Below are 254,261 nucleotides of genomic sequence, written 5' to 3' on the forward strand. Positions count from 1 at the left end.
GCGTGCACCACTGCAGTTTGTCTGCGTAGTACACAAAACACAAAGGGAGAGGTGTTTGCTTGAGACGTAGTTGTGCACCATATTTCATAACCTCAGAGAGGGTCGAGAATTGTCATTGCCTCACATGGCACATCGCATCGCGGCAGAAGCATTAAACTTGAATTGGATTATGGGGCTGTACATGCCAAAACCACAATCGAATTATGAGGCACACCGTAGTGGTGCACTCCGGGTGAATTTTGGCACTGTGGTGTTCTTTAATGTGTTTCTAAATCAAAGTGCGCGAGCATTTTTTTTTTTTAGCCCCCATCTCGATCAAACCTGTGACCTCGAGCAATGCCATAGCCGCAAAACTATTGCGGTGGGCACAGAAGTGTTTATTTGACGTGTAACCGCTTCCATTGCATCACTTCGACTCTACGGTGCACTTTATTTGCATGGTTTTATTTTTCAGAAATAGGAGAAATGCACCGTATCGTACCTTGAACTTAAGTTTATCCAGCGTTTCCTTGCCTTCTCATCACATCACCTTTTTCCTGATCCTCTTCCCCCCTTGTCTCTGTATCGGAACTGCGTTGGGAACTGTATGGGAAATGCCATGCTGTTATTCACTCGTTTCACAACCGTGTTGGTTCTACCGATTCTCTGCCTCCTCTCTACCATTCTAACTAGCTTCCCTCTGGACTTGCACATTGGTAGAAAGGCAAGCGCTTGCAAGGGGTCACGGAAAATTACAGCTGTCAAGAGGCTAATGTGGCGACGACCACGGAGCTCTCGAGAGCATTGTGCACAATCGACGTCATGCGATCCAAACGAGTTCCTCGCGTCTCTTTTCTTCTCTGCCAAGCTCCTTCCATGTATATACAAGCTCTGAACCACCCCCCGACGCAGTGTGCCGGACAGCAGCAGCCATGGCAGCAGCAGCAGTAGGTAAGTCGAAGGAAAAGGCAAAGAAAGCTTCACTGTAATTAAACACACAAATCAAATGTCTGCATGCTTTCGTTTTACTTCGCACCGCAACAAGAGATGTACTTTCGTTTCGTGTGCTTGTTCCCACGTTGCGCAGTCACGTGCGCAGACACCGAAACTACGTCATTTTCAACCGTGTTCCAGCACGGGATCATGCTCTGTGATCTGCTTGTGTCTGACTTGGTATTCGTGTTCACTAATTTATACCGCTAGTCAGGTGTCCTTGTGCACAGCACGCAAGAACGTGCACTGCCTGAAACGAGACAATCACAACAGCTCACGCACGACGGCATCGGCGGTAGTGCGCTGCGCCGCAAAAAAGCGAGGAGAAAAAAAAGATGAAGGCGGGGCCCATGATGTATGCGTCACGCGATCCTCGAGGTTCGATGTGGGAGATTGCAGGGAAGGAATTTTGCTCTCAAGTGGAGAGAGCATCTATGTTTGCAGTTAAGCTCACCTCCTGAAATCATGGGTTTGCGACACTGAAATATTTCTATCCCGGCTATTATTGAGCCGATCTGAAATTTCGCAGCAGAACGCAGAGGACACGTAACAACCTCCAGAGTATAACTAAAATTTGCTACAGGGCCTGGCGAGGGGCCCCTTTACCGAACCCTGGTGACCAGTCATAATGGAGTCCTCCGGTATGTCACCTCTTGTAGCCCATGTGCAATGCTTTGGGACGCTAAGAGCTGCCAATCAATCATTTCCTAATTCACCACTCTCACAGGGAACATTCCGTGGTACAAAGTCTTTATTTTTGGTCTTTATTTTGCTTATACAAAAAGATGAGATTCTGAGCAGACGCACACATAACACACTAAAAAAAGAAAATAAGGAAAAACAGGTCGAAGAGCAAAACATGAGACAAGACAAGCGTTGATAGCGTTGATGTGAGAAAAAAAGAGAGAGCTTTATACATGTCCTACTCTTACTGATGAGCAATGAATGAGAGCAGTGGCGAGTGCTTGCTACAGCTGCACGACTTGTCCACCATACGGTGACAACTTGCGAGATCCGTTTAAAAACCTTGCCACCCTGCTTGTGTGGCAAGTTGGCACATGCAAAACGAAGTAGTGGTGACGTACTAAACAGACAGACAGAAAAAAAAATACAAACTGCACAAAACGTGTGGCTACAAGTATGAAGGATCAAACGACATGCACAGTGGCGATTTGCTTCTATGCGCGAACCTTTGGCAGTGTGGCTGGCTTGCGATGCCGTGCTCTTGCGCTCACAGACGCACGGCATCTATGACTTACACTTTCCAGACGTCCTTCCGGTGCAATGCTGCTGGATGCTTGCAACACATCGGCAATGCTTGCAGTCCTCAGTCGAAATAAAAGACATTCACTAACAGAACGATACACAAATGAGTAAATGCACAGTACTTAGTTTTTAGTACTTAGTACTAGTTTTAGTACTTAGCTCACGAGTCAAGACTGAGTACTCACATTGCACCAAGAAAAAAAAAATAGAAAACTCGGAAGGAGCAACGTAGAATGATCATGTACAGACCTCACAACTTAGTATTGCTGATAATGCGCAGGCGAGGCTACAGCTGCGGGAGGCGACTGGTTGAAAACCCACCACCGACACCCAGCAGCTTACTTTAAAGGGCTCTGAACCACTCTTTACTGAAGTTGAGAAATGCATTTGAAGTTCCAAATTTGACTTTTGAAGTTCACGTAGAAGCCAATACTTCAGATTTTGGTGCCTACGAGGCAGCAAACGCGGTTGTCCTCGGCGAACCGCATTGCGCCCAGTCAGCAAACTTGTTGCTGCACCCCATGGCAGCGACGGTATCCACGCTACATAGCAGACCGCAGCTACATGCAACTGTAGTGCGTGAGCGCAGCGTTTTCTTTGTGCACAACAGGGCTTGAGTGCATGCTCGCGCGGACTGTTTTTCATGATACCAAAGGGTGGTTCAGGACCTATTTAAGAAGGGTACAGGCTTACCCCCATTGCCGTGCTCTGTTCGCACAGGGTCATTGACGCCAGATGGGAGTCGTGCCACGCCTCATTTCAAAATGCACCCTGTCCCGCAAGGGTGGTTCTCCGTCTGCTCGTCCCATGTGCGTTCGCTGTGTGTTCGTCCCATGTGTGCTCACCACTTAAATGCGCACATGCCTTACAGTAGCATTATGCCCATTCGGGGTCCCCGCCAACCCCGTGTTGCTTGCAGGTTACCTCTAAGCTCAGATTCCTTTTTCGTCTTATGGTAGGTAGACTAGAGCTTCCACCAGAAACCTGCCAGTAAAACAGGTACAAACCCAATACTGGTCAGGTCCTTGGCCATTGCGGGACCACTGCACTTTGAAATGAGGCGAGAAGTCTTCCCCTCTCATGTGCTGTAGGAACGCCATGAGAAACTGCCACAATGGGAGTGGCGCCCAGACCTACTTTTTCAGAGTTGTTTGTGCCCACGGAGCTTTAACGGAAGTTTGCATGATGCAGGCTCAATTGCTCAGGCAGTGCACCCCTGAAGAAGCCGTGTGCACGGCCGGGGGACGCCTGAGCCTTTTAACTGGTGGGCGATCGGCAGCAGCAGGTTTAGAGCCCTCAACCCCTATCCCGCAGTAGAGACAAACACAACCAAGAGGCCACGGCTGCACACCCATGCAAGTGCAGGCAGCCTGGGGCTGACAGTTTCCCATGCGGCATCCCTGCAGCACCTGAGACGTGCTGTAGGCTTTTTCGTAATACGCTTGTGCTGACTGATGTGCACTATCTAACGATGGGCACTAATTTTATGCATCCAGCAGTACCCTACATTGCCATCACAGTAATAGCATCTCCTACAGACAGCATAACAAGCTGCCCGGGCACTTACCTCGTGGCCTAAAGAGTTGGTCACAAGAAATCATTACATTACATTTACCTTAACTCACAGGAACTGGTTTGCATTCAGATTATTATGTTTGTTCCCCACTCTCCTTCGCCGACTTGGTCCACCAACATTATTTACAATGCCAGTGAAGAGCCCAGATACCTACGGTTTGTGATGTCTCGTAACGAACAATGTGGAAAAAAAAATTCCGCAATACGCAAGTGGCGAGATCAGTTCTTCTTGGCATACTCAGGGAACACGCCAAACTCCCCCCAAGTGGCACACGGCTCGTGCTGGGATGCCCGGCTGCGCACGTTAGCGCTGATGTAGTTGACGAACGGGCTCTCCTTCAGGGGCTGCGAGCCAAGGGAGGGTGTGCCTGCATGCACAAAGCTGTGGAAGAGCTTCTGCAGATTGTGCTCAAACTGCAGGTCGTTGCGGTGCATCTCCGACGAGCCCGCAGCAGCTGACATCTTGCCAAAGATGGCTGCCACGTCCAGCCCATGCTGCGCGAGCCTGGTCGGCTCGGCATTTGTGGAGAAAGAGAGTGACACGTTCGGCGAGTAGTCTACAATGTAGAAGTGCGCAGATTTCACCCCTTCGGTAGCATTGATAAAGTCGCCAGTCAGTAGCTCCAGTGGGCAGGTCACACGAACATCTGAGATCTGCGCATCATAGACAAAGGACAGTTGTCCGCTGCATGAGCTGCATACATGTGGAATGTTCACTTGCTATGCACCAATGTGTGTTGTACTTAGTAGGTGTAATTTAAACGCCTGAAAACAACTAACAATGCAAATCGCTGTGTCTATCTAGTATTGAACAGAGTCTGTCTAAAGAATCACACCAGCAATTTATGTTACTAACATTAGATCAGGCTTGGGAATGCCTAAAGTAATTTGGTAGCAATGTTTGTAGCAGATAAAATTTCATTCTGGAGTAGACTGGAGCAAACACTGCATGCTCTGGAGCAGTCCAGAGCATGCAGATCTTAATTTAGAGCATTATTCTAAGTGAGGTAACTAAGTGAGGTAACAGTCACAATACCTTACATTCTGGAGCATTAAAGATGTGTTGAAGAGCAGCCAAAAGGCATTTTTCATACTATTCTTGTATTAGGTGCTGGTGAAATGACTGGAGGTGTTTTCAACAGAAGTTGTTAAGAAGCTAAGGTTAGCAAACAGCCACTGTGGTTTACTCAAATACATTTCTAGGTGATGCAACAGCACCAACTAGCTCAACCTAAGATTCTGCACGTGACTTGACTTGACTAGAGTTAACGCTGGAACACTTGCATTCCACAAACTGTGCCAACAACCAACCAAATAAGGCAACAACTCTGCTTGACTTCTTGGGTAAATTTGCATTGTTGTTAGCTGCTATTGCCTCCTGCAGAGCATTCAGACGAGAGGTAACTTGCACTGTTTCATATTACACCGCAAACGAACTTTTCAATTCTTGTTAGTTACAATCACTAAAGCCAACAGACTATGAAACCAGGAGAAGCATACAGAAAATCAACTGTTCTCTTTCCCCAATGTTTGCACCTCAGTCTGTGCTCTCAGCATTCGAGATGTTGAATAAAGGCTGATTTGATTAAAAATGTAGAAGGAAGGAGCAAAAATGAAATGAAAGTGCAAAAAAAAAAATAAAGACATCTTGCCGTCAATGAGAGTCAAATCCACATTCGTCCTCATTACACATGTGCGATGCTATACCATAAAAGCTACCATGGTGGCTGTCCTCCCGTAAATTTCATTAGGTATCGTGCATGTGTACTGGATCTTGCCCTTGGAGTGTTCGCCAGTGTCACTTGCAGCCAAGGCAGTGGATGTGAAACTTGCTAACCATAAGAGATGTTATGCAGTGTGTCAACTTAGGAGCAGGCAACTGGCCAATAAGCAATCATGTGCTACCTCATACAGTAGACTTCCGTTAATTCGAGTTCAGATAATTCGATATTGCCAAACATCCCGGCTGGCACCCATATATTTCTATGCACGGGCCAAATATTTGTTACTTCTACCCTGAAATTAGCCTTTGCCATGCCCGACCCCAATGGTGACCGCAGCTGGCGACTCCACTAATGACAGCGTCCATCGTGGCGGTGCTTGGAGTACAGTGAATGAGTTGGACACACGTCATCGCTTTTCGAAAACACCAATTTTTGGCCTGCCCCAGAAAGACATTAAAGTGATAATGGTAGCTCACAATGCATTATTACAGTATTTACCCAATTCTAATATGCACTTTGTTTTCCAAGAGATTTCGTCCGAAGATGGCCTGGGCCGTGCAATCCAAAATGATACCAGGACCAAAAATGTGTTCCCAGCATTTGACTATCAGAGCCAGCTCAGCCAGCGTCATTGCAATTGCCACCACATTAAGGCGACCATGGATGGCAACAGAATGAATCCCGCACAGCATGATGATGGCAATGCGCCGTTTTCAGCCTGATTACGAAAGCACATTCAAGTGACAAGCTATTTTACTTGCTAAGCTAGCGGAACAAGTCCTGTCGTGTGCTTTGGCATTCCGGAGAATTGTACGCATCACAGAACAAACTTGCAAAGTGGTTAGTCTAGGCGTGGGTGTTGTGTTGTTGTTTGATAAATACACTGTCAAACACACTATGGACCGTATGAAGGACGACATGTGGGTCTTCAGAAACAGTGATAAAATGCTGTCCGAGAATGATGACCATTGATTTTAGGTTAAATAAATTTCCATTATGAAAAGGTAAAGTTCGCCAGTTTTGTCTTTTTCTTATTGCCATAATCGGAGGCATGCTACATTTTCCTAACTAAAATATTGGGTGTGCATTCTATTTTTACTTTGTTTAGCAGCTTTAATATGATTTCTATGTTAGTTTTCTACTTTGAACCTATAAAATTGTTTTTTCTGCTTCTTGTTTAATTCGATCTGCCAGACAATTCAACCCATTTTACTGGTCGCATCACAGTTGAATTAACGTAAGTCAACTGTACAGTAAAAGCTCACTAATTCAGATTTCACGAGACCGGAAAGAAATGCCCGAATTAACCGAATGTCGAATTATACCAAAAAGACAATAAACAAATGCTTACTATGTCAACACGCTTTTATTTACTGAACGAATCAGTAAATCTTAGTTCTATTCTGCACAAAAGCAGTGTGGGAGCTGCAAGTCTCCACCTCATGTCTGATCAGCCCTTACAGCAGCGAAAGCCTCCCGACTTCCTTTGCAGCACAGCTGTGGCGCGCATCATCCGAGACATGCTTTTCACTACCACACGCACATCCCGATTATTTTTTTTGCCAGTGAACTGGTCGCATGCAGATTGCCCGTCCATTGCAATGTAGCCAGTGCTCTTCATCCTTGACAGCTTCGCACCGAGTCAAAACGAAGCTACTGTTTGCTGCAACCGCTGCGGATGAACCTGCAACCGTTATCAATGCAATTGGGGACGGTGACCTAGCAGTTCTCAAGGCACACGACCGACATGCACACTGAGTCAAAACGAAACAGCACACTATTTGCTGCAACCAATATGGATGAAACCATCGTGATGGCTATTCATGTGATCACGGATGGCGACTAGTCACGATTACAAAGACGGCGCCGAATAAAACAACACACAAAAAAGGGGGACACGAGACAGCACGTAGGCGTAGCGCCTACGTGCTGTCTCGTGTCCCCCTTTTTTGTGTGTTGTTTTATTCGTAGCGCCTACGTGCTGTCTCGTGTCCCCCTCCTTTGAGTGTTGTTTTATTCGGCGCCGTCTTTGTAATCATGTTTAACCAACTAGCCCACCAACACATGCTCAGCGACTAGTCAGTTATGAAGGCAAGCGGCCAACATGGTGTTATGTGCGGTGATAAATGCAAGAATGAAGGCACAAAGCATTCCCACATTGCTGTGATTCACGCATGATTTCCACTGATGACTATGGCAATGCGCACCCCACCACTTCGTTTCCTATGGACACTAATGCTGTTTTTGCTCTTTTGTGGTGCTCCGCACTTGCCAAGTTCTTGAAATTAATCAATGCGTGGCCAAACATGTCCGAACTAACGTGAGTTCGATTACATTAAATAATGCTTCGATTACGAGTTCGATTACATTAAATAATGACCAGAGGACGAGTCAGAATCACCAGATTTTCCAAACTAACAAGGGTCGAATTAACGAAGTTTTGCTGTACTACCTTGCACGAAATTAGTGACAAGAACATGGAAGAACTACAAGCAACTTGAAGCCATCTGCCACCTTGTAATTAAGATGGCACAAAGCAATTAACTGCATGCACAATCGTCGCCATCCTGTTCCTCGGGCACAGGGAGGCGTATCGCTCACGCGTTCCAACTTTCAGCTGCCCGCAGCTACTGCACTCACCATTGTGTGCAGCTGCTCGGCTGGCATCGTGTCGTTGCGCACGTACATCTGCAGCACCTTTTCGGCCAGCTTGGGGTCAATGGCCCCCAGCCGGTCCCTGACGTAAGAGCTCAGCTCCACACTGTCCACTTGGTCGGCCAGGGGGAGCCCCCGCCGGGAGGAGAACTCCTGCAGGTTGGAACCTGCGCAAAGCAAGAGAAGGGCCAATGTCGCACGTGCGGCATTTTTGCAACCACGACGTGCCGCTGCACATAGTCCCCCATCACCAATGACAACCTTCGGAAAACATGCACACACATATGCAAGCGTTTCAGCAGTTTGTAAATAACCCTGTGTGGCAACAATTCAAGTACACTTGAAGCTTGATTTATCCCTTTGAGATCACGTGTCTGGACCCTCCCGACACACGAAAATACTAACTCCGGTTGTATGTTAGGAAGCACCCGACGCTTGCACGTGCTTGCGTTCGCCGCTTATTTGGATTGGTAGTGCCAGCTTTCGGAAACTTTTTCAACCAATAAATGCACTTCAGAATGTCTTCAGATGAGGTCGGCACTTTTTTTTCCCTCCCTCCATGCTTGAGGGAATTTTTGAAATTTATGGTGTGAAGTGCCGACGGGATGGCGAAGTTCTTTGCAGGTGCGTTTTATGGATGAAATTGAGGTGAGTTCCATGAATCAGAAGATTATTTTAATGCGGTGGATTATTTCACCTTCAGGTGGTCAGCAAACATCCTCAGATGAGAGCACTTTCGAAGAAAACGATTATGAGGATGAGGATCCTACAAATTTGCAATGAAAATCCTGGCCTCCAACTGGAAAGAGTGCTTCGAGCACTACCACACAGAGCTCAAGTACCACTAAGAGCCTCAAGAATAAATAATTTTTCTGAATTATATCACCTAGCATGCATTTTCCTACTGTGCATGGCACCTCAAATGTTCAAAATAGCTTCAGACTCCAGAAATTGTGTTAATGCACAAGACTGCAAAGGGTTAATAATGCCAATGGGACCCCAGAATTATACATATCACGAAATCGAGAATTTTGTAGTACTGAAAACATTTGAAACATTTATACGAGTAGCATTATATTTACCGTATTCACTCGCATAATGATCGCACCTCTGAATTTTGTCGTCAAAATTCAATTTTTTTTATTTCTCGTGTAATGATCGCACCCTGAACTTGCCGCAGCGATATGTCGTGTGCCAAGTCTAGCTAATGATCGCGCTTACCATCTGTCGAATGCTATGCGAACGACTCGTCTGCACGCACCAAACATTCTTAAGTAGATGCCTCATTTCATTACTTTCATCACTTTCCGCACTTCCATGGCAAAAAGACGTACAACCAAACTTGCCTTTATTATGGGTAGGCTTTATAATGGTTGTGGTCAACAAAAACAAAAAAGGCGCCTTTCGATTCTTTTTATCTGCACTCGTGAGCACGCAACAAATCGCGCGCGGCAATGATAGTAGCCACGTTTACACCGATACGTTAAAAGTGTACCCTATTCATACGCCGACGCTTTTAACACAGCTAAGATATTCGCCTACCCTTAGCAGAAACGTGCCATGTTAGGATAGTAGTGAAGACAGATGCCGCAGTTTCCGCAGCACGCCGGCTATGTGTTTCTATGTCACTGGCAGCTAAGCATGCCCATCTCTGTTTCTGTCCCCTCAAAGTGGACATGGCTACGTTATTGCCGCAAACTTGCCGATATTAACGATATTATTCATCACTGATACGGAAGAAACTGTTTCAATGCACATAATGTACTCACGAGAAGAAAAAAAAAGATCGCGTTCGGCGCGTTCGGCTTGCTCCGCCGACCGCCATTTTTGTTTTGGTGTCCCGCACCCGCATCCCGCAGCAAACGCGGGACGAAAAAAATTTTTTTTTTTCTCGCGGGAAATTTAACCAGCGTAATCATCGCACCCCTGAATTTGTGTCAATTTTTCTGACAAAAAAGTGCGATCATTATGCGAGTAAATACGGTACTCAAAAGCAAAAAATGTGTAATTTTTGCCTGCGTATACACTCATCACTCTTAGTGCAGACAGCAAACCCATTTAGATGTCCTCATGGGGGGGGGGGGGTGGGGGAGGGGGAGGAGGAGGAAACTCCTAACATGCCAATGGCCTCTGTCAGCTGAAGTGAAACTCTGTAAACTCACATTTTAACTAGTATTTCTCCATATTTTAGATAAATCAGGCAAAATGTTAAATTTGTGTGGAGACTGAATTTCGATGCATTAGGCTCTACGAGTACACATTAGGGAATTGAAAGCACTCCAATAAATAAGAAACATTTTTAAATTGGGTTTCGCCACATCGAAGTCTGACCGTAACAAGTGGGATCTCGATAAACGGAAATCGCTTAAACCGAACTACCACTTAAACGGAACACCATCCTCACGGTTGGTTGGTTTTGTATTCATACTAGGCTTCAGCTTTGTCTCTCAGTAAATGGAGCTCCTGATAAATGGAACCAATTTCCCTGGCCCCTTAAGGTTCAAGTGAGTCCACCGTGTTTGTAAAAGTGACCCAGCACTATTCTTGGCAAGCAGAACTTCGAAAACAATTTTGCCTGGTGTCTTATGTCACCCATGCTTCCTGTGGCACGGCACTCTATGTTGAAGTGTGCACAGAAATGCACATTTATAAGTGAAACTTCTCTTCGTATATGGCTGCAACGCATTGTAAGTTGCATTTAAAGGCAAAATTCACATGTGGCGGCTCCTGCACCCGCGCACAGCCCCTCATGAAATCTTACTGTGAATTACGTGCGCAAAAATCAAACGGTAATTCAATAATTCATGTAACTGCATGAGCACTGCAAGTTATGGTGCTATAGTGTTTGCACAATGTACCAGTGCATGTTACTTGCGTGATTATAGAACACTACACGTGCGGACAAAAGCTTCCAGAATGCTGCAGAGAATGTGAAAGAGCTCAGCTATGTTGCGTTTCAAGCTAGCCCATAAGACCTAACATTTAGTGCAATGAAAAGACAGAGCATGGAGGAACGACAAGGAAGACAAGGCAACAGACAGAATGGCTACAGACAAAGCGACAGGAATACAGTTGACTTCCCTTAATCCGACCCTGATTGGACCGATGAAATCTATTGACGTATCTGGCAGGTCGAATTAAACATGACGCACAAGAAATGTCAGAACACACTGCTGATTCATTTGGCAGTGTTTGCCCGTTTCTAGCATGTCCCCAAATTAAGGACACACCCGCTTTTAAAGTGTTAAAAGTAGAAAACAAATGTAAACATAACATTAAAGCTCCTAAGCACAGTAGAAATCTAATACGTATCTGATCTTTTTAGCAAGAAAAATGGACAGGAGTTTAGACATATGTTGCACAATGGTGGCCAGTTTTCTAATGTCAGCTTCGCTGCACGGTTTTTAAAACTCAACTTCGCCGCAATACAGTCGTGTCCTGCAGCAAAGCAAACAAATCTTCGCAGACATGGTTTTTGGCCTAATTTTTTTGAGGAAAAGAAGGAAAAAAGTACGGGCGTGTGAATATTAGAAAATTTCGAATATTATTGAATACAATATTTTTAATATCCGTATTCCATTCTAAAACTAGGTATTCTAAAACTTTCATATCTTTGAAACAAATCGAATATATTGCTGGCTGTGTGGGGGCAACCATGTTTCTTTGCATTTATTTCTAAGAAAGTGTGTCTGATATTGTGCTGAATTTAGCGATAATTTCATGCTGCTGGCGAAATTTTGCCTTAAAACACTTAGCCACTCAACGTGTAAGCTGTGCAAAAAGCAAGCCTCTCAGTAGCAAGGGGTATGGGCTTGCCAACAGTGAGGGTGCACTTGCAGGTTCCACCCCCAATCCTAAGCTTATTGGTTGACAGCAAATGCGATGAGTGGCGACTGGTACAGGGTCAACTGCCTCCGAGTTTACGGGAAATTGATGCAGTATAAGGCCCAGGTTGGCGAGAACAGACAACTAGCAGAAATTATTATCTTTTCCAAAGCCAACATGAGCCAATATGCTATCTTTCAGTATAATGGCTTACTAGTTTAATTTTTTTACCAATGACAATGTAATTGCAATGTTCCAGCATTATGTTAAAATAAACCAACTTGCTAATACAGTTGAAACTCGATTTAACGAAGTGATGACCACGCTGAAATTATTTCATTAAATTGGGAAGTGCTGAAAATTCAGAATATTATGGTAGTTTGTAGTAAAGTTCGTTAATGTGGTGTTCATAGTAATGAGGTTTCACTGCATACAAGGCTGCATAATTAAAGTGCTACATCATGCTGATGCTACTCCCACTTTTGCCCTTGTCCATACAGAAACTAAGCACACCCAACGCGTGTGGCTCACACCACTTCCACTGTCCATGGCTTCCTTAATCCTTTAGCGCATCATTCGCCTGTTGCACCAATACTTGAACCCAGTGGATCCCATGTAGAATTTGCAGGATGCACTCACCTATTACAACAGGCACCCGGGTGAAGTTCTCAGCTGCCCACAGGTCATAGACAAAATCCTTGAGGAAAACACCTGGAAGAACATGGAAAAAAAAAAAAAGCCAGCATTAGTTGTGGTATGGTGTCTAAGAACTAAGGAAGCAGAAGCATGGTGTCCAGATCTGAATGCATTTCATATCAAAATGTGCTTTTTGTTCAGCTATTTTTCAACTGCCATTTCAATGGTCGCATAGGTATGCTACTGTGGTTATGACCAAAAATCTGTGTTCACTTGTTATTCGCAAAGTAATGGCTAAGCAAATTGCCCACTTCTACAAGACAGTAACTTCGATGGCCAAAGAGCTTGGTCATTCCAAAGTTGCAAGGCGGCTTGACATGAACGAGTCAACAATCCGTGGAAGGCAAAACCAGCAGGTGACATTTATTAAATGCAAGCCTGACTGCAAAGGCTTTCACGGCCCTCACCATGGCTGTCGGAATGAACTGCAGCAGAAGGTGGCGTAGTTTGTAATTGAGCAGGGTAATTAATTGCCTCACGGGAGGAAGCACCAAGCTTGTACAACGGAAGGCAAGCGACGTTGCTTAAAAAATAGGAGTGCCCCGGCTGAGCTTCAAAGCATCACACAGTTGTGCTCAAGGGTTCATGATGAGGAGGAAAGGATTTTTCTCTCTGGCAAACGATTTCTATACGCCAAAAGCTGCAAACAGACTTTGAAATCAAGCTGCTGGAGTTTCAGTGCTACAGGATAGAGCTGCGCCATTCAACAAATACAGTTGAACCTCGCAATAACGCAATCGGCGGGAAACTAAAAAAAAATTCACTTTCGCAAGGATTTTGTTGTTGCGAAATGAGACAGCACAGATAGGTCGCCCATAGGCACCGACGCGCCCAGTGTCGAGCGCGAAAGTGATCGTGTCCCGTATACCCGAAGGCAGTTGATCTAGATTACAGCTCCTTCGCGCAAATCTACGTCCAGTGCCGAATCACATGCGATGCCTGGTCGGGTGACACCAAAACCAACGTTCTTGAAGCAAGGAATGCGTATTCCCGTGCAATCGCTCAATCACAGCACGATGCGTGGCACTCTATGCTGCGACCGCCATTTGAAGCACCATACACAATTCCACATTAGTGGGACATGGATTTCCTTGTTTTTGCTGCATTTTCCTCACCGAAGCACACATTATGCACTGCAATGCATTGGGAACATCGCTGTTGCGTGGAAAGAGTGGGACCATTCTCACATTGTACATTGTGAACTGCCACTCCGCACTGGTCCAAGTGGATTGGCCATTCAAAGTGCCGGGGGTGACAGCTACGACTTATTTTTGGTTTCCGCCTTCAAAAGCATGGCCTTCGAGATCCTCATTTGCTATCTAAAGATGGTGTTTATGGCGTGTTGGGGCCCTAGAATTGGTTTCGGCACATACTACAACAAAAGTAGGGCCTCCCAGATCTGTTTCCGCTGCCTAGAGATGTCGCATTGGCAGGGACTCATCGTCATAGTTATTCTTGGAGGTGCATGCCCATGCATACCCATGCTTCCCGCAGTCTCCTTGTGTTGGCTTTGTTTCTTGTGGGTCGTCGCATTGGTCATGCACGTGTGCAGCATAGTTCTTTTATGACTCCAACGTGCCGAACAGTCTCCAAACAGGATGACATCGAGAAAGTGGGAAGCACTTTCGCTGCAAGAGAAGTTGAACATTTTCCGCATAGTGAACGAAAACCCGACGCAGAAGAAGGTGTACACAGCGAAGGAGTTAAGACTGACACCTTCCACCTTGAACTCCATAGTCGCAAGGAGGAACGAAATTGAAGAAAACACCCGAATCTTTGACATCAAGTGAAAGCAAGCCTGGAGTTTGGAGCATGCGCAGCTTGACGAGGCCGTTTTCAAATGGTTCACGCAAGCCGGGGCCACTGGAGTGAACTTCAACGGTACCAACCTGCGAGAAAAGGTACTGGAGATCACTGACAAGCTTGGTATCGATGGTTTTTGCGCATCGAATGGTTGGATTGATCGTTTTGAAAACAGGCATGGAATATGCTACCAAACAGTGAACAGGGAGGCTGGAAGCGTTACCACAGCAACTGTCGACACCTGGAAAGAGACCGTGGCGTCTATCATAAAGGATTAAGAGCCGAGGGACATATTCAATGCCGATGAAGTGGGCCATTTTTTCAAGGTACAGCCATCTAAGACACCGAGCCTAATGGTGAGGCTTGCCATGGCGGAAAATGCAGCAAGGAACGACTAACGATGCTGCTGTGCTGCAACTCTGATGCTTCCAAAATGACGAAACCGTGGGTGACTGGAAAGTTTCGAAACCCACGATACCTCAAGAATAGCTGTCACCTGCCCGGCCGCTACAGGAATAATAGCAAGGCGCGGATGACGTGCTCACTTTTTTGGGGAGTTCTTGGGATACATGGACTCTAAGATGGGCTGCCAGAACAGAAAAGTTGTTGTTTTTCTCAACAACTGCTCCGCACATCCCAAAGACACTGCGTCGCTCTAGAATGTCAAGGTAGCTTTTCTTCCTGCCAACACCACGAGCCACCTTCAGCCTTCGGAGGCTCGAATGACAAAAAAATGTGAAGCACTTCTACAGGAAGTGTATTGTAAAGCGACCCCTGGCCAGCGTGGAGTGTGGGCCGCAGCCGGCAGGCGACGCAATCATAGATGCTATGGATTATTTAGCATGAGCATGGAGCGCTGTCACTGCTGGAGACTGTACATTCGCGGACTGCAACGAACTCGACACAGCGATGGGGGCAGGCATGAAATTGCATACAGTGATTATGCTTCTGCTGATGACGCCATGGTCACCTCCGCAGAGTTATGCGTCGACAACATCGTGGCCGAGTGTGCCGATGCATGCACCGGTGATGACGAAGTTGAGGAGGAGGTGGAGCAGATGCCAGAGTCAACGTCCTTATCGGCTGTAGCGGCACTGGATCTATTGAGATGTGTGTGTACCAGTGATGATGGCAAGAGCCACATGGCACTGCAGGTGCTTGAAAAATGCCTTGTGCATATCGGGCATGAGAAAATGCGCCAGGCAACGCTGCACGATGTTTCAGATGCAAGAATTAAAATAAAATTGTGTGCAATTCATCGCTACTCTTAATTTCTCAATTTTTCCCCTTTCTAGGCTCTCGCATATTTTTTTTTAGTGGTCCCGTGGAAAACATATCAGTGGCTTCTACTGTACTCAGAACACCTGGCTGCTGGCGCATTTTGGACCAGAAGTGGGCGCTGGGGACACCGAGAGGATGAAACGTGGCACACAATGAAACTTAGAGCCGTTGTGATTCACTGTGGCTGCAATGGACCCCACAGCGATCAAGCAGTGCACGCCTGGGGCAAAAAAAAATGCCAGCAGATATGCGATATAATTATCACGTTTGAATCACTGCATCGTGCATCATTTTTCAGCACAAAACGATTCAAAAAATCCTCCCCAAGAATGTGACCATCCACTGCAAGGAAAAGGGTTGCATGGGTGTGTCCCTGGTCCTTCAATGGGTCAAGACAGCGTGGTGCCAACGACCAGGTGGGCGTCTTCAGCCCGCATTTATGCTGGTGCTAGGTTAGTTTTGCGGTCACCTGACGCCTGCAGTGAAGAAGCTGATGGCAACAAAAAACAGACTTTGCTGCCATTCCTGGAAAGATGACATCCGTGCCTCAACCTACGGATGTCTGTCTTAAACCATTTTGAGGACAGAGTGCAGAAACTCTTCATAAACTGCATTAGTGAAGGTGTGGCCATGGTTCCTGCAGGAAGAATTATGCAACCATGCGTACTGCAGTTCTCCAAGCGGGTATCTGCAGCATGGTACAGTCTCCCAAGTGACATGCTCCATGAGTGCTCCATATCTAATGACCTCGATGGAATCGAGGATGACATCACCTGGGAAGCTGACAGTGAAGAAGAGACCACACTCTTTGAAAACTCTGCATCCCATGATGATGAAGACAAGTGAAGCAATTGCAGTTAGTAAAAAGTGCAGTGTCGGCTGTAATCTCCCATAAACAAAGGTACTGTTTTTCTGCCGTCGGGTGTCGTATTACAATCATTTTTTTTTTTTCATGAACAGACTGAAAAGCTGCCCCTTGCATTACAATTGTGGTCGCTGTACATTAAGGTAATTACACCAATAACGTTGATGACAATGGCTGTCAACAGAACAATGGTATGGATGGACGGACAACACAGAGTCTCGGGTGGCAGTAAAACAAAAAACGACATATCAAAGCGGAAAAGAAGGCCAGGACAAGCATTACTGAATTTAATTACACACGCTTCAGCGATGTGAGGCACACCCTTTAAGACAAGCTCCATTAAAGTGAACTTTCTAATAACCAGAACAAACTGGGGAGCTAAGGTCAGGATTGAAACAATGAAAGTTTGGTCCCATAAGAACAAAATGACTTTTGTTATGGCAGTGAACTTCTGTTGCAGCTACACACATTGGCAAGGTCACTTTGAGCTTTGTCTTAAGCGGAGCCTGCAGTAATGTGCAATAATTCTCACCATCAACAACAACCAGGCTCGGTGCTCTCATTTCGTTCTTGCGTGGTAGCTGCGCAGACACACTGTCGTACCACGACACTGGCACGGCTGCTATCACCTCATCCGCTGTCTTCTGGTGAAGGCAGGAGAGGCTGGTGCAGTTGATATTCCTGCATTAGAGCAAACATTGAAGAGAGTTACAAGGCAAGGCATTCGTGCCGGATGCATCATTGTTGTGGCAAGGTTCAACTCTGTTCATTACTAAAGCGCAGTGCGCACCAAAGGACACAGGCAAGTTAACAAACAAGCTACAGTTTAACAGTGGATGATTATCAACTCGCCCAACTTTCAGTTCTCTTACAGTTCAATTGTAAGTACAAATAATCAGGTAGTCTGAAAAAGTTAGTTTGAGGGATAAATATGCTTGTAGGCTGCCTTTCACAATGACATCAGCTCGGAAAACTCTTTAACAGACTTTTGCTCAACTATGCCCTGTGCTCTGCACCAATAATATCTACTAGACATTTTGTTACAGCTTTGTGCTCACCCACTGCACACCCCGATATGCATAGCTTGATACAGTTGACTTCCATTAATTCGGCCCTGACACGACCAACGAAATTGGTCAAATTAAATAAGAGGCAGAAAAAAACAACACCAAAGCACACTGCTGGTTCATTTGGCAGTATTTGCGAAACGTGAGCCCACTTTCTATGTGCTCAATGTAGAAAACTAACTTCGAAATGACATTAAGCACCTAAACAAAGCATAAATCGAATGCGCACCCAACCTTTTAGCAAGAAAAACGTAGCGTGCCTCCGATTTGGACAACAAGAAAAAGACAAGACCAGTGGACTTTAACATTCACAGAATAGAAATCTATGTATGTTGTCAGCACTCTCGGACTACTTTAAAGCTGTATATGATGGACCACAACATGTCCTCCGTGTGGTGCGTGGTGCATTTGATATGCTGCATCTATAAAACGACTCTGCAACAATCGCACACGAGATAGTAGCCCATGCCTAGGACTAACAACTTTGGTAGTTTGTCCTGCTATGCATGCACTTCTCTGGAACGCCAAGAACATGCGACGGGATTTGTTGCCACTAGGTTAACATGTAAAATAACAAATAGTTTGAATGTGCTGTCATAATCATACTGAAAGTGGCGTGTTGTAGTCATGCTAAGCGAGAACTCGTTCTGTTGCAATCCATGGTTGCAATCTTGTGATGGCAATGGCACTAGCTAAGCTGGCTCTGACAGTCGGGTGTTGCAAATGTGGTCTTGGTTTTGTATCGAATTGAACCGCCTAAGCAATTTTCTGGTGAATTTTCTTGAAAAGAAGAAAGGTCAGAAAGAAAAAAAAAAAAAAAGAAAGGCGTACAGTAGAATTTGGTGAACACTATAAAATTCCATTGTGGGTTACCATTTCAGATTTAAAATGTTCCCTGGCCAGGCTGAAAATGGGCGTTCTTGACAAAAGATTACAGGCGTTTGGCACATTCACGGTACCCATGCTTTAAGTGCTGCCAAGACTGCTACTATAACTCACCATTGGGGTAGGGCACATACGCGATGACCAGCTAACTTTTAAGTTTCTGTTGGGCGCTAATTTCAGGATTGAAAAAATGGAAATTTGGTCCCATAAGAATCTATGAGCACCAGCTGGGATTAAATTGTGACTTCCTTCGCAGTCCAACCTATTTGGCCTTGACAAGAGACCGACATCTTCATCTGAGTAGACATGCACATCCTGGTTATTTTTTCGCAAGTGGGCTGGTCGACAACAGATCGTCTATCCATCGCAATGTAGCTGTGGGTTTGATGCCATCATGCGGGCAACGGTAGAATTGGTCTTCGTCCTCGACAGCTTCCGCCTTGTTTCTCACACCGTGCTGAGTCAAAGTGGAACTACTACTTGCTGCAACTGCTGCAGATGAAACTGCAGTTACTACTGACAAAAATCGTAAATGATGACTGCAGTTCTGAAGGCATGCAGCCAATGTACCTACCGATTTAAAAGGAGACTACTTCTCGCCGCAACCGTTACAGAGAAAACTGTGGTCGTTATCAATGCGATAACGCATGACTACTGTGTAGTTCTGAACACACGTGGCCAATGTGCACACCAAGTCAAAACAAAAACTACTGCTTGCCACAACCACTGTGGCTGCAACTGCGGCCATCATTGAAGCGATCGTGAATAGCAACCATGCAGTTCTGAAGGCATGTGACCAACATGGGAGAACGAAAATGTTCTTCGTTGCAATCGCTGTGCCCGAAACCGCGGTCATTATCGATATTATGAGGGTGCACAGTCTGAGTCTACACAGTTCTGAAGGTATGTGCGGCCAGCGCGGTGGCATGTGCAGTGGAAAACGCATAACCGCATAATTAGACATGAAACGTTCAGCGCTTCTGCAATTCCAATATGGCTTTCGCTGACGACTATGGCAATGCGGACAATGCTGCTTTGTTTCAGTTGGCTGCTAGCACTGCCTTTGCTCTTTTGCTTCACACATTTGCTGCGCACCTGGGTTGTCCGAATGAAAAGGTGTGCGGCCAAGTATGTTCTAATTAACCAGTGTTTGATGCCATTAAGTAACTTATACACCTGCTGGTACCAAAGGACAAGTCTGAATTATCCGATTTTCAGAATCAACACAAGTCTAAATAACGAGTTTTTGCTGTGCTTTATACACTTTTTTGCATTGATGCGTTTTGTATTTTGCAGCAGACCCGTACATAGCCTCACGGTAATTTTCCAACTAAACCTACGTGGAGCACGTGACACCACTTTGCTGGTTGACCAGGGTGGTGAATTTCGTTGCACGACAAATACCATACGCCAATGTTAGCCTGGGACAATTCACACCAACTGTCACTGTTAAAAAAATAAAAAATGCGCAACGTAGGCATTGCATGCAATGCAGATTCCACCTACGCCAGAAACTCAAGGTTGTTGCGTGCAGCCTCCTCGACGGTCTGGTTGGGAAAATTCACAGATGCACCTGTGGCCCAGACTCTGCTGAGGAGGCCCTTGGTTTCCGCTGACGTTGCCAGGAGCAGGGCAGACGTGGCTCCCGCACCATGGCCAAACACGGTCACCTGTGCAAGAAAGGTGGTCATGGGCATCCAAGTCCAAGGCACAACCGACACATACTTGCACCACTTCAACCACTGCCACTAGGGTTGTCTCCCATCATCGGTTATCACTTTTATGCAAAAACTTGTTGCAATATTTTGTTCAGGGTACGAAAAAAAGAAACAGTGATCTAGAAGCTATTGTGTTGGATGGCCCATGGCCTCTTTCAGTGCCGCACTGCAATTGTCAGGTTTAATGTTATTGCCAACCTCCATTTGTTTCATGAACCAAGAAGCCACCAGCAATGCTACAGAAGGAACACAGATTCATTGTTTTATAAGAAACGAAAAGGTGTGAATTCCAATTTTGGGGGCCCAAGAGATATGGCATTCTGCTACCGAATGCAAGGTTGCAGCTTGAATTCCCTGCCTCAGTGGCCTGGAGGCAAAGGAAAAGCACCCCTGTACTTTTATTTAGGTAGGATGCTCAGCGATTGAAGCACAGTAATCGGCCTGCATGGCGGCCGCTGCTTTTCGCATCACCAGTGGGCACTGGGTGATCGCTGGAGGGCCAAATACATTCATAATGTGTCACAAAGGCCCTCGCCTTTATCATATACCATAATGCATTTGCTCGGTGCCCCCGGCGTCCACTTGTGGAGCAAAAAGTGCTGGCCGCCAGGTGGGTCGAGTATCACGTTTCAGTTGCTGAGTGCATGCATCACTTGCCTAAAGCCACGTAAGCAACAGGAGTGACACTTCAATAGTTCAACATGTGATGCCAGGCAATGGTGGCTGCAAGAAGCTGACCGAATACTCTAGGAATTGCCAGCCCATATTCTGGCCATGCCAGATGGCCGCTTGGGATTGCTACAACATGCAGTACACCTAACTTCGCAACACACTGCACTGCTTGCTCTGCTTCCCTCTTTTCGGTGTAGTTTGCTCCAATTGACTATGAAATCATGCAAGACTTGTCAAAGAAGTTGTAGCTGCTAGACAAGGCCTCTGCCCGTTGCCACTTCTACTCTGTACTGCATTCGTGGTGTAGATGTGGAAACATTCCAAGATAATGTAGACGTGGAAACATTCCAAGATAATCCACCCATTCTGTTGCAAGGAACAAAGCTTGCGTTTGCAAGAGCACGTTATACAGCGAACACACGACGAGCATGTCAGAACACCACGTGCTTGCCGAGGCCATACAGATGCAATTTGCTGGGGAATAGAACTGCACTGAGGCGCACAAAGAAGCAGATGTAAAGCCATGCACAAATATACAAGTTGTGTGCACATCCTTGCATGCCATGCTGATTATTGCAATGCATAGAGATCAAATTAATCAGAATCACCTTTGAGTATCAAAGCATGCCCAAAGGATGGAGTCAGTGAAGAGGCAGGCAGACACCAGTGCTGCTTCTTTACTGCCTCCATTTTTTTTTTCGGCACGTTGATTCTTGGTATCAACGTGTGCCATGCAACAACCCAAATTCCAACTTTAGCAACAACCCAAATTCCAACTTTAGCAAAAGGCAATGTGATCGGAAGGGTGTTGTACCCTGTTGGGATCTCCATTGAACTGACGGATGTTGCGCTGCACCCACTTGAGCACAGCCACTTGGTCCAGGAAACCGTAGTTCCCAGATGTTGGCGGCCTCACCCCCTTGGAGAGGAGGTCCAATGCCAAGAAGCCAAATGCGCTGCGCCGGTATTCAAACGTTACCACCACAGCATCGTGCGTGCGTGCAAGCCCCGGACTCGGCTCCAGGAAGACGTCCTCTTCACCCATACCCATGAATGATGCACCAGGTAGCACAATGAGAACAGGCCGGAGGCCTCGCTTGGACATGGACGGCGTGTAGACGTTCAGGTAGAGGCAATCCTCACTCGTGTTGAAACGCACTCCGGGCGCCTTCTTCTGGGGGCACCGGGGCGCAAACTTGTGCACCTGCTTTGTTCCGGACCAGCACTCACTGATGCTCTGGAAGGCTCTTGGAGGTTTCCAGCGGTGCTCGCCAACAGGTGGAAGAGCATAGGGAATTCCTCGGAAGACGAACGCACTCTCTTCTATGTGGCCTTCAACTAGACCGCAGTCTGTGGCAGCTACGGGAATGTTCCAGTCGTCGTCGTCGTAGCCGAAGCCTCCGCCAGAGAGGGCCGTCCCCACCAGGATTACAGTGACGAAGAACAAGAGGCCAATGGCTGCCCCGACAAGGAGGTAGCGCTTACGTCGATACAGGGCGAAACGTTCGCGTAGCGGCAGTTTTTCAGGCACACTCTCGTCGGCCTGTTTCTCATCCGGTTTGGCACCCGTTTCAGCATCGCCAATGGGGATGGTGACATCTGTGGAACTGGAGGACGATTTCACGTTTTGGCCATCACCATCGCTCTTGCCTAGCTCGCCGGTGCTATCACCATTCGGCGGGGACTCCTTGCTGTCCTTGTGATTCTCATCACCTGCATGGTTTTCGTTCTTCTTGCCCCGATTTTCATCCTGGGTCTCTTTCTCACTCATTTCCGTTTCCTCTGTGCGCTGCTTGCCAAAGTTGGGTGTGAAGCTGCCTTTCTTGAACCACCTATAGAGAGAGAGAGAGAGAGAGAGAGAGAGAGAGAGAGAAAAAAATTAGTCTCGTCTCAACTTAAGTGACAGCCAGGCCCACTGAAAATACTTAGAATGCACTGCCCTACTTTGAAGACAATGTGAATTTTTCATGAACAGTACTAGTCCCAAAATTTGTGCACATACAAACAGTTCATAAACACACACCACCACGTTCAAAATGAATTCCAGCATGCAAGCCACGGCCAAAGTGCTCTCTGGATCAGGCTGCTGGCATTAATGTGCAATGCTTAAAAAACAGTGGAGGGAGTTGTGCCATTTTAGCAGTGAATACACTATCTTTGGACACGGTATATTATATCACGAAAGACTTATACACTGGCCTGTAGAGAAGCAGCAATATGTTGTGACAAAGCATGCCACGCTAAATAGAAAGAAGTTATGAGGCCATGCTCAAAGCCATGCTTGTAGTTTGAAGGTACAGAATTGAAAGTATTCTAGCAGTTATTGCCAAGAGCTTCAAATGGCCTTACCTACTGTTATCGCTAATGCTTGTGTTTAACAGTTATCGTTGTTACAGTACTCAAATTTCAAAATGATTCCTCTTTGTTCACTGGCCAGACTAATGAAGAATGCACTCAACAAATTCCATGATTTCGACAAACAAAATTCTTACCCATCAGCTTGCATAATATTTGAGAAGTCCTAGCACCTACCTAGCCCAGAAGCGAGTTGTAGGCGATTTTGGTAGTTCTGGCAGAGACTCGACTTTCACCACACCCTCCTCTTCTACGGCTTCGAGTTCTTCCTGTGGCTGCTCTTTCTGTGGAGCAGAGACGGCATCGGCAGCCTTTGTCTCGATGATGGGAACGCCATCGATGGGCTTGAGTTCGTCGTTCGAGCTGAGCCCAACTACGAGCTCATCCAGGCTTTTGCCCTTCTGGCTCGTGACAGCGGCCTCAGCCGGAGACTCGGCGGCCGACTCTGGATTTACTGCTCCCTCTGCTTCAATCGTCATCCTGTATGCACAGAGCATAAGTGCTATAATACACATGTATTTGTGAGCATTGAACATAAATATAAGAAGCATAAGCATGACTAGCACTTTCTTAAAAAGTATAAGCTCTGTACACTATACCCAGAACTGATGAGTTCCGCAAAGCTTTTCTGAATTCGTGCACCCCAAGCTTGAATGTGGGATTCTCTGTGCCCAAGCTAGTGTTGTGGTATTCTGTATTATTAAGGTGCACTGGATAAAAAGCAGGACTGATGGAATAGGAGGGCAAATTGTTGCAATCACGAAAGACTGAAAGCAGTCAGAGCGATGATGACTATGCACGAAATCACAGCCTGTGTGAGTAACTATAAGTGAGAGAATGCGATAAGTGAGTGCGTGCAAGCCATGATTTATTTAATCAATGACTTTTCTGTAGTAAGTAAGAAGCGACCCCGAGCTTCAGTTTACGAGAGAATCACACCATTTCCTTGTACTTCACTGTATGCTTTATTTGCTTAGAATATGAATATGCCTCCCCCCCCCCCCCCCCCACACACACACACACATCTGAGAAGACATAAAATTATGGGGTTTAATGTTCCAGAGAGAGACGCTGTAGTTGCAGGCTCCACATTAACTTTGACCACCTGAGGTACCTTAATGTGCGCCTAAATCTGTGCCCACAAGCGCTGCATTCTGTTTGCCGTCGAGATGTGGGCAGGAATCAAACCAGAAACCTTGTGCTCACCAACAAAATGGCATAGCCACTGACCCGATATGAAAGGTCCTCGCCTTTCCCCACTGGGCCCAAAGAAATCTATCTGGCCGACAGCATTTCGACACGTTAAACATTTCCGGCGGAATGCTTCCACTAGCAATTCCATTGCACCGTATGAAATGATGACCGCACTTTAATTATTGGTCAGATTTGACCATTTTCAGCAGATCGGAGATTCTAGGAAAACTAAACATTCGTCTGGAGGTATCGGCGGAACTAGCCCCCAGTGTTCCTAGTAGTATTTCCTCAATCAAGTGATTCAAAATTTGCGCTTTGGTTGACTTGTCCACATAATTTTTTAAACGAGAGCAGCAGTGAAGACACAGAAGCTTCTGTTGGGTTGTCTAATTTTCCAATCCAATGTCTAGGCTGTTTTAATGTCTCAAACATTGGTAGATGCTCATGAGTGTGTGTTATCTTGATAACTGAGTTTGACTAATATGAAGTGCAACTTTATTTTTCCCGCCGTGGGTTGCTTTTATCCATCAGCTCTTTGACACCATATGTACAAATTATTATGAGCAATCATTTCCGTCGTGTTCAGTTTTTATTCACGCAACAGCATGCAGTCTATCTGAGACCGACCTTCGACTGAACCTTGAATATGTGTCTAATCTCATTACTTTCTGAACATTGCCTGTGTAAATGCTCTTATTCATTACTGCACAATATTGGGCTCCAGCGCCAGCTGAATGTACATGACTAGGCCAGCTGGCTTGCACAGAAAAGCTGATTGAACACAATAATTAAGTATGAGGAGGCTTCTGCATACTTCCAAACCTGACAACCATTGCTTCAAGAGCCTAAAGAATGTAGTAAAAGAAAGAACCAGGTGCCTGCTGCAGTGAGTATGAACAAATGCTCTCTGCAGAGTAGGCTCTTACCCATTTTCACATTTGCAAAGGCACTACTTTCCTGCATAGCACAAGCATCACTATGGCTAGTATTTCCACCAAGAAATCTGCATATTTTTTTTTTCTTGCGTGGTCTAACTTACAGACAACGGGAACTAGGAGCCAGGCACATATCTCGTACATACTTCATTTCTTTTTTACATCTCAGTACTCATACTAGCAATAGCAAATTATTACTTTCATTCATGCTTTTTGAGGTGCATCTTGGAAGTTCTACATAAACATTCTCATGAACTGTCTGAGCTATTACTACGGCTTTACTTACATTCACAACAGCAATGACCGGGATACAATTGAGTGCATCACGGCATCCGTTGTGACTAATACATCTTGAAATAAAACCTTAAAACATAAAAGCACTAATAATGAAGACATTTCCAGCTGTAATAAAAATAAAAGGCAAGAAAATAAAAGGGGAAATAGGCCGACATATTCAATTAACGAAGCTTAATACGACTGACAGTTGGGCAAGTGGATATAGGTATATGTGTCACCGAAAGGCGTGTGTGAAAATACAGACACATACAGAAGGAAACAAGTGGCATTGGTGTTGTCCTTTTTGTTCTACCTTGATCCACATTTCATGTTACTGAAAGGCAGGAATGCAATATTCCAAGTAAATGCCGTAGTAATCAGAAATGTGCTCAATTATCAAGTGGAAGGCATAAATAAATGAACAAATAAATGATCGAATTAATGAACGGGCCGGTAGACACTTAGTCACATGTCAAGAAACCTCCAACAACTTAAACTAATTTACCACGTGCACAGCTGCTGCAGTACTTCTGCACTATTTCAGTGCCGCTTTTCCTTTGCGAGGTCTTGTCGCTTGCTACTGTACCACCGCATCATCGCCACACGCCCAATTGCGGAACAGCACTTTCACCTCTCGGAGTACCCCCCCCCCCCTCCTTAGAGCGTGGCACAACGGTAAATTTCGTGCCCCCCCCCCCGCACCAGAACGGTCGTGCTGGAAAACACGATGCACGTGGGGAAGGATAAAAACGGAACCAAGGAAAGCCGTGACAAGAGCGGTTTAAAACGCCTGTTCGCGGCACGACCGCCGGTTCACGCGCCGTCACAGGCACGCACACTTCACGTTCGCGCCGGTCGCACGCAAACACGACGCGCGGCCTCTCTCAGTGGGCCGTTGCACCACTAGCGGCGTCGCATTTCGTGACTACGTTCGTGACCGCCGCTGCCGCCCAGTGTGAACGCGCCGTCTCTCTCTCTCTCTCTCTCTCTCCCTTACTGCCTCTGCCCGGCCGACTCCGGGCTCCCGTTTCCGCCCGGCGCACGATTTGTGCCCGTTTCCGCGATACGATCCGAGTCGCGCAGATTGCCCCCACCCAACCGGTTCTATTTAGACCCCTATTAGCTCGTTAAATTGTTCGTTAAATTGTTACTAAACCGCAGCACTAAATCTGCTTTCACTGACCAAATAGTCTTTCAAAATTCCATTTTAATCCATTCGGCCAAAAAAGAAATAAAGAAAGAAAAACAAAGAAGCTTTATTCTCGGTAAAATGAACGCTAAACTTTTTCGACTTTGGCGCCAAGACCTCTACGGCTGCCGGTACGTCAGCATGACGTCACAGATTTCAAACTATTTTCTAGTTTCACGGTCCGTTTCGGTGCAGGAAAAATAGAAACTGGCCAAGTCGAGTATTTAGCCGCTTCGGAACGAAAAGGACACGGTCGAAACAGACCTCCGCCGATAATATATAACCGTCCGGTCCCATATTACGTCACGGGGAGGGAGCTAGCGCGGGAACTACAGTGACTTGTCGCCCTTCTGCGCCTTTTACCCGTTTCGCTGCTGCGCAAACGTGATTTACCGATACAACTCGACTAACACATCCAACTTTAACGACGTTCCTCTAAAGTTCTGACTAGCACGGAATAGCGTCCCGCAATGGTTTAGTGTGCGGAATACGCTCATGCTAACGCAAGCATGTTACGCTACAATCTAAAACTCTCTAATAAACGCAGCCATATTAGTTTAGCTTTACAAGCACGCCTTGCCGTTCTTGAGTACGCCGCGCGGCCCATCTTACGACTCTGCCGGCCGCCCACGCAAAAGCAGATTAGAATTTGGCGGGGTGGTGCGTCGTTTACTTTTGTTTAGCTGCTGCGTCGGTGGTTCTGTATACCGAGCTGATGCATTGTAACTCGGAATAACGAGGCAGGACCAACGAATAGCACAATTTTAGAAATACTGCAGAAGAACCTCCCACCCCTCACGCCTTTTTTTACTCCATCCTATCTAATTGCGCCCCAGTAGACACAGTTGGCACTTGAAGAACCGTGAAGGCAACGACAAAGCTGGAGTCTGGAAACGTTCTGCTGCAAAACAAGTCAGGAAAAAAAAAAATAAAAAAGAAGAAGCGATCAACGCACTATAATGAGCGCCGTCACATTTTCAAAGGATTGCAAAAGGAAAGACACACAGAAATGACCAAAGTTGAGCGTTGGGCTAGCTGCTGATGCGTAATAGAATATTCCCAGCGCGACAGCGCACCGACAAACAAGAATAGCTGCGAGTGTCCGTCCTCGTCTGTAGCGCAAGGAAGCTGTACAAAAAATGACTGCGAAAGAAGAAAAAAAAAAGGGGGGGGGGGATGCCCTCTTAACACATAGACACTGCAGTGTGTGTGGTAAGGAAGGGTGCACCGGCTTTCGGAGTCGCGAACATTGCTGCGAACTGCCTGCAGCCACACATACAGTATACGCGTAGAGTTACTGCATATGTCACCAAAGGTCGGTAGCATGTAATACAGTATAACTACAAGCACACCTAACACGCGGCGCGCCGTGATGCACTTGGCTTCGTACGCGATACTTGTGACGTCGGCCCCTTTCTGCGTCGGCTCTCGCTTGGCTAAAAACGCGACGCAAATAAAACGAAAAAAAAAGAACAGAGAAAAGTCCAAGCAGCAGGTCGGAACATAAGGTACATACGCTGCCGCGGCACGGGCGCGATCGGAATTCGGGGGCGTCCTTGCAACGCGGGACCGTGAGAACACACGAGCCGCAAAAGGCCGGTCCCCTGCATGCCTAGTACCGAGCGCGGCCTCAACCTCCCCCGCCTAACCCCACCCCCTCTCTCTCCCCCCCCTGGTTCTCCCGCAGTCGCCACCGGGAGGCGGGCAACAAAGGCGGCCGGGGTTCCCGACCGCGCCCTTTTATTCCCGCCTCGAAGCCTGTGGCTCCTCTTACTTCCTCGTCCGACAGACACGGCAACGACGACGACTTCTCTCGACTAGAAAACGAAGGTCGCCACTGACAGGCGACCACGGTTGCGCCCTTGCACGATTCGATCGTAAAAGCGATGTTACCGCACAAAGTGCCTGCCACTCGCACATAAAAAAAAAAAATCAGTGGTGGAACGGGGAAAATGCCTTTTAGAGCATGCCTTTGTAGCACGAAAAAAAAAAAAAAAAAAAAAAGAGCGTTTGCATAGAGCTCAGTTTTGGGTCGTTGCACGAGGCGCAGAAACAATATAGGGCCCCACACGTTTTCAGTTTATTTTAAACAGCATAAAAAAGACAAGTAATGCAGTATATGAGCTGGCAGTACATAGTAATATATTCATTCACACATAAGCTCGATACGTTCTCAAAAACGGCACACACAAGCGGGTGATAACTGTCGACGCCTTTATAATGTTAATGTTGTCTCTAATTTTTCTTTTTTTTTCCCCATTAAGTGCCTCCTGGTTTGCAATACCCTCTGACAGCTTATTATGTCTGTTCTTGAGGGGAGCTTGACCTATATATATATATATATATATATATATATATATATATATATATATATATATATATCTCGAAAAAAGAAAATGCTTTCATTTGCTTTTCTAGGTGTAGTCCGGCGTTCTCAGCATCTTGAATGAATTAATTTCCATTTGCAGTCTCTTCTGTTAAAGTGCCTAGTCCACCTTAAACACCATGCGCCGATTCATGTACGTGTGACAGCACCGAAGCCCGATTTTCATTAGCGCGAGTTCGCTGCTTTGGGTCACGTCTAAGGGAATCTGTCTTAAACCCGGCCCAAACCTTGAACGGCTGGTTCGCTCTTGCATCATGCACCTATTTTCACATTAAAGCCTCTTTCTACATACGCAATTCCGTGTGGTAAGCTCGGAGGAGCTTTCATAAATTAGGGGGGGGGGTCTTCTCCGTCCTATCAGCCAACACTAGTTTAAAACAATCTGCTAGAAGTCATGTACTATTTCCGCAGGAGAGCGTCCACCCTTTTCAGACAGCAGGATGCTTTACTTATCCATCAAGGAGGATACTCTGAGGTGGAATGACTACAGGCATTAGTTCGGCCAAGTTTTTCAGAGACGCTACCGAACTTTCACTTCGAAAAGAGAGATAGAAAAGGCGACTCAACAGCGGTTGACATCAAGCAAGACAATGCCTTCCGGGACGTATCTGTGTACCACGGGGTTCGATGTCCCATGTTTTTCCATATTTGTTATTCAGGAGGGAAGAGGGCCTCCTCCATATGGCCTTGTCTTTCCTTCTTCGACTTCAACCGCTGTCCAGTCGCTTCAACTCCACCTACGCCGCTTTACACTGTTTTGTTAGCATCTTACTCTTATTCTATAGAGCACTTAACATTTACTTCATTTTCATTCTTTTTAGAATGCACAATATACGAGGTTGGCCTACGTTTTTTTGTCGTGTAAGGTCACGTGTCCTGTTCCGATTTTGGACAAGCGCACCTGGTTTTCATGTCGTCCCTTTTGCGCTTAGTGCTTTTTGTTCCCAAGCTTCATTTTGGCGCCTTTTTCGTTGTCCTACGTGAACTAGAAGGTCTCAAATAGTCTAATCTGACGAGACGAATGTGGTTAGGTGCTCAGAATCCACGATCCCCAAATTGGTCTAAACTCGCCAAAGATCTTCAAAGACTAGAATTCAGTGGAGATAACGAAGGTCTTTGGAGTATTTGTTATCGTCGAAGTGTAGACAGCGCGTACCGAGCCGCATTAAAACGTGTTCCAAGCCGTAATTATGTTCTTCTCACACAAACGAACAAAGCGACAGCCCGTTTTTTTTTTTCGTGTTTTGTTAACCCACGCCCAGAAAACGACGGATATGTGGGCGCGACGCCATACGCCCATGAACGCGGAGCACAAGTTGCGGTTTCGTTTTCACAATCGATACCCGCAGAGAACCCTCCCGGAACAGACATGGAGCAATTTTGGCCAAGATCGGGCTTTTGTAGCAGCATGTAGCAGACACCGCACTTTGTAGCAGTTTCGGAGCAAGGTAGCAGCAGTTTCACCACTGAAAACTCTACAGTGCAACCCGATCTCAGAACTTTTCACGAGCGCGTGCTGCCGCACTAAAACGGACGAGGGCGTGTCCGGACGCACTTCTTGCGAGGTGACTGCTCTCCTGAAAAAGAAAAAAAAAAAAAAAAGAGAGAGAGACAGCGCTGCCCGTTCATTTCTGCCCGTTACATCGCTACAAAATCGCGGCCTCGATATCTACTCCGCTACGTGGGTATTTCCTGTCAGGGAGAAAAGTTCATTAGTGGAGAAAATGAAGGCCAAGGAACATGACTGGTTTTACGCACAAGTCGCACCGGCTAAAAGTCAGTATGACGCCACGAATTTAGCAGGATTTTCTCGTAGTCGGGCTTTTTCTGACATAAGTCTGTTTAACCCGCTGTACAAAAACAAAAAAGAACAGCCCGGAAAACAGGAACGATGTTAATAAACGACTTCAAATGCTTGCTTTTTTTTATCTCTCTCTCTTCCCTTTCCGGAAGCGAATTCCAAGTTTACGATGAAGCACAAGAGTCCTTTCTCACTCTCTCTCTTTGTTCAAGGGACTTGCAAGGAAACCTGCGGTACATCCGACGGGACAAGCTACAGGAAGCTGTCGCGCATCTAAATCGCGTACACGGCTGGCGAAGCAAACCAAAACCAGCTGCTAACGCGCGCGCGTCACCAAAGCTCGCTGCGAGACGGGAGGAAGTAGTCCTCGTTAGCCCCGCGTGCACTTGTCTTCAAATAGCTCTTGGCACCTGCGTCGTCACCAGCTTCCTTACATTCTGCACTTTCTCTTCGTCTTTTTTTTAGTTTGTTTGTTTTCCCTGACCAGAACTGCTCGAAACCGTGGTGGAAGAAGCGCGCGACGCCCAGCTCCTAGAAGGAGCGACACATTCCTTTTCGCGGGGGACGCGCGAGATTCCTCCTCGAGCTTCATCCTCCTCGCATCCATGTCCCCGACATCTTACATCGTCGCCGACTTTATTTTATTTGTCCTTTCCGCCCCAACCATCGTCAGCGCTCTCCTATCGGGCATCCCCTCTCAACCGCGGTCGCCCCCCACCAAAACAGGCGAGCCTCGGGGGATACTGGATGAGGGAACAATAACACAGAGTTTGGGCCCGACCGTGGCGCAGTTTATGGGAACGCTCTTTCTCTCTTGTGTGTGTGTGTGCACCGCACGCGCTTTCGTCGGATTATTTCAGTCTAACTCCAAGCAGAGGCAGTTCGCCGAGATTGGGCGTTTTCTGGGAGGTGTACGCGGCCGGGACGATCGTTTAGCTCTGAGTTTACAAGCAAACGATCATGAAAGTCGCGTCAGAAGGCGGCTCCCCCCACCCGCCACGAAAACCACACCGTATCCGCGCTTCGTAAGAGTCGCACAGTTGCGAGATAACAGCGACCAAAAAGACTTGCTCGATTTCCATGACACAGCTACGTGACGTGACCGTGCGACCCAACATAGATTTGGGCCAAGCTACGACTTCACGCAAAACAAACAAAGAAATCGTCAATTTCCGTATGCTGAACATATGTTCTTGTCTGCGTATTGAGAGACTATACCGAGACGTTACATCCCAGACTGCTAAAAATAACTCGTCAGTCACAGACACGTGACGGCCGAAATTACGGTACAAACAAAAAGTTTCGCGCATATTCATCTCGTTATTTAGGGCTCAATTCGAAAGCTTGCAGTCTGTTCTATTTTCAACGCGTTTCAACAACAACGAAACACCACGAAGTAGAATCTCCACAAAAAACCAGTTAGTCCACTGACAAGTCGTGAAGGTTCACTGACACGCAGCTAACGGTTCTTTTTCAGACAACCCGTTATATGTGCGATGATTCGTCGTGCAGGAAATCGCTGCGTGCGTCTTAAATATGCGTTTTTCCAAAGTAACAATAACAAACGGGATGGACAACGGTCGCAAGAACGGCCAGTGTAAGCGCGCACATACACATTCACCCAAAACTTGCAGTACGCGGTGCGTTCTTTGTCACTGCACACATTTGCGAGTGATCGGCCCGTTGGAGCGCGCCGCCCGGCCTTTGCAGACATGTCTGGTGAAAGCGTGCACTGCTTCTCCAGCCGAAAGCGCTTCGCAACAGCAGTGACAAAGACGCCCAGCCAAAGAAAAGTTCCTTACTGCAACACTGCCGACGCGATGCAAAAGCGCCGGCAAGCCTAAAATGGCCCCTAAGGACAACGTTTTGTGCTCTCGCAGGTCAGACGTTTAACCAAAACGCAGTAACGTCGCCTCCGTTACCGTTAGTTCACGCGCACAAGGAATTCGTGCTGTTCCAGTGTACTCAGAGCTCAGTTCGATCCGATATGCGGCGATTTACGAGGTGGGAACCCACCCCGCATCTTTTCGCAGAGGAGAAAGAACCGCCGGCCACTGCAAGATGCAGCGCTCGTCTGAAGGTACGATTTCACTCCCTTGTCATCCGCACTACAGGATTACGCTGCGCACACCGCTTCAGAACAAAAATTGATAAAAGCAGGAACCTTACCTGGCCTGAGGCGTAGGACGGCGGTGCAAGTTGAGGCGATCGGACAACAGCAGGCACTCGCAGGTGAACAATAAAAAAAATGTGTGCGAGCTACAGGAATAACGAAGACGGAGCCGGACCCAACCCTGGTGATCAGCTCCAGAGAAGAAGCGTAACGTCGTCGGACAGAGATGCGGCGTCTCTTCTCTACTTACTCCAACAACGCGCGTGAAAGGACAAACACGTCCCAGAAGCGGCGGCTGAGTTTCTCGCTCCTCCGGCGGGCGGGCGGGTGTCGGGATTTTTCAAACGGAGTCCGGCCTACCGGGTTTCCGTAACGTCATTTTTGCGTCGGGGGGTCATCTCCCAAATATCCGAAACGTCGACACGTCCTGCGCGCCCCCCGGCTGCTATGCTTCTCCTCTCCTCTCCGCTTTCTCTCTTTTCCCCCCCTTCTCGCTCTTTTTGAGACGCTTTCCCTCCAGTTTCTCCCATTGGCTTCGTGCTTTCATCCTATTGCTCTCTCTCACCCCTCATTCACTTTGTTTATCTTTTTGTTTCGTCCACTTCCACCACAGTTTCTTTTTTTCTTTTTCTGAATTTCTCTTTGCCAAAATGACGCTGCTGTACAAATAAAATATTGTTCTGCATTATGCAGTAAATGCGCATTTGCCGTTTTTTTATGAAGTACAAAGCGCTATTAAAGTTATTCTGTTTAAACTTAAGGGTGTGTTCACAGGCAAAGTGCTTTTCAGAATATCACACGCTAACAATTACACATTCAACTATAGTAGTAAGCATAACAAAGCATTGCATAAAAAAAATAACTCTCGGGAACTTACAATATTGAAATGCTTCAGAATGTGCCAAAGCATCATCATCGGCACTTTTCAACACGTGACAATGCTTCTTTTTTTTTTATTTCTGTAAATGGCGGCGTTCTAGTCGCGAAGTGTGATTTTCGTCGGGAGAGTGATGCGTGAAGTTATGCAAATGTATCTGACTGCGGCTGGATAGTCTGTGCAACTAAATCGACTAAAGGTAAGGGGCGCACTTGCGATGTCACCCTAATAAGATGACAAGGAGGTCCGCGTGGCACGCTGAATTTCGCCGGCGCTGCGCACGAGGTCGTCGAATGCGCGCTCGCCGCTACATAGCGAAGCGTTCCGTAGCGTCTCCCTGAATGTAGCGAGTGGTGCGTGATATCCTTTGCACTAATTTTGTCAAATCGCAGCGTCTTTCATGATTTATGTATCCAGTTCCTTACATCTTCGAGCTTTTGCACGCTTCGCGAGCAGGTATCCGGGGGCCGAGCCGGTCCTGCCGGCGTTCGTAGCTGTCGCATTTTGGTGCCGTCATACGGAGCGCTTTTACGTGCTATAAAAAAATTTTGTGCGCATGCCAGGGTACCCCGGAGTTGGTTTTGCTGGTGCGTGCATAAACCAGCAGCTGTGAACGAACGTTGAACTTTCAGCACCACCCTTGGGCGCGAGTTTTAAATTCTGGCGCGCCTACACAATGTTGCGCAGTCGCCTTGTTAGCGTCTCGAATGCTTTCCGCATTCGACTTGAGTTATATTTACTGCGATGATCAGCGAAATGTAGCTATCAGGCTGCAGTGTGAGATGTAAAATCTGTAAACCATATTTACTGCAGGCAATGCTTGGCTCATTGCCAAGCATTAGGGGCCTAACGGCGACCAAAGTCGGACCGAAACTGCGTGCGTGATCGAGCTGAGCTTCTGCCTGTGCTTCAGAAATGCAAGGCCGTTACACATTTGAAGCATTTGCCTGTGCTAGTGCGGATGTAACTGTCACATGTTTAGCTTCGTCAGCTAACCACTCGGTTAGGTTTAGGCTGTGTACCCTGTTATGGTACACAGGCGTTTTCGCATTTCGCCCGTTAATGCGCCTATAAGCTCTCAAAAACATATGAATGTTTTCGCGGTTTTCTCGAAAAATTAGGCCATTTACGAAAGTTCATGTTTTGAGAAATGTGGAAAATGTTAGGGGTGAGTGACATGCAGGCAAATTCTTAAGGTTTGTGTGTCTTAATCAGGGGTTAAATGAAAATTGCTAGACCCTCATTTACGACCAATTTAGAGGTGTTGTATGCTTACATTTCCGGGGTTCATCCACGTTCCTCTGAGAAACGAGCAAAAAAAAAAATCAGTGGAACAAGTTTTTCACGCACCGCACCTTAGCTTGCCAGTTGCAGAGCGGACTTAGGTGTGCCTGTGTTTTATGTGTGTCTGGTGTGTTACTGAATGTGTAACATGCTGTGACTGTTCACATGTTCGCAGCAACATGCCGCTGTCCTTGGTGCCCCCTGAAAGTGTGGCCGAGCTATCGCGGTTCCAGCCGGCACTCATTGACAGTGCTGCTCAGAGTCATCTGGAGAGCACTGTCACAGCACACATAAATCAATGTAAGAAGTGCCTCATCTCCTGCTGCTTTTTTTTTTTTTTTTTTTTTTGCTGTGTATCTCAACACAAGTGAAACAAAAATAGTAACAAGGATCTGTTGAAGGCTTCAGCGTGCATGTGTGTGCACATATGAGGGCTGTATGATGTGGTTGTGTGTTTGCATGTTCGTGTGCGTCTCATTTTAGGTTTGTTCGATTCAGAAAAAGGTGCACGGCACCACAAACGAAAAGGTGCAGGGGGTGCCAGTTATGGTGTGCCGGGCTGCACCCACTCGCTGCACTGTGGCGGCACCTTGCCTTGCACCCCGTTCAATTGAGGACGGGGGTGCAGGGTGCACCCCTGCACCTCGGGGAATCGAAGGCCTAGGTGCAGTGCACCGTGAATAAGTGCAGACGGTGCAGAGAAACTTGGCTGAATCGAATAGACTTTTTATTGACCCAAGCCAACCTAATATTTAGTTTTTCATCACAGTGGGCAGCTCTCCTATATGCCAAAAATGCGTAGTAAATGGTAAACGTAAGTGGGCATTCCACGTTAAGAGACTGTGATTGTGATGTCACAGATCTGATGCTGCTGCTAATCTTTAACTATTTTCCCCCCTTTTAACCATTTTTTTTTTCCCTTGAAAAGTGTATGAAATTGATTATTTTTGCCAATTTTCTCATTGATCTTATGTGGTTTGTTCACACTGTCACGCAGCAAGTTTGTCTGATGGCATTGGTGTTGGTAAAAATAAAGCTCATTCACAAAATTGGGATTTGTACTGCACATTATTTTTGCATCTTCTGCAAAGTACATTATACAGCTTGCATTTTATTTTTGAGGGGCCTCTGAGCATAACCGGGATAAACCCACCCAGGGATTAGTAGGTAATGCTCTTGGAAGCACTTAGGTGAGATACTATTCTACACATAGCAGGGAAACTTTGATATTGCCTTAAAGATCACTCATACTTTTCCGGGTTTTTATTGAATTCCTAGTAACATTTATTTATACCAACATGAAAACAGACTGTTGGATGAATTCTTTTTCTTAAATCAGGCTGTTGCTGCCCAGTTACTTGGCTGTGACCAGTAGTTGCTAGCCTGCACATCGATGACTGCAGTGGTAAGGAGTTGTAAATGTTTGATGAAAGAAACAAAGACGAGCTGCAGTATGCGTCACCACTGCAGCATTCAGGTGCATGGGGAACGTAGGAATCCATGTTTGAAAACAGCCATGCTCTTGTAAAAATTGTGCAGTGGAAAGAAGGAAATAACTAGGCACACTCAATTGGTTGACAAAGTGCTCTATGACCATCCTGGGCACATTGAACATTTGTAATGCAGTCGAATCTCGACAATTGGAAACCAAAGGGGCCAGGCAGTTCGCTCAAATTAAATGGAGTTCAGATTGAGGACTTAGGTGCAGGGTTGTGTTAGGCGGCGCACGCACACTGAGCTAACGCATGAGTGACGAGTTACAGTAATGCGGCTTCGTGGCATGTGCTGCTGTGAAGCCACACTTCTAGGCAAAATTCTCGCTGCTGGGCAACTCCACGAGTGATCAACATGGGTCAAAAAATTGATATTTTATATTCCAACTGAATATTTTATACGCCTATCGCTCGATAGCACGAAAGTGAAGTTGACTTCCTTGCTAAATGAATAATTTAGAAGGAAAAGAATAGCGAAATTATTCAGTGTGGTAGTGCCAATTTCATGCACCGGGCATTCTTGCAAATTCACAACAATGTGAAACAAAAAATGTGGCTACAAAGAATAAATTTTTTGTTTGTGAAATGTATACGTAAAGAAGGGTCAGCTAGAATTGTTTGAAGTTTCTGTGCAAAACAGAAGTGTTTTAGAAAAATTCCTTAATTTGATACTTTCCAAAAGTTGCTGTATGTACGAATTTTTATGCACTAAACGAATGAATGTAGCCTTTTGAAATTTGGTGAGCTGCGAGGCCTTCACCTATTCACCAATTTTGATGAATTTTGTTACTGTATCGCAAATTACCATTTTTACAATTTGCCTCATGTGCAAAGCTGTTACAAAAATGAACACTATTTAAAAGTAAAAAGAAAAGAACCCCATCATTAACTTTTCTCAAAATCTCTTTAATAGCTGTTCAGACACTGGGAAAAAACATTAAAAGACATGTTGCATTATTTGTTTGTAATTACAATTAGCGGTGGTAGCAATGAGAGCTTCTTCAGGATGCAGCAAGGTGCTATGAAAAAGGGACATTGGGGTGAAAAGAAGGTTTCTTACATTTTCAGTTTTAAATGGTGTTCATTTTCATCAAGGCATTTGAGGCAAATCACAATCACATCATCACATTTGAGGCAAATTGCACAAATGCTCATTGGTGATACAGCAACAATATTCAGCAAAACTGTTGAATAGGTTAAAGGGCCCCTCACCAGGTCTGGCCATTTTGAGCTGACAAGCGCAGAGCATACATTGAGCGGTAACGAATGTGTCTGCAAAGTATTACATCGCTGCGCGCCGCAGAAATATCTGAAAATTTCAAACCGGACGGTGATGTACTCGCATCCCTGCGTCTACGTAGTCGTGTCCGCAGTGCGACGTCGGCCGTGGTGACACGTGACTTCGAGAATTATTCAAGGCAGCATCTGTTACCTATGCGATCTGTTGCTTGAATTGACGAATTTCAGTTTAGAGAAATAATAAAACACAAACGGAATACCTGCATGTTTTTTGTTTTACTTCGCATTGAAGCAAAAGAGATGTACTTCCGCTTCGTCTGCTTGTTCCCACGGTCGTGCGGTCTCTGGCACAGGTACCGAAACTATGCCATTTTCTACTGTGTTCGAGCGGCATGATCATGCTCTGCGATCCGCTTGTTCTGCCTCAGTATTCGTGTAGTACTGAACTGTAACGCTGGTCATGTTTCCTTGTGCACAGTGCATAAAAACGAGACAATAGCTCGCGCGGAAATGCGTAGCGAAAAAAAAAAAAAATACGAGGAGAAAAAAATGAAGTGACGTATGCGTCAAGCGATCCTCGAGGTCTGGTATGGGAGAACACAGGGAAGGAATTTCGCTTGCGGAAGCTAGATGGGGCGAGTGGAGAGAGCGTCTTGCTTGGCATTGGAGCCCGCCTGCTGAAATCATGGGTTCGCGGCACTGAAATATATCTATCTTGGCCATTAATGAGCCGATTTGAAAATTTTTTTCGGCGGAGCACTCCCTAAAGGACACGTAACAACTTCTAGTGTATGACCAAAATTTGCTCAGGGGCCTGGTGAGAGGCCCTTTAAGGTCTCGATAGATGACAGTTATTGTTTGGGGATGAGGCAAGTCTCCAGACGAATCTAGGCGAGATGCAAAGCACAATTGGCTTCATAGTTTTCTGAAGCCTGCATACCACCTGTGCCTCCGGAGGCCTGACACATTTATTAAACACATCTGCCCTGGCCTCTGCAGCAGATCGCGGGGCCTCCAAATCTCGATGAGCAGGTTGCTTGTGTAATTGTTGTCACAAGAAAAATTGCAGATGGAGGACTTTCTGTCCCATTGTAGCTTGTCGTCGTGCTGTTTTTCATTTGTCACCATCATTGTTACGACTGTTGCCCCCTAGCAGCCAGAGTGGTCACGAAGGGAACACAGTAGTACTTCACTGACAGTTCAAAAAATGGTGTTATAGTGAGAAATACATGGTATAAATGAATGTTTTTGATGTTTTGCACTGCAAGTGCACAAGTTTAGAAATTGTGTGAACAAGGAGCATATTGGCAAGGCTCTTGTGTTAATGCTAACGGCATGCTAGCATGCTTTTGTATGCTGTAGGCACCAGAAAGACTAATGGTCACCATGTTCTAGACAGTGCCTATACAGAAAGGACCTTGTATAGTGCACACATCTTTATGGTAATTTCTCTAACATTCGGAGAGGCAGGGGCGTTGAGAGGTTGCTGCAACACATCTCTTTTTCCTACGTGCACATTTCTATGACTAGACTGCCGATAAATCTGTGCATTCTAGCTTAACTTGCAGTTCCACTTTCAGTGTGTGCAGGCATAGTGTATGCAATTTGTTCCATTGCGGTGGTGCTTGTTTTTGTGTGCTACTGCAGGTGGTTCGAGGGCAGCACTGAGTTGCGGTTCGTTGGTGCGGGGCTACAATGCACGAACGGGTGTCCTGTACTCCGAACTCCACGTCGGGCGGCAGGAGCGGCCGCTTGTGGGGCCGTTTTTGGAGATGACGAAGGGCGAGTCCATTTACCTGGTGGTGGCCGTGCGCGGGGGTTCGGGAGGACCCTTGCTCTGCGTGTGCCATCCAGTCAGCGGGCGTGTGATACGCGCCATCCATCTCGTTGCACCGGTGGGTTGATGCTTAACATTCGGCCGTGCTGTGTCTGCACAAAGATTTGCCATGGGCAACCAGCACTGGAAGCTTGGGCCTGCCAACAACTGCACCTGTAATGCATGGCCTAGTGAGCGCAGGAAGCAGTTTTGTGTATCATGTGCCTGCAGTGTTGCACCTCCAGATTTACCATTCATCATGAGGTGGTAGAATGCCCTGCTTATGACCTGACTGTGAACAGATATGCCAGAGGGTTGCGGTGCATCCACTGTGGATGGCCGGAGGCACAGGGTTAAGTAAAGTAAGCGTTGATACAAGCATGGGTCCCTTATCAAAGTCCCTTATGCTTTCCACATAGTGCCTTATACTTTCCACATAGTGCTGGCATTCTTGAGTGTCATGCTGAAACAGCTACTCTGGTTCCTCAGACCTCCAGCAGCATGCAGTCTCTGTAGTCTGTGTACCATCAACAGGGCGGTGACATGGAGACAATGGGGATATTTTTTTTCTCATCATAAGTGGCTCCCGAGTGCACAGGCAAATTACTTAAGCCTGTTAAGTAATGTCTTATTTGCAAGTGTTCTTAAGATGTTTTTATTTTTGTTGGTAAAGATTGAACATAGTTTGAAATTTCCTAGGTGTACTTCATTATGGTGCGAAATACAATCAAAACCTGTGATAACAAAATCCCGCGACAACGAAATATTTTCGTATCCCCGGGGAACGCCCATAGGATTCAATGCATTTCGTACCTTTTGGCAATGAAATGTCGCTGTACTACAATCCCGCATCACCGATATTTTCCAGAACGTAACCTTGTATATTACCTATTCGCAAAAGGCTAGCAGGCTCCAAAATGTGCTCAAATGCAATTGCATTGCACTAAAATTGTGTAAAATATCACCATGTTACACTCACGTAGGCACTGCCATTCTTGTTTACAAAAACAACCAAGTACCGGAAGCGATCGCGTGCACTGGAAACATATTGTGGCCACCATCTTGTTTGTTGATTGCCCGTCTCAAGAGGTAAGCATGTTGCTACCGACTTGTGACGATGGTTTTTGCACACCTAGTGCAGCAGTGCGTAGTGTGTGCCTCAGGGAGAAAAATGCAGCAAAAACATGGAAATCCACATCCCACCAACGTGGAATTATTTATGGCGCTTGAGATGATGGTCGCAGCATGGAGGGCCACGCATCTGGCCGGGATTGAGCGATCGTCCGGGAATGCGCATCCTTTGCTTCAAGAATGCTGGTTTTGGTTCCACCCGACAGACATCACGTGTGGGTTCGGCGCCGGACGTAGATTTGCGTGAAGGGGCTGTAATCTCGATCGACTACCTTCGGTTATACAGGACATGATCACTTTCTCCCGGCACCAGACACATCGGCGCCTACGGGTGACAGCGTGCACGGGAGAAATGCTGTTGCCTGCGTGGAGTGCTGTTGCTGTGCGTCCAGTGCCGAGTTACGTGAAATGTCACAAAAGTGATTGTATCTCCAAAAGCAATAGACCGAAAATACTGCTCCACTGCTGTGCTGCCACTGCTGATCGACGCATGCGGTGCATTTTGTACAGTCAGCACTGCGGTTCTACATCCTCAAGCAAAGCTTGCCAAAGTAGGCTAACGGAATTTTGACAGTAAAGTTTCATTCTGCGATGCATTACCTATCTGTGCTGTCTCATTTCGCAACAATGAAATTCTCACAAAAGCACATTTTTTTGCGTTCCCCACAGATATTGTTATTGCGAGGTTCAGCTGTACATTATGTGAAAAGGGGACGGAAAAAAGACGGTGAAGCAGCAGCTGTCTTCTTTTTTCTGTCTCCTTTCATGAAATGCGTCTCGTGCCACAACCAAGTATATCTAGGAAAGCTAAGCACCAACTTGCCCAAGAAAAAATCCTGTTAGTGCGAAACGTATTGAGTCCAGTAATGACAATCTGTAATGCAGTCGAACCTGACTATATCAAACCCGTTTACACAGAATTATCCCTTAGATCGAACAATTCCTAAACACCATTAAGTTACAACGAGAATATACAGCAAAAGGTATGGTTACATCAAACGAAAATAGCCGCCACTGCTGATATACATATTGAACTTCAAGCAGCGCAAACAGCCCCACACGTTGGCTTTCCTGCGCTGCGACTGGGCAAGCCTGCAACATCCCCTCAGAAAAATTGGTTTAGCCCGGTTGCACCTGTGCGGCTCTTGCCGCACTGTGGGCGGACAACTTCCTACGAAATATGATCCTGGTCTGCCCCTCAGCACTTTGTCACACATCCAATCAAGAGCTTGTGGCTGGTGGAGCTTGTAGACAGGGAGTTGCCTCAAGTTGCCTTCATGGGTAAGGCTTAGGCTTGATGCCATGTCCCTATTGCTTGCCTTGTTCGGCTGGGTTAGAGTGGTACCAGGACAAGCAAAAACATGACAACACACTGTTGAATAACAAGCACAACCACGTTTATTGTAACAAGAGGATGCGCTTGAAAGCAAGCTAGTTACGACCAAGACGTTTGCTGGAGTCGGGCGGCGAACAAAGGCAGGGTGCGACAAAGGATAGGAATGAGATGTTTACCTGGGGTCCTTCCTGTGTCGTGGCTCGTAGTCTTCTCCTTTTGGGCGTTTGCCGGCTGCACCGGTTTTGACGACCCAGCCTTGTTCTTTGCTTGGGGGCTCCAATGGGCGCGGGGATCCACTACCATGTGACAGCCTACGTTTGCGACCGGATTGCAAGAGGGTTCTGTCGCTGTAGGGAAAGCTATCTGACCTCCCACGCAGTAACAGAGGATGAAGGCATCTGCTCTTCTCACTTCCATGGCGCACATAGGAGCGCGGTAAATATGAACCTGCATAATTCCCACAAGTTTTATGCAGTTTGCGCTACTGTTTCATTGTGTTGTTTTCCCACATCTTGTTTTTGTATGATGGCTAGCGCAAGGCACAAGAATCTGCCATTCACCACGAAGTTGGAAATTATCCAGTTGAGTGTGAAGAGAAAAGAAGTCTGACATGAGAAAGTAAATGATCCATAACTGCTTCCATTGTGCCGGTTTGTGCAACGCCAACGATGACTGGGAAGAGTGTTCCGAAAAGTGCAACAAAGCTGTCGTCAATTTCCGCAAAGTTTGGAGCAACTTATCAGCATTTCCAGAAGTCGTTGACAGGTCGTCGGACAACAAGTTCGCGTCCGTGGATGAAGGTGCCACCACAACTATAGGGCTTGAGAATTAGGTTTTCATCGCCGACAGTGTGAATCGCGACACGGGTGAAGGGAGCACGAGGACAACTTGGATCCTACGCCCACCTGCTTGCCCTGCGAGTGGGTGCACTGCTTAAAACGTGGTCTATGGTGTGGCAGGTTCGAATGAACCGTCGCAGACGTTTCTGAATTTGAATTAATGGCTGTTATTGCACATTGAAATACAGATTTTGACAACACCACATCAGTTCGAATAAACCAGAAGTTCGAATTAAGCACGTTAGAATTAATGAGATTCCAAAGTTAGCTGCAGCTGAGTCCATTTCATCGATAAATTGGTGTTCAAAATTGTTAGTCTGTGTCAGTCTATATATAAAGGTCTATATCGAATTACACAATATTTCAAACTAATTTCTGTTCTTTTTACGTGTTCGATATATGTGGGCTTGACTGCGAATCCAGCATGGCCACACTAGTTCTGCTGGCGGTGCTTGCCGCACTGCTTTCGCACTTCTCTGGTTTCCCCAGATTTAGAGTGACGTGCAACAGCCCTGTCACCGCCATGACGATGGCAAACTTCCGCCACCGTCTTTGGTTTGAAGGCAGCTTGGGTAGTGAATAGGTAGATGTGTCTGCTGAACCTTGCTTGTCTTGTACAATATTTTTGTTCTCGCCTCTCTTCCAGCTGATTGCGGGTGCAACAAGCGCAGTTTACTAAACACATGCTTCTTACCATACACTTCAAGAAGCTTACACACTTCGGGACATATCTTGTTTCAGAACAATGAATGTCACCTGTCTTGCGTCCCTTTGCTTTCTTCAATGCTGTGCAACTGATACTTCCAGGTCCCAGAGAGCATGCACATTAGCGATACTTTTCTACTTAGTAGCGCATTATCGACACTTCAAGTACTTTTCAAGCCTCACACTTCAAACTTTGTTTGAGGTTGTGTAGACTGATGGTTGGGGAGGCTTTTAGTGTAAGTCAAAGCACTGATATCAAAATATTAAATATTTCAATTAAATTTTAAGATTGTGCCAGAATCCGAGATTGGTTAAATCAAATTTGCAGATCACCACTGCACTCAAGCAAAAACATGATAGATTAATATTAGTGTACTGGAGAAGAACGAGAAGTTATTTTTTTGCTGTGCTTCTTATATTATCCAAATACACGGCCGTAAAATAAACAAAAGAAATAAAGAAACTACAATACAGGCTAGGGGCGCTGGCTGCTCTATTGCCTCTGGCCTCTGAGCATTGCTCAGTTATTGAAAAGTGCACACACAAGTAGTGTATCTATGTGAAAGCGTCCCTGCTCACTTGTGTAAGCTCATGAGCAGCCTTGTTTCATGCATGTAATACACTAGTGAGTGTTGTTAACTGGTGCAAATTTCCACCCCCATTTTGTTGTTCGTGTTCCTGTGATGAACTGCCTTTGCAAGCTATGAAGGAAGGCTCCCGAGGGGTGGCAGTGATGTCGTAACGCCCCACCGCTCTAGCCTGTCACGAGTTGGAAGCACTTGCCACCCTAGACGTCGCATGAAGTCGCGTAGGTGGCCAGGCAGAAATAATGCCGTTATTGCATCCCACAACACATTACTGGAACGTGCGTAGCGTGCTGGGGAAACTAGAGGAAGCAGTAAGGCTGTGTGTTTAGAAAAAGTTGTCACCTTCGCTCGATGAGCTCAACCGCAAGCTCGAGGAGTTGGGATCGCTGCCTTGTTGTAAGGAACAATGCAGGAGTGCCCGCTCTAATTCAGACGGGTCAGGGGAGCTCGATACTTACAGTATTACTGAGAGTAGTTCAACTGTTTAAACAAGATGGCGTGGTGGAGCTCCACATGGCTCTTCACCACAGTAAAGGTGTCATCAGCACATCGGAGTTAGTGAACATAGAGCAGGCAAGTATGGAATGCAAGCTTCTGCTACATAGGTGTCTCAAGCTCTTACCAGTGGCAGCGAGGGAATCAGAGAAGATCAGTGGATGAGAGAAGAATGGGGACGGGAGGCTGCGCTAAATTTGGTTAAAAGGCTTCTTTTTTTTTTTCTTACTGTATTTTTACATTTACCAGCTGTATAACGGAGTACCGGCTGTACAGTACTCCTATCGCTACCATTCTTGTTGCATTCATCTCTTGAACTGTTGATCTACACAATCCGTGACTGGTAATCGTGGCTTGAGAAGTGTTTGAGAGCCCCTTTAAAGGAAATACAAGTCATGATGATCATTGATTGAAGACATGATACAAACCTGAGGGCTTAAACTTCTTGTTCAGTGAAGTTTCACTTCAACCCACCACAGACTACCACCGACATGCTTTGCGGAAGTCATGATGTAGTGAAACTTGTAGTGAAATCGTTCTCTTGTCCCACTCTGCAGATCACCCACCTTTCCGTGGTTAGCGCAGAGGGACTGGGCAGCCTGGCTGGTGGCTGCATGGCCCTGGCTACTGAAGATCGCCAGTTGCTGCTCCTGGACCTGTGCTTGGACAGCGCACGCCACTACTCAGACGAATCGAGGCCCGCCACTTTGGTGGCCCTGGATGGAGTCTTCACTGACGAGCTGCCGCCCCTCCATCCAGTCCATGCGGCTCCTGTGCACGGCATTGTGCACCTCTGCAGTGCGTACATGGCCTGTATTTGAAAACCCTCTTAGTTTTTTTTTGCACATAGGCTGCAATGTACATTGTATCTATCTCTAACGCACTTTTTTTTTCAAATTTTTGTTGTTGCTTTCTTACCACATGTGACACATTCTTCTTGCAGATCTGGATGACCTTGCAGCCTTGGATGAAATGGCAGTTGTAGATGGTGAGAGGCTGCTGCGTTTCTTTGCCGCGCATTTCCTTTTCTGGGAAGTGCAAATTGCTTTCCTGGCTAAATATTCTACCAGTGGGCAATCTTTCGATTTATTAATCTCTCTTAACATTAATTATACATTGTAGAGGGACTCGATCGTATAGCTACCCTAGGGCTGATAGGTAGGTGACATGGTAGGTGACATGATAGGTGACATATAGCGATATATCAGTTATAACAATCAGTCAACTTAGGAGCATCAATTTTTGCATTGGGGCTATGAGAAAAAAAGCTTATATATCATTATTTTATTCACTGCATATCGGATATAATGATGAAAATTTCACCTTCTGAGCGGCTCACGTCCAAAGCGGAGAACATGCTCCGGCTGATCCTCAGGGTGACCAACCGCAGGGGAGGGCTCAGCGAGAGCAATCTTATCAGACTTTACCACGCCTTCCTCATGAGTCACGTAAATTACGTAGCATCGGCGCTAAAATGGACCAAGAGAGACGCGGCCAAGATAGAGACACTGATGCGCAAGAGCATCAAGAGGGTGCTAGATCTTCCGATCACTACAAGCACGGAGCGGCTCGATCGGTTAGGGGTCCACAATTCGCTAGTGGAGATCATCGAAGCACAGACCAAGGCACAGGTCGTGCGGCTGTCGACCACCAGGGCGGGCAGACGCATCCTAGAAGAAGCAGGGATAAATGCAGAGGCAGAGTGCAATGCATGCAAGGTTGCGCTCAGCGCGGCGGTCAGGGGCATTTTCAAGGTAGAACCGCTTCCGAGAAACGTCCACCCACAATTCAACGAGGGGCGCCGAAAGGCGAGGGCCCGAGCACTGCTGAAATCGGGCGCAGCGACCAGTACGCAGCAGTCTCGATATGCTGGGATGGGACGATCATTAACGCGGCATCGGTCAAGGGGGTAACGTCCGAAGTGGCCGAGCAGGTGGCAATAGCCATGGCAATGAGGGACCCCGAACGTCCTTACGTGTACATGGATTCGCGATCGGCGGCTGGAGTATTCGTCTTGGGCTCAATATTGTGGGAAGCGGCAGCCGTCCTCGGCAATGAGGGAGCCGCGGATCATCGCATCGTCAAATGGTTTCCAGCCCACATGGGGGCACGCATGCACCCCGACTTTCCCAACATCAACAAGCTGGCGCACGGACGCGCGCGAGGACTCGCGCACCGCGGCGATCGTGGTGAGTGAAGTGGCGGGGAGGGAGGGGAGCACCGAGACCCGCTGCTCACCTTCAGCGAAATAACGCACTATCAGCTGTCAAGGAGGACCGAGGCAAAAGCCACGGAGAGCGTCGCAAGTTGGCATAGCGCTCCATAAGATGGCGCCAGCTGCTTTGCGTCCGCGTCAACTGTGAACGTGTTCCACTATGCTACGGAACTATACTCCATGCATGAAGAGAGAGACGTAATAAAAGCAGAAAATGAATCTGCGCCCACCCTTTCTACACTCTCAGCGAGTGTGGAAATGCGCCACGGAAGCATCCCCGAAGCACTGGACTGCCCAGTTAATAGAAAAGAAGATGGTGCAGACAAAGCGCAAAGCTGTGGCGCTTGAGATGAAGCTGCAAATTTTGCAAAACTCAAAGAAGTATGAGCCTACGTAGGAGCGCTGTGATTATGACAGCTGCAAGCAGGGACCATGCCTATCAATGGAAAAGGCGTGCTTTATGCGCCAGGGCAAAACCCCCATGAAAGTGAAACCAACACGGTGAAAGCCACTGACATTACCAAGCTCTGGGAGCACGTCGCTACTGACAGTGAAACAGGTGGTTCTTAGATGGAGGAGTTTCCGAGTGCAGATAGTGCTGCCTCGTTCTGTGAAGAGATATCAGACGGGGCGATTGTTGTCGCGACAGATGGCAGCGTTGTGCGACGGAGGCAACGACAGCAGCGGCAGTGACGATGAGAATGACAGTGGCCAGTTTTTGACACCGACCACAATCGAGTCACTCGTTGATACCATGCAAGCTAAAAACATTGCCGCCAGTGCGCTCGTCCATCAGCTGGGTGCACTGCACACTGCTGTTATGAACCTGAAACTCCCGTGAAAGCAAGTGGAGATTTCCGATTATTTCAGTGCGCCCAACGCTTGACACATTGTTTAGAGGTATAAATAAACATTATTTTTTGTTGCCTGCTTTGTACATCTATTTTTAGCGTAAGTGGCAAATTTGGTTTTGCAGTTTCAACGATATGTTTGGTAGTTTTTATATATATATATATATATATATAATTATTATTTTTGTCTGTTTTAGGGCAGTCCAGATATAGTGACGATCGGTTATAATGATTGGATATTGCGTTGTTCTTGATATCGTTATAAGTGGACTGCACTGTAATACATAGATTTGTGTAATCTCTGTGCTTGTGGCTTTAAACCTTCTAGTGGCTGTATTACTAGCTAGGTTTTATCTTACTAAATTTTCAGGCAAATGTTGTTCTCAGCAGAGCAAGGCAACAAGTCTGCACACTTGCATACTATACACTGCAAATTGTTGCATGTTTAATGTGATATTTCGTTGAATATCAATAGAATTGAAGCTCGTTATATAGTGTACGTGGCTATTACTAATTGTCCGATATGTTGAAGCAAACTAATGTATTTTCCCCCCATAAACGGCATACTGCATAATGATATACAGTGCGAGACCATATAGTATAATGCAGTCACTGCTGGCTCCTGTTTACCTTCCCATAAAACTCTGTGTATACGCTCTATGTATACTGCTTATAGTGGCGACGTGCGAGACGAAATACCTGTTATAATGCGGCTACCAGAAAATCCTGCAGACAAGTGAGGCAGTGAGCATGCTTCTCCATGAGGTGCGCTGGCTGAGGGAAAAACGACGAGGGCAATGCGGAGAAGGAGGCACTGATCGTGCGAACATAGAATGGGAGAGAGGGAGAAAAAAATGCGGCAGCAGCGTGCTGGCTCAGCAGGTGCACACAGGGGTTGCCGAGGCGACAGAGTAGCTTTTTGCTCCAGCCACTTGTCAGTGGTGTGCATTGTCGCTCTTTGGCTCTTCGGTTGGTGCACGGAAAGTAAATACAGCCACCGATTGCCATTTTTGGGCATAGATATGGTCCAAAATATGACCGAATTCCCGGGCAGGCTAGGAAAACAATTTTTTTTTTAAATACTAAATTTCTTGCAAGCGTCATGACTTGTCACATTGTGCCCTTACAGGAGACACGGAGGTGACATGCCTGCAGTGGCTGCCCCAACTGCGCTGCCTTGGCATTGGTCTGGGCAATGGCACGGTCCACCTGTGGGACGTCCACAAGTCAACTTCTATGTGCGTCTGCTTTTTTTTTTTCTTGTCTTGCCCGAGTGCTGTTCGACTTCGGTGGCATCACTGCTCCACCAATTAATATGCACATTATTGAGGTGCTTTGCCTGCTGACGGAGTAAAATGCAATGGGATGCATTCTCCCCTAAATGGGACTGCATGTCACTGGTAGTCCATGTCGTGTTTAAAATCAAGTTCCATTCTGTCGTGTAAGCACAGATGGAAACTTGTCGAAGATTAGGCAAACTGCATTGGTGGCTGATTAGTGAGCCATTTCAGGTGTGCAGAACAGTCGGTAGGGGGCTAACAGCCTCAACGGTAGCTGGCAAGGACATTGAACAAGAAAAAAATGTCCCTATCTATAGAGGATTGCCGATTCTTAGCTCGGCTGGAAAATTTATTCTGGGAGAAAATGAACGACCCACCAATCACACCTGTCACTGTTCTCTCTTGAATAAGACTGCAAAAACCATGGCACAGATATATTCCTGTGTTCTGTAGTCAGATAAGCCACTGTGTGCATTATAACAACGAAACCTGGCTAGTATGAGGCAACCTTTAGGGAGTTGGACACCTGTGCAGGGTAAAAATGGGGATCGGGAAAATGTTTCAACTACAAAGCTGGTGACATTGCCCCATTGAGCTGATGTCGGCAGATAACTTGTTGCTGTTCAAGGAGACGCAACTAACCAAAGATAGACTGCTTTGCACCTTTCAGCCAACCAACTGGCATGCCACTTACGAAGAAAACGGAAGATAAGAAATGTGCAGGGCGACCAATTTTATTGGGCTTTATACGGAAGAACTTGTGCTAATTTTCCGCACTACTTTGTCCACACTTACTACTACAGGGCTTCGGTGCCCATTCTGTGCAGGCATCCCAGTGTGAGAAACGCAGTTTGTTGCGGCCATTTTGAACTTCTGAGCAGTCCTTTCAATTGTGATGTTCTCGGACACTAAGGCTGTGTTTCAATACTCTATGTATCATGAGCTGGCTGACACTCCCAGGGTTAGTTCTAGTAGCAACACATAAATACCCCAGAAAGTGAATGGGAGAATGGCACCGTGGTAGCTCAATTGGTAGAGCATTGCATGCTTAATGCGAAGACGTGGGATCGTTCCCCACCTGCGGCAAGTTCTTTTTTCATCCACTTTCATTTCCGTTAATCTATAATTCCTTTAATTCAATTAGTAAGTATAAGTAATTTCCCCTGTGTTGTCCTCGGTGTCTTTGTTTGTTGGCTTCTTATGCTACGATTAATAAATACCGTGCTGCTCAGTTCACCCTCTTTCTTCTCATTCGATACTTGATGTAGGCATTCAAATAGACAGTGCAGCGGAAGACGGTGCCCAGCGGGCCAGGGTCGTTGCCGAGGATCTCTGAAAATTTTCCTCGGGCGATGGACCGTTGGAAGCCTAGCCCCGCGCACCAACAGCAATACCCGTTGGACAAATAAAGTTTATTCCTATCCTATCTGAAAGGCAGTATCGAAGTAGCCACGAAGTCGAGAACAATGCAGGCTATTTTGGTATGCAAAGTGGTGGCTGAGCAGAATGCTAGGAAAGTTGAAGCTCTGCCTGCGTGCAACAAGACATAGTCTTGCTTTCTTTTGCAGTAAAGTTGCTGCATTGTGTTTTTCGTAGGTTTGCACAAGCAAGGTGTCAAGCTATATGCACAGTCAAACCTCGTTAAACCGTAGTTGGTCGAAGCTTGGAAAAAGTGCGTACTGAACAATAGTACTTTTAACCGAAACAGCATGAGATCACCCACTTACCTGTCAAAAACGAAACTCTGAGAGAGTGCGATGAAAGGTCAGAAACATGCAGTATTTATTCACTTTGCGCGACAAAAGCGTTATTTTTGTTTGATGCCCCAGCGGCCTGGCAGTGACGACAGCAGCCTCAAGCTTACTGAAGCTGCGAGCCAGCTTTTTAGCCAGCCCCCCTCTTCTCGGCAAACACTTGCATGGCAGATTCCTCGTTGGGGTTGCAAATTCTCCGTGCACGGGCGCGGTAGCACTGCAGAAGTCGCGGGGTGCCTTTTTCTTTGCGGGTTGCTGTTCTCGTCGCAACGATGGCATTCATGAGGCTGACATAATATGGAGCGTCTTCTGCCACTGTCGGGCCTGAATCGTCCGTGCTGTCGCTTTCCATGTCGTCCTCATCACTGTCGTTAGGCGACCCTTCGGCAACAACAGAGGCAACGATGGCGAAAAGTGTGACCTCGTGCCGACATCCCTTCACGGTCGCAGCAGCGCTGCCAAGCAACTTTTTCGCATTCGAAATGCTGCACAACATAGTCAATGGTAGATCCCTGTTGCGTGCCAGCGCCGACTTCCTTGTGACATGTTCGATAGCACGAACAATGTCCAATTTTTCTTCTGTGCTGAGCACCTGGTGTTTTTTATCTGAGCTTCGGCATGACGTGAGTCCTAGCTTGCACGATGCTCTCTGGCACGGCGCCGAAATGATGTTTGATGTGGCTTCATGCGCAAACGCATAGGGTGCTTGGAGGCCATTGTTCTGATTTCTGAGGCTTGTTGTTCTGCCATGCCGCCCGATGGTGATGACACACCGCCCTGATTGCATGACGAAAAGTGGAAACACTACGTGTTAATCGGTACTTACAACAATAAGCTGGTACGGTTTATCCGGATACAAAGCACATTATGTTCGATGGCCGCTGAGTCGAGGATTTGACTTTATTACTTTTAATGTGCAACTACTGTTTAAGCAGGTACAGTTTAACGAGGTTTTACTGTACTTAGCTTTTTCTTGTCGACAGCAGGTGGTATCAAGTCTGGGAGACATCTTGCAAATGCATTTCATAACTTGGGCTCAAAGCTGTCTCCTCAGCAAAGCAGGCTGTTATCTCTTGGTTTAACGAGAGCATTGCTAAGTTTGTAAGAAGGTATTTTACCAGTCTTAAGTTGATACAGTGTTTGCCACCTTTACTGTCCCTTTAACGCGTTGACTGCGGCAGCGTTTCTTAAAGGCCCCGATTCCTTGCATCGCAGTCCACCTATCCTATCCCACATGGGCATTGGGAGCCACACGCAAGTGAAGTGTGTCCTTGTGCTATCCGCGAGCTCCAGTGATGACTTCACTGTGCTTGTAATCAGAAGCGACAAGAATTCTTTGACAGCCTCACAGAGGGGGGAGTAACAACCCTGACCCACCTGTGACCTCGTACCTTGGTGAACGTGTCAACTTCACGCGCAGGCTGGTGACTACCCTACAGTCGGACCTTCCCGTGGTGTCCTTGGCTCTGCAGGAGCCCGAGAATGATCCTCGATGCTGCTGCTACCTGTGGGTGGCCCAAGGATTCACCCCTGAGTCCTCCACAAGCACACCGTGAGTCTCACTGCTGCCTCACTCGTTCGAGTTTTCCTGCCGGCAGGGTCCTATAGGTACAGTTGAACCGTGCAATAGTAAAAGCCAGAGAACGAAATTCTTGCCAATATAAAATAGTTTCGTATCCCCAGTGAACGCCCATCGGATTCAATGCATTTGGTACCTCTCAACAATGAAACGTCACAAAACTGCAATTCCACATTTATGAAATTTGCCGGAACATTAATCTCCTTGTTATGTTGCCATGTAATGCTAACGGAATCCAAAAGGCAATCGAATGCATTTTCTGCCCAGTTAAATTGCATAAAATACCACCACGACATGCTTGCCTCATGTAGTGGCATACCACTTGCCTATCATCGAGGCGACGTGAGCTGCCACACTATGTGCCTGTCATCGAGGCAACGAGAGCTCCCACTTCTCCGTGACGAATCAAGAATTCGACGCGGCAGGGGGCTTAAGAAGCACCTAGCCATCTCCGCGACAAATCAAGAATTCAACGCGGGTGACGTCATCACCCGCCCTGCCTGGTTCCTGCCGACGAGGAGTTGCCAAACGGATTTAAGGGAGAACCAGCCCATTGTGAAGACAGTCACCTCCAGCCGCCCAGTTGGTCTGATGCGCTCTTACAGCTACATGTACGCTGTCATCCTCTATCTGTAAATATTGTATAAAGTTTTTAGTTTCCTCTTCGTCTGCAGAAAGAGTCCTTCTTTCATCCTCCACCCCGAAGTCACAACAGTGGATGGCAAGCTGTGGGATTCGAAGCCAGATAACACCCGCTACACCTCTCAAAGGCAGCCACGAGGTCTACCGGCGTCAGCTACTTTGGAAGGATGAGTGCCCGACGTTTGCTTTTCGCATCGCCAGACCTCTGTCGCACATGTTAATGCTAAGAACTATTGCTCAAGTATTCTGAAAGGGTTGTAGTAGTTTTGTCTTAGTTCACTTTAGGCCTTGTATAGATTTCTGGCTTCGGAAGCAAAGCTAACTTAGAGGCAAAACCGGAGACAAGCCATCAGATCGTGATGGAGAAGCTCAGGATACAGGACCTTCTTGATGTTTGTCAGGAGATGGGCATTTCGGTTGCCACAGCAAGGTGAAAGAAAGCCATTCTGGACGTTATGAGGGTGTGAGGAGCGAGATCATGCTCTTAAAATGAGAGAGCTGGAAATAGAGCAAATTCGTATAAGCTCGACATGTTCAAGTCCCCTTTCCAGTAGAGACGATACGCCTAAACTGAGGATACAGAACCTGATGCTACTGTACAGGATAGGTGGTGATATCACAATATCACACTTTTTCTCGTGAATTTTAAACGTACGTGGGAAAAGATAGGGCTGGACAAAAGCCTTTGATCTCAAAAACTTCTTTCAGTTGTCCCAGAAGAGGCCGCAGAAAGTCTCGCATGCTTGTCTAAAGAAGACTACGAGAACTATGCAAAGGTAAAAGTCGCGCTTCTTCGCAAATACCGTCTTTCTGCCGAGGCATTTCGACAGCGGTTTAGACACATAAAAAGAGGCAGCGAGTCGCACAGTGAGTTCGCGTACGAGTTAAAGTCTAACTTAAAGGAGTGGCTCAGAAGTGCAGAAATGTATGGCAATCACGACAAGGTGCTTGAATGCATAGCACTGGAGCAGTTTTACCAAGCTCTTCCAGAAGTAGACTTTGGCCGCAGGACAGGCTCCCAGAGGTAGACAGAGAAGGCAGAGCAGCTCGCGAAGGAATATTACATGCGCCGAAACTTCCAAGAAAAACCGATTCAGGAAGATAGGCTAGAAAGAAAGGATTATTCTATAAAGCGGTTTCCCCTCTCAACCCAATTTCGCCGAATAAGAAATCATTTACGAGGAACGAGTTCAGCAAAGAAGTATCGACTAAGGCTGAGGTGGCGAGGAAAGAGATAGCAAAGACAGCCCAGTTGGCTGGGGCCGCTAAAGCTAAAGCAGACATAGAGCTCGAGGCCTACGTCTGTTCGAGGCCTGGAGACCAGTTATCTGCTTCCGTTGCAGCAAGGAAGGCCATATTGTCTCAAATTGCAAGGAGCAAATTACGTTCGCCAGCATTAGCCAGTCAGACGAAAATCTGAGGCTGCTCGAGCCATATATGCAGGATGTCGTGGTAAACGGGAAAATGTGCAGGGCACTTCGCCATTCCGCCTCTACCGTGGATGTTACTCATCCATTCTGTGTTTCTGCGGGGGACTATACAGGGGAATGTGCCCAGATCAAACAAGTTGCAGAAGAGCACAGCGCGTGCTTGCCAGCACTTTTGGAAGGTTGCAAACGGAGGCAGCCGTGAGTCCAAGATTACCCGAACAATTTTCATATTTTCATAGGAGGACCGGTCGTTCTCTACCAATTTCGCTTGCATGGCATTAATGTGATCGCGGTCATGCGCCCTCTAAAAAAAATGTGAAAGGCTCATCTTCAAATGAGGAAACTGACAATGTAACATCCTCACAGCGGTAGTGTAGGCCGGGAGATACGGCTGATGAAAGGCAGAGGACTCGGACTTGGAACTGGATCAATTACCAGATCAGTGACAGTGGGTGAGGAGCCTTTGGAGACTCTGGAATACGGGGCGCCTAGGGCTGAAGTATAAGGTTCACGGCTTAGTCCCGCATCCTTTTGCTGGGAGCAGCTTAGTAGGGTTGAATGAAAGGTGCTTATCGCAGCACATAAAAGTGACCCTTCACTAACTGTGTTGCAGGCTAATGTGAATGAAGAAGTGGCCCGAAAGAACATCTTGTTCTACACTAGGTCAGGTCTCAAGTACCAGAAATATCAGGATTCCAAGGGTCGGACATACAACCAACTACTCGTGCCAGAAAAGTACAGATCGCAGCTTTTAGAGTCAGCGCATGGAAATGCTTGGGCGGGTCGTCTCGGTATCAAGAAGACAAAGGCTAGGCTAGCGCAAGATTTCTATAGGCCAGGATGCTGGAAAGAGCTTGAAACACTTGTTCAGTCATGTGATGCATGCCAGCGAGTTGGTAAATCCAGCGACATGTAGAAGGCCCCAATGAAATTGATGCCCATTATCACAGAACCTTTCTGGAAGCTGCATACAAATGCTGATGGACCTAGCAGAGCCTTTTAGGCTGTAGCCTTTGCATATCCAAGAGCTTATTCTAGAAGTTATAAGATTTAATGCTACGTTTTCATGTATACTCTTGTCTCTTCAGTTATTTTAGCATATTGAAGTTGATTGATAATCACTTACGACACACAATCGTGTGAAGGGTATCATAATGTTAGTGCCGCCGATTAAAATGAGCCTCTAGATCGCTCAAGAGCCTACCGCAGCCACTCGAATGGGCTATCATTGCAAACCAATTGACAGAATTTCGCTCGGAGCGAGACAGGGCAAAATATAAACTTTCTTTGATCGCCTCAGCTGTGTCTGGCCTGCCCGAAGAACTGTTAGGAATTGCCTTGCAGTCTATTCTTTAGCTGTTTATTCTCTTTGGATGTGTCTTTGAGAGCACTATTTCTATAGGTCTGTATCTGGGGCTCTTTATAGGGTGCGTATTTTGTGTTTAGTATAGTAACTGTAATGGTGCTGTTGAGAGCACAGAGGGGGTTAGAGCGTTTGTTTTCATAGAGTTTGATCTGGCACTGTGCAGATTATCAGGAGGGTGCTCACTTTAGCCGAAGTGGTTGGCGTTGATTTTCGGTCACTCCATGAGCTTTCTTAGATCCAAACAAAGACCAGTGGATGAAAAGGCGGCAAAGCCATTTCCTTAACCCCATCAAGGGCGTCACTCAATTGGCACATCGCATACGTCGAGTGGCGTCGAACAGCTCTACTTCTGGATGTATTATCTGGCGGCGGGGGTGCTGTAGTGGCATACCACGTGCCTATCATCGAGGCGACGAGAGCTCCCACTTCTCTGCCACGAATCAAAAATTTGACACAGGAGGGGACTTCAAGGAGCACCCAGCCATCTCCACAACGAATCAAGAATTCGAGGCGGGTGACGTAATCAGCCACCCCGCCTGGTTCCTGCTGACGAGAAGTTGCCAAACTGATTCCTGCCGACGAGAAGTTGCCAAACTGATTCCTGCCAACGAGGAGTTGCCAAAGGCATTTAAGGGAGAACCGGCCCATTGTGAAGAGAGAGATTCGACTCCAGCTGCCCAGTCGGTCTGATGTGCTCTTACAGCTGCATGTACGCTATCATTCAGTATGTGTAAATATTGTATAAAGTTTTTAATTTCCTCTTCGTCTGCAGAAAGAGTCAGTCTCTCGTCCTCCACCCCGAAGTCACAACAGTCAGCATTGCCATTTTGTTGACAAAAACAGTTAATGCATTTGAAGCAATTGCTGGGAACACACCATGGCCGCCATTTTTGTTGTGTCGATGGCTCATTGTACAGTTGCTGGGCGATAATTCGGACTTGACAGGGACCACTGAAACATCCAGATAATCAGGAGTCCAAAATGCCGGATTTGGCCAAAAAGAAACTACTTTATTCCACAAGCAGCCAAAAAAGGTGCGCCGTATTCTCAGATCATTGTCAGAGACACTATCTTCAATGTTACGTGACTATAGCACAAGGCAGATTGGCGTCTAGGAGTAAGTTCATTCTTGGCACAGTGCTAAGTGTGCTATTCTATCACTGTGTTTAAACGCTGTTGCCCAGTTGATGTGTTCAGTCGTGGTAAGTATGCGAAATATTGTATCGTGTGATAATTAAAGTATCTTTTGAAAGTGATTGTTCATGAACACTGCCCAAGTTATTCAATGCGTGTTGCTGCATGCATGTATGCTTGCTCTTGGCCTAGACATTCTGTAGCCGTGATTTTCTAGCAATGCATTTTATATTATTCCTTTTCTCGCTTCTTGGGTTTCATCACTCATCAGCAACGCTTTGCACATGTTATCAATGGGATCGGCCAGCCATGAACAGTGAATAAGAGCGGCGTAGAGTTGAGGGAAAGGCATTGTAACAAAATCGCAGCCAGTATCCCGATTGTTGTCATGCTGTCGCTACATATAGTAGACAAAAACACATGCAGTCGGTGCATGTCCGCATTCTTAACGGTGACTACCGGATTGACTAGGCTTCGCTAGTTTCAGTTTTGCAGAGTGCCGGCGACATGGCTGACTACCTGAAAACGAATATATTGTTATTCCTGCTTTACTCGGTGACCATATAAACACAGTTGTGCAGGCAGAGTCCAAATTATTACACGACGCGGGGTCCAAAATTTGGGTTGTCCTCGTACATTAGGTCTGCAGGGCTAGTGGCGGCACCGCAGGGATGTCCAAATAATCAAGCAAGTTGGAATTATCAGCATTCTTGCCATCGGTCATTGACTGCAATTGGAATGGCTGCATCGCCATTGACCTGTACTGACGATGTGCGTGTTTGCGCTGCTGTTTACGTTTGCCTACCATGTGAGCGTAGTGCATGCATATTCGGCAGCTTGGTGTGCACTAAAATTGTCCAGTGATGCACAAAGAAAACAAAGTTCAACGTCGCACAGACGTGGATTTGTTTACTGTGCTGCTTGAGACGGTGGCCGTTGCATTGCTGCCATACTGTCAGCCGTAACTGAGAACTGGGGCAGTATTGTCACTGAAAGTGATGGTCCGAGAGTACAGCTCCTGATCCCAGTGCTCTGGTTTCGGTACCACCCAGCAAGTATCGCATGAGGATTTAGTGACACTGGACCGAGATTTGCTGGAAGACACCCATATTTTCGGTTGATCATTTTTGGGGATATGATTGCCTTCGCGAGGGTGGCTCGCCACCAGAAATGTCACCGTCCATGGGTGAGTGTTTCATGCACAAGTGCAACAATGTTCCTGGCACCAAGACAGCATGCGCCACACTGTAGGAACGCTTTTTCTTGTAGATGCCGACTTACGCAAAGTGATCTTATACCCAAAAGTGACCGAGCATACCGCTCCATGCCAGTGCCACCATTACCGACTGATGCATCGGGTGCACTTTGTGCTGCTGGCAATGCGGTTCTGGATAGCCTCGAGCTAGGCTCGTCAAAGCAGTCTAAGAGGGTACATATTGACAGTAACCGTTTGTATTTCAGCACATCTCCTTTCCGTGCTCTTATTTTGCAACGATTCTTTAGAAAGAGAATTTTTTCACTTTCCCAGTCGATTTTGTTTAGTGGGATTCAACTATATTCTTAGGTTATCCTTTTAGGAGATAGTCGCCAACGGATTTTTTTCGGGCATGCCCTATAATTAATTGCGTGTAGAGCGTATAAGGACATCTAAAATTTCAGATGCTGACACCCTTTGCTGTCCAATATTTGGAGAATTTTTCGCTGCCACCACTGGTCTGAAAAAGCATTAATTGAATTCATCATTGTCACCACTTTGATTATCTTGCAACCTCAAAGCAGTGCTCTGCAGCGAATGTTTACAAGTTTATACAGCCAGTAACACTTCTATCCTTACTTTGTATAGCTGTCTACTGATTTGCTATTGCAATCAATGCTTCGCCTTTCGGGTGAAACTGGGACTTTTGTTGACTGCCCTATTTTTCAGACATTTTCGTTGTTTTTAAGGAGTTCAAAAAATCAAACCTTGACTGTACTGTACTATCACTTTTGCTGGACTTGCATGGCTTGGCTCAGGATATGTTGACTAATAAAGCCAACACTAATTGTAACGCTGTACCAAGCTCATTATGTTCGCACAATGCCAGGAACAGTGATGGCCGTATGCTTCAGGACACCTGGTGCCAAGTCATGGGAAAGGGATAGTATCTCGGAAGGTTATCATCCTAAAATACTACTCATACTTTCATGTGAGAGCAGCTGTTTCTAAATACCTTGTAGATCACTTGCAACACTGCAAAAGCCCATATGTAATGTGAACCAAATTATAGTACGATGGGTGAAATTAGCATTTCATATTGACCACATATTAAGACAAGGACAGCAGAAAAGAACACAAAAACGACATGGCCGGTAACTTTCAACTGGTTTATTCAAAGCAACTCATGGCAATATGTAGACAAATAAAGAAGATTCTGCTGTCCTCATCTTTATTTACGGTCAATATGATATGCAGTAAACACCAACTAGGCTGACTGAAGTTCTTCTGAAGGTAAATTTAGGTCTGCAAGAAGACTTTCTTCATGTATACCATGTCTCCCACGTAACTTGTGCCAATATTTAAATATATGCAAGCGCCACATAGCTGGACAGAACCAAGGCAGTGTTGTTTGCTGTCGTCCGGAACAAGCCAGGCAATTTTTTGTAGTTCGATTTGGGGTTCTTTTATCTGTGCGTTAAAGTACTCCAAGTGGTCAAAATTAATCCAGAGCAACCTCCACTACAGCATGCATCATAACCAGACAGTTGTTTTGGCATGCAAGACCCCAGAATTATTTTTTTTATGCTTGTCTACTTGTAGAAGGATGTGAAGTCCTGCGTATTCATTTGGCTTTGTGTCTGCAGCTGGGTTCAAAAGCCTTATTGCTTTTTTGTTCTTCCCAACAGGTTGACCTGTTTCTCGGTTACCACGATGCATGCCCTGAGCTTCCAGAAGAAAGAGCCAAGTCAAGATGGGCAGCATTTGTATAAGGTTGGCCACCTCTTGTCTGTTCTTCATGCACAGAGCAGTTGCGCAAAGGCCCTTCACTCGGTGTGGTGGCGCAGCGGCCATAGCATTATGAGCGTGAGGTTGTGGGTTTGATTCCTGTCCTGGTGCTGGCAGCCATGTTGTGATGGGAATGCAATGCAGAAACACTCATGTACCGTGCACATTGAAGAATTGCAGGGTGTCAGAATTGAGAGCTGTTCACTGCGGCCTCCTCGATAATGCACTATGAAATTTCTGGATAAGCTGTTCGGATTTCCCTTGTTGTTGTTTTTTTTCCAAATATTGTGGAAGAACTGTTCTACCGTTTGTGCCATATTAGATTTATCATTATTAGATTTATCATTATATTATGTGAAGTTTGATGACTCAGTAATTGCTGACATCAACAACAACAACAACAAAAAAGGAGTAACATTGCTACATCGAAAGTATTGACCAAGTGCAACCATTCTAGTGTCATATGAAAGAGCAGCGCTTTGGCTTCCGTTCCTGTCAAAATGAGCACTCGAGGCCTATTTGTTAGCGAAACACATGAAAATCAAAACGCATGCACCTTTGGCACTACGCGGTCACACATGAATTCTGTTGTTTCTGATTGACTGCCATTGTGTTCTTGTGGTGCTCAGATTCTCTGTGGTCGTTGCCCTCTTATAAAAGTTGAGTGTGGCCAAGCCGCACTTGAACTCCAGCAGCGTATATAAATTCGGCAAGTAGCTAAAATGAAGCAGTAGAATCAAAAGCAAATGTGCAAGATTATCGACAATAAGGACATTGTGTGACGGTGCAGCACTGGAACTCAAGTTAATTAAAGGCAGCAGCATCCTGTGACATTTGATGGAGATCCTGTGCAGTTCCAATTGCATTTGCGTGGCAAATGCAGAAATAAGAATGGGTGTCTGCAGAAAAAAAAAAATATAAAGCTTAAGAAACCAGTCACTGCATGTCTCTCTACCCTGCTTCTGTAGGTACAGTCGAACCTACTTATAATGATACCGATATTAACAATATATTGGTTATAACGAGAAGCAGCTCCACCGTGAACTTTTCTATGTTTTCTAGGGTGAAATAAGCCACCTACTACAGTGCCCCCATGCCGCATTATCGGCTATAATAATGATGTCTGGCTGCTAGGTGTCCGTGCCGAGAGGTACCTAATGAAAAAACGTTGAAAAGGAAAACAGAGGTATTCAAACCACTGCATCCTCGCTCGCTGCCCACTTGGCTGCTGTGCGCTCGTACAATAAAACCTGTTTTCCATCCTGCTTCGTTCTTGCCGGTCTTGCGCACCTATCTGCCATCGCCCTTCCATCCCTCAAAACACGACTAGGGTGCACCCATAGCTCTGTGCTGCACCACCCTACGAAACATGAATAAACCGTGCCAACTGCACTGACAGCGATGCTACCACGTTGTTTGCTGGCCTCTCGTTCTGCCAACGGTGTTAGTCGCTTGTGCTAGTCTTCGTTGGTTGCGTCGAAGTCTTTCCTGGCCACGTGCTTTCTCCGCCTCGTTTGACTTGGTGCCGAAGCTGAAGATAACTGTTTTGCTCGCTGATTATCTGCAATGCACAACGTTACCGGTGAAAAGAAAGCGCACTGCTACAGATTTGGAAACGAAGTGCTGTATCGTGAAGGACTACAAAGACAGTAATAAAGTGTGTGACTTGGTGAAGAAGTACGGACTATCGTGAAGTAGTACACACTAGCGCAACTGACAGTGTCAACAAACATCTGCTCGACAGAAAAGTTTGATAAAGAAAACTGCTCGGTAGACAACGGGTGCAAACACGTTTGACAAGGTGCTTGCAAGGAGGTGGAGGAAGCTCTCTACGAGTGGTTTCTCGGTGCCCATGCCATGAACTACCTGTCACCGAGCCAATTCTGGCCACAAAAGTGAAGCAGTTTGCTTTGCCCATCAACAATGTGGACTTCCAGCCAGATGGCAGCTGGGTACAGCGCTTCAAAGAGGGGTACCGCATTGTTTACAAAGCCATCACTGGTTAGGGAGCTTTGCTTGACATGGAGACGAAGCAGAAGGGAGTGGAGAAAACGCCGCCCCACAACCTCTACAGCTACGTTGACACCGACGTATATAATGGCAATGAAGCGGGACTGTTCTTCCAGATGTTGCCGTCCAAGATGGATGCACTCTAAGGAAACACGTGTAAGGGCAGCGAAAACAAGCTGCAGCAGCAAGCATCAGCAACAAGTGCCTCGCATTTGTCATTTGGAAATCAAAAAATCCCCACTGCTTCTGTGGTGATGCTAGAATACTGGTACGCTGCCATCACAACCGCAAATCATGGATGACACCAGAACTTCCTTGTGAGTGGCTCTCGGAGTTTGTTCAACGTATCGAGCAATCTAACAGGAAGGTGGCGTAGTGTCTACCACTCCATGCCTAAGCTCTCAAGTGGACGTTTTTTACCTGCCGCCAAACACGACGGCAGGCTTGCAGCCCATGGAGGCCGGCGTGATCGCCAATTTCAAGGTCATGTATTGTCACCATGTCCCAAAGAAATTAGTCTTGTTGGTGGACGTGCGACATGGACATGCAGGGAACAACCAGACTTGAAGATCAGTCTATCGATAGCCATGCAGTTTATCCTTGTTGCAGGGTCTGAAGTAAGTGGTTTTATGGTTCAAAACTGTTTTAGGAAAGCATGCTTTGTCGGAGCCAGCACTGGTTTGTACAAAACCTGCAAAGCTTCCACTGATGAAGTGATGCCTGAACTTTGGTCCGCAGTCGACGAGAATGCTTGAGGACTTGAAGAGTCTCTACATGCGGATGACACATTGGAAATATCAGAACTTCTAACTGATGAGGCGATCTTCACAAGTGTGCTTGCATCGGATAGCGACGATGACATTGACGGTGACAACAGCAGCGATAACGTGATAGGGCAAGCTGCCTCAGCATTGTCCTCGCAGGAGGTCCTGCAGATGATTCAGTCCTCCCAGGGCTTTGTTTTCGCAAGGGGCCTTCTGCTGCACTATGTGGAGAACCTGGACGCCTTGGGGAAGCATGTCGGCTAGTTTCACGTAAAGTAAGCAAGACTGATGGACATTGGGTTTTCTTGTGCAAGCCAGTGAGAAGTACATGGCGAGATGCTTGTGGCAATCTCACCCCAGCATTTCTTTTAGATTTCTCAAGCTTAGAGGCTACCGCGGCAGCCTTCTCACATTTTCAAAAGGCCCCTTTTGGGGCCACCAATGCAATGCCTTGGCAGAGCTCGCATGTCACTTGCCATCCATGACTCCTCTTCGCAGTTGTTAAAGCAGTGCTATTCTTGAATGCCGACAGCTGTTGGCATTAGCAAGAACGTAAGCAGGCGCAATATCACTTCTTTAACGGTGTTCGAACCTGCACCGTTTCGCTATCACCGAGCGTCGGCTATTGACTGTTTCCCTGCCTTTCCCTTTTATGTTGATGGCTTCTGATTGCACAGCCAGCGAAGCGAATGGAGTAGTCGGTGGCGGCGTTTCGTGTCGTGTGCGTGCAAGTCTCGGAGGCCATGCTTTGCTTGTAATAGTTTTGTTGATCTGTGCGGTGGCGCTGCGAAAATTCTCGTTCTCTCAAAAAACTTGTATTTTCTTATTATTCCTGCAAGTATTAAGCAACAGTATAAAGAATAAAAACATTGACGCATGAAGTATTAAAGAGAAAAAGATTACACTTTGCTGATTTTCGAACGCCGGTCTTTTGCGTGGGAGGCAAACATGCTACCTCTGCGCCACGCGACGTGTGTGCTACCAATCGCATTGCCCCGATCGGGGTTACATTCTTTCGGCTTCACTTTTGCAAGCTCATTCCGGGCAGTCTCCAATTCTAGGTCACTCTAGCCCGGTTATTCGTTAACGTAGTGCTGCCATCTTGGTATCATCGTAAAGAGGAGAGATCGGAGCTAAAGATAGCCAGAGCAACGCATTTCTCCACCAAAAAATAAGCCAGCAAGCTCAAGCATAAAAAAGGCAAATGTGGCATTGCGATTGGGCACAGTAGTCGTGTGGGGCACAGGGTGCGCTCCTTTTGGCTGTTGTAGATTTCAATTGCTGACGAACCTCTCTCGCACGCATTTGCGCAGCAGCGAGCTGTGTGTTCCGATCAATGTGATTTGCGATCGTGGCAGCTTACGCACATTTTCTGTGATGACCCCCAAAGGAATCAAGCTCCGAACGGCCCATGCGTACGGATGACCACGAAAGGCGGGGAAAAGAGGGAGAAAACTACTTGTAGAAGCGGATGTTGCCGAGCTAGTTGATGAGGCACGACCAGCGCACGTGGGTGACCGGGAAAGCGCGCCTGCGTGCGGTGCTGACGACGCGACCATGGGCTGTGGTGATGGCACGTCCGCGAGCGATGGTGAAGGTGCGTCTGCGGGCGGTCGTGACGGCAACGCGACATATTCAACTGCGAATTTCAGCTCCAACTCTCACTAATAAACAGTTTGCACAACGAGAGACAAGAGTGGACGTATTGAATGTACTGTCATCTGTCATGTCATCTGTCATTGAGTGTACTGTCATGTATGCACGATGATCAAAATGGCAACTAAGGTGCCCAAAACTGCTGCAAGAAAGTGAAAAACTACATCAAAATGTAAAGAAAATGTGTCCTCACAGGCAAAGGACTACATCCCAGGCGGGTTTTAGATGCTGAAAGGAAAGATTTAATGTTAACAACAAATGAAACTTTGAGCTTCGTTTTCTCAGCCTTTATTTTTTTGTGCAGTTGCTTTGTCATCCCAATGCCATTTCACAACAAATGAAGACAAACTCATCCTGATTCTGTTTTATGCACTTATGTCCTCAAACATTGATGAGTGCAATAAAGCTGTCCATTCTTAACTGCACCTAAAAAAAAATTTCTTTTTTTGCAAAACTCGTTAAGACAATATGCATAGGAAAACTAAAAATATATTTTTAGGCTCATTTCAGCATTTAAAAAATAAATCAGTAGCTTTATTGCACAGAAGTGGCCTTTGTGAACATGCGGATGTGAAAATCTTGGCGAACTTCTGTGTAATTAATTAATTTAGGGATGACCATTAGAGGCTGTCAATTGTAACTCAAAAGCTATAATGGGTAGCACAAAACTAATTTCAGTTATATCAGCATAACAAATCACACCTACCTGCCAAATTTCACCAATTCCCATAAATAAAAAAAAAAGTTTTCATTGCCACGTCCCCCCTTAATTGAACCCTTGGGGGACTGTGAGATTTGGTTGAGTTATGTGAAAACTCATGGCTGGTGCGGTAGCGGACTTCGTGACTGCAAGTGTTTCTTGATGGCAACCCGTTGCAGGGATCGCACACACAGCTCCCGGACGTTGCCATTCGCACAGTGGCACGTCAGTGTGGCCGCCTCTGTCGGTACAAAGTTCGGCCGGGTCGACAGAACCATTTGAAATGACAGCGTGACATGGACAGAGGGATTGGCAACCAAATAGGCACATATTTCGTAAAGTACAAAAGCGCTTGTGAAGATTAGGCCGTTAACAGACGACCATGCAGATTGTGTTGGATGCACGGCTATGAACTTTTCGCCGCTTCAACAGCTGTCGGTCTAACCTGCACGTGGGATGTTGGGACTGATAGCTGATGAACCAGCCACACGAACATATTAGTGGCAAGTATTCTGTGACTGCTTCTGGCTCGTCACCACATTGGCCAGTGGCAAGTTTTCGTCACGGCCATACTGCCTAAGTCATTAGGCCTAATAGCGCTGCTTCATTGGGTGGTCGCTGCCAAACTTAGGATTTGGTGTTGAGTCGAAGCAGATCTGTTCACAGCAGCCGCGCGACACTCGGAAAACTGACAAATTGCCTTTCAAACTAAAGCGAGAGAACAGGATGGCAACAGTTGTTCACGGACGCCATCTTTGTGACACCATGCGATGGCCTCTTGTTCCCGACACCGCTCTTAGACATACATTGGTCTATTTTGTAGCTTTGAACAACCCTTCACAAGACTAGCTTTGAATTTACACGGCAGGCGCTAATGTGTCATGACCCGGTTGCTTCCATTTGTGCGGATGGTGGATGAAAAAAGGGGGGGGGGGGGAGCAACACGCAGATTGGATGTGACCCTCCAGATTCAGAATCTTTCACAGGTTGCAAATCGCGGCGAACTTCACAATGACACAGTGCGGACGAAGCCCACTCTTAAACGTCGGTTCGGGCTATGTGCAGAGCGATGATAGACTCACGCGGTGTGCACTCTGTTGCACACAATTGCCTTACGATAACCCACCTGCTGTAAAGTTGGGTAGCCCTTCTGACCTTGGTAAAAAGAACTGGAATGCAAGACTTTCTGTGCAATAAATAAAACATTTCCACAAAGCACAGGTTAACTCTTAAACTCTGAATCTCACAGGTATTCAGTACAACAGAATGTCACGAATTCATTCGTTTCAAAGGGAAAAAAAGCACTTGATTCAATTCTACAGAAATTCTATTGATAAAAAAAATGTATTTTTCACGCCTTTATATACTAGAACTGAGCTGTTATCAGTGCTGTCATACTAATTTGTTGTTTCCTTGAACATTTTCCTGTTCACACTTCTTCCAATTGACAGCCCGTCATCGACGGTTGCAAATTCGTATTTAGCTGCTTTCTGAGCGCTCTCGGACAGCTAGCACCATTTATTGGACTATTTAGGAACTATGTAGTCAATTTCAGTTTTCAACTTTCTTTTGCCACTGTATGCGGATCTTTAAGCACCTCCAGAAAAGGGGTGTGGCCAGCATGATGAGCGCTCAGTTTCCAAGATGGCGTTGGTGTCATGCCCCACTAATGCATGGGAAAGTTGCACTTCTAGCAATTCTAATGCATCTGTGTGTGAGTTTTTGTGCATGGAAAGCAGCACCTACGTGGAAGACAACTTCAGTTTGTTGGATTTCTGAACGGAGTTTCACTTTCTTCACCGAACCGCCTCAACTCTGTTGCGCCAATTTTAAGATATCCCGCATGTTCTAAAGGTCACAATTCTTACCTGTAGGGTCTTAATAACCTTCGGTTGGGCAAATTGTTAAAGGCTTCGCTGTGCGAAGCAACAATGACCTTTTTAATAACGTTCACTTTTATTTCAGCAAAATTTTTGTCTAGATATATATAAATTTTTCAGATCATTTTTAATGAACATGTTGTTTGGGAATAGTACCATCGGTAGAGATCTGTTATTTGATACTACAGTTGTTAATTCAGTTGTTAATTGTTAATTGTCAGTTGTTAAAGTTGTTAATACAGTTGTAATTCGACCCTCGTTAATTTGGAAAATCGTATAATTCGGACTCTTCCTTTCGTCTTGGAAGGAGTATGCATTGCCTAATGCAATGAAACCCTCATTAATTTGGATGTATTTGGCCTCACATCTGTTCATTTGCACAACTCTCAGAGCTCGGCTAGCACTGGAGCGTCGCAAATGTGTGACGCAAGAGAGCTGAAATGGCATTAGCGCATCGCTAGTCTGGATCGCCATAGTCATCAGTGGAAATCACACGGGAATGACAGCAATGCCAGGACATTTTGTGCATATTTGTGCATTTAAGGCCTTTATGCTTGCGTTTACCGTTGTGCACAGCGCTGCGTTGGCCGCATGCCTTCACGACCGCATAGTTTCCAGGCATGATCTCATCGATAGTGACTGCGGTTTCATCCGCAATTGAAGCAAATTTTGTTTTGACTCAGCACGTGTATCTGCCTCGCACCTTCAGCACCACAAGGTCACGTCTAGAGCGGCTTCGTCCGCAGCACTTGCGGTAAACAGTAGTTTCGTTCTGACAAGCTTTCGAGGATAATGAGGACTGGCTACATCATGATGGACAGCAACCAGCTCACTGGCGAAAAAATAATCGAGATGTGCGTGCAGTAACAAAAAGCCTGTCTGTCTCAGGTGAAGACGCGCCATGGTCGTGCTGTGAATGAAGTCGCGAGGCCTTCGCCACTGCGAGCACTAATCAGCCACGAGATGACAAGAAGTGCAGCTGCCACACTGCCTTTGTGCAAAACAGAAGCATGACTGGCCCGTTTATTCAGTAAATAAAAGTGCATTGACATAGTAAGCGTTTGTTTGTTTTCTTGATACCCTCGATAATTGGACATTGGTTAATTCGGACGTTTCTTTAGATCCCGTGAAATGCGAATTAATGAGGTCTCACTGTACATACACTTTTGGATCAAGCGTGCTCTGTGACAGGAAAAAATGTATGTCCTCGATAATTGGACATTGGTTAATTCGGACGTTTCTTTAGATACCGTGAAATGCGAATTAATGAGGTTTTACTGTACATACACTTTTGGATCAAGCGTGCTCTGTGACTGGAAAAAATGCATTTACTAGAGTCTAGACTACCCAAAAACTGCTGCTTTTCCTATAAGTAGAAAAGTGGTAATAAATGTAGACCGTACTGTATATCTTGATTTCTATGTACTTAAGTTACTTATAGCTTGCTACATTCTTCTTATGCAATGCTAGGAGACTCCCTAGCATGTGCAGCATGGTATTTTCTTGCCCAAAATTTGTAAGCATTAAATATTGTGAAAAGTTTCTGATAGTCAATATTCAACTCGAAATCTACTCCTCGGTATTCGCACATCTCTACATTTCTTGCATTATGCGATGCATAGGCAGCTATGTAAATGTGAGGACGTATAGTGGTAATGCTCTGTTTTGGCGCTTTGTTGCTGCTTTGCAAACTCCATTGGTGAAAGCATTGAATAAGTGAACTAGGTCATGGAGCTTGTCTTTAAAGTACCTTCCTTATCACATATTGCCACATGGTAGTGACGGTTCCGAAGGCAGCAAAACTGTGATTAATGAAACGGGCGTTTTATTGGGCGAACTTGTGCTCTCAAAAACAGGCTACACTCAAAGAACAACGGTAGCGGCGAACACAATCGGCGGTCGTCGAAATCTGATCAGTGGGTCAAGCGCGTCGGCTTTTATACAGCAGTCGTCAAATGTTCCAGGCTAATTGCTGAGACCCGCGTGTCTTCCACAAAGTTCTACACCATTTGTGTCACGCGATGAAATCAGATAACACAAGGTTCGGCGACAACAGACAGCAGATAGAAGCCTCGATACCATTCCAGAAACTTCCAATACATGCAGGTGCGTCCCACGCTGTGCGATAACATTTGTTAGGCGGCGTAACGTGGTCGCCCGATAAATATAAGTACACGTGTCAATATTTTATGCTTAGTGGACACAGCTGATGGCAGGCATTTGCGTGCAGGGCTGCGTTTCTGGTCGGCTAATGTTCCAGTACCAGCTGGGGCCTGACGTGGTGGCTGGCATGGAGGGTGCCATGGCCCAGTCGGTGCAGGATGGAGAACTGCTGGGATCTCGCATCCTGTCATTCTGCACGGTGTGGTCGTCCAGCACTGCGTGCACGGCTGGTGACGTGGTCTTGTCACCTCGTGGCACCGTAAGACCAGGCTCAGGTGAGTGAACAAACTCCTACACTTTGAGCTGGTGAGCAGAAAGTGTTTTTAAAGTAATAAAGTATCACTCTCAAACCTCGATAATTCGAACTCAAAGGGGCCCGAAAATTTGTTCGAATTAAAATAAGTTCAAGAACAAGCCCTCCCTGTAATTCGGAGTACTCGTGCACCATAGCACAATGCACGATCGGTGCGAGTCTATAAAATATTGCGGCACGCAAGCACACAGTGAGTGAGGACCACGAAACTGTCTGCGCTGGCTAACGCTCGCCTTCCCGATAACGGCAGAAACCGAAACTTCAGGGAGCGGGCTAAGCTGGTGCCGCGCCGGCGTGGAGGCGGGCGTATGCGGAGACCATCGAAGGTGGAATTACGACAGAGTTGACAGGCAGGGTGATGGGAGCACCATTGCGATGAGGGGTGGGAGAGAGTGAGAAAAACATTGATTAAAATAAAGAGGAACTGCAGGGTCCTTTGACAGGCCCTGGGCATGGGTGGAGTCCTCAGTCCAAGATCCTATGAGCCGTGGCCGCCCTGCGCACTCTCCCGACCAGATCAAGCTGGTCCCGGGAGTTGATGCTAGGCAGCAAGACTTCCCACTGTTGTGTGGTTCGTTGTGGGATTATTAGGGTTGGCGCTCGTGAGTCGGCACGCCCAAGTTGTGTGGTAGAGCGTGGCTGGGGCATTGCAGTCTGGGAATTGTTGCAGGTATTGTGTTGGGTACATGGCTTGTTATAGTGTGCGGAAAGGTGTTTGTGTGTAGCTGCCTCGATGAAACTAGGGAGTCGTACAGAGGGACGGGAGGGAAGCAGACTTGCTTTCCCACCAGCGTGACAGATGGTGCTAATTACCTCTGCCACCTAAGCTCCCTTACTGTCACCTAAGACTGCCATGGCAGAGTTGCCGAGGTCGGACTGGGCCTCCGCCGCTGCTTCCCTTTGCTTGCTCGCATGCTTTTTCCTTCATCTGCTGACAGATAGGCGTTTGCGTTCTTAACGCGTCGTGTCTTATGAAGAAGACAAAGTCGTTGCCACTGATCATAATGATGTTGGTGTGCTCCCATCTGTTGCAGCATCGCCACATGCAAAAGATCAGGAGAATGAGGTGCTGCGTGTTGCCTTTGCGTCCTTTTATTCAGGGTTCGTCTTGTGCAGAATTGGATATGGCACACTTGTCTCGGACATCCTTTCCATTGGGACGTCTCGGTTTAGACTCATCGTTGTAAAAAAGTGTCGCAGTTTCGCTCGAAAGGTGAAGCAAGGATAGTAGTAGATTTATTGGCCATATAAACTTGTATACATAGGCATACTAACTAAATTAACAAGCATGGTGTCACATGCGCACAAGCAAACGTGAGCACATCTCACTTGATGACCGCGGAACCTCGCTGGCAAAACGCTGGCTTGTGGAATCGCGGCAGCAGCAGTGAGCAAAGTGACATTCCTGCTGTCTATCACTTCAACGAAAAGTGAGTGCCGAGAACATGCAGCACGCACAAAGCTACGAGCCGCCGACGCACGTAGACCCTGCCCCTAATGCAGATCGCACTCAAGATATGGCCACGTGACTGCGCGCAGCCACCACATGTGCAGTTGCAGCCAGAGTAGACCCCCTTCCCGGTGCCTCGCAACATTGCATGCCTTGTGCACGACAGAAGACGGCGCGCTTCCTCCTCGCTCCGTCTCTTTCATGTGGGCGAGAGTGAGCCGCAATCGTCAGCTCCCCTCGCGCGGTTTCACTCGTACATACCGTGTAGGCGCTCAGTGACGACAGTGTTATTATTGCCCTTGGGCTTAATATGGAACCTCGCACATGGCATTGAGTGGTCTCTCCCAAGTTGTTCCTCTGTGGCCAGGTGAGAGCAGTGCTGGTCGGGGGCACTGCCATGTAATTTAGCGCGCTACTGAGAGCATTGTTGAAACGCTATGTGTTCGAATTAACTGTTTCAAAAGCTTGCGCATTCAAATTGCTGGGCGTTTTTGCCCATTGGAATACACAACTTTGATGGGACCACAGCGTTGGTTCGAATAAACCAGTAGTTTAAATTAAGCATCTTCGAATTAACGAGATTCGACTGTATTACGACCAATTCCTGCCTTCACATTCTGAGCTGGTTAATCTCGATCACAGCCTCGATCACAATTTTTAAAGGAGCACTGACACAAAAATTTTACATGTTGTCTTTTAAGTTGTAATAAGTAGTGAATGACCCAGTTATTACGAACTGAAACTTCATTTGCTTCAGCTAGCGACTGTTAATTAGGGCCTTGCTTACAGCAACTAGCCCAACTTTCAATTTCTGAGAGCAACGAGAGGGGACAGTAAGTTTGTAAACACAGCTGGCCACATGATCACAGAGCTGTGATGTGAATGCCAGTGTGCAAGATTTGTTGTTGCTAGTTGTTCGTCATCTAAGTGCACACATGCCGCGGGATGTCCTTGCTGTCCTCGTCCTCATTTTTATTTCTTTGTCCAGCGGCAACAATCTTTTGTAGACCGGTGTCGCCACCATACTAGATGTGGCCGATCAAATTTAGGCATAGGTATGGTCGTGAAGGATGTGCTGCTGGATAGAGCACACAAAAGCGCGTAATGCGTCCCTCAGGAACAAAGCAACAACTGAATTTATTTTAGGTATCGTCCAACCTCGGCAGCTCCATTTCGCATCATCGCACCATCCTCCTTTCCCCGCATGTAACGCGATAACATTCAAGCAAAGGTGAAAGATGGGAACGAGCGTCTCGGTCGCCTTATCACTTCCCCTCCTAGTGAGTTAGTGAACATTTACAGCATTGATGATATTGCAACGAAGAGTTCAAGGGGTTCAGACACAACTATTTATTGTGGGCTAACTTGTGCCCGGGGAATAAATAAAAAGACTACTGCTGCATTCCAAACAGGAGATAGCAATGCCTTCTCTTTCTCTCTCAAGCGTTGCTTCACCTCTTCTTCTTGTATTCCTCGACAACGGTCACCTATGATGCGAGTGCGTGTGGCAAATGCATGTGCCATTATGTCTTCATCTTTTTCAGCAATATGCCGTTGTCCTCTTGGAGGGCGCACGAACCTGTGCATGTTGTTTAAAGATGGTTTCTACCTTGTATCAATATTCAAAGGCCTTTATGCCAAGGCATCAAAGGTCCATACGATGGGGTCCCTGGAAAGGCATCCGCTGCATGTCCTGCTGACTTTGCGTGTTTGCACTACTTGAGCCTTGGCGGAAGGTGTCACAGACGCTGGAGCAGGTGAAAAGGCATCTGCGTCCTCAATGTGCGCTGGTTTCAGCCGATTGAGGAATACTACTTCATGATGACTGCCCACGTCGATCGTGAAGTGCTTCTCACTGTATCGTAGCACACGGAACGGCCCGTCGTATGGTGGTTGTAGAGGCTGATGAACTGCATCATGGCGTGCAAACACATGTGAGCACGAGGCGAGTTCTGGTGATACCTGCACTGGTGATCAGCTGGCGATGAAAACGCTCCATGCTGTTGCTAATCGGGTAGTAGGCAGTTGTTCTAATGCGGGACCCGCCGTGGTTGTTTAGTGGCTGTGGTGTTGGGCTGCTAAGCATGAGGTCGTGGGATCGAGTACCGGCCACGGCTGCCGCATTTTGATCGGGGCGAAATGCAAAAACACTCGTGTACTTAGATTTAGGTGTTGGTATTGGGTATTGGTAGTGGTATTTAGGTATTGCCCAGGCTGCGCCGATATCGTGGCCTTGGCCAATCTAGTCCAATAGCGAGGCGAAATTGAACGTCGGCTTTTCGAACGCGTACAAGATAGCGGTCCTGGTTGTCCGATTTAGGAATCGGCATCCATTGCAGCTTGAGAGTAGTTTTTGTCGTTAGGAGGCTTTTTAGCTCCTTGTCTTCACTCTGAGCTGCTGCCAGGGTATCGAAGGTAGTTCCCTCAGAAGCATTGACAGCATTTATGGCACTCCGCGAAAGGGCACTGGCCACGATATTGTCACTTACCTTTACGTGGGGGATGTCTGTCATGAACTCGGACATGTATGCCAGTTGGCGAAGTTCGCACGTCGTGTGCGTTCCACCGTCTGAGTGGAGAGAGTGAAGAGCATAGGTCAGAGGCTTATGGTCGGGTAAAATTAAATACTCGATGCCTTCCAGAAGATGACTGAAGTTGTGTATGTTGGAGTAGACAGCTAGCAGCTCGTGCTCGAAGTTGCTTTAGGGGCATTTAGTAGGTGTGAGCTTCCCTGAGAAAAATGTGCCACATACCGTCGCTTAGTTGCTTTCTTCTATGCCCCTAAGCAGGTCGCTTGAGGAGCCTTCCGCTGTCTTCAGCAATATATGGAGTGGCTCTATGATTTGGGTGCACTTAGGCGGAAAGCAGTGGTACAAGTTTGTCAATCCTAGAAATTCACGTAGCTGACGCCTCTTGGTTTGCTGTGGGAAGTCTTCTGTCGTTGCAGTTCAGATGGTGGCCGTACTCCGGAGTAGGAGACTACGTGGCCCAAGAATGATAACTTGGGCACTTCGAGTTCATTCTTGGCCCCGTTAATGACCACGTCCTGCTCAGGTGGACATCGAAAAAGCAGTGCAGAAGTGTTCTTGTGTTGTTCCGGAGTGCTGCTCATGGTAAGCAAGTCGTCCAGGTAGCTGTGGCAAAAACCGAGGCAACGCCATTGATGAACTTGAACTTTTGAAATGTCTGACCTGCGTTGCAAAGGCTGAATGGCATGCGCAGGAATTCAAAGAGGTCAAAAGGCATAGTGATGGTCTTCTTTGGTATGTATTCTGGTGCCACAGGTGTTCGGCGATAAGCCCGCATGCAATCAATTTTTGAAAAAATTGTGGTACAGTGAAACCTTGTTAAAGCGTAGTAGGCCGGAGCTCGGAAAAGGTATGTACTAAACGGTAGTAGTGCTTAACTGAAATAGCATGAGATCACTCACTTACCTGTCAAAAATGAAAGAGTGTGATGAAAGGGGAAAAAACATGCAGTATTTATTTACTTCGCGCATCAAAAGTGTTATTTTCGTGTGACGCCGCGGCGGCCTAGCAGCGACAACAGCGGCCTCAAACATACCGAAGCTGTGAGCCAGCTTTTCAGTGAGCCCCTTCTTCTCGGCAAACACTCGCATGCCAGATTCCTCGTTGGTGTTGCATGTTCTCCATGCATGCGGGCGGTAGTGCTGCAGAAGTCGCGACGGACCTTTTTTTATTGTGGGGTGCTGTTCTCATTGCGACGATCACATTCATGAGGCTGACGTAATGTGCAGCTTCTGCCACTGTCAAGCCTGAATCGCCCTTGCTGTCGCTTTCCATGTCCTTATCACTGTCGCTAGTCGTCACTTCGGCAACAATTGAGGCAACGATGGTGAAAAGTCGAAACTCGTAGCCGACATCTTTTCGCGGTCACAGCAGGGCTGCCAAGCAACTTCTTCCCATTCCAAATGCCACACACCGCAGTCAACAGTAGATCCCTGTCGCGTACCAGCGCCGGCTTCTTCACGTCACGTTCAATAGCACGAACAATGTAATTTTTTTCTATGCTGAGCACCTGGCGTCTTTTTTATCCAAGCTTCGGCATGATGCGAGTCCTTGTTTGCACGACGCCACAATGCTCTGGCACGGCACCAAAATTTTGATGTTGTGGGGTCTCTCCTCCTGTGCTCTTGGGACAAAGGAACGACAACACAGTAGTGCAAACAATCACAAGGGCATTTATTGCGCCTTTCATAGATCAATGCCTGCTAGCCGAGTTGCTATCCGCAAAACATGCCGATGGGCGCGCGACATATCTAGAAGTCCGACTCACCACGACCGGAAAACGAGCGAATATGTTCGCCCCATGCAGGATCCCAACGCCTGGTCGTTCGCGTGTACGGTCACGCCAATGGTGGCGCGTTCCCAGGCGGCCACGCGAGACGGTCTCGCAGAAGCATGGGTCGGCGCACGCCCGGCACGGCACGTCTGTCCCGCTCGCAGTCCCGAATCCCAGAGAGAGCGCCTTGTCTCTCGGCGCCCGAGTAACCCCGCCTGTCGGCGGCGTTAGCAGCGCAACACTTGCGCCATTGCTCGCACCGCGCTTGTACCACTCCGACCGCCGCGGGCGCCAGGCCACGCGAGCCGTGCGGGAAAACAGCATATCAGGAGATGCGTGAGAGTCGCACATCCCCACAATGTTGATTTGGCTTCACGTGCAAACGCACAGGGTGCTTGGAGGCCGTTGTTCTGATCTCTGAGGCTTGTTGTTCTGCCGGGCCGCCCAACGGAGACGATGCACTGCTGTGTTTGCTCGACGAAGAGTAGAAACATTACGTGTTAACCGATACATACGCAATAAGCTGGTACGGTTTATGCGGATGCAAAACACATTATGTTCAATGGGCGCTGAGTCGGGGATTTGACATTACTTTTAAAACGAAACTACTGTTTGAGCAGGTACAGTTTAACGAGGTTTTGCTGTACCATTCAGACCTGCTAGTATGTTATGTGGTAAGGTCTACTTGTCGGGCATCGTAACAATGTTCAGCGCTCAATGGTTCCTGCACGGACGCGAGTGCCCCAATAATGGATTTGGAACCATGTGGATAGGTGCCCAAGGACTGGAAGAAGGTGGAATGATACCAAGCACCAACATATGGTTAAATTCCTGCCGTGCCGGTAGTAGTTTTTCAGGCGATAGTCGACGGGGTTGAACATGCACCCATGGTCCCATGTTAGCGATGCGGTGGAACACGTCATGATTCACTGGGGATCTGATTTGGTGTTGGCGCGTCAGATCTTAATATTCGTTCAGTATGGAAGTGAAGTGGGGAGTGCGAGTGGCTCTGAAGAGCGTACTGCTGAGCAGCGAATGTCTTGAAGGCTTGCCTCTTAGCTCACTGCGTGAGACAGGGTCTTGCAGTCTCCGGTTACACATGTCAACTAAGAGACTGAAGTGGCGTAGAAAATCCGCCCTGAGGATAGCGAATTTCACGTCGGCCACGATGAAAATCCAGTGAAGGGTTCTCTGCAAGCCTAAACTAACAGTTATGGAGCGGTTTCTATACGCGGCAATGCAGAGGCGACATGTTTGGGGGAGGCTGGGACTACACTTATTTCAGCATCTGTATCGATGAGGAGGACTACACTTATTTTGGCACCTGTATTGACGAGGAAGCGGATGCTGCTGTCGCAGTCAGTTAAGATGAACACGGGTGAGCGACATTGTGCGGTAGGGCCACTGGTCGAACTCTCAGTGCTTGCCCGGGGCATTTCCCGAGAGCTCGCAAACCGGTAAACATTTGTGCGAGGCATTGCCATACGTGTGGTGGTGCCAACATAGCTTTGGGTGTCTGTCAGGTGGCTGCGGAGCACTCCGGCACATTGATCATGATGCAGTCTGGAGGGTGGCCACGGAGTCGGATTCGGGCGAGATTTCGTCCTTAATTCCTTGAAGCTGCTCTGATTGAGACGATTCGCTTGTGACGGCTGTGATAGATGTGGAAGCAGCCACCATAAGCTTGCTGCCCAGCTCGGCCCACTTGGATAGGTCTTCTTCATTTGAGGGAGAAATAACCATTCTGACGTTCGGGGGAATTCTCTGTACAAATATGCACCATATTTATCATTTTAAATTACAACCTGGCGCGTTTTTTAAAATTCCCAAATCTAAGCTGACCCTGGAGTTTGGCATATGATTATTTGAAAAAAACTATCGACCTAGATTTGAATAAATACGATAACTAACATCCCAACTATTACGAACATCTGTTCGCCATAAAGTTAAAAAAATTATAGATGACGTGCTGTGGCAGCCAGTGGGTAGCTCACTCTAATGGCGTCATATTGTCACCTCTAGCCATCTGGTCAGGGGTGGCTGAAAACTCAGCCAGCTGGCGTGCTGCGATCAGTAGCGATGTACATTTTTAAAACCTTATAAGAAATTACACGCTTTATGCGGAGCACTTGATGTCAGTGAAGGATCAGAAGGACCTACCCTAACGACTCAGTATGTGCAAAATTGTTCCAAGGAGCCTTTCAAAACCAGGCAAGTAAAAGTGCCATCTTTCTGCAAGTTTTCGCTAAATTAAAGCTAAGGTAAGCATAAGATCAATTTTTTTTTTTTACACTTGAAAAGAGCTGAGCAAACGATGCTGCTCTTTGGCAGGGTCAACTTCTTTTGTCCAGTGGTGTGCGCAAACTCTGTCAACTTCAGACCCTGAGGGCCCTGAATGTGTAAGGCAGAAGTCAACAATGCAGTGTACACCTGACATTGTGCTGTACTTGCATCAGGACAATACAGTAGAACCTAGTTGACATGGTCCCGTTTCGTAAGATTTTCCAGCGCCAACATTTGTGACCGAGAACACAAAAAATAACTCAGTACTGTTAGGCTTCCTTTTTGCCTGTTAAATGCCTTCCCGGAAAACACAATCTTTCAGAAAACTGCCAAACTGTGATTGTATGACATGTTTTCTAGCCGCTAGATGCCATATGAACAAAAGAAGGCATGAGACACGCGTGATCGAAAACCACTCGCTGTAGCAGCTTACCCATGCATCATGCGAAAACGCTGGTTTTTCCAAGAAAGTGTGTCCGAAAATTGCCTGTGTGCTGCAATCAAAAACAAATTCAAAACCGCATTCGCAGCGTTGGCACCAGCCTACCGTCAGAGCCATCAGACTCAGCATCATTGCCATCACAAAATGGCACCAGAGCATGATTTCGTGAAGATTTTGCTGTCAGTTCATTTTGTGCTCGACTGCGATCTTGAGAAGTATTCTTGGCCAATGAATTTCAGGGGTACTACAGGGTCCATTATGAAGGTAATGCGCATTTACTGAGAAAAATAGATTTATTGACCAGACCTGTACAAATGGTTAAAATTCTTCAAAATACTCTCCCCCTGCATCAATACACTTGCGGAGACGTGTCTGCCACGTCTGGAAGGCACCCTGAAAGTCCTCAGCGGGAATATCTCTCGGGAACGCTGCAACATGCTTTTGGATGTTTTCCACGGTCTCACACTGCTTTCCTTTCAGCGCTCTCTTCAGTCGGGGAAAAAAAAAAGTTGCACGAAGCCAAGTCTGGACTGTAAGGGGTATGGGGGATCACTGGGGTGTTGCTCCGGGCCAGGAAGTTGGTAACGATGAAGGACGTGTGGCTCGGGGCATTGTCATGGTGGAGCTTGACCATGTCTTTGATGTCAGCCCTCACGCACGCAACCCGGCGTTTCAATCTCTTGAGTACCTCCAGGTAAAAGGCTGAGTTGACAGTTTCTCCCTGCAGTACAAACTCAAAATGGATGACTCCTCGGGTATCAAAGAAGACAATGAGCATCGTTTTGATGCGAGACTTGCTCATTCGCGCTTTCGTGGGGCGGGGAGATGATTTTGTGTGCCACTCGTTGCTCTGCCTTTTTGATTCTGGGTCGTACTCGAACATCCAGGATTCGTCTCTGGTTACAACAGAGCTCAGGAACTCCGGCTCATTTTGAATCAAATCCATCAATTCTTGACAGTGCAAAACTCGGAAGTTCTTTCTGATCTTCCGTCAGCACCTTCGGCACAAGCTTCGTGCAGACCTTGCGCATTTGCAGATCCTTAGTCACTATCCCATGTACCGCAAATGTGGACATGTGTAGGGTGTCGGCAATTTGCTGGATGCTCAATCAACGGTTGAAACGTAATACTTCGTGCACATGATCCACGTTTTCGTTGGTTATGGCCGTTATTGGGCGTCCAGAACGGGGTTCGTCGGCGACCTCCTCCCGGTCCTCCTTGAACGTCTTATGCCACCTCCCGGACTGTGACCTTGAAATGTAGTCGTCCTTGAAGGCCTCATGAAGCATCTGGAATGTTTCGGTTGCATTCTTTCTAAGCTTCATGCTAAACTTGATAGCGTATCACTGTTCAAGCAAATGTTCCATCGCGCCGTGTTATCCGCTCACACTGATCGGAGTAAACTGTCGACCAGCTGCATTGGTAGGGCAGAACCCTCGCCACCGGTTTTACCACACTGCTGTGGATATTCGCTTCATAATAAAATCATGCGCATCACTTTCGTAATGGACTCTTACTTTCACAAGATTTTGCATGTCTCAGCATCGGATGCATCAGCATGATCGACCCCAACATATATGGTACTGTACCAAGCTCGCTAACCACGCACAGTTCCAGGAATGCTGTTGGACGCATACTTCGACAGGTCCGATGCAGTCTCTTGCGAACGTGATAATCATACTGGAAAACCACGTTACTACAAACACCACACGACATGGAGTTTCTTCCCTCTCGATGGTTTTCTTCACGTCAGCACCTTTTTTGCATGCCCCACTCTTATTGTCTATTTGTCTCTTCTGGTAAGGCAGTTGGGCTGGGCAGTGAGGAATGCTATTGGGGCCTGAGAAAGCGCTGTGAATTTGGGGTTGCATGCATGTGATGTGCCTTTCTGCAGAGCACGTGGAAGACCTGCTGCTCATCTCCTGGCAACTGGTACGGGGTAACCGTGTGCTGGGCACTTACCTGTCGATATTTGACATCAACCAGTGGTACCGGGCACAGATGCCGCGGGCCTTCAGGTAAAAACTTCTGCATTGTCTGTCGTTACGCTCTTCTCATGCTGTTTCTCTTCATCAACATGGCACAACTCCGAGTTAACCGGGGCAATCTTCTTTGACAATTAGGTACCAGTTGGTCAAAATAAATTCAAACCCCTCTGTTGTTATTATCTTGTAGTGTAGCACATGTACCTAAATATTCAACAATTACTGGTGAGTTATGATTAGTTGCTGACAGATTATTCATACATCTTCACATTACTGCCATGCACTCCATAAGCATGTATGTATAAGCACGACCAAAATTTCAACCTCTTTAGTTCAATAATTCGAACTCTGCTTGCATGACTATGTACTAATCCTGCTGCAAAGATGAGTGGAATAAGCTATGATTTTTGATACATTGCTGGCACCTCCTTGAAACCAAAAGTAGCTAAGCTTAGTCGATCCAGTATTTGCTGACTGTGCCCAAACCATGGAGCAAGTCAAGTAAAGCAGCTAATTTGTAAATACAGCTGTAAAGGCTACATTTGCAGTTTCTGATGTGTATTCCACCCGTCAAGTGTTTGTTCCTTTATGAGTGAAATAGGGGCACGGGCTCCGATGACTTAGTCCACCGTTATAAATTTTTATCATTTAGAATTGTCAAGCAGTGTTGAATTGCACAAACTCCACCCTTGGTGTCAACTTTGACTAGCGTCGAAACTAGGGCCACAACTGTTGTAAAGAAGGCCATAATGATTTGGCTTTCAAAGTGCTGTCAACCTTATTGAGATTGCCATGACATAGATTCAGCGCATGCATTGACCATTCTTTCGTATATCTGTAGTGACAGCATCACAGTGGCTGAAATGCAGACAGATCACATGCAAGTGTATGTGCTTGCAGCAACTTGTTGGCAAGCTAATGTGGCCACTTGTGGAAAGAATGAATGAATAAAACCTCAAAACCTGTTATCTTGAGGAAGGGATGGCTCTCAGCCGCTGTTGGGATTAGGTGGGAATAGAATCTAGGTTAGCGGATTGTGGGCCGAGGTGCATCTTCATCTCAGTCTTTGGTCTTTCGGTTTTGTAGACTTCTACTTATGGGTGCATGTTCAGTTCTGTCGCACTCAAATGAGGTAGTCGACCCTACACCACTCGTAACAAGCCACTTTGTCTGCCGTATATTGTGACGGCTTTACGTGTTTCAGAATGAGTGTGTATTCAATTTCCTTCGGTTATAATTTCTGTGTGAATCTGCAGCAAAAAACTGTTAGATCTTCCCTGCGAAAAAGCTGCGCAGCTCCAAATGAAATGTTGTAAATTTGCTCAGCATGACTCCTGACAATGTGTGTATTGAGTATAAATGCTCGCAGTCATAGCTTGGCTAGATTTATGGAATGAGACTTACTTTGGTGTTAAACGCATTGACTTCCTTTAGTCTTACATTTAAAGGGACACTAAAGCGAAAAATGATTTCTCCTACATCAGTAAATTACCGTTCTACAACACCAAAAACACCACTCTTACAACGATAAGACGTTTGGTAAGCCAGAAAAAGCGCAAGAACGAAATACAGGTGGCGACACCTACTTAAGTTCCCGCACGTGAGGGCTGTGACGTCTTGGATTTTGATGGCATCTTCTAGGGCCTACTAATTATGTATAGCGGTACAGATTGACTACATTGTGTTCTAAAGCAACCAAATATTAAGCATGACAAGTTTCGAGAACCTTTATTCAGCTAACGCAGCCCAAATGCGAAAACATACTTTGGATTCCCTGACGTCACACTGACGTACCGGCGCTGGGGTTTCGGAGCGAAATTCAAATACTGACACTTGGACCTTCATTTTCTCATCTAATAATCAAACTATTTTTTTGAAATCAGTGCCTGCAGGGTTCTCAAACAATGCTTCATTAGTCTAAACTGATTTATTGTTTTGCTTTAGTGTCCCTTTAAGGCATTAACGAACGAAAGTGATTTGTTGTCAGTGGACATGAGGATTCCCACAATATTTTAGTGGTCGATGTTTTCTGCCCGTGAGAGAGAGGGGGGCAACTTTATTTGACCAAGGTATCCTTTGATCGATTTGATTTGAATTCTTTGACAAAGGATGCTTTCAGCCCGTGAATCGTCCGTTCCAGTTTCATCCGTTCAGCGTGACATCACTTGGCATTTTGCTGCTGTTTGTTAATTCAGCCTTTCGAATAATTAAACCAAATCTTGTGGTACTGCAAGGGTTGAATTAACAAGAGTCGACTGTGTTTCTACATAGCCTTTCAAAGCTGTGCCTGTGCTCAGTAAGGTGTAGGTTTGCGCCAGTTGGTTCTGCATTGTAACAATTAGTAACGCTAAGACAAAAGACGCAAGGAGACGCAAACAAGCGCTGTCTGTGGCTACAAAACATTCAAGAGCCTCCTGTTGAAGCAGCATGGCTGTGTCCTTTGTTTTTCAGGGCCAATGCCTTCCAGCTGTGCTCCTTCATTGGCCTCTTCTCGCTTGCAGAACTAGTCGCAAAGTGTGGCAACCACGCTGTCCTGGTGAGTCAAGAGCTGCCTGTTGCCTGTGTTATGCTGGCCTTCTCTTAGTTATTTTTTTCTTTTCACTAGGCTAGAAGAACCATGTTAGGTTAACTCCGGAGGCTGCTGCGTGCGGCGCAGCTGTGCGGGGGCATCCCATCTTGAAAGTGATTTGCGACGTGGCAAAAGTGCGTGATTGCGCAGCCTCATTTTCAAAGTGACCTGCAATGTTTTCAGAGTTTGCGTAGTGCCGGTAGCTTTGTATGCGCCGTGCTTTTATTGTTTCATTCGCGTTGAAGCAAGAGATGTGTGAAGGCCAATTGGCTCGCTGCTGCTTCCACGCTTACTCACTCCTGTGGTTTGACAGCTTGTTTCTGCAGTCCCAGGGTGAGATGTGTTCATGTTGGCTTGTGCGCGTGTGACACCATGCTTGTTAATTTACTTAGTATGCCTATGTTTACAACTGTATACGGCCACTAAAACTACGACCCTTACTTAGTATAACTGTGCACTAATTTGCTATCACGATCGGTGCTTTGCCTTTTGGGCGCAGCTGTGACTATGTTTATTAATATTCAACTTCAATAAATAGTATGTTCTGAGCAAAAGTGTCACTGAGAAAATTATAGACTATCCTAAAAAAAAATTTCTGATCCAGCTGGACAGGCCAAGTAATGCGTAGGTTAAATAAACCGGTGGACCATTAGGGTTGCAGAATGGGTGGCAAGAAAACGGAAGCGCAGTTGAGGATGGCAGAAGACTAGGTGGGGTGATGAAATGAGGAAGTTCACAGGCACCAGTCGGTATCGGTTGGCACAGGACAGGGGTAATTGCATATCGCCTTCGCGCTGCAGTGGACATAAAATAGGCTGATTATGGTGGTGGTGGTGGTGATGGTGATGATGATGATGATGACGTAAGTTTCTTCCAAGACCGAAAGAGCACTTGTCCTTGTCTCGTCCACCTTTAACTTTCATGCTGTACACTCACAATACTGAAAAAAAAAAAAAAAGCCTGCAAAAACTCACTGTAGTGGCATAGTGGCACAGTGGCTATGGCATTGCATTACCAAGCCCGAAGGCATGAGATTGAATCCTGGTCGTGGGGGTAGAATTTCGATTGGACTGAAATGTAAAAATGCTCATGTACCGTGCATTGGGTGCACGTTAGCGAACCCCAGGTGGTCAACATTAGTCCAGAGTCCCTCACTACAGTGTGCCTGATAATCAAATCGTCGTTTTGGCACGCAAAACCACAGAATTTATTAAAGCCCACAAAACACGGAAAAGTGCCGCACTAGTCGCGCTGCACTTTTTACGGGCACGGGGTTACGGGCACGCTCTCGGGTATGAACACACGCACAGTCAGACCAGTTTTTTGGACAAGCGTGATAATTCTTTCACCTTCACGGTACCGCCCCATACATAGAGTTTCCCACTATAACACCTAGAGGGATATCTGGCACCACCGTCTATGGGAGTTTCCTAAAGGGCGCTGTGCTGTCATGGGAAGGACTGTATACGTGTCTGTGAGGCTTGTGTTTTCTGGTGTTGTAAGAGGCTTCGTCTAAAACGTAGATATGGCTACACAAATAACACATTCTTAAAGTAAAATCTTAATAAAATGTTTTCATTCACGCATATTACATCTTCCAGTGAAGTTTGCTTGCCTACAATGCATAACCAAGCAAAGAAAAGCAAGAACAGACGACAAACTGTTCCAAAGCGAGTGTGAATCTTGTCGTCTGTCCTCCAACTTTAGCAGCCTGCTGATACTTTTTATGTTTCCTATAATTGTACGTGCAATAACAAGTTCTCATAATTAAACAAAACATGTTTTTGTGTAATAATAAAGCTGAAACAGCCTTTTACGTGCTGTTTTAGTAGAAAATGAATCATTGTGACAGACGGAAGGGTGCTTGCCAGGCACATCTTGAAGGTGTCCTGGCTCTCCGAGAACGATGCCAATCTGAAATCACAATATACCGGCATTCCCATGCATATCACATTGCAGCAGCATCCCATAAAGTCAATGTACAAGGACATCCTAAATTTTGACACTGAAACCCTTCGCGATCTGAGTTTTCAGGCTTTTCACCTGACTGCAGGTCTGAAACGTCATTTTTCGAAGCCACCACTGCAACTATTTTATCTCTCAGCCACAACCCAGTGCTCTCACATGCCTATATGCTAGCAGCCATAACCACCACCGCGGTCACTGTAGCCATTTGTGTTCGATCACATGGTGTTTGGTGCATGGTCATGTGGTCTTATTGTGCTGTTGTGTGCTCTGAAACACTAAACCTAGGTGCTTCAACGTTTGCTACCATGCTTACTGCTGTTCATTTCACTGTTTGTTTGTTATTTTTATTTTTCATTGAAGGATTCACCACTGTCAGTGAAGGTGCTGATTCCAACAAAGGAATGAATGGAAAGGCAGGGAGGTTAACCAGATTGGAAAAAAATAAAGGTGCTGATTCCAACAGAGGAATGAATGGAAAGGCAGGGAGGTTAACCAGATTGGAATATCTGGTTTTCTATCCTGCACTGAGGCAGCTTGAAAATTGTATGTGAAAGCTCTGTGCAGGTAAAAAAGACAATTGCATAAATTTAACAAGTGCACTTGCAGAGCAGTTCTTGAAATAAGGCCAAGCCATGGCCGAAACATCCAATGCTGTTCAACACAATGTGATTGTTTTTCGACGTGATAGCGTGATGTGTGACGTTTTCAGAGAGCGCGCAGCTCTTCTCAGCCTATTCACGCTGCCAGCAACAACACGATGTCCTTTAGCTTTGAGTGCCACGGTGAGGAGAGAGGCCGTTCTCTGGCTGTGCTCTCTCCAGACGATTCAGATGGCTGGAATCTCGGAGGCAATGCACTAAGATAAAATTCTGTTAGTGCATCAGGTTTTTTCATGGCTTTCATGGTTGCCGGACGTCTCTGTAGCAACAGCACAGTGCCCCATAATCTCGAGGGCCATATGCTTCACTCACTGCGATGTCACCACTTGTCCTCAGACGGAAGGGATACATGGTGCATGTGAGCTCAAATGCACCAAAAAAGCTTGAGTTGTTTCTACTCAATCGAATTTAGAGCATTGGTAGAGCACCAACTTTAGAAGGTCCATGGGTATTGGCCTACAATCCTTTATCTATGCGAGACAGTGGGCACTGGAAGCAGTGGTTATGAAGCATCACATGTGGTTAACATTCCTTACTCATTTCCGTATTGTTAAAGGTGGCCACACTTTTAAGGCAGTCTGAAATGTAGTCTGAAACTGAAGTTGTCGGTCCTACTGATAACGGTTCAGCAGTGAATTCATGTTGTTCTAAAATCTGTGTAATTGAATGCGCTGTTTTCTTTTTCTTTTGAAGGATGTGCGTGTGGTGCCATCTACGGTGAAGAGGTTCTACTCTCCAAACCCTATGGTTGAGCAGACTCACTTTCCGTCGTCGCTGGCATTCTGTGAGTTGTGGCGCATGCCAGACTAAGCCGTTGTTGTCAGTGCAGTGTGTGGTTCCAGGGAGCTGCTGCTGCTTTGTCTCATTTGATCTCGGGCCAGCGAATTGGGCTAGTTGGTTAAAATTCATGCTTAGAGATGGTAACAGCGCAAGCAATGGTTGAAAAAAAAATTTAGAAAGACTGAGGGTTTACATATAGGAAAATAGGGCATGTACCAACTGATTTTGTGAAGTCTGACAAAATTTTTTATATCACCTGCAAAGGAAAGCACAATTCTTGTCCTTGAGCTGGATCACTCGAAAAGGCAGACATTACTTGCATATGAAATTGAAATGCATAAATAGTAATTAGCAATGTGGCTAATTAATGTTTTAAGGAAGAGGATACCCTCAAACACCACAACTCCTTGTTTCTTTAGATATCTGAATGAAGTTTTCTTGGTACTTTCATAGCATAAATATCCTAAAAAACTGACAACTTTCATGAAGCTGCGCATGCTGGTTCTCAAGCTACAAGGAATATATCGAAATATTTCGCACGGGCCCCTTATAGGCAAGGCCTGGTGAACTTGCAACGTATGAGGTGTGCTCAAAAAGAAACCAAACGTTTGAAATAGCATGTCAACTGGCAGAGGGAGCGCGTTGCAGCTACCGAACACACATAGCGGCAGGTTTAGAGGACAAACAGCCATTTGCTGCGTTTCGCTCTGACCATTAGTTGGCAAACCACAGCTGCAGAATGAGCACGTGCACGAGCTGTTCGTCGTGTTCGGACCAAAATGATAATGAAAGAGCTTAAAGTGTGTGCATGTGTGTGTGCGTGTGAAATTTTGCTACAAACTTGGCAAACTTTCAGAGCGACATTTCAATTCCTGCTCAAAAGCATACGGGGAGAGCTGTATGATCCACAAGCAGTGCTATGAGCGGTTTAAGCATTTTGAACATGGCAGAATGTTGGTTGGCGAGGATCCCAATCCTGGACAATCTTGCACACCAGCAGATGATGACTATGTCGAGAGAGTTTGTGCTGTTATTCGTGGAAATCATCATTTAACTGTTCGAGAAGTTGCTGACGATGTGGGAATCTGCGTAGGATCATGCCATCAAATTTTGAGTGACACACTTGAGATGGGTTGTGTTAGTGCAAAATTCTTGCCGTGTTGACTGACGATCATGGACACTCGTTTTGAAATCAGCCAGGAATTGCCACTGCCAGTGACATGAAAACTTACTTAAGAACATCGTAACAGGCTATGAGACATGGGTCTGCTTTGCTGTAATTTTGAAACGAAGGTGCAGTCGTTGCAGTGGGTGGGCAATGGGTCTCCTTGTCTAAAAAATGCATGCATGAGACAGTCAAAGATCAAGGTGATGTTGGTTGTGTTTTTTTTTACTGTAAATGCTTTGTCCATCACGGAATTTGTACCATGTGATCAGGTGGTAAACAAGGAAGTCTACCAGGGAATCATAATGCGTTTCACGGATGCTATGCCCAGTAAGAGGCCTGAATTGTGGGAAAAGCAGACTTGGATGTTGCATCATAACAATGCGCCGGCTCACATGTCGCTCCTTGTCCGCAGCTATCTAGCAAAAAATCACACTCCTGTTTTGCCCCATCCACTATATTCTCCGAATTTACCCCCAGGAGACTTTTTCCTGCTTCCCAAACATAAAACCACATTGAAAGGACATTGTTTCCAAACTATAGAGGAGATTCGGGACAATGCGACAAGAGACTTGCGTGCCACCCCAGAAAGTGCATTCCAGCAGGCTTTCCAAAAATGAAAGAAACAATGGGAACAATGTATTGCCAGTGGAGGGGACTACGTTGAGGGGGACACTGCTTAAATGTTGTACAATAAGCAATAAAGATGTTATAGAAGTTTGATTCCTTTTTGAACACACCTCGTACACTGGCACTGTGAAATTCATTATTTTAATTCCTGAATAGGTCTCTCAGTGCAAGACAGAGCTCTTTCTTTTTTTTTTTTTCAATTGTTCTGCGGAAATATTTTAGCACTGCACTAAATTTAGCGTGGTTGATTAGACTTGCAATTGTAAAATTGAAAATGTTTATCAAATTCTTGGCACAGTATATTGGCGGGGGGGTGAACAGGCTTGTCCTGCTCTATAAAACTGATTCAGGTGCGGAACTAAAAAAAGAAAAAAGCTAGATATAGATCAAACGAGTAGTTCCAGAGATATTGCTGTACTAAATAGTAAGACATGGCAAAAAGTTCATTTTGAAGAAACGGCCCATGAAAGTTGTGTGCACTTTTCGAAGCCTAAAATGACCGCAGAATAGCGAGAGGTGTCGTCGTGCGCATTTTATCATCTGCTGCTTCTCCCGTCTCCTTTCTGGCTTGGCATGTGTGCGAGCGGCGATTGCCGAGGTTGATGCACCCAGGACAGCAGGCCCACTTGGAACTACACGTTCTTGTACCAATGGTGCAGTAGAAATGTCGCAGGCAGTATCAATGCACTTGTTATCTTGTACTGATAAAACAGAAGCTACATCCCCAGAAGGGTTGACATAATTATTGTTGGCGGCTTGCTTCGCCTGCATCAGCTTCGTCATGTGGACAAACTTCATGTAATGCTTCCATGCACCAAACCACAACTGAACATGTGTAGCTTCGTTCCATGCATCATGTCTGACCACGCAAAGATCGGGAAGGCTACACGAAACTATTCAAGTCGAAGGCATGGTGAGAGATCATAAAGATGCTGAAAAGTCTAGAAGGTGGCGAGAGATCGAAAAGTCATTGTAATGTGCGATCGAAAAGCCACTGTAAAGTGCAACAGAGCACACAGACAGGCAGCAATTGAAACAAAGCAAAGCAGCAAGCAAAGCAAACAGCCATGGCAGATGACATGGCTGTCTGTGCAGACTACCATGTCATTGTGCACAGCTGCTGGGTAATAGCAGCCACACGTACGCCCGCTCGTTCAAGGAGTGCACACTTCGTCTAATCGTAGCTTTGCATTCGAGATGCAGGAAATTCCGAAGCCTCCGCAAGCTCCCCAATTACAAGCGAATCATGCTTCGACCACGCCATCATAAAAAAAAAAGAGTGCAGGAATTTGCAAACAAAACAAATCCAAGATGGAGCCTATCAGATGGTGTTTGCTCTAAGTTCTGATTGATCCAGCACTTGCTCGCCCTGCCACTGCTTATTGTATATTTGATTTGAGTAGCTTAGTGATTAATTATGTGTTGATAATTACAGAAAAAGTAGTTCATAACATATACTGCCCAGATAAGCAATTTTCTGAAAATTGAGTTTTTTGCCATGGCAAGGCATGTCAACTTGAAGCGAATCCTGATGATAACATCAGTTTCAAAATATTTGTTGTCAAGTATTTTGTAAAAATGTACTGTTCGGCTTCCTTTTCTTGCTCTAAATCTCTTAAAAAATATTGGAGCCCGAACTCCAACGATAATGAAAAGTCAGAGCTACACATAGCCTACTTTGCCAAGTGAGAGAGCAGACCGTGGATGACTTTCGCGGGAGTGAATGCAACTTTCATTGACCATCCGCATTTTACTTTGTTTCCCCGTCCGAAAGTAAATTGCTGCTGTATTAAGTTGCTGTATCTAGGGCTCCTGCCAATCCTAGTGCTAGATAGTGACAACGTGGTGCCCTCTTTTGGCCATGGGTGCAAGTTCTCACAGCACCACTATGGCCTCTGAGAATAGGCTACAGCACACACTGCCCCCTTTCGGAGGCCACGGAGCCACTTTTCTACTCATTAACAAGCGATTTAGTTGCACATTGTAAGTTACAGAAGAAAACTATTATAGAAAGAAATGTACGTATTTCAGTTCCATATTTAAAGCTGAAGTGACTAGCGCAAGTGTGGACACGGGGCACGAAAGGGCGACAAGGACAGCATGGAATACCAACTAGCCCGGTCTCACACCCTGCTCCATATTTAAAGAAGGCCAAAGAGCTGCATGCACTAGTAGACCATGTGATAGGGCATCCTATTTTTTGTTTTTGCCACGTGAGGATGCAAAATGTCATTTTTTCACAACTTGTTGCAAGGAATTAAAGGTATAAATCCTTGTTTAATACAGAAAACAGGGCTCATTTCAGTCAATATGAGACGAGGTCTTTCCATCAGTGGGGCTACCTTGATTGACATTCTGAACGGTTGTCTATTCTGTAAATCAGAACAATGGAGTTTTTCAAATTCAGGAAACTTCTATGCTGTTATAGCAGGCCAGTTCTCATTTTGCCTTGCTCCTTTTCTTTTTTTTTTTTAGACACTAGCCTTTGTACAAAACTTAAGCTGGAAACCTTCATGGATGCTTGTGAAGCTATCCAATGCACTTCCAAATTGTGGCACCACATAGTACTGTTTTAACTGTAAGGACCATGTGGCATCGCTGGAGACCACAAGCACAGGGCTCAGGCTAGTAAGAGATGGCCAAACGAGTCTTATCGAGAGATGTGCGCACTTCCTCGCTGAAAACAGCATTAATATTTGGCGCCTGTCATTGCCAACTGCTTGCCTTTGTTTGCTGTTACCATTCCGAAAGGTTATTTTATGACTTGCCCTTTTTTTTTCCAGCATGTGTCTGCTTGACAGCAGAAGGCGTAGTTGAAGCATCATTCTTGGGCTTGCAGCGACAGGTGAGTCATCAGCCAGCTAAACAGTGATCTTATACTGTTATTGCAGCAAAGCTTTTTAGGTTTAGTTGTTGTACCAAGCTTCCTGACCAAACCAAGCAACAACTTTAAAGAGGCACTAATGGAAGAAATAAGCTCAGCTGTGTTAGTAAAATGACGTTTCTATAATGTCAAAAAGGGAAAAAAAAATTACCGTGCGCAGAAGCTTGGTAAACCCCAAAAATTGTGAAAATTCCAGCAAGCACCATCACCGGATGTTTCTCGGCGTTAATGTGATTAGCGAAGCAATCAATGTAGTGACAAACCGTATTATTGCCAGTGCTGAAACCTGTCATGTATCAGGTATGTATGCAGCTGGCCTCCTCTCCCTTGCCTTACCCAAGTGTCCATCAAATGGGTTCATTGAAGATCGGCATATACCCAATGGCACATGTCCGGGGACCTAAGTTGGCGTGAAAGGAAAACGGTCAGATCCAGATGTAGATGGATACCAAAGAGTGCATTAAATATCTTAAGAATGCTAAATGCATTAGAAACTGGGCCCACTTGCCTTGAAGTTCCCACACCACCTCATTGTTACATTGTCGATTTTGATGGTGTCTGCTCAGGCATAAGTTATTTTCTATAAGTGAAAATGGACTGCATCATATTCTAAAAACTCTAGACTGTACTCTATGAGTTTCCGGAACGTTTGCTTTGCCATAATGGCCGATACACGATTGAAAAGAGATTGAAATCTGTGCTCTCACGCTGAAATAACGGCGATGGGGTTCCGAAACGAAAGTTAAAACGACTTAAGTTTTGCTTTCATTTTCTCGTTTAGTAATCAACCTGACCACTATATGAATAAAAATAGTCTTGAAGGTATTGTTCATCAGTCTTAACTGATTTATTGTTTTTCTTTGGTTTAATGTCATTGCTGGCACCATGTCAGTCAGCTTGGGAGATCTAAAGGGGCACTATAAAAGGAACGTTTAAGCTGGATTGGTATGTTGCAGTTCTCGATGCACTAACGTCGATATAAATGAAGTACAGTTAAACCTCAATATAACAAAATTCTCAATATAACAAAGTATTTAACTTTTCAGAACCTCTTGTCATGAGAACACCATGTAATTAGAACCTCAATATAACAGTGTGTTTGTCTGCAATTTCAGTATAGTGAAATTTGGTGTCTGCAGCCAATAAATGGAAACTTCCGTGGACGCAGATGATTAAATTGCAAATCAAATGATTAAATTACAAGCGGCTGCTTGCAAACGCACCTCTCAAATCGCACACGGCACAACCACCAAAGTGAAGCTGCATCATGTGCCGGTATAACATAAAACTAGTATTTTAATTTGTTTTTAGAGCAAAAGCTCTACTCCTCGAGGTACAACTTCCAAGGTCAATCTCTGCATTTGTTTGACCTTCAGCCACCATCGCACAAGTGTGAAGGTGTGATGTCACGTCATGTGATCCGCTGCGAAGAGGTGTTGCCGCTGTGTACCACATGACTAGGCAAGGGTTTAAAAGCTGCTTCGGCAGTGCTTGGTCGCTCACTCTCGCCGTGAATGAAGCAAGCACGTCAACTCTTCGCTGCAGGCACCAGGTCGAGCCTGAGCACCCTGACGATATAGCTCACTGGAAAGAAGCACTGAAGAACCAAGTCTAAACATGCTTCACAGATCTTTCGCTCGTATAACTAGGTTCAAGCCACATTGAACCCCAGCCAATTTTTATTCCAAATTGTCGATTAGCCCTCCCTGATAGGTCAAAATGGCTCGGGCTCAGCCCATTTGGGCGGGGTGCTCGCCCACACGGGCTAAACTCCGACTATTCTGACCTATCATGGAGGGCTAATGGCCGATTTGGAATAAAAACAAATTGGTATAGTTTTATGCTATATCGGCGATGTTCCATGTAAAGTCCAAGTGTGATAAGATGGTATCTCATACTGTGTGCAACGGTGACAAAAATAGTGGCTTCACGCACGAGTGCTGCCTCCACGCGTAAGCAATGGGAGAGAGGGGGATGGGAGCTCGCTCGCAGTAATGCAATCAGTTGTGCGCGAGGGGCGGGGCGGGCTAAGTTGATGCGCATTGCTATTTCTGGCATGCAACTGAGCGTGTACACAGCCATGCACCCTGCTTTATCGGTAATCTGTCGCGTGTGCAAAGAGTGGGCGTGCCGAGACGGTGTGGCATGTAAGCTGTCTTCCCGTATGTTTAGTATTGAAAGTTGAGTAACCTCGAGTTTCGGTGACCGGTTGAAGTGAGAGGCAGGCGAAGCATTCGCTCCCCACTGCCTGCGCTTTCCATGATAGCGGCGTTCCAGTGTGGGTGACGCTATCAGCTGTGGGGGCAGTGTACGCGGAAGCGGGGCTGGCTTCGCTTAATTTGTGCTGCCTATGTGAAGATATCATCGACGTGACATGAAACTGTATCGTTTATCATAGACTCCCAAATTCATTGAAATGAATTGTTTTCTCATTCAAATTTGCCTTTTTCAATTGCCCGATAATTCGCAAAATTCTGCCACCCCTTTCCGTGTAAGAAATATCGATCAGCAACTGTACTTACTTGCATACAAGGTTGAATTGCGATACAATGAAATTTCGATACAACGAAGCAAGATGCCGATTTTACCTACTTTGTTATATCGAGGTTTAACTGTGCATCAAACATTTTGTTGGTCAGCCTAGATTTCAGCGAGCGTTCTACTGCTATAATGAAACCATAAAGGCAAGATTCAAAACAATATCACTCGCAGCGAAGTTTATACTTGGTCGCTCTGCAGCTTAGAGTACATTTGTATCCTGGTAGCAGAAATGTCTAGTAGTACTCGGCAACTTGAAATGTCACATTCTAGACGTGCCTGTGTAGCATGTATAACGGCTTATCTTGGCTGGCCCACAGCCAGCAAGCCAAACTTCCGATCCTGTGCGATTGCTCTGATCGCATGGTTTTCTAACTTTCTCCCTGTGATCCTGTGTTCTTGTATTGGTTGATCCCGTTGCTCATCAGTGTGCCACCAATACCCGCTTTGCTTCCTTTCTGCCTCTTACCAGCTGCTTCACTACATTAATCTGGAAGGTCCGGCATGCCTCAGCAACGCCAGCGACCTCTACGTACGTCTCTCTGTTGTTGGTCTCATTGGTGACGGCCGCCATTCTGGAGCATCACACCTGAGTCCGGCAGTAAGTGTCCTTGAATTCGTACATCATTTTGCTGCGAACCAAATAAAGGGCAGTTGGTAAATCTGCACTTCGCACCTGGAGTTAACCTTTATACAAATGTTATGGTGTTTAGGTCATAGCCACCACAGGATTAGGAACAGATGGTTCAGACCTGTAGCTGTTGGCTTGCAGTAACGTTTCGTAACATATGCTGTCGGACTAGTTGGTACATGGTTGTTAGAAATGTGCCTGTTCATGTCTTTCATTCTGTTGTCCTGTCAAGGATTGATGGTGAGGTAATCGCACTCTCCGAACCGGAGGGGATGGGGCGACAACAAACCCACCCCGCGTGCGTTTATTGAGGGTTCGACTGCTGACCGGCGATAAGGTCCACGCCTGATCGACCGTGAACCAGAGGCATGAGGCGGGAGGCGACATACAACACACACATTCAATTTAATAAAATAAAATCATGCGCGAGACATACTGGAACAAACATACAAATTACCAGCAGTGGGGCCTAGTTCGCGGAAGGCGTGCGGGTCACACAACACACACCCTGACGCCGCTCGCGCGACACTAAGCCCTCCACGTGGGAGCTCCTAAAACTCACGAAATAACAAACAAAATACGCGACACAAATGAAAAATACACGCGACAATAAATACGGCAAGCACTACACTAACAGAACATAAAAGAATTAACACGCGATGGATAATTAAACGAAAGATTAAATGCGATTACAAAAATACAGTCCGGCGGAAAGTTCTGAGAGCGGGCTGGAACACGAGGCTTATCTGTGGCGTGCTTGCCGAGATCCCGATCTGAAGAGCGTCGGGCTGCTGCTACCTCGCTGCCAAAGATCCTGACGGACTTGCACCGTCTGTCGGTCGAACGGCGAAGACTTCGGCCTGGAGGTTTCAGCCTGCCGACCACATCTTCAGCTGTCTCCCGGTGCACGACCACGCTGCTTCGTCTTCCAAACTGCTCTGCCGCTCGCCGAGCTGCCTCGTCTCTCCGTCGCGCTCAGGCGACCCACGTCACCAACTGGTCCGGCGAGCTCAGGGACAATGGGAAGCTCTCTTCCCCATCACCGTGCAAGCGGCGTTGCTGCTGCTGCGGCAATGGCGGCCATCTTGAGAGGGGAGCGGGCATGCACTCTGTGACATGTCCGTGTCTTAATTTTTACGCCTAAAGCCATTTGTAAAATTGCAGTAATGAATTTTGCTTCTCGCCTACCCACTGCACTCTTTTTAGTTGCACTGTTCCTTTGCAAATCTTCTGTTGGCACGCTCACCATGGAGCTCAAGTCTTATGCGGACATGTTCCTTGATAAGTTATGGCTAGGGGCATGTGAAGTGAATATTCAAAACTGCATATTAGAAAATTTCGATTAGTCGACGCTAATTACAAAGGACCGCGATAATCCAGTGAAAAAGATCAGTTATATCCGAAGTCCATTGTGTCCGAAATAAGGGTTGCAGTATGTCGTATAATGGCGAAACTTCGCATATACAGTCGAACCTGTTCATAACAAACTCGATAGTTTTGCGAAAAGTGGTCGTTATATGAGTAGTTCGTTATATATGGACTCTCCCTTAAAAACTCTAAAAATGCAACCGTGGTGAAGCTAGCATGGGCAGTTACAATTCGGCAGCACTTTGCTCAGAAAACCAGATTTTCAGTGTAATTTTTGTTCCCGGTATGTTCCCGCACTCGGCTGGAAACTTGCCTTGGAAACATCCTTTTAAAGAACGAAATGCGGTGTCCTGTGGCTCTTTCAAAACAGCACCCAGTTCCGATCACCTGTTGTTTCGAAACTGCAAGCGCAGCCTCCATTTTTTATTCGAGAGCTTGTGCTATATTTTAGTGCCAGTGGTACATGACTGTATTCTGCACACGATAGTGAAGTGTTCTAGTTGGCCGGAACTGTAAACGTCAGAAACGACTGTGGCACCCTGCCATTCTGCAAAGGTCTCATTCATTGCAACTGCTCGTCAGCCACACAAGAGCCATAAAATTCTTATGTCGCTTTGGGCGAAAAAGAAATGCGAAGTTCGAAAGGTAAAACATCGCCACCAACCATTATCAGCAATCGGCAATGCGTAACTGAAGCGCCGCTGAACCGTGACCGCCTGATAACGGCACAGTAACAGCCGATCCTTTGCAACATCGCATGGCGTCGGCATGTGGGGCAGCGTTCTCGCAGACTCTAGCCTCGCATGGCCACATCGTCAGGAACACTTGAGTTCCCGTTGTTCCCAGGGTAAAAGGACATAGATGGTCATTCTAAATCGTTGAAACGGGCATCATGCACATGGTGCCACCCGGACAATTGCATAACAATGAGAGACGCCGTCACGGCAGCCGATATCGCACCGGCGCACACTCTGTGCAATGCTGTTTATGGTGGGCACGGCACACCTTCAAGACACATGACGCGTGGCCTTTTTCACGGTTTCCAAAATCCTTGCGAGGCAGTCGCTCGCTCATCTTGAAGGCCGTATCATTGTTGCAGTTAGACTGGAGCGGGGTGTGTGCTGCTGTGCTTTAGCACTTTGCCTGTGCCCTCTTATTACCGTGACCGGGTTCGAAGCGTTCGTTGTAGAGGTACGGCAATTTTATAAGTGTTATCTCCAGAAGCAGTTTTCATAGAGAGGGTTGGAAAATCGTAAATACAGTAGCCGGCGCATTTTTCTGACTCGAAAAATTTGTACTGCATCACTCACTTCACAGTCTGGACACTGCGAATAGCAGCATATCATATTTTTAGTGTGAATTGGTAGGATGAGAAATAAAGTAAGACAGTGCATTTTACAATTGTCAGTGGTTGTTTTTGAAGTGCAGTATGCTAAGGCTGTGCTTCGAAGCTGATTAGGACTTGCAGCACCCTCAGCGCTGGGCGGCGGTGGTCTACTTGCGGTGTCAACAGAAAAAATCTCTACCTGTTAGGCATCACGCAGCACACCATTGTGGGAAGCTTGCTGCTAGTGCATTCACACCTTTAAAGTGCTTTATCGTAAAATTCTGCAAGCGGCCGGTAATAGTTTGGTGCAGTATACTGCCACACGCACACATTGCCGCCACAAAGTGTGTCGTATTTACACCGTCCAAACAGAATTTGCCCAAAAACTTGTCTGTTGTAGCCAATAGTCTGTTATAGCCGGGTCCATTAAAAGAGGAATCGGTTGCATAGATAAAATAGGCAGAGCAACCTAAGTGAAAAATATAGTCTGTTACGTCTGAAAGTATATTGTATATCTATCTGTTGTAATGAACAGGGACTGTACCGTTGAATGTACTACATATTAATATTTGTATTCAATTGCAAGAACTAAGTATTCAAGACAAAGCTAATATATTACTCGCTTTACAGGATCAAACACTGTTCTTAGTGTTTATTTCTAACCAATCCGAGAATGTGGCTGATTTCGTACTGAATATTTGATCACTTCGTGCTGCTGGCAAAATTTTGCCAGTAAGGTGCGCTCAGCGACTGGGTAGATTGATTGATAAAATTTATTTAGTCTACTTGGATGTGGTTTGGCCCCTAGATATCCGTGAGTCTATTGGGCTACATCTCCGGACGGGCCTAGTTCACCAGCGAGAGCTAGACATCCACTACTGGTGGCCCGAAGAGTGGCCTCTATCAAAAAAAGGGAAGGGTTTGGGTCTACCACAAAGCGCTCGGGTAGCTCCACAAGCAAATGAAGAGATCTGCCTGAGGAGCCTGCCAGGTGGTGTAATGTGGCGATTGTGTAGACTGGGGGTGAAATAGATGTGCCAGATAGGGGCAAATAAGTGTACTGGTCCGAATCTGGCGCCAGACCAGCCAATTGACATTAAAGCTTTGTGGAAAAGCCAGCCTCTTAGTAGCAAGGGTCGCGGGTTTACAGGACAGCGAGGGCCACTTAGAGCGCATCAAAAGGGGATGGGCACAACTATGCAAAAAAGTCCAACGCCAATAAGAATGTTCTTTCCAGGAGTACTGGTCCAATGGGCCAATCTTCAGCAGCGATGCCCATCAACGTGGCCTCACTACGCAAATATGGCAGCTCCCCGCTGCACGCCAATGTGGTGCCTCCGTGCAGTATATTGTAAGCCTTTTACAACACTCGAGGATAGAACTGGAGGATAGAGGATCAGCTACTGCAATGTGTGCCCGAGCGAAATTTGGGACTTGTAGTACAGATTTCGCAAGCGATGGGCATTCTGCGATGAGCGTTGCCACGGTGTGTATAGGCACCATGGTAATGCTTATTGCCAGACAGCAAGTGTGATGAGTGACAAATGGAAAAGAGTGAAATGTCTCGGAGTTTACAAGGATTTGATGCTGTTTGATGCGCAGGTTGGCAAAAACAGACAGCCAGTTGGGAGTTATTAAATTTTCAGAGTTAGAGTGAGCTAAACACACAATATTTTGGTACGACAGCTTATTAGTCAAATTTCTATACCATTGGCAATGTAATTCCTATGTTCCGTCAAGTTAAAATAACTAAACTTGCTAATAAATGCATATGCATGGCGTTATTCTATATTCAATTCAATATTGAAGCCAAGTATTCGTATCTGGTTCTTGTTTGCACATTTTTATATTTGCGCACCACTAGTTATTGCCAAGAAAGCCGTGAGCTGGGGTTGGTCTGATCAATTTCGTCTGGCAGCATTACTTTTCATCACATTGCCATGCAATAACTGTGAACATATTGTAACAAAACAGTTCTTGTACAATTCCTGTATGACAAAGGTACAAGACGATAACAGGTATCATGGTGAGTAGAGAGGTATTGTCATGGAAATGTGTGGAAGCACAGCATGAAAAAGCTGTTCTTCCACAGTGGCTTTCTTCTATGCTAATATCTTTTCATGTGCCTAGGAAACCTTAAATGTGTTCTATTCATAGTGATGCAATTAGTTACACAGGAGTGTTGAGTCTCTTGTATTTTTGTTTTCTCTTCTTGGACCCAGGGGGCTCAGAAAGCATTGCTGAATGTGGCACTAGAAAATCGAATGATTGGATTCCTGATGGCCTGCCTCCGTGGTAAGCCGTTTTCCCTTCGCAACCTTCCTAGGATTATGTTATGACCTTTGCGTTATTAGTATATTCAATTTCTCATTGTTTGCCAGCACAGTTCACAATGGCTCGGGCATGTGTGAATCCGCCTATTTACAGAAATGTGCATTATCATATCTAAAACTTTTGGGAAGAATAAACACAGCATTGTGTGTTTGTGGAACAGAAAGCTGGCTGATTGTTCGCAACATGTTTGCGCTTATAATTAATCCTAATACATTCAGGCCAGTTAGTACATTTATGTATGTGAAGTTTTCCCATGGTTAAAGGCGTTGTTCAGATCCGAGACTTCTTGCTGTGCCATAGCACCAGATCAGATTCCCGGCAGGTGACAAAAAGAGATACACGGTACAATTTGGCATGCAATACGGCACTATGACGCTGCAAAACTCCTCGGATTCGGCTGGCATTCTGGCATTTCAAGTGCCGTATCGGACGCCAAATTGTACTGTGTGTATCTGACTTTTTGGAGGCGGCCGCTTAGGAATGATGGCTCAAAATTTTACTCCAGATGAGGAATACATATCCCAATTTTTGCACAAATTTTTCTGTATATAAAGTGTGTTCATTATGCTAGTAAATATGGTGTTTTGGAGGAAAACTATAAAACAAAGTTTTCTGTGCAATAAAAGATTGCCATTAAATGCAAGTCCACTATTAAACTGAACCTCATTGGTATTCAGTACAATGTAAATTCTTATTCTTTAGATTCAGAAGAAGAAAAGCATTTGATTTTATTCAACAGACATTCTATTGCTAAAAAATATTTCCCAGACCTTCATATACTTGAACTGAGCTGTAATCAGCACTGACATACTAATTTGAAGTTCCCTTTAGCAAGAGTACACCATACTGTTCATCTTGGTTTATATGTACCGTACTTAAGTTACTGACAGGTTGGTACATTCTTGTTATGCAAATCTTGGGGACTGCCGAGCATGTGCAGGGCCGGTATTTTGTAGCGATGCCTTTTCCGATTCTATGCTTTTTCACGCTTTTCATGCTTGGCCAGTGGTCAGAGCAACGGTCTGCTCACATTATCAACAGGATCGGACGGCCGTGTGTGGTGGATGATAAGAATAGCATAGAATAAGGCATAAGGCATCGCTACAAAATAGCGCCCCAGCATTGTGTTTGTTTGCCAAAAACTTCTAAAAAATAATCTTTGTCATAAATATTCTGACATTCAGTTTCACATCCAGCTCTTCTTTTTTCCCATTCGATTCAAGATTCAATTCAAAATCTGCTATTTGGTATTTGCACATCCCTATAATTTCATAATTTGCAGGCTTTTCATTCTAGTTGAATAAAGTTCTGTACAAGAGTAGCTTTCTACCTGATATGTAGGGCTGGTGCATGCATCTTTGAATGTTTGAATATTTTCCCCGCTCAGGCGTTCCCTGCTCCTCTGAGAAATGTATTGTAGTTTCTACTGTACAGCTTATAATGAACAACTAGTGCAGCACCGGAATGAATAAAGTATTGCATTGCCTTTATGCACAGATGAACCAGTTATGGATATATAAATTTTATGGCATATAGAATAGAATGAAATCGCAGCTAGTGATGATGCGTTTCTACATTTCGATGTGGGCGAAATGCAAAACACCATTGTACTTACATTTAGGTGCACATTAAAGAACCCCAGGTGGTCAAAATTTCCGGAGTCTCTCATTACAGTGTGCCTCATAATCGGAAAGTGTGTTGGCACGTAAAGCCCAATAACTTTCTTTCTTATCTCTCTTGTTTTTTTAGAATGCATTTTCTGACCACTCAGCTTTTTCTCGATTCACAGGGCACCTCTCTGGAGAACCACTGTTGCCCTTCGTGTTGGACTGGACCTGGGCCAAGGTCAAAGAGGTCAAGCGTGCCTTGGACATCTTGTGTGAGTGTTGCGAGGATTTTGTTTGTGCAACTTGCCAGAGTGATGAAGTTGCTTAAAGGGGGACACTAATAGAAAACTATGTTAAGCTATATTATTAAATTACGCTACCACATTACCCTCCCCACTTCCCCCAATAAAAAGACTTGCCATGAGAGGATAAAAAGCAGAAAGGGGGCAAAAATGATAGGTGGGTGGGTGGCATCACTGCACTTTGAAGCTCTCGCACCAGCTTGCTTTTGTCGTTGTGGGTATTCACAGCATCTGCTTGGGCCTGAGTAATCTTTTGTTTGCAAAGATGGACCATGTTGTATCCTAAAGGAGCCAGTTACTGAACTTGGCAAAACAATCTAAATGTTAGAAAATGCTTCGAAATTCGTGATGTTGCACGGATAAACCAGGGCTGGGGTTTGAAGTCAAAATTTAATAAGCGGAAGTTTGGCCTTCATTTAATCTAATAATCGAGCTCTTACTGCAAATTTAATGAAAATTGTTCTGAAAGAATGTTACTAATATTTAAGGGGGATGCAGCTTTCAACTTCCAAAAAATTGTAAATACAGTTGAACCTCGATATATTGAACTCTGCGGTGATCGTGAAATAGTTCTATATAGCCAGAATTTGATACATAAAATCGCGTAAAACCACGTGTCGAAAACTTTTACAAATCAATCAATGAAGCGATCAGGGATCATTTTTTGGAGCACACGTTTGGTTTCGCCGCGTGCAATTGGCTTTGGCCGCGCTGAATGTGGAAGCCTCGAATGGGCTCTGCATCACTTGCGAGGGACATCATAGCAGCACTTGTAATATTTGACTTAATTCTTCACAAGTTTGTTTTTCTTGGTGGTTTGATAATTTGACATTGGAATAATTTAGGCATTTTCTTCTTCGTAAAGGACATTCGATCAAGTGCTTGTGTTGAAAAAACGTCACTGCTTTGGCACATTCAAATTTTTTCTTGCCTGGTGGGCACAAGCGTCAAAGGGACCACACACTGGTTGAAATAAAGCATACTGTTCTAGCTTATGAGAATCCCTTTGATGCAAAGCTGTATACACTGTGAACTGCGAGTTGTCGCATTGCAAGGGCACTAAACATGCTTGAAGCGCGCCAACAGAGGTCTAACCATAGATTTATTCACTACATGGTGGCCACAACCTCTATGCATCATTGAGCCCTAAGATATAGAGTGTTTAATGTGAAAATGCAAATGAAGTAAGTACATGGGCATGTTTATGTGCCAGTCGAGACCAATAAGTGTGAAAGCAAAAGGATAGACAGTTGGGCGAGTTGGTACAGTAACATGATCTTGGCTTGTAGCGCGAAGCAAACACGTTTAACATGTTTAACTGACGTTTCTTTTTTTTTTTTACCTTGTCATGTTCTTATGCTGCGGTTTTTGCAATCACCTATATATATGTTCTTCGTTTTAATAAAAATTTAGTGTGAAAGGACTCGCACTGGAAGCCTGATTGGGTTGATAATGTACTTCTGTAGGAAAATTTGTGTCACGCTTGTGGTTATGCTATGCAAAGAGAATGGACACGAGATGCCACTTGCACATAAACATGCTTTGTGGGGCCTGCAACGGCGGTCTGAGAAAGACAAAGCTGTGTCTTCACATGCTCCCCACTCTAGAGCCAGGTTGTATGCGAGGAGAACATCCAGAATCTTGACATCAGCACACCGGGCTCGTGGTTGCCTACGTTTGAGTGATGACTGAAATAAAGATGTGGGAAAGAGATCACCTCACACCTTCCCACAAGTGGTGACCTTGAAAGCTTCTCGACACGCACCATTTTGAAGCAAGTAACCCACAGGTGGTGACTGCTGCATGGAAACTTCGCCACAGCTCGTCCCTCGCGATTCTTGCATCAGACATTCATGGACTTCGTCGTCAGTGGCAACCTCATCGACCCTCAAGGCCCTACCCACTCCTGCAGGATATGGACACTGACCCCAACAATGACGCGGCGCCGAATCCCGTGGTAACAGACTGTTGTTGCAGCTCTTAAGTTACCAGATTTCTGGCAGTCAGACTCGGAACTCTAATTTCTCAGCATCGAGCCGCTTTTTCGCTGATGCCACGTAACATCGCAAACAGCAAAATACTACCATGTCATTGGAATGCTGCCACCTGCTGTCGTAGCCATCGTCGAGGATATTCTGCGCTCTCTGCCTGCTGACAACCTGTACGGCCATCTTGGGTACTCATATGCTGCACAACCGAGTCAGAACAGCATTGGTTGGAGCTGCTACTCATTGCAGACAAACTCTTTCACTGCAAAACCACATATCTCCCGAGTTGCATGGTGCATCTAACCGGAGATTGCACCGCTTCAGTGGACACATCGATCTTTCGCGAGCTCTTCCTGCAACAACTGCCGCAGCAGGTGTTCATGATCTTGAGCGTGTCCTCGGAATTCTTCGACTCGTTAGCACAAACGGCCAACAAGGTCATGGATGTCATTGCGGCCATAGTCTCTGCCATCGAGAGACCGCGTGCATCTTATACCTTTGGCTCATCGGGGCACAGTGACCACTTGCAGCATCTCCTCGACACTGATCAGCTGCCCATTTGCAAAGTCGACCAGCTGGCCACCGAACTTAGCTCACTCAAGCAGACCAACATTGCAGCCTGTCACGACCCCAATGCCACAGCCGCAATCGAGACAGATAGCCAAGTCTGTCTTGCAAGGTGTGCTGGTACCATGACCAGTGCAGTGATTGCGCTCAACAGTGCCACCAGCTTTGTGCCTTTGCGGGAAACGCTCAGGCCATGCACTGAAGGTGGCCAGTACCAAAGGCTCAACATCGAGCCAGCTGTTCCACTTCACCGGCAGCATCACTAAGGCCCAATACCTCGTTGATACAGGTGCTGAGGTGCACATAATCCCTCCTGTACTGTTGGAGTGCCTACACCACCACACAACGCCGTCCCACAGTTTGTGCTGTACAGTCTGCACCCTTGACACCAATAACATGCAAGCCAATGCTACACCACGGCAGCTACACGCTAGCGCGAGCGTCACAGCTCGAGCAGGGATATCTGTCCCGTCCCTACGCTGCCCCTGTACTCTCCTTTGACCAAGTTGCCGTCGCGCCCCTCTGGCAACAGCTCTGACAAATCAGACGTTGGTAGCTATGAACAATCCTCACACGACCCAGATAAGGCAGATGGACTGACATCACCATTCCATGACACGAGTCCTGGTGGTGTCTCGCATCTGACACCTCATCCTTTCCTTCACGTCGTACTCGAAGCCATACAAAGCCTATATTGCAAATCAAGAACCAAAATACAAGAAATATGACAAAATACGCATTGTGACCTAACAGGACACAGTGCATTATGAAACAGTGCAAGAATTTAGCAGCGAGCTCACACTTAGAACGTCCATTGTCTGACGCGTTTTGGCGATGCCAGTTTACCAGTAGAGTTTGGCACTGTGGCTCATGTGGATGTAGACGCTTGGTTGACCTTAAGTCTCGGTGGTGGCTGTGGCGACCGGCAGAGTTGGCGATGACAGCGCCTTGCTTCGTCCGCAGTTGCCTCGTGCAAAGTAGCTTCTTTCCTGTGGGCCTTCTAGTGCCCACACGATCCGAAGTCAAATGCATCTCCCCCTACTTGCGGTCATCTGGCACTAGTAGGAGTGCGGTGTTGCACTCCAGCCTCCGGTGGCTGCTATTAACACTCCGGCGCCTGCTGTTGACGGCACGCTCGTGTGGGCACCATGTCTTGAAAGTGATCTGCAATGTGGACAAAGTGCGTGCCCACATGGACGTCATATCTTGCAAGCAATCTGTCATGTGGACAAAACATGCACCCGTGCGAACACCTTATCTTGAAACCGATCTGCAGTACGGACAAAGTGCACTTAGTGCTAGTAGCTTCGTATGCACTCTGTTTTCGACGTTTAGTTCGTGTTGAAGAGAGAGACAGCACTAGGCTCGTCGTTGCTGCCGCGCTTCCTCACTCCGACGTTTTGACGGTGACTTACCACGGTCATTGAGCGAGATGTGTTCATGTTTACCTGTGCGCGTGTGACACGGTGCTTGTTAAAGGGCCCCTGAAATGGTTTGGACAAATTTTGTAGGCGCGTAGGGTACAGCTTAACTAGAACATTCGCACCACAATTTTAGTGAAGCGTTACATATTAATGGAGCTACAAGCGATTAGAAGTTACCCTCCTCCCTAGCCATGCTTTTCCTCCTCAACTCGCTCGCCGAACGAGCGGCACTAAGCTCCGCCTTCACTGGTACTGCGTCACGATGCGACGTCACATTGTCCACTTCCGGTTGTTTTGGAGCACGCCCCCTCCCGCGCGAGACCTCTCCGCTAGCCGCTTGGCCGTCGACCAAGAGCTATCGAAGTAGCGTGCGTTACGAGCATTCTGTCGTAGCGCTGAACGTGTCCGGTATTCCGGTAACCACAGGCAAGCTGGTCATTTCGGCAAATGACTGGAGGCATAAACTCAAGCGGATGAAGGAACTTTAGCGTAGACGTACGTGAGCAGCCTGATCGGTCAGCACCGTCCAGACACTTGTTGGCGCAGCGCTTAAGGGGGGAAGCGGGGATCAGATCGCGATTTTCGCGAAAAAAATCGATTTTTGAAAAGTACGCTTTTCAGAATCTACAGCATCATTTCTATCTTGTACTGAAATATTTCACCGAAAAACAAACTCTAAGCACTTAAAATAAATATATTTGTCGGTGCCGGCGTCCACAAATCCGCCCGAAATCGCGAAAAAGCCGCGAAGTTCAACGCGCGACTGCTCGGCTTTCCCGCCACGGAGCGCCGCCATTTTGGTATCGTTGGAAAGCCCGACTCTTTGACTCTTTGTCCCAGCCCTTCCCTTCCTTCCCTGCCAGCCAGCAAGCGCACAAAAAAAGAAAAACAGGAGAGTGGCAGCACGGAGCAGCCAATGGCTGCCGCGCCCCGATTGGCTCTGCGCCGCGGCTCGTTGTAAGGCGCCTCCTCATTGGTCGACGCCGCGCCATAATGGCGGCCGAGGCAAGGAGCGCAAGGAGCGTCTGCTTTTGTCCGCTGCTGGGAAGCCTTTCTGGACTTTCCTTCTCTTGTGTTTCGAGGACGTCGGCCACGTGCAATGGATCCGCGCACGTTCGAAAAGAAGTACCGGACGAAGCATGCCTACGGGAAGCGGAAACGCAAGCCCGTCACAGCAAGGAAGAAGCGGCGATTGTCAGCAGGTGGTTCGGCCGAGCCGAGCGTCCGTTCAGAATCGGCGGAGTACGCGCCCAACGTGCTGTGCGATCTCTCGCCCAACGTGCTGCGGGATCTTGCGCCGAGTCGAGCACCAGCCAGCGATAGTGAGACGAACCATGATCTTTTGCCGTCGAAGCGCGGGCGCAGTGTTACTTCACCGGTGACGATCGACATGCCAGTGAGTCTCGCCGTACGCGAGCGTCCCGTCGCAAGTTCGTCCAGCACAGATTACGGAGTGAGCTTGCAGCGGTCATCGCCGCCCGACTGCAGAGCATCGGAGACGCGCTTCCGCGGTGTGTCGTTCAACGCCGAGATGTCTCCGCAGCCAACAACCGCCAGTGAAGGCAGTCCCATGCCATCGACGAGTTCCGGCGCTTCGACGGAGCTGCAACGCGGGCGCACGCTCGCTGCCGCGGATGCGCCGGCGGCCGACCTTGCCGCTCATCGCAGTGTTGACTGTTCGCCCAGTGAACGTCGCACTATTCAAGCTCACCTGGAAACACGATTTGTGTCCGCGGAAACTGCAGAACTGCAAGCGTCGAGAGTTCGCGAATCGCTTCGCGCGGTTTCAGCAACGGAGCGCAAGTTCGGGCTGACTGGCTCACAGGAAAATGCCATTCCCGCACCTCCAGAAGAGGAGTTTATGCTTGTTCAAGTTGCTGCTTTGAACTCGCTGATTGGTTCCCCGCTTTGCCCAACTTGTCAGCAGCCCGGCCTAGCAGTGCACCGCGAGACTGAACTGGGACTAGCTGTGAAGATGGTACTTTCATGCATTTCCTGTGGTAGTACCCTACAGTCTGAGTGGTCCTCACAAAGGAAGAGCGGCTCTAGAGCTTTCGAGGTCAACATCAGAGCTATGCAAGCAATAAAGAGCATTGGGAAAGGACCAACTGCTCTTAATGACTTCTGGGCCACCATGAATGTCTCGCATCGTGGGTTACACCACAAAACATAGGATGGGCACCTCAAAAACACTTTCAAGCCTGCCGCAGCGGCAGCTGCACACAACATCTTCACAGATGCTGTAGAGGCAGTGAAAAAGGTGTACACTGAAATGGAGACAACATTTTCAAAGAACATTACAGTAGTGTATGATGGCACATGGTTGACACGCGGCCACAGCTCCCATACCGGCGTAGGCTGTATAATTGATTTCCATACAGGGCTTGTGTTGGACTGCATAGTTCTGTCCAACTTCTGCCTTGGGTGCAGCCGACAGCCAGCAGAAAGTGACCCCAACTATGCTGAATGGAAGCAGCAACACCAGTGCCAGAAAAACACTGATGTGAATTCTGGAAGAATGGAGGTTGAGGCTGCACTACAGCTCTTCAGGCGCTCCTTGAGCAGAAATGATCTACGTTACACAAACATAGTTTGTGACGGGGACAGCCGCATGTTTCGCACTCTATGTGATGAAGAAGTTTATGGTTTTGTGCAGCTATCTAAAGAGGACTGCATAAATCATGTTAAAAAACGAATGGGGGCTGCACTTCGCTCTTTGGTGGCCAAGGCAAAGAAAGGAGAGCCACTAGGTGGAAAGGGGGGCCTGACACAGCAGCTCATCAAAAAACTGACAAACTACTATGGCCTTGCTCTGCGGAACCACTCGGAAGTCGAGGAAATGCAAAGGGCAGTAATGGCAACGTACTACCACATCACATCAGCAGATGATGAGCCCCATCATGAGCTGTGTCCCCCTGGCCCCCTTAGCTGGTGCAACCACCGGTCAGCTGAGGCAGAAGGGCAGCCAGCACCAGCTCACAAGTACAAGCTTTCAGCTAAAGTTGCTGAAGCACTCCTGCCTGTGTACCAGCGCCTCTCAGACCCTCAGTTGCTGGCCCGGTGCAGAGGAGGCAAAACTCAAAACGCGGCTGAGAGTCTCCATTCAGTGATATGGTCACTAGTATCAAAAGACCAGCATGCCTCACTGTTTGCTGTGGAAACAGCAGTGCACGAGGCAATTTCAAAGTACAACTCGGGCAGTCTGAAAGCTTATTCAGACCTGTGCACAACATTGGGCCTGCGCCCTGGTGCCCTCTCTCTTCAGCGGGCTGTCGAGAAAGACTCCCAGCGAATGAAGAAGGCACACAAAGTCCATCTCCTGAAAGGACAGAGGGCTAAGAAGTCACCTGCTGCCAAGGACACCAAATTCTACAATGCAGGAGCATTCTAGACAGTGTGTGCCAGTATGGAACTTTGAGGCTTGTTTTCTCAAAAGTTTGTTTTGAGCTTATCACCTCGCTCGTGGAAAGCATAGCACGGCAATGGGAGCACGGATTTTAATCCTGTTTGTTTTGCTGCAATTGGTGAAGTGTGCCTTATGTCAAGACAGTCTCAGATTTACCATTTAGGCTCACCATTTTTTTATTACACAATAATTGGAGCATGATACATTCTAAACATAAAGAGAAGGTGCATACTATATCGTTTAGAAGAAGAGCAGAGAAATTTAAAAAGAAATTAAGAGAATCTTGACTTAGACTATACTTCTTAGTAACTATTAAAAACATTTACAGACCCATAACCCATTTTGCTGTCACGCTAGGCTTTCCACGAGCAAGCAACATGTGAGCAATATATAAATAATGATAAAATAAAAACTACTGAAGATATGATTGTGAAACTTTGCAGCTGTCTGTTTGATGCTATTTCGAACCTGTATGCCAAATTTCATCACTCTAAGATAAAAAATGAAAAAGTTAGTTCCGATCCCCTCATCCCCCCTTAACCAGTCAAACAAAGCGCTAATATCGCTCTAACCAAGTGTAAAACATTCTAAACATTTATAAAAACGTGTTGATGATTACACTCCTGCGAAAAATACACACCAGCAGCAAAGAAGAATACACTTTGTTGCTGCTACTGTGTATGGTTGAACTTTGTGCCACCAGGTGGCTGCACCGTGCAGACCATTCACATTTGCCCTTCTGCTCATCTCATGGCTCATCCTGGCACAATCAGGCGGCCAGACCCTGTCCCCTTGCGCTTGTGTTTGCCCTAATACCGGAGTCGCCAAACGCTATTGCGTTAGTAATCTTCCGGTGTGAAGTGACGGCCACAAATGCGCAAATCCTGGCGTCGATCGGATAGTGGCAGTCCGACGCGCAGCAGCCAGTTCGCTCGTATGCTGCCTTGTAGAGGGACACGATGTCGCAGCTTGACATATTGCCAGTCGCTAGGTTTGCTGTCCACAAGGCAACAAAGTCGAATCATAGTGCTTGCGAAAAGACTGAGACCAACTTTGACCGCGGAGCTCTCGTCAAAATGGAGTACGTTGTAACACAAGCAGACGACGCTTGCTGTGTGCCGGAAGTGCTTAAGTGTACTGATTGTTCTTGTGTCTTCCCTCTATGTTACTTTCTTTTTATAAAAACAAATTAACTAACATTCCAACTATTACGAAGATCATTTGTTTACCATAAAGTTGGAAAAATTATCTATCACGGGCCCTGGTCAGCCAATCGGATAGCTCGCCCCACTGACGTCATATGGGTGATTTCCGTCATATGGGTAGGGGCGGCTTAAAATTCCGCCGAGCAGCGTGCTGTGATCGGCAGCGATGTGCATTTTTAAAACCTTATAATAAATTACACGCTTTACGCAGAACACTTAGATGTGTCAATTAATGATCAGAAGGACCTACTTTAACGACTCTGTATGTTTGTAGAAAATCGTCAAAATCGTTTCAGGGTCCCTTTAATTTAGTTAGTAAGCTAATGCTTACAACTTTATACGGCTAATAAAACTGCTATCGTTACTTCACATAGCTGTATACTAATTTGCTATTGCAGTCGATGCTTCACCTTTCGGGCGAAACTGCAACTTTATTGTTTGTTTTTGACTCGGACATTCGTCACTCACTCTTTGCAATAATGTTGTTACACATCGCGACCAAAGTTTTGGAAGTGAGGCGTTTTGGATATTACGGGCTTTGGAGAGAAGGGAAGTGCAGTCGAGGATGGCAGAAGACTAGGTGGGGCGATGAAATCAGGAAATTTGCGGGCGCTAGTTGGAATTGGTTGGCGCAGGACAGGGGTATTTAGAGATCGCAGAGAGAGGCCTTCGTCCTGCAGTGAGCATAAGATAGGTGGTGGTGGTGGACTCCAGACAAAATGGACATTTTTTGTCAGATTATCAGGGTTTGTTGTAATGAGAGTCAACTGTAGTACCTGTATGCCAAACCTGCACCAGAGTATTCCAAGCATGGCGTGGAAAAAAAAAAATGAACTGGATTCGACTGGAAATTAAGTTTGTTTGGGGCATCATATTTCTGCGACAATTGTTAGGTGGTTACAGAAATTTCACTTGTTAACAGTTATGTACCTTTATTTGTTCAAATACCAAGAGTTCTGTTTAATTTAAAACCCTGCTGCCCGTGACGAGATATAATATGCAGGTCGAGTTATCAGTTCGTTTGAATTATGGGAGTTGGAATTATTGTGGAACTGGAAATTGGAACACATTATTTTTTTCACCCTCTAAAGCCATATGTGTGACAAATGTAAGGCAATTAAAAGAAATAGTACAGGAATTAATTCAATAAAAGGACTACTGTAAAAATTGCGATCACTTCATTTATGTGCTCCAGATTTGTCTTCTACAACAAATATTTTGCTCCAAATTCAAATTATTTTGCTACAAATATTCTGCTTAAAAAATTGCTCCATAAGCTGTTCCAGCTGGCCTATCCCTGTTAATGAATGTTGCTCTTGGTTTGTTTGCGGAACAAAGTCTGCTGCTTGCATTCCTAGTATGCCTCTTTAGCTTAGGTATATTGATACGTATTGAATCGAACCTCCTTGTAAATGGCCAGGTTGCATTCTTGTGTTGTCTGATGTCTGAAACATGGTGGTCAACAAATGGCTGAAGCGGTGAGCATGTTTCCGTCTAGTGTGTTCTTTTGTAATTTTGTATGCAGAAAGCAACATGTGATGATGATGATGATGCATTTTATTGGTGCAAGGGCCAGGGATGGCCAAATAGCGCCAAGAAAAAGCAACTGTTTGAGTTATTTTAGTGTTGAACGTTTCTGTTTCTGTTTGGGCATGCAACACCGCAGGAAAGCCAAATCAACAGTTTTGCAAACAGTGCAATGTTATACCAGGCTGCCGCTTTTCATATTACAGTGTGAGATTTTATTTTATTGCATATCTCTTGCATTGCAGACACGCCGCTGTTCGACTGTTCTGGTCAGGATGCCACTATGATCGGCCGGCGAATGTCGACACACCTCGAGGAGCTGCGCATCTTGAACAGGCTGCTGGAGCAAGCATTGAACATGCAGGTCGACAACCGGGGTGAGCATCGGTTAGAGTGGTTCTTGATGTGCTTTCTACATTTGCTTGATTCACCAAAGGTTCCAAGTCATTATTAGTCATGTAAACATAGTATATGTTTACTATAAATCACTATAAGATCACTAAGATCACTACTATAATACTATAAGATCACTAAGAGAAAGAAAATCAGGCTAGAAACTGTCTCCTAAAAGAGGCATCATGCCCATGTGTCTCTGACACATCTGAACATCGCTCTCTTCGAAGTCATTGTCGTTTGAAAAAGACCTCTGTCTAGCTGTGCTACAAGAGCCGCGATTTGTGATAGCAAAGTAGTTTGCAACTGAGCCTAATCAAGAAATGAGTGTTCATGCATGTGGTTTGGGTGCAAAAGTACCTGGCATCACAATAAAAAAGCCCGCACACTTTTATTAATCTTTTGATCTTGACGGCACACTTGACAGTGCAGACGTGCAACCAGTGCGTGCCCATGTTGTGTCAGGGCAGGAATATGAGCAGTGATGAGAAAACATCAGTGAGTGTAAAACTTTCACTGGGTGGACATGTGCATGGTTTACATGAAAACCTGCAAAACAGACATATAACTGCTGTGCGAGCTGTCTTCATGTTGCACCAATCACTGTCGGAAGTTATGGGCACTCAAGTACTATGTACTTGCTAGTGACAGTGGTGGTCCTGCTGCGCCATTTTGCTACAGTTCGAGTTGCCTGCTCCTGGCGGCACCTACTAAAGTGCTATTTCCGCCAGCTGCGCAAAAGTATGGTATTTCTGCTTTTTCCCGGCAAACGGTGCATTCAGTAGGGTTATGCAACTGCAGTCGATGACCAATTTCATGATTGCCCGATTTTTTGGACATGCACGGTAATTCGGATGCCTTTGCGCTACTGCCACGGCAATGTATATAAAAATGTCTGAAATTTCGGACGCAAAAACCCTTTGCCGTCGGGTTTTCCGGACTTTTTGCCATCACCGCATCTGCGAAACCGCATTGATTGAAGCCACCACCGTTGGTTGCCATTTTCTTATCTTGCTGCCTCAAACAGGCACACTCGCACGTTGATCCCCTGGCAGCTGTATTCACCAGCGTGGTAACACTAGGCCTAGCTACATCAACATTAGCTACCAATGTTGCTGTTCGGTACTGTGTTTTTCATTGGAACACTTGCCCGATGTTGGAAATGGCACCGACTCCGTCTTTGTACCTCGCCAATGGCTTCAAAGCTCGAAAAGCAAGTGTTGCATGAAGCCCGTTTCCGAAAGGCAGGTTCGCCTCTATAGAGCAGTGTTACGCGGTGAAGCATACGCGAAGTATTGTGGTGAAGCATAACAAGAGTTCAAAAGGGCAATTGTCACTGGACGCAGTATATATTCCTTTATTATACACGCGTGCACTCGCCGTCTCCTGTCACAGTGTGGTAATAACTGTACTGGCAGGCCTTTGTAGCTATTTCGGGTGTGCCTGTGGTGATTTGAGCCGCTGGGGGCAGTAAAACATTTTTCTTTTTCAGACTGCCCAATTTTTCTGAGGTTTTCGCGGCCCCTAGGGAGTCCGAGAAATCGGACGTTGACTGTGCACAACTATACAAATCGATTTGTGAACGTTCAAATAATGAAATTCGCAACTCGAACATCTACTACAGTTAAAACTCGATCTAATGAAAAAATTTCCACTCCCCGACAGGTACCCTAGGGTTCACTGTTTTCATCAACCTAAATTAACGAAACTAACTTGGCTGAACTCGATTTAACAAAGTTTTTTCCTGAAATAAATGAGTAAAACAAAAACGGTGATTTATTTATAATTTTGACACAGGCAGGTTTTTCTTCCAGCGTGTGCTCTAAAGTTTGTGTGTTAAAGCATCTAGGCACTGTGTAGTCGCGGCCCTAGCTCTATTTTGATGAGGCTGCACGCCGCGTCCATGCACTGAACTGCAGACTCGTCACCGCCTCAGTAGGGGTGCCAGTGATTGCTTTCGTTATCTCATGGTTTATGCAACAGATGGCTGGATTAGCAGCAACTATGGCAGTAGCTTTCGCGTGTCGGTGCATTACAATTTTAGGTTTCGAAGGAGCAAAAAATTTCTTTCTCGGTTTTACAAACTTCCCAATTTAATGAAATAATTCGAGCGTGGTCACCGCTTCATTAAATCAAGTTTCAACTGTACTTTATTTTTTGCATATTTGGTGAAATACACTTGACTGAGGTCAATGCATTGCACACAGCCTTACCAGGGTGCTCAGATGGTGCTCAGGTTGCTCAGTTCAAAACAAAAGAAAATGTCATTCTGGAGTTTTCATGTGTGGAAACCACAATCAGCCTGTCCTGGTACAAGGGTACAAGTCAGGTCATTAACTCCACTCGAAACAATTCCTGTACCTAACGCCGACGAAAGGAATGGTGACGAAAGCAGCACCTACGTGTGAAGATATAAGATATAGGGCCCATTACCCACTGGAAGGCAAGCAGATCGTATCGCATACATGTGTTCAGGCACACAGACTCGTGCGTTTGCACATAGTTAGAAAATTTGTCAATCTGTGACTTCTATGCGCAGTTGCAGTAGTTGCTGGCTTCGACGGTTGTCAAAAGCTCATATGCATGATCTCGGAACCGATCGCCGGTTAGCCACTCGTACGAACATATTAGCAGCAAGCTTTCTGTGACGGCTTGTGGAAAGATTGGCGGTCACACTGGCCAACGGCAAATTTTTGCCATGGCCCACTGCCGTGGTCGTCAGGCCTAATTGTTAATGCTTCTAAAGGTCGGTGAGGTATCAGCGCCAAAAGGTACGGTTTTACGCTGAATCGACTCGAATCCATTAGCAGAAGCCACATGACACACGGGAAGTTGACAGATCGCCTCCCAACGAAAGATAGTGTATAGGATGGTACAAACGTTGTTCTTCACCACCATCACCATCTTTGGCACACATCGGATGAAGGCGTCTCATCTTGGCTTCGTTCATAGATGCATAGTCTCTTATAGAGCTTCTAGCATTGTTATTGGGCGTAATACAAATGTTTTCTAGCGCAGTAAAGCATGTCAAAGCACATCTGTTATTTGGAATGAACATAAGACATTTGCCATCATTTTTTGTCTTGTGTCTGACGGAGCGAATTGTTCTAGCTTATTTGTAATGTTATGTCTGTCTTGTGCCAAGGCACATATCTTTGTCCTTGTTAGCCTACAAAATTTTATTTAATTGTTTACAAAATTAAGTTGTTTACCTAACCAAATAAGAATGTTGCAACATACCATGCACGGTATACCGTCCATGGGAACTGTTGGCTTTGTGTCTTGCTTCACTGTTAAGGGGCACTTACTGATCACACAGTGATAACAAGCTTCACCAAATGGCTACACATTACTGCTGTACTGCTCCAAATGTTCCAGAAAGACCAATTTTTCTGCAGCAAAATTGCTCCTTCTCTGGAAGGACATTTTTCTTGCTCCAAAAATTGCTCCAAATCCTAAACTGGCTGGACCACCACTGCAGTGAGGAAATTCAGACTGAGAAGAGTTTTCAGACTACGAGCCGAGCGGTATATTATTTTGGTGCACAGGGTGTCTACCAACTGGGAAAACCGGGAATTCTCAAGGATTTTGAGTAGTCTGGAAACACTCGGGTAAAACTCGGGGAATTTGTGCTTCTATCAGGGAAAATTAGCTGTAATTTTATTCAAAAGGAACGAAAGTTGCAGTCGTGCTGGCTCGAGTAACGGAGAGGAATCGTAATGAATTGTCTGACACCATGTCGTCGGCTGGAGGAGTTGCCAGTGTACAGTGAACGACTGATTTTCCGGACGCCCAATTTTTCAAACATGCCTGATAAATTGGATGGCTGTGGGGTACGTGGTACCACCACGGATGCTTCAAGTAATCCATGGAGGGAACGAGCGGCAAAACGAGGATGAAAGCAGAGAGGACCTACACCGTGAAGGATGAACGGGAAAATAAGCGTGCCGCTGCTTCTTCCAAGGAGCTTGAGCTCAGAAAACAGTGTTGGCTGACACCGAGATGCAGGTGTCTCTCAGCCAAACTAAAATAAACTCTTTGAAGCAGTGACACGCAACACTGAGGTGTTGTGCACAGGCTGAGAGTACGCAAGGACAGTTGAGGTTGACTTTCCAGCTGCTAAGAGAGAATCTTGCTTGTGACAAAGTTCAGGCCTCATACCAATGAGCTTGCTATCATGTCATAGAAATAGCTCATATTATAAAATGGTCGACTCGATTTGCAATGTGTTTTACCATTTTTTAGAATATATTTTATTCGCTATGCATTTTACTAGCCCCTCTCATGTTGTTTCTTGGAATAAAATAGAGACTACTTCGCGCTATTCTAACTCGATTAAGTCTTTTTTTTTTTTTTAACTTGCTTACTAGAGGGTGACAACATTGGGCAACATGGCGTCGGCCCATCTGGGCATGAAACAAAGTTGTGTGTCACTCAGGGAATTTTGCAGAGGCACTCGGGGAAAACGTGGAAAACTCGGGGAATGTGGAAATGTCAACTTGGTAGGCACCCTGGGTGCAACACCAGGGTTGTTTGTAGACAAAAAGAAAACTGCATTGTGAGTTGATGCAAGCGTCCATTCAATGAATCAGTGCTCCACTGTACACCAAGAAGCACTTCTTTGAGTGCCTCGCTGTGGTTTTCAAGTGACCTGACAGGCTTGACCGCCACTGGTTGGTGTGACACGCAGATGTGCTGTGCGTGTGGCACGAAGTGACGGGCCTGCTGGTGGGCCACCTGTCAGTGTTGCTCTTTCTGCTTCAATCGGGTGTGCTGCCCGACCACCACGTGGGTGACGGCCTGGCCTACCCATACGGCATCCTCAGCACCTGGGGCCAGCAGGCCAGGTAGGCTTTGTTTCTGCACCCCGTTGGGCACGTCTCCACAAGTTACGCAAATTTTTACAACGAAGCTGTCTATGGCTAGGATTCCGAGATTTCTTTGTGGCATAACATCAACAAAAAACTATCACCATATTTGGCTCATACCCCGAAATGCAATGGCTCATACCGTTATAAGGTAGTGGCTACAAGCACTCAGCAAAGTGAAGCAAACAGTGCATACATTCTTTGGAATTACACAGACAACATACAGAACAGCACATGTTTCAATAAAGTACAAGCTCAAAACAAGCACCTGAACCACATAATTAATTATAAGGCACTCTTGCACCTACATATAATGCGAAGCGCATAGCAAGCACTCCCTGCATGTGCTTCCTGGTGAAGATTTCTGTTGCACAAGCTGCCGTCGTGATGGCAGCTTGATGACTGTAGCATACGAAGCAGGAGGTGACGTAGCTACACTTTGTTATGTAAAAGAAAAACCCACCTAGCAACTGGTTTGTGTTATGACTGCTACGGGAAGGCAACGTATAGTAAGGACTCCTGAAGAGCAGCGTGCATACAAGGCACGGTGAATTTCTCTCTCTGGTCTGCACTATGTAGGTGCACGAAGTAGCTGCACAAGCCAAGTCGCAGGCCATCAAAACATCTTAGGCTAATAATCATGAAAAGTGCATGTGAATGTCGCCATGAGAATAATTTCAGCCTACATTGCAATGGGTAATTGTTCTAGTTGTTGTTTCCAGCTTCACTGCCCAACCACCTTCACAGCTTTGATTGGAGACCGTTTTTGTCAGTTTATGTTCCAACTTTGTAGGGATCAAGTGTTAGTTCCACTTGTCAGCCTTCCAAAGCTGAAGATATTTATCTCTACCCTATTAATGCAAAGCTGTAGAAACTGTGCCACACATTTTTTGTATATACAGGCGTTGACTGATAAATCGGTCACCAATAATCCGAACGTGCTCGATAATTCGGACAGCTTCGCAGAACCGCCAATGGCCCCATAGGCTTAAATTTGTAAAGACAACTGATATTTCGGACAGTCGTCGGCTCTACATTCAATTATCCGGACCCCGTCTGCGGCAGTAGCGTATGCCAACTATGCCACCATTATCTCGTCTGGCAACCTCAAGACATCAAGTATGGCCTCAGAGATTACACACTAGATGGTAATCTCTGAGCATTACACAGCATTACGCACTAAATGGTAATCTCTGAGGCTTTGCCTTGATTGCAGCTCTACGCCTCTGATATTTAACTGCAACTGCCAATCTTTGAGGCTTTGCCTGAATTGTGAGGTCACATCAACATTGTGATCATTACATCCTTTTCCGGCACCCCCGTGCATGGCCCTCTATCACCATTCTGTTTGTTGAGCTTGCCTTGCGCACAGCGTTCTGCCATGCTGTGCTTGTTTGTTTAGTGTACGTTCCAGACAGTGCTTTGCTGGCTGCAACAAGTCTTTCTCGTGAAGTTATAGATCGGCTGCGTCAAATGGCACCACTGGTGCCCTCGCAGTCCGATTTCAGATGAGTCTCGAGTCGCAGTCCGAATGAGCCCGAGTTCACAATTGAAGAGGCTGAACAGCTGCCTACCACGAGCTCAAATGCGGACATCATTGATGACCTGCTGGGCTGTGGTGTACCGATTCCTGCCGCCGTTAGATTAGGGTAATGAAAGAGGGAGAGAGAAAACATGAGTCTATATCGCACTTTCATGTGCACCAAGTTAGGTGCAGGATGTCTACAGTCGGGCACTCAAATTTGTTGTCTTCAGGTAATGAAGAAGTGCTCGAATGGCCTTCTGGGCTAATAAACTGTGACGCCAGGCTCCCAAGATCTGTGCGTCTGTAATTGGCCTATCGTCCAGTCTATTCAAGCCATCAAAGCAGCAGCCCAATGTGCTACTCATTAGACAATGGACTATCCACTCCCAATGACCCAAGTTGGCGGGCAAACGGTTGGAGACAGATTGTCTCCAGAATGGTCATGAAGTATCCTAAGAAGGCTAATCGCAACCAGAAACCTAAAATCAAAAGTGCCACGTTTATTGGCAAGTGCTGCGACTTGCTTTATAGAGCGCAGCTTTTAATGGCTCGTTTTTGGAGCAAGCAGCAGTGGTGGTGTAACCAAGCGAACGAGCACAACAGCGAAGGATGTAAGAGAAAAGTATAGTGCCACCTGGTGCCACGTACGACGTCTTTTGCGATGATCACTACGAGATGGCGCCAGATTACCGTGTGTTGCCTGTTTCCTTCTTTATCTTTCTTAAATCAGTGCTTTTCATCAGCTAACAAATGTTAAGCATTATCCCTCGACGCACGACGCACCTCGGATCAGATTTTCGATGATCGCCGACTCTGCTCACCACTATCGTTGTGCTTGAGTGGTACTTGTTTTGCAATGCTTCCCTCTGTTTGCAACGGGCCGCAATGATTGTCTGCACCTGCCAATAAATCACGAAGTGAAAACTCACATAGAGCTGCGCTCAAATTTCACATTAGGCGTAATCGTTGGTGAACTTTTTATAGTTTGCAGAAACACATGTACACCTTGGCACTTGTCACAGCTGTACAGCTTGCCAGTGCCCACATTGCGGAATCTATCACTTGCTCAAATGGTAGTGTCCAAATCGTGGTTCCAGTGATGGCTTTCTCGCAGTCTAATCTTGAAGGCCATGCACTTGCTACAAGTGGGGGAAGCAACCAACGTTACGAGTTAAAAAAAATTGCAGGAGGCAAGAACATGCCGTGGCCACCATATTTCTGGCACTGCCTCTGGGATATGCAAAGCCATAAGTGCATCACAACATGTTGGTCTTAGAAGCCAAAACTGGAAACAATGAATTATCCGAATGGGTGCATGCAAGCTTTTCAAATTATTCAGCATAATTCTCACTGAAAATTGTGGGACTGCACAAGTTCTACAAATTATAAATGAATTATGGAAGTTTCACTGTGCATTGAACTTTGCCTGAACCAGCAGAGCAGTTCGAACGAAGGGATTTGAAATTATAAGTATTTCACTTCATTTGCATTAGGCATTCATGCAATGTTGCTATTTCTCTTGTGTCCATGCTTTAATGAGCAGGTTGTTTTCGCAGAGTATCAAGTCCAGTTTGGAAAGTGGGCTTCTGTGAGAGGTTGCAGCTGATCACATTCCACCATGAACAGGCTATTGTTTAACAGCATGTAAATATACTCTCCTTCTGTTAATTCGGCTCTGACATGACTAAAAGATTTGGTCAAATTATTGGGCAGTAGAATTAAGTATAAAAAAAAAACTTTTTATTCATTTGGCTCAAAGCACGTTTCTCGAACAGCGTGACATAGGACAAAGAAAATAGGCTCCCCTGCCTCTTTCCTTTGTCCTGTATCATGCTGTTCAAAAAATCTACTGTGACAAAATGTATTCATGCCCCTGAATTGAACAAGCAACATTTGATGGGTTCAAAGTTGAAAAATAATCTAAAAATGACATTACAACTAAACGAAGTAGAAATCAAACAGGCACCCTATCTTTTGGTAAGGGAAACTTTGCACTTCTCCGATCCTGGCAAAAAAGAAAAACATTGGTGAACTGTACCGTCAGAGAATGGAATGTCAGTTACTTAAAAATTAAGAGGAAGCTTTAGCTTGCACCCAACTCTGATGTGGCCTATTCAAATACACGTGAAACGCAGAAACGTTTTTCTCAGATAACCACTAGGCCGATGTTAATGAAATTTGTTGTATTTGAGAGAGAAAGTTAAATTCTAGTGACTGTTGGTAGCATAATTTTGATTTAGTGCTTTAATTTTGTTACAAGAATTTTCAAACATTCGGAAGTTCAAAAAAAAGGAAAGCACCAAGTTTACAAATTAATAACTCTGTATCAAAGCAGATATCGCGATTCTGTAAATGGAATATATTACATCACTCAAGGTGGACAAATTTGATATGTCAATTTATATCTTATGTGAATTCCTTACATTGTGTACATGGGTTCTGCAAAAGTTGTCTTTCTGTATTACTAAATTTTTTTTGGAATCATGCCTGACATACCAATTTTGTCCACTTTAGATGTACTATTAGATGCAATTCACAGAATTGTGATATCATTTTTCATTGCTGAGCTACGGAGTTGTAAACTGGATAGTTTAATTTTCAAAAAAATTTGCGATTTTTGCCAATTTTTAATAAAATATTGACGATCTAAATCAAAAATTTGAAACCAGCACTCACTAGATTTTAAGTTTTTTCTTTTGAATGCAACGAACCTTGTCAAATTTGGTGCAGTGGTTGCCGAGAAAAACGAATTCTCCTTTTATATGTATTTATGTAGGAGCACCCGAGCTAAAGCTTCCTCTTAACCCTTTCTAGACGAGTGTTGGCTGCAGGCAGCACACCACAAAAAATTTTTGCTTGCTGATTTTCAGTATTTAGTACAGACTTCCTGGCCAGATGCCTTTGGCCTTCACTGAACGATAGGCAGCAAGCGTCATTTGATGGTTTGGAGCAAGAACACAGGATGAGGAGGCAGTTTGGCACACAACTCGCTTTCTTCTGAAAGCATTTGCAGAGGAGACAGGCCGTTGCAAGATCTGCCGCTACAAAAGTGTCGCGCAAGTGGTGCAAAGCAAATGAAATGTGCCCCTGCGGTTCACATATGACGAGGGCTGTCTGCACGAATTCCAAGCAAAGCCATAGCTGGCTTGGGGTGGAGCCCACTTCCAGTTTTCTGCCTAGTCTTTTCCTCCTATTGCTGAAAGTGTCTTCAAAATATTTTTTCTCTTTTCATTGATTGTGCTTATTTTCCGTGTTTTGCACATTTAAATAAAAAATAGGCTTCTTTATTCCTTGCTTTTTTTTTATCATCCCGGATTATTTATATCTGCCATTGAAAGGTTAATGACCATTGCAATCACTTCAATGCTGTGTACGAAGAACCACAACATGTCGTCCTCCATACGGCCCATAGCACATTTGATGTTCTGCAATTATCAGACGCCCTTGCAACAATCGCAAATGGGATGGTTGCCAATGCCTAGACTTTGCTACTTCTCCGGAACATGAGGAACATGTGATGCGACTTGTTGCCGCTAGCTTAACATGTAAAATCTAGGGGTTTGCGAATACTCAAATATCACCGAATTGAATCGAACAGTGAATGTTCGAAATTAAACTTGCAAATCAGATATCTATTATTTGATTTTTCGAATATTATACATATTAGTTGTATAGAACCGCGCACTGCCACATGTTGCATGCACCGCAGAGCACCTTGTGCTCGATGCTGCCCAAGCAAGCGTTTAACTTTGTTTTCACCTCAAAACTTGCATTAAGCGTGTCACGAACGGGCTGCCCTGGCTGATGCGGTAGCGGACTTTTTCACTGTAAGTGCTCTCCGACGCCAGCCCAATGCGATGATCTTGCACACAGCGCCAAAATGTCCCAAACGTACCGACAGAGGGCGGCCTCTGTCGGTACGAAATTTGTATGGGTTGGCAAGACCGACCGAAATGATAATACAACGCAAAGAATTTGCTGGGATGCTCTAGCTTTCAGATTCTTTGACAGATGGCAAATCATGCTGAACTTGACAATGAAATGGTGGGACGGCGCTGGCTTCATGCAGAGAGGTCATCAAGTCACATGGTGTGCAGTCCTTTCGTCTGTTGTGCAGATTGGCTTTATGGTAACCCAACTGCCATAAAGTTGATTTAGCCCTTCTGTGTCTTAAATACTAAAAAGGAAAACTGTCTGTACAATAAATAAAAGATTGTTTCAAATATAGGTCAGCTACAAACTGAGAACCTAATGTGCCCAAAAGTTGTAAACATGAAAACCTGTCAAAGAATACCACTACATATTTCATTAGTTTCAGAGGAAGAAAAGTAAACACTTCATTCAGCAGAAATTCTATTGACAAAAAAAAAAAATTTCACACCTTCATATGTAACCAGTGCTGTAACCAGTGCTGACATACAAATTTGGTGTTCCCTTTAATTAGACTGTACTGTATGTTTTGATTTCTGTGTGCCTGAGTTACTGATAGCTTGCAGCATTCTCGTTATGCAATGCTAGGAGAATTTCAAAAGCGTGTGCAGCACCCCATTTTCTTACCCTCAATTTGTAAGGAAAAAAAATTTGTGAATGTACTTTTCTGGTATCCGGTTGGATATCGGGATTTTTGTTTACCTCGATTCGATTCTGTATTTCATTAAAAATCTACTTGTTATTCTCACACCCCTAGTAAAATCGCATTGCATGAATCTGCTTTTGTAATCGAACTGAAAGCAACATGTTGTCGTCGACATGCTATGTGCGAATTCTGTCACAATCAATGGTTACCATCTTTTTATAGTACTGGCTGGCTCTGACAGTAGGCTTTGGTGAATGCAATTTCAGTTTCGTTAGCCTCTAGTTTTGTAACCGATTACGCTGCCCAAATAACTTTTGACACTCTTTTTTCTTCTTTTTTTTTTAAGAAGGATGAGCGCCACGCATTAGAATCTTGCAAACACTATAGCAATTCATTGGGAGCTACTCTGTTCACTTTGAAATCCTCCTGAAGCAGGTAAAAAATAGGCACCCTTGAATGGAGATGACACATGTTGAACACATGCCCTCTCAACACCTCCTAGTTAGGAGGTGTTGATTCCCTGCGCTCTAAGCGCCGCCGAGGTTGATGCTGCCGCTATTGGCATTACCACTGCAGGTCACCATTGGTGTCGGGTGCATGAGTGATTACCTTTTTCGCCATTATCATCAATGTTCACATGTGCTATGTCTGAACAAACCTTTAGTGCAAATAAGTGGCCCTTAGCTAGAAAAGTCTGCCCCTTTGTGCAACACTTGTTGCTCTAACATTGTTTCCTATGGCTGGCATGTACATCCTCTTTCACTTGTGCCATGTTTGTGCAATGTTGACGATGTAAATTACAGTAGACTCCCTTTAAGACAAACTCGAAAGGACTAAAAAATTGTTTGTTTTATCAGAAGCTGGGCTTAACAAAAGTGCCCTCCATACAAGAAATGGCAGCATGGCCCGGACTCCACGAAGACCATGAAAAGGTCTAAATAACCGTGGGCCTGAAATATCGTATTCGCCAGAAAATATGACTTTAATCCACACATGGCCAAAAAAAAAGTGCTATATATTCTTGGATTGTCACAGTTTGGGATACCTTCATTGTTTCACTAATGGTGCAAGACCCATCAGTGTCTACAATCAGTGGCATTCTTTTTGCGATCTTATCGATTTTATCCATCTTATCATAGTGTGTAAATGCTGCTGCCCGTTCTTCAAAAGTGATAGTCCAAGAATAGGGCCCAAGTTTGCCAATGCATTGCTGTACACACATATGCTTGCTTTTAGCCTAGACAGTCTGTGGACGCGATTTTCTGGTGATGCCTTTTATGCTATTCTTTCTTACACTTTTCACGCTTCGTCAGTGGTCAGAGCGATGCTCCGCCTGCGTCATCAATGGCATCAGCTAGCCGTGAACGGTGGGGGTAAGAACGAACGGAACTCGCATGACAAATAACGCCAATAGCAAATGCAGCCTTTGTGGCTTAGTGGCGTGGCTTGGCTTGGCTTGGCTTGGCTTGGCTTGGCTTGTCCTGTGGTTTGGGCATGACCGGCGAGTACTAGATCCACTATGCGTCGCTAGTTTCAGTTTCGAGGAGGCACCTGCAGCGTGACCGACGGCCATGCCGACAATGTATCAAAACGAAAATATCTCTATTTCTGGTCAACTGAGAGATTCCTTGTGACACGTCAGTTTTTTTAATTTTTATTGCTCCCTTCTCTCGCTCCCTCTCTTAGCAGAGCAGATTTGCTTTGCGCAGCTGTGCCCAAAAACTCTCTCTCTGTCCCCCCTTTCTCTCTGGTTCCACGGATGGCCAAGACTGCAATCATTGTTGTGCGGAATAGCCAGTATTGGGCGGTCACTGCGACAGTTCGTTTTAATGAAAGAGTACATGCGAAGCAGTTCATATTATAAGCAGATTATTTGAAATGGGTCCATGGAAAACCAACCAAAGGTTCCTACATTGTTCACTATATACGAGAATTCATCTTAATCGAGTTCGTCTTAGTGGGAGCTTACTGGGATTGAAAAATGTTCGGATTTGTGAATGGCAATTGCTTGATTCAGGATTTGAAATTCCATAGCGTATTATTCGATTCATCATTTGACAGTTTTAAACACTCACACACTCCTACTTTTTTAAGACCCTATTTGAAGGGTGCGGGTTATTATGCGAATTCGTGCAGGAGTGATGCAGGTGGTAGGCTGCTGGTGGATGTGCTGATGGAGGCAGTCCTGGAGAAGGCGGGCGATGCCAACAATCCTTCCAGCCCCCTGAGGGGGCCCTACCCTCCGCATAGCCTCCAGAGGGCCACTGACCTTTACCTGCTGCGTGGTCTCGAACCTTGGATGCCACATGCCATCACTTACTACCTCCTCCTGGACATTTCCAGTGTCATCGTCCTCGAATATCGTGAGGTACGCATCTTGAGTATGCATCACTTCTGCTCTGGAGGTCTCTTAAAGCAAGGCTTTCTGCTTTCTGTTGCTCTTCTATTTGGCCTAGATGCTTTAAACAGTAAACTTCTTATTCCAGCATGAAAAAAAATTGTCCTTGAATATCAGTTGACAATCCCTTAAGAGGAGACCTGCAGCAATTTATGAACACTGGCATGGTGCAGGTTCTCATAAATAAACCTGTACAGTTGCCAGGCATTGCTGTCATTAACAACTGAGCCAAATTTTATGTGTACATCTGTAATCCAGCCCACCTACAGCTATGTATAATGAAGCTGCAAGTGGACCTGGGAAATCCAACAGAATTGTAGCCGATGAAATGTCAAGATGAGTCTGAAAAATAAAAACAAAAATAATAATGCAGTGTGCACAGTCATTATGCAAAACTAAAGCTCTTCTAGCCATGCAATAGGTGAATGAATGCTGTATTTTGCACTTATCACCTAAATATTCAGTTACCTTAACAGCAAAGTCTCCAGGTATTATTATGTGTGTTCCATTCTGAAGTGAGGCTTCGCGGCAGTGCACACTGCAGTGTGCACTGCCATGAAGCCTCACCTCAGGACGAAGTTTGCATATAATCTTAAAGGGACACTAAAGTGAAAAATGATTTCTTCTGCATCAGTAAATTACCTTTCTACAACACAAAAAACACCACTCTTACAACGATAAGACGTTTGGTAAGCCAGAAAAAGCGCAAGAACGAAATATGGGTGGTGACGCCTACTTAAGATCCCGCACCTGGTGGCTGTGACGTCATGGATTTCGATGGCATCTTCTAGGGCCTACTAATTATATATAGCGGTACAGATTGACTACATTGGGTTCTAAAGGAACCAAATATTAAACGTGGCAAGTTTCGGGAACTTTTACTCAGCCTTTGGGATCCCTGACGTCACGCTGACGTACAGGCGCTGGGGTTTTGGCGCGAAATTCAAATACTGATACTTGGACTTTCATTTTCTCATCTAATAATCAAACTAATTTTTTGAAATGACTGCCTGCAGAGTTCTGAAACAATGCTTCATTAGACTAAACTGATTTATTGTTTCGCTTAAGTGTCCCTTCAACCCTTTCGCTGTCGGACCTTTCTGGCCGTGACGCACCCCCAGTGTCGGCTTGGTTTCAGGGAACGAGCATAACAGGGAATGAACATAGCAATTTATTTTTGATTATGATTGGTATACAAATAACATAGTCAATGCAATATGCACATTTCAGTGTTCTGCAGCTGTTGTTAGGAAACATCATCATCATCATCAGCCTGACTAAAATCCGTTCAACATCCGAATCTGACGATGCGGAACGCTCTTCCTCGCATGCGACTCTGTCCGAGTCCGAATCCGAGCTCGGCTCGTATTCTGAATCGGAATTCAGCCACCGCTCCAATGAGCAGACGAAGGTCCCGCGCGCCGAGCCATCCGAAAGTAACCGCGCGCAGGGAGGATGCGCTTTCAGTCGCCCGCACAACGGAGAGAAATGGGACGTTGCGTGATCAAGAAGACAGAGGGAGATGGAAAAAGGCTAAACAAAGTTCGAAGGGCTTTACGTTTACTGCTGCAAGTCGGAAGCGAGGGTGCGGCGAGAGAGCGAAAGCAGCAATCGAGTCACCCTTTTTGGAGAGGCAACGGCACGTGCACCTGAACTTGACGCGCCGTAGAAGGCACACCAACAGAAGAAAAATAAAAACCTTCAAACCAACGGAGATCGCAGAACAACCCTTGAACCCATAACCACACGCGCGCGACGCATGATCCAGCGAATGCGGAGCCACCGCGCCACTCAGCAAAGAGAAAGTGGGGAGTGGCAGTCGCACCATACTCTTCTATACATGGACTAACACAGGTGGGGCGAATATACGAACTTGTAGAAAGAGTCAACAGATGGCGTGGCCAGTCCAGGAGGGCCAGCTTTGCGCTCAGGCGCGAAATTTTGAACGCACGATAGAGAGCGTACCGGTACGTCAGTGACACTGTGGGGGGGAAGCGCGATGACGTACCGGTACGTCCGTGACAGCGAAAGGGTTAAGCACACCCTAAGGCAAAGTTCTACGCTGTGCGATGCTTTGTTGTTATCTAGGCTATGTTAGTATTCGAAACTCTAATCACCAAGGGCTGCACTTAACGGCAGCGTATTACAGTGCACAATAAGTACCCTAGCGCTGCTATTGCTTTTTTTGCAGAGCTTGCTGAGCTCCAAGAGTTGTCAGAATTAACTGGTATGTTGCTAAGTAAGTCTGAATGAGCGAGAGTTTGATTCGCTCAAATAATGCATACGCCTGCCGGAACCAGAGATTGAGTCCAAATTGTCAGATTTCCTAAATTAACAGAGGTCGAATTAACCAGGTTTTACTTCTAATGAACCACAACACTGAGCAAAAGTCAGTAAGTAAGCTTTCTGTTACGGCCGGCCATACTGCTGGCGTTGTCAAGAATGGTTGAACTCGTGTTCTTGTCTGAAATTATTTTTAACAGCACTGAAAATAAACTTTTTATCATCTGCGGTGGTGCCATAGCGGCTATGGCATTGCGCTGCTGAGACCGAGTGCACGGGTGCAAATCTTGGTCGCGGTGGCGACCTTTTGATGGGGGCAAAGTGCAAAAACACTGTGCAATTTGCAATGCAAACACTGTGCAAATGTACTGTGCATTGGGTGCATGTTAACCAACTCCACATGGTCAAAATTAATTCAAAGTCCCCCACTGCAATGTGCCTCATAATGATGTCCTGGTTTTGACACGCAAAGCCCCAGAACGTAATTTAATTTTTTTTTTTAGCTTTCCATCTGTGCAAGTAAGGCGCCCACCTCCACTCTCTCTCTCTCTCTCTCTCTCTCTCTCTCTCTCTTGTAAATAAACTTTCTAACTTCTGGCTCTTGTGTCAACATTTTATGCAAAGACCACAACTATTCACTTCAAGCCAAAAAATTTGTATTTGTTTAAAACTGCGTTTTGCTTCAAATTTTATTTGAACCTAAAACTGACAGTTCGCCCACCCCTAGTGTTCGAGTTGTGCATCTGCGAATGCTGGCTGTCTTTATTAGTGAGACTTCAGCATTGTTCAATGCAGTTTTTTCGGTAGGTTGTACACGTTGATTTTTTTTTTTCTCCTGGATGTTGTAATATTGGGGGTGTGAGCTATATGTCAAAAATTACAGTAGCTTAAACGAACAGGGGAATAAATAAATAATGCGAGAGATCAGAAGAATGATAGCAGCGCTTGTAAATCACTAAATCAATAGCTCAAACTCACAGTTACAATTGCAATAAACTGTGATCATTGTGTCCACAGATATACCATTGTACGGCTGGTATGACAAGAGTCGGCGCAAGCTACGCGCGCAAGCTTTTTTTCTTTACTTCCACTGAAAGAAAAGCAAGAACTGTTTAAATTTAACTTAGTGGAACAATATGTAACGGGAAACTATTGGAATGTCATGCTCCTATAGTTGCAGCAGGGTGCATATCCTAAAGGCCTCCTGCTCTTTACGACTTTGTGAAATCTCCACTCTGTGTAATGCATTAACGATGTTGCATGAAGCATGATGGCTGAGCCTCACCATCGCTTCACCTCCTGTGGTCTTCCAGGTGAAGACAGAGCTGGAGGACTTCCCAGCCATGTTTAACTTGGGGACTGACCTACTGAGCATCGTCCAGGGCATCTGGTACCTTGACCATGGCAGCCACAAGGTAACAGGCAGGAGAACAACATTGAAAGCTGAGAACCATGCTCTACTTACAGACTGTAAAGACTAAGCCACACATTACAAAGTACACTTAAGGGGGGACGCGGGTGTAAGATCACAGAAATTGCTAAAAAAACTGTTTTGGGGAAAACACTTGTTTCAGCATCTGCAATTTCCAATTTACGCTGTGTCAAAGCAACTTACCAAAAAATGCACTCTAATTGATCGGTATAAATTATCTTGTCAGCATTGTGCAATGAGAAACACGGTCAAAATGCTCAAGAACCCTGGAATTCACATAACCATCTCTCATCTTTTCTGCCACCGAGCGTCACCATCTTAATATCGTTCGGAAGCTCAGTTTGGTTAGCCGCATAGCCGCATAGGAAAAGTGTAAAGATGAAAAGATCTGAGGGCTGTTCTGACGAAGTTTGAGATGCAAACGGCCCTCCTATTGGCTCAGTATGCCAGCACACTGAGAAGCGCCTTTCGACTGGCTCTTGCTATGGCAACAGGTTCACCAACACTGCTGGCATAGTGCTCGCCTGCTAGGCCATTCGCAACCATTATCTGATCACATGACGAAAAAAGAAGGGGCTTATTGCAAGGGTCAGACGAGCCAATGATTGGATCGCACCGGACCAAAAAAAAAGTGAGTCAATACGTATTGGCGGTTCAGTGACAGCAAAGTAAAGCCCTGTGTTGTTGAGTCATGGACTACACGGCAATGCAGGTGTCACGTGCTTGGTATTTTACTTTGGAGACTGTACACAAAATGTTCACTGTACAGTGAAACCTTGTTATACAAACACTGCATTAATGACCTTTCAGATTAACGAACTCTTCAGAAATCTCCATCTGACTCCTTATAGTTTTAATGTAAAAATACTGTACTATGAACTTCAGAATACCGAACTTTTCAGAATAACGATCGCTATTCCGTTTTCGTGTCATGTTAACAGTGCCTCAGTAGTGCGGACTAATATTCTGAAATCTGGGGCTTCTTAGATTTCCATGTATCCTGCATGGCAGCTGAAGCAGTAGGCTAGCAGACAACAAGGCGCAGCGGACACCACGGCGCATGAGTTCGGGAAATTTCGAATGGTGCTCAGTAAAAAATAATAATAATAATAATAAAAAAAACCGCAAAAGCATTTTTGTTTATTCCAGAGACGGCGACACATCGATTTTTGCAAGCGCATGCTCCCCCTAGGCAAGTGTTGCCTAGCGATGGAGGCGCGTCTCTTCCTTCCTTCGGCCTTCTTTCTGCACACACCTCTTTCTTTCGCACTTCTTTCTGCGGCCGTACTAGCTAGGCGTGCGGCTTCTGCTCCTGTAAAGCATCTGCTTTGTGCACGTCACTCTTAGTGGACAGTGCTTTGGTGGTGCATGGCGGCGGAATCTATGGGAAATAGCAAAAGTGCGGGCCGAGAGCCAACAGCAACATTTTCACAGATAACTCGAATGGTGACAGCTTATGAACTAACAGGTTGACAGGCGGAATGGTAAGTTATTGGGCTTTCACTATAGCAACCTTTCAGAATAAAGAACAAATTTTGGCAGTCCCACGTGATTCGTTATATCAAGAGTTGACTGTATATGTCAGTCCGTTTTCTTACCTACAGGTTTCTTTCAATCAAAAAAATATACCATCATCTCCTAGACAAAGTCTTAACCATTGGGATCATGCTCTTGTGTTTAGCCGGACAATATTGCCAAAAAGCCCATAGGAAATACCCATTAAATTTGTTTTCAACCTAACACTTTCTTAATCATTGTAGCAATCGAGAAACTATTTGTAGATTTGAAATCTCCATGAAAAACAGATCAAGAGTGTGAAGATTCATTCATATAGAACCAACAATTAAAAAACGGTTCTACCAAGTGTCGACAGTAAAAAAGACAAGGTCGATGTCTGTTGTGGTTGAAGTGAATCAATAAACAGATGTTGATTATACAGCCACGATACAATTCACGCATTTGAGCGTGAAGGGCCTCGCAAGCTTTGGCTGTTTTCTTGATGATGATGATGTGTGTGGTTTAGTGGCGCAAGGGCCAGATATGGCCAAAGAGCGCCATTTGGCTGTTTTCTTGGTGCATGGTCTAATGAGACGAGCTTCATTCGTGTCAGCACTCTCACTAGCCCATCGAGTGCGGACAGCCTAGCTACGCTTGCATTTCGTCTCTTAAGCATCGACTGCCGCCTTGCAACACGGTGGTGTGTTACAGTTCGAAATCCTTGCGCTAAGACCAGCCTTGACACTAACGACAGGTAAAGCATAGCAAAAAACATATGTAATACTGTCAGAAGCTACAAGCACGAAGATCATACGAATCCACGTACAGTACTAACCATCATTCCCATGGTAACTGAACAGTCGCAGCACCAGTGTTCTCTCTGGTAACTTAAACTTTATGGCGCATCTCTCTCTCTCTCTCTCTCTCTCTCTCTCTCTCTCTCTCTCTCTCTCTCTCTCTCTCTCTCTCTCTCTCTCTCTCTCTCTCTCTCTCTCTCTCTCTCTCTCTCTATCTCTCTCTCTCTCTCTCTCTCTCTCGCTCTCTCTCTGTGGCCTGGCTCATACGACGGCACACTTGCATTACACGACGTGCAGGAGGGTACGGAGAAGCTCCTGCATGCACACTCAGTGGCCACCTTGAGCATGCGACCGTTGCTGGCTGCCCTATGGGCTCCCGTGGTGCGCCACCTGCTAGGATGTGGGCAAGCCCCGCTGGCCCTGCGCTTCCTTGACCAGTTGAAGGCAGTCTCCACGTCCGAGCAGATCGCCCTGCAGTTGGACACCCTGCTGGCCAACAGGTGTGTGTGTGTGCTGAACTTGACGCCTCATCTGAGAGTAACACCGTGTATCTCTCTGTACCCTCATTGTAAAGAAGCACGTTTATCTGAAATTTGTATACAGCGGAATTTCACTGCTGCTGCACCGGAAGACTGAGGCAATAAATTAGAACTGCTGTGGGTGCCAAAAGGGCGTTGTTTGGGGTGTAGTCGAGCTACCCTGTGCTCGCCAGCGAGGAGCGACTGCACTGCACCGGTGTCGTGACTCCAAGAAGCCTTTTTGTTCTCATCACCCAGTACAGTTGAATCCACTTATAATGATCACAGATATTACTGATGCATAAATGACCACATTTCCTTGCATTTATGATTTTCTGACCTGGTGTATTCTTGAAACTGTATCCACATATTATGAGCATATTCAAAAGTGCCCTGCTGTTACAATGAGCACTTCAAACTAGGGTTGGGTGAATAGTATTGAATATCACCGAATCGAATAGTGAACGTTTGAATAATTTGATTCGTGAATCTAATATCTACAATTTGATTTTGCAAATATTCGATATTGTCGTGTATCTTGAAAAGGAACTGGTGGCATTTATTGAGATCAGCTGGCTCCTGAAAAACACGTCGGTGGGACTTGGTTATCGAGCGGTGTGGGGTAGCGAGGGCACTTCTTTCTTGTCCTCACCTGCCTCTTTTCTTGCACTGCGCCCAATACTGCAGGTGGCATGTTCCCCTTCCCCAGAAAGAGCACTGGCTCGATGCTCAAGAAATAGTGTAAGAAAGAGGGGAAAAAATGCATGCTCAAGGCAGATGCTAGCACGTAACCCACAGTGACAGCTGTAGGAAAGGAAAGTAAAAAGTACTACAGCATTGGTGAAATGTGATGTGCGCAGTCAATGGGTGAGGCAAGGTAATTCTGCAGAGATGCCTTTTATGCTATTCTTTATCACTCTTTTCATGCTTCTACACTGGTCAAGGCGACACTCCGCCCATCTCTTTAACAGGTTCAGCCGGCCATGAGCAATGAATAAGAGTGACTGGAACTCGCGCCACAAATAGCGCAAATTGCAAATCCAGCCTCTAGAGTTTAGTGACTTGGCTTAACTTGTGGCTTATGTACAACAAGCAAATACTACTGGATCGATTTGGCTTCACTAGTTTTCTTCGAGGAGGTGCCAACAGCATGGTTGATGACCGTGCTGGTGATGTATAAAAACAAAAATGTCGCTATTTCTGCTCGACTCGGAGACTCATTGCAACATGTGAGAGGTTTACGTTTTCTTTCTCACTTCCCTTATTCGCTGCCTCTACAGAGCAGATTCATTTTGTGCTGCTGCACTAGGGAGTGTTTTTCTTTTCTTCTTGTTTCTTTGTTTCTGTTTCTTTAACTGTTCTTTTCTTTTTTTTTTGAAGGAATCTATGGAAAATCAACCAAATGTTTCCACATTGTTCTATATATCTGAGAATTTGTCTGAACCGAGTTCATGTTAATGAGTTTACTTTAGTTAAGTGGTGAGCGTCTTGACATTGAAGCATAGTGACCAGCACCGTCTAAACTTCGCGGCCGTAAAGAAGGCGAAATGGATGTGAAGTGCGTTGTTTCTTGTACGGTGGTACTTTACGCGAAGGTCACATTAGGCAAGATGCGAACCATGTTTTGTGCTGGGTGTCGATGTACATAGAGATCATGTCTGTGACGGTCTTGTTTAATCACTCCAGAAGTTCGTTGGAAATGCAGATTGGTAGCAGTCACCTTTCGATGCCTGGTGAATGCCATCCCTCTGTCTGGGATTTTGGTGGAAGGGGCATCACGGTGCAATACCATGTGCAGTACCATGTACAATACCATAGGTGGTAGCATGTGCTGTTGGAAGGTTCGATAATGCCATCCTCATGTGCTGTTAATTAAGCCAGATAGTCTTCAATGTCCCAAGGTCGTTCAACAAGTTGGGGTGGCGGCAAGTAGGTGGAAAAGCCCTGCAGCCTAAGGCGTTAGTATTGTCACTGGTGGTACAAATTATCTGCTTCACAGTGGAAGCACAGAGGATGGTGGTCCAGTGTGTGCCAAACATCCGACTTTCGAAGGGAGAAGAAGAATGAACGACAGAAAGCTGAGCTAGTTGGTAAGGATTCATTATGCAAAATAGAAGTGAGGCGTGCAGACAGGACACAAGAGTAGAGAAGTGGACAACACGAACGCCGACTATCAACTGAAGGGAGCACTGAGGCGAAAAAAGAAAGAAGACACAAACTCATCTGCGCAGAAGGGACGTCTGTTGATCGTTCGTGTAATGTACCGGTTGCTCCGACTGAAGCACAACCGGAGAGGTGGCGTGAAGAAGCACTGGAGGCGCGCATCATTCGTTGGTGTACTGTACCATTTGGGCCGATTGAAGTACAGCAGAAGTAGCGGCATGAACAAACAGCCGGGGAAATAAAGCAGGGTGTGTCAAGGCTTCTGCATAGGTCTGCATAGGTGCAGGCTTGGTGTTGGCAAAAAGTAAGCTGGCCCAGAGTGTTTGGGGCACTTCATCCTTTAGAACTCTTGCAATAGAGCTCACTGTAGGTTGTGGCGTGCCGTAAGCCATTGTCAGCATACATATATATGTGTCAGCGCGCACAATGGTACGCATGAGTTCCTGAAAATAGTCGTTGTTTCCAATGGCTGTGAAAATGTTAATTCTGGATGTCACATTCACTTGGTCTTAGATAAAAATTCAGTGAGTCTTTGGAGGGCTCCACACAAGACCAGGGAAGAGCTGCTCTTTCACTCCTTGCATCAGGGGATGCAACTTCTTGTCCTTAGTCATTCCTGGGTCCGCTCGCCTGAGAAGGTGCATCATATCTTCGATGAACGCGGTAACGCTTTTGATGGGAAGCTGGGCGCAGAAATGGGCCACTCGTTCTGCTCATTCCCAGCAATCAATACTGGTGTAGGGCTCGAGCTGCAGTTTCTTCTCGTTTTCGGCGTCATTGTGTTGCCTAGTTTGAGTGAGCGCATCCAGAAGCATCGTTCTTTAGTTTCGGCAAAAATGTTCCAACAAGTGAGTGCCGAGCAGGCCAACCAGCACGCCGCGCACGGCACGTTGAGTGCACACACAGCCTGTGCGCGAGGTAATCTGCGACAGGTGGAAAGTTTGGTTGAGCCGAGATGGCTGGTGGCTTCGTGTGCGTTGTCTTCTTGCACACCTAGTGGAGGTGGTCACGTAATCTCTCGTTTCTGACGGTGAAGCGAAAGGCAGCCTGAAGCATTCACTTCCTGCTGGTGCTGTTCATCACGCCAGCATTGTCACAGCGAGACTTATTGGGTGATATCCGTTCATGTTTGCCTGGGTGTGCATGACGCCATGTTTAGAATTTAAATGTAAGCGAATGTTTACTGCAATTTGTACCAATTTATACGGCCTATAACACTATCACACTTACTTCGTACAGTTGTCTAACACTTTGCTGTCGTTATCAGTGCTTAGCCTTTGTGGCAAAACTGCGACTTTTTTGTTTCATTCCTGCACCCTGAGCAACCATTTCTGCCTGTTTGCAGGCGGGTTGTTGACGCCCTCGAGCTAGTGCGTAGGCACAGCCATCTGTCCAGCCTGGATCAGCTGCTTGGCTGCATCGTTGCAGTGGCCAGAAAGGGTAAGTGCAGGGGCAGGGAAATGTAAACTGCTCAAATTTGGAACAGTGCATGCCTGAAGAAAGGTTTCTTTTTGCTGCTATTGTACCTCACTCGATTAAAATATTCCATTTGTTTCAGCCATCTGCTAGAAACATAGCTAATACACTTTTTCAGGGTTGCGTGGTTTATCACCTTTCAAATTTGCAGTGTTTTGTCGTGATGCTGCGACATGCAGTAGTCGCATGCTGTCCACCTGTTTCACTGGCAGTCCAGACCCACTTTCTTCATGGCCGTCTGTGAGCTCTGTTCTGTGCTGTTAGCACACCTAGGCTGCAATTCAGCAAGCCGCTAGCTTTCCGAAGGTTGCTCTTGCGTCATTAACTAGGCCATCTGCAAAATTCGTGAGGACAGGAGGGAAAGCACAGCCAATAGACGAGTGCAGACAAAGCCTGCACTGAGAAACAAACGGCAACTTGCAGGTAACATAACAGTGTCCACTTTGGCCAGCACATGCCTCGATGCCAGCCTGCTTGTTGCTTTTATGGTATAACAAACAACCATATCTGCTGAAAGCAGTGCTCAGCTGGGCTCAGTCCATGTGGCAAGCCCACCTGGAATACAGCGATGGCATGAAAAAGCTGTCTTGGCGCTGGCCTTGCCATCGGTTGTAAGTGAAAGCACTGCTTCTGTCCTAGCACTGTTATGTCACCTCGGCCACGTCTTGTATAGCATTGCTGACCAACAACTGCAACATTGTTAATGCCGTGCAGTGCTGAAGCTCGAGCTTGTTCTCGGAAAGACAAGCAACACTCGCATCATAACGAACGCAGTGAGCACTGTCGTCGGTCACCAAATCGATTCAAGGCCACTTGACACTGGCCGCTTAAGCATAGGGGCATCATTGAATCTTCTAAATGCTCTCGCGGCAACGCGGTAATTCTATAACATGCCAAATTCATCTCCTAGCGTGCCTACAAACTGATACACAGCGGACCCATCTTTCAAGAAAGTGCTTGTGGTACTGGTGTGTTGTATGTAAGAACATGCTACTTGTCTACTTCTATTCACTTCTTGGCAAAACAGGACTCATTGACGTTACCCTTGACAGAGACGTGGCGGGTGGTCAAAAGGCTGTTTTCGCCCAACTCTGCACCTCCCGCACTCATGTTTTGGCAGTTTCTGTATTGCATGATACTGCGCTTGTTTTCCTGGCTCTCGAAGCTCATAATAGAGAGGCAACCACATGCACGCAATATTCAAGTGACACAATAGTCGGACCCTGTCGTACTGTTGCACCTTGCTGTAGGACAAATGCAGTAAAAGCTCGTTAATTCGAATTCCATGGGGTGCTACGAAAATTCGAATTATACAAAATTCAAAGTAATGAAAGTCCGAAAAAAATTGCTCGGTTAAGGTGTGTATGTAGTCCGATGTAGTGTGAGCACGCGCATGCACACACGCTACATCTCATTGGCGAGAATAACATGCGCTGGCACAGCCAACGTAACCGGGCGCAGTCAATGCAGTCCAACGTGCTCGACATCGAGATGGCTCTTGCTCCATCAACGCATTCGTGTCAACGGTGCCGATCCACAATGCATGGAACGGACAAAAAGTGCCCATGCCGTTTTGCCGACGGTTGCAGACAGCCGTTCAAAGTGGCGCACGCGTTGGGGAGGGTTAGGGATCGTTCTGTGCATGCTCCAAAGAGCGCAGCCTGCGGCTAGTCTAGAGGGGACGGCATTTCGGCTGGCACAGCACAAGCGGCGTAACGTGACTTGCCACAAGCGATGCGCACCAAAAACGTTGACTATAAATGCGCCTTTGCATTGCCGATGCTCACCGCAGAAACCAGAGCTGCACTCTCGAATGCGCCCGCAAAACGCACCATAACCTGCCGCGATGTTTGTCTCCATTGTACTTTCGTAGGTGCACCGGCTGCTTGCTGCTGAGTTCCGCTATACGTATAGATGGCGTCCAAACACATAACCCAGCAATGCTTTCCTCCGAGTAATAGCCACAAATCTCAAAGGCTATGCTTTTTTGTACCACGAGCACCGAGAAACGTCACGGCCGTCATGAATTAGATGCTACTTGGTGCTGCTTCTCTGCAGAACAGCTCGTAGAGAAAGAGCATAGTCTCCCAGATGTAACATGAAGGAGAAAAAAGAAAAAAAACTCAGCGCTGCATTTGTTATTTTGGAAGTCTTGATAGAGGGAGAGAACCAACCTGCAACAGAGGCATTGGCCATGCCTGGAAGAATGGAAGGGCCACAGATAGAAAGAACAAAGCAGCGCAGTCTGCGCAGCAATGCCAACATCGCCAACGGGCGATGTTGGCGATGCTAGCACCGTTCGCTAGCACTCTCACCATCCACGATGGCACGAAGTTCGAATTATCAGTGGCGGTGCGAAGTTCAGTGTGAATTAGCGGGATACATTACATGTTGCTGTCAATACATTGTTTAATGGACTGCGGCGGCTACCTCAAATTAAGTTGTGAATTAGCAAGCTTTTACTGTACATACAAGTGCACGGCATCAAGAAAGATATAGTGACAAACCTTCATAGTTGTCTGAATCAGCACGATAGTACGCCTGTAACAAAAAGCACAAATGTATTTTGAGGCTGGCGTCTTAACCGTAGCGTGTTAGATCTAGTTTAAATGTGCTGTCGTGCCAGTAAAAATTTACTCCATCACCAGCGGTATATGAGTGGCACCATATGACAGCTAGGAATTGCAACACTTTTCGTAACTGCATGACCTCAGAGACTGTGGCGCACACACAATCTCGGATGCTTTGTACTCAGTCTGAGATGAGGCAATGCGAAGGCTGATTTTATCATTCATTTCTTGCTGTCCTGGAGGACAGCAAGTAGCAAGAATGAATTTGGATCGAGGCAGTTGCACTGGTTGCTGTTGTGCAATCATGTGGCAACGGGCTGACTGCCGCATGAGCTTCACAATGACAAGCTAAAGTTCTTCAAGCAACAGAAAATTTCGTGCCCATGTCATTTCTTGGGATGCTGTCGGCTGTGGTCCCACTCGGTTTCCAGCTTTGCTTTTCGTGTTTCATGCAAGAAAAAAAAACAACTTAGCGCTGTCTGTAGGACGCCGTTTTACCCATTGACGGCGGTAATGACATGCAGTATCACAACTCCTTGCTCTTAGGTGGGCAGTTTGAATTGTGCTAAAGTGTTAAACTTGTACAAAACAGATGTCTTTGCACGAAACAGATGCTGTGCAGTTTCTGAAATAGTATTTTAGCAGTCATCATTGACATATTTGCATTGTTACTTGTTTGCATTACTTGTTTCCGAGTGCGCATGATAGGAGTGAGAACTTGTTACTCCACCACGAGCTGCAGGAATCCTACAGCTACCCTCGAGCCTCACAATCAAGGACACACGAAAAGCTGCATGCTGCACCTTTGCCACCACTGAATCGGAGTTGTACATATCGGGGGAATGGGCGGAACGTGCCAATTAACATGCGATGCAGTGGTAGACTGGGTGGGTTAATGGTGCTTTTCTTTTTCTTCTCGCAGCACCTACGTGGGAGGCGCACAAGCTGTTTCAGGAGTTTCTACGGGTGCCCCTGTCGGCCGCCGAGGAGGAGCAGCTGGTAGATTTTTTCTGCGAGCTGGCCGACCCCACTTGGATGTGCCACGTGATTCTGCACTTCCTGGAGTGCAAGCGGCCACATGCGGCAGTCACGCTTGCTTCAGGCCTCCGCGAGCTATTCCGGGAGGGCAAAGCGCATCGGGTGAGCTGAAGCAGCCGCAGCGGAGTTCTTGCAGCAAGTCTTGTCGAACGATTTTTCTGTAGTTTGGCATGCAAACACTGCCAGAGGAATAGCTGCTGCCATTGTCACTCATTTCACCATGGAAGTGGTGGGGAAGGGTAGCATTGAACGGGATTGACTCTAACAACTACTCGCGCCCTATCCTGCGATCAATTCATTTCGCCGCGTATACTATATAGCGCGACCGATGAGCGATCTGTTGGCCGCCCAGTCACAACAATATGTGCTTAAAGAGCGCAGTATTGTGATTTTTGGTTGTGTCTGTTTTTTTCCAGCTTTTCTACGTGTTTACGCAGTTACCAGAAAAGCACTTTTGACTTCTTTTGTTGTTCTCTATAGGCTCTTTTGTTGCCCAATTGTGTTGCAGCAGCCTTCAACAGGGGCTAGTTTCTCTACATTGAAAACTAATGCAATAATCTATGATCCAATTTTTTTTATGTCTTGTTTATGTTTTAGCAGCAACAATCACTGCTAGTGAAGGGTCTGTATTCCACTGAGTTAAACCTGTTGAATGCTTGGAAAATGGCTGAAGGAGGATAGTCGAGGGGAAAAATGTGTATTTAGAACTGAGGTTGAACAGTGCAGGTAAAACAAGGGGGAACACAAAGAAACAAATACCACAGACAAGCGCTGGCTACCAACTGGAAGTTCACCAGCCATATTATACTTTTCCCAGTATAGGCATGCGTACACCAGTCAAATATACATCATATTCTTTAATGCAAAAGAGGTACCATGTTTACTTGAATTAGGCTGGCCCCAATGCTAAGCCCACCCCCGAAAGTCCAAAGCCAGAGGAGGGGGGGCCTTGCCTCGAATATAGGCTAATGAAAGAGGCAAGGACAGCGTTCACAAAATGAAAACAGCATTTATTGAATATGAACGTGCAGAGCTCATTCTACGTAGCTATCTTCCTTAGTACTATCATCTCCTCGTTGCGGCCGGCGCACGCAGAAAGTCTCCCATTGCCCCCTCCAGCGACGGACATATCTCTCATCGATAAGGAAGTGCCGCCTGGCTTGGAATGTTTGAAAATGCCTCTGCAGCTAGCACAACCTTTAGTTTGAAAGCGGCAGCATAGTGGCGACGCCTGTTTGGTGCCATTACGATAACGCCACGCCGCACGCCGATATGACGCAGATCAAAATGGAGATGTCGCTCGTGTACTTCAGTTGGCTACTGCCATGGCTAGTAGTGGCACCATATTTATCGATTTCAATAAAAAAACTGGCGCATTTTTTTAAAATCCTTGAATCTAAGCCGACCCTAGAGTTCGGTATGTGATTATATGAAAAAAAAAAAATCTATCAGCCTAAATTCAAGTAAATACGGTAGTTCTTTTTCCAACAAAGCAAGTGTGGGACCGCTTACACATCTATCGCCTGCCTTTCGAATGTGATATGCCTCCATTATTTCCCTTTCCCTCTTACTTTTTCCTTTCCCTATGAATTTGGTCTTTTCAAATATAAGAGTGCATGCAGACTTGTTACAATGTCCCGCTAAATGGCTTTCATATCCATTCTTTATGTTAATGTACTGCTGACAAGCTCTGTCATCGAAACACTGTCCCGTTTATCCTGTGTATGTTTTGCCACAGCTCAGCGTTGTCTGTCGGATACTGCTGAAGTTCGTGTGCACCCTCTCTGCTGAAGCTGGGTGAACCGCTGAGCTGTGGTAAAGCATATATAGGACAAACGGAACAGTGTTTCAATGACAGAGCTCATCAGCACTGCATTAACATAAAGAATGAATACTGACTGTACGCGCAACGTTATCTGTCAGATACCGCTGAGCTGTGGTAAAACATATATAGGACGAACGGGACGGTGTTTCAATGACAAGAGCTCATCAGCACTGTAGTAACGTAGAGAATTGATATGGAAGTCATTTAGCAGAACATCGTAATGAGTGGAAACTATCCCCAGGACAGATATGAGAAGTCACAAACACACATCACCTTAACGAAGACACTTTCTGATGCTACTAGAAGTACTCGCTGTAGGTGCAAAAAGGCGTATGCGGAAAATGCATCTGTGCTTCTTGCTAATGACTAAAAGTCAAATCAGAATGAAACATTTCAAGAATGTGTTGCACATTACATATTGTCTGCTACTGAACTTATCTTAGATAACGTGGCATATCGTTTGCTATTGAAATTCTCTCAGATTATTGCGGGACTGACATATAGTCAAACCTTGTTATAATAATATGGGATACCTTGAAATGTACTGATTCATATTGCAGCACATTTAATATTGGACATAACGAAACGATAGATCTAGCAAAGTAATTCTGGCTGCTCCTTCAAATTCATTATAATGAGGTTTTAGTGTAGTTATCGCTCTCTTCAACATCACATAGCACCCACTAGAAGATTTGAAATGATTGTAAGAAGAAATATAGAGTTGGGGGCACAATGCAGAACATAAAATAAAGGGGCATTCGGGGAACTCGTGTAACAAAGGATCAGTTCCAATAATTACAAAATGACAGCTGTCCAGAAACTAAAAAGTGATCTGGAATGAATATTTGCAAGAATGGGGCGAGCATTGAACAGGCATTTATTAGAGGTGTTCAGATAGTTATTGTTTAGACGAATGGAATGCAAATCAAATAGTGCCAGAGGCGAACCAAAGTAAATATGGAATACGTTTCAAATAGTGAACAGCCATTTTCACAATTAATACAGAACAGTGTTCATATACCGGTATTCATAATGTTGGCAAGTTCATGTCGTTGCATTGTACATTATAAAGAAGCGTGGTGTATTAAAAGAACAAATGGAGCATTAGGAACAAGTGAAGAGCTTGTTCGCATACACATTGCCTTTAGGAATGTGCGAATTATCGCTGTGCAGCCATTAAAGTCTGACTCCCTAAGCGATATAGTCTGTTCCCCTGCATATGTTCTCATGTTTCATGCCCATACATTTGAGCCTCACTATAACGAAGTTGGAGGGGAAGTCAAAAGTACTCTGTTATATCTATTACTTCGTTATACTGACTATTGCCATTTCCTGCAGTATATTCCCACTGGTATGCACAAGTGTAAACACGCAAAGGAGACTGCGGCTCTGCAGCCCGTCAAACAGCTATGCCGTGGTGTATGCAGTGAAATTTCAATAAATCAACTGCATGAGACTCTCCGGCACGTACAGCACGCAAGTTTTTAACGCCGTCAAACAGCTATGCCGTGGTGTATGCAGTGAAATTTCAATAAATCAACTGCATGAGACTCTCCGGCACGTACAGCACGCAAGTTTTTAACGCCTGATGCGACAGCCATTACAATCGCTTTCTTAAGTTCCAAACGTGATGCTCTTTCACTTCCACTTTCCACTTGGCTCGGTCACATTTTTGTGAAACCTGTCTAAGTATACAGCCGACAGAGCTTGGCACAGTGCGAGAAATGCGGACATATGTGCGAACGCATTAGGCCCTTGAAAGTGAAACTATCTTATCTGCTGCTTTCTCATGGCCTCGCAACTCCGCTGTGTGAGTGTGCAGAATTGGCTTGGCCTGCTCGTGCCGGTTTCATGCAATCTCGAAGCTCATACCTAGCTGCGTCAGCGCAGCGCGCCGAAGTGAGAGAAGTGGAAGCACTGGTTTTTAGCACGTTGCACGCAAGCATCATCATCAATATGTGGTGCGGCGCAGCTAGGCTTGGCCTCCGAGATTGCTATCTCTGAAGGTTTAGATCTCTATGATTTCTTGGCAAGATAGGGAGAAGTGAATGCACTGTCTGGTAATGACTCCTGAGATTGTGCCTAATTCATGTCAAGTGTACCACCATAAAGCAGGCGAGGGAGGTAAGTTGCATATAGTATGGCTTTAGAGCAGTGGTAAAGGCAACGTGCAGCCTGTGAGCACACACGCCTCTTTCACATGACCGCTCTCTTTTTAGCCTGCTGCAAGGTGTGACGCACAGCACAAGTCATCCCAATGGATGTGGTAAGCAATAGATTGGGTGTTCTTGAGCAACTCACAGTTAATCTGGAAGGGCTCGGTGGCTGTGGTGCTCAGCTTGTGAGCAACAAGGTCATGGGTTGAACTAACTCCCAGCTGCATTCTGATGGGTGTGAAATGCAGAAACACTTGTGTACTTCTATTTTGGTCCAGGTTTTAAAGAACTCCAGGTCATACGTTGGCACACTTGCTCAAGGGCACACAGTCTCATGCCAACTCGATGCTCATTTCACAATGTGAAATATACTAGTGTCAGTGAGTGACGAATAGTGTGCTGCACCGTTTGTGGGAAACTGATATGCTTTTTTTTCTGTTTCTTCTCATGTCTTCTAGACATACTCATCAGAGGTGCGCCAGCAAGCATTTGCCACGCTGGAAGTGATGCAGGGCTTCTTGCGGCTCGTGCCACTGCCACCATCGCAGCTCAACGCAGCGGCACGTAAGCGGAGCCAGTCAGGTGAGAGCTGGCACACGGTCTTTGGCCCAAGGCCTGAGACTAAACATTTTGGTCACAAACTATGCTAGGGCTAAGGGTACGAATTTTCTTTAATTTGGTCCACATTACTCCAGCAGAAACTTTGATTTTGGAAAAATGAAGTGACAGTGGTGTGCTGTCATTTTCTGTACCTTCAAAAATTAATGTTAAATTAATGTTAATTAATGTTTAATTAAAGTACTCTGTTTGAACAGCTGCCTAAGTCATACTTTGTAGCCAGTTTCTTTTTTTTTTTTTTTTTTTTTTTTTTGTATGGGGTGAGGGGGGTGTGATGCGTTACAGTGAAGCCTCGTTAAACCGTAGTTGGCCGGAGCTGGCCGAAGTGTGTACTAAACGGTAGTACTGCTCAACCGAAATAGCAGGAGATCACCTATTTACCTGTCAAAAATGGATTTCTGAGAGAGTGCGATGAAAGGGCAAAAACATGCAGTATTTATTCACTTCGTGCAACATAAGTCTCTTGTTTTCGTTTGGTGCCGCGGTGGCCTAGCACTGACGACAGGGCCTCAAACTGGCTGAAGCTGCGAGCCAGCTTTTCAGCCAGCCCCCTCTTCTCGGCAGACACTTGCATGACAGATTCCTCGTTGGTGTTGCATATTCTCCAAGTATGGGTGCGATAGCGCTGCAGTAGTCCCAGGACTCCCTTTACATTACGGGGTGCTGTTCTCGTCGCGATGATTGCATTCATGAGGCTGATGTAACGCACAGCTTCTGCCACTGCCGGGCCTGAATCGCCCGGGCTGTCACTTTCCGTGTCGTCCTCATCACTATCGTTAGGTCAAACTTCGGCACCAGAGGCAATGATGGCGAAAAGTCGAACCTCGTAGTCATCTTTTCATAGCCGCAGCAGTGCTGCCAAGCAACCTCTTCGCATTCCAAATGCCACGCACCACAGTCAACGGTAGATTCCTGTCACGTGCCAGCGCAGACTACTTTGTGTCATATTCGATAGCACAAACGATGTCTAATTTTTCTTCTGTGCTGAGCACCCAGTGTTTTTCATCCGAGCTTTGCCATGATGCGAGTCCTTGCTTGCCCAGAGCCGAAATGATGTTGATGTTGATGTGGCTTCACACGCAAATGCACACAGGCACTTGGAGGCCGTTGTTTGAACTCTGAGGCTTGTTCTGATGGGCCACCCTATGGGGATGACACACCGTCGTGATTGCGCGATGAAAAGTGGAAACTCCACGTGTTAACCAATACGTACACAATAACCTGGTACAGTTTATGCGGATACAAAACGTGTTATGTTCACTGGCCGCTGAGTCGGGGGTTGGACTTTACTACTTTTAAAATGAAACTACTGTTTAAGCGAGTGCAGTTTAAGGAGGTTTTACTGTATATCAGTCCCACTTAAGAGCCCAGTTATGTTATAGCTGCATTTCTGCAAACAGTGCATATACTAGCAGCAAACAGTGCATTTCACATAGCACTGTTTGTACACTTCTAAGACAGCATTTGTTCTACTCTTACTTCATGCTGTATCGTGTTGCCAAGTGGGTTTTTTTTTTTTTTTCTTAACCACTGTTCTAACTTACCAAATCTGTTTTTGGCTGTATGGCAAACCCTATCTTCTGCAGCTTAGTGGCTTTGGCATCAAGCTGCTCAGCTTAAGGCCTCGGGCTTTGTCCAAGTAGTGGCAGCTATATTTCACTGGGGGCGAAATGCAAAAATGCTTATTTACTTACATTTAAATGCTGCCTGCAGTGCGTTTAAAGATCTTGGCACTTGACAGATATTTGACACATCTTGGGACTTTTTCGCCCGCAAGGCACAGTGGGGAGGCGAAGGAGAGAGGAGCGGTTCTACTCCGGTGGCTGCTGCGTACGGTGCAGCCACACGGGCGCTCTGCGATCTGTGATGTGCACAAAGTGCATGCCCGCGCAGGCCTCATCTTGGAAGCGATCTGCTATGTTTGCAGAATGCACATAGTGCCGGTAGCTTCGCATGTGCTGTGCTTTGGACGTTTCGTTCTTGTTAAAGCGAGAGATGCACGAAGGTCAAAAGGTCAATTCGATCGCTGCAGCTATCGCAATTGCTCAATCCAACATTTTGACGGCGACTTTCCCCGTTCATCAAGCGAGATGTGTGGATGTTTACCTGCACATGCATGACACTGTGCTTGTTAATTTAGTTAGTAAGCGGATGTTTACAACTTTATACGGCCGATAAAACTACTATCCTTACTTCGCATAGCTGTCTATTAATTTGTTATCGCAATCGCTGCTTCGCCTTTCAGGTGAAACTGTTTTTTATTTTTTTTTAATTTTTACTTCGGACGGTCGTCCCTCACTCTTTGCAGTAACGTTGCTACACATTGCGACCAAAGTTTCTGAAGTGAGGCATTTCGGATATTACGAATTTCAGATAAAACTGACATTTTTTTTTAGATTATCGGGGTCTGTTGTAATGAGGGCCAACTGTAATATTCATTTATAACAAATTTAGCCTGGGTGAAATTACGTTGCAGTTGGCCTTCAAATCAGAATGGTACACACCTTAAGTTTGAATTTCTGGGAAACTGTAACATGCCACCGTCCTTTGTATGTGCGGCCATATTTTGTGGCAGTTCTTTTTCACATGTATTCGTTTCTTGTAAATCAGTGTACCGAGAGCTTCTCTGGTTGAAATGCAACTCCACCATCATAAGTAGCAGTTGGAACAGTAGTAAAGTTACTTAGCAATTCAATAACGAGGTAAAAAAAAAAAGCGTGTTACGTTTTAATGCATTAGCATTCTTAGGATATTTCACGCTGTTTACGGAGGTTACCTGTTTGTTTTTATGTAACCATTTTCCTGCCTGCCTGGGTCACTGTGTGGTCAAATGGCTAGCACATCAGGCTGCTGTGCTAAGGTAACAAGGTTTGAAACCAACCATCGCACCAACTTGGGGCATTGAGCAGATGGCAGTGTGTACAAACTCTTTGATGCCAACTTGGAGCACTGGCTGTGTGGTAGTAGGCGTGTGGCCATTCTATAATGTAAAAAAGAGATGGTTTAAATTTCTGTCATGCTGGCTGGAATTGAACCCTCGTCACAGGGTTTCCTCAAGGATTTCCCGCACATACGAACTAGGTGTGTGTCGCTCTTCAGTGAACGTCATTCACACCAATGCTTTAGCGACCTCTGCCATGAATGCACTGATCATGTGCAACTTCTCAGTAAAACTCTTGGCAACTTGGGTCACTTTGTATGGGTCACTGAGTGTGCGGGAAGTGAGGGAACAATTCTCAGCTCTTGTAGGCACCGGCGAGCCACGCTGCTCGTCTCGGAGGCCACACACGAACTTCTCGGTGGTGCCACTGGATGTCGCAGCGTGTCCAGAAAGAAGTGCATGAGAGGAGTTCGATTGCCACGTGATGCGTTTGTCAGCACTGGCATGCACCGTTGCCCTATGCATTGCGGAGGCGAGATGCAGGCTTCGTGGCAGTGGCACCTGATGGCTCAGAGTGTTCTTGGGAAAGTCCTAAAGAAGAGACCCACTGCAGCACATGCCTCACACATAACTCTTTTGGATGGTTGAAATTCACTGTGTCGCTACATTGATTCATTGCTGACGCATTACCGTCGACGTTCATCGTGAGATGGGTTCTGGCGCTTTTGTTTGTGTGTGTCTGTGTGTTAACACTACTCTGTGTACCAGTGGTAAACAAACAGTGCTGTTATGGAAAAAATGGTAATAAGTAAGATGTCCAATACTCATCTTAACAGGCAAGCCCGTACAACACTTGGGGACACTGGCAACCCGGGTGCCTCACAAAGGCACCACACCACGGCTCGTGACGCAGATGTCTGCACTGCGTGCCACCATGGATCCTGCAGAGGCATCAAAGGCTCCAAAGCTGCCCCTGCCTTCCATCAGGTGTGCACCCCACTGTAATAGTAGCCAAGTATATCACGTATTGTCAACTTGCGCTTGCTCTCCTGCACTCTGAAGACATCACTTGTCACTTTCAGAGCTTAGTCATTGACTTAGCCAGTGGAGACTTGCTCCTCACTTCAACTAGGCGTCATGCTAGATGTCACGTTATGCTTAAGAAAATACTCCTCAGCATAGAATAGTATAGTGCTGTTATGTTTTTCCCACTGACAAATAGAAATTGCAATTATCCACACGTTTTTTTAATCTCTCCAACTAATTGTACTAGTACTGTAGAACCTCATTGGTTCGATCCCATTTCCTATAATTTCCCAGCACCAATTTTTACAATCGAGAACGAGAAAAATTGCCCCATACAGCTACATTTCTTTTTGATCGGTTAATGAGTACCTGGAAAAGATTATTTTTTGGCACCAACATTCACTACATTGCCAAACTGGTATCGTATGATATGTTTTCTCTCTGCTGAATGCCACGTCAACAAGGAAAGGTGCGAGGCGTGGGCGATTGAAAGCAGTAACCATGGCAGCTTCCCTACAGTACTCACCCGCCCATGTCACAGGAAAATGCAAGCACACAGTTTCCTCTTCTGCGGCACCAGCAAATCTCCTTGAGGGTCATCTCACGTCGCATTCACAGATACCACCATTAACCCTATTGCAATAACCATCGTCGCCTATCTAGCTTGTGGCCTAGTTCTGTTGGAAGCATACTGTATGCCTTTAATAGGCGATGATGCAAACACGCCGCCGTTCTCTGGTGGCATCATATCTTGGCGTTGCCTACCAGTTAGCTCTCATTTCAGTTTCCCGTTGTCGCCGTCTTAAACACTATGCAATAGGAAAACAGCGTGCTTCCAGGGCCGCTCGGTCCACGCCAGCTTTGTGCACGTCAGCATCTCGTGCCGCAACATTTCTCGCCGAGTGGGCGTTTCAAGACTTCCAGCCAAAATACCTCGCCCGAAGAGGTTGCCAACTCAGGCTGAATTCAAAAGGCATAAATGTAAGCTTGCTGAAGCCACAAAAATGGCAACGGGTGTCGGTTGCTCATGCTGCAATGGTTCAAGCAGCGCTTTACATTATGTAGATGTCAACTACAATTGGGGGTTAGCCATTTTTTTAGGGACTTTAGATTGTATGTTTTTCTGGCTAGTATGTTTTCTTCTGGAATGTTTTCCAAAACATATAAACGAGGTTCCACTGTAATTGTACTGCCATCTGGTTTCGGGCACAATTGTCTAAATTAAGCTAACTAAACTGCTTCTCTTACAGAAAGCAGTTAAGAATATTGCAGGCATTGATAACAGAGCCGTTGGTTGGCCAATTGATTATTTGGTTGCGCGAATTTGCCGTGGTCCTCTCGATTTGGAACCTATGATAGACAGCAGACAATGCTGAACCCGAATGAGAAAAGATGCCCGTTGTTCACAACCATCGGCACTGACCACAGTCAACCCGTGCTGCACCAACGACCACGTGGAGCGGTGGCAAGTCACGTGATGTGTGGTCCCCACTTTTTTCTGTCATGCAGAATGACCTTTAACGAGCTGACGATTACCACAAAAGCTACCTGCGATAAAGATGGAAAAAGCCTTCCGTTTTCTTGAAAAAAAAAACTGGAAACCAGCTTTCTGTGCAATAAAAGATTGTCCGTTAAGCACTGTATAGCCCAGTATTAAACTGAAAGCCTCAACACTATTCGTGGCATCATAACTAAGCCATTTCTTCAGCTTCAGAGGAAAAAAGTCACTTGATTCTATTCAACAGACATTCTATCAATAAAGATATCTTTTACAGGCCTTTGTATATGCACTGGGTTGTTAACAGGGTTGGCATACTAATGTGATGCCCCCTTTAATAAATGTAGACCACACTATACATCTCGATTCCTAGGTGCCTAATCCCCGTATTCAGAAATGCGTCTTAACTCGAAGCTCATGCTTGACCTGATATAAATGACGCCTCGTGCGAACGTGCCCAAGACGCTCATTGCGTTTCTTTTGGTGCGTTCACAACAGGTGTCATTTAAATCAAGTCAAGCATGGGCTTCAAATTAAGATGCATTTAAGAATACGGGGGTAAGTTACTGATAGCTGGCAACATTTTTGTTACGCAATGCGAGTAGATTTCTGAGCATGTGCAGCGCCCCCCCCCCCCCTACTTTTTTTTTTCTTGACAGTATTGGTGAGCATAAAACTGTGTTGAATTTTCTTATATTTATGTTCGATTCGTTATTTGGATGTCTTTTTCTTCATTCGATTCGATATTCCATTCAAAACCTACTATACAGTATTCACACACCCCTAATTTAAAGCCTGCCTGTACAAAAAATTTAAATTGCATTTCGTGTGTGCGGATCACTAGCTTACTTATTTTATTTCCTACCAAGTGCTGACATGGCTTTTCTGTGTTTTATTTGCACCTGCCTATTCTCCTCATTTTGTGCCTACAGATGCCCTCGTCTTCTTCTGTATCCTTGAAGCAATATTTAGTGTAATTGACTGCTTAGTTATTATATTATACCTCAGTGTCTAGCTGAAATTTGTTGATGACTTTGCCTTTGCTGCCTGTAAAGGGCCTTGGACACTTTGAAGCTACTGAGTAGTAGCTTTTCATCTGGGGTCCTTTTTCTTGTTTAATTGGAAAAATAAAGGCACAACTGCTTCATTTTGAACTGTGAAAGGCAGGAGAAATAGTTCTACGAGTTGTCCAGAAGTGGTACAGGTTTTGAGTAGGGGTATGCGAGCATTTGAAAATTCAGAATACCACTGAATAACATATTTTTGATATCGTAAGTGATTTGATACGTAGATATTGGAAATTTTTCTGGTATTCTGTAGGCTATGAATACTCAAAGTGAATCAAATACAATTGATCCCGGATATATCAAACTTGTATATATCCAAGTATTGTCTATATCAAACAGTTGTAAAATCCCCTGGAAAATCCCATGAAAGAGCATAGCAATATACTGCGTGTCCATCGAACTCCCGTTCACCACTATATTCAATATATTGAGCACTGTGCTGAGCCATGCCCCTGCAAGTGTGCTTTTCTTAACGGATACACGATCGCTACTCGGGTCGTCGGAAATATTTAACGCAGTCAAATTTGAAACGGCAGTATTCTGCCAGACGCTGTCAAACAAGAGCTGAAATCTGAAGGACAGCGCATGCTGTGGAGGAAAAAGGAGCAGGATGCTCTCGGTTTAGCTCGCTGCGAATGTGGTTGGCTCGTGCAAACCGCGACCGTTCATTATCGCGAACAGCAATTTAGGATTTTGCGAACAGCCAAAAAAGAACCCAACCCCAACCTCCACTCGGACGGATCTTTGCATTACAGTTTGATTTTTTTTTTTAAATTGCCGCACGCTACATCCGCAATTGGCAGAACGACTCCCTATTGCGGTAGCAGCGCGCCAGGCTTGTCACTGTGCGATTCACGGGTCCGTGCTAAAGGCACTTCATTCAGGCTCGCATGGTTGCATGGAAGTTGGAATGGACTCAGACATCCTCCGAGCTGAAAGCCACTTTTGAAGCTAACAGCATGTGTGTAGTATCAGTGGTCACCAATGCTGAGGCCGGAGGTTAAGAGCCGAGAACAGAGGGAGGTACCGGCAGCTAGGCGTCGGAGCCATAGCAGCATGCAAAAAGAGGCGTGCGGACTTAAGCCCGCACAAGGAACAAGGAACGACTGCTTCCATTAGTAAGTTTATCCTAAAACCTGAAACGCAGCTCGTTTAAACAGTGTATTATTGGTATAGTAACGGACACGCTGCCGGGCACTTTCACGTGTGATTCACACTACAAGTGTGCCGATGGCAGCACGGCCAGCGTGTCTACATACAGGCTAGTTTGCTTCCGCGGTGCGTCCATTTCTGCCCTGAGTAATAACATGCAACAAGCACTTAGAAGCGTATGAGTTGCACCACGGTCTTTTTAGGTTAGCATTACGATCAGTGTATCAAAGACCATGCCGCAGCAAGAGCGACTTGTAACTTTAGTGAGCAAGGAAGTAAGACAGGTTTTGTGCATTCGATGCGACCTTAGAGAAGCAAATGGGTAAGTTCCCGCTTTTCATGATCTTGGGAAACTGTCCAAGTCTTGCAGAGGTTTGAGATGAGCTTCAGATATCTATACAGTGGAATTACGAAACAGAAATCGCTTAAACAGAACTGCCTCTTAACCGGAACACCATCCTCATGGTTGGTCGGCTTTGAATTCATGCAATTGTATCCAGCTTTGTCTTTCAGTAACTCTGATAAATGAAACCAATTTCACTGGTCCCTTGAGCTTCCATTTAAAGAGAGTCCACTGTATATACAGTAAAACCCCGCTGTTACGTTCCTCACTGCTGCGTTTTCCCGGCTGCTACGTCGTTTTCATCCGGTCCCGGCATAGCTTCCATAGGATCCAATGTATAAGGAACCCCACTGTTACGTAGTAGCTGTAAAAACGTTCCCGCATGATACGTCGCAACTTAGCACCGCGAACCCGCCTGGGCTAAAGTAGGCAACGTGCTCCAACCGCCATTTTGGCTTTTGACGAGTTTTGGCTGGACTTGGCCAGGCTTGGCTATAGAACTGGCTGCAAGAAGCCGCCCGCCAGTTTGAGAGGCAGCCACTAAGTGGCCATTCGTGAAAAAATGCTCTCACTATCATCACTGCGATTACGGTCACCGCATGGTTGTTGGACGGGTCGACTCACGGAGGAAGGAAACTCGGGAGAGGCCCTGACGTCACTCTTTGTGAAGCTAAAGTGAAACCGGAAGTTGGCGTCGCTCGAGGCGTTGCTCCGCCTATCGGGCCAGCTCTCCTCTCTTGTTTACATTTCTCCCACGCCGCGCTGCGCGCAACCGGGCTGCTCGGACGCGCGCGCTCCGCAGCAATACTAAACAATCGTTAGCACGTTAGCATGATTACGCCAAAGAGGGCAAAATTTCCCGCGGATATTCCTTCGTCCGTTGCCATTGCCGTGGTGCGGTGACGACGAGGAGCACGAGCCGCATGATGCCGGGGAGTTGCCAAATCCTAGCTTTGGAGAAGCCGTCGCGGCTTTGGACCTCCTCCGTAGGTACGTCGCACCTCACAGCGACGCTGACAGCAATGCGGCCTTCCAGGCTATTGAGAAACTTGTGGTGATTTCTAGCGAGCGAAAGAAACGGCAAGCCACCATTCTGGACTTTTTTTAAGTCCTCAGCGCACTTTGTGGAAATAAATTGTCTATAGTTGAAGCTGCACTTTTTTCATTCATTTTCGGAGCTTTCCTCACTGTTGCGTTTTCCCGGCTGTTACGTTTTTTTTCCCCGGTCCGGTGAAAAACATATGAACGGGGTTCCACTGTATATCGAACTATTTCATGATTTCCTTTAAGTTCGATATATTCGGGATCGACTGTATATTGGTGGCCATACGGCAGCAGACTCACTTTTTTTGCGTTCCTATAATCTATAGCTTACTATGTATAATCTATAGCTTTAGATTGACTTTCTTTGTCTCCCATGTCCCTTTTCCAAATTTATTGAGCACTTGGCAATGTGCCTGTATGGCAAGTCAATCATATTGTTACGTAGGAAGACGCAGACGAAAAGCTATGTACAAATATATTTACAAGGAAAATACGCTGCGCTTGGCCAAGAGGCAACAGCCCGCGCTAGCTTCTAATCGTCGTCGTCGTCTTCACACTGCTGGCCTTTCGTGATCGCGCATATTGTGCCGTAGCACTACCCCCGGCTGCAAAAGCGCCGTCCCGGAGCGACTAAAGATCGGACTCGGAAGCAGTGTAGTAGGCCTTGAGCCTACTGACGTGTACGACATCACTAGATGCCACAGGAGAGGACGAGGTTGAGGCCACAGGAGCAATTTCGTAAGTCACAGGCGTCACCTGGCGCAGCACGCGGTAGGGCCCTGTGTATCGCGAAAGGAGCTTCTCTGAAAGTCCGACGTGACGAGAGGGCGACCACAGGAGCACGAGCGCACCAGGTGAAAACTGTACGTCACGATGGCGGGAGTTGTACTGACACTGCTGAGTGGTCTGTGAGGCCGTCAGTCGAGCACGGGCAAGCTGGCGTGCATGGTCAGCGAGGGCGATGGCGTCGCGCGCATACTCGCTTGTTGAGACCACAGCAGGAGGAAGTGCCGTGTCTAGGGGCAAGGTAGGTTCGCGACCGTACAGTAGATAAAAGGGAGAAAATCCGGCGGTGTCGTGCCGGGAAGAATTGTACGCAAATGTTACGTAAGGAAGGGCAATGTCCCAGTCGTGGTGGTCCTTGGAAACGTACTTGGCCAGCATATCGGTAAGAGTACGGTTTAACCGCTCTGTCAGGCCATTGGTTTGAGGATGGTATGAAGTAGTCAGTTTGTGTTGAATGGAGCAGGAACGCACAATGTCAGCGATAACTTTCGAGAGGAAGTTTCGACCACGGTCAGTCAGCAGCTGTCGCGGGGCGCCATGAAGCAAGATAATGTCACGCAAGAGAAAGTCCGCGACTTTCTCTTGCGCCGCGTTTAGAGCACGCGTTTAGAGCTGCCAATGTTGCTTCTACTTTCAGGATGGCAGCAATTGAATCACATGCCCGAACACCCACAGCAAGGGGCCGTCGCTCGAGTCTCCACAGTGGGTGAGTGCTCGCAAGCAGCATGCACAGGAAGCGGACCAGAGCGCTCCAACCACCATTAATGTGGTTGAGCAACATTTGCCCAAATGTGTAAGCCTTAATTGATCAGGATGGAAGCACGGGTTAGTTTGTGCCTCATCAGGAATGGTAAAGCAGTGAAAAAGACATGGATGAAGGGAAGTGGAAAGGAGACGCAGAAAATGCCAGTGTGTACCTTACCTTCTCATCCATGCCTTTAGGATTGCGTTACCATTCATCGATTATAGGTTCTATCATTCAGTGATGCTAAAAAGTCATTCATAAATAACCAGGCGAAGTAGTTGCCAACTAAGCTTCATGTTGCAAGTGTTGCTTTGATAATGTACTGTGCGTTTTTGGCAAGAATCAGCGCCTTAAAGTGTGATAGAGAGCTATCACTTCTTCACTTCTGTGTCCAATGACAAATCAACATCCCATTAACTGTAAGCCTGCACTGCTGTATATTCATACAGGTGTACAGTCCACATCTGTTACAACAGATCCCTGTACAGTCTACGCTCATTAAAACGGACCCGCATACAACAGACTTTCGGATATAACGAACCATACTTCTACCTTAGTTTGCTCCACCTATTTTATTAATGCAATGAAGTTTGCTTTTAACAGACCGCGCTACAACAGACCAACAAACTACTATCCTTACAGTAAATGAAATTAACGGCAATTTTGACAAAGTCGGGCATATAAAACTGACTTTTGTCCTGTCGACATGGGATGAGAACTGACTTGCGAGGGTCAGCCGATGATGGTGGCTCAATATCGCGTACGCGAGGGGGGAAGGCAGGGCAGAAACCCACCATCTTCGATCTCGCACGAGGCATGGGGGAGGAAAGGGAAAGGGAGGTTCTACTCTGGCAGCTGCTGCTTATTGCACGGCCACGTGTCCGCCATATCTTGAAAATTGAAAGCGGTCTGCAATGTGGACAAAGTGCGCCCAGTGCCAGTAGCTTCGTATGCGCTATGTTTTCAACGTATAGGTCAAGTTGAAGCGAGAGACAGCATGAAGGTCAATTCGCTCGCTGCTGCTACCGCGCTTCCTCACTCCAACATTTTGACAGCAACTTTCCGTGTTCATTGAGCGAGATGTGTTCGTGTTTACCAGCGCGCACGGGACACTGTGCTTGTTAATTTAGTTAATAAACGAACATTTACAACTTTATGTGGCCGATAAAACTACTATCCTTACTTCGCAATTTGCTATCGCAATCTATGCTTCGCCTCTTCGGTGAAACTTAGACTCGTCTTTCTTTTTTAATACTTTGGACATTTGTCACTCACTCTTTGCAATACGGTTGTTACACATCGCGACCAAAGTTTCAGAAGTGAGGCGTTTCGGATATTACGGACTTCGGATAAAAGGGACATCTTTTGCTGAATTATTAGGGCTTGTTGTAACGAGAGTCAACTGTACAACATACTTTCGGATATAACAGACCATTCACCTCACTTGGTTTGTTCTGCCTACATTTATATTATGCAACAAATTCTACTTTTAACAGACCCAACTCTAATAATGCACTATCAGCTGCATTAGATAAATTCCTGGACAACTTTTGTCTAAACGTCAAAAGTACACGTACTTTGCTGCGGTGATCCGTGCAAGCGGAAGTTCACTAGACACAACTGTTGCCAGCAACTTGCAGAATGTGCAAAAGTGCACTTTCTTTTTCTTTTCTTTTTTTTTTTTTAAACAAAGAACACACTAGCGGCAAGCTCCACATAAAGGCGTGTAGCGCGCAACACCTTGCCGGCTAGTGAAAAGACTTCTGGGTCAGCCATGGATGCGCATTAACACCACCAAAGTGCCAAAAGTGCAGCTAGGCCTAATCCATTCAGCGAAGCCATTGCTTATACAGTGCTTCAAGAACAGCCGCCAAAGATCACAAAAATGAATTATTTTGAGAACACTTTATTTCTCATTACATCGATTCGCGCACACAAAATAAAAATGAAGGGTCAACCAAGTGTCGACGGTAAAGACAAGGTCGACGTACATGGTGGTTCAGATGGTTTGATGATTAAATGTGATTATAACGTTAACCTACCTATTGAGACTGCTTCCAGATATACACTCTTAGGCAAAGTTGCACCCTTTGGGGTGTATCTCTGCCACACAACAATAATCGTCATCTGCCTTGCTTGCGTTTCTTGAAAATGCCGTGCCTGCTACTTTCCTGTCGGGAATTCTATGTCATGCTGATAACTCGCATGCCTTTCATTACTGGAAAGTACCGGGCTCGTCGCGTTAAAGAAAGGAAATGCGGACAAGACATGACGATTATTATTGCGTGGCAAAAGGGTGTAATTTTGCTTAAGAGTGTAACAAACATTCTTGCCGTACTGGTACAACGAATGCTTCGAACCTGGTCACGGTAAAAAGAGGGCGCACACAAAGTAGCAAAGCACGTAAGGGAAGCCAAATTGGGCGCACAGCAGCACACACCCTGCTCCAGTCCACATGCGACAATGATACGGCCTTCGAGATGAGAGAACTGCCACACGTGGATTTCGGAAGCCACCATCTCTGCGCCTGTTAGATAAGGAGCTGACCTTCCCAAGGGTGTGAATCGCGCATATGCAATGGGATGGAGTGACGGCTATAAACACGGGTTGCCAGAAATAAGGTTTTTTGTTGGAATTTAGCACTCATCTGTCTCTGCTATTGTATATCTGCGCTACAATTCAGCACTAAGCATCAACTGTTATACATAATGAGCAATCACACTACTCGGCAAGCAACACAGGGTGTGTGTGGCCCGTACATTCTCCCTGTAGTAATCGCTAAGCATTTTGACAATTTTATGGCTTGGCAATTTGAAGGATTGGGCTCACTGATGATCAGTTGACAGAAATGGCACAAGCCAATGACAGAGGTAAACGTGAGTTCTTACAGCTGCCTCATCTTTTTCCTTTGTCTTTTGATTTGGACTGTTGCTCTAAACTGGTATTTCTGTTCTGTGGCATTTTGGGGTGTTGCCTCCAAACCTATTCATTTGAAATGGTGTGCTCACACAAAGTAGCAATGCGCATCATCACTACAGCGCCAGTACATCGCATTCACGCATCCCCATACCTTTCTTAATTAAAGGGACACTAAAGCGAAACAATAAATCAGTTTAGACTAATGAAGCGTTGCTTGAGAACCCTGCAGGCAGTCATTTAAAAAATTAGTTTGATTGTTAGATGAGAAAATGAAGGTGCAAGTATCAGTATTTGAATTTCGCGCCGAAACCCCAGCGCCGTTACGTCAGCGTGACGTCAGGGATTCCAAAGTATGTTTTCGCATTTGGGCCGCGTTGGCTGAATAAAGGTTCGCGAAACTTGCCACGTTTAATATTTGGTCCCTTTAGAACACAATGTAGTCAATCTGTACCGCTATATATAATTAGTAGGCCCTAGAAGATGCCATCAAAATCCAAGACATCACAGCCCCCAGGTGCGGGAACTAAAGTAGGCGTCGCCACCCGTATTTCGTTCTTGCGCTTTTTCTGGCTTACCAAACGTCTTGTCGTTGTAGTAGTGGTGTTTTTGGTGTTGTAGAACGGTAATTTACTGATGCAGAAGAAATCGTTTTTCACTTTAGTGTCCCTTTAAGCATTATCATATCATCAACAATCCTCTGGAAAAAGACGGAGTGTCTGCCTGTTGCAGCGGTGCAAACAATCTCGCCCTGGTTTGTGGGGCCATATCGAGTTGCTTTAGTTGTCATCTTCGGGTGTGGGTACCTCGACATGCCACCTCTAAAGAAACACGAGAGTTATAGTAAAGCTAAATTAGATTACAATCCTCGAATAGGTCTGTTACTGTGAGGGTTATGGTAGAATTTAGTAAGCAAGATGCAAAAGCGAACGATAGTTGACGACATCACATTTCATTTCCCATACCAGTCGCCCATGGTGTTGTAGATTTTGCAGCACCTGCTTGATGCTAGATAATTGTTTCAGTAGACTACACTGCATTTGAAGGTTAATTAACATTCATTATGTACCTTGAATTAGAAGGCCAGGTTATGCATAAATACTGCCATGAAATTTTGATGCATCGTCATTGTAGCCCTGGTTTGGGCAGAACATTCAAATAGGGGAATTTTGGCTTTCATTTCCTTTTCTAGTAATAAATAATTATTGCGACAGGGTTCTAAATGAACACTGTGTCTGCTAGACAGGTTTAACTTCTTTAACGTTGACGGAAGTGGTTGTTAGAGGAGTTTTATTGGAAGCAGTGTCACTGAACTTTCGAGTTGTGTGAATGGTTTTAGAAGAACCAGAACAAAGACTCCTTCCTCTCTCCCCCACAGACTGGAAGACGAAGCACTGTCAATGCTGTGCACGCCTCCAGTCAAGCTCTGGCAGGGACCGACAGAGCGGACTCGATCCGCGGCGCAGCCATCAACAAGCACACCTGCCTCCATTCTGAAGCGGCGAGCGATAAACCTTACACCGGTGGTGACCACTCCAGTGGTTCGAGGAAATGCACCGGAGGGAGACCTGGGCACCTGCCCGACGCCCGTGAAGCTCGACGAGGACGTCTGCCCGACACCAGGTTTGAGAAAGCTCGTGAAATTGAAGGGTTTTGCTACGGGAAGCAACTGCTGCAGGGATGCGTGTTATCACATTTTCTCATGTAAAGTTGGCTTTTGTGTGTGGCCTGTCTCCCACTTTGGGCCTTGAAAATTTGAGGGGGGGGGGATTCTAGGGATAGAATGTTGTGACCAACAACAATATGCCTTTGCACTCTGCACACTGCAGTTTTCATGCGGCAGTTTAGACAGTGTTTAGCGAATTCAGCTCGGTGCCTTCTAAGTACATGCTAGCTTAATCCATTTCATTCAGTAAGCACATAAACAAACTTTGAATACTAAAATAATGGCAGAAACGAATGTTGAATAGCACAATACAGTTGAACCTCGATACATCAAACAGTGCGATGATCGCAAAATAGTTTGATAAAGCCAGAATTCAACATATAAAATCCTGTAAAAAACGCATCAGAAACTTGTGCAAATCGGTCAATGAACCAAGGGCGTGATCAGGGATTGTTGTTCGGAGCACGTGTTCGGTTGCGCTGCGCACAATTGGCCTAGGCCGCGCTGACTTCGTTAGCCGCGCGAAGTCAATGCGGCGCAACCAACGATGCGCTCCAAACAGCAATCCCCAGTCATGCCCGAATCGTGGCGCAGTAAATACTCATTTGAAGCTTCACACAAAGCATTTATTTCTTTGGCTGAAAGTACTGCAGCAGTGTAGCCTGCATTTTATTGGCAGCCGCAAGCGTAACCACAGTGTCTTCAGCATAGTCTAAGCGGTCCACCAGCAATAGGCCGGTGCCCTCCATTGCGCCTCTACTGTGTCGTAGAAGGGCCAAAGCAGCTATAGCCTCAGTGGAAGTCTGGAACGGGGCATCATCAGCGCTTGTGGGATCAACGTTGGCAGTGTCTTCGTTTGGCCGCGTCACTTCTGCTACAATCTCCACATCCGTCAGTCGAAGCATTTTGAAACACTGTCAGTAACAAAGCATTAAGTGGCGTCTGCCAAGGCGTCTGTGAGTGAGCCCAGTGAGTCCGCGCTGTTGCCCGCCTTTATGGACACAAACCACCAGTCCTCGCGAGGCGCGGCAGGTGCAGAGCACGACACTGAGGAGTCAGTGCAGCAAATGCAATGCGTCATTGACATTATCAAACTAGCCAAGCCGCTGCATGTGCACGCCGCTACATTCAAATGGCATGCTCAGCGCAATCGATGTGCGCACCTATAGTGCGCCGCAGTCGGGAATGCCCATCGCGCCACCGCTATCTTCGAGGGTGTTGAGGGAAAGCTCGCCACCTGTCAACAGAGCGCATCTGGTCTGGGGTGGCGGAGTTTGATATATCCATTTTACGTCCAACTCCGTTCGAAATAAAAAATGAAAAATGCATGTGATTTTCCATGTGGTATAGAAAGTGTTCAATATATGCAATAATTCGATATATCCGGGTTCAATATATCGAGGTTTGACTGTATTCAATGTGTGCGGTGAGCTCAGGACAGCACACAGTAGCAGGTCTACAAAAGTGGCGCGGGCGGAAGCACGAGAAACTGCGGGATACTGGGAATTGAACTTCGTGACAACGGTGAGGCAATGAGCTTCTTGCAAACTGGATATCCATTGCAGAAATAACCAAAGAGGAAAGGGACATGTCGCTGTACTGTCTCAGTTTGTGCAGAAAGCGCTGATGAAGTACAGACATGGAGCAGTGTCATGTTTCACATAGTCGAAGTGCAGTAAGATCCTATCGCATCCAGGCGCGGGTCAGCCAAGAAGGATGGTAGCTTGATGAGCACCATCTTCTCGTGCAATCAAGGGAAAAGGGGGTTGCGGAATTATCTGTCCCAGGACTGCCCAAGAGATTGTGTCTACCAATGCTCATTGACTTGAAGCAGCCCCTCGATGAGTCCTGCGTAGTCTGGAATAACAAATCAAAGAACCCTACTTTTTTAATTCAGCAATCTGACCACCCTGTTGATTTTGGCATCTTGTTTTTCTGCAGAGCCACTGGTCCGGAGGCTGAGGTTTGCCGTGTCCGACTCCTTCAGCTCGGAAAATAGGTGAGTGGCATTTGAGGCTTCAAGCCCTCGAGGATTGTCCTGTGCACACAATCATGGTGGAAGTAGCACGAGATGAGGATGAGGCTGTGACGCAAACTGGGGGCATAAACCTTGGCTGCCACAATGTAACGATTCTAATCCAATGCTTTCTGTTTTCAGTAAGAGTGAGCAAATATTCCAAGTTTCAAATATGAATACAGTCGAACCCGAATATATCAAACACATTTACAGCAGAGTTATCGCTTATCTCGAACAATTTCTAACACCGTTGAGTTACAATGAGAATATATAGCATGTGGTTAGATAGAAAAAAAATAGCAGCCACTGTCGCCAATATATCAAACTTCAAACAGCACGAAACGGTCCCTGAAGTTGGCTTTTTCGTGCAGCAGCAGGTGAGCTGCTAGCTCCCCCTCAGAAAAAGTGGTTTAGCCCAGCTGCACCTTCACGTTGCTCTACCGTGCAGTCGCTCCACTGGTGGGCGCACCCCCTACAAAAAAATGTCTGACCTACCCTGCAACGCTCGCTCACACAGCCATCACCATCGTTTCATTGCTTTCCCACATGTTGTCTTTGGTTTTGCATTATGGCCAGGGTGAAGACGAAAAAGCTCGTGAACTTGCAGAAGCCTTTCACGTACAAAACATGCACAATGATTGCATTTCGGAGTCATCTGTATCTTTGTTAGATTGTGGGACCCAAACACTTGGCGATTTATTCCATGTGACCTAACGCCATGTGCACGCAGATGATGTCTTATTTTCTTGCATTTTTCATTCTTCATAATAAACTCCATTTGTTAGGAAGGCCTCGTCCCGGGTCCTTCCTTTTTGTGTTGCTGTCGTTTTTCACACTCATCCAAAGAATGCATCAATTCCAACTCGCCCAGCTTTCCACCTTACTGGTGGGAGTTTTCCTTTTGCAAGTTCGGTATAACCGGGTTCGACTGTACAAATAGTAAGTGTGCAATATGCAATTCGTATTTGAACTATTCGATATAAAGTCAACTTGCGTTACTTCAACCCTGACGCGCCTAAAAAAATTTATATAATTATCCGGCAAGTCAATATTAACAAGGCGCAGGAAAAACTTCAAAACACTCCACTGATTCATTTGGCAGTACTCGAGTGATTCTAACACGTCTCCGAATCAAGTGCGTGCCCGCTTTCTATGTGTCCATAGTAGTAAACTAACATAGCGATAACATTGAAGCTCCTAAACAAATTAGAAATCCAATGCGCACCCAATGTTTTAACAATAAAAGGACACAAGGATCACATACACTCGAACCTCTTTATAACAAAGTTGAAGGGGCAGCTGAAATTACTTCGTTATACAGTCGAACCCGACTATATCGAACCCGTTTACATCGAATTATTCTATATATCGAACAATTTCTGGTCACGGTATAGTTACAATGAGTATATATAGCAAAAATTACGCTTACATCGAACAAATATTGCAGTGACTCCCGATATATCGAATGTCAAGCGGCGGAAAAGTGCCCCCAGAGGTTGGCTTTCCCTCGCGGTAGCGGGGAAACCCGGCGGCGCGGCTCCATCCAACCGCTCTCCCTACCGTGACCGCGCTATCTCGGGCTGTTCGGGCGAGCCGTCGACACTCCCCGTGTCGCGCATAGTGGAGTCTATTAGGCCACCATCCTCCCTCTTTTTCTATCATCTTTCACTTGCCACCCCTCTCCCCTGACGACGCTTCGCCGTGCTCCCACACGGGTTGCAGAATCAAGCGTCCTTCCTTTCTTTAGATCACTATCTAGCGACACTCCCCAGCAAAAGATGATCCTGGCCCGCCTACAGCGCTTGCTCAGACAGCCAATCAGAAGCTCTTGTGCTCTCTTCGTGCAAGATGGCGAAAGTGCGAGTTGTCTGGCTGCTTCTCTGGTTTATCGTGTTTGCGCCTTGTGGGCCTTCTCCCGCAGTGTTGCCGTGATGAAGCGGCAGAATTCGCCTTTCGTCGTGAAGCTCGAAATCATAAATCGCGTCGAACGCGATGAGTAGTTGGATGTCCCCGCAGCGTGCAAGATTCCGAGGAGCACTCTCGGCACGATTAGGGCTAAAGTGGCCAGACTCGCAACCCGGTGCCCATGGCGCCCGACGCATACGCACGGCCGTGTACGAGGGGTTCTTCATACGTGCCGGTTTCCACGTGCTCGGTGAGGACTGTAAATTCTGATGAATCCGACGAAGCCGTTGCCGGTGTTGCCGAAGTTTGGAGCTAGCTGACAAAACTTCCGGGACATTCGAATCAACGGTGGACGAGTTTGCGAGTGCAGATGATGGTGTCGCGACCACGGTAGAGCCCGGAAACGAAGACTACATCGCCGACATCGTACCGAGCACAAATGACAGTAGGCACATTGAGGAAAGCAACTACGGTCCTTTGCCCATATCCTCCGAAGTGATTGGTGCACTCGCATTAGTCCGGCGCTTCTGCGCGAATGCGGAAGGTTGCGGCCTCAGCTGCTCCGACTCCTTAGACAACGTGGGGAAGTGCGTGCGTCGCAGGCAGCGAAATTGCCCAAGCAGAAGAAAATGCAGGACTAATTTATGCCAAACTAAGCTAGTTTCCTCAATAAAATTATGTTATAAATGGTATGTGCTTTTATGACATCCACTTATTTAGCAGGCTTATATCGAATTATGCTCTATATCGAACTGATAGGCGTTTTTTTGCGAGTTCGATATAGCCGGGTTTGACTGTATCTGTTATTTCCTTATATCCATTATAGAAATTTACTGAAGTATAGATGTAAATAGGGTGCACAATTGTAAACTTGACAATACATATTCATATATGATTTTTCAAGTGTTTGAGGTCACCTGTAAATGACAGTGGATTTGTCATCCACAGTGTTGTGGAATTCACCTGAAACTACTGTGAATTTTAAAACGTGAAGTTCAGTTGTCAAGCTTTATAGCCTTCATATGCATTGCTTTGACGAGTCCTGTGCACAGTGAAAATGCTACATGCAGCCAGGTATCAGTCACAGGTTTTTCATTGAATACAGAGTTGAACCTCGTCCACATGGTCTGGAAAAAAAAAATGTGAGAAAGAAAGCTTAGCAACCTTAAAAACATACAATTCTATGTAACTAATCATTTTGACTGAACCGTAGTTGACATCGACGTAAATCGTTGCAACGACTCGAGGCACGAGATGCCGACATGCGTCGAGCTGGTGGGGCTTCGGCAGCCGAAGACGCATTTTGTTGTTCGTCTATTGCGTGGCGCTTTAAGACGACAACGGGAAACCGGAATGAGAAGTCAAGGAGATAGGCGATGCCACCGGAGTGAAATGTGGCGCTTACATCGCGCCACCTGCAGTAGGCACCGGTGGCACGTTTCAGTTATTGCCTACTAAAAGGGTGCAGTACAATGACACCACGTGCTGTGAAACAGATACGTGAAGGTGCTTATCGCAATAGGGTTGGTGACAGTAGCCATGAATGCGGCGTGCGACGACCCGGGAGGAGGTTTGCTGGTACCAGAATAAAACTTAAGTGCATACCGGCCTTTTCACATGAGACGGGCGAGCGGGTATTGCAGGAAAGCTGTCGCAACGAGCAGCTACTGTTCTTGATTGTGGGTGCCTTGCCCATTTTCTTGTCTACAAGGGGACCAAGCAGCCGCAAAATGTACATAATGCGATCGCAGTTTGGCGATGTGTTGGTCCCAAAAAATTTTGTTTTCTGGGAATGCATGAACCTGTAAAAAAAGCGTAACTCTCTTGAGACATGTTTTGTGTTCTCTGTTGCGAATGTTTGCACCAGGAAATCGTATGTAACAGGATCGTATCAACGAGGTTCTACTGTACCAGTTAAAAAAAATATGATATAAAGTTCACAAATTAATTTACTGAGCATTCACTATCAAATTCATATTTGATGTTCAAGTATTTGAGCTTGCCTGTAAATGACACCATTTCTCGAATATACATTTCTTTTTTCATAAAACAATGCCATTGTGACAGTCGTTGAAAGCCATGACAAGCAACTGGAGCTTTAGAAACGATTCGCCAGTAACTACAAGCCCGAATCTTTTTGTACCAAGGGAAATCTGTCTGTCTGCATGGCAAACTGTACTGCCTAACATGTGCTACAGTCAGGCTTTGTTATAATGATCGGGCATTGGGTGTAAGAATACTTCTGCTATATACTATATTTGTTATAAGCATATATATTTGTTGCACACTATTATCGGCGAGAAAATTTAAATATTTACTTCGTATCTGTGTTTCTCATACAGTCCCGTAATTTAAACCAAGGATATTGAAAAAGCGGTAGGCCGCAGCTGAATGAAACCAACAGCATGTGGTTGGCTGTCATGTGGCACTCCTTAGAGTATTTTTTTTTTTTATATTTGCCTAATTAGTCAACTAAGATGAATTATGAAAAATTGTTAACATTCACTTTAGAGCCAAGTGCATTTCATTGCGTTGTAGAGGGGATTCAGAAACGACCAATCCAATTTTTTGTGGCAACGTGCATGCTGCATGCCAATGTTTTTTTTTGGCATTTAAAGAAAGCCCGTGAAATATTAAATAAAAACCACGTAACTGCGCCCCTGCGTTATCACATTGCAGCACTCTCAACCGCGCTTAGTGCGTAGGAACCATGCGCATGGACCGTGGCCAAGTGGGCGGCTGCGGCTCCAGGCAGCGGCTTCACAGTGCATCAGCATCTTTGGGGGTGGTACACGGAAAGGAAGCGCCATCGTCCGTGATAAGTGATAAGCTCAGTGCATGGTTGAGAGCACTGTAATACGATAGTGCGCGATGTTAGGAATGGCCTGCCAAGGTGGCAACGTGCAAGTTATTTCAGCCCGCCGCATGTGTTTCGATCCAACCGGGGTGGTGGCGCACTTCACAGAACTGCGGATAACCGGCAGCCACGCGGCGAGGGGTCAGCTCAGGGGAGTTCTCGAGGGGAGGTAATTGGCGGAACCTCCCCATGCACTTTTCGAGACACCAGACAATGTGCAGCGGCGGAGGCCGCTGTGCAAGGTCCGCTCTGGAATTTAGAGGCGCCGGCTGGGGTCGGGCGTGACCACCTGACTACGGGGACGCGGGACAATGGATACCACGTCGACTGCGCTGCAAAGGTCGTCTGCCCTCGGAGAGAGCACTGAAACCTGTGTGGCATGTGTGTGTGTAAAACCTCTACCCCCTTCTCTCAAAGGCGACCACGAGGACTTTCTACGAAGACGTCGAATGATGACGTCGAACGGAGTGGTTATAAGCGGCTGTTGTCGGCTGCTAGTGTGTGCTCGTCGTCGTGCTCTGTGCTCGAAATGTACTCGTGCGCTATGTGCTCGTTTGCTGTATGCTTCGTCTTGCGGGCTCCATTTGGGAGTCACACTAGACTGTGTAAATGTATCCCATGTTCAACTGTAAATAACATGTAAATAAATCCTGCTCGCCTAGTCCTGTCGCCCCAAGTTCAACTGTAGTACTTTGTGTAGTGTTTTCACTGATTCAATGGTGGTTTCACTGGCCCTAATCTTATCAATGTTTCCACAAGCAATCATTCTTTTTTCTTGCCTCCTTACAGCCATAACCTTGACACAACTGCTGAAGGCATGGGTAAGTTCTTTGCCTACCTCTTCTAACAATGCTATTCTTCACACCAGGCATGCATCACACATGTGCATGGTTTCAATTGTGCTTCTGTGGACATGTGTGTTTGTGCTGGAAAACAAGCAAACTTTACGAATGTATATTTGACATACACATCCAGGCCTAATTAGTCATTGCTTTTAGGAATATTTTCTCGGGGCCTATTTGCTGCATGCCCTATTTTGTAAAAGGCACAGTTTCAGATGAAATATGTACAAAGGCAAGGCTTAAGGGTTGTAACTTGTGAAAACTTACAGGGTGGCTTAAATATTTCGTTTGGCTTACTTGTAAGTTCGATGCACAATGTGGTCGCAACAATAGATGTTTGAATAATGAAATTCGTTACTTGAATCAAATGCCAAATATTTGTCTGCTTCTGGTAACCTGTCGTGTGTGCAAAGATTGGGCATGCTGAGATGGTGTGGCATCACGTACACTTACTTCCCACACATTTAGTACTGGAAGTTGCATAATCTCGAGTTTCGGAGACAACATTAAAGCCAGAGGCAGATAAGGCATTCACTCCCTGCTCCCGGCAATTTTCATGATAGCGTCGTCCCTGTGTGGGCGACACTATCAGCTGTGGGGGCAGAGTGGACACGAAAGCATACCTGGCTTCACTTCGTACCACCGATGCGAAGATGTGGTCACGGCGCGAAACCGTATCTTCCATTGCTGGCGCTCAGTTCCAACAAAATGAATTCTTTGCTCATTCAAATTTACTTTTTCTGATTGCCCGATAATTTGGAAAATGTTGTGGCCCCTTCCGTATTGGAAAAATTCGTCGATGAGTGAACTTATTTGCATTAAAATCTAGAATTTCAGTATAACAAAATTTCGATACAAAGAAGCAAATTGCCGATTTTACACACTTAATTATATCGAGGTTTAACTGTATAAAGTCTTTCAGAAGTGCTGCTTATATATTAGCAAGGAATCAAAGGCATACAGTTAAACTCATTTATGGTGAACTCAATAGTTCCGTGAAAGTGGTCATTATATCAGTACGTTATATATGGACTCGCACTTAAAAGCACTCAAAAATTAATCTCACTGAAGCATCTTGCATCACATCAGCAGTTACAATTCAGCAGCACTTTTATCCGAAAACGAGATTTTCAGTGTCATTTTTGTTCCCAGTGCGTTCCTGCACCTAGCTCCTGCACCTAGCGAAAAACTTAAAAAAAACGAAACGCGAAAATTGTCGTTCCAAATGCACATGGTGCCAGACAGAGAATTGCTCAAAAACGAGAGTGACACCGCCGTGGCATGCAATATCGCACCAGTGCACGCCCAGCGCCGTGTTGTTTAAGCTGTACGTCTCTTCCCTGGAAGCGCGTGCCTTGAAAGTGTACGACCTTCTTTGTGGCTTCTGAAATCCATGCGCGGTGGTTACTCGCTCATGTCGAAGGCCATATTATCGTCGCTGTTTGACTGTAGCGGGGCACACGCTGCCGTGCGCCATGTTTGGTCACTTACTTGCTTTGGTACTTTACACGTGCAAATTGAACAGCAATACAGTACTATATGCAACAGCTAACAGCGATCCATGCCCTGAGCTGCCTTTTCTCTAGAACATTTCCCAAGTAATCACAATAAGTTGTCCTTGAGTGAAAAGAATCAAGCTGTTAAAGAAGCACTTGCTTGTAATCATTCTGATAAAATGCAGCATGATTTAAACCTGCTACAAACATTGTAAGGTGAGAACCTTGTACTTCAAAAAATCAACACCAGTTCTGCGTGACATAATTAGCAAACGTTCAACATTCGCTGTGCTAATAGATCCTAAAACATGAACTGCATGACAGCTGGTGCAATGATTTAACCAGCAGCAAGAAACCAACAAAATCAGTGCTTCCCAGCTGCAGCAGCTTTAGCACACAATGCAAGGCGTGCACCCTAGCTAGAGCAACACGGTATATAAGCGGCATTCAGAACCTAAGCGCAATGCATTTAAGCCGCATGCTGTACAGTGGACAAACCAAACCAAAACATGGGTACATCATTAACAACTTCATCACTTACCTATGTAAACATTGAGTACAACAGACACTGGGACAACAGATAAAAAGCTTGAGAATAATAAGTTTCCTGCCGAACAGCAGCAATCCATTGCTCCCACACACGAGACCTCATGGGGAATGAGTAAAACTATGTCGCCAATGAGTTTGTGTTAGGCAGCCCAACACACACTTGTTTTTCAACATGCCTTGAAGCTTCAACCACCATACACATGGGACAGGTACTGCTCATTTCACTCTGAAAACGTGAATCACACAGCAGTGGTGTGTGTCGTTCTTTCTATCTGTCCTGGTTGTCGTGTGCTGTTATAGAGACGCATGAGCAGCGATGCAGAAATCTACAATGCACGGCTGCCTCCTTCCCGAATGCACTTATCACTGCCAGTGGCGTGTCCATCAGCATGCTCTACGCATATAACTGGAGTTCGTGTACTGCAGTCGACTTCCATTACAAGACTGACCGTGTCGACCCTGACAAGACTGATGAAATTGGTCAAGTTATCTGGCAGGTCGAAATAAACAATTGGCAAAAAAAATTCAGGGGCCAAATTAATGAAATACTGCCAAATGAATACATTTAACAGTATTTGCCCTATTCTAACACGTCCCCTAATCATACGCTAACCCCCTGTTTATGATTTCAAAGTAGAAGCGACATTAGTGCTCCTAAACAAAGTAGATATTGGAACGAGCACCTGATTTTTTAGTGGGAAAAACAGCAAGCCTCCTATTCTTGCAATATGAAAAAGACGAAACCAGTGAACTTTGCCTTCCCAGAATGTAAGTGCATTTGCTTAATGCCTATCGTCACCACTCTCGGGCAGCACGTCATCTCCGTGAAGAACCACAACATGTCGTCCTCTGTACAGTACATAGCGTGTTTGATATTCTGCAGTGATGAAACGACTGCAAAAATCTCGAAACAGGATGCCTACGCTTAGGCTAACCACTTCGCTAGTTTGTCCTGCAAGCATGCAATTCTCTAGAATGCCAGGAACGCTTGACAGAACTTGTTGCCACTAGCTTAATATGTAAAACAACTTATTGTTTATGTGTTCCCATAATCGCACCGCAGCCGTTGTGTCGTCGTTGTCATGCTATGCGAGTTTTCCTGTTACCATCTATGGTTGCCATCTTGTGATGGCAGTGGCTATGGCACTAGCTAGCTAAGCTGGCTGTGACAGTTCATGGTTTCTATTTCATGTCGAATTGCACGATGCAGGCAATATTCGGGCAAACTTTCTTTAGAGAAAAGAGGCGCAATATTGTGAGCTATCCTTATTGCTTTAAGATCTTCTCGTGTCATTCCAGAGATAAGAGTTTTCAAAGGGTGCTGAGGTGTGTCCGACACATACACCGGGCCCCAGGCACCACCGGGAATGACGCTGCCACTGTTGTAGGCACCTCTGGGGTCACCATTGGGTCAGGCACGTGCGTGCTGACCAGTCAGATTTGAATTATCTGGCGGAGGTGAATTGCAGGATCGAAATAAAGTTTTGGCCCACAGAAATGCATAGGCGCCATTCGGGATCGAATTAGCGGAAGTCTACTCTACCTTGATTACTTGAGGTACTCGTTGAGTTATGAAGGTTTATAACTCGTGAAAAAGAACTGGCATTTTTCAGCCGTGGAAAGTGCGTTTCTGTTGTAGCCTGATTGTTGCATTCTGTGTTGTAGACGCAGAGTCGTCTCTGGCTTCCCAGCCTGAACAGCAGAGCTCCAGTGAAGAGCAGAGCAGCTCATCAAAGGTTAGTCATTTTGCTTACAAAAAACGCTCTTCTGCACATCCGTTTTTTCACCATGACAGCCTAACAAACTTGTGAGGTAGGCATAAAGCTATGACAACATTTGCAGTTGCAGTGACACGTCGCTAGGATTGGAAGCCAAATATTTATGGCAAGTGCAGTTTTGGTTCTTTACTGAAACCTAGTGCGCTTGTCTTCATTTTACCAATTTTTCCTTAAAAGAGAATGTATGCTTAGGGTTGAGCAAAAAATCATGAGCCATTTTATTCTGTGAAAGTGGATGACCAGCAAAGCTGTGTAGCACACGACAAAGTGACACAGAATTTTTAACAAAGGCACGAATACATTTATTGTCTTGATTGGTGGTCATCGGGACGAAAGCGCGCTTATTTTTATACGTCTGCACCGACTGGCAGTGGGCCAGTGTCGTCAGCGCCTTCGCAGAGGGAGGGGCAGTATGGGAACGCTGGCATGTTGAGCGGCAACAGAGCCAGCTGTGGAAGATGACGACGACAAACTTGCAAGCAGTGGCATGAGTCATTGATGATTATTATAGTTTTTGCTCGCACAGATTTGTTGACTAACTCAAAATATGCACAGAACTCTAGCCACAAACAGCTTCACTGTAATAGGGTAATTGGCAGCAGAACTAATGCCGCACGTCTCCTTTGAGTTCTAGATATGTAAAATGATGATTTCTGGGATATGTAATGCAATGTGTTCTGCTTTAACATTTTGAGTTGAGCTGCTTACCAAATGCAGGAAGACTTTGGCAGCACAAACCACCTGCTTTTGCTTGTGAAGAATAAAGTTTGGACATTGCAACATTCTGTCTAGTTAAGATCGTTAAAAATTGGCTCTCACCTTACTCTGAATCTTCTGCTCTGTAATGTTGTCCACATATTTAAAGCCCACCATAAACTGCCGTCACTCCCATGATGATGTTTTGCCCCAACCGTATAGGGAACCAGCACTGGCCAGGAAGCACTGCAGCAGTTTGAGTGTTCAACTAAAATAAGTTGATGCCATGCAGTAGAGATGCTATGAGAGCGACAGATCATTTTTGTCAATAACAAGCGCAAGTGTGTATGAACGCTTGTCAATTCTCAACGCTTCCAGCCGAGCTCTGTCTGTGGCCATGCATGTTCGAAGGAGTGTGTGCACTCCCACATTCCTGCACACCTGTGCTCATTCGTGTCAGATGCCGAACACGTGCATCGAGATGAGCAGTAAATTTGCCGATGTGGAGTCGCAGCATGTCCTTCTAAAATGAAGACTGTTTCGTCTGCCTGCAAGGCTGGGTGTTATGGCACCTATGCTGATGCACAGTTTCAGCTCTGGTGGCTCGTTGTCATCGGATGACCTGCTTCTCATCTCGCAGATGGAGGCTGACCTGTCCAGTGACCGTTCAAGCCAGTTCCAGACTGCCTCGGAAAGTGAAAGCGAAGAGTCTGCCACTGACCTGCAGGACAACCCCTTAGAGCCTGTCCCATCTGCATCGACCCCCAAGTACCCTCCCACTTCGCAGCCTGCGGCCACTGACGTGCGTGCGGATGGTGGCAAGGCGCCGGTGAGCACATTGCAAGCCTTCCTTGGTGGAGGCTCTTGTACCATTTGATTTCTGAACACAGGCCAAGGTAGACAAGAGCTCCGACTCGCCCAATAAAAGAAAATTGAGCCGAAGTCTCGTGGGAGGAAGGAGCTTTGTGAAGCAGCACATTGGTTGGCAGACACGTGTACCTGATATTCTAGCTGAATCTAAGGGGCGTGCATAGAAAAAATAACTGATTAGCCATTACTGTAACGAAATGGAAATACAGTTGGTGACTCCACGGCATTTGATGGTGCGATCAGATTAGAAAATTTGTGGGCCTAGGATGGAGTCTGCTGGGGCAGCATAAGGTGTCTGTGCTGCCCTTGTGTCATACACAGTGAAAATTTCCATCAAGTGTTTGAACTCTGCCACGGTCACCACAGCTGCTGTGCACAACTACTTTCTGCAGCTGCTTCACTCAGAATCACAGACTATTCAGAGCACGTGAAGCAGACCTTAGGAGGACACAATACTGTAGACAGTAGGGAAGCAGAGGAAACTAAGCACAATGGTACGCTATGCAAATGCCTCCCAGCTATCCAAAGATGTAGGAGAACCAGCACTGCTGTCTGTCTTCCTCTGTCATCCTGCCAAAAGAAGCCCTGGGGCCATATTTTTTAACAATACTTTTCATTTTCCGTTTTATTTTTGCCCTTCATCATTGTAGCTTTCACAGTCACCATTACCGTCGGGATCAGCCATTCAGTAGCACAGATAACAAGTGAATGGAATCCAAGGAAATCAATCCTTACATAATATGGCACCTGACCTCTACAATTGCTGTAAAGATGAGTGCAGACTCTGGCAGCGGCAGCATGGGTCATGTTACACGTTTGCGCACTGCACATTGTCTTTCACTAGAACAAAGAAAAGCTGCCAAGTTATTTCTGTAGCAGGATGTAATGTTCCTGCTTTGTCCCGAGGTTGTTCTTTCTTTCTTGCGTTTGCATTCCATAAGCTGTGGTACTTCTAAACTTGAGTTTCTACAGGAATGTTAACTCAGGGTGGCACAAAGTATCGATGTCTCAAACAATCGAACATTCAGAATGTTGTAAAGTATGTGCGGTAATTATAGTGGGTATAATATTTTGTTCGTTTGTTTAAATGCATGTTTTTAAATTACTTGTGCCTTTATCTTCTTGTTCTGGCCGCCCTAAGATCGACCTCGCATTGTCACAACTGCTCAACAACTCGTAGATGGCTTCACAGCTGCATGCTGTTTGTGGCTTTCCTGCAAACTTCTGGTTTTGCTTTTCAGGTGTTGGATGCTAGTCCAGCTGCCGGCTCTTCCCCTGGGCACAAGGGGCTGCTGCCAGCCTTCCTAATTCAGGAGACTGCAAGGCGCTTGCATGGGCCTGCTGGGCATGACACCACACTTGCTGGTAAGCACCTGAGATGTTGCATAAACTGTGGTGTAGTGCCTGTTTAGGATTCGTGGTCCAAGCAGGGTGTAGACCATTGACTAAAGTGTGTTTAGTAGGGCTGTGCAAATACTTGAATACAGTCGACCTCTGGGAATTCGATCCTGACTGGATCGTCAAAACTGGTTGAGCTAAACAAAAGGCAGGGAAGAAAATGCCAAAACGTGCCGTTAATTCGCTTGGCAGATTTTTTTTTTTTTTTTTTCTCAAGTACCTTAAAGGTCCATACGGGCATTACATAGGGGTGTTATAATAAATCAGTGATAGATACAGTATACACATTTAAAATTTAAACAGATAATGCCTTTAAAGATATCTTCACCGCAAAACAGTCTTGAAGCAAGCGAAGTTTGGGAAAAGTGCCACTGTTACGGGACATAGCATGTGTTCTGTAATTTACACATGCGCATGCACCATATCTGACCACAGTATGAGCACCAAGATGCCTGATAAGTTTACTGGCAGACCTAGAGAGTTTTAGATAGACCCCTGCTCTTTCGTTAGCTTTAAATTAGGGGGCTTACATGCCAAAACCACAATCTGATTATGAGGCACGCCATAGTGGGGAACTCCAGAAATTTTGACCACCTGAGGTTCTTTAACATGCCCTTAAATCTAAGTACACGGGTCTTTTTACATTTTGCACCCATCGAAATGTGACCGCTGCAGCCAGGGTCGTATCAGCAACCTCGAGCTTACCTGTGCAATGCCATAGCCACTCAGCTACCACATCAGGTGGTTATATGGAAGATACATTAAATATATGGTGTATGTTGTCTTCCTAATGTAACCATTTATAGAACTAATACTACATAATAAAAAATACAGATAGTAATTGGCAAACGCTGTGCTGCACAAGCATGCAGCCAGAGCGCAGGAGATGACAATGACGAGTACCCTGGCTGACATCACCGGAGTGTCGTTTGCAGTGCGGCTTTTAGTCGCACACGAGGCTGATACAGTAGACCTTTGTTAATACGACTCCGGTAAATTCGATATTTTGGTTAGTTCAATCGTGGCCGAGGATCCTAGTTGGCATCCATCCACATCTACAGACCCAAACATTTGTTGTTTCGATCCTAAAATTAGCCTTTCCCAGATAATTCGAACTTGACCAGTCATCATGCGCGGACCTGACTCCTATGGGGACCCCATTAGCAAACCCTTTAGTGCCAGTGTCTGTCGCAGCGGAGCTTAGGGGACAGTGAGCGTGGAACACACGTCATCTGCTGTAGAAAACGCCTATTTTCGGCCTGGCCTAGGAAGATCTTCGTGCAATAACCGCAGCTCACAATTTACCCAATTCTAATGCATGCCTGTTCTTTTTGTTTTTTTTTCATGAAAATCTGTCTGAAATAATGCTTCTGTGGTGCTAGCTGATACAAAACCAAAATCTCCTTTATGGCATTTGTATGCTTTACCGCGTAACATGGATTTACTGCGGCAAAGCTGACTTGGAAACTTGGCCACCATTGTGCAACGCATCTTAGACCCTTTTCTAGCTAAAAATTCGGTAGTGCATTAGATTTGTACTTTCTGTAGGAACTTTAATGTAATTTCTATGTTAGCTTTCTACGGAGACACACGCACTTGGTTCGGGGACATTTAGAAATGAGCAAATACTGCCAAATGAACCAGTTATGTGTTTTGGCATTTTCTTCTGCATCTTGTTTCAACAGAACTGCTTGTTGGCCTAATTGGTGCTTGCTAAAAGTGGTTTTTCTTTGTGTGTTTTAACTTGCGACAAAAAACATGCATCTTGTTTATTTCGACCTGCCACATAATTCAGTCAAATTCATCAATCTCACCAGGGTCGAAATAACAGAAGCCTACTGTACTTTGGTTGCCTTGCAGTGTGTTGTTCTTTATCTTTTGCTGCATGACAGCTTGCTAATTCATCCATCATGATGAGCGTAAAGAGCATGTTTTGGTTTTGTGATTGAAGGTCATGCGTACTAGTTTGCTGTTATAGTTTAGGAAATATGGTAGTAAAATTGATGATACAACTGAATAATGAGTGAGTTTGATGTTATTTGAAACCTTGTCATCAAGGATCACACTGGCCAGGCGATGAGGCAGCACCATCCCAGCCAGCGGCGGCGGCCCAGCCATCAAGTCCTGCAAAGAGTGTGAGCAACCCGACCAGCTTTAATTATTCTTTGTTTGTCATAGTGTTGGAGTTTTTCACAGGAGCTGTTCTAGTACATTAGTACAGTAAGACTACAGGGAAATTATGATAATTCGATATCTTTTCATTCAAATCGACTGATAATTCGAACTGCTCTGTTGGTCCAGGTGAAGTCGTATTCATTCGAATAGAGAAAAACTCCTGTGAATTCAAACCTCTAAAACGCATGCAACGGTTGTTTCAAACAAAATTGCTCACTTGCATGGAGTGCTTTTTGGGCAAACCTGAGCCAGAGGCGAAGGATCTATGCGTTGCTAGCTACCCTAGTATTGTGTGCAGTGAAAATAACAAGGATAAACGCACTAGAAACCGAGACAAAACCTAATTAAGCAGAGTAGTGCACTACCCCCCCTCTCCTAGCACGTGCTTGATCACATTACCACACATCTCCAACATTGGGCGCACAGCTGGACGGCGCACATCAAGCCGCCACCTTTCTCGGCTCACCCTCGCACGTTTTCCTGCACAGCCACAGCAAAGGGTGCACAAGGCACGATCTTATTGCACTTGGACTCTATACAAAACCTACGCTTCTTCCGGTATGTGTTGTTACAAGCTCGTGGAGGAAAGATAAGACTAAATGGGAGCCCAGTAACAGTTTTGTGTGCTATACCCAGGGTGTCTACCAACCGGGAAAATCGGGAATTCTCGATGATTTTGAATAGTCTGGAAATACTCATGGAAAACTCGGGGAATTTGTGCTTCTATCAGGGAAAATTAGTAATAATTTTATTGAAAGGGAATGAAAGTCGCGGCAATGCTGGCTCGAGCAATAGAGAGAGATCGTAACGAATCGTCTTCGATGCCTTGTCGTTGGCTGGAGGAGATACCAGTGTACAGTCAACGACAGACTTTTCGAAGGCCTGCTAATTCGGACGACCTTGCGGCACCACCACGTACCCCATTAGAGTCAATGCACAAACATCTGAAATTTCAGATGCAAAAACCCTTTGCTGTCTGATTTTCTGGACTTTATGCTGTCTGCAGGTCCAAAACGGCATTAATCAATGCCACCACCGCCGCCGTTTTGATTACATCGCTGCCTCGAACCAGCGCTCTCGCATGTAGATCTGCTGTCAGTCATAGCTACCACCGTGGCAAACGCTAGACCTAGCTGCTTTGGCGTTCGCTATTAAGCTTCCGGCTCCGTGTTTTTCCATTGAAAGAATTCGCCGCTGTCAACAATGGCACCGACTCCGACTTTGTGGTCGGACTCGGTGCCTTTTTATAATGGCACAGACTTTTTATCCTTTTTAAAAGAAATGTAGCATGACTGGCTTTACAATATTCAAATATTTAATTACTCTAATTCTGATGACTCATCATAAAGTGCTCAGAGTCATTCTGCCACCTTGATTTGCTTTCAGTGGAGTCTCAAGCACCATCAATGCTTCACATATGTATCGATCATAATTCGTGACTGAATGGGATGTTTGAAAATATTTGTTTCTGTGCGCATCTCATTTTATTCATATTTGAGAATGTTCGACTCGATCTGCAACAAGTCTTACCTTTTTTCAAAAATATTTTATTTGCTGTGCATTTTACTAACCCCTTCCTTCTGATTTCTTTTTGAATACAATAAATAATTTTAAATAAACTAAAATAAACAATAAGTTATTGAAACTGGATTAAGTCGTTTTTTTTATTATTATTATTATTTTTAGCATGCTTACTAGAGAGTAACAGCATTGGGCAACATAGTGTCAGCCCACCTAGACATGAAACAAAGTTCTGTGTCACTCAGGGAATTTTGCAAAGGCACACAGGGAAAACCTGGAAAACTTGGGGAATTTGAAAATGTAAACTTGGTAGGCACCCTGTATACCACACAATTGATCGGGTGCTACATATAAAAAGGTTCTTAGCATAAAATTCCTAGCAAGCGCCCCTACCCATGCAAGCACCCCCCCCCCCCTCCACTTTTGAGTGGTTTGAAATTGGCATCGACTACCCAGCAAGTGCCCCCTCCCTTTCTTCGCCCTGTTCACTGCGGCATGCAACTTCGCTGGACCACTTGCCTGCTGTTTTCTATTTTCTTTTTTTAACTTTTTATGAAATTGCACATTAAATTACTTAAAATGAATCAGTCTTGTGAGAGCGAAATTTATTGATCAGCCGCACTTCCGCCGAGGCCCATAGTTCACCATAACCAGGTACCTGCATAGCCATAACTTTCGCCAGTCGACATTTTGGTCAAAGTGTCACATGTGAATGAAGCACAGGACAACATGGTGCGATTTTGCGTGCAAGCCGCCGGTAACTAGGAGCCAGCAGGCCTAGCTCACTGGGGCGTCGAATCCAAGACCAGTGGCGCTTGGCGACACGACCGCATGCAGCTTAGAATAAATTGCCTCTGTGTGGTCAGCACACCGTGTACACTATTATTTCACACTTACATTGCAATACAATTAGATTTTATCTACGCTGACAGAGGTGAACAAGCAAGCCAGGTGAGCCCGTGATTGCTGAGAGATGGTATAGGCTTAGCTCATTGGCCATGGGATCCGGGGTCGACAGCCCTTGAATTTCGGTTTGCTATGAACATTTCGGCCAAATTTTGAAGTTGTGCATGGCGCGTGGATTGCGCAAGTGGAGCACAGTCACCTTTCTCTCAAACGCTCTTTTCAACAAAAGCCTGCTTCTCAGTCTTTTGTGGACGCTTTATTTCGTAATATAGCAGGTTCCCATACGCGGCTACTATTGGCCAATAGCTGACATCAGTCAAGAAGGGTGTTTGGATCAGTGCACTTCTTCCTGTCATTACCGTGTATAGTTATTGACACAGTTTAACAAACATGCTGAAGTAAGCGAAAATCTGCTTTCGAATATCGATAATAATTTCATACTTCCGGAAGGAGCCGGCCATCTTCTGCTCAGGCTCGGCCACTGTCACCCGCCTAGGGAATAAACTTTGGCCACCCTGCTTATCGGTGTCATAGCCATCGGGTCTCGCTAATTTTGACTAGTTCTGAAAACTCAACTAGCCTCTAACCACGTTAAACGCAAGGTCAGACCACACGCACGCTTGCCAGCGTGCACTCACCCCTGGCCGCTCCTCGTTAGACCCCTTGGCAGACTTTGCTTCGTAATGAGGTATTAGAGACTTCTAGCCTGTCCGCTATTCCGGTAAACGGGAGCAGTTTGGGCGGATTGCCGGATTTGCGGGAGCGTAAACGTGAGCGGCCAGAGCCGTGCAGCCGCCTGGTAGCGTAGAGGTCAACCAGACAAACGCAGGGCCAAAAGTGCAGTAACCCACTACTATATCCTGCTTCGCTACTGATGAAAATTTTTGGCAGCGGCGTAATTGTGAACACGATTGCGCCACTTTCGAAAATTTGCAGCAGCAGCTAAGCAGAATATAGTAATTAGCTTTGTGTTTGTGTGGTTGAGCTTTTCGCCACCAGCTGGTGCCACAAATCTGGCCACTCGCATTTACGCCCCCGCTAAACCGGCAAACTGTTCGCGTTTGCCGGAATACCAGACACGCTAAAAGTCTCTGTTAATAGCACTTCTAAATGTGCGAGTTGGATGTGGCTATTCTCAAGCCGGTGCAGGACGAAGCCAGTCAGCACCACTCAGCACAGCCAGACAGGAGCAAATGAGCACGAGCATGCACTCTAGCCCGGTCATGTACAAAGCAAACGCTGCAGTTGCATGTAGCTACAGTCTGCTACGTAGTTTAGGTACCGTGGCTGCCGCAGGGTGCCATAACGAGTCCAGTGCACTGCGACTCACCGAGGACAACCACATTTGGCCCGTCGTAGGTGCCAAAATTGGAAATGGTGGCATCTGCGGGAACATCCAAAATCAGATTTGAAGCGTGCGCCACAGTGACGTTCAATAGGCAGGGCATTGTGGGCACGCACCACTCTGCCATGCAAATCATTGAAGGAGCAGAAGCACCACAAACGATATGTTTGATTACCAATAACTCCACTTCTGCTAAATGCATTGGAGAACTTTTTGAGGCAAAGTATTTCTAAAATACTCCAATTTAACTTCAAAGGCATTTCTCAAGTTCGATAAAACGTGGTTCAGGGCCCCTTTAATTTGAAAATTTTTTGCTGTCCGGCAGACTTGAATTAGGTTTTATGGTTACCTTGTTATATCTTGTTTCTTTATAACGAGGTTTGAGTATATTCGCCTTCCTAGAGAGGCTTGTTGCTTGCATGCCTGTGCTTATGTTGCTGAAACATTCACAGAGCTGCGAGAATCAGATAATGATAGTTCAGTGAGAGGCAGGCTTCAAGAAAGTGAAGCACTGATGCACTTCCTGCATTAGACCTGCTAAAATTCCTTTAGTCTGTGCTCGTCACAACAGACTGACATACAATGTGCTTTAGTAGTATAACAGGCTGTACTTCTCATTTACTTTGCAGTGCCTGTATTCCTGCTCCAAATTCTGCCACCTTCTCTCCTGCACATTTCATTGACGTCTGCAGTCACGTGACAGCAAACGCCATGTTGAATGCCCACACATCATTTGTACTCGCCAATGGAGGCTCAGATCAACCCAGTGCTGTCATCAAAGGGCAAACCATGGCTATCCCACTGAAATCAGAACATACAACGAGATAATAGGTGTATGAAAGGGTTGTTCTGAAAAGTGATAAGGCTGATTCTTTGTCAAATACAGAGAAGCACAATGGAAAAAAAAAATGGTTTTGGGGCCGTGTATGCTCGTGACATATATGAGGAGACGACGCTCCCAGTTCTAGACTTTCTGTGTAGACAGTCTAGATGGTGCAGCTTATGCTGTTTAGAGAGAGGGAAAAGATGGAGAGGGGGACAGTGCTACTTTGGTTTTTCTGGGGACTTTACCCCTGTTGACCTTTTCCTCTGTTTTAATATTGATGTATCACTCTCGTGCAGCTTAGTGCTTTTGGCGTCTCCTGAAGGATTGTGCAAATCATTGTAACATCACCACTGCTCTGACTGCACATCACAGGACAATACAGCAGACGAGGAGGACCTGGATGGAACTCCATTGGCAGACGACGACGAAGACGTTGGACTTGCAGGCGAAAATGAGCCACACATTCCACCAGGCAGCAGAGAGTTGGGTATAGGGTCATCAGTTTTGCCCGAAGGAACAGCAGCACCTCAAGTGCCTGGTGACTTCCCGGACAAGGCGAAGATGTCTATCGGACCAGTGGAAGCCACTCCTCTGCAAGACAACGACGGCACCGAGCTGGCAGAAGATGCATCGGAGCCGTACTCTGAGGGGTCTGCAATGTCCCTGCCTGTCCCGACATTTTCAGTCACTGAGAAGTGTACTACCAGAACAGAGGTCACAGTGGTCGAAGAAGTGGTTGCAACTACTTCCTCCGAAAGTGATGCATCACGGCCCTGCTCCGAGAGGTCTGCAATGTCCCTTCGCTTGCCAGCATTTGCAGCCTCCGAGGGGCACACTTTCAAGGCAGAAGCCGGACCTGTCGAAGAAGTGATTGTGATCAGTGCCTCTGAAGGTGAATGAGTCAATCATTGTGTCATGTTCTTTCCTTTCTGAAATTGCTTTACTTTTATGTTTGTCGAGGCTTCTCTGAGAAGCAGCACCACGTTCGCAAAGGCACATGGCACTGTGGTTTGGTGGATCCTTTGTAAAACCGTGATGTCTGTTTTCCTGCAGTGCTTAAGTTTCTTCACCATTGCATTGTTGTTTATTCTCCGTGCACTTGCCGGGCTGGAACTCTATGGCATGGAGCAGTTGAACACGACATAGAGGGTCCAACTCCCGGCCACAGCTGCTGTGTTTTGAACAGAATGTGTAACCACCTGTGTGCCATGCTTTGGATGCACATTGAAGAATGTCAAGTAGTCAAGATTTCTCATAAGCCCATGTGTTGCTTTGCATCATTTAGTCTTGCCAAGTTCTCTAGGCCACCATTAGATGCAGCAGTGCCAGTAGGTTTTCACAAGGGATCACATCCCACAGGCATTGCAAATTGGCAAGCACTTTCCAGCACAAGTAGTGATCCTGACATATTTAAGTGCACAGCTGGCCAGTCCTGGCATGGCAAAGGCAAGGCTACTACCTCGCACTCGTATGCCTTGCAGCAAAGGATGCCAACACTGTGTTTAGCTTTTGTCCCACCCCAATGCAGGAAAGCTGATTTCAAGGTTTTGCAGAGGGTCACCTGTAGGTGGTCATGTGTGTTTGGCTATTGAGCACAACAGTGCACGGTCGCATCCTACTTGTAGTAACCAAATTCCAATGAAGGCAGGAGGCAAAAGAATTTGTGAACTTGTATTTTGATGCACACAACAATAGCCCAAGGGGTCGCAAATAGTTGACACTAAAGCATTCCCCCCTAGGCCCACAAAGCTTGCTGTAAAGTTCGAAATCCAGGCATGGAGGCATGAACTTTATCTATTATGCTTTCACGGGATTGCTCGTGTTGTTTTAGTTTCTAGCAATGTGACATTATGCATTATTGTTACGGTTTCTCCTGCAGCTTTCTGAAAGTGTGGTACGCATTCGATCAAGGCATGGTTGGAGTTGTATTCAGACAAGGTTATAACTAACGAGTTCTTTTGGCCATTCTGCTGTGTAGGTTGCACATGCCCACTGTGCTGCTCGTTTGTGTATTTTGTCATATCATGCAGCATCTTCGGTAGTTCACTGTGTCACATTTCATGTGGAAGGATGTGGATGTGTGTATCCTACTGCATTGAGTGGAAGTAAGCCTGTGTGTGTAATTTCCGGTGTAGGGAGCACTTCACACACAAGAAACTCCAAGACTGCGCATTAGACTGAAGCATCCACTTCCCAAAGCATAGAAGTGGCTTGATGCACACAGAAGGCTGCTGCCAGGATGATGCTTTGCACGACGGGCAAAGGCAGTCAATTCTTGTTTTCAACTGGCTGGCCCATTATTTTTTGTTTTCCAGCCTCTGAAGGTGAGCAAGAGGATGACGACATTCTTATCTTGTCGGACACCTCTTCGGTAACGCTTCCAGAAGTGCTACCTACTCGCGTGGAAAGTCCAGAGGATAGTTGGTCACAGAGCTCCGGTGGAACCGCCAAGGAGGAGGGTGACGTAGTGCTAACAGAGCTAACTGATGTGCCCCCAGCGCAGCTTGCGGAGCCTCTCGAAACGGCACGGGAACCGTCAGTAGGGCATGCGACAGCAGCACTCGACGTGGAGGACATACAGGTAGAGCAGTTGCTTCCAGGCTATGCTGTCTGCCCTTCAGAAGAGGAGCGTTCGTTGCCAAAGCCAGAAGACCATCTTCAGCCACCAAACACGCCAGCAACTCCGGCGCAATCTGAAGGCAGGGCTGTTGGAGAATCTTATGGCTTTGTCCCTGCAGTGGACAGCCCACCTGTCCTGGGTTCTGCACGGGACAGCGGAGCTGCTTTGCCAGTGCAAGGAGTGTCATCACCCAGCATTGCTAAGTCCTCTTTGCCTGTCGTCAGCACCTTAAAGCAACCTCCATTGCGACAGGCTGCCACTGGAAAGGATGGAAGGGGACGTGCAGAATTCTCTAAAAAGCCACTGTCACCTGTGGCAGATTCTCAGCACTCGCCTTCTAAATATGGCGAGCATGAGACCGAACTTAAGAGCTCTGCAGAAGTGGCTGCAAAAACACCTGAGCACGAGTCTGAGCTTGGCAAGAGCCTTCCCAAAATAGTTGTGACCTCCTCCTATAACCTCAGGGAGAAGCGAACGCCCACATGGAAGGAGCAGGAGCAGAAAACATCCATAGCAAGTCCATCTAGGCTACGACATAAAAGCGGCTCTGTGTCACCACCTCAACAAGCACCAACCACTCCCACCAGGCCGGGACCCAGCCGTGAGTTGGATAAAAGCCCCAAAACTGTAGTCACACCAAAGCGGAAGATGCGTTCTGCCAGTGCCGAGCCATCAACAGCACACAGCCATAAGAAGAGCAAGGCACTTGAAAGCTCAGCCGAAAAGAGGAGGGAGAAGGCAAGCTCGGTAAGCCCCAAGCGCACAACACAAAGTCCAAAACAAAAGACCGAAACGCCCAGCCCTAAGGCAAAGAGCGCTGTGGAGGCGACCTCAGACACAGCTGGTAAACCGTCAAAGAGGTTAGCAACGCCCAGACCAAGCAGAACATCTTCAGTGCCCAGTTCAAAGAGAGCAGGAGCCTCGCGTCATGTTGACAAGCAAGATGTGTCGCCCAGCCCCACCAGGCAGTCGTCGGCAAGTCCCGCAAAGACACCAACGCGTCGCACAAGAAAGTCTGCCACTCCAAGTCCTACAAGGCAAAAGACAGTGCAGGGTACAAGGCAGCAGTCCACCACACGCAGCCCTAAGCAGAGTAAATCAGCAGTTCATAGCGCTCAAGTGAAGACAGCTGAGTCGCCAACTCCAGTGAAAGTTTCCTTGCGTACGCGTGGTCACACTGAGAAGAAAACACCGAGTCATGTGGAAAAGACACCGGAAAAGGCGGTGCACAGCACAAGAGCAGGCAGCACCAGACAGAGTAAATCGGCAACACTTAGTCCTCAAGAGAAGACTGCTCGTACACCAAGTCCTGCAAAGGGATCACCCATACGCAGTCCCGAACGGGCGAAAACATCAAGCCCTGTAGAGGCAAGCGCTCGGAAGACAAGACTGCGGCATCACTCTTCCTCCTCTGCACGCGTTGGACGGGGATCGTCACCAGTGCCTGGACCCAGTAAAACAGAAACTCCCTCTAAAAGAACGAGCGGCAGGGTGCCAAGGACCCCAAGGCGTTCATCTACAGACGTTGCGGAGGAGCCGCTGCGAACGTCAATGCGCCGTGGTTTGCGCCTGACGCCAGAGAGGCAGCTGGCACCAAAAGGGCACGTGGAGGGACCGTCCAAGATATCTGGTGCTCGGGGTCATTCCCTGGATACTATTGCTGAAGTCGACACCTCCCCAACAAAAAGTGACACGGAGACAAGTCCGACAGCACCGCCAACGCGGAAGGGTCGCCGGATTGTGTCGACCGAGCCCGAACAGAGTGCGCCGCCAAAGAAGTTGCTTGTGGCTACCCGTCGCAGCCGCAGAGTCTCTGGAAATCCGGCGTTGGGTACAATTGCTGAAATCCCCGATGCCGAAATGGAACAAGAACCGCAGCCAACAACTTCATCAAGCCAGCGACGGCGCAGGGCCAAGCGCAAGTCCGACACAGAACTTGGTGAGCACTAAGACAGACTTCAGCTAAATAGATCATTTATTATAAAATAAATACATCGACACAGAACTTGGTGAGCACTAAGACAAACTTAAGCTAAATAGATCATTTATTATAAATAAATGCATTGGTTGGTTTGGCAGACATTTCAGCGTTCTGCAATAGTTGGAGTACACTGGAGGAAATTGGGTACATCCCTATGTTTCTATTGCATGCACTTGCTGTCACCTTCCAAGGTGTTTTCAGCGTCGACTATGTAGCTTTTTAAGTTTAACCCACAGAAAATTGTGTGAAGTTCCTCAGAAACTTGAGCAGAACATTTGGTTTAAGTAGAAGCTTCAAAGTTTTAAAGTTGTAAACTTGGTACTTCAGTTCTTAGATATATTGCAATATTCAAGAATTTATTGAAAATAATTGATGGCAAATTGAAAATCCACTTCCTGCAGTTATTAGTTTTTGACTTTGTATAACCCTTTGAGGGTTGATTTTTTTTTTGCCATGTGCAACTGTCCGGGGTCATTGTTTTTATTGTAGATTCCAATTCTTCTTAGGGACTTATTTTGAAAAAAATTTACCGTAATTTTTCTAGGGTGACCATAAAGCGAGAAAAACAATATTTTGCAATAGTATATATGTACTCTTCATTCATGAATAACAATAAAAAACGGAAAAAAGCCTATAAGTATTAAAAATTTGATGCACTGTTACACACATAGTTCAAGGCTTTAATAATGCACACACAAGAATATTTCGCAAGACTCAAATGTTCCTGCTCTTGCACTAATATGTACATCCATAGCATAATCGAACTGCATAGGTACACTCACTCAAGAAAACTGTGGTTGTGTGCCCGTCAAAAAAGCAAAACATGTGACAAACTTCCGCTAATCTTCATCTTATCGCCAACCAGAGGCAATTAGTTTTCGCGAGTCTCAAAAAATAAAGAAGCAATGGAAAGCATGCACGACGGCATCCTTCCTATGCGCACCGCTATGAGCACTAAACGAGCGAGAAACAAGCGGTCGCCCTTTCAGCGATTAGTAACGAGATAGCTGTCAGTTTTGCAAGCGCAAGGAGCCGAAACCGCCCACCCGCCCGCCCGCTTGCGCCCCAATGCGCGAGCGGTAGTGTTTAGACGTGAGGGAGCAAACTAGCTCTAAAACAAACCATGCAACAAAAACCGAGAGAAAAAGGCACGCGAACCGTAAGGTTCCCTGTATTCCCACATAGTGGCAGCACATGACAGAAAAGAAAAAGTTAGGAAATTGGCGTGCCTTTTAAACGTACAGACAGCGCTGAAATATATGGCATCGACCATTTTGAACTTGTTCGCGGCACTGTATATTTACGTAATTGACCCTGAAAGGGTTAAAAGCAGCTGACCTCATCAAAATCAGTTCAGTGGTTGCCGAGAAAAACTTTCTCTATTCTCATGTATTTGAATAGGAGATCCCAAGCTAAAGTGGCCTTTTAACAATATAGTATTGGTTCACCAGTAGCTTCTTTACTGCTGTGCTAAAGTGGCGACTTTCACATTTGTTTTCACTTACCTTGACCTGCCAACTGCAAGCAATATCTGTTCCTCTGTTCCCATTCTAGTCCAAACCTGCTGTGTGGTGGTGTCACACTAAAGAGCTGTAAGTGTCAAGTCATTCTGACTGGACAGCCCACTGCTCTTCGATACCGCAGTGCATCTCAAACTTGTTTTGAAGGCCTTCAGTTTGATTGCCCGCCAGTTCTCGTACAGTCTCATGCAGAAGTGTTCATTCTTGTATGCATTGCTCTTACACTTGCGTACTGCAACTGATCAATCAAAACAACACAATTGTAAGAAAGAATTGACGTGTATGTAGTAATGGTGAAAGTGACAGTTATGGCATATTTATTGGTTCGCATGAACATAGAAAATGTTGGTGGAAATCGAAGTAATTTGTTAAGTCTTAAGAAAGTCACTTGAAAGCCATCCTTGAAAATTTCTTTTTGCTTTTTTTATGTAAATGTGAAATTTTAATTGCTTTCACAGATGCAAAACAAGCAAAAAATTAATGTGCCTTTAGATTCACTGTACTAAGTTTATCAGCCAAAACATTTGCTATATTGCGGTGCCCATTGGCTTACCCAGTGTAGCAGCAATACTCAACTACTTCAGGTTCAGTGAAGCCTGACAGGCCATCAACTCCTCTGCTATAAGAAGGGCCTGCATGCTGCAAGTACTGCATTGCACTCCCTTAAGATGAACACAAGTCAGCTTATCGGGGAATTCAGCTTAACCTTTGTCTCCACGTTTATTGCTCCATTTAAGGGAACTCTAAAACCGAAATGCAAAACAATAGAGAGTCATTCGTTGCTATAACTTTATTGCTGTGAATGTTTACGATTGCTGTATGCAAACTGTTCAGATGTTCATTTCAGATGCTGAGGGATTCAAGCTTTCCAAGCCAACTGAACTTGCTTCGAAAGGTGAGCGGAAAGCATGATATGCACATCGTATCGGTACGTCTCAGAAAAAAATTAACTGTCGCACAAAAAAAAAAAAGCACAATGTGCAGCCAAATGATCAGGTAGAAGCACGAACTGGCATCCAAAGGTTTTATTCTGCAAAGTGCAAAATAATATGTGTATTGAGACAAAAGCACATGTGTTCTGTGCTCTATTTCACATGTAGCAGGCAACACTACATTTGCTAAGCAAGCCATGCAGTTGTAGAAGTCTCTCACCATGTGTTTCACAGTACAGTTGTTTTTGATCTGTGACACTCTTCACAGAATAAATATTTAATGCATTACAACTACAACTTGTGAATGTGAGATTACGTCAGATCGTGCACCTTTGTGCTTCCAGTATGCGACGGAACTGTGTTTGGGTCACAAGTGCAAGCAGTGCGCTGTGACCGCTGGTCGCAATGATGTGCTACTCTATTCATGCAGTGGTTAGTAGTTGGAGGATCTACGCCTTCTGTGTAATAATTAAGTTGCATCTTTGGCATAAATGTAGGAGACAATTATGCTCTTCCGTAGTTACGTCTTACGAAGTTAACCCTTTGAGGGTCGAATTATTTTGAAAAAAACTTTCCCAGGTGGTCAAATTACTTTATTGCAGATCTTGAATGTACAAGATGTATAAAGTCGGGAATAAATAGTAAAAAAAAAAAATTAGGAACAGTATTTTGGTGTCAGCATTAGTCAGAACGGCAAAATGTTCAATAGTATTTCAGCGTGTGGTACTCCTTGAAACACAAGCCTCCACACAGCGCCTTATCGCAGTCTGCGCACCTAAAATGCGTGTATGTTCTTCTCTTGAAGCGACGAGTTGTGTTGGTGCACACATGACATCTTCTCTGCGTGCGGCTGCCTTGGGCAGAGGTCTGAGGCACCCTCTCGCGTAAGCGCGCTGCCGCAGAGAGCGAGAATACTTCACGAGCGGCGGTGATAAGCAAGCTAAGAGCAGTGCCAATCAAGATAGAAATCAACTTTTGCCGCCCCTGCGATAGCGTGCCGACAAAGAGAAAAATTAAGTTTCACGCGCCTCCGTTGCGATCACGTAGAGGAACTGAAACCGCGAAAGCGCGTTGCCGCTGAGAGCGAGGACACCTCGCAAGCGGCAGTTATGAACAAGCTAAGAGCAGCGCCAATCAAGTTAGAAATCAACTTCCACCACCTCTGCAAGAGAGTGCCGACAAAGAGAAAAATGACGTTTCGCGCGCCTCCTTTGCGATCGTGCGGCGAAACCGAAACCGCAAAAGGGGTGTTGCCGCAGTCTGCGCGACGCGCTGAAGCTAGAAATCAGTTCTGTTTATCTCCCCAAGAAGGTAGCACAAATTTCAAACGCTTCTTGCAAGTCCTAAGAGGTGGCAGCACCTCCCAGTAAGCATGCATCGTCATTATGGTGCGAAATTTCAAACGGAGGGTCGACACCGTACCCATACGGCAAAGACCTTGTGGGACAGAAAACCGCCGCCGTACATGTACGGCTAAAACCTTCAAAGGGTTAAAAATTGTCCGGAATTTATTATGATGCAGAGAAAGTAGCAGCGTCAGCTTGTTGGATGTCCGAAAACAGTTATGCTTGGATGACTGGCTCCGAATGTACCATTAAGATCAATCATCATAACTCAGTGGCAAGCATGCTGTCTTGGCATTGTGCCAGTATAACACCATTGCCATTAGACGCCAATGTCTCCAGTGTCAATGCACATCAGAGTGACCGAAACAACTACCAACGATATTTTTGAAAGGATCCATGTGGTCTATGCGCAGCCAGCGGGCTTCTGTTTTCGCGATTCCACTTATCCCAAAAGTTATTCAGGCTTTTGCAGCTTCGAGTTAACGGGGTGTAGAGGGCACTGTCCTTCAACCAGCACAGGCCGCAAGCTGGGTATAAGTGGTTGATCTGCCTTATGCTGTGGAGTTGTGTTCAGCTCAGTCTATGCTGCTGCGGTTCATGCATCTGGATTGGAGCAAGCGCAACATGGTGTCAGAAGTGGTCACGGTGCACTTGGCTTTCGCTAGCAACGAGGCCCCTCCCACCAGCTACTGCAAGGGTGGCACCTTCATTCACCATCTACAAAGCCGGCAGCTGCATAGTTGCCCTCGTCTGCCTCGCCAACACTCGCCACTGCCAGCCGGCCTAGTACACACAAGTCAATTGCCTAAATGTCATAGCCGCCACACTCAGCAGCTATCATGTCCTACGAGAAGGATTTGTTGCAACCAGCCGCTGTGCCCGCACCGGCGACCGCATCATGAGCCCTTCTTTCCTTGCACCAGCTTGATTGATTCTGTCTGGTGAAACCAGCTCGAAAGCTGGTTAGCTGGTTTCACCAGACAGAAGTTTCATCCCTTGGAGTTAACGCATCGACGCAAGGCATCCACCCAGACCCCAACAAGCTCAAGGCAGTGAAGGACATGAGTTTGCCCAAAACCATAGCTGGTGTGTGGCAACTCTTAGGCATGGTCAATCACCTGGACCACTTTCTCCCACATGCATTGGAAGCCACAGCCCTGATCAGGGCTCTTCTTGGTAAGAATGCCACATGGACGTGGTTTCATGAACAAGAATCTGCATTTGCTGCAGTGAAAGGCATGTTTACCTCCAACTGTTGCATGGCAAAGTACCATCCTGTATGCCCAACGATCGTCTCTGCCAATGCAAGATCCTTCGGCTTGAAAGCAGTCTCGCTGCAAATGCAGCCTTCAGGAGACAGGCGTCCTGTTTCATTTGCTTCCCACTCCTTGACAGCACCAGAGGAGGTACAGCCAAACCGAAAAGGAGGCCTTAGCTGCAGTGTGGGCCATTCGGAGGTTTGACGAGTTTCTACAAGGCTGTTTGTTTGAAGTTGAAACGGATAATCAACTACTAGTCTTGCTATTTGGCAATCTAGACCTGTACGCATTGCCACCTCGCATCCAGCATTTGAGATTCAAAGTGATGTCATACCAGTCCAACATGTGGTACATCCCAGGAAAGCTGCTTGCCACAGCTCACACATTGTCACATGTTCCTAGGGAGCCAGCAGGTACTTGTCATCCCATGGGCACAGCGAAGTATTTGCCGCAGAGGTCTTGTCAATTTCAGCTGCAGTAGCAATGCTACAGTCAGAAGACGTCAAAGTGGCGCAAGATTAAGATGGTGAGCACAGTGCAGTAATTTCTCTCTGTGAGAGTGGCTTCCCAAGGAAAAACAAGCGTTCATTGCACCTTACTGAGTATGCTGCTATCATCGACAAGCTCTCGGTCTGCAGTGGCCTTCTTCTCAAAGGCATTCGTATGGTTTTCCCAGCTGCCTTATGGCCAAGTGTGTTGGCACTGATTCATGAAGGTCATCGAGGTATCAACAGATGTAAGTCCCGAGCCCGTGAGTCGGTGTGGTGGCCGGGCATCAGTACAGACATCAAGGATCTTGTCTCCAGCTGTCAATTGCGCTTCATATCGTGTGAATCCGACAGAGCCTCTCTGCAGCACAGTGGTTCCAGATCATGTCTAGGAAGTGCTTGGCACAGACTTATTTCATTTAAATGGACAAACTTTCCTTCTTGTAGTTGACAACTCCCGGTGCTTCGGGGTAGCCACCTTTAAGGCAACAACGGCCTGCCGAGTCATCGAACTTTTGAAAAGCACCTTCTTACAGCATGACATCCCTAAAATGCTGCAATCTAACGAATGGCCTCCATTCCAGTCCAAGGAATTCACCCACTTTGTGGCATCATACAGCATTGCACATGTCACAAGCAGCCCAAACTACCCTCAGTCCAATGAAGTGGCTAAGCACATGGTGCACAAAGTGAAGAGCTTGTTCCTTAAATGGCCTCTCACCAGGTTTGGCCATTTTGAGCTGACAAACGCAGAGCATACAATGCGCACTGACAATCGTGTTTGCAAAGAATTACATCGCTACATGCCGCGGAAAGGTTTGAAATTTCAATCCAAAAGCCGTTTCCCCTTTCCCTCACGGTGACCGTGCTCCAAGTCGGACGGTGACGTTGTTGTGTCCCTACATAGTTGTGTCCGCAGTGTGACGTCACTCATGGCGACACGTGAATTCGAGAATAATTCAAGGCAACATCTGTTATTTGTATGATCTGTTGCTTGACTTGAAGAACTGAAGTTTAGAGAAATAATAAAACACACAAACGGAATGTCTGCTTTTTTTTTTTTTTTTTTAATTTCACACCGAAGCAAGAGAGATGTACTTCCACTTCGTCTGCTTGTTCCCACGGTTGTGCAGTCACATGCGCAGATACCGAAACTATGCCATTTCCTACCATGTTCGAGCGCGTGACCATGCTCTGTGATGTGCTTGTTCTGCCTCAATATTCGTGTAGGACTGAATTATACTGCTACTCGTGTGTCCTTGTGCACAGTGTGCAAAATCACGTGCTGCGTGAAACGAGACATCACAACAGCTCGCATGCAACCGCTGTCAACGGAAGTGCGCAGCGCCGCAAAAAAAAATTTTTAAATGAGGAGAAAAAAAAACAAATTAAGGTGGAACGTGTGACGTATGCATCACGCGATCCTCAAGGTCCAGTATGGGAGAACGCAGGGAAGGAATTTCGCTTGCGGAGGCTAGACAGGGCAAGTGGAGAGTGTCTTGCTATGTAGTGGAGCTCGCCTTCTGAAATCATGGGTTCACGGCACTGAAATATTTCTCTCTCTCGGCTATTAATGAGCCGACATGAAAATTTTTTGCGACAGAATGCTCCCTTGAGGACACATATCTTCCAGCATATAACCAAAATTTGCTATGGGGCCTGGTGAGGGGCCCTTTAAGGCAGTGGACCCCTACTTGGCACTTGTGGCACTACAGAGATAAAACCGGTGTCACAGGCTTCAGCCCTGCACAACTTTTGATAGGCAGAAGACTCCAAACAGAGTTGCCCAAGGAGGAGCAACAAATGCTACCATCCAGAGCAGCGCATCAAGATGTGGGTGACAGAGATGCTTGGTACAAGAAAAAACAGGCAAAACTTCATTCGCCGACACCGCACCAGGAGCCTCACAACCCTTCAAGAAGGCACCTGGCTGTGGATACAACCAGAAAGGGTCTCGGCAACAGTCCTCAGTTTTTCACGGTGTCCAAGGTGTTCCACAGTAGAAACAGAAGAGGCAACAATCCTGCAATGCATCTAGCGCAATCTGGTCTCATTCCAACTAGAACAACGGGGCTGCCACCTCGGAGACGTACTGCGGATCGGAGACACAATAACTTCAAGAACCCGTTCGTGGCAAAGGCCCCAAGGCAACACCCTGTAGGCAGCCAACACCAAGTCCACAGGAAAGGAGTGCAACAACACCAAGAAAGGCTACACCCAGAAGAACAAGGAGGACACCTCCACTCAGAGCATCCGACCGCCTCACAGGCCCAGTAAAGTGACTAGGTATAGGTGAAGAGTCGTACCACCTGATAAGCTGGAGTTGTAAGGAAGTTGGGGGTCAGATATGTTCTTAAGGGGAGGGATGTAGAGGGCACAACCTCTCAATCGACACAGCACCTAGTCGCCCTGTGCTGTAAGCTGGGTACAAATTGGTTGACACGCCGTATGCCGGGGTGTTGTGTTCGGTTCAGTCTATGCTGTGCATCTGGCTTATAGCAAGTGCAACATGGGGGTTTACTGTACATGACAGGTGTTCTACAGCCGACTTCTGTTACTCTATCTATGGCCCAAAAAGATTGTCCTGGCAATGTCTGATGACATTTAGCAATTTTTGGTGTTCAATTTCAAGCTGTGGTCGCTGTGCGGGGCACCATTTCCTTAGTGGATGGAAGGAACGGATGACTGCTGCTCAATAATGTTCAGTCATTCGTTATGAATGCCTTACTTTTTGGCATCCTGTAGACTGTTTTTATGGCACTCCCATGGGTTCCGCCATATTTGATCACATGGTGATGCGTTCATTGCTTACCTCGGCTGCCTCCATCTTTACAATGCATGCACATGACGCTGGTGCAGCTCAGTAGACCTCTGTTTAGACGGATATTGTAGACTGTAACTGTGTGGACAACATGAAGCTTTGGCCACACCTTCAGAGGACGTGTAAACGCTTTCAGAGCTCTCTACACTTTGTCCAAACAGCTCAAACACTGTATACAGTGCTTGTGCTGAAAGTGAGGCTAGAAATGTATTCCAAACTGTCCAAACTTCCCACTTATGAATTGAATTGAGATCAGTGTGTTTTACTCTTCATTTCCTTATTTGACAAACACTTTGAAGCAGCAGTTTGTCATGTTTCTGAGTCAGTAAAGTTCCTCAGTGCGGTCGCTATCCGATTATTTTCTGCCTAATCGCTCGCAGTTATGTTCAGTTGTGGTAGATTTGTTCTTGCTGTGCTCAAGGCTTGGAACCTACATGTTCTGTACTTTGTGATGGCATGTAGCAAAGACGTATTATCGTTACTAACTCGCTTACTCTGTGGACCATTGCGAAAAGTTCTTCAGTGTATTGTCGGTATAGTCGCCATCACTCATGCTTCGGCTCATTGATTCAAGTGTGCACCCATTCACTTGTTCTTGATACATTGGCGGTAGAGTGGACGCAAGTTTGCGTGTGGGTAGGGGTGGATGTGTATAGATAATGTCTGAGAAACTTACTGTGCCATTAAGTGGCACTACCTTTTTCTAATGAGCGGTATTCACTCTTAATTGCTGACGTTCCCGGCTTATGTCCTTATTTGGAGGTTAGCGATGCAGTGCTGGCTGATAAGTGGATTTTTTTTTTATCCTTGAGGAAAAGCACCACGAAGAGCTGGCAAACAGGCAGTCCTTGTGTAACAGCGGCCGCACGGATTCATTCCACTATGTTATATGCCAGTCGCTACTCTTACAGCAAACTACCACCCATGTCTTCCCTCTGTTGTTCCACATTTTGCAGCATGAATGGAGCGCAGTTCATTAGCGGGACACCCAGTTGCATTTCCAACAGCTGGTGCACAGTAGCAGGGTAGCAGCAGCTGTGGTTTCGTATTTGTCCGTTTTCGATGAGGCAAAGTGCAGCATGCATTCGAAAGCACCATCTCATTCCTCTAGAGCAAACTGCTGTAAGAAAAGGGTCAATATGTGAATTTGTTGCCTCAATTTAGGCAAAGCAGTCTATTAGTTGACCATTCTCACCATGTTTCAGTCCCTTTAAAGCAGTGTGCTGTGCTCTCCTTGATTGTGCTCAACTCTCAGCGTGCATGTGCAAATGTGTTGTTTCCCATTTTTCGTAACAGTCATTATCATGGGGCAACTGAAAGCAATTGTTTATCATTTACAAGCTCCTCCATTGACGACGTTGATTTTTGAATGGTGTTACATGTATTTGGATATGCCTGTAAATAAGCTACGTAATGTCTATAAGCCTCTCTTTTTTTTTTTCTTTACCGAGAGGATTCCACAGAAACTTCATGTTTCACTGCATTTAAGAAATTCTGCAGATCCCACGCACGTTGGGAATCTATGTAAGCGAAGCTTTCCGTGCTGTTCGCTTTGATTGGAGATAATTAGTGGTAATGTTGACGGCAAGTTTTCAATTTCTTAAATACTTAGTCCAGCACGAGAGTGGTGAGTTGATGTTAAACGTTACCTTGCATGCACCACTGCTGCTTGTCTGCCTAGTACACAAAACATACAGGGAGAAGTGTTTGCTTGACGCGTTGTGGTGGGCCATGTTTTGTAACCTTTGAGAGGGTTGAGCATTGTTATTGCCTCACATGGTACATCAAATCATGGCAGAAGTATGCAACTTGAATCGGATTATGAGGCACGCCATAATTTAGGACTCCGGATTAATTTTGACACCATGGCGTTCGTTAGCGTGTCCTTAAATCTAAGTGCATGAGGCAGGCACAGAAGGGCTGATTTGATGTGCGACCACTTCCGTATTGTTGCCTAGACTCTGCGGTGCGCTTTAATTAATGCGGTTCTGCTTCTGCACTCCCTGCACAAGTTGCCTGCTTGTCACATTTGCATGGAGCTTATTTTTTTAGAAATAGCAGAAACACACTCTACCGTATCTTGAACTTAAGTTTATCCAGCTTCCCCTCAACTGTTGTCGTGTTGTCCATAGTAACAATGTTTCCTTGCCTTCTACTTCTCAAGTCACCTTCTCCCTATCCCCCTCATGCTTTGATATGGGAACTGCGAATTAAGAGTGGCAAGGCTGTTACACTCGTTTCGTGATTGCAGCGGTTCTACCCATTCTCTGCCTCCTCTACCATTCTAACTAGCTTCCCTCTGGATTTGTACGTTAGTAGAAAGGTAAGCGTTGCAATTTCTGCAGTGCTTTTGCGGGGTTGCAGATAATTACAGCTGTTAAGCAGCTAATGTGGCGATGCCCGTGAAGCTCCACAGGGCATTGTGCACGTTCGACGCGGTGTGGTCCAAACGAGTTTCTCACGTCTTCTCTCTGCCACACTCCTTCGACATAGAGATAGATTTTACGTGACATCACAGACACAGCTCTCTCGCCATGCTAGTACCCAAACACGGCGGCTACGATGACGTCAGGGCACCGTATCACCACATACACACTGTTTTGCTTTCTGACGACAACTGTTTTTCACCGGTTTATCACTGTTACTGCTTTGTTATTCTATGCAAGACGTGCCTGTCGTGCTCTCATCCTGTCACGTTTCTTGCTTATGCCGCTTCTTGACATGCTAGTACTCATAATAGGTGGCTTCGATGACGTGTGTGCACACTGTGAACGCTCTGAACCAACCCAGACACAGTGTGCCAGGCAGCAGCAGCAATTTTATGGAAAAAAAAATAACGTTGTGTATTTAGATTAATGTGCGTGTGAAGGAACGCCCATGTAGTCAACATTGATCTATGACCTTCCACTATGGCATCTCTGATAGCTCCAGCATTGCTTTAGGGCACTGAACTCCACTAATCAACTAAGAAACTGTGCCTCCATGCTTTTAAGCGAGACACATGCGTGAAGGCCTTGCAGTTAATTGTGTTTGGCACAACCCTCGCAGGCTCCCATTCGACACCACCGAAAGGCGAGTTTCTCTTCTCACCACCTTTGACACGGCACCGCCAACAGCAAATGAGCCAGTCATCGGGGAAGCCAGCCGATGCCAAGCCGGTTCCTTCTACGAGCAAAGAGCAAGCCCCGAAAAAGTGAGGCTCAGCCCGTTTTTTTCCTTCCTCACTTGCCACTGTGCTTGCAAAAGCTAATCTTGCTGATTTTCTTGGCGCCTTGGCTACACACGCTGTCTTTCTGCCATGGCATCTTGACTCTCCCAGCATTATGTGCATGTTGTTGAAATAGGTTTCGTGCTACAATCTTTTTTAGAGCACAGCGCTCTTAGGTGCCCGTTCCTGCATTTAGAGTCAGCATCCTTCGGCGTTGGCTCTCTGTGTAATCAAGCCAATGAGCACAGTGCACAGGATGAAAGGGCAAATGCGGAGTGCAGCGGTGGATGAAAGACAGCGATAGCGAAGAGAGCGTGAGGTGGAAAGCGTAGGAGGAGAGTGCAGCGGAACCATGAGGCAGCAAGTCGAGGAAGAGGGTATGGCAAAAGCATGATAAGAAAAGCATAGTGCCATGCTTAGCGGGCTCTGAGGTGATGACTGCTACGAGATAGCGCCAGAGTATGCACCATCGTCTGTTCACCAATAGCATGTGGTAAACGCGTCAACCGATACCATATATGGAAGCAAAGCGCTGCATGAGCGGAGGTCTGTCTACGGTGGCTGCTGTGAATCATGCCCCCATACGTCACCTATGTCATGCCTCGTGCAATCTCCCAATTAGCGAGGCAGTCACGCCACACTTCGCTCCGTTTGCAAGTACCGCACAAGACATTGTCCACGGCAGCCCATATTTTGCGAAATGAAAACACGTGTAGAGCTGCACTCAAATTTTGCGTTAGGAAGTACTGTAATCATTGTAGCGTGCCTAACTAGAATGGCAGCAGAAATGACATAATCTCAGTGAGACGAGTGTCGTCCACCATTTTATTCCAACTTCTTCATTCTCACTTCTCCCCTAGCCCATTTCTTCGTCTTCTTTCATGCATCCAGCGCAGACCACTTCAATCATCTGATTTCTTTTTCATTGACTGCTTGCAACTCTCTGATCTTTGCTGTGATAACGAAGGTGGACCGTAGCTCGAACCGCCAACGAAACGCCCGAAGAATTACAACATAATCGTTAGATCAATCCCCGGCCTTGCACTCCTGTGTGGCTCTTGTCTTTGTCATATTAACCGTGCAGCGATGCACTCATTTCTGAAGCAGTATGGACATTAGTGTATTGCTGAACCCCTGTCCTATACTGCTTGCCAAAATGGCATGGTCCTTGGCAATATGCTATGTCCTTGATTGAGACTGTGATGTTGCACCATAGATATACATGGCATTGTGCTCTCCAGAAATTGGGTGTCTTTGGCGACCTTTATGTACATTTCTTCAAGCTTCAAAAGAGCTTGGTGATGCACATACGCAAGCAGAGGCTGATCTTTTCCTTGTTCTTTGCAATCAGTACATTCCCTGTCCAGTTACGAAATGTAAATGTCTGTACATTTTCTAGTGGAGTTTCATGGACACATCTAGATAAGTTAGTTAAAGTTATGCCAGCCGTTATTGGTATCCCCTCACTCCATCGATCGCGTCGCACTGCCTTACCGGTGCTATAGGTTGAGTGCAGTGCAAGTATTCAAAGGAACAAGATCAACCTGCCCAAGGTGGACGCAAGGAAGCAGATGATGTTGGCTGCCCTTTGTCGTCATGGTTGTCGCTTCCACCATAGCCAGAGCATGCTGCTACACATACTAGTGAAGTAGTGCATGCATTTCAATATAATCAGGGCTGTACCACGCTGCTACAGAGATATCTAAATCTAAGCACACTCACTGTACTCTGTTTCATGCACAGCAGACAGTGCTATAAAGCTAGAGAGACTTTTAGTACTAATACAGTTGAACCCGACCATATAAAACCTGTTTACATAGAATTATTCTGTACTATATCGAACAATTTCTGAACACAGTATAGTTACAATGAGTATATATAGCAAAAATTACGGTTACATCGAACAAAAATAGCAGCGACTTCCGATATTTGACATAAAAATTGTAACAGCGCCAACACATGCATCCGCAAAGTAACAAGGACGAGTTTCATCAATAACGGGATTTCATAAATGGCATGTGCTTTTATGACGTCCAATTCTTTAGCAGGCTTATATCGAATTTATAGGCCTTTTAATGTGAGTTTGATATAGCCGGGTTCGACTCTCACATTTGCAACCAGGAAAGAGTGTGTCACAGATGAAATACCAGGTGTTTCAGTGAACACTTTCAAAAAAAATTTTTAAATTGGCTGTGGCAGATAGCACAATTCTAGTCCATGAGCTGTTCTACTCGAAGAGGCAGACATTACTTGCGCAAAAAATTGAAATGCATAATTGACTAATTAACAAAAAATCACTAATGAAATGTTCAACTAATTACCTTACGGCACATACATTGCAATTATATGCATAAGCCACCCGATTCAAGTGCCATTTATTGGATTCCGCGATTGACAACAGTGCTGGCTGCATTCGTTGCGATTCGAGGGTTGCTAGTCTTTCCGTGAACAAGTCCCACCTTCAGCACAATGTGGCATGACCACATGATCAGTGTCAAAGTTGTTGACCAGCGATGCCATACACAAAGTTGCCGAGATTATATAACAGTAGCAGGCAAGCACAAGCACTTTCCGCTTACAACCGATGCCAAGGCCAGCACTACGACAGCTTTTTCATGCTGTCACCATATTCCAGCCGCGCCTACCCCAAGGACTGAGCCAACCCAAACACCAATTTCATCAGATCACTTTTATCGGATATAACTGCTGTTCCCGAAAAGCAACAATCAGGCTGGCATTGATACGTGTGCAGGACCAAGTTAACATTTTTATCTGACGGCACGACGGAAGAATGGATGCCATGCCAGGTCCATTAGATTCGCCTGCACTTCCTGCACTAGTCCATGAGGTTCCGTACTTCACTCTTCGTTTCACTAGTTCAACATGACAGCATCTTGCCACTTGTTTATTAGTGCAGGCTTTGTCTAAAATATAGTGCAGCAATTGTGCAGGTGGTGGCTTGCCGGTTCTGCACAAGCGAGAACTGGTACTGAACTGACAGGAACTCGATCACGAAGTGCAGGGCAAATGGAACGGACCTGTGAACAGTCAATTGCAGAAGATGTGCAGCAGATGACAAGCAGTGCTGTCCGCGTGCAATATCCCCTAACAGCCAAAGAAAAATAATGAGGCAATTAAATGGTTGTAACATTGAAGCATAACTTGAGCTACAAAGATTATATGTTGCAGAAGTAAAAGAAAGAGTTCTCGGTATAACTTGTTTTTTTTTTTTAAGCTCTAGAAACATCTTGCTGTTAATGTATCGTCTCCCATTGAAGCCAAAATTGGTGATGCAAACTTCCGGGGCTGCGCTCGCTCATCTATTGGCTGTGCTCTCCCTCTCGTTCTCACAAATTTTGCCGTCAGCCCACCTACTTTGTGACGTAGCAGCCAAACGGAATGTTCGGAAAGCGCATGTTTGCCTGATCGCAGCCCTGCTTCTTCCGCCTAGTCCAAGTGTTGTGCACACGGAACGCACGCACACGTGCCGTTCCTTCTGAGCAGCTTTGTGTATATGCCGGTCTGAACAAAAGGGACAGTAAATGTAAAAATAAATCTGTCCAAAATTTTTTGTGCTCTGACCAACACTGACAGTCTTTCATTAGTCTCATCTTGTTTGGCATAGATGCACAATGCCTGCAATACTGCTGGCAGTGTTTCTCATTGTGCCAGCATTCTGAAATGCTTGGCATCTGCTGCCAGACACTGTTTCTGCTCCACTGCATGAGTTGCCTTGCTTGCTGCATCGCACGTGCATGTTGCCACTGCATATGATTAGGGCACTGTCCTAGGAGCTCTGGTGTAGCGATAACTATTGCTGATGATGCTTAGCCATTCGGGTGAAACTATGAATTTTTGTGTATAATTGCCAGATTATGTGAACAGATTATGATATCCAGGACCTGAAACTGAGATTGCTGGAGTCAAAATTTTGGCACAGCATTGACCAAGGGAAATATTACTGTTTTTTTTCTATACACTTATAACCTTTGTCAAAAAATTTGCATTTTGATCATACGCTTTGCCAGTCTGGGCTTATTTGTTATGCTTTAGTCAGCTTGAGTCTAGCTGTGCAAGGTATCTTTTTCACCTGCAAGGTTTAACATGTGATGCCCACGACACAGCTGGCACCATCTTTAGGACGCCATTCCCATTTGGCATCATAATGACTAGCCAGTAGTAACTAGAAGCTGTTGTCCTTCGTGCAAAGAGACAAGGCAGAATAGAGTACTGATAGTTAAGCCTAATGTTTTCAGCTTTGGTGAGAATAAGCATCTTTTCTTTCCCATGGCATAGTTGGTTTCTTTGGAACACTGGAATATTGAAACCGCTGCAATTATTTATTGTTTTGTTTGCAGTTATCGCAGGAATCAAGCTCTTGCTTGCCACGCCTGGTGCATGCCCGCCCAAGGCTCCACTCTTTTCATATTACAGGATGTGCACGCGCTTGCTCATTTGCCTATGCATGCACGCTAATCCCGCTTGAGAGTGTAAAGCCTAATGTAGAACTTGAATGCGTGCAGACACGATGGGCTCCGACGGCCTCTTGCAGGAAGCAGCAGCAGCGCATCAAGATAGCGACCACGTTGATGAAAACTCCCCTACGCAGTAGAGCAACTGCCAGCAGCAGCAGCAGTGGTGGTGGAAGCAGGCCACTCGCTAGAACACCCAGGCGGAAACCAATTCGTTACAAGCTCAAGCCTAGAACACTGGAAATTCCTCTGCCTACACCTCGTCGACAAGCCTCCGCTGCTGCATCTTCCGACAAGGCTGGCAAGAAGACCCCGAAAAAAACTGCCCGGTAGTTAAAAAATATGCCTTCAGTTGTGTGTGGGTTTAGCATCACTGCTTAATGAGGCAGGTGAAATTGCCCTGTAGTAGTGTACGTGGGATGTACATAAGCGAACTGGTGTTCTTTCTTTTTTTCATATACATTAAAGCTTCATGCACTACTTACGTGCTGTGCTATAAAAAAAGTATCGATGCTGCTGTGTGCAGACACATGTACGATTTTATTTTCTACAGCCTTATTGGGACATGACAGACTTCGTGATGTTGTGTAGGTTGCCGTTAATTTTGCAGAAGTGCCGTGTTGAAAATTGCAATAGGGAACAACACAAATGCAATTTCCCACACTTGGGCCAGTGCTCCTTGTATCCTGTGCTGTGCCTTCTGCCATAACACTAAACTCACTGTGACAACACTCTTGTACTGCCTTTTCATGCAGACCTTCATGAATTGATGAGTGTACATTGATGAACTGAGCACCATCATTAATTGTTCCAAACTTAACAAAAGGTTTTAGTGTGTTCATTTGCTGTGCCGTGCAGGCTTTGCTTTGCAGCTTGCACAGGTTTTAGTGCAGGTTGTATTTGCAATCTGTGTAACCACTGCAGCGCCTGCATTTGGAATGGACTCAAACATGGAATTACGGTTCAGGCATAAGCATGCGTGCTTCTGTGGAAATTTTGTTATATCATTATGATGTACTAAATGGCAGTTGGCAAAGGTGTGTGCGTTTGACAGCACGTCAGTCTTGCTCAGACATTTAGCTGTATATTCCGATCGGTAAAAGTACTATACATAATTTATATTGTCAGTTGTGCACCACATTATTAGCCATCTCTGTACTAAAAGAAGCAGCCTGGCCAGCCTGATTGAAAGTGTTATGGGGCTTGCTCGTGTTGTAAAATTGTGTAAACAAAAGATTTTTGTTGCTCATTACAGCAGAGGTGTACAGATTTCGAGAGTGTCAATTTAGTTACAATGGTGTGAAATGGTGCACCTTTCTTTTTATACATAAATTGTTTTACTTCATTTAGTTCTTATTTTATATTGCGACTTGGGAAGCAGGTGCGGTCGGCCAATGGAACGCACAACTGCATTCCCGTAGCTGTCTTAATAAACTTCATTCGTCCTGTCTTTGGTCTGCCATGTTCTGATATCAAGCAAATGCAGGAGGGACAAAGGTCAGCAGCAACACGTTTCTGTTGCCAGCTCTCATGTGGTCCTTAGGCCTAGCCTGAACAGAGAAATGAAGACAGGTTTCCTAGAGCAGAAGTGTTATTTCCCACCCTATTTAGTGCAGTCGAACCTTGTTATAGCTGACAGCGCAAAATTCGTAAAATAGTACGCTGTAGCGTAATTGGTCACGTAAAATGACGCAGGAAAATTTACATTCACGCAATCCCCCCCTCCTCCCCTTTGGTGGCCTTCGAAAGAGCGACATGGATGAAAGGGAAAGCACGGATGTGAAAAGGTGAGGGCTAGTGGCAGTTCGAAAAGGGAGGAGAGGGTTATGTCACCGTATGTAGAACTAAAGTTTATCCAGTTTCCCCGCAACCGCTGTCGTGTCTATAGTAGTAGCGTTTCCTTGCCTTCTTACGTCACGTTTTCCCTACCCCTGCCACCGCCTTGTATGGTTCTTTCCTCTGGACTTGGGTATAGTAGAAACATAACTGCTGCAATTTCTGCAGTGGTTTTGCTTGTGATCACAGATAATTACAGCTGTGAAGATGCTAATGTGGTGATTGACGCCTAGGAAGCTCCAGAGGACATTGTGCTCATTCGACGCGCTGTCCAAAAGAGTTTCTCACGTCTTCTTTTTTCTCTGCCATGAGGGCAAACTTTTAAAAAAGAAAAAAAAAAAAGCTTGGCCTTAAACGAATGTTAATGTGTGCACTGCAACATATATCGAGGACGGGGGTGCTAGGCCAGGGTAGCTAAGAACCGCCACAACAAATGGGAAAAGGCAGTTGGCAGGATCGCCTCGAAGTCCACGCAGAAACAAATATAGGAATGTTAGCGGCCGCCGCGCCATCGAACAAACCGGTAAATATTTTAGAGTGTAACAGTGACTAATGGAAAAGAATGCCAAGTGGAGTCGAGTGATGGATACGAGGAGAGTGGGACGGCAATAAAAGGCTTCGAGAAAAAAATTCGTGGATAATTATAGACCTTGGGAGAGCGTCTCGTCACTTCTCGATCGCTCAACGCCAGACAGCTGTGGCCAGTCGCCTAGCTAAGGCTCGCCTACCACGTGCTGCTTGCTGCAGAGGGCCCATCCAGCTAAACATGTCAGCCGGGTGTCGGGAGACACATTTTCAATTCTTTCGGAGCTACCGGCCCTTATTTTACTGCGGATAGCGGATGCCGTAATTTTCACAAAGGCTTCTAAACAGGAAACAGCCCTGCTGCCTGTTTGCCTGAGACAGCCCTGGACTGTCTCCCTCATCAGTTCCCGAATGTGATCAAATAACAACATGCGTCTCGTGATGACCACAATACCATGATCGCAAGTTACTTCCAAAACGTTTTCAAGTCGGACCGCAGGTCACCAGACGCGAGTAAAGCTTGCATCATGTGATACTCTTGAAGTTATGGTGCAATGTGTCGTTCCTTTATGTTTGAATGTAGAATAATACATGCATAGGTGGAGAGTTTTCATTTTTCCAGGGGTGGCTGGGGCCCAACCAGCTTTCCCAACCGTGTGTGTGTGCGTGCGTGCGTGCGTGTGTGTGTGTGTGTGTGTGTTACCCACTTTGGTTGCTTAGAGGATATGGTGTTGGGCTGCTAAGCACGAGGTCATGGGATTGAATCCCAGCCACAGCGACCGCATTTCGATAACGAAATGCGAAAAGATCGATTAGCTTTAGCTGCACGTTAAAGAACCCCAGGTGGTCAAAATTTCCAGTTTCCCACTACGGCGTGCCTCATAATCAGAAAGTGGTTTTGGCACGTAAGAACTCCATAATTTATGTATATGTTTCTTGCACTTGAAGAAACTTTGTATAACCTTGAAAAATTTAGCGCTGAAGTGATGGCATTATTTGAGTATTGGGGGCGAGCTCCACCACTGAAAAAGCTAGCGCCACCGTCGGCGTGACGTGACATGGATCACGTGGACACAGCAGTCGCATCGGCTGCTTCGGAATCGCCGAAGCGAGCTGAAAACAAAAGTTTAAGTCCCGCCTGCACCGCGGTTCTGATTAAGTGGTGAGGCTTTACGGCCTTGGGTGTCTGCTTGACAACATTTGAAAGTACTACAATAGGTGGTGGCTGCCTTTGGAGGTGTGCAGCATGGTAGGCTACTGCTCGGTGCCGCAGGGAAAGGAGCTGCGTGAAGCTTGGCTGGCGAAATTTAAAACCGGCAGACAGCCATCGGCTACAGCTCGCGTATGCAGCAAGCACACACGCGAGGAAGATTTCTGCCACGGCGCCGGGACTGCGCGATGTTCGGTGAGCAGCAGAAAACGCGCACTGAGACGCTCGCCCGCGCCCGCTGCCCGGCTAATGTCAGGACGGTTTGGTGTATGAACTTGTTGATGCTAGATACTGGCAAGTTCTCTGGAACAGAAAGGGAGCGGTAAGACTCACATTTTTATTTAGACTGCATTTTTATTTAGCGAATACACATGTCGGATTCTGTGTTGAATATACAGGCAAAGGGTGTGTGCATCGGGTCAAAGGTAGCTCCCATCCTAAGTAGCATTCTTTGGGGAAGCATAGACAGAGAGTTGGCCAAAGATTTAGAAGGTGTAGTAAGTAAGGTATACAGATATGTCGATGACTACTTGATTTTAGGCTGTCCTGTAGACAAGAGTGCTTCCAGGAATAGGGTTGTAGAAGCCTTCAATTCTCTGGGCAAGGGCTTAACATTTACTTCGGAAGTACCGGTAGATAATAAGCTACAGTTTCTTGATGTTAACATTTAACATACAGTTAACATTCCTACCGGAACATGTGTGTTGGTCATTCTCACCACGAGCTGGAAAACCGCTAATGAACTATGCCTCAAACCATTCCAGGCTTCTGAAGAATGGGATAGTCATTTCGTGTTTTCCGGTCAGCGTTGTTGAAGTCATGTCACCACACTGTAAAGATTGCATATTTTGAGCAAGTTGATAGGTTCAGAAAGGCTGGGTACCCGCTCGCTGTGATGCTGGCGTCGTGCGCTAGACTAGTGAAAGAACTTAAAAAGGATAAAGGACAATGCACAAAGAATCAAAGGCAGAAGGATGTAGCTTCCAAGGTTTCAGTGATTCCGTATGTGCACGGCCTTTCACATAGACTTAAAAAGGTGGCTGGTAGTTATGAAGTAAAAGTGGTATTTTTGGCAAAAAACAAAATAGGTAGTGTGTGTTCCAAGGTTAAAAAGAAGTTCGAAAGTAAGGATGATGTAAAGAAAGAATGTAGTGTTAAACATCCGCGCAAGAACCAATTTGTTGATTGCGCAAAGAACGTTGTTTACCAGATTCCTATGACGTGTGGTCATGTGTACGTAGGGCAGACTGGGAGATGCATTAACACGAGGTTAAAGGAGCACTTGTCTAGTCTGAAAGGTCGCCCTAGTACGCATTTGGCAATGCATTGCCAAGAACATGATTGCTCCCCTTGTCTTACTAGCACAGACATTTTGTATAGGCATAGGAATCGAACTGCTAGGCAAATCGTGGAAGCACACTGGATTGAAAAACAAAAAGAAAAGTGCATCAGCCATCCTTCTGTTTCATCGTTCGATAAAGAAAATTCACTTCTATCATCACATCTTTAACGCATTTTATTGTAAGTTGTTGTTTTATGCACCTTGCTGTTTTTAGTATGACCGGGTGGCTTTTGCCCACGTCTTTTTATGACAAGTGTCATATGTAATATCGACGTTGCTCTTTTGACTTGATCGCGCAGATCTGCCGGTATCATATGCACTATAGGCGTGCTCTGTTGACTAGATCGCGCAGATCTGTGGGTATTTAAGCAGGTAGTTCTTCAAAAATAAAACCAATTGTTAGAAAGCGCTCGTCCTTGTGTTGCCCCTATTCTTCGTCCCTGTTTGTTAGCGCACAAAAAGTTTTAAGATAAATCTGTTCCAACTAGGCCGACTCGCAGTTATGCTTGAGTAATATATATGCAATACATATTCCCTAACACTTTTGTTCATATGAAGGTCCAGTAGTGGCCTTCATTCCTTTTCCGAGAAAGTCGATAGGTTCACCTGGGGCAGGTGCAGCTTATATAAGAAACACGCTTATTCCGGTCGGGAGTTTTCACTTTTTCAATGACTACATTTAGAATATTTGATAATTTTTCTCTTACATGTATGCCTTTGATATCTCTATGTCATCATCATCAGCCTGGTTACGCCCACTGCAGGGCAAAGACCTCTCCCATGCTCCTCCAACTACCCCGGTCATGTACTAATTGTGGCCATGTTGTCCCTGCAAACTTCTTAATCTCATCTGCCCACCTAACTTTCTGCCGCCCCTTGCTACGCTTCCCTTCCCTTGGAATCCAGTCTGTAACCCTTAATGACCATCGGTTATCTTCCCTCTCGATCATTACATGTCCTGCCCATGCCCATTTCTTTTTCTTGATTTCAACTAAGATTTCATTAACTTGCGTTTGTTCCCTCACCCAATCTGCTCTTTTCTTATCGCTTAATGTTACATCTATCATACTTCGTTCCATAGCTCGTTGCGTCATCCTCAACTTAAGTAGAACCCTTTTCGTAAGCCTCCAGGTTTCTGCCCTGTACGTGAGTACAGGTAAGACACAGCTGTTATATACTTTTCTCTTGAGGGATAATGGCAACCTACTGTTCATGATTTCAGAATGCCCGCCAAACACACCCCAGCCCATTCTTATTCTTCTGATTATTTCAGTCTCATGATCCGGATCGGCGGTCACTACCTGCCCTAAGTAGATGTATTCCCTTACCACTTCCAGTGCCTCGCTACCTATCGTAAACTGCTCTTCTCTTCCGAGACTGTTAAACATTACTTTAGTTTTCTGCAGATTAATTTTTAGACCCACCCTTCGGCTTTGCTTCTCTAGGTCAGTGAGCATGCATTGCAGTTGGTCCCTGAGTTACTAAGCAAGGCAATATCGTCAGCGAATCGCAAGTTATTAAGGTATTCTCCATTAACTCTTATCCCAAATTCTTGCCAATCCAGGTCTCTGAATACCTCCTGTAAACACGCTGTGAATAGCATTGGAGTGATCGTATCTCCTTGTCTGCCGCCTTTCTTTATTGGGATTTTGTTGCTTTCTTTATGGAGGACTACGGTGGCTGTGGAACCGCCATAGATATCTTTCAGTATTTTTATATACGGCTCGTCTATGCCCCGATTCCGCAATGCCTCCATAACTGCTGAGGTTTCGACTGAATCAAATGCTTTCTCGTAATCAATGAAAGCTATATAAGGGTTGGTTATATTCCGCACATTTCTCTATCACCTGATTGATAGTGTCAATATGGTCTATTGTTGAGTAGCCTTTACGGAATCCTGCCTGTTCCTTTGGTTGACAGAAGTCTAAGGTGTTCCTCGTTCTGTTTACGATTACCTTAGTAAATACTTTGTAGGCAATGGACAGTAAACTGATCGGTCTATAATTTTTCAAGTCTTTGGCGTCCCCTTTCTTATGGATTAGGATTATGTTAGCGTTCTTCCAAGATTCTGGTACGCTCGAGGTCATGAGGCATTGCGTATACAGGGTGGCCAGTTTTTCTAGAACAATCTGCCCACCATCCTTCAACAAATCTGCTGTTACCTGATCCTCCCCAGCTGCCTTCCCCATTTGCATAGCTCCCAAGGCTTTCTTTACTTCTTCCAGCGTTACTTGTGGGATTTCAAATTCCTCTGGAATATTCTGTCTTCCATTATCGTCGTGGGTGCCACTGGTACTGTATAAATCTCTGTAGAACTCCTCAGCCTTGAACGATCTCATCCATATTAGTAATGATATTGCCGGCTTTGTCTCTTGACGCATACATCTGATTCTTGCCTATTCCTAATTTCTCCTTCACTGCTTTTAGTCTTCCTCCGTTCCTGAGAGCATGTTCAATTCTATCCATGTTATACTTCCTTATGTCAGCTGTCTTACGCTTGTTGATTAATTTGGAAAGTTCTGCCAGTTCTAGTCTAGTTGTAGGGTTAGATGCTTGCATACATTGGCGCTCCTTAATGATCCCTATAACATTGTCGTTCATTGCTTCAACACTAAGGTCCTCTTCCTGAGTTAGTGCCGAATACCTGTTCTGTAACTTGATCCGGAATTCCTCTAGTTTGCCTTTTACCGCTAACTCATTCATTGGCTTCCTATGTACCAGTTTCTTCCGTTCCCTCCTCAAGTTTAGGCTAATTCGAGTTCTTACCATCCTATGGTCACTGCAGCGTACCTTGCCGAGCACGTCCACATCGTGTATGATGCCAGGGTTAGCGCAGAGCATGAAGTCTATTTCATTTCTAGTCTCGCCATTCGGGCTCCTCCATGTCCACTTTTGGCTATCCCGCTTGCGGAAGAAGGTATTCATTATCCGCACGTTATTCTGTTCTGCAAACTCTACTAATAACTCTCCCCTGCTATTCCTAGAGCCTATGCCATATTCCCTTACTGACTTGTCTCCAGCCTGCTTCTTGCCTACCTTGGCATTGAAGTCGCCCATCAGTGTAGTGTATTTTGTTTTGACTTTACCCTTTGCCGATTCCACGTCTTCATAGAAGCTTTCGACTTCCTGGTCATCATGAGTGGATGTAGGGGCGTAGACCTGTACAACCTTCAATTTGTGCCTCTTATTAAGTTTCACAGCAAGACCTGCCACCCTATCGTCAATGCTATAGAATCCCTGTATATTACCATCTATATCCGACTCCTAGTTCTCGTCTCTCCGCTAAGCCCCGGTAGCACTGGACGTGCCAGCTTTTTAGCACTGTATATGCTTCTTTTGTCCTCCTTACCTCACTGAGCCCTATTATATCCCATTTACTGCCCTCTATTTCTTCCAATAATGCTGCTAGACTCGCCTCACTAGATAACGTTCGAACGTTAAACGTTGCCAGGTTCAGATTCCAATGGCGGCCTGTCCGGAGCCAGGAATTCTTAGCACCCTCTGCTGCGTCACAGGTCTGACCGCCGCCGTGGTCAGTTGCTTCGCGGCTGCTGGGGACTGAGGGCCGGGGTTTGGTTGTTGTATTCATATAGGTGGTTGTGGCCAAGTTACTGCACCAGGGTGGCCAATCCTGCTCTGGTGAGAGAGTGCGTTACCGGCTCTGGGCTCCGGGATCAGGCCGCACTCCAGGCCTGTTTATGCAATTTTATCCACACGCGGATGTTTTTTTTTTTATCCGGTGGGAAATTGCGCGGCACCGGGATTCGAACCACGGTGCTCTTGCACGCGAAGCGGATACTCTACCTCTTCGCCACCGCAGGAGTTGTACGTCTCATTTAACCTACAGTGGTGCCTTCTTCAATCAGTCAAGGTCGACCAATCTCAACTGGAGGGACCTGGTAATTTATGACCTGCACATGAGGGGCCATAAATAATAGAGGAGAAAACGCATATATATATATATATATATATATATATATATATATACACTAGTGATAAACTAGAAGAAAGGAGATAAATAAAGGAGGAAAGGAAAACAAAAAAGGAAGAGAACAGGGGATTTGAACCCGTGACCCTTGAACTCGTGACTCGTGGCCCGGAGAGATAGCTGAGCTGGTTGGTCCGTCAGGCCCAAGGTTACATTGAAGCGGCATAGCTCCTGTCCAGAGCCTCGTACTTATGTGGTAAAACTGATGTTGTCCGCGATGGTCGATTTTTCGATGGCGCTGGAGGAGGAGATGGTGCGAGGTTTTACGTAGCTTCACACGATGGATGGATGGATGTTATGAGCGTCCCCTTTGGAACGGGGCAGTGGGTTGCGTCACCAAGATCTTGCTGTCCTACCTAGGTTAAAAAAGAAAAAAAAAACGAACGATGAGTTCCCATAACCAAAATTTTTGACCCCCTATTGTGAACTCTGCTTTTGTACGTCTCCGTTTTTTGTCCCTACTTTCTGGCAGTCCAGAGGGCACCGAGTGGGCCTAGCCAGGTGACGTTGAGTTTACTCCCGTCTATTGTGGACCGAATATAGTTGTTTAACTCACTCACACACTCACTCACTCCCAATATTTCTTCCACCAATCTTCCTATCGCTTCTTACTAATCTCTATTGCGGACATATTTACTTTTCCCCTACTCTTGCTGAACTCAAGGGCTGCAGTGGTGCCTAAATTGACCGCTGGGCAGATATCTGCACAATATAATAAAACGTGCTCCGTCGTACCCCTAGCTTTACCGCAACCACATGCTTCTTCTTCGTTCTTATAGCTCGCTTTATAGGTGCGTGTTCTAAGGCATCCTGATCTCGCTTCGAAAAATATTCCCTTTGAGTTATCATAAATTGTTTCTTTCCTGATTTCGTTTTTTCTACTTACGTAGTTACTCAAGGCAGGTTTCTTTTCCATTGCCGCCACCCATGAGGTTATTTCAGCCTCTCTGACTTTGCGCTTGACGTTCCTTGTTGCTGTGTTGCTCACCCTACAGGCCGCATACTTGCTTGTAAGCTTCCTGGTTTTTTTCCTCCACTGTGAATCATTGCTTTTCTGTGCAAATACCTCAACACTCTACCAGCCCATTCACTTTCTTCCATATTCCTCAGCCGTTCTTCGTAAAGCCCCTCCACCCAGGCATCAACGCCGCTTTTCGGCGAAAACGTGTATGGAGGGGCTTTAGTTCTTCATAATCAATTTTGCTGTGAACTTCCCTCACTTCAAAACTTGTCCAGCCCATATCACCCTGCACAGCTTCATTTGTAGTGTTCCCGTGAGCGCCCAATGCGAGGCGTCCCACTGACCTTTGGTTGCCATCGAGTCCTGATTGTACCCCTTATTTCAAGCAAACAACCGCATTTCCAAGAGTAAGTCCTGGAACACACTAGTCTACTTCAGCGCCTCTGGCGGTGCTGCCTGCAGTCAACACCGGGCCTCCGTAATCAAACGTTTGCTGTTGTCGCGGAGGTTGTTCATGTGCTAGTCTTGCATCGCCGATTGATTGCTGCTGTTTTTCCTGCCGCGTTCGCACATTTTTTAACAGCGAAGCGGTTTGTGGCTAGATAGGTTAGTGAATCTAGTCTCCTTGAGCATAGACCAACTATTTTTAATTACTTTAATTATGGAGTTTTACGCGCCAAAACCACTTTCTGATTATGAGGCACGCCGTAGTGGAGGACTCCGGAAATTTTGACCTCCTGGGGTTCTTTAACGTGCACCTAAATCTAAGCACACAAGTGTTTTCGCATTTCGCCCCCATCGAAATGCGGCCGCCGTTGCCGGGATTCGATCCCGCGACCTGGTGCTCAGCAGAAGTATTTTTCATACTCATTATACCTCGGTAGTAAAGCAGGGCACTGACAAGGATAACGTGAAGACACACAAGAATACATGACACTCTTGTGTCTTCACCTTGTCCTTGTCAGTGCGCTGCTTCACCAACAGGGTATTGTAATAACCGATGTGGACGCTGCAGCAGCTTTTGCAAGATTTTTTTATTGCACAAAAAACAAGGGTTTATGTAGGCACGGTGCATCGCTTATCGGCACACGTGCGATGGGTTTAAACACAGAAGACATGCGCACAAGATAGCCAATGCAATCACATCACTATGTTATCACATCCCAATGCCGTAACTAAGCACTGGTCGACGTACACGCGTAGACCTATGGCATGCTTGCGGAGCTTCTGGCATAGGCGACCTCTGCACTGCAGTTTGCGTCGCTGGAAGCTTGAAGCAGGGGCTAGCGTGATGGACTATCGGTACAGCATCCCATGCCCTCTCCACGTGGTTGCGATGACGTCGGTGTACTGAACCATCCGAAGTCTGTACTTTGTACATGACGTGGCCCAAGCGACGCAGTATCCGTGCAACCAGCCACTTCGAACCACGAGAGAAGTTCCGCACATACACGGGGTCGCCGTGTAGAAACTCCCTCGAGGATGGCGGCTTGGTACATCCAGGGCCTTTCACGTCATGGTGCAGTTTCGACAAGACAGAGCGGAAGCTCCTGCCCAGCATGAATTCTGCTGGCGTCCTCCCGGTTTCCGACTGGAGCGTGGAGTGCTGCTTGAATAAAAACGAGAAACTTTACACGCCACTGCAGTGCCCTGGCTCTGCTTTCGGAGCGCACACTTTAGCTCGCAAACCCTGCGCTCAGCCCTTCCGTTGCTTGCGGGATGGTATGGCGCTGTATAGATGTAGCGCACGCCATTTTTGTTCAAGAAAGATTGCATTTCGTTGCTCGAGAAGGCTGTGCCGTTATCAGAAACAACTAACTACGGCAATTCGTATGAAGCAGACATTCTTCGCAGTTTTTTCGATCACAGCTGAGGAGTGAAGCGATAGCATTATCTCGATCTCGGCCCAGTTTGATAGCGCGTCCACGACAAAACGAAAGAAAACGACCTTAACCGGCCCTGCAAAATCTATGAATTCTTCTCCATGGGCTTTCGGGTTTCGTCCAAGAATGCACCGGCGTTTTAGGTTCGCTTTGCCTGTTCTCTTGACAAAGTTTGCAATGGCGCACGAAATCTTCAATCTGGGCATCGATCTTCGGCTACCATACATATGACCTTGCCAGAGCTTTCATGGCCGTTATGCCAGGGTGATTTGCATGCAGAATGACAAGGACATTTTCGTTCAGTTCTTTTGGCAGTATGACCCTATTACCCCACAGAAGGCAGTCACGGTGAAAGGACAACTCTTCGCGCCTCACTTGCTAGGCAGCATATTCTAGGGGCACACCTTGTTCTGGCCAGCAAGTTGCGACCCATTTCTTCACACGCGACAGGCAAGGATCACGCAGAGTGGCTGATGCGACGTCTGCTGTGCTCACAGGGGGGTTCACTGCTTCCCGCAAAAGGACGTCACCAGGAGGCTCTATGTCCCTCCTGTCTCCGGGTATCGGTAGCCTGTTTAGACAGTCAGCGTTTGCGTGATCTTGCGTCCTTCTATACTCCAGTTTGTATTCGTAAGCAGGTAACAACAAAGACCACAGCAACACGCGCGGTGACAAAACGACAGGAATCTGCTTGTCTCGTTGAAAGATACCGAGTAGTGGCTTATGATCCGTCAAGATGCGGAATTCTCGCCCACAGAGGTACTGGTGAAATTGACGGACGCCATAGACAATAGCTAGTGCCTCGCGGTCAATCTTGGCATAATTACGCTGCGCCTTAATGAGTGTTCTTTAGGCATAAGCAACAGGTTGATCGCGTCCTTGAGCATCGCTGTGAGCTAATACAGCCCTTATACCCATGGGTGATGCATCACAAGACATAATTAAGGGTGCATCAGGATTGAAATGCACTAAAGGTGACTCGGATGTCAGCAACGTCTTTAGTCTTTCGAAAGCTATTTGCTACTCTTCACCCCATTTCCACGTACTGTCGCTGTCCAGTAGGCGGTAGAGCACTTCTGCAACTTCGGAGCGACCCTTCAGAAAGCGATTGTAGAAATTCACCATAACTAGAAAAGCTTGGAGCTCCTTGTTCGTTGGTGCAGGTACTTTGTGAATCGCCTCGACTTTAGCCTGTGATGGGTAGATACCAGTTGCGTCTATCCCGTGTTACAAGTACTCCAGGCTCTCTTTGAAGAACTGACACTTGGCGCTTTCTATACGCAGTCCCGCTTTTGACAGTCGGTTGAGAACCTTCATGAGGCCTTTGTGGCGTTCCTTTGCCGTTTCGCTGACCACAAGGATGTCGTCGAGGTATGCCGCTACCTGACATAGATCTGCAAGCACTGTGTCAATTGCTCTTTGAAATAATCCGGGTGCTACCGACACACCAAACGGCAAACGTCGCACTTTGTACAGGCCCTTTACTGTATTTATCGTGAGCACTTCTGCTGAAGCGTCAACTGCAAGTTGCTGGTACGCTTGCGTCAAGTCAATTTTAGAAAAAATACGGCCTTTCCCCAACTTTGCGAAAAGTTCCTTGCTAGTAGGTAAAGGATAAACGTTGTTCCTTACCGCTTGGTTGACTGTACTTCGATAGTCGCCGCATATTCTTAATGACACATCCTTTTTACGGACGATGACCACAGGGTTCGCCCATTCCGAGTACTGCGTCGATTGCATAACACCTTGACGTTCCAGTTTTTCCAGTTCTATGATGACGTCATCCTTGAGCGCGAACGGAATGCTGCGGCATCTTAAAAACTTGGGCCGGGCGTCCTCCTTCAGCTCAATGTGTAGTGGTGGCAGAGCAGCGCCTGGAAATGTTTCGCCAAAAACATCCGGAAACTTTTTGATAAGGGGTTCTGCGTTTTGTTCGATCCTGTGAAGCCCAGTGACATTAATGTTTACGACCTTGAACCAATCACGACCCAAAAGCGTGCTACCTTCGTTTCTTACAACAAGTATCATCTCGGCAGCTGGAAGTCTTGTTCTATGAATTTGACCGGAAGTGTGGCTTTTCCGACGACGTCCAATCCTTCCTTAGTCCAAGTTATGAGCTTGGTGTCCGATTCTTCAAGCTTTATGTTCCTTGCCACTTTCAGTTTGCTGAACGTATTTTGACTGATAATCGATCTAGCTGCTCCGGAGTCGACTTCCATGGGCACTATTTCACCACCTATACTTACGGCCACCATAAACTTGGGGCAACTGCTAGACAAATATTTAGCATGTCATCATACTCAGCTTGCACCGAGTTTGGCATATTTTCCAACTGGTGGTTAACCTGACCTCTTTGTTTCTTTCGGCACGCTTTGGCCAAGTGTCCTTTCACGGAACAGTTGAAGCATACTGCGGTTTAAACCTGCAACGGTATGCAGCGTGGTTACCCAAACACCGGAAACACTGCCGTTTCAAATTCTCGCTTGAAGTTTTTTCATCTTGCCCATTCCTAAGCTGCTTCATGTGTTGCTTGTGCACTTTGGCTGTCAAATCTGGGACGTCCTGACGCAGGCCGCCCATAACCCTTTGATGTTTTGCAGCAGCCTCTGCAGTCACTGCTAGATCGTAGGCTGTCTTAAAAGTTAGGTCTTTCTCGGCCAACAAACGTTGCTGCACAGTGCTGTCGGAGATTTCAAAAACCAACCGGCCCCTCAGCATTACTTCAAGAGGAAGCTGGTTGTCGTTGAACCCGCAGTTCTCGGCTAGCTTACGTAAAGCTGTAACGTAGTGTCCGACAGATTCGGCGTCGTGCTGATCTCGCTTCGAGAAAACGTACCTTGAATATAGCTCGGATGGCTTCGGGTTGATGTGGTTCTTCACGGCTTTTACGATGGTCTGGTAGTCGGCGTTCGGTGGTCGGAGATGCTTTACGAGGCTACCTATCAAGGAGTATGTATCCTCCCCATAGCAGCTCAGCAATACTGCCCTCTTGTCGGCGTCTTCCGTGAGCTTGTTTGCAGTGCAGCATAGCTCTATACACTCGACGTAATCCTACCATGAAGAGTTAACATTTAAGTTAAATTCGCCGATACGAACGCCGAAGGCCATCTTGCCGGCAACGCCTTCCCCGCATAGGCACAACCGTGCCTTGTCGCCAGTGTAATAACCGATGTGGACGCAGCAGCAGCTTTTGCAAGATTGCTTTATTGCACAGAAAACAAGGGTCTATGTAGGCACGGTGCATCGCTTATCGGCACACGTGCGATGGGTTTAAACACGGAAGACATGCGCACAAGATAGGCAATTCAATCACATCACTACGTTATCACAGGTATGATGATTAATCCCCAACTAGCCCAACTTTCCACATTACTGAACTTTATTTTTCATACGTGGGCCGATCTCGAAGATAGTGCAATGTCGGGCCGATCCGCGGCGGAGGTGAAGCAGGCGTTAAACTCCCTATAAGTGGGCCGATCCCGAGATAGTGCAATACCGGGCCCATCCGCGGCGGTGGGGCGGGGCAGTTCGCCAGTAAGCGACGCTGATTCACAGCTTCGCTGGTCATCCTACTTCACAGAACGGAAGGGCACGGAATTTCTTTTTTAATGCTCATATGACAGGCGCTGCATTTGTAAAAGTTGATTTGTGCAACGTAGTTCCTGCACAACGATTAAAACAGCTCCTATAGCTATGGGCTCTTCAGACTGGGCGCATTTACTGGCTGTATTCTTGCCCTTCGGCGTCCTTGTCAAGAGGAGTGAAATGTCCAAACGACGGAGACAGCATTGTCATAGAACATTATTTCCGTTTTCTACAGTGAAACCTGGCGACCGCACTTCTGCAGGCTGATGCAGATGAAAGGAAGCTTGTGCAATCTAACTGCCGCAGTCAGCCTTCTGGGCTGCCTCATCCTCGTGTGCTTCAACGCATAACTTCGAAATACTTTGATAACAATAACACGCATGCAAAACATGCGTGACCTAGCTGTGACTTCAGAAAGTTTAAAGGACGTGAATAATGTATCTTAAGAAGTGTTGTTTTATTTATGTTTTGCCAATTATATTAAATTTAATTCTATCTTGCGAGAGTTTTAGCTCTATATATGCAGAAAGTTCCGCTCGACATATCTAAAGTTTGCGCCTTGGGCACACCGGTCGCTAGCAGCTTTATCCTGTGGCGTCATCGCAAATGCGACCACGGTTCTCCCATTGTTTTGGTATGCGGACGACACACTGCCCCCAAAGAACCTGCCCCATTTCAGCACACAAAGACTAACACTGTACCATAACACCAGAACTTATAGCAGAGTGGATAGGATCGCCTGCGACTTCCTGCTTTCCTCTAAAAGTCGTGTTTCGACACGCACGACTGCACCGATTTTTTTTCGCTCCAGTCGCAACGTGTGAAACAACCTCACTGAATAAAAGTTACAGCTACCGAAACTGACTGCGAAAGTATGCCGGCGATTTCTTGTAATGAAGGGTGGCCTCCGAGATGGCGCGGGCGGTCTCAAATAATCTCAAAGGCCGCGGCCATTGCAAAACGCTTTACTGTACCGGGTACAGATGGCAGCACCATATGTGTTTTCTCTGGCAGCGCCCCTTCGAGCTTTGTTGCTTCGTCACTTATGTCACGTCAGACTTAACTCGCACGCTCCAAATCGATCTTCTCTGCACCCTACACGATGTGCTCACAAGTTTGATGCACAGACGCTAGTCTTTCGTGCATGCATTACAAAGGCCATTTTCTGCGCGCGTTGCATGCGCAACTGTAAGAAAAACAAACGTTTCCCTGTTTTGCTTTCATTATGCAAAAGCTTGTGTCCTTTCCCAGGTTATACGCTGAGCAGGTTCGGCACCACCGTATGTTTATAGAAAGGACCGCTTTATTTGCCCCCGTGTTAAATAAGACGCGACGTTGCAAAGGGCAGCCGCACGCCTTGCGTTGGGTCCGGGGGCACGCTAGGCAGTAGCTGCGGGATTCGAACGTGCGAATAAAGGCATTGGAGTACTCGGCGAAAGGAGTCCGACACGTAACCTCGCAGCCATGCCGGCAAATGGTTTGGCGCTGTTCGCAACCTTTATTTATGTGTATTGATAGGCATGCGGTTGTCACGTGGTGTTCGTCGGGAAATTTAAAGATGCCCGCGAGGACCAATGGCTCATGGAATCGAATACGGGTCATTTTTCCCATTAAACATTCAGTAAATTGCATTGAAAAAATTCGGCACGGACGAACTTCGTCGTTCTCGCGGCAGCTCGTCTCTAGAGCACCTCTCGACAATATCGTAATAATATTTAGCACCTTCTCTAGCAACTGTGCATTGCGGCATGTCTATCACAATCTACAGATTGATTTGCCAGAGCTCTGTTATGTTTTTATCCTCAGCAACATGTGTCGAACAACGCGTCATCTACATCACGATTTCCCAATTGCTTGATGCTTTTCTCGACCATGGTGCCTTGTCAATGTTTCTTCGAGTGCTTTAGACAATTTTTTCCTTCTTTCTCTTTCTGAATGCTCGAAATATGTTGTCGTACTGGATGCTGTGCTTGACAAGTCAATCGCATTTCTTGGTTTGTACTGTCCAGATATGTCTTTGTAAGTTGAATCCTTTTGTTATTCAAATGTACTGTGTCAGATTCTGTAAAGGCCGCCGTTCCTGCGACCCGGTCGACGGAGTGGAAAGGGGGGGTAAGCGTTATAGTGCCCTGGTCGTTCGAACGCTTAGGGCCCAAAAGCGTTAGGTTCACCCAAATAGACGCTAAATAATGGTTTGGCTTGGCTCCGTATATTATTTTTAAATAGATGGCGCTAAAGCGATGAACGCTACGAGAGCCCTGAATCGGTGCTTCCGTTCTGCCCGTGCGGTCTTCGCCTGTGTCTGTGGCTGTAGAGAATTAAGTGATTGTAGCTGTTTGATGTCGTTAAATGTGAGAGCTTGTGGCGAAGTGATTGAGTATGGCCGTAGTGGTTCTGCCCATGTAGTGTTTTGCGGACTTCACCAGTGCCTGTGACTGATCGTGTTGCCCAATAGCTTTGTGGAAAGCGACGTGGTTTGTGTGGATGTCATCGCAGCTTTTGCCAGCTCCTGGGTGGCCCCTGTGCCAGTTATTGATGGCGTTGCCCAGTAGCTTTGTGGAAGTTGATGTACCTTGTGTGGATTTCGTTGCCGCTTATGACTGCCTTAATTATAGGTGGTCACGCTGCTTTTTGAAGCGCGTCCGAGCGCGAGAAACTTCACCGATTTTTTTGTAAACAACGTGGACGTCTCGAAATGTTAGCTAGAAATCAACTAGCAGCAAGCCAAGTCTGTATTTTGTGGTTTTTCGAGCTTATGCTCATGCGAGCAGCAGAAGAACAAAAGGTCCGTTACATAATGTCAGTTCCATAAAATCAGCTTTGCCGCAATACAGTCATGATATGCGGTGAAGCATACGTAATGTATTGCGGTAAAGTATATGAAAAAGTAGGCAGGGACCACTGCGTTACTGGGGCGATTTTCTTGTATTATGGTCATGGCCGTGCACGAACAAGGAAAAATCACGGTCGATGCGCATGGCACAAACCATGCCAAAGCTTCAATTGAAAAAAAAAAAGAAAGCGAATTGGAGTGGGTGATGCCAAAAACAAAGCCTTGACTTTTGTATTATCAAAGCAGTTCCGAGAATAGTCAATCATATTCCAAACTCCTGCATTATTTGATTGCTTAAAGTATATGCATATATTGTGCACCAGCCTTAGCACCATTTCTAATGTACCTTAATTATGTAAGTTTAATAACACGTGGCAAATATATAATTTGTGCTGTATGGTGTTGTGCTGTTTATAAGCTGCTGCTTTCATGTGGTAATGTGTACATTAGCTGGAAGAGTTGATGCATCCTCCTTATAGAACTCAGTGAAAGGTGAACCACCTGTCAAGCCATCATTGTTCTTGCGGTTGTACACCAGATTTCACAAACATGGGGATAGTTATGATATAGAAAGACTAGCTGAGGTTTAACATATCCACATGCATGCACAGGAGTGCGGGAGTCGACCATCTATCTCTCTAACTCAGGTTGAATGTGCATACTTGAGTAACGTGTAACGCTTGTTTGGTGTCAGGTTTCTTTTATTGTTAGCCTAGTTTGTGTGTTTCTCCCATTTGTAGGTTTTAGTGTGTGTTGCTGTGTATGTAAATAATTGCTTCCAGAGTGGCTTTCTTGTTGCTAATAAATTTAGAGAAGGCAGCGTTCTTCATTTTGTGCATCAGACAGCAAGTGAGCATGTTTCAAAGGATGTTGGATTTTGTTGCCATAAGCAGCAAAGAGGCATAAGCATATAGACTGCTTGCTGGAGGTACTCTTTATAGCATTAAGGATATTATCATGCTGATAACTCTGTGCACAATAATTAGAAAGATCTCATCATGTCTGATATGTCTTCTTGCCACCATGAAATCTTGTCAGATGCATAACACGGGACATACACCACAGATCTTGGCCAACCATTCTCATTTGTGGTCTCGACCTCCTACCATTGAGCAGACTGGTCCAAGAGACAAAACATGCAACTTTTATCTGATTAAATGTAGTGCATGTTGCACAAAATTAGATGTCAGGTGTTATTGTTGACACAGATACATATCTGTGAGCCTCATAAACTAATGTCAAAAGAAAGAGAGTAATACCCATGAAATGCACTCTTGGTAGGATGGCAGGACCATTCTCTTGCAGAGTTAAATAACAACCATGCAGCAGTATCATGATATCAAGCTGAACAATAATTCACTCCAAGAATAGGTTTCTTCATGCAACATTGCACTGATAGTCTTGAAATACAATACCCATTGCTAACAGAAGGCCTTCCAAATTATGCATGACAGGAGGGCATAATTTAGGAAGCAAGAATGAAAACGGAGCCGGTTAACTATGAAAGTTGTGAATGCAACTCTGGAGAAGTTAGAAAAATGAACCAAATGGAATAGTTTAAAAGTAAGTGGTTTAGAGGCAAAAGGCCATTTTATTCCATGCCAGAAAAGCAAGCAGAGCTTGAAATGCTTTCCACATACATACCTTCAAGGTGCATGTACAGGGTCTGTCCTGAGAGTAATGTCAGTAAGGCGATTAAAAATCATTTATTGAATTTGTTGTTACAAAAAGTTTAAAAATCTTCAAATACTCTCCTTTTGCGTCAATACATCGGCTCCAGTGAGACTTCCAGCTCTCAAATGCGTTGCGGTAGTACTCCTCCAGAATGGCCTTTAATGCTGTGGTGCTAGCTGCTTTGATCACGTCCACTGTCCCAAAATGATTGCCTTTCAGGGGTGTTTTGAGGCATGGAAACATAAAAAAGTCGGGGGGGGGGGAGGGGAGCCAAGCCTGGGCTGTACGGGGGCTGGGGGATCGTTGGCACCCCTGCTTTAACCAGGTGGTCGGTGACGATGAAGGCACTGTGGGCCAGCACATTATCGTGGTGCAACTTCCAGTTGTGTGAAATGTCCGGCCGGATATGTTGAACCCTGCGTTTCAGTCTTTCGAGGACATCCACATAAAATTTGGAGTTCACAGTGGTTCCAGGTTCTTCAAACTCATGATGAACCAGTCCGTGGATGTAAAAAAAAAGAAACGATGAGCATGATCTCAATCTTTGATTTGCTCATCCTGGCTTTCTTCTGGGGAGGGGATGAGTGTGTGTGCCACTCAGATGATTGCCTTTTGGTCTCCAGGTCATATTCAAATACCCAAGTCTCGTCTTCTGTAATGACGTTGTCAAAAAAAATTTTCGCTCACGTTTGCACATGTTGAGATTTACTTGGCACGTTTCCACGCGGCGTGACTTTTCGTTGTCAGTGAGCACTTTTGGAACCATTTTTGTGCACGCCTTCCGCATGCCGATATCGTTTGTAACAATTTCATGAACTTGAGTTTTCGGAACGTTTAACATGTCGGCCATTATACGAACACATAATCATTGGTCTGAGTTCAACAGTTCCCTCGCTCGTGTCACATTGTCAGTCGTAGCGGTCGTGGATGGCCATCCAGCGCAGTCCTTGTCGTCGCCCTCTTCCCGGCCTTCCAAAAGGCCTTGTGCCACCGAAACACTTGCCAATCTGACAGGGCATGTTCTTTATAAGCAGTCTTGAGCATAGTAACAGTTTCCGCAGCGGTATTGCCAAGTTTCACACAAAACTTGATCGCAAATCTTTGTTCTAATGAGCGCTGCATTTTCACTTGCACAAGAATAAAAAACAGCTCTCACGGACAGGCCCGTCCAACACTCTCCAATGTTCGGAGCACACTGAGTGACGGACCGCTGCTTAGCTGGATTCCGTCACTACTAATTTCAACCAGTTAGACCGCTCTGACATACAGTCACCTCACAATAAATTTACTGACATTACTTTCAGGACAGACCCTTTTTAGATATAAATGTTGGGAACCTGGATGGAGGTGAGGGACATGTACAGTAAAAACAAGATGTATAAGGTCAAAAATTAATTCTTTTAGTCAGAAATTGGTCAGTGGTGTCTGGCTTCTCTTGATCCCTGGCCCTGGATGGTGAATACAAAGTACATATATATATATATATATATAATTGTGTACAATCAAGCATAGAATCATTGCCTTCTACCTGTGCTAACGTATGGGGCAGAAACTTGGAGGTTTCTTGGAGACAAAAAAGGACATTGTGTTGTCATGTTGGAAAGCACTTTTCCGGAGGAGGGTGTGTCAGCCACTGACATAAATTTTAATGAAATTTATACCAATATAGCTGACATAAAATGTTGAGCTGTCACGAAGTTGAATCAGTTTGGTTTGACAACAGTCTCAAATGATGTTAAGGTGGAAAAAGGTCTTCTTTTATGCGCCTTCTCCAGTGCAAAACACACAAGCTTAGGGAATCCATTTCAGAACCATTGTGTCGGAATATAAATCATGGCTTCATGTTTCAGAATTTCTGCAGACACACCTTGACAGGCTGGGAATCAACGACCAATTCCTTGCTGCCAGCTCTCAGACTGTTGTACACTTCCTGCAGGAGCATAATCTGGGAAAATGGGCAGGCTTTAGTATAGATGCAGAAGTTCTATACAATTCTTTGCCGCAGGTGCGTCCCTTGCAGTTTGTTAAGGACTGCATACACAATCAAACAGGTTAGCTGGAATTTGCTGAAAGGTGTAAAATTCTTGTTGCAAACTTTCTGGAGCTTCTTGATTTCTATTTAAGGTCAATTTTGGTCTAGTGGGAAGGTAAAATATGTGTCCAGAATGCTGGCATCTCCATAGGTTCTGCTGTTGCACCAGTGCTCAGTAATATTTTAAGTTATGTTGACCAGAAAATAATCAAAACCTGAGTGGGCTTGCTCTTAAAATTTTCAGATACGTGGATGAGTATTTGTTTTTCATCAGCAAATGATAACTTTTGCAGAGCTGTCATCGAAGTACTGAAGCTATCTAGAGAACAATAGCAAGGTTTCAACTTCACTTTAGAAGTTCCAGAAAAAATATGTGCTGCAACTTCTTATATCAGGCTTACTTTTATGTGGGATCACGTATGCTGGGGATATCAGTTGAGAACTTCTAAGCCCCTTCTTGATTATAGGTCTAGCCATTCAAAACTTATTAAGTACAGTATTGCCACTCACACAATTAGAGATGCCCCAACCAAGAGCTATCCTCGCCTTATCCTTGAAAGTGTAAGGAATCTGGTGACAAGGCTTAATGAGGCAGGTTATTCAGTTTCAGTGGCTTTTTTATATTGAAACACGTTAATTAAGGAACTTAAGGTGCAACCAGGGTGGAAGAAGCTTAAGGAGCAAGAGCGGAACAAAGTTGCCATTATCCCCTCTATTAATTGTCGCACAGGCAGAAAAAGGTGGCTTCTAAGTTCCAGGAGAGGATTGGGTTTTCATTTAAATATAAGCTGAAGGGAATATGTGAAGCAATAAACAAGCACATTCTTCACAACAGGTGTCTGAGCAGGGAGGACTGCAAAGTGAAATATAGCATACAGTTTGTCTCTTGCGCACGAAATGTTGTTTATTCGATTCCTTTTTCTTGAAGCCTACAAAATATATATCAGTCAGACTGGAAGGTGCTTAAACATTCGACTAAGGAAGTACCATAGTTTCTTTAAGGGTTTTTGCGCATCCACACCTTTCTGTGCATTGTTGCAGCATTGGGCGTCATCCAGTTTTTGAAAGTACTATTCTGCTGTTCACACACGTGTGAAAAGCTCTCACATGAATTAATGGAGGCTTATCACATTAGAAAGAAAAGCTCACTAAGTGTTAGCCAGCCATCCATCTCGCTGCAAGATAGCGAGGTTGCCGTGTTAGATCTTAAGTAAAGCCACTGAGTTGCATTGTGCCTTAGTAATTGTTTTTTTACATTGATTAATCAGCCGTGACATGTGTGTTGCCGTCAAAACATGTTCATTCGGTGATGTGAAGGTTGTTTTGGTATGTATCTGCATATGCTAGGGGGCCGGGTGTTGGTCACGTGATGTGTGTTATATATTGGTTGTTTTCTTTCAATAAACTTCATTTTATAGTGCTGTATCCTGTCCCATTCTATTACTTTTGTCGGCATCTGTCATGCAGTAGCTGCCATGAAGCTTCAACAACTTGTCCAATTTTCTATCGTATGGAGCATTAGAGTTACGGAATGGGTGCCATGGTATATGTGTATGTGTGTGTGTGTGTGTGTGTAAAGGTAGAATGGTGGTAAGGTGGGGTGGTAAAAGTAAAATGAAGAGATTTTCACATCATGACTAGTCTTTTTAACACATTTACCTACAAAATTAAACATTCTGTTCTTATTAAGCACCTTGTACATAGGTATTCATATTACTAATAATCTTCCAATGCAAATGCATATCAACTTTTTGAGTAATGCTAATAACTGAACACATGGCTTTTTGTGCTGCAAGTTTTCTTGGACTCCTGCTTCCCTTAAACTTATACTGTATAATATGCTTGTAAGATCAAAACTGGAGTATGCTTCATCAATCCGGGATATACCTACAAAAACACAACTCTCATATTTAGTTGAAGCCATACAAAACCAACCTGTACATTTTATTGTAGCTGCTTATTCCCATACCGCAAGCATATCAACAATTAAAGGTTGCCTTGATTGGCTGGGCAACAAGAAAACTTCCCTGTTTATTTCACAAATTCTCAATTGAAACATGCTTTTATGACCTCCTTGTAGCTCATTGATATATATGTGTGTGCGTCTGTGTGCGTTCTGAGGCTGCCTTTTACAGGAATAGTAAAGATTGGTTTGGCAAGTTGGCACCTGTACCTTGAGGTTGTAGTTCATTCTCAATGAGATACAAGGAGGTAATAACATATGTTTCAATTGAGAATTTGTGAAATAAATGGGTAAGTTTTTTTGTTGACAAGCCTGGCCAATCAAGGCAAGCTTTAATTGTTGATAAGCTTACGGTATGGGAATAAGCAGCTGCAATAAAATTTACAGGTTGGTTTTGTATGGCTTCAACTAAATATGAGAGTTGTGTTTTTTGTAGGTATATCCCGGATTGATGAAGCATACTCCAGTTTTTTGATCTTGCAAGCATATTATACAGTATAAGTTTAAGGGAAGCAGGAGTCCAAGAAAAATTGCAGCACAAAAAGCCATGTGTTCAAGTATTAGCTTTAGTCAAATAGTTGATATGCATTTACGCTGAAAGATCACTAGCAAAAAATCTGATAGGGCAACCTAATAAAAATTATATCAGTTTTTTTCTATTGCATTATGAAACAATACAACTGATACACTGATAAAATTACTTTTAGTTCTATTCTGGATGTATCTGTGCTATTCTGCTTGTACAAGTCTACTAGTGTATTCTTTTTATTAGTGTAATAGTGTATTCATATTAGTTTGCCAGATCTATAGTCTATCAGTATCTATGTGTGTTGTATAGGTGTAATGTGCTTCAAGGAGAAGCAAGCTTCCTCATTTGCCCAAAAAATGAGTCGGAAATAATGCATTTATATTATCACAAAAGACAATACATATAAATCAAATATGAAGCCCAGGATTCAGAAAGGAAAGATTGTTGGAACAAATATACACCATACAACAGCTTAGAAGAATAAAATTGTGATCACGTTTAAAAGAGAAAAGATGTTTAAATTGGTTCACAACAAAGTTTAGCCTCTTTAAACAGGAGGTTATTGGCAATCAAGCCACCGAATTGGTTCACACGTACACCACGAAGATTATCAGACTTCAGAATCTGGAAAGCTAGTGAATGGAAGTGGTGGGTTCTTCATTATTCATTACCATGCCTTCATAGCTTTTTGCCGGATAAGTATGTCAGACATTCCAGTTTGCTTGTGGAGGGTGTCTATATACTTCTACTAGACACTGTCACTTCAGATGACCATAATGAGATCATCTGATCTTCTCTCGGAGTTTGTTGTGAGAGCACAGTCTTTGTATGGATTGGGTGCAATGGCATACAATGTACACCAAATCCTGCATCTTCCTAAAAGTGCGGCTAAACTAGGACCTCATTGGTCGCATTCTTCATTTGTATTTGAAGGCGGAAATGAACTTCTTGTGAAATTGGTCAGTGGAGCTAACGATGTTCCTTTACAAATATTGGAATGTTATGTACTTGCTTGTAAGTTACAGACAGCTAAAGCTAGTTTAAATCTTTCACCAGAAGCAGTGAGTTTTTTTGGTGCACAGGAGAGGGGAGCTGATCAGCAGACAGTTTCGTTGGGCACTGGAAAGCTGTGCCTGAACTTGGATGAAAGTGAAAAACGGGCTGTAGTCCACAACCGTGGCTGTGACTCAACAAGTGTCACTGAATATTACCGAATGGTCGTCAACCAACAAACATTCCACTCTCTCCAGTACACTTGAACTATAAAGACTAAAAACAGTGCATTTGTCAGCTTTTCAGGTGCGTTTTCTCTCATTTGTAGAATTCTTACTGGAGCGAATTCTTGTATAATTCTGAAATGCAAGAAACTATTTCCTGTTGAAATTCTCCATGCAAAGCACCTTTCAGTCTGCATCAGGAGAGAGGAGCCACTAGTTTACGTAACACCCAGCGAAGTTATGCGCCTTTATGTGTTTATAGAAATAGACAACAATATTTTTGAATGGACAATACGAAACCTTTATGAAAGAGACTAATTCCCGTGCTCAAGACATGGCAACGATGAACAGTATGTCTTTAGCCATGGTACATGAATGTCTGGTTATAACAGGTTATAGCTTTAAAAAACAACAGTTGGTAACAGTGCACCACGCTTTATGGCGTTCTGTAATAATCAGCTTTTTGATGTTTGAATATATTAAACAAGCCAGAGCCATCAAAATTCTAGAGTGTTTATTTTTTCTTGCGATAGCTTCTTGTTTTTCTAATGAACCAGCTAGCCCAATTTGCCACTCTTCATTATTGTACTCTTGTTAATTAAGTGCTTGGGGAATTGCATGGTCTGCATGTTGGCAGTAGTGACGCAGCTGCTGATGAACAGTTGCAGTAGCCTAAACATGACAATATTTTACAGGACTTATGCACAGTTTCAGGTCGGTGTCCTTACATGTAGCGAAGGACCCTACTTAACCAAGTGACTGCCTTGAGTGGGTGATCACAGTGAACAAACAGTGCTTCACTAGCAGATGGTGAAGAGGTAAAGCTTCTCACTCTGTATGCAGAGGCATGGAAAGCAGCTGAATGTTAAGTGAGCAGTTATGCTACTTGATACAACAGCATCATTTTCACACCGTGCATCTGTCTTCCTCACTTTATTTTCTCCTTTGACTCAATGTAGCTGGTGCAAGTTTATCCGTTAACTGTGGCGGCATGACTAAGACACTATCTTTTTTCTGAATGAAACAAGCAAACTGTGAAATTTTATTTTAACAGTGTATTACGGTTTGAATCAAAGACTCCAAGCACTATATATGAAGCCTGTTCTGATAGTCTTCTTTGCTGTCACGTGCTGAAGGCTACACAGGTTAAACTACTTTTACACATTTCGACGTGCGGTGGTTGAACTAGCACCCAGTGAAGAATTGTGTCTTCTGATTTTGCAATATGTTCACTGATGTTTAGCTGTTTTTGTTCATGAATGTGTGGTTTTAAAAATGGTAAATCCATGTTCTTACTTGAAAAAGTTCTCATATCTGTACTCACTTTTGCTTAAATAATATTGCTGTATTGTCATGTTCTGATATATTGCTGTAGATCTTGTACCAATAGCGATGCTTGTCCTGTTTCCTTGCTTCCTGTAAGTGTGCCATGCCAGTTTGTTCTTTTTGCTCAAGCTCACTTGTGTTCTGTCACATATCACAACACTTTTGGGATGAATGCAAAAGTGCATAGTCTAGAGAAAATAGCTTCATATGAAGTTGTAATATTATAAAAGCATGTGCCAATTAGACCTAGTGTTCTATACAGCATCTGTGAGCACAAATGGGCATGGTGAAGTTGGTACTTCAGTCTGTGTTGTTCCTCTTATGTGTTTGTTTAAATGTGGCTGAAGTTGCTTGCTTATTCTTTAGATAATGGAGTGTAAAATAAACCCTAGTCATGTTTGTAGTCATGTTGCTTGTGTCTTGTCCTTGTTCCTTTGTGGATGGATGCATTAGCGTTGTCATAATTTTCAAATCAAGTATGCACCAACTAGCCCAGAAAGTAGCTTTAATGAAATCACGTTGGTAGTGTCTAATTTATGGCATTCACAAACTCAGCCTGACATGTTAGAGCTACAGTTAGTATCCACAGTCTTGAAAGTGCTTTGTTTTGCTTTTGTAAATAAACTTTATTACAACAGTAGGAAGATACCTATGAAGAAAGGAGCCAGACAAGTAGACACAATCTCTGCAATGCTATTCACTGCGTGCTTGGAAGAAGTATTCAAGCTATTAAACTGGGAAGGTTTAGGAGTAGGGATCAACGGCGAACACCTCAGCAACATTCGGTTTGCCGATGACATTGTTCTATTCAGCAACACTGCGGACGAGTTACAACAAATGATTGAAAACCTTAACAGGGCGAGTGTAAGAGTGGGAGATTAATATGCAGAAGACAAAGATAATGATAAATAACCCGGCAGAGGAACAAGAGTTCAAGATCGCTAGTCAGCCTCTAGAGTCTGTGAAGGTGTACGTCTACCCAGGTCAACTAATCACAGGAAACCCTGACCATGAGAAGGAAATTCACAGAAGAATAAAAATGGGCTGGATCGCATACGGCAGACATTGTGAGCTCCTGACTGGGAGCTTACCATTATCATTGAAAAGGAAAGTATACAATCAGTGCATTTTACGGGTGCTGACATATGGCGCAGAGATTTGGAGACTGACAAAGAAGCTTGAGAACAAGTTAAGGACCGTGCAAAGAGTGATGGAATGAAGAATGCTAAGTATAACTTTAGGAGACAGAAAGAGAGCAATTTGGACAAGAGAGCAAACGGGTATAGATGATATTCTAATAGACATTAAGAGAAAAAAATGGCGCTGGGCAGGTCATGTAATGCACAGGTTAGATAACAGTTGGACCATTAGGGTGACAGAATGGGTACCAAGAGAAGGGAAGTGCAGTAGAGGATGGCAGAAGTCTAGGTGGTGCACCAAAATTAGGAAATTTGCGGGTGCTAGTTGGAATCGGTTGGCGCAGGACAGGGGTAATTATAGATCGAAGGTAGAGGCTTTCGTCCTGCAGTGGACATAAATATAATGATGATGATGATGATGACAGTAATCCTGTTTTGGATATGCATTAAATGTTGCACATCCGTCTCGCAAAATTTGTAAATGTAATTTTGTTTGAAAAGAACTGGAGCACACCTGCTGCAAAGATGGACTGATACTTTTCTCATGCAACTTCCCCAATGTAGTTTCACAGGCTAAGCAACGCTGCTGTGCTTTGAAAACGTGTGCTTTAATTTATGTTGAAACATGTTTAGGATAATATATCTGCATACAAGCTGTAAAAAGTTATGATAATTGCACAGTTTACACACTTCATCTTTATTTGATACTCTAATATCCCAACTGTGTTTGTTAATCTGTTCACGTGGCAGGCAATGCATTCAGGGTTGTATATTCAGTTCATTTTAAAAACGTCTCTTCAGGCGTGTGGGCATCGGCATGCGTGCTATTTCTAACATGCTTTATGAGTGCCTCAATAAGATTCCTGTATGTCATATGATGATCTCTATCTGGGTTTAAAAGACTGATACATCATGCTATTTGGTCTTGTAGGCAGCACAGTGAGATCTATCTGCTGCCTGCCAGTCTGGTAAAGAGTTCTATGGGTCAGGTAGGAATATATATCAGTCTTAGAAGGACCCGTACAACCTATACATATTCCTAAGAGACTTGTAGAAATTTCTATCAGTTTTTTTTTTGCTAGGGTACTGATGTTAGGTTTTTAACTAGTGATGGCACTCCGGAGAGACATTAGTGGAGACATTGCCCCACTGAGCACGTGCAGCAGTTAAGCCCAGTGGGGGGGGGGGGGGGGGGATGTGGACTGGGCGCCGGCTTGCAGTTGCAGGACTGGGCGCCGGCTTGCAGCAAGGATGACGTGGCATTGCGGCGGCGCCCTCTCCCCTCACGCAACACCTGGCACGCTAGGGCGACGGCAGATGTACCCTTTCACCCGCTCTGCTCCGTAGAGGCACGCTCGCAATGTGGTCACAACCAATGGGATTTGAGCTTCCATTTCGCTGAGACAACAGATGCTGGCTTTTTTACTCAGTGGGCCATTTGTTTAGTCTGTTTGAACAGAAACGGACCTGCCAGAGTTTGGTTGTTTCACGACAAAACACACAGTCATCAACAGAAAGTTTAGTTTTCTACGTTAAGTTCTTTGCGAGATCTAAAATGAGAAAAATCAAGGGCCTAAACACTCAGCATTGTGGCATGCCAGAAGTGACAAAAGACAGATTTGTGAATTGGAGTTGTTAACATACAAATTGTGTTTAGTCATGAAGAAAGCATTCAGTGAATTTGAGTAATTGCATGTGGATCAATATTAAGTTAGCTTATTCAGGAGAAGGAGGCAGTGGCACAAAGTAGCAGAATTTAAAATGCTAAAAGCATCCATTCAACGCAAGAACTAAGTTCAATGGAGGAGATCAAGTTAGTGAACATGACAATATAGTTGTGTTTTTCATGAGAGACAAGGTCTTATGGCAACCATGTTGACATTTGTTGTAGAAGTTTTGTGACACAATTTAGGATTATTATGGAGATTGAAATAAATGATGTTACAGGGAGGCTTGGCGATTGAGGCCAGCAATTGTTCCGCCCAAGTGTCTCTCATAATATTACTGCGGTAGATCACCGCGTGCATTCTGTTCTAGAAGCTGAAAAGGTAATGCTAATCTGTGTAATGCATCTGTCAAATGCCGACAACAGTATGATGCTGATGCGGTGACAACGATGGCATGATCGACGATGGGATGACAATTCTAGAGTCATCACGATTGAGGCATAACGACTTTGGGATGATGAGTGCATGCATGGCAATGACTGCGTATCTACTACACAGTGTGAAGGCGGCAGCATCCGCCGGCGTGATATTACAACTAATTTGAAATGACAATGCAATGATGACGACAGATTGAAGACTGTGAATGGTGAACAATGATGCATCCATTTGGCAACTAAAGAAAAACGTATGAGCACAGCTAAGCATGTCTTATCTGAGTTGTGATTGCGAAAGCATTAATGCCCAATTGAACGCCGCTGAGCAGTCCTTCGAGTGTTACGCTGCAAGTGATGCACCCTAGAGCTACATTGGGCCCGAGCTAGCAAGCAGCAGCAGCCTGCGGTGCCAACACCGCATGCCACCGACGTGCTGCATGACCAGAGACCAGGAAACAGCAGTGGCCACCAAGGCCGGCAGGCACGCGCAGCAGCTAAGCCCAATGGAGGGGCGAGATACGGACCGGGCGGCGGCTTGCGAGAGCAAGGACGACGTGGCGTCGCGGCGACACCCTCTCCCCACATGCAACACCTGGTGCACTATAGCGACAGCAGGTGTACCCTTTCACCCGCTCTGTTTCATAGAGGCGCGCTCGTGACGTGGTCGCAGCCAATGGGATTTGAGGTGCTGTTTCGCTGAGACGACAGACGCCGGCTTTTTTGCTCAATGGGCCATATGATGCTTTTGCATAAATAATCACTACAGAATAATGACGACGTGGTTATGTTGAGCTCGCGTTCACGCTTCATCTGCACGGACCGCCCTACCTGTGTACTTTTGGTACTGGGGCCAATTCTGTACCATGCAATACACTCAGCCATGGAGCACCCGCAACGATCACGCGATAGGCAAAAAACGCTGTGCTTTAAACATGCACCCATAGAGTGCCCCAATATTGCAACCAGCTGATCCGCGCATAGTGAAGCGTCCGCATGGCCGCGTTTGCCACGTGGCCGTGCTATGCGAGTGTGTGGCTGATATATTGAGTAATCGAAAGACTGGTTCCGAATGCATTTACTAACCAATTTGAGCCCGCGGCACTTTTATGTGCTGCTTTGAATAACTGCGTGTGGTACCGTGGTTCCCACAGTTGCCCAATGCATGTGGCGCGTACTTTAGCAGCAGCGCTCGGCGTGTTTTGACTAAAGCAATTTCTTTTAAATTCTGCTCGCCACTCATGGCAGCTGTAGCTGCTTATAGTTATACAGTACTTTGGTTATAAAGTACAGTAAGTCTAGTTAATAAATTTTATTGGGTGTGAGGTTTTATTTTGTTAAATCGAGAATTTCGTCAAATTGAAACCACTTGACTAGATCACGCAACATGCCATAAAATTGATGCAAGAGCCAAAAATGTCGTTTTTGCCTACGTTCACACTTATTGTAGCAGTTGAGCATGTACTCTGCCTTAACGGAAGAAACGATTAAACATTCTTAAAAGCTATATGTCAGTGATGCTAAAATCACCAGAACTCAATTAGACCTACTATACCCACATTTTTCTTTTTAATTATGGCAAATCAGACAAGATATTAGTTGATTCTAGGTTTTCAGTGCTCATGAATGTGACAGTGAAAGTATTGAATGTCATGTAGTGTAATGCAACGAAAACAAGGACACAAGAAAAAGCAAAACACAGACATAATTAGGCGCTTGTGTCTGTGTTTCATTTCTTCTTGTGTTCGTGTTTTTGCTGCGCTACACTACATGCCGTTCCATGATGATCAACGAACAAGCCCACATTGCCACCCCCGTGTAGAGAACAGGAAATTTCGTTATACAGACCTTGATATAACAAAGTAGGTAAAATCGGCAATTCGCTTCGTTATATAGAAATTTCCTTGTATTGAGATTCGATCTGTTATGCAAATGAGTACAGTCGTCGATCGATTTTTGTTGCACGGAAAGGGGCCATGCAATTTCCCGAATTATTGGGCAATAAAAAAAAGCAAGTTTGAATGAGAAAACATTTTATTTTGACGAATTTAGGAGTCAGCGATGAATGATACGGTTTCATGCCACGTTGATATCTCACGACCGGCTTTAGTAATAAAGCCGGTCGTGCGATATCTTCACATCAGCGGTACGAACTAAGTGACGCCATGCTTTCGCGTGCACTCCGCCCCCAAAGCGTCGCCCGGTCGCACTGCGACGACGCTATCATGAAAAGCGCCGGCAGCTGGGAGCGAATGCTTCGTCTGCTTCTCGTTCCAACGGGTCATCAAAACTCGAGATTGCGCAACCTTCAATACTAAACGTGCCGGAAAACAGCTTACATGATGCCACCCCGTCTTGGCATGCCCGCTCTTTCCACACGCAGCAGATTACCTCTAGAGCAGGGTGCGCGGCTGCGTATGCGCTCAGCCGCGTTTACAGCCACGCGCAGTCATGGCCGAGACGCGCGCCAACTTACCCCCCCCCCCCCACTCCGCCCCCTCGCGCGCGCTTGACCGCGTTACCGCGAGCTCGCTTTCCTTCCCCACTTTGCCATTGCTCGCGTGGGGAAGCCGCACTTATGAAGCCACCATCTTTCTTGTCTCACCCTCGCACACTTTCACTCGCACCTAAAGCACAAGTGCGCGGGGCGCGATAGGATCTGATCGCACTTGGACTTAATTTATACGGAACATGATGCGGCTCCAAGCTGTTGTTCTTGTCGCGCTGCACGCAGTTTGAGAGGTGCGTTTGCAAGCAGCCGCTTGTAATTCAGTCATTTGACTACCTGCGTCCGCGGAAGTTACCATTGATTGTCTCAATTGGCACTCCTCTGCGGCAGAAGCGATATTTCTTTATATTGAAATTGCACACAAACACACTTCTTTATATTGATGCTCTAAATGCATGGTGTTCTATGGAGAAGAGGTTATGAAAAGTTAAATACTTCGTTATATCGAGAATTTCGTTATACTGAGGTTTAACTGTATAGAGATTTGAATTTATATACCTTGTTGTGCAGCTCCTTGGGTCATGGTTTCTATGACTATGACTCATATGACTATGACTCATGTGACTCTGTATCTGTTGCGCAGAAAATCTCTCTCGTCCCGTTTCCCTACCGTTCTCATTTTGGAGGAGGCCCCCTCTTGATGCTATCCTTGTTCCACTCTTGGCCCACATCATTTCATAATCGAGGCATGTAAGGCCACAGTTCCTTATGCTATGCAGCTCTGACATCATGCGTACCATACATAATTGTACATGAGCCTAAGCCCATGCATAACCATTCTTCTGATCAAATGTTAATTTTTAGACTGACGTCCTTTCCTCTTGAATGACAGTTATCTCTGCTGTATTGTTGCTGCTCTCTCATGTATGTATACCAATAAATTATCTTAGTCAATTTCTTCTTGAACATTGAGTCCAATCTTTGCCAACTTAAGTGTGTGTTGAATGTTAATTTTTTAAGACCTGTCTTCACAATCTGCCTCCACCTCATCCATTTTAGCATCCTCAATTCAGTCACTTCTCCATCCTGACTTCTAGGTGACCTTATTAAAATTGTTTAGGTTCCATACAGTATTGCTGGTCATGCATTGTCTTATAAGTTTATTAGACAGTGAAAATCTTCAACTTGACTGGAACCTGTGTAACATAAATATTATAATGCATCTTTTCAGTTTTTCCAAGCTATGTCAATTCTGCTGATTCTGTGGGCAGTCCAAATTTTCCATGTTGGTGTTTTCAGTTATCATTGAACCAAGGTATTCTCTATGGCTTACCCTCAAGGCTTCCCTTTCATCTACTCTGAGAAATTGGCATGCGGCTACCAGATGTGGGCAGCTTGCCTCACAACACATGCACATGCTCAGCTACTTTCGCCAACCTTTGTGCTAGATGTCAATCAGCATGAGTGAAGCAGTGAGAATGGGGAATTATGAAATTAAGGCAGAGGTTCGAGCATTAAGGGAAGTCATACTTATGAGGTGAGTACATGTGAAGAAAAGCATTCAGAAATGTTGGGAGTTTGCAGTTTCCTGTTTATTGGTCTATTAAACTCTCCCTAGCTATTTCAGTTATTTCATCATGTGTTGGAATTTTTAGTTGCAATATGTTTTTCTTAAGTGCTGCCACACTTACTACTAGAAGTTTGAGAACCTATATTTCTTATTCACTTGGTTCATTCATACCTACAAGCAGCAGTCTTTTCACTTTACATCAGTCATTGAATGCAATGCCCAGATATGTTCTCAGTCTACTTCAGTGGGAGTCACTAACACAGTGAATGATCATGAAGCATGTGTGTTCTTAGAAAGTGCCTTCATGTGATGCAGCTATAAGTTAAGGTAGGGGATGCTTTGGAAAGCATGTTATGTGGCTTACATGAGAATTATTTTATGCCAGAAAGCACACAAATATTCGTGTTTATTTCTGGTGTTCTTCTTCCTTAATTACCTTCTTGATTCAGCGCATATATATGAAGCAAGAGATCCTGGCTTGTTCTTTCTTTACATTAGCAAATTACATTAATCATATAATAGCACACTTTACATAATTGAGCACACTAAAAGTCACTTGGCGAGCAAAACATGTACTTGTCTTTTTGAATATCCCAGCTTAATGTTTTAGTGTGTGCAGTTTGGACGTGATTCTTCAGAAGCACTACATCTGCTTCAAGTATATGAGGTATAATTACTTTTGCTTAAAAATAATCCTAATCTTCCTTGATAGCTGTCCTTTTTTTACTAGACAATATAAGCATGGTGCTGAATTCCAAGATAAATATGCCTGCTGTAACTGTATGCATCAGTGTTTGACTATTCGTTACCTACTATTCCTATTAGAAAAATGTATTTGCCAACCTCCAATTATTTGCATTGAAGTAGTGAAGAGTTTGACAGCAGCCTGTCTGGTTTTGTGAAAAGAGGCACGGTAAGTAGTTTAAAATTAGATGCCAACCATAAAAATGAAAAATAAGAACTGGTTCAACTGGAGCTTTGTTCACAATCTTTGTGAACAAGGCTTTCAAGTGCGAGCCGAAACATCTATCTTGTATGCCCGATCTTCATTTGCTTATTATTATTATTTGAATTCATCTAGCCCTAAAGAGGTGGCAATTTATTTCGAATACTACTCTTTGCATTTTGTTTCCATTGCTGAGTTTTTTTTTTTTTAAAGTAACTTCATGCACCACACAAGTACAACTCAAACATTTTCATTCTTTCAAGGACGTCACAACTAGTGGAAGGTATTCCGCACACTAACATAATTATTTTGAGATTTCCAGTAAATATGTAGTCCTCATAAAAAGTATCTAAATAATTTTGGCCTAAGCGGTTATACATTAACTATGTAGGCTTCATCAACTTCTGATATCACTTGGTCTTGGCAAACTTGTGAGCTGACAAGTTTGAGCATGCAGTCACTTCCCTCCATATTTGTTTCGATGAAGGCTTGCCCTTTGGTGCTACTCTGGATCCACCCCCGTTTCCTGTGATTACCACTACGGGCTTCAAGGCACACACCCTCAGGAAAACTTTTCATGCACAAACCTGGCTCTTTCACACTTTTACTAAGACAGACATTGAAAGCAAGGATGGCATAGCAGGCATGTTGGTTACAGAAGTACTTTATTAAATAGCTTTGTAAGTATTCACCTAGTGGACATGTCCATATCCTCTTCTGCTGAAGTGCAAAGTAGCTGGGGGAGCATGTCTCCTTCTCATGCATACGCCAGCCCAGCCAATCAGAACTTCAGGAGCGGATGAAATGGACATTTCCACTAGGTGGACACAGAATACATCCCCTGTTCTCTGTCCTATCTTTCCACCCTTCTCCATGTATTTTACTCAGTAAACTACTGGTTCAGCATGTTGGTCACCTTAATCAATCTTCCAGTAGCTCAGCACTTAAAAGGTATACAATTCAAATAAGGCACTGTAAACCCAAGCAGTTAGGCTGGCGATTGCTGCTGTTATGCACCATACAGGCTGAAGCAATGGCTTCACCGTAGCTTTCTAAGTTAACTTTACTGAACTTTGAATTTAGAGAAAACAGAATATAAAAACAGACTAGCATTTTTTTTATGTGCTTCACCACTCTGCTTTCTTGTGTTACTAAAATAAGTATATTGAACCTAAATGAAGTAAAAAGACAAGGAAATTGTGTTACTAATTTCATTTCACTGTCTTTTTAAAAGTATAGCAAGATTTTTTAATTGCATTACGAGTTGTTACTTATGTTTCGATCTTAATGTTCATTTCTCATGCTCCAAATAGGGCTACAACTGTTCCCTCATCCACAGCTATCAAGGCCTTATGGCAACTTTGGAAGCTCTATGAACTGAGTAAATGCTATGCATTGCATAATTTCTTAATACATTTCCATGGCTGCCTTTAACCTCTATAGTTCCTCATTAAAGCCAGCATCTCTCTTGTGGCCACCTTTAAAGACTTTGTAGTAATGTGTGCCTAACAAAAAAGATGGGTGCTTTGTAGTGCTAGTATGCTCTAAGTAAATCGTTTTATGCAAAAATTGCCGACATAATTGTCTGACAAATACTGCATCATGTTTGCTATTTTGCCTTCTGTTTCAATTTCACTGCATCTATACATTTTACCAGTGCATGAGTAGGGTTCAAGGCTGTTCTTTAAAATGCTCATGAGCACTTATCATGATCAGTTCCCCATATAAGTGGTTTTGCTGAAGAGAATACAGGAATATGAGCAAAATTGACATGGAACCAACATATAGATAACGTCTGCATAACTGCCTATCAAAAGTTATATTTTCTTAGAAAAAAAAACTGGAACGTGCATCGCGTAATGTAAAACTTATTGCATACACCGCCTTCATTAGGATGATACTAGAATATTCAGCGTCGTTTGGAGTCCCCATCAAGTGACGCTTAAGAGGAAGTTGGAAAGAGTCTGGCGGCGCGTTTTATTTGTTCGACATACCGAAGGAAGGAATCGGTCACGCTTATGTTACAGCGTTGCAAATTCGATCTTCTTAAGGTACGTAGGAAAAAATATAGGCTGAAGGTGCTTTATCAAATAATGCAGGATCAACTTAAGATTGATAAGCTCAAATATCTACATGCTCCAGGCAAAAGATACCCGCGAACTAACCACGACTACGTCATAAAGCCGGACCATACCAACAGTGATACACATCGATACTCATTTTTCCTGGATGCAATAGAAATGTGCAACCAATTGCCAAACGCTATTGTTAGCCTAAAGGATGTCACCGACTTTGAAAATGCTGCTGAGGCATATTTATGGGAGTTTTCGATTTAGTTTTGAAGTGCCAAGTGATATGTGCGACTTGATATTCATTGTACGTATTTTGATAAATGTCAGAAGTGTGCTGAACAGCATTCAAGTGAACATCTTATTAACTGTGAATTGACAAGTGTTAAGCAACTTTACGTGCATTGACATTGTCCATATTTGATTTATGTAATTGTATTGTCCTCTCTGTTATGACCCTCTATGAGGGTTGACAGTATTAATAAATAAATAAATAGACAACGAGGAATGTGGGTAAGAACACTTTATTTTCAGCACACATGTTTTTTTAATGAACTGCTGTTATACTGCTAAAATCTGCACATTTAATAAAAGTACACTGCTCTGCTTCATCACTCCATGCTAAGTGCAAGTATCCTGTACCAGGAAGTCAAACCAAGACGTGGGATGTTCAGTCTGTGAAAATAAAAACGAGTTTGAAACATTAACGTGCAAAAACTAAAGCACACTCAAGAAAATAAACACAGCACAGGAACATATCCAATGAATCAGAATTACCTTTGAGAGCAAACATATAGTTTCTATGGCACAGTGAAGAAACCTTATTCCTCCGGCTTTTTTTGTGCGCGAGAAAATATGAAAGTGCATGCGTTCTCCCCATATTGTGTATCTGTCACCTTTTCACACACAACAAAGATGTCTCAATGTGCCCAACTGTCTTTGCATATCCATTTCTCTGCTCTCATACCATGATACCTACAGTTAAAGGCTGTAGCAATGCTTAGCTTGAATGAACCAACACAAGCTACATGCACTGTGCTGTTGAGCATGGCACTGTAAGTTAGATTCATGCACAGCACATTCATGTGCCATAAACATTTGATTGTGATTGTAGGCGAGATAAATAAAAAGAAGGTATGTAAATAAGAATATTCCCTAATAAGCTGTGCAGAAGTGCTCTCCCGTTTGGACAGAACCCGAGCACAGCTGCAGTGAACAAGAAGCCAACTTATACAGCATTTAAAATCTAGGTTATAAATGTGCTACAGATTTTTCTGAATTCATGGTCGAAAATGTAGGTGTTAAAGGTGACAAAAATTTAAACAGGTCTCTATTCGGACTGGTAATGCTATGTGTCACCTAGTTTGATAAAATATGCCATATCACTGGTCTCCCAAGCAAGCTACGGCTGCTGTCCAGTTGCAAGTGCAAATCACTCAATTATGTCTAGGGCATGTTTGAGCAAAAGGCAGCCAAGATTACTGTGCCATTGAGATCTATTTCCTGACATCTGATTTCTTCTCAGAAAGCTACGTCTAAAAAAAAAAAGCCTTCACAACAACATAACCCAAACCTTTCTTGAGTAAAGTCATCACACTGGTCCTTCAACACTAATTACACAGTGGCTGTAATGTTATGTACGTCAGCACCTAACAAAGTACAAGAAAATTTAGTAATGGCAGCGTGACAGGTACACAAAAAAGTAAAGGGATAAAACATCATACAGGCTGCCATCAGTGTTCATATCTCCATTTCAATGTGGATGTGTTTAGCAGTGAATACATGTTCTCATTAAACTGAGTCATATTATTACAAAAGCGAAGGGCAAGGGTCTTTACATTCTAAACTGACAAATGTGCTTTATTACGGTTCACCGCAATACAGGAGGTATTTTGCAGTGAACCATCACATAAGGTTTTGGCTAACTACAGCGGGCGTGTCCTGCAGCGGGGCCTCTTGTGTATTGCGGTAAAGCGTATTATTGTGACAAGAGCTAACCTGGTGTGTATGACTTTAGCCAACAAAAGTTCTCAAGACATCATGCATCCTGCCACGAAAATCTGCTTTGATGAGAGTAGAACATTAGGGATGAGAGTAGAACATTAGGTTCGTCGCTGACAGAAACCATACATTCCAGATTCACGTAACTCTTTCCCAATATCGGCATGCTTCACCGCAACACACAAATATGTTGCGGTGATAACGGTGGTCGAACAGGCTGGTGCAAATGTTTCGACAGGGGAGCGTGAATTCATCAGGGCAACTGCTTTCCTTGGCAGTTTTCATATACGTGAGTCCCCCCAACTCCAAACAGGGCGAGATTTACCTGGACCTTTGCCAAGAGACGTACCGACAAGCGTTTGGTAGTGGCTGGTAGAGATGCAGGAGTCTAAAAAGCGTTGCGAAATTCGGTTCCGTAAGGTTAGCTTCACCGCAATACAAATATGTTAAGCGGTTAGACATACAAAATATTTTGCGGTGAATCATAGCAAGGGTACCTGGCCTTTGATGCAAAGCAGCTTCCCAAGAGGCACGGTAATCCCGTGGCTAGTTATGCAGTTCCCCGCATGCGAGTGAGTTCCCTGCGTTCGGCGGTTTCCCAGTGACATACAAAATTACATTGATTGACTGTGTTGTAAATGGGCGACGGCACTATATGCTGACGCAAAAGCGTCGTTTCGCTTTCGAAAACTGCGCTCGGCTAAAGAGAACAACCTTGACTCGCATATGACCAAAGCAGTTGAACAGGAAACTACGAAATTACGTAGCTGTTATGGAAGAAATCAACAGCTCAGAAAAAAATGGCCGAGTAAACATTAACTGGCTTACGAGGTCGACAAACCAACGGTTCAAAGCATCACAGCCACGTCCGAAATAGCGCTGAAGGCCGGCCAGTACACTTAGGCGCCTCGGCGCGCGTAATGTAACAGGAGACGGCAGGTGCACGCGTACATCATTACGGAACACATATTATTTATGTCGGTGAAAGCGGTCACTCTTCAGTTCTGACATGCTTCAGTGCGTAACACTAGTCTACTGCGGCGAAGCTGACTTCAGGACCCCGATTTCTTCATCTAGCGAGGCAGGTCCGTCTATCACGCTTGGCGACGTTTGACATTTTCTGCCTTAATTTCGTTTGTTCTTTTTAATTTTCTTATCACAGTGACCCTGTATCACGCAGTAGCAGAGCTAGTGCCGCGTCTTAACTGCGTTAGGAAAAGCAAGCGTGTATGCAGCAGGCACGGCGGCATTGGCTATTGTTTGGAAACTTCAAGAGACGCTCTTCCGCGCAGCGATGTCATTTGTATTATTAAAAGAATGCAGGTGACGATTAAATGAGCAGCAGCAAAGCTGTAAAAAAGCAGTAGTAATGCTGTTCTAAGATCCTCTCGCTCGAGCGAGATGGTCTTAGAAAAAAAGCGCGATGTAACGCGATCTGACGGAACAGCTCGTCATGCCAGTGTTTTCTTACGTCCTCGTTCTTTCGCGCATCCTCCCTGAACCAGACTACTGAATGGTTCTGTGCACGCACTGACGATCCTGACGGAGGCAATACCACTCACATGAGCAGCCACGGCCCATTCCACATGCCGGCTGCAATTTGACGCGGCCAGGAGGCAAAATATGCGCACAAGGTACCTAATGGTAACGCATCAAACTGCTCACAGCCCCAATCCTTTATTACACGCATATAGCGTGGAAAGATGAATTACTCACGCTCTAAGTGGGCAGGGAATACGGACCGTTTCGCAGCGCAGCCGGCTCCGTAAGACGGCCGCCATGAAAATGAGCGGATGTGACATCATGGGTTATAGCGGACGTGACGTCATGGGTGAACGTAGACATTTCGGGCACCTTTCGTCTGCTGTGCCCCGGGCACAGCAGACACGGCCTTCTGTAAAACCCACTCCTGCTTCAGGCCTGGAATGCAGGCTAGCAGCACTCAGTAAATATCGAGTAAAAATCGAGTGGCTGCATGTGCGCCCCCGTTGTATCGTAGGTATACATATATATACGACCCGTTCTGCGCATTTCTTTATTTCAAAATTCCCGCTCCTTCAAATATTGCGTGCGCGCGCGTCAAGCGCCGGTCTACAAGAGGACGGGGGGAAGTGTCGGCACCGGCTGGGCTGTGCCGCGTACGATAATTAGCGCGCGCGTCGCCTCGAGCTGAGCCATCTGGTCATATGTCTCCATGCGAGCTCGCGCCGAGTGCACGAGCATGGCTGCACGCAGTCGATGCGTACCAATGTGCACAACCTCGCCTCGCCTGCCTGGGGTGTATTGTTCTGCGTGCTGGGTGGACTCTGGAGGTTCGTCTGGGGACACCATTATCCTGCAGTCCGAGTGTACGCTTCTGCGTGTCGGCTAGCTAGCTCACGCCGTTGCAGCCGGTCTGTACCGTTGTCAACGACATGCGCTTCGCCTGCATCGCTTTTGCTTCTGCGCGACAGATCCCGAGGGCTCGCCCACGAACGGTTATCCGCGAGTCTCGGCGCTCGAGTAGGAATCTCGGAGAGAAAATAGAAAAACATTAAACGCCTCAAGGGGCACAACTGTTATGAGGGCGGCATGGCCAATATGAAGTGTTTTTCTTGATCTTATGTTTAGATAGGAACCGTTGACATCACATTATAGGTGCATGCAGCGCGTGGTTAAAGGCACTGTAAGTATCTTCTTGACTACTAGTCATCCGTACATGTTACCCGCCATGGTGGCTTAGCGGCTATGACGTTGCACTGCTAAGCGCGAGATTACGGGATCTAATCCTAACCAGTGCAAGGCGCCGGCATTTCGATGACAGCGGAAAAAAAAAGATTAAGAAAAAAACTAGCGCACGTGCTTAGGGTACGCGTTAAAGAACCCCAGGTGTTCCGAATTGATCCGGGATCCCTCACTTTAACGTGCCTCACCATCAGACCGTGCTTTTGGCTCGTAAAACTCCAGAATTAAATTAAATTAATATAACGTGTTACCGATTTCTGCATTGTTGTCTGCTTCCAAGTCTCGCGCTCTCCATCTGTATATAACTTGCGGTTTGCATGTTTCATGCATTCTTGTCTCATTCCTTGTGTGTGTGTGCGCGCGCGCGCACGATTAATTAGATCTGCACATAATTTACGGCAGTGTACAATTTGCAACAGAACTCCAGCCCCGCCTGACAAATGACTATAGCTCATTTGTTTGCGGTGCACCTCTGCTTTTGATCACCCCTTATGAAAATTAGTGTTGAATTTTAGTACACATTCTATTGCCGTCCTATTGCTCAATCAACAAAATTTTTGTTGAAATATCATTGTCCCACTATTGCAGATTTGTTGACCAGCATTGAAAAGTGGCCACCGTGAAACCATTGTAATTTCATTTACCAGTTATTGTCTTGACTTTCTATGGAAGTCCCATGGATGAACAATTGTATTTCCATGAAATGTAATGTGGAATACAACAATAAGTTTATGGATTGTAAAGTGGAATGCAACATTAAGTTTATGGATTGTAAAGTCGAATGCAGTGTTAATTTATGGATTGTAAAGTGGAATGCAATATTAAATTTATGGATTGTAAGGTGCAATGCAACATGAAATTAACTAATGTTGATATTCGCCGTTGAGGCATCGCTTGGCCTCGGGACATCTTCAAGGTGCATTTTCTAGCTTTCCATTGCAAGGCCTCTTTCCCTGTGGTGTTATGAAAAGAAACAACTTCGTGATTAACAAAAAAACATGTGAATTATTCCTTTTATACAATAGCCCACAAATTTATTGAGCTTCAGGCTCCTTCATTTCTCTTGCCAGCATTGAGGAGATGATGTTATTTATGTAAAAGAGGCTGGCAGAGGGAAACTTGGAGCATGTGTAGTCTGGAAAAGAAATACAGCATAAGATTACCGATGCATACAGGATTTTCTAGCTTTATAATAGAAGAATAACAAATTGAAGCCTTATGCTATGTTTAATTGCAGGCCACACTGCTAGTGTCAGTCATGAAACATCATCACACAGTAATTTAGCTATACGTTGTGTACTTTGAGCCAGGGTCTGCAGTTATCAGGTGTGCACCTCGATATTGTATAGAGCAGAGGCAGAATGAAGATAAACATCCCAGTACTGGCGCCAAGCTCTTTGGCATGCATAAAGAACAGGTCAGTGTGTTAGCAGCTATTCATTGGAATTTTATATAATTCATTTGCACGTACAGGTAATCCTCTATAACGAAGCCAGTAAAACCAGCACTTTACTTCGTTGTATAAAAATTTCGCTGAATGAAAATTTGACCTTTTATAAATTTATGTATCCTCATACGTTGTGTACTTTGAGCCAGGGTCTGCAGTTATCAGGTGTGCACCACGATATTGTAAAGAGAAGAGGCAGAATGAAGATAAACATCCCAGTACTGGCGCCAAGCTCTTTGGCATGCATAAAGAACAGGTCAGTGTGTTAGCAGCTATTCATTGGAATTTTATATAATTCATTTGCACGTACAGGTAATCCTCTATAACGAAGTCAGTAAAACCAGCACTTTACTTCGTTGTATAAAAATTTCGCTGAATGAAAATTTGACCTTTTATAAATTTATGTATCCTCATACGTTGTGTACTTTGAGCCAGGGTCTGCAGTTATCAGGTGTGCACCACGATATTGTAAAGAGCAGAGGCAGAATGAAGATAAACATCCCAGTACTGGCGCCAAGCTCTTTGGCATGCATAAAGAACAGGTCAGTGTGTTAGCAGCTATTCATTGGAATGTTATATAATTCATTTGCACGTACAGGTAATCCTCTATAACGAAGTCAGTAAAACCAGCACTTTACTTCGTTGTATAAAAATTTCGCTGAATGAAAATTTGACCTTTTATAAATTTATTTATCCTCATACGTTGTTTACTTTGAGCCAGGGTCTGCAGTTATCAGGTGTGCACCACGATATTGTAAAGAGAAGAGGCAGAATGAAGATAAACATCCCAGTACTGGCGCCAAGCTCTTTGGCATGCATAATAAACAGGTCAGTGTGTTAGCAGCTATTCATTGGAATTTTATATAATTCATTTGCACGTACAGGTAATCCTTTATAACGAAGCCAGTAAAACCAGCACTTTACTTCGTTGTATAACAATTTCGCTGAATGAAAATTTGACCTTTTATAAATTTATTTATCCTCATACGTTGTTTACTTTGAGCCAGGGTCTGCAGTTATCAGGTGTGCACCACGATATTGTAAAGAGAAGAGGCAGAATGAAGATAAACATCCCAGTACTGGCGCCAAGCTCTTTGGCATGCATAAAGAACAGGTCAGTGTGTTAGCAGCTATTCATTGGAATTTTATATAATTCATTTGCACGTACAGGTAATCCTCTATAACGAAGTCAGTAAAACCAGCACTTTACTTCGTTGTATAAAAATTTCGCTGAATGAAAATTTGACCTTTTATAAATTTATGTATCCTCATACGTTGTGTACTTTGAGCCAGGGTCTGCAGTTATCAGGTGTGCACCACGATATTGTAAAGAGCAGAGGCAGAATGAAGATAAACATCCCAGTACTGGCGCCAAGCTCTTTGGCATGCATAAAGAACAGGTCAGTGTGTTAGCAGCTATTCATTGGAATTTTATATAATTCATTTGCACGTACAGGTAATCCTCTATAACGAAGTCAGTAAAACCAGCACTTTACTTCGTTGTATAAAAATTTCGCTGAATGAAAATTTGACCTTTTATAAATTTATTTATCCTCATACGTTGTTTACTTTGAGCCAGGGTCTGCAGTTATCAGGTGTGCACCACGATATTGTAAAGAGAAGAGGCAGAATGAAGATAAACATCCCAGTACTGGCGCCAAGCTCTTTGGCATGCATAAAGAACAGGTCAGTGTGTTAGCAGCTATTCATTGGAATGTTATATAATTCATTTGCACGTACAGGTAATCCTCTATAACGAAGTCAGTAAAACCAGCACTTTACTTCGTTGTATAAAAATTTCGCTGAATGAAAATTTGACCTTTTATAAATTTATGTATCCTCATACGTTGTGTACTTTGAGCCAGGGTCTGCAGTTATCAGGTGTGCACCACGATATTGTAAAGAGCAGAGGCAGAATGAAGATAAACATCCCAGTACTGGCGCCAAGCTCTTTGGCATGCATAAAGAACAGGTCAGTGTGTTAGCAGCTATTCATTGGAATTTTATATAATTCATTTGCACGTACAGGTAATCCTCTATAACGAAGTCAGTAAAACCAGCACTTTACTTCGTTGTATAAAAATTTCGCTGAATGAAAATTTGACCTTTTATAAATTTATTTATCCTCATACGTTGTTTACTTTGAGCCAGGGTCTGCAGTTATCAGGTGTGCACCACGATATTGTAAAGAGAAGAGGCAGAATGAAGATAAACATCCCAGTACTGGCGCCAAGCTCTTTGGCATGCATAATAAACAGGTCAGTGTGTTAGCAGCTATTCATTGGAATTTTATATAATTCATTTGCACGTACAGGTAATCCTTTATAACGAAGCCAGTAAAACCAGCACTTTACTTCGTTGTATAACAATTTCGCTGAATGAAAATTTGACCTTTTATAAATTTATTTATCCTCATACGTTGTGTACTTTGAGCGAGGGTCTGCAGTTATCAGGTGTGCACCACGATATTGTAAAGAGCAGAGGCAGAATGAAGATAAACATCCCAGTACTGGCGCCAAGCTCTTTGGCATGCATAAAGAACAGGTCAGTGTGTTAGCAGCTATTCATTGGAATTTTATATAATTCATTTGCACGTACAGGTAATCCTTTATAACGAAGCCAGTAAAACCAGCACTTTACTTCGTTGTATAACAATTTCGCTGAATGAAAATTTGACCTTTTATAAATTTATGTATCCTCATACGTTGTGTACTTTGAGCCAGGGTCTGCAGTTATCAGGTGTGCACCACGATATTGTAAAGAGAAGAGGCAGAATGAAGATAAACATCCCAGTACTGGCGCCAAGCTCTTTGGCATGCATAAAGAACAGGTCAGTGTGTTAGCAGCTATTCATTGGAATGTTATATAATTCATTTGCACGTACAGGTAATCCTCTATAACGAAGTCAGTAAAACCAGCACTTTACTTCGTTGTATAAAAATTTCGCTGAATGAAAATTTGACCTTTTATAAATTTATGTATCCTCATACGTTGTGTACTTTGAGCCAGGGTCTGCAGTTATCAGGTGTGCACCACGATATTGTAAAGAGCAGAGGCAGAATGAAGATAAACATCCCAGTACTGGCGCCAAGCTCTTTGGCATGCATAAAGAACAGGTCAGTGTGTTAGCAGCTATTCATTGGAATTTTATATAATTCATTTGCACGTACAGGTAATCCTCTATAACGAAGTCAGTAAAACCAGCACTTTACTTCGTTGTATAAAAATTTCGCTGAATGAAAATTTGACCTTTTATAAATTTATTTATCCTCATACGTTGTTTACTTTGAGCCAGGGTCTGCAGTTATCAGGTGTGCACCACGATATTGTAAAGAGAAGAGGCAGAATGAAGATAAACATCCCAGTACTGGCGCCAAGCTCTTTGGCATGCATAATAAACAGGTCAGTGTGTTAGCAGCTATTCATTGGAATTTTATATAATTCATTTGCACGTACAGGTAATCCTTTATAACGAAGCCAGTAAAACCAGCACTTTACTTCGTTGTATAACAATTTCGCTGAATGAAAATTTGACCTTTTATAAATTTATTTATCCTCATACGTTGTGTACTTTGAGCGAGGGTCTGCAGTTATCAGGTGTGCACCACGATATTGTAAAGAGCAGAGGCAGAATGAAGATAAACATCCCAGTACTGGCGCCAAGCTCTTTGGCATGCATAAAGAACAGGTCAGTGTGTTAGCAGCTATTCATTGGAATGTTATATAATTCATTTGCACGTACAGGTAATCCTCTATAACGAAGCCAGTAAAACCAGCACTTTACTTCGTTGTATAAAAATTTCGCTGAATGAAAATTTGACCTTTTATAAATTTATTTATCCTCATACGTTGTGTACTTTGAGCCAGGGTCTGCAGTTATCAGGTGTGCACCACGATATTGTAAAGAGAAGAGGCAGAATGAAGATAAACATCCCAGTACTGGCGCCAAGCTCTTTGGCATGCATAATGAACAGGTCAGTGTGTTAGCAGCTATTCATTGGAATTTTATATAATTCATTTGCACGTACAGGTAATCCTCTATAACGAAGTCAGTAAAACCAGCACTTTACTTCGTTGTATAAAAATTTCGCTGAATGAAAATTTGACCTTTTATAAATTTATTTATCCTCACAGAAAATTTCTCTTTCCCAAAAGGGTGCGTAAACCTTATCAAATTATCGCGCAAAAGGAAAAAAAATGAATTTCAATGACAAAAAAAGTTGAAGCTTCACCCAAAAGTGAAAGCAATGATAGCAACACTAAAGTATCACAGCTATATGAAGGTTAACAAGCGTTGACATACAGCCTTGTTGGTAAGACACACTTATGGGTCCCCGAAATGGTCCGGACAAATTTTGTAGGCACGTGGGGCACAGCTACAGTAAAACATTCGCACAACAATCTGTGTAAAGCATCTCACATTAGAGGGACCCCGAAATGATTTTGATGATTCTGTAGAAACATATTGAGCCATTAGAGCATAGGTCCTTCTGATCATTATTTGACACATGTAAGTGCTCCGGTTAAAGCATATAATTTATTATAAGATTTCAAAAACTTACATTGCTGCCGATCACAGCACACCACTCGGCTGAATTTTCAGTCGCATCTAACCATTTGATGTAAACTGTACTAATGATACTGGTGGGGCAAGCTATCCGACTGGCCGCCCAGCGCGCTTCATCAATATTTTTTTTTAACTTTATGGTGAACCAATGTTGTTCTTAATAGTTGGAATGTTAGTTAATCTGTTTCTATAAAAAGAAAGTAACAGAAAGAGAATGCACAAGAAAAATTTCTCACTACACTTCCGGCACACAGCAAGTGTCGTCTGCTTGTGTTGCAACGTGCTCCATTTTTACGAGAGCTCCGCAGTCATTGTCGGTCTCAGTCCTTTTGCAAGAAACACGATTCGCCTTTGTTACGTTGAAGGCTGCAAACGTAGTAACTGGCATTATGTCAAGCTGCGACACCATGTCCCTCTGCAAGGCAGCAGACGAGTGAAGTGGCTGCAGCGCATCGGACTGTCGATATCGAATCGGCGCCAGAATTTGCACGTTTGCAGCTGTCACTTTACACCGGAGGATTACTAAAAACCACAATAGTGTTTCGCGAGTCCGGTATTTGGGTAAATGCAAGCACGAGGAGACAGGGCCTGGCCGTTTGGCTGTGCCGTTTCACAGGATGAGCAGAAGCGCGAACTGCACGGTGCAGCCGTGCAGCCGTGCAACTGCACGGTGCACCTGATGGCACAGAGCTCGACCAAAGACAGTAACAGTAACAGGCACGTACCCAGGGGGGGGGGGGGGGCGGGGGGGCCCGGCCCCCCCCTGAAATCAAGTGGCATACCCCCCCCCCCCCCCTTCCCACCCACGCCACCACTCCTCACACATTCCTAAAGTGCCGCCAGATCAATGCTGAGACTTGGCAGCTAATCATCAGTCAGCGTTATGCTGCCTTTTTCACTCCTTTTAGATGGCGGTAGTTATCGGCATCTCTTGTAATGTGAAGGACAGTTTTCTCATAGATTCCGCACCCGCGCGATTAACTCGCGATGCGTTCAGTTGTCACCATCTATTCAACCATCACGCGCATAGCTGTTGCTTTTGTTAGTTCAACCTTCTTTGTTTAGGCTGATCCGGGGACCAGGAGAGGGATGCGGCTGTTACTCAGCTGGTCTGTACTCTCATGGAACGAGTTGCGGCCGGAGAAAACGATAATTGCGTTTAACTTGTTTCTTTGCTTCATTATTTCCTTGAGTTACGGCTCGCCGCGACGCTGGCAGATGCCCGGAACCATATGCACGTGATATGGGTTAGATAAGGTCGGAAATAAGATAATGCGAAAGAGCGTCCATCATGAAACCCTGCAATAACCCTTAAACCCAAAAGCAAGATGACTGTCGCCCGTTACCTCGTCTGTTTTTCCCTAAATGTATAGCACTTTTCGTACAAAATTGGCAACTGGAAACAAAAATCGCAAGGAGTTGAGAAATTAAGCAATCTACTAAGGGAGAGAGCCAAGGCAACAACCAAATTGCAAGGAAAAGCGAACAATAAAAAAGTTAACCGTTGTTTATGAGAATATTTATGGATCAACATCTTTTTATTTAAAAAGGAAGTAGAGAAAACGCCGCCGGAAGTGGAGAACAATTACTTGTTTTGAATGACGCTTCTTCAGTTATCGGTCGAACCGCCTCACGTAGCCACTTCTCTGCTGTGCTTATGTGGGTGTTTTTCTAACCTTTTGCGGTGGGCGCAGTACGTCTAGAATCGCAGTGTCCTGCGCTCTACGCGGTTGTATGGGACTGGCGGCCGCACAGCGTTACGCAATTCGCGGAACTGTCAAAACTGATCAACAAGGCGAAAATAACTGATATTCGAAGCTATAATATGAGAAAGACTGAAGAAGCCGTAAAAAATGAACGCAGCCTGAAATCAGTAAAAAAGAAACCTGGCATAGGACAAACCTTGATGTATGCACTAAAAGATAAGAAGGATAATATCATCATAATCTCGAAGATATAGTAAAAGCAGCGGAAAAATTCTAAGCTGACCTGTATACAGTACCCAGAGGAGTGACGATACCTCACTTAGAAACAGTAATGAACAGGATACAGAAACTCTCCTATAACTAGCGATGAGGTCAGAAGGGCCCTGCAAGACATGAAACGATGAAGAGCGGGAGGAGAAGGTGGAATAAAAGTCGATTTAATCAAAGATGGAGGAGACATAATGCTTGGAAAACTGGCGGCTCTTTATACGAAGTGTCTATCGACTGCAAGGGTCCCAGAAAACTGGAAGAATGCAGACATTATACTAATCCACAAAAAAGGAGACGTTAAAGAATTGAAAAATTATAGGACCATTAGCTTGCTCCCAGTATTATATAAAATATTTACCAAAATAATCTCCAATAGAATAAGGGCAACACTGGATTTTGTCAACCAAGTGAACAGGCTGACTTCAGGAAGAGATACATTACAATGGATCACATCCATGTCATCAATAAGGTTATCGCGAAATCCGCAGAGTACAATAAGCCTCTCTATGTGGCTTAGATAGATTACGAAAAGGCATTTGATTCAGTAGAGATACCAGCAGTCATAGAGGCACTACGTAATCCAGGAGTACAGAACGCTTACGTAAAAAGCTTGGAAACTATTGCTACATGCGTGTGGTATTTGTTTGTTTGAACGAGGCGCGTGGGCGCCATCACTCCAGAAAAGGGGAGGAAGAACGAACTGTGCTCGCGCTGTGAATCTAACCGGTCAGCGCTGCAACCGTTGTTGTAAATATAATCTGTAAATAGTTTCTCGTCTTACTGACTCGTCCTTCGCGTAAGAATATCTACAGAGGTTCTACAGCTACCTTAATTCTACACAAGAAAAGCAGGGAGATACCTACAGAGAAAGGGGTCAGACAGGGAGACACAATTTCTCCAAAGCTATTCGCTCAGTGGTTAGAATAATTCAAGCTATTAAACTGGGAAGGCTTAGGAGTAAAGATCGACGGCAAATAGCTCAGCCACCTTCGGTTTGTCGATGACATTGTTCTATTCAACAACAATGCAGACGAGTTACAACAAATGATTGGATACCTTAAAAGAGAGAGTGTAAGAGTGGGGATGAATATTAATATGCAGAAGATGAAGATAATGACAAATAGTCGGGCAAAGGAACAAGAGATCAGGATCGCCAGTCGGCCACTAGAGACTGTGAAGGAGTACGTTTACCTAGGCCAATTAATCACAGGGATCCCTGATCATGAGAAGGAAATTCACAGAAGAATAAAAATAGGTTGGATCGCATACGGCAGACATTGCCAGCTCCTGACTGGAAGCTAACCATTATTATTGAAAAGTAAGGTGTGCAATCAGTGCATTTTGCCAGTGCTGACATATGGGGCAGAGACTTGAGAGCAAGTTAAGGACCGCGCAAAGAGCGATCGAACGAAGATTGCTAGGCATAACGTTAAGAGAGAGAAAGAGAGCGGTTTGGATCAGAGAGCGAACAGGTATAGATGATATTCTAATTGACATGAAGAAGAAAAAATGTAGCTGGGCCGGTCATGTAATGAGCCGGTTAGATAACCGTTGGACCATTAGGGTTACAGAATGGGTACCAAGAGAAGGAAAACGCAATCGGGGACGACAAAACACTAGGTAGCGCGATGAAATTAGGGAAACTCGCGGGCGCTAGTTGGAATCGGTTGGCGCAGGACAGGGGTAATTACAGATCGCAGGAAGAGGCCGTCGTCCTGCAGTGGGCATAAAACAGGATGATGAATGATGATTATGATGATGATGATGATGGAGGTGGTCCTGGGTACGTGCCTGACAGCGATATTAAACTGTGAGAAAACCCCAAGTTCTATAACGCAAATCTAGCGCTACATACAACCGATTCTCGCAACGGAAGTATATACGAGCAATGAAAACGAGCTTAGAGGCGCATAGGCATTGTGCTCACTTTCCCGCCTTTTTGCTGAAAGGTACATACCTCTGTTTCCGTACATTATCAAATCGCATTGCAATGAACGAACAAGGGCAATTCGAAACACTGCTCAAATCTCACTCACCTTCTATGTGGCTGAGTCGGGGGCGATTAGCAGGGCGATCTCCGGGGCGAACAAGCACGAAAAATCCACAGCGGTAGAACGACAAGCGCACGAACGAGGCGGGAAACAAAGCGCACGCCGCCGCACGTCCGAACGCGCCAACGAAGTGACACAGCGCAAGAGCACATACATACAAATACACGCTTAACTCAATATGAACTCTACAATTATGGACGATTTGTGTAACATAATGTTATAGCTTAACGATCGCTGCAGCTTTCGCGTGTGTCAAATCTTTCTGATTGCCTCCTTTGACGAACTACTTTTTTTAACGCAGTATAGCAAACCAAACGAACAAAACTGTACCTGCGCGCGCACACGTACAGCGCTACATTTGCGACGTTTGAATTTCGTACATTAGAGAGTTTTAGTTTAGGGTACGCAAGCGGCTTGCGTACGCAACTACTAGGGGCGACGGTACTGCGCATGTGCAGACGCTGACGTAGGGGGTCTGCGCATGCGCAGCCACTATAGTGGCTGCCTTTGGAGGCGTGCAGCATGGTAGGCTACTGCTCGGTGCCGCAGTGCAGGACCTACGCAACTGAGCCCGGTGTCAGCCTTATTCACACGTAGCCGCAAGGCAAGGAGCTGCGTGAAGCTTGGCTGGCGAAACTGAACCGGCTAACAGCCATCGGCTACATCTCGAGTCTGCAGCAAGCACAGATGCGAGGAATATTTCTGCTACGGCGCCGGGACTGCGATGTTCGGTGAGTAGCAGAAAACGCGCACCGAGACGTTCGCGCGCGCGCTCGCTGCCCGGCTAATGTCACGATGGTTTAGTCTATGAATTTGTTGATGCTAGACACTGGCAAGTTTACTGGAATGGAAAGGGAGTGGTAAGAAGCACATTAAACAAAGGCATGACATATGGTCATGTTTGTGTTATGAATTAACGCACTGGATTACGAAAAAGAAACGGCGTGAAATCGCCCGCCGAGTCCATACAGTGCGACGCAACTTTAGAAATAACATTGACACGTCTAAGAATTTAGAAGAAGAAAAATAGTGAATCGTCGCGACGGCCCATCACAGTCGCCGTAGACGTCGAAGTCCCTTGTTAAAACGAAATTGTTTTTGAACAGTTTTGATAGCGTCCACGCAACAATGGTTGCATGTGGACTGTCAAATGCTCGTATTCTGCGGCCTAAAGCTCACAGCACGGTGCGAAAAGGCTCTTAGTGAAAGCGAAACATTGTGCGCGGACATGCATGCAGACGCGCAGTCGGTCGCCGCGAACCCGTGCGATCGCTGCATGCATTGAGGCTTCGTTCTGTTAGGCGCCATTTGGTTATAGATACCGCCCACTACAAGAATATATTTCACATAGTTTGCGCTCAGCGATTGCCTACCTTTCACGCAAGCCGGTTCGGGAGATTCCATCGCGGCGACCGCGCGCATTGGCTTTCACTGTACGTGTTCGGTAAAGAGATGGAGTCTGTAAACGATTCTGTGCTTTCAGTTTGCCCAAGATTAATATTTCGACATTAATGAAGTTCCCTCGTTTTGAGAGTACATATAGAAATGTACAGGTGGGCTGCCACGTGGTGTTTTTATTGAGCGCCGTAAGCTAAACCTACGAGGAGCGCGCCGCGTGATCCCACATACTACGCAAGGGAGGCGCATCCGACAGATGGCGACTCCGTAAGTCCTCGCCCCCAATACCCAAAACGTGCTGCGCTGTGGCGCCGCAATGAAATGGGCAAACGTAATCCAATGGAGAAAGGAAAAACAATGCGCTCGTGTCATCAGTTACCGCCAAAAACAATAGGAGGGAGCGTTACGTGACAACATTGAAGCCTAGTCATGAAAAAATATAAAGGAGAAGTAGACCGAGGTCCCGTCCTTGAAGACCAAATCCGGTAGAAAAAAAATTACGCGGTTTTACGCGCCAAAACCACTTTCTGATTATGAGGCACGCCCCCACGGTAGGAAAACAGCGCTAAAAACACGGACAGAAGGAAGAACACAGGACAGCGCTTGTCCTACGTGCAGTACTTCTGTCCTTGTTCTTAGCGCTGTTTTTCTACCATGGATGTATACCAACGAGCTCGCCTTCAGACCTTTGCTAGTCACAAATGAACATCAGGTAGGCGAG

General features: G+C 45.5%; 2 protein-coding genes and 1 long non-coding RNA gene across 5 annotated transcripts; 1 reads left to right on the forward strand and 2 right to left on the reverse strand.

Moving 5' to 3' along the window:
- Positions 1-1,705: 1,705 nt before the first annotated feature.
- LOC126537902 (fumonisin B1 esterase-like) lies at positions 1,706-34,000 on the reverse strand. The gene is made up of 8 exons (XM_050185006.3): positions 33,310-34,000; positions 23,537-23,839; positions 21,819-22,836; positions 20,121-20,284; positions 17,195-17,343; positions 12,657-12,728; positions 8,178-8,359; positions 1,706-4,467 (listed from the first exon to the last, which is right to left on the reverse strand). The coding sequence occupies exons 2-8, from the start codon at positions 23,836-23,838 to the stop codon at positions 4,033-4,035; spliced, it is 2,322 nt and encodes a 773-aa protein (XP_050040963.1). The 5' UTR covers position 23,839; positions 33,310-34,000; the 3' UTR covers positions 1,706-4,032.
- A 202-nt stretch (positions 34,001-34,202) lies between these two features.
- Positions 34,203-201,651, forward strand: LOC126537748 (protein ELYS-like). 3 transcript variants are annotated; one of them, XM_055074523.2, is made up of 38 exons: positions 34,205-34,329; positions 35,590-35,714; positions 39,794-40,041; positions 45,613-45,853; positions 45,999-46,043; positions 49,251-49,359; positions 52,576-52,707; positions 60,190-60,274; positions 69,530-69,737; positions 80,147-80,270; positions 82,689-82,773; positions 86,127-86,217; positions 90,792-90,853; positions 93,903-94,031; positions 98,979-99,051; positions 100,880-100,969; positions 111,362-111,493; positions 116,200-116,356; positions 124,615-124,846; positions 128,473-128,574; positions 131,183-131,385; positions 134,912-135,006; positions 138,535-138,752; positions 143,090-143,213; positions 146,967-147,117; positions 153,684-153,752; positions 158,086-158,330; positions 160,315-160,372; positions 165,942-165,973; positions 169,705-169,775; positions 171,154-171,342; positions 172,625-172,748; positions 174,840-174,916; positions 179,927-180,446; positions 181,870-184,113; positions 186,523-186,570; positions 195,570-195,714; positions 200,253-200,394. In XM_055074523.2, the coding sequence occupies exons 2-38, from the start codon at positions 35,594-35,596 to the stop codon at positions 200,305-200,307; spliced, it is 7,134 nt and encodes a 2,377-aa protein (XP_054930498.1). In that variant the 5' UTR covers positions 34,205-34,329; positions 35,590-35,593; the 3' UTR covers positions 200,308-200,394. The 3 variants fall into 3 exon arrangements, with proteins under 3 accessions (XP_054930499.1, XP_054930498.1, XP_054930497.1); XM_055074522.2 differs by having other exon boundaries at positions 34,206-34,329; positions 200,282-201,651; XM_055074524.2 differs by lacking the exons at positions 181,870-184,113; positions 186,523-186,570; positions 195,570-195,714; positions 200,253-200,394 and adding an exon at positions 181,690-181,859 and having other exon boundaries at positions 34,203-34,329.
- A 36,233-nt stretch (positions 201,652-237,884) lies between these two features.
- Positions 237,885-241,087, reverse strand: LOC129386487 (uncharacterized). The gene is made up of 2 exons (XR_008613857.1): positions 239,703-241,087; positions 237,885-238,051 (listed from the first exon to the last, which is right to left on the reverse strand). It is a non-coding gene; the product is annotated as an uncharacterized lncRNA (long non-coding RNA).
- Positions 241,088-254,261: the final 13,174 nt, after the last annotated feature.

Source organism: Dermacentor andersoni, chromosome 4, assembly GCF_023375885.2.
Source record: "Dermacentor andersoni chromosome 4, qqDerAnde1_hic_scaffold, whole genome shotgun sequence".
NCBI lineage: Eukaryota > Metazoa > Arthropoda > Arachnida > Ixodida > Ixodidae > Dermacentor > Dermacentor andersoni.

Excerpts from the sequence above, each read along its gene's own strand:
- LOC126537748 (XM_055074522.2), top strand. The coding sequence starts at position 35,594 with ATGCCGCTGTCCTTGGTGCCCCCTGAAAGTGTGGCCGAGCTATCGCGG. Across the intron at positions 160,373-165,941 it reads TCCTTCAGCTCGGAAAATAG|CCATAACCTTGACACAACTG; the intron begins GTGAGTGGCATT and ends GCCTCCTTACAG. Across the intron at positions 180,447-181,869 it reads TGTGATCAGTGCCTCTGAAG|CCTCTGAAGGTGAGCAAGAG; the intron begins GTGAATGAGTCA and ends TTTGTTTTCCAG.
- LOC126537902 (XM_050185006.3), bottom strand. The coding sequence starts at position 23,838 with ATGACGATTGAAGCAGAGGGAGCAGTAAATCCAGAGTCGGCCGCCGAG. Across the intron at positions 22,837-23,536 it reads ACAACTCGCTTCTGGGCTAG|GTGGTTCAAGAAAGGCAGCT; the intron begins GTAGGTGCTAGG and ends CTCTCTCTATAG. Across the intron at positions 17,344-20,120 it reads AACAACCTTGAGTTTCTGGC|GAATATCAACTGCACCAGCC; the intron begins GTAGGTGGAATC and ends GCTCTAATGCAG.